This window comes from Marmota flaviventris, chromosome 6 (assembly GCF_047511675.1).
Source record: "Marmota flaviventris isolate mMarFla1 chromosome 6, mMarFla1.hap1, whole genome shotgun sequence".
Taxonomy (NCBI): domain Eukaryota; kingdom Metazoa; phylum Chordata; class Mammalia; order Rodentia; family Sciuridae; genus Marmota; species Marmota flaviventris.
The window spans coordinates 145,986,397-146,274,754 of NC_092503.1; the positions used below are offsets into that span (position 1 = coordinate 145,986,397).

At 42.2% G+C, this 288,358-nt stretch overlaps 2 protein-coding genes across 6 annotated transcripts; both read left to right on the forward strand.

The window, feature by feature from the left end:
- The first annotated feature begins 10,760 nt into the window (after positions 1-10,760).
- Positions 10,761-149,730, forward strand: Hivep1 (HIVEP zinc finger 1). 5 transcript variants are annotated; one of them, XM_027948212.3, is made up of 9 exons: positions 10,761-10,866; positions 17,376-17,518; positions 82,791-82,844; positions 118,404-124,333; positions 127,449-127,582; positions 128,273-128,448; positions 132,825-132,926; positions 146,025-146,533; positions 148,042-149,730. In XM_027948212.3, exons 2-9 carry the CDS (start codon positions 17,479-17,481, stop codon positions 149,191-149,193), a joined length of 8,097 nt encoding a protein of 2,698 aa, XP_027804013.2. In that variant the 5' UTR covers positions 10,761-10,866; positions 17,376-17,478; the 3' UTR covers positions 149,194-149,730. The 5 variants fall into 5 exon arrangements, with proteins under 5 accessions (XP_027804013.2, XP_071469787.1, XP_071469789.1 ...); XM_071613686.1 differs by lacking the exon at positions 10,761-10,866 and adding an exon at positions 13,698-13,834; XM_071613688.1 differs by lacking the exon at positions 10,761-10,866 and adding an exon at positions 14,231-14,357.
- Positions 149,731-265,583: 115,853 nt separating this feature from the next.
- On the forward strand, positions 265,584-272,073 carry Edn1 (endothelin 1). The gene is made up of 5 exons (XM_027948060.2): positions 265,584-266,113; positions 267,715-267,883; positions 269,293-269,451; positions 269,608-269,721; positions 271,220-272,073. The coding sequence occupies exons 1-5, from the start codon at positions 266,050-266,052 to the stop codon at positions 271,320-271,322; spliced, it is 609 nt and encodes a 202-aa protein (XP_027803861.1). The 5' UTR covers positions 265,584-266,049; the 3' UTR covers positions 271,323-272,073.
- Positions 272,074-288,358: the final 16,285 nt, after the last annotated feature.

Genomic DNA, 288,358 nt, shown 5'->3' on the forward strand with positions numbered 1-288,358 from the left:
ATAAACACACTGAAGGCCAAGCAAATACACAAACTAAGTATTTTCTCCAGGAAAATGCAAACAAGAAAAAATAAACAGAGTATATATATATATATATATATATATATATCGCATTGGCTTAGCTGTGAATATGTTCATAATACTGTCCACGGTCATGAGGATGATATACCTGTAAACATTGATAGTTCACCAGAGCAAAATTATAATCTACCTGGGGCACATAGGGTGATGGGAAATGTAACCATCTGTACTGTGGATAGAAGTAAAATGAAAGACAGACCAATAGATGGTGTCTAATGTTGAAAATTCCCAAACTAACAACATATTTATGTCATGTAGAAATACAAATGTAGATACTAAAGAATTGGTTAAAAAGAGTTGCAAATATTTCCATCTAGGTAATGGGAAATGGTAAAAGGGGAGATGCTAAGAAATAACATTTCATAAGATGCCTTTACCACCATCTAACCCTTTAAACTTTAAATTATGTTCTGAGGACAGGAGTTATTGGAAGCTCAGGTCTTGAATGTTATCCCACATAAGTAAGGACTGGAGTAAAGGGAAATACATTTACAGCAGAATACTTCAGTTTGGAAAGATTTACAACAAAACAAGGAACTTTTCTCTTAGAGAACGGAAAGACTTTCTGGATTCAATTGGGAGTTAAAAAATATTATTATAAAAATAAAAAATTATTATAATTGAATTATATAGTATATAAAATTTTATATAATTATAACTTACATAAAATTATATATTATAATTTTAAAAATTTATTATAATTTTACTGAATAAAAGAACAAGAAAGAAAAGTAGTTTGCTCTATCTTTGAATGATTACAAGGTAAAACTGCAGGAGAAGGGAACAAGTTTTATAAATGGGATATGCAACACAAATTAGAACTCATGCCGGGTGTGGTGGAACACGCCTGTAATCCCAGAGGCTCAGGAGGCTGAGGCAGGAGGATCTTGAGCTCAAAGCCAGCATCAGCAAAAGCAAGGCACTAAGCAACTCAGTGAGACCCTGTTTCTGAATAAAATACAAAATAGGGCTAGGGATATGGATCAGTGGTCAAGTGCCCCTGAGTTCAATCCCTGGTATCTCCCCTCTCCCCGAAAAAAGAAACTAGAACTCATAAATTTAAAAAAATAAATGGAATTTATATTTTAGACCAGTTTCAGGTTTAACAGAACTCAGTTTCTCACCGCTCTCATTTCCCCTTATTAGTAATATTTTTACATGGGTATGGCACAGTGGTTGTAATTGATGGACCATGTTGACATATTGTTATTAACTGAAGTGGAAAGTTTGCATTAGAGTTCAATCCTGTGACATACCATCCTCCAGGGCCCGTTGCTTTTTATCTACTAAAAGCTCTAGAATACAGGCTGGAAAGTTGTGAAACTTCAGAACTCTGGAATAAGGAGAATATGCTATGAATTTCTCGAAAGAGGTCATTTCACAAGAAGAACCATGATTCAGAGTAGGAGGAAATTTCTCAATAGGAATGTTGTGTGGCCTTTTCATTGTAACATCTAGAAAATAATTTTGCTTTGTTAATTTGTGAGTTGAGGAACACATTCAAAAGATTAAATGAACATTTTAGTGTTGGATTTGTGGTCCTCTTTCTAGCCGGGATTCATAGCAATCATTACAAAGGCCATTATTTTGGACTTTTGGATAACCTTTTAAAACTTTTCCAATCAATGTCTCTAAGATACCTCAATATTCCCTCAAAAAAGTAATATGAGCAGTTTTTTGAAATTATAATTTTACTGAATAAGGTTTGGGGAAATGATCACAAAATTCTCAGAGTCATAAAAAAATTATATATACAGGAGAAAGGAACAAAGTGCACAGATTGATTTTGTTTTCAAATCAACAGTTTACAGTAAGTTTAAGTACATCAAGCCGCTCTCTTAGATTGAACTGAGCCCAGAATATTTCATCTGAATACTGTGACTGCAGATTGCTGAAGGTCTATCTGGATCAGAAATGATATGTGGTTTTGACCACATCATCTCCAACAGAACATAACAAAAAGAAAAGAGCGAAGGATCCCTCCCTGATAGAATGAAGAAAGCCTAAAAAGATGAGGCCCAGGATCAAATTTTTATCATCACCAAATAGCCTGTTTAGAAAGTGGCCAATCTTTGAAGCAGAAACAAACAAACAAGCATCATGGATTATTTTAACCTAGAATGGATTTTAGTGAGTTAATCCCATTTACTGGTAAGAACTAAAGCCCAGAGAGGTAGCAATGTTAGTGGCAGAAGGTATCACTTACATTTCCCATCAAAAAACAAAACAAAACGAGATACAGAAACCAATGGAGTGTGGGTCCCATTTCCCTGGAAGCGTTCGTGGTTAACATCCAGAGTTAGTTATTAATTCGTTAATAAGGGAGACCCCAGAGGAGAGGGAGAGCCTAGGGCGTAAGAAGTTAGAGCCATCTAATCTTGATAGTTTATAGCAGAAGATGGAAAGTTAGAAAAAAGAAAGCAGGACTTGGGGGGAACAGATATGATTAATTACTATTACAGTTTGAATCTGGAACATCCTCCAAAGGCCCAGGCACTGAAGGCTTGGTATAACCTTCCACAGGGCCCAGTGGAAGGCAGAAGGCCACTGGCAGTGTGACCTTGAAGGGGATAGTGGGACCCTGTCCCTCTTCTCTTTGCTTCCTGGCTGCCATGAGGTGAGTAGCTTCCTCCACCATGTGCTCACGCCCTGATGTACTGTGCTGCCACAGGCCCAAAGGCAGAGGGCCCAATGGGTTGTGGACTAAAACTTCCAAACTGTGATTCAAAAACGAACCTTTTCTCTTTGTAAGCTGATGACCTCAGTTGTTCAGTTTAGTGACAGAAAGCTGACCAACCATCATCTAATAGCCAATTATATATGAGCGTACCAGGTCACTTCCTAGAGTGGGCGTGGAAAAGGACAATTCAGTGAGATCTTGGAGGATGGACAGGCTGTGAATGAGTGAATTTTCTAGTGGGACATAAAATTTAAAGGGAGGCATTTGGTGCAAGGGCAATGATTAGAACAAGAATATGGAAGGAGGGAAGGACCAAACTGACTAAAGGAATGGTAAATGGTACCAGTTAGCAGAACCTGAGTCCTCCTTTGGGGAAGCACCTGCACATAGTGCTGGAGATGATCATTTGGATCCCACTGAGGTTTGAATACCAGCTAGAAAAAATGGGCTTTGTTGTTAGATGGAAGCTACTGGGTTTCTTCAGTGAGACAGTTCCATGATCAAGGCACTATGTGGGGGGATAATTAGGGTGGTGTGCCTGATTAAAAGAAGCTTGACTCCAGTCCTCTGCCAAGTTGATGTCATGGTGGACAACTACGTTCTCTCCCCAGATACCTGTAGATGTTAACGTTGGCAACGCGGGAGCACAACTGGAATGTTCTGCCATCAAGCCATTTCTATGACATGTGATGTGCTTGCTTTTCATCTTTAGCAATCTTTTGAAGAAGAGCGGGGAGAAACTTTTAAAATGGGTCACACTTGGTCTTGTACAGTCCTTCTGGAGGTAAGAACAAAGCTGGGAGGTGAGGTCCAGAAAACACACAGGAGCGTGCAAAGAGTGAAATTGAGGGAAGCGGAAAGTAATGCCAGAAATGAAGTCAGCATTGAGGGTTAGGGGAGGCTTTAAAGAGAATTCTGACTTTAGTTGGTCAGAAGATCTGTATTCAAAAAGCCAGGTGTTGTTGTGGCAATCAGCCAGAAGAAAGAGAGACTATGCAGTCATTTCCACCCAAAGAATTCAAAGCACCTGTCATTATTAATAGAAGAAGTAATTACAAATGAATTTTAGAGGGCTGATGTCCAATTCATCATCTTCATAGAATCTAAAAGACCTTTTTTTTTCTGGTTTTAGGAATAAGTTATGCACTTCAAAATAAGAAGCAAAGAAGAAAAAATAAATAAATAGAGTAGTCAAGTGGAAAGTTGTTACATGTGTGAAAACAAATGCAAAAGACGAATTCAGGAGCTGGGGGTACAGCTCAGAGGTAGTGTGTGTGCTGAGCAGGTGCCAGGCTTAAGTTTCAGTCTCTAGTACAGGAAGAAAGAAAAGAGAGAGAGAGAGAGAAGGAGGAGGAGGAGGAGGAGGAGGAGGAGGAGGAGGAGGAGGAGGAGGAGGAGGAGGAGGAGAAGAAGAAGAAGGAGAAGAAGAAGAAGGAGGAGGAGGGGGAGGAAGAGGAGGCGGAGGGGGAGGAGAAGGGGGAGGGGGGGAGGAGGAGGAGGAGGCTGCTGCTTCTTATTTAGGGGGAGAGAATAAAGAGCCTTATTTAGGGGGGAGACGGAAAGAAAGAAAAAACGAAAGAGAAAGGAAAGGAAAGGAAAGGAATCCAATCACTATGTAAGTGAAAAAAGAAAAGAGAACAGATCGTAAGTTCAAAGCCAGCCTCCGAAACTTAGTGAGGCCCTAGGTACCTTTTCCAGACCCTGTCTCGAAACAAAATATTTTAAAAAGGGTTGTTGGATGTGGCTCAGTGGTTGACCATCCCTGGGTTCAATACCCAGTATCAATAAATAAATAAGAAAAATAAATAAGATACACCTAATGGAAGGATTAAGGAAAGTAGCTGTTTTGTCAGATACTTACAGAGGTAGTTTGTTTAACAAGCATGCAATGCTCTTCCACAAAGCATCACTAGGAAATAGTTATTATTATCATTGATTTAAAAGATGAGGACACTGTAAAATGTCCCTTGGTACTTTAGCATATTAAGTTCAGGTTGCTGATTAGCAATATTTCTGTGTTGGACTTTGACCATGGCAAGAAATAGTAATTTTTTTTTTCCTTTTTCCTAGGGCTTTTAGTTTAACCTAGAAGAATGATTCCTTTTGCTTAACTGATACCCAACTGGTCAATACAGAATGGCAATTTCTTAATATTGCCACATGTTTAGATTGCCAGAAAAGAATCAAAAAAGCTTCAAGGAGATTTTAGTACCAAGAAATCCATGCTATTTAAAATCTGCTCAGCAACCCAGAATTTCTCATTCAAATACTGCCCAACCTTGTTCTGGTTTTCTTTGAACTTGTGAGAGCAGACACAAAATTTTTTGTTGTGATTTATTAGAGAATAAAGCTGGCCTTTTGGGAATATGAATCATAAACCACTGTCATAAAATTAACTTATGTATGGAAATTTTTGAATAGTAATTGGTTTGGGAAAAATCTTTTTTTTTATTTTTTAAATAAGGAAATGAGATTTCTTAAGAAGAAAACCCATTAGAGATTTCAATGAAAAATATTGTGTGAATTTGTTTTAATTGTGTCAAAATGGATACAGGATCATCAGTTGCTCAGAATATCTAAAAGGAACAGTTATTGAAGCAGTAGGAACATATTTTGGAAGAAAATTCAGAAACCAACTGTTTACCTTCCCCAAACCAGATCTTAGGTAAAAGAAAACTTTGCTTTTAGAATGATTAAAAATAGGAGAGAGAAAAAAAAAAAAAAAAGAAAAACTACTGTTAGACAACATCTGATTTACTTTTCTGGAAATTATTTTGTTCCAGGGGGGTGGACTATGGAACTTTCTGAGAGAACATGGTTACGAAAGCCCTGTGTGATCAGAGCTCAGGCGGTGGGGGGCGGGGGGGGGATGTTTTGACTCTCTTGTTACTATGTGAGGGATGGAATTTTGCAACCAGAAGGTTCCACAGCAGTTGGGAACAACAGTTGTATGGAGTAGCAAGCACAAGACAAATGTGTGTGTCCTGTTACTCTTGCTCTGAGCACTACATACAGGGACTGTGCCAAGATTTGCTGCTTGTCTCAATATTTTTTATAATTACCCAGCCCTTGTGTGTATAATACATTAATAGGAGAGAGAGAGAGAGAGAGAGAGAGAGAGAGAGAGAGAGAGAGAGAGAGAACAAAACAAAATAAAACCGAACCCAAATCTTATAAATGATATCTACACTGTCTTTAGATTAGACAGAGAGACCTGGTTAGCTGATGGGCACCATGCACCCCACCCCCATAAAGAGTCTTATTTAGATGCTTTATTTAACATTTGTTCCATTTTTCAATCATCTACCATAAATCAAGCTCCACCTCCTCTTGCAGAAATTAGCTGAACCGTAAAGAGTATCTGAAACATATCAAAGCTTCCCTTGAGCTAAAGTTTACTCTTGTCCTCCATTTCCCTGCTCATGTCTCTTAGTTGTCAGTTAATATTACATTCATTTCCCTTAACTTCTAGAATGTTCACTGTGTTCACTGCTCCTTCTTCAACTTTTCCCAAGTTAGACTTGACTGTAGATTCTTGGGTTCCTTCCTATTGATACCCATAGACATTTTGACAGACCGTGACAAGAACATGCCAATAAATTCAAATCACACATTCATAACCATGGGATTTTTATGTACAGAAAATTATACAAAACAGTACAGAATTGGATGTACCGCAGAGAATTTAGGGAAAGGAAAAAGTGAGGGCTTGAGAGATGTTTGCCAGGAGCAATTCAGTGGCAAAATTTGATCCAACAAGCAGGCATTGGGAGAAAATTTCTTAGAGCCCAACAACATATTTTACAAAGTCAGAAGCTGGTGAGTTTGGGTTCTGGTAAGGTTTGGGGAAGTGGAATGTTTGTGTGGGAGGCAGGGGGCGGGGGAGACTAACCAATGAGCATACTCTTTCCAGGCCAGAAGGAGTATCACTGAGCACTGGTTTTCTCTCTTTATTCCTAAGACTTTGCCTGATTTTTTAACTCTCTTTAACTCAACAATTGTAGCAACCCAGAAAGGAAAGGGAATGGATGTAGATTGGGTTTGGAAGGATCACTTGGTAAATCGCTTTTCTTATACACTTTAAAAAAATCCTCCTCCTCCCCACCCTCCTCCTTCTTCTTCTTTTTGTTACTGGGGATTGATTGAACCCAGGGGTGCTGAACCACTGAGTCACATTTTCAGCCCTTTTAAAAATATATTTTATTTAGAGGCAGGGTCTTACTAAGTTTCTTATGGCCTCACTAAGCTGCTGAGGCTGGCTTTGAATTCAAAATCCTCCTGCCTCAGCCTCTCAAGTCACTGGGATTATAGGTGTGTGCCACCAACAACTGGCTGCCATATTTTTCTTAATATTACACACATTTCTTTCCTTCCTTCCTTCCTCCCTCACAAAATGCTTAAGCCCCAAAATCTGTATCAAAATTTTAGTACAGGAGAACTACTTTAAAAAATAAAACCTAGTAATGAAGATTAATAGCAAGCAAAGGGTTTGTGGTTGCTGGTGAGAATCAGGGTGAGGGTGTAAAGGGAAAAAGGACTTGATTGCAAAAGGAAGAGGGGGAGAGGATGGACCCCAAGTTCTCCAGTCACACTCGGCCAGGAGCCAGGTGGTGATACTTTACAATACATCCAGCCACTCCATATTTCAGCTTCCCTAGTCTACAACGTGAGCAGATCCCTTTTAACTGCGTTGCATAATTTTGAGTCCAGAAATAAAGATTCATAAGGATATTCAAGGAAAAAATATAAAAGCAAGAAAACAAGCTGACATGAAAGGCTTAGGAACCAAACTGGAAGGTGAGCAAGATTTAGACTTCAATATTCACTGAACATGTATCCCAATACTGCTCTAGGTGGTGAAGATGCACTGGATATCTTCACCACAAAACAAGACCCCTCACTCACAGCTGTGGTGTTCTAGTTGGAGGTTGAGAAATGACAAACATGGAAACCACCAAGATAATTCTAGATTGCTAGATGTTTAAAAAGGGATCAATAGAGTGATAAGATAGAGGGTTTGGGGCAAGGCAGGGGGAATCCACACTTTAGATAAATAATGCTTAGTTTACATAAAATCAGGAAAATGAGACCCTCTGATCCTTTGGCAGTCAATAAAATGCCTTTATTTATAGCATACCCAGGTGGTGTTCCATAATTTAAGAACTCTTTCACTAGAAGTATTGAAGAGGAGAGTGCACCATAATATTTTAAGAGTTAATTAGGAAGGATTCTTCCTGAAAACAAGAGAGATTAGAACAAAGTGCTTTTGGTCCTTTCCAAGCATCCCACAAACCCCCTTCCCGGGTTGGCATGAATCTACAACTCCCCGTGAAAAGGCTTCAGGTATGGGCTGAGTTGTGCCCCTGCCCAAATCCCTGTGTGTAAGTGCCAAGGTGACTGTATCTGGAGATAGGATCTTTAGGAGGTTAACACTGGGGCCCTCATCCCACAGGATTAGTTTTCTTCAAGGAAGAAGCACCAGAGAGCTCCTTCTCTCACGTCCCCTTTCCATGCCTATGCACCCCTCCAGGAAAGGCCTTGGGAGGACATCGTGAGAAGGTGGGCCCGTGCAGACCAGGAAGGCTACCTTCAGCAGAAACTGAACCTGCCAGGAACTTCATCTTGGACTTCCAGCCTCCACAACATGAGGAAACTGATGAGCACCCTGGTCTGTGGTATTGTGTTATGCAGTCTGAGATGGCCAACAGAGGGCTCAGATTGTGGGGCTTGTTTCCACATCATTAGGTTATGGACAACGTTGGATTATTTTTGTAGAACGCTGTTTGCCCCAGTTTCTTAGGATGTCACCTGTACACACTGCTTATGGGGAATTCTGTTAAGAACACCTAGTATCACTTGTGTCAATCACGTCTAGTCCTCCAGGCCCACCCCATGAAACAGGTATTGCACAAAAAATACTCATTAAACAATCATCTTTGTTGTTGAAGTAGGTGCTTTTCAATGAAACCAGTCTCCCTTTAACAGTAAGATTAACTCTAAAAACATTGGCATAAATGTGAAATCTCCTTGAAACTAGACATGATTAAACTCAAAAACATTTTCTCTTCTCCCACTTAAACATGAACTATTCCATCTCCATTTTTCATGACACAACCTAACAAGTAAGTTCTTGAAACTTGAACTACGACCTTTAAAAAAAAATCCTTTTTTCCCTCTTTGTTCCACAGATGTAGAATATTATAAAGTGACTGTAATCTGTTTTTCACAAAACACACTTCTCATGCTTTAAGCATCTGATATTCTCTGAATTCCAATCATGTATTTGTCATTTAATAGTTCTGTGACTTGGGCAGATTATTTAGCATTTAAAAAAAAAAGGCCAAATAATTTTAGTCTCTGCTTCTTCATGTGCAGTAATGGGTTTATGGAGTGGGCTAAGTCCACGCGGGAGAGCTGGCTCATGGTAAGCTGTCGGTAACTGATCACGACCACCACTACTGTTAGCACTACTACTCGTACAACCAAGGCTGCAGCTTCCACATCTATTCTAAATCCATCAGTGGCAATAACTTTCCCTTAAAAGACCATTCTCAGTCCAGATGTCTCCAAAGGACTACCAACTGTTTGCAGTATCATGTCTTAATTCCTTCCAAATGATGACTGAATCAGCTCTTCCTGGATTGCCTAGTGCCTGCCCACTCTGTCTTTATAGCTCATTACTAGAGAATCTCCCTTCCCATTTGTGGGGACAGTCCAGGTGTAAGGCTCCTATCTGGGTATAATTATTAATAGCTTCCCTTTCACTCTCAAGTGGCCTGGTTTGGGTGGTTCTCCTTTCACATTTGCTTGGACTTTCTGTTCTAGGTGGAAAAACCATCACACACAGTTCACTTGTTCTCACCTTCAAGCTATTTCCCTCCCCTGGAATGCTGACCTCATCCCTGCCAAATCCTGAAATTGCTTTCAAAGTCCCACTGAGAACTCACCCTCAGGATGAAACTTTCTCTGCTATTCCTGCCCTCCACACAACCAGAAACCTCTCAGCAATCGTGTAAATAACTCTGTATAACTTTAATTGGCTCTGTTTATAAGCTTCTTCTTGTATCTTTTTTTTTTCCCTCCAGGTATTTTTCTGGGTGTTTATCCAGTCTCCATTAATTTGTAAACTCCCAGAGGGCAAGGCTGGTGTTGCCATAAAGGGGATGTGCAGGTAAGGATGAATGGGGGTAGGTGCCTGACTTCTTCATTATTAATCTGTTTAGAGAAAGAGAGAGAAAAGCATCTTTGGTTAGTACTTTGTTAGTGATGATCTGGAGCCTGCTAACCTAATGTAAAAATATATCCAGCTTTTGCTATTGACCAGATAAGCAATGTAAAATCCACAGTTACAAGCTCTCCATAATGTGAGTGGGAAGGTGTGTGGATATTTTGGCCCATAAGGGAATCTATGATGCATGTAAGCCTTGTTATTATAGTTTATACTCTTCAGGGGTATGTCTTTTGTCTCTTTCAGGCTGCAGGACTATCTCAGGAAGCAAATAAAATTTACTTTCAAAACTGAGATCTGAAAACTGAACAAATACCATTGTATTGCAAGTTTGTACTATGGAGGGAAACCAATCCAATTTTGGAGGCCTTCTAATGTGTGTTGTTGTTGTAATAATAATAATAATAATAATAATAATAATAATAATAATAATAATAATAATAATAATGGCCACAGACCCAACTCTCCGAGATAGCTGGATAGTTCTTTCAGCCCAGGTAACAAAGGGAATCCTCTGCAAATGTTCTCTTCTCACTGCAGGGGTTAGAAGTGGGGATCCTTTACCGTGACCACCTGCTACCCTGGCTCCCAACTAGCATATAAAATGCTGAATATCTGTACATTGCTCTCTGCACAAAGCCTAAGGTATAAACCCATGTAGGCGGTGCGCTAGATAACATCAAAGCCCCAGGCAGGGACCAGAAAGGAGGTGGGGGGGGGGGGCAAAAGCAGCCAAGAGCACGAAGCGCCTCCCTCTAGCATTTCCTCTCACGCCCACTTCCAACCTAGGAGGCTTTTGGTTTCTGCTTTTGTTGTTTTAAAAATTAAAAGTTAAACCCAGGAAGCTTTGGATCAGACTTTTTGCGTTGCAGTTCGGGTAAGTTTTCCTCTCGGTTCTTTTGTCTGGCGCCTGGCTTGGGAAGAGCCTGGGCGTGGGACAGAGTTGGCAGAGCGTGCAGGGAAGGTTTTGTCGCCGGGTTGCCCAGAGGAGGAGGGGATTCGGCCGGTGGACGGGAAAGCCCAGCGCGCGCGGAGGGCGGAGGGCGGAGGGGAGGGACGGGCAGCGTGACCCGGCGGCCGGCGGGGAGGAACCTCCGGGATCTCCGCGTGGCGGTGGCGGTGGCTGTGGCGCTGCCTGGTCGCGCGCAGGGCGGAGGGCCGGGGCCGCGGGGCCGCGCCAGGGGGGAGCCCGAGCCGGGCGGGGCTGGGCGGCCGCGTGGGAACCGGGGGCCCGGGCCGCGGCCCTGGGGTGGAGTTGTGCTTTCCCCAACCTACACAGCAAGAAAAATTCGTGTAGAAGTGACATTGCCCTCCCTCAAAGCCCACAGCCCGTAAGCTTTCACACGCCAGTTGGGATGGAACCCCAGAGAAATGCGCCCCCCCCAGAGCCTGCCTCCCCCACTTTGCAGATAATGGTCACCCACTCCCCCATTGTTCCGGGGATTTTCAACATTTATCTCATATATATATTTATCTCCTGGCTCACACCCCTCCCAGTTTATTTGATATATTTTGAGAACCAAAATATTGAATTTGCCACTAAACAAGCCGAAGCAAGCTACTGTATAACCTAGCTTATTTCCCTGCATTTTGGTGTCTAGGAAGTCAGAATTGTAGGCAAAGAAATTGCAGTTAGAAAATTGGAAAACTTAACTGGGAGAGTTCCGTATTGTATATATTTCCAAAAATAAGTTGAATATTGGTCTGCTGCTCGAGAAAACAAATTGAAATGCCAAAATTAATCGACTGTAATTCAAAATTGCCTGCATATTTTATTTGAAAGTTCCTAGCAACGCTAAATCCTAAATAGACATTGTGTTTGTAATGTATTTTTTTCTGTTGTGTTCGACAACTATTGAGTAAATTATTCATGCAGTTAATATTTCTGACTTCTCCAATGACACAAACTCGACTTATTATAAAGGGACCTTTTTTATCCTTATAGATTATTGGCTATACTTTCACATTTAATTGCACGTTTATTTTTTTGACTCCAAAAACCCAGCTGGGGAGTTACATGATGTACTTCTTGTGACTGCAGTCCATTGGCTAAGCATTTCCTTTCGTAAGAGATGATTATATCAACATTGAAAATTAAAAGTTGTAGGGTTGGTATAGGCTAGCTGTCATTCTAAATTTTCACTTGGATGATCTTTGCTCCTATAGTCCGCCAAATTTTCTCTCTGGTAGGCATATTTTCCCCTTCGCCTAACATTATTTTTGGCTCTTAACTCGCCATTACTGAGTATTCCATTTTTAATCATTCCCAACTAGAGGTTGGATTTCCTCTGGGGAATTTTAGGGGTATGGGTCAGGAAAGACCCAGACATCTTTATGGAAGCCCAAGGGAACAACAACAAAAAAATTAAGTTTGCACAGCTGGCCAGCTGTTTTTTGTGGGTGTATGATCGTTTGCCATTTTTTTCCCTTAAAAGGGGAAAACAGTTTGGTTTTATAAAAGAACCTTCTTTTTTTTTTTTTGCATCTAACTTTTTTTTTTCTCCCCAGTTCGAGGTGGCCCGTTAAACCACTTTCCCCTGCTTTTTAAGGGGTACATGTGGAATTTGTGAGCCCCAAACTACTAATGTTTTTAGGTCTAATCTCGAAAACGACTTTTCTTACCCAGGTCCTGCTCCTCTTATTTCTTTTCCATAATTTTCACTTCTTGCTTCCTCTACTGCTTTCTAGCAGCTGGGGTCAAACTCTGGTTTACAGTAATTACTCCCTCTTCCCCTTTCACTGCTCCCCAGCGGCGACCCAAGAGCTGGGTGGGCTGTCCAGCCCTGCACCCCACTTCTGCGCCTGAGGTGCCCTCCCCTGTTAGGACCAAGCGGTCAGGCGGGCAGGTAGGGGTTAATTGCGCTCGCAGCTTTGGCTTTGGGAAGCACCAGCGGGCTTTGGGGTGGCCTCTGGAATAACCTTGGCTTTCCTTGCTCTTTTAATAGAACATCCGCCACCAAAAAGTGGTTTCAGTTCAGGGTTAATAATATGTCCCCTTCTACCCTCCAAACCAACACCCCGCCCCCCTTTGGTTTTTTTAAGTTGTTTTTCAAAGTTAATGAGTTTCAAGTTTCACAATGATTTTCCCCTTCCCTCCACGCGTTGCTGAGGAAACCCCCTTGGGGTACCCCCCTCCCTTGTTCCTCCCCCTCCCCCAGTCGGCCCGGGCGAGGGGCGGGGCTGGGAGACCCCATGACGTCACCGGGCCGGCCCACATCCTGCTTTGGAAAGTAAAGAGACGGTAAAGAGAAACTACTGCCCCGCCCGTCCCCGCCCCTCTTCCCGGACCAACCGCCCCCAACTGCGCGACCCGGCCAGGCCTCCCCGGGCCGCGTGACCGGCTGGGCCCGCCCCTCCGCCCCCGCTCGGCGCGAGTCCCCCTTGCAAGCGCGACCCTGGGCTCCCGCCCCTCGCGTCCCTAACCCCGCCCCTCCCCCTCGAGCCGCGCTTTCCGCGCCCCCCCTCAGTCCCTGCGGCGGCCGGGCGGGGCGATCCGCGGGTGGCTGGCGAGGCTGGCGCGGCCCCGGGTCCGCCCCACCGGGGAGACCCGGGGCACGGGCTCCCAGCGAGCGCCGGCCCGGGCGGAGCAGGCGGCCGCGCCCGCCCGGCGGGTGTTCCCCGCCCCTCCCCCCGCGAAGCCCCCGCCTCGGGACGCCCCCTCCCCCGCCTGCGCCCGCGCGTCGCCACCCGCGGCCTCCCCGCCTCCGCCCCCGGGGATCCCCTGCCGCCCCGCCCACCCGCGGGAAAGCCTCGACCTTCGCCTCCCTCCCCCGCGCCGCCCGGCCCGCGCTCCTCCCGCCGTCCCCAAAGACGCCAAACGTGCCCTACTCTGTCCCGGGGGAGAGGTAAAGCCCGAGCCCGCCCACCGCGCCCCGGCTCCGGCCGTCCGCCTGCCCGCCCCGCCGTGGTGCGCGCCCCCGGCCCCGCCGCCGGGTCCCCCGCAGCCCCCTCTCCAGTCGCCGCGATCATGCCGCGGCTCGGGGCGCCGGCGAGCGCCGCCGCCTCCCCCGCCCGGCGCCTGCGGCCCCCGCCGCGCGCCCCGCGCTCCCCCCCGCCCCCCGGCCCGCTCCCCTGTTTAATATTTCAGCGCCGGGTGGTGTGAGCGCCAGTCGCCGGCCTTTACTGTGGCTGCAGCGGGCGGCGGCGGCGGCGGCGGGGAAGGGGACGGAGCCGGGGACTGGGAGAGCAGCCGCAGCTGGAGGAGGTTCTGTTTGTGTTTGGGGTTGTCAAGTGAAGGAGGGATCCCAGGCGCCGCCGCCGCCGCCGCGCGGGGGTCGCGGAGATTCCGAGCTGCGGCTGCCGCCATCAGCAGCGCAGCGCCAGGGCCGGCTGCAGCGGCCGGGGCTCGGCCGGGCGTCCTGGCTGCAGGTCGGCGCGGGCTCCGCGGCTGGGGCGCTGCAGCTGGGGGGCGGTGGCGGCGAGGGGGCAGGACCACTTCCCCCCCTCTGGCGGGCGGGGGGTGTGCGGGCGCGTAAGTGTGAGTGTGTGTGTATGTGTGTGTTGTGTGCGCGCGTTTGTGCAACCGCCGACCTTGGAGAGGGGATGGCTGCGTGCGGGAGCCACTTGCCACTTCTGGGCGCCCTCACCGCGCGGGAGCAGCCCGAGCTGCGGTCCTGCGATCCCAGCAGGTACGGAGGGACCCTGCCTTTCAGCCGCAGACGCATTTTGCAAGAGGGTGCGGGGTGAGGGAGACCAGGCCTCGGCTTCCCAACCTCCTGGCTTTGTGGCTTTCTTTCCCTTTCGTTCTTTGCTCCAAGTGCCTGTTTACTCCTGGCCACCTGGGTAGTTTCTTTCCGGGTTGGAAGTGCGCGCCTGCAGCTGTTGGGCTGGGGGCTGCAGGTCGGGGCGCAGGTTGGCTCGAGCTCGCCTCGGGGTCGGGCTCGGGAAGGAGTTGCTGGCTGAAGATGGGAGGGGGCGGCGGCGGAGCTGGCGGCGAGGAGGAGTCTCAGGGCTGCCGCGCTCGCCTCTTCTTGTCCTCCTCCTCCTGCTCTCCGCATCCACTCCGGGTTCCTTCCTGGGCTGGCACTTCCATCCCCCCTCCTCCTGGCATGCGAAGCGCTTTGTTCAGTGCAGCGTTGCAGAGGGGTTTTCCCAGGCTCCGCCCTCCGCATTCATTCATGTTTTTTCTCCTTGCAACTGTCTTTACGCTTTTTGATCGTGTCCTGTTTTTGCTCCATGTAGTATTTATTTTCTCCTGGTAAAGGAACGGTTTATCACCTCTCCTAGTCGCTACACTGCTGCTGTCTTTGCAAATATCCACTCCCCCTAACACAAGGATTTAAACATGGGATGGACAGCTAGGGACAGTGGGTAGGCAGGGAACAGGGTAGCGGAAAGCCCTTACAGATTGGGAATTTGCATGTCTCACATTTATGGGATCACATGATTGGATTACATCGGAGTTCACGCTTTAAAAACTTCATAATATCGTGACCATTTAGAGGCTTTAAGTTTTAACAAGGAACTGAGCTCAGCATTCCTACAATTAATTAGGCTTTAATGTATCTAAATTCTCTATTGAATCAGATCCTTCCTGAATCAGAGAGTGGGTGCTTCTTTAGTACACAGAGTTGAGAAACCATATTTTTATAGCTCATTTAGCCCAGTGCTAAGTGAAATACATAGTATTGGCCATCATATTTCATATTTTTCCTCATGCAGTTAAAAATTACGAGTATTTTTGTACTACGCTAACATATAGATGTATCAGGAGTAAAATATATATCTTATTATATATACCCTATTTTTTTATTCTATCTCATAGTTGAAACCATAAGATTCTAAAACCTTATACTTAGATACACTCTTTGCCATCCAGGCTTTCTTAAAGAGAATTACTATTTCAGCATTTTTGTGTGACAGGCAAAGCTCTAGTGCTTCTAACAGGCTTCAGAAGCAGATAATATTTTCTTAGTTTTACCGTGAGAAGTCTGATCTTTGAGAGGTTAAGTACTTTGAACAAGGGCACACAAAAGGGTAAAGCCTGGCCTTGAACCCAGGCTGGTTTGACATCAGAATATGTAGTCATGACTTTCTGTGCCATGCATCCTCTTAGGGGAGTGGGCAACCTCTGGCAGTAGCTGTTATTTCCTATAATCTCCACTGAGGAAGTAGGCACTGAGAATAACTGGGTCATATGATGCCACATTACTTAGTTGCTGATCTTAGGTTACTTAACCTCTCCAAAACTTAGTTTTCTTCTCTATAAAATGGATAAATGATAATAGCTACCTTTTCACTTATTGTTAGAATTAAATTAGATAATGTGTAGAAAATAAGCAATTGGTAGCTACTCCGTAGGTTTTGTTTGCTTCCTGTACAGCAACAGATGGGACCTCAGTTTTGAACAAAGCATTCCTGTTCCATTCTTGCCTGTTCGCTTAGTGAGTAAACATTGCTTCATGTTTAGGGCCAACATAAAAGGTTTTGCTTATCATTTTTATTGCAGGAAGTTAAAACTAAAATTTTTGCGCTGGATCCTTGAGAAAGAGTCTTATGGAGGAGGAGACTGAGGTGGCCGATTTAGGAACATAGGTGGTTAGGTTTTAGATAGTTACCATCTAGGCATTCTGTATTGCAGATCACTCTTTAAATATGTATAAATCAGGTCAGACTAGGTTATGCTGCAGTAACAAGTAACTCCAGAACCCCTCAGTGACTTCCAATAACAAGGGATTTTCTTGTTTGTGCTTTATGATCATTTGAGTTAGTGGGACCTCAACTCTTTTGTTGGATTCATTTTCCGGAGCAGTGCATTTTCAGAGGGGCTAAATGATGTGGAGGATCTTGCTTTGGTAACTAAAGGCTTCAGTCTGGAAGTAAAAAAGATCTCTCTTCCACTTAAGAGGTCATTGGCTAGATTGGTCAGAGGTTCCAGAGTAACACTGAGAGGCAGAAAGTGTCATCCTCTCATGATCCTAGAATGGGGGACTGATACTGGGGAATAGCCATAATAGTAACTTAGGCTCACTCAATTAACTCAAAACCAGAATGGCCATGATGTGGTGCTTGCTGTCCAATAGGGCAGGTGGACTGCACACAGCATAACCTCCGTAGCCTGATGCTATCCTCCAGTTGTACCTGGTGATGCTACTTTAAAACACAAAGTGAATTTCTTCACTCTTATCTGATAAAGGTACAGAGATTTTTTTTTTCTCCCTACACTCTTATTTTTTTCCCTTCATAGTTAATAAGACCCAGATATGGGCAGAATGACCTGACCTAGGCTTAATTAAAAGTTAGTGGGTAATGTTTTGCAGTGGTGCCTGGCTTGGCTACTTTTTCTGGAGTTAGGTTAATGCTGTGCTAAGCCAGAACTTAATAGTTATCTTTTACTTTGAAGGTAATAACATTTGCTGCTTGTTTTGTCTGTTTTTCTTTTTTTAGCACGTGGATTAATTGATGTACATTGAGTTTATGGAGCCACCTTTTTGTGACCTGCTCTTCCTTCAGTTTCTAAGAAGAAGAAGGAGCTCCTGAATCCAAAAAGATGCCTCGAACGAAACAGATTCATCCTAGAAATCTAAGAGGTAAGACTCTGCATTAGTAGAAGAAAGACTTATACTAAGCCTTTGAAAGAGCATGTCTTTGGTAACCGGGAATGTCAGGTTGTTAAATACTGACCCTGGTTTACTGCGTTCCTTTGTCCTCAGGAGATACTTAATATCTGTTGAATGAATTAATATAATTTGAGGAAATTGCAGTTTGTAGCCATCTGCAGGGATTGAAGGCTGAGTTTCTTAAGAGGACTCATGTTGGGATTGAGGAGCTGGAAGTGAGTGGTTGATACTCTTTGCCAGCTGGATCACCATGAATTTTATGTTTTTATTTTCATTCCTTCCCCATGAATCTTTAGGGATTTATTTCTGTTCTGCTCTATAAGTGAGGTTAACCAGATAAGAAGTGAAGAGAGTTATAGTTGACATTTACCCTGGCCATCATTCATGAAGCTCAAAACAAATTGACTTAATTTTCCACAAGGAAGCACTGAGTCAAAAATATGTGTATAGGGCTGGGGTGTAGCTCAATGGCAGAGCCTGTGCTCAGCCTGCTTTTGAGGGCTTGGGCTGAGTCCACAATACCAGACGACCCCCCCCACCCCCCAAATAAATAAATAAATAACTTTCTTACAAAGACAGAAAAATGAGTGTTTTAAATATAAAGAGATACGTTAGTAGGAAAATATGTATCTTTGATCTGATTATTTTAAAAAATTTGTATTTCAATGTGTTTTATCAACTAGAAATAGCTGTTATCTTTTATATTTAACATTAGCAGATAATATTGCACTTATCTACTAAAGCAAAGAACTATTAAAGCAAATAATCTCAAACAGAATAAAATTTCTAGTGAAATATAGTCATGTATCTATCACTTGATAGGGCTACATTCTGAGAAACATGTCATTAGGTGATTTCATTGTTGTGCAGATATCAGAGAGAGTACTTAACTTGAAGTTAGATGGTCTAGCCTACTGTGCGCCCAGGCTGTAAGGTATAGCCTGTTGCTCGAAGAAGACTACAAATGTGTAGTGTGTTACTTTGTGAATACTGTACGCAATTGAAACCCAATGGTAAGTACTTGTGTATCTAAAGGTAGAAAGGGTGGATAAAAATATAGTCAGAGGTAAAAAGTTGTCCACCTTCTTAGAACACTTCGCAGGAGTGGAGTGTGCAGGGCTGGAAGTTGCTCTGGGGGGAGTCCGTGAGTGGAGAGTGAATGTGCAGGCCTGGATGTGACCGGAGGACACGGTGGCCTTTATGCACATCAGGCATGTAGGTAGGCTGCACTAAATTCACAAAAGTTCTTTATTCAATAATATCTTTATTTAGATATTAATTCAATAATACCTCACTGTGAGTTTTATTTGGGAACATAGTTTCTTGGCCTTCTTGAGCCTAGGAACAGTATTTGTTTCCTCCCTAAAAAAGTTCTAGAAGCAAGTTTAAATGAGAATTACAAGTACCAGTGTTTAATGAAGTGGGGCTTTAGATAGAGAATATTAAGTATGTATTTTCAAGTCCAATTTTAGAGTCCTGCAGAGAATGTTGAAAAATGAATGTGCATTTGCCTGTCTTCCTCACTTAGAGTCTGAAATGACTTGAGAGGGACTTCCTCTTACTGGAAGCCTAGCTTACCGTTTCTTTTTTACTCTACAAAGTCTTTAAGAAGTTTTTAACATTTTGACTCTTGGAATAACACTTACTTTTCTTAATATTCTTATTGTGTAAGCCTTTTTCTATTATTAATTTTTTTTTGTTAGAAGCTAAAGACATGCAGCAGCTTAGGCAGCACAGGGCCACAGTCACTGGCCTCCTGTCTTCCCCTTTCTCATTCACTCCGTGGAGGGCCTGCTGGGGCAAGAGCGGGCCCCTCCTGTGGTAACGGTGCTTCCTCGAGGAACCTCTGGAAGGACCTGCCCAACACTATTTCACAGTTAATTTTTTTTTTTTTTTAATATGTAGAGAAAAAAACTCTAAAATAAATGAGTTAAAGGATAATCAATACACGAGCCAGTAACAGGTGTTTATCATTAAGTCTCACGCACTGAACGTGGTTGTGCTCTAACTTACACAGCCGGCCGGCCGGGCAGTAGGCTGGTTCATGCCATGTCACAGACCCCGAGTGAGGTTCGTGCTGTGACACTGCGAGGTTATGGGGACTTTTCAGCTCCATCTTCCTCTTATGGTACCCTGTCCTAAAATGTGTTTTCTAGTTGACCGAAATGTCGTTAGGTAGCATGTGACAAAAAAATTCTTGAAGGCCATATGTGCAAGGTAAGAAATAATTTAAAAATCAAATAAATTAATTGAAAATATTCCTTGGAGCAATAAGTCAATGAGTCACCATGAGGTATTGTTTGGAAATGTAGTCAGTTTATTGGCCTCCTTGAGTCTGGGAACAGTGTCTGTTTTCTGCCTGAAAATATTCTAGAACCAAGTTCAAATTGAGAATTATACCGGTGTTTAATGAGGTGGGACTTTGATGGAGAATATTGAGTATGGTATTTCAAAGCCTGATTTTAGAGTCATATGGAAAATGTTGAAAACAATGTGTATTGGTTTGTCTTCCTCACATGGAAACTGAAATGACTTTGGCAGTGACTTCCTCTTTTCTGGACTCAGAGTGCCTGCTGAGATGGCATTTGGAGCCCTGAGCCCTGCTTTTTTGGTTTCTGTCCAGAGAGGGCGCCCAGTTTCAGTTTGCCCCAGGCAGCCTGTGGGCTGGCTGCTGCTGCCCTGGCTCAGCGGGAGCTGAGCTGTTTGCTGGCCAAATTAACAGTCATTCTGAGACTTACCATGGTTCAGCTCAGGATTTCTCAGCTTCACAGTGGTGTGAAAGTGATGTGCCAGGGCTGTGGCGTGTGTGGGCGTGTACTCCCAGCAGGTACTTGTGAGGCTGAGGCAGGAGGATCACTTGAGGCCAGGAGTTTAAGGCCAGCCTGGAGAACTTAGTGAGACTCCTTTTCAGAACAAAAGAAGAAAAGGAAAATTCAATAAAACCAAACTTTGGGCCTGGATGTTCCCTCAGGCCAGTGATAGGCCTGTGGAAGTGTTGGATCACCAGGGGAAACAGCCGGTGCTCCCCTGTGGGCGGTGTTGCTCGCTGGGGCAAGGTGTAGAAGGTGCACTTTCAGCTTTTGATATTTTTAATTTAGGGTAGGATCAATGGGGAATGACCCTGTTGTGGTCCAGGAGCCTCTGTACCTGGTCAATCTGAAAGCATTACTCTTTGGGTCATAAACATTTAAACTCTATTCTCTATAATATTCAAATATCGGTTATGTTTGAATAGGAAAACTTGCATCTTTTTGAAAATACAGTAGTTTTAGAGTTTTCAAGGAGGTTTTGAAGCACGTTAAATTCTAGCCCATCATCAAGAATCTACAAAGTTGCTGAACTTAGGCAGTTATGAATCCTCAACCACCAAAGAAAGGTGAAGAAGAAGCCCAAAGAGGCGAACTGAAGGCAGGTTAGTGCATCCCGGAGAGGATGCTGCTCTGACGGGGCAGTGGGGCAGACTTCCTGGAAGAGGAGATCTCTGAGCCGCTGGCTCACTCGGCGGGGCTGGATGAGAGTGAAGCTTGGTCACTGCTGGGAAAGACCGCAGGAGATGAAGGAGAAAGTGCTGAGCTGGGACTCCTTAAAATCTCTGCCAAATTCTGTCCCTGGGAAGAGTGGGGGTGGGGGTGGGGGTGGGGTGGGGAATGAAGTGAGTGGGGAACCCTGAGCTGCTGAACTGCACTTTCTGACACCTCTCTTGTGCCTCACTGACAGTCTGGCAAGTCAGGTTGTGCCTTACCTGAGATCTCCTGCTGGCTTACAGCAGTCAGCGCTCCTACAGTTAAGTGTGAAATGGGGGAAGAGTAAATCAGAAATCCAGACCGGGAGCCACTGCCCAGCTTGCTCCCAGTGCTGCCGCCTCAGTGTCGGGTGTTTGTGGAACCCATTGCCTCCTTAGTGGCCTCCTTGGATCATAGTCTGTGGAGTATTTGTCTTTGCATGGTGATTAAGTCAATATTAAAAACCTGATGCCTTAAAAAAAATCTTAGGCAGATGTTATGTTTCCACGGCAGTTTTAACTCTCGGTGCAAGCTGTCACTGATTTATTCTCGGTTCTGCAGCTGGGCTAGGTGTATCCCTGTGGATGTGCAAAGCCACAAGATAACAGTGTTTTTCTGGAATGGGGATTTTACTTGTGGAAACTGTTTACGTGTGTGTGCACACACATATACACATATTGAAGTATCAGACAAGAATAAAAAATTGGACCCTGAGATCATTCATGGATGAGGGTGAAATGGGCGTGTATTTTAAGATCAGGCATGCACAGGACATGTTGCCCTCTGGATGTGGGGTTTCCACATCTGCTCTTCGGGGTTCTTTGGTAGGAGAGTTTGAGAAGAATTGGTATGTTCAGGGCAGGAAGTAAATTTGGGGCATAGCTGAGGCTGTTGGGCCGGATGGGTTGTCTGTCTACTTCGTAGGCCTGGGGGCACTGTGCATTCAGTCTCCTCCCTGTGTCCAGGAGGAACTTCCTCTCTGCCACCATTCCCACCTGTGCAGCGCAGCTTCACCAAGGACAGGTCAGTGGTGAAACCCAGGATGGGTTTTATCCTTAGTGAAGTTGAAGAACTTTGGAAGACTGGGAGAGAGGCACTTCCTGTTCAAAAGAAAGGCTTAGTGCTGGCCTGTGTTCCCCGAGAAGGCCTGGCACACTCCAGGGCCCCAGCTCCTACGGTGGTCTTGGCGAGGTGACCGTAGAACCAGCCCATGGGGCCAGCAGTCCTTCCTTGCCCGTTGCTCCTCCTGGGGTGGCACTTGTCCCCACTGCCTTCCAGGTTTTTGCTTGGACTCTGGGTTCATGTGCCTTGAAGGCACTTGTGACTTGCAGAGGGTTCTCTGTCTGTCCCTGGGCCAAGAGCTCTTTTTGTGCTCTGCTCATCATTATTGTGAATATCTTTCAAAGTTTTAGAAAAAAGGAAAGAGGTATTACCTATTTTGTTTTGGGACATAAGGTTTTAAAGCCTCATCTACTTTAAGATTGGGAGTCCATGTGGAAAATATGAATATTAAACCTTTTGTGGAACAAATTTTGAGAATTTGATGTGGCTGTTTTTTGGTTTTCATTGGTTGAATATATTTGTCTCTGAATACGCTGCCCAACATGGGAACTTTTCCTCTGAGAGCCAGCCCTGAGAGTAGCACTTGGGGTGATCAGGTCATGGCCACCATCACACAGGGGCCCGGAGAGGTGCCCACCTTATGAGATGGGGTGCCGTGTCTGGAGTTGGCCAGGGAGACTGCGAAGCTTGATGACTGGTCATCTGCCATTCCCGGAGCTCAGCATGCGGATCCAGCATTTCTGTGCCTCTGGAAGGAACCTCTTCCCCTCCCCGTTTCCACTGTTTTCTTACTGTGTAGGAGATGTGTTTGCTGAAGACCTCTCCTCATTTTGAATCCTCCCGCTTCTCTTCTCTCTTTGTCCCAATTGCCCCGCCTCCATAGACAGTGTCGTGGGCCACATGTGCCTTGCTGTACTTGTGATATTGTATTTTAATGATTCCTCACAGATCTGATCTTAGCTGGACTATAAATATGCCAGAAGAGACTATTTTGGTCATCTGTGCTCATCAGGGGAATATTTAGATGTGTTAGCTTTTAGCAAGATGATTTGTACTCATGAAATTTGTTTATGTTTTTAAACCTTGAGTAGGAAATGCTTCTGATGTTTAATAAAAAGTCTATGGTTTAAAAAAAAAAAAACTTGTGATAAAACAGAATTTTAATTGCTCGAGCAGATAAACCAAGAAGTTATTACTAACTTCACGATGAACATTAAGTTTTACCATAGGATTCCTAGAGTTTATCCCTTTGGTACATTTGATTAGAATGAAGGTCGAGTTTGGCCTCGTGCTGTGGTTAGCTAGATGCGGCCTTGGAAAAGCCTGGATTGTAGGTTTCCTCGTCTGTAGAGTGATGGGAGATTGTGAAGAGGAGAGAGCATGGCAGCTGCATTCATCCTCAACAGAGCTGACCAGGGCAGGCACTCAGTACAGACAGCTGTTCTTCCTAAAAAACTGGTTTATGTGAAACTCAGGATGCATGTGCTTCATAGAGGAAACAGGCTCCCCGTGTCAAACCTTTTACTGCAGTTTATGCCACACAGAGGAGGCATATCTGTGCTCAGCTTGATTACTGACGTGTCCACTTCTTATCCTGACTCTTCCAGGCTTGGGATCTGGAAGAGGGAGGTCAGTGCAGAAAATAATTTTGGAAGGAAAATTCTTAGTAAGTGTGCCACCTCCTTTATTTCCCACTGAAGCTCGTTCAGACCTTGCCCTGTTTGTGGCAGAGTGAAATGGAGGGCTTGTTTCCATCTGGCTGCAGGACGCGGATTATGAGTGCTTTTGTCATATTGAACGATTGTAAGATATCTAACATCACAGATCCGATGGGATTGAAGTGAAGGGCTCTCTTTAGCTGCTGAGATGGGTCCCATCTCATTCCCTGCTCTGCCCTGTGAGACAGGAGAAACTCAGGCTGGTTTTCAAGATTAATCTAAGGTGAATGTTTTCATTTGCAGTCAATTTGTGGGCCTACTTTAGTGGTTTTATGAAATCTACCACATACACCATCTCTTATGTTCACTTGTTAATGTAGGGATTATCCTATTGAGTTTATGAGTAGAATAGTTTTAATATTAATGATTTCTATGTGGAATTCTAGCTGTTTATAGGTTCTTCACATTTGAATATTAGGTTGGCAGTTCCGGTGCTGACAATCAGAAATCTTGTAGGAAAACAACCTCATAGCTTATTTAAAAATGACAAGAAATTCTGTGTATGACTGTGGAGAGAAAGGAAATAAAAATTTAAAAAATAGTCTTTGCTGATGTAGGTGAAAAAGCCACTGATGGTATTAGGAGCTGTCATGTGAATAGCTGACATGGTGTAGTCGGACTAGGATACAATGTGAGACTAGATTTAACATAGCAAAACCTTTCTGTAGATAATTATTTTCCATCTCATGTTGAGAACTTATTTGATGCTATTAGAATGCTTATTAACATTAGCCAAATGCTTTTTTGAAAGCAAATATAAAATGTAATAATATGATTAACCAGAGTAATGATTTTATTTTAGAACATCTTTGTACAAAATATGTTCTGATGAGGTATAATTTTATCTTATTGGAGAATAGAAAAATACATAATGTGCATAAAAATCTCCTATCATACACAAACATTTTTAAGCTCCACATTTAGAATGCAGTAATTTGAACAAGTCTGGGCTAATGTTGGTTCTCGTGTTATATACAAAGATATTTTATGAATAAATTAAGTCCTTTATTTTTCATTCACATATTTAATTTCTTTAAAACATTTTTGCAGTATTCTGCATATTAATTAAATATAAATTTTGCATATTATTAATATGCAAATTACAAAAGATGCCACAGATTACTGTTAGTCATTAAGCACTAAAACTTTAAAACCAAATAGGGTTCTTTTTTCTCAATGTTCAAGCCGTTTTTCCAGAAAGAAGGTCTTTTTGACTATTAGGCTTTAGGCTGATCTTTCATGATTGTATCAGTTTTGACTTTCTCCATTTTTTTTTTTCTACGACTTTAAGATGAAAAGTTTTGAGAAGATTCTTTGAAATTTTCTCCTATGAATTTTGCTTTAGACAGTATTCTAAGACTGTGCTATTGTGCAGAAGTCTTCAAAAAAAATACAAAGTGATCACAAAATATTGGCAACTCTTTAACTAAAATTATCGTGTAGTTAACTTAGACGTCCCTAAGTATGCGATGGAACTGTGGTAGTCCTAAAGAGTCACTCTGGTTTTTCTGGGGCTTAGGTGTTTCTGTGAGTCCGGATGATTAGAGTATGCATTCAGCCAGGCATACTGATGGTTTTGAAGAGTGCTTGCATGTGCTTATCTTCCAGTTCTTTCAGATTTGCCAGTGACGAATAAAGATAAGTGCTTCACAGTTATAGTATCCAAATAAAAGTAGGTCAGACATACAATCAGGACAGTGTGTGACAGTCTGAAAATGGGTAAGAAGGGAAAGGAGGTGAGCTGACACACCAGGATCTGGAGGGTGGTTGCTTGTGCCTAGTGGACAGGTGGTGCTTCTCTGGGAGGATCATACAGGTGTCATGGTGGGAATGGGGACCTTGGAGACCTCGTAGTTAACCTCCTCACTACAGATGAGGAATGAATTTCTCTAGAGAGGAATTTAAGTGAGTTGTCTTGGAGCAGATCATTTGTTTCTTGTTAAGATGAAGTTTGTGGGGTCTTCCTTCTGGTTTTATTTTTCTTTTCTTTAAGACAGTTTGAAATTTCAGCTGTTAGCTGAGATGCTTAGATGTCTCACTGTTGCCCAGGCTGTCCTTGAACCCTTGGGCTCAAGTGATCCTTCTGGTTGGCTCCCAAGTAGAAGTAGCTCGACTGCAGGAGCATGCCACTGTGCCTGTCTCCAGCTTTTAAAAATCCTGTTGCTTCTCATAGTTATGGTTTGCTGTAGGCTAAGGGGAAGGCTGCTCTGTATAGTTTTTGTATGATGTTGAAAAGAGCTACTTTCCACCAGTCTGTGTACTAGTATCCAGTCAGAGTGCTTTTAGGTGCTTGCTTGCTCACTTCGTCATTACAAGCACAGGAGATAGGTGCTGCTTTAAAGATGTGGGAGTGAAGCACAGAGATTGCTCTCAGCCCGGGGTGCACAGCTGGTGTCCCTGTCTCCAGTGCCTCTGCTCTGACCTTATGCTTTCCCTGCCATGTTGACAGTAGCAGCTGGTTCCTGATCAGTGAGGGCTTCTAAATGCTCTTTAGTTATCAAATAAAGCTTTATTAAGCATACCTCATAGAGCTGAGGTGACTCAGGAGGTCAGAGTTAGAATGATTTTTTTTTTCCCTTTTAAGTCTTTGGTTGTTGAAAGTCCCTTTCAGAGTTGTGTTTGTATACATTACTCCAAGTTGGATTTGCTATCACAAATGGGAATTTCCACGCTCTTTAAAAGACCATTAAATACCCTTGCTTGCATGATCTGCTTGAGTTATATGTGGTGGAAAGTAGAAGTGTCTTACTTAACATGAAGAGCGGCAATACTTAAGTGAGAGTCTTGGCTTAATGGTTGAAATTTCTGACATGAAGTGTTAGTATTTCTGGGGAAACCAATGTGAAAACGTTAACAGTTTTAAAAATATTTATTTTTTAGTTGCAGTTGGACACTACCTTTATTTATTTTTATGTGGTGCTGAGGATCGAACTCAGGCCCTCGCATGTGCTAGGCGAGCATGCCACCGCTGAGCCACAACCCCAGCCCAACATTAACATTTTCAGCAGGGTATAGAATATAACATCCTATAATTTGTTCTTGTAATGTGTACAGTAGAATGCAGAAAAAGCCTATTGTTTTTGATGTTCGTGGACTCTTTCACTTTGCAGGTATAAATGAAGGGCAGAAGAAGAACTACTTTTAGGGGGTCAGATCAGAGTAATTCCATTTTAATTCTAGGAACAGTAACACTGATGGTAGACTATGCTGAGAAACCGAATACCTGCCTTTTTAATGTAGTATGTCTCCAAGCACAGGAAGAAGATCCAAGAGTAGTGTAACCCAACAAAGATGACTTCAGACTGACATGGTGCACGCAGCACACAATTCCCAAAGGCAAACAGAAAGAAAGCAGTGTCAGTGGGATAAACCGACAGGGAAAAATACTTCTTGGAGGGGGCCAGTTTTTTCTCAATGAAAACTTGAATGAGGAAGAGTTTAGATATGGGTTTGAGAAAAGGAGAGATTGGCAGGGAAAATAAGTTGTTTTGAGACTTGGGTAGAAGAGAGAATGGGAGAGTTGGAGTTGTAGAAGGGGTTGCTGATTATGGGTCCAGCTTGCTTGATTAGAGGGGGTTTCTCAGTGACCTTGATCTTAAAAAAGAAAGAAAAGGACCAAAAGAGGAAAGAAAACTTCTTAGATTTGATATGTGGATAACTTCTTAGATTGTTTATAGAAATGATAAGATTACCAAGTGATGTATTTTAATACTACTAGGTAGGTGCTAAGTACTTAAAGAAAACATATCGGAATAGAAAACATATCGGAGTCTGTGCACTGTCTATAGCATGCTTTAAAATTAACAAGCAGCCTTGACATAGGGCACGGTATTTGCTGATATTCAAGGAAGGATGGCAGTTAAAAGAGTGATCTTTTTTTTTTTTTTTTTTTAAATTTTCCTAGTTCGTAAAATCATCATGCATATGAAGAAGCCAGCACAAGCACAATATGTCATAACTTTAATTGAGCTGCTTCTTTGTGAACAAGACTTGGGTGGTGGGGGTGAGTGTTGACCTGGATTTACTTTTCAGTTTTAAAAAGCTGTTATTCTAGGGCAGGGTCAGCAAACTGCAGCCCACTGGGCCAAATCCAGTCTCCACCTGTTTTCCTAAGTCAGGGTTTACTGGAACACACCCGTGTCCACTTGTTGACTTACTGTCATGGCTATTTTCATGCACCAACATCAAGGGTCAAGTAGTTGCCTGTGGCTCACAGAGCCTAAAATATTTACCCTTTGAAATAGAGACTTGATTTAACTTATAACCCCCTTTATATTTGGAAATAAATAAGAACGTTAACATCTTTCTGTAGAGGAGTGAAATATAGGGGGTCCTACAGCTACTGTTTTAGTAGGGGTGAGTCTATCGATTGCTCATCAGGGCAAAGTCATTGTTGCCTGTGTCCAGGGAGGAGTTCCACTGGCGGTGGGTCCACAGTGGAAGGAGGAGGCCTCTTGGAGGAACTAGTCAGTTTGTCCTTGATGTACGCTCTTTCATGGAAAGATAACCTTTTCTCATGACAGCAGTTTGCTGCCTCAGTCATTCTAAGTGGAATGCTTTATTAAGACATAAGTACTTGGAGCAATGCCAGTAGCCTCTCCCCCCCCCCCCCCCGCCCTGTGCAAGTGTGCCCTTTAGTGATGCTTAGTGACTGGACGGAGTTGGGCAGGTGCACCAGCATGGGGCGTGGACCCTATCTCCTCCTCCGAGTTCTCTGGGCCGGTGGGTTTGTGGTCAGTCCACATGGCCCTGCTCCAGGTGACTGCTGCTCTGCTTTCTGCCATTTCTGGACTTTGAGTAAGTCACATCTCATGGTGTGTAGGTTTTACATTTAGCTTCTTCCATTTAGAATAGTATGTTGCAGCCATCTACATTTTAGCATGGGTTAGGACTTTTGTTACTTTTTATTACTAAGTAACATTCTTTTAGGTGAATATACCTCATCTCATCTGTCCACTCAGCAGTGGGTGAACATCTGCAGTCCCTTCAAGGTGCAGTGAGATGGGCAGTTTTCACATCTCAGTTGGGTCACTTGGTGGACGACGTCATTCTACCTATTATTATACAGAGATTCTGGCTGGTGGAGGGTTATTGTTTGACCTGTTTTTTCCTGTCCTCTTACTTTGAACTTTTTGCTTACAAGGACCAAGTCTTGCCTCTGTGGACACCTTGCTGTTGGGATTGTCATACCTGGGGTGGCTCCGTTCTGCCATATTCATGTAATTGCTCTTGGTTTCTTCTATTTGGCTATTTCTTTTTTATTCTCTTCAGATTTTTGTTCCTCTGTTCCACCTGCATTGCCTTTTTTATGTTTGATATTTTTGTGAACTTTTGATTTTTCTTTCTTTTTTCCTACTGTACTTTTGATTAGTCTTCTTAGTGATTGCTCTGGAAATTGAGACATGCATCAGAATGGACCACTGACTGTGAGAATGGTGCTGACGGAGTTTGGGCAAGATGGGGGAACTGGCTCCAGAATTCCTTTTCTTCCCCTTCTGTCATGCCATGTTTGGTTCCTATGTGCTTAAATCTAGCTGTGTAGTATTAAGTTACTGCTTATACGATCTGATTTTTTAAAAAAATTGAGAGACGGTATGAGAAAAAATGTTATTAGAGTTTTACTAACTCCTGGCATATTGATTCGAGTCTGAACTACCTGCATATTGATCATTTGGGGCACTCTTTACTTCTTCCTGTGAATTTGTTGTGATCTTGTGTCACTTGGTTCAACTTAAAGGATTTCTTACAGCATTTCTTGTAAGGCAGATCTTCAAGGCAAAAATTTTAAAAATTCGTGGAAAGTCTTTATTTCTCCTTCAGTTTTGAAGAATTCTGGGTTCATAGGTGGTGGTGGTTTCCCATCTGCACCCTGAACATTCCACTGTCCTCTGGCGCCTGTAGTTTCTGATGAGAGGTTAGCTGTTTATTGTTTCCCCCGCCCGCCGTGTGTGAGATGAATGTATTTTGCATGGTGCTTTTAGGTTTGTTTTTTCTTTGTCTTTCTGCAGTTTGAGTGTAATATATTTAGATGTGGATCTCACTGTGCCTATCCTAGTTGGAATTCGGTTGAACTTTATGGATATCCAGAGTATTGTTTTTATTTTTATCAAACTTGGGTATTTGAGGCCATTATTTCTTTAAATGTTCTTTTCCTCCCCTTGTTCCCACCCATCACATATATAGGTATCAAAGGGTCGTTGTTTTCAGGACCCTCCCCTCAGCTACCAAAATCTACAGATGCTCAAGGCCCCTTATATAAAATTACACACCTTTGCATATTCCCCTGTATACTTTACGTGGTCTCTTATTTAGAATAGTGCAAACACTGAGCAAATAATTGTCACATTGTATTATTTAGGGAATAATGACAAGAACAGAAGTCTATGTGGGTTCAGTATAGATGCTGCTTTTGAAAAGAACATCTTGGCTATGCAGTTGGTTGACTTCATGGCCACAGAGGTCTGACTCTGGGTGTGTTGGGTGTTTTTTTGGTCTCTGAAGCTGCTCATATTTATTTTTTCTTTCTGTTCCTCATATTGGAAACTTTCCATGGAGCTATCCTCATGTGGGCTGATTCTTGCATCAGCTTAAATTTGATGTTAAGCTCCTCTACTAGATTTTTTCTTTCATTTATTGTATTTTTTATATCTAGAATTTCCATTTCCATTGTTTTTCATTTTTATGATTTCTGTCTTTTTTGATATTGTTATTAATGAATTTGAAGCATGTTCTCATTTTTTAAATATGTATACTCATATTATAGCTACTTTGCAGTTTTAACGTATTAAGATGTAACCTAGAGACAATTTTGGTTGTCTGCTTTTGCCCCTGAGTATGAGTCATACTTTCTTGTTTCTCTTCACTGTCTCCACAGTTTTTGTTAAATGTTCTACATTTTAGAGAGTGGATTGTAGCAATTTCTGGAAAATTCTTATTCCCTGGTGAGTTGTTACATTTGTTGTTTTGTAAATTGTCTGGACCAAATTTGGGAAGGCTGTTTCTCTCATCTTGTATGGTGTCTGCTCAAGTTAGTCACCCTCAGTTTTTTTTTTTTGTTGTTGTTGTTGTTTTGTTTTTAATTTTTTTTATTATTAGTTGTTCAAAACATTACAAAGCTCTTGACATATCATATTTCATACATTTGATTCAAGTGGGTTATGAACTCCCATTTTTACCCCGTATACAGATTGCAGAATCACATCGGTTACACATCCACTTTTTTATATACTGCCATACTAGTGTCTGTTGTATTCTGCTGCCTTTCCTATCCTCTACTATCCCCCCTCCCCTCCCTTCCCCTCCCATCTTCTCTCTCTACCCCATCTACTGTAGTTCATCTCTCTCCCTTTTTTTTTTTTTAATTTTAAAGCCTCGTTTCTGATGGGTCATCCTGTAGGGCTTTGTGTTCTGTGGCTGGTTGCTCATGGGGTGAGAGTGAGTACAGCCTTTGCTCTCCACCGCTTGGCTGTGGGCTGGGGACACTTCTAGATTACAAGCAGTTCTGAGGTCCATTCTGGCTTTTGCATCTTCTTTGTATGTGCCCATGGTGCTCTGTTAGCAAGGGACGCACGGGTGGCGAGAGCCAGTTCTAGTGTTGTCACACAGGCACCGAGTTTCTGGTCACTGGGATGCTTGGTGGAGTTACTCAAGTGCACTTTGCTGTCTCTCTTCTTGGAGGTCCCTTCCCGGTTAGCACACTGAGTCTTGATTGTCCTCAGCGGGACCTCCACCTCAGGCCGACAGTGTGGCTGTCCCAGCTCTCTTGCTGGTGGAGTTCTCACTTAGCTGGCCAGGTTCCCTCTCTACTGGGGCTGGCCTGACGGTGGCAGTGGGGTTGGTGGCTTCATAGCCTTTGCCTCTGGGTTGAACTGTGGTACTGACTGAGCTTGGAGGAGGGCCCAGGAGCAGCCTCAGCCATGGGAAGACACTGCAGGCTGCTGCTGTGCTGCAGTGCTGTCCATGAAGAAGTGCTTCCCAGTTTGTGGGTGGCTTTGGTTGGTTTCCATAGTGTGGAGAGTGGTGGGTTTTGCCTGTTCTGTGTGGCTTTGTAGTTGAGTGCTAGGGAGAGGATTTGTGACCTCTCTCCTTTGTTCTTGCTGTATTTCCTGTGAATGAGTACCAAGTGTACCCCTGGGCAGTCACTGCCCTGGGCCCAGAGAACATCAGGTTGCACGGTGTATTTTAATAAACTGCTTACGAAAGTGTGCTTGTGGAGACCCATCAAGTTGTCAGAAAATCTGGATACAAATAATGTGATGATTGTGCTTTAAGATTCCATTAGAGGCATTATTGATATTTAAAATCTGTATGCTGATGTGGATAGTAGTCTACTGCAATAAATAAATAAATATATACACACGTGTATACACACACACGTGTGTGTGTGTGTGTGTGTATTTATTTAAGTTTATATCATTGGAAGTACAGGTGAATTGAAAAAACAAAACATACAGCAGAGTTCAGGCTCTTGGGGTTGAAATTGAATCCTTAGTCTACTATGACTTGCTAGGTCTGTGGCCAAAAGAATATTACTTAATCTCTCTGAAGTCGTTTTCTCACCTTGAAATGGGGGATAATACCAACCTTATGAGTTATTTTGGAGATTAACTATAACATTGATGAAATATTTGGTACTTAGTAGGTACATGATTCCAGTGTATCTGCAAGAGATTGTTTCCAGGATCCTTGCAGATACAAAAATCCGTGAACACTCAACTCCCTTATGAAATGTTGTGTTTGCATATAACTTGCACAAATCCTCCCAGATACTTTATATAACCTCTATGTGATGTTACATCTAATGCAATATAAATGCTGTGTGAAAAATTGCTATACTGTATTGTTTAGGGAATAACAACAGGAAAAAAAAAAGTCCATACATGTTCCGCATGAATGCAGTTTTTTTAATACTATTTTTAATCCAAGGTTGGTTGAATCTGCAGATATGGAACCCATGGACACAGAGGGCCATCTGAATGTTGTAGGTGTTAGAATACTTACTCAACAGTGTTGTGATTGGAGATTAGTATTAGGTAATGTTTTTACCATCAGACTTTTCTTCTCCTTGCTTTACTTAGCTTTGCTTCTTAAGTTTTCTCCATTTTTTAGATAGACTTTTTTTTTTTCCTGGCTATACTGGGTATTGTACCTAGGGCCTTGCATATGGTAGGCAAGTGCTCCACAACTGAGTTACATCCCTAACTGTTTTTATTTTATTTTGAGACAGTCTCGCAAAGTTCCCTAGAATGACTGTGAACTTGTGATTCTCCTGCCTCAGCCTCCTGAGTAGTGAGGATTACAGGCCTGGGCCACATCCTGCAATTTTGGTATTTTATATAATAATTGAATCATACAATGTATTTATTTTTATAAATATATATTTTATAAAGAATATATTTTGGTCCAATACTCTTTCCAGATGTCTAAATGTTCCCAGTACTTTATGGCGAGTTTCTCTCCAAAGTCTGTAAATTTTATGTGCATATATAAGTGACAATGAAACATTTTACTGCCACTTCATTGTGAATGATCTCATATAATATGATCGTCCTGTGGGGAAATCTGTACAACCAGAGAAAGTAGTCTTGATAACTGGACCTTCTCAGGCCATCTTTGGATGGAAGAAAACAGTCTTTTAAGGGATCATCAGAGGGTTTACAGAGAAATGTTCTTGGATCCGCTGGATCACAGACCCCTCTGCTCAGCCTCAGGCTGTCCTGTAATATTTAAGTCAATATGGAGGAAGTGATGGCTTTGGCTTAACATCAGGTCTTCATGCCGTCTTCAGTTTTGAGGAAGATATGATTGGATTATGACACATCCAGATCCTCTTAATAATAGTTATTTATTCATATGATTCTTGGAACTGAGAAGCTAGTAATTCCTCTAATTGTTTTATTAACTCTGACAGGGTACTTTATTCCAGAATATTTAGTAATATTTTTTGATAAGTTTTTTAACTTAACTTTCTGGAAGCTGCCTTTTCCTTGGAAGTCTTTAATTTTCTCCTGAAGACTGTGTTTGTTGTGGATAGTGTGTTGATCAAGAATAATTGTTGAAAATAGAGTGCTTGGGTGGATATAATTTTACAATATAAACATTGTGGGATTTGGACATACGGAAACTTAAGGTTCAGGGCTTATTCATCTTAAAGCAAGACCAGGAAGTCCCTGGTCAAGGGTGGGTATGATTATGCAGGTGTTCTATAGGCAGCAGCCTCGCACTTGGAGTTGCCTTGTGTGCTTCCTGGATGAGGTCTGATTTAATAGCTCACACCTGCCAGTGATGCACATGCTATTGCCGAAGTGCTGTAGTTCAATCATGGATTTCATAAACACTAAATGGTCTTTTTGCACCTGCCTTTACTGCAGAAGTCAAGTGTGGAGTTCTGTATGCATGTGTGTCTGGATCTTGTACATCTATTAAACACTGATATAAATGTGTCTTTTGAGACAGGTCAATAACAGGTTCAGGAAGTAAAAGTCTAGCCTTTTGATTTTTGCACATTGGATACTTTTTCTTGTGTACTCAGCAAATCATTGATAGACAGCCCTGCAAGGCACAGTGCCCGCCAAGTCCTGTGGAGGAAACCAAGGTGACTGCTGTAAATCTCAGCCTCAGTGTCCCTGCAGTTCTGCAGGAGAGGTAAGACAGGCCCCAGCTCATGACAGCATATACAGAGGCCTGAGTACCTTGGAGCTACTGAAGCTGTCCCGAGAGACTGGGAGGGAGCAGTTTTTTTTTTTTTTTCCTTTGTTTTTTGGCACCAGGGATTGAGCCCAGGGATGATTAACCATGGAGCCACATCCCCAGCCCTTTATTATATTTTATTAGAGACAGGATCTCACTGAGTTGCCCAGGGTCTTGCTAAGTTGCTGAGGCTGGGTTTGAACTCACAACCCTCCTGCCTCAGCTTCCCAAGCCCCTGGGATTACAGGTGTGTGTCTCTCCATGCCCAGTAAGGGGACAGTGTGTTCTATTTTCATGAGGAAACTATTTCCCCCAACGCCAAGAATTCTCTTTGCTTTCTTTGTCCATATTAAAACAGTAGTCCTAGTTTCACAAAACCTATGTGTATATTTCTAATTTTCCTTCATTGTGGATATCTGAAAATCAGGAGAGAGGCTTTTTCAGTGGGTTAGAGATTTGGTAAAGGAGGCTAGCTGGGACCAGTGGTGTCCCTTCTCAGCTTGGTGGTTGGACCAGGCTGTGGGATGCTGCACGTGGCACTCTGACCTGACCACTGCTGGAACAGCCTGGAGGTGCAGAGTACCAGTGGAGATAATGGAGCAAGAGCGTGGGTAAGGCTGGGCTGAGAACATGCTAGATTTGGGGAAATACCATTTGTGTGAATCAAGCCCTTCATATCCAATGTGTGAAGAGCTACTGACACCTCATGGATGTGGATATTATTATTTTTGGTTATGGAAAACATTTCTATATATGTACCAGGACTGTATACGGGTGGGTATGAAATATATCTACAATCTTGGCTAAGGTTGATATGTGAATTTGGGGAAATGAAAGCTGTTCAATGTATTCCCAAATTACTTGAAAAATGAAATTGGAGTGTGTCTATCCAGTGAGGTCGCATAGTTGTCCTTGTAAAAGTGCCCTGATGTCTTGCATAATTCTGCCAACAGGACTTCCTGTAAGTGAATACAAGGTAGCAATTGAATACTGCATTATCCTTTTCAAATCCACATGTATTATTGTTTTAGGAAAAAATTGCAATCATACTTTTTTTTTTTTTTTTTTTAATGAGACAGTAAGAACAGTTCATAGAGGTCAGGGGTCATTGACAGAGAAATCTAGATAAATCTAATTGCAGTGAGAACTTGTACAGCATGTATGTTGCTCCCCACATGTCCCTGGCTCTGTGGATCTGTGCACATATAAGCTAAGTTGTTTGCTTTCAGAATCAATTAAAACTAAAGTGAATCTTATTTTCTAACATTTATAATTTTAGAATAATTCTTATTCCCACATAAGCACACACACATAAGCAGAGAAGGATATTTTACAAATGATGTTGGGATAATTTGAGTGGGCGTTTGGAGGGGAAAGTACTGAAACTCATCCCACAACTAGACATATATTTTAGAGTGGACATAGAGAAAATCAAAATAGAATAGAATCTGCAGAAGGACATCTAAGACTTCTGGAGAAATTGCATTGCGGTTTGGAGAATTAGAACTCAAAAAGTGTGACAAGTACAAAAATACAGATATCTATTTCAGAACTGACAAAAGTTAATATTTAAAAAGTAGCTTATTGTAATACATGAGAATGTAGGTAAATGGACAAAGGAAATTTTACAAATGATAAAGTAATATATATCAGAATTATTCTTTGTAATAAAAAGTGAAAACGAGAACAGTGTGGAGACAATTGTTATTTACCAGTGCATTTGATATTTTAAAGAAATAACATGCAGGCCTTCTGGGGGTTCGGGGAACAGATGTACTTCTGGGTTGATGACATAGTGGAGCTTTAAGGGGGCTTGTACACAGGCTGTTTTTGAAATTCATCCCAAGGAAATAATCCAACAGAAGCATAATTACCTTCTTGGAGAACTCTATTTGGGTGTTAGTGTTATCTTTAATAGCAACATAGCTGTAATGCCTTAAATGATGTTTGATGTAGAATTGTAAATTGATCCTGTGTTCTAGCAGACATATAAATGATAAATTGTTGAAATCCTCTGGAAGCAAGGAAAACACACAACATAAATAAACACACATGCAGTATGGACTACACGATTGCGTGGTCTGTGTGGAAATACTTTTGTTAGGGCTGGGTTTGTGGCTCAGCAGTAGAGCGCTCGCCTGGCATGGGTGGGACCTGGGTTCGATCCTCAGCACCACATAGAAATAAAGGCATTGTATTATGTCCATCTGTACCTATAAAATAAATATTTTTTTAAAAATTGCTTCAAATAGCAGTTGAGCATTTGCCATGTGCCTCCTGAGTTGGTTCCTCAGGCAGCTGGGACCCTGCCCCAGACCCAGGTTGCTGGCTCTGGAGGTGACCTCATAAGGTTGAGTGGGTGGACACAGAGCCAGGCAGCAGCACAGTGGGAGGCCTGTGGAGCTGTGGGGGGGGGGCATAGGAGTGGTGGGATCCTCTGGTGGAGGCAGCCGTGCAAATGGCGGGGGCTGATGTCCGTGTCACGGGGTCCCATGTTTATGGGATGCTTATTTTCAGGGTGAACTTGTTGTTGAGGTCGGGCACGTAGTGGGCATGGGGGTGCCACACCCAGGATGACGAGGACAGCCCTGTTTCTCAGTCGGCTGCTTTTCACGGTTAAGATGAGCATGTGCTCTTGTCCACGTCGGCCTGCTGCTCCTGTTGAGTGCTTTTGGTTGCTGGCAGTTTTATAAACACAAGTGCACAGAACCGAAGCGAGTACTCATCTGTGTCACGTTCTTTGCATTTTTGTTATTGTGGTCATTCACGTACTGATCCGTGATAACTTTCCTGAGACCGTACAGTGGATTAGTGGCAAAAATTAAGATTTTTTGATACATGAAACTATGTTCTTTCCTGCAGCGTATTGCTGAGCCAAAGGGGATGCTGATATAAACATATCTGAGAATGATATCGTGGCGTTTGGTTGGGAAGCATGTTTCATTGGGTGGTATGGGAAAATTTTGTGTGTGAGACAGATGACAGCAGTGATTGCTGTGCTGCTTTGTTTTTATTCTTCAACGTGAAGAGTGAAATTTAAGTGCTAAATTAAACTCTTCGTTGTTTTTCTTAAAGCATCCTGTGTGGGGGAGATGAGGGAGCGTGATGTATCTGTTAGACATTAATGCCACACAGATTCTCCGTAGCCTACCGTCTGATCTATCGCTGTCCCTCCTCTTGAAGGCAGTGTTATTAGCTGCTCTATTAGATCTTATTTAATGCTTTCATAAAGAAGCACAGATAGTTCCATTTCTCAAATGTGTTTTTTAATATTTGAGAACTGTATTTGGATGTAATTGTTTCCTTTTTTATCCTGTGTGTTATGCATTGAAAAACATTCTGAAAAGTGGTCCATTGGTTTTGTAGACTAGAAAGTTGGAACAGTGCACAGAAAAAGTCAAGGGCATAACATACCTCTCAGGCCCACTGTGCGTAGAGTAAATATCGTTAACCCCTGGGTCCTAACTCTTATCAGAAACTGGTTCTCCGTTCTTGGGAAAATTACTTACCATTTCTTAGTCTTTGTTATGTGTACTTCTAAATGTACAGGGGATTGTGTTTCTACTTACGAAAAATCACATCAGTGATTATTTTGGAAGCTGGTATTGCCTTTGTAGGATGAGGAGCTTGGTCAGCCAGGCTGCAGAGCATGGGATCTGTCTGTCTCATGTGGCTCCCCCAAAGGGAAAGAGGCACAGACCTTATTTTATTGGTTAAAGACGTGTATATGCAGATCGAGTATCCCTTTTTCAAAATGCTTGGGGTCAGAGTATTTCAGATTTCTGTTTTCTTTCTAGATTTTGGAATGTTTGCAGAGACTTCACTGGTTGTGATTGAGCATCCCTGATCTGAGGCCCAGCCTCCACGCCATCTCATTTCCATACCACCTGGCTTTTCTTTACCAGGTTCTTTCGTTGTTTGCTAGTTACCTTTGGTTGAAACCATGCCATTTATCAAAGCTCCTGACTTCAACCAAAAGAATAGTTTACCTGATTGTCTCAAAAACCCAACCAGGGCCATGTTGGAGGAGCCGCCGTACCAAGCTCTCTTGGGTTGGGTCGTAGGTTCCCTGCTTCAGGCTTGATAAAAGTGATCTTGTATTTTGCGACTGGCTATCCTCTCAGTGTCTTCACTTTCAGTAGCTCTTAAACCTCATTCGTCATTGGTGCCAGATTGGTTAGAAGGCCATAGGATGGGTTGGTTTTGTGGGCGGGAGCAGGGTGACATGGTGAAGGCTTTGATAATCTGGGCAGTCAGGGTTCTAGATCATGAAGACTTGCTGCAGGCCTTTAACTCAAAGGAAGGGTTCGTTGGAAGGGTCTCAGCTTGCTGGCATACACACTGCCACAGGTGGCCCTCTGTGTTTAAACACAGCCAGGAACAGGCGAAGCTGGGTAGCCATTACGCAAGGTCCCTGTCGGAGCAGCCTGTATCCCAGAAGGGAAGGCAGCTAGCCAGGCCACGCCAGACCTCGCTGAGAGGCTGCTGCTGTGTCTGGCCAGAGTTCAGGGAGGGTGGCATCTGGCCTGGCTGCCCAGGACTCACACAGTGCTGGGTTCCCTGTTGTGGGGCGAAGGTCCTAATGCCGGGCATCCAAGGGGAAGTGTCCTAATGCCAGGCAGCCAAGACTCGCATTTCCCCAGCGCTGCGGGGCTCTCTCACTTGTGCGACTGTGCGAGTGTGCATGTGCGAGCCTGCCTTTGGGGTAGGAAGGGATCCTGGCTTTTATCAGAGTCTTAAAAGTGCCTTTGATTCAAAAGGTATTAAGAAACACTCTATAATAAAGAGATTGGACTGTGTTTGACTCTTTGCTTTTCCACCAGGTGGTGCAAATCTTTTATGATGTTCACAGAAGTGAAATCCTCTTGAAAAGATCAGAAAAATGTAAAATTAAATTATTTCCTCTTTTTAAGAGTTTAGTTCTACCACATAACAAGAAGGCATTCTTTATCTGATTCTTGGCTTTTCTGTCTTTAGTAAATAAATATATGGGTTTATATAATTTAAAAAATGTTGACCATAGATCTAAATTATCCATAGGTTTTCAGGATTGTTTTGTTTTGTTCTTTGTAGAAAAAAACTATAGCGACTGGGGAAAAATGGTAATGTATTCACTATTGCTAATGTTGCATACTCTTTATAAAAAGGGTTAGAAACACTTAATTTTTATAACATTTCGATTCAGAAAACTTGTGCAACTTTGAAGAAAAAGTCATGGAATGACATTTTAACTGTATTGGGATGTGACTTTGGGGACAAGCGTTTGTGGTCAGATGAGGGGAAGGAAGGCCGCTGGGTAGAGCAGGCGCCTGGATGGACTTTTCAGTCCCTGTGAGTGAGTAACAGTGTCTGAGTGAAGTCTAATTGTTTCATGGCCAGAATGAAGACAAATAAGAATGCATTTTGCATTCAGATATATTTGAGAATGGTCTTAGGAACTTAGAAGTTTCACTTTGGACATACTTTGCATGTTTTTGGAAGAAATATTTAAATACACTTGCTAAGTTTGGTTAACTATTATATAAACACATAATGTTAGCAGAATTTCTTAAATTAATTTTAAACAATTCATAGGTAGTTTAACATTCAGATTTGACTATTTATATATATATTTATATAGTGAAGCAGTTTATACCAGTGGTTAGCTGTACATATGGCTAAAGTGTTCCAGGGCAAGAAGGATAGCTTCAGGGGCCATGCAGTGTGTCTAGAGTTCAGGTGAAAACAGATTAAATAAACCCTTTATGATATAACTTGTAACACAGTGCTTCAGGTGTGTTCTAGACTAAAGATTCTTAACCTTTTTTCATTGCCACCCCTTTACAAAGAAAAAGTAACCATTAATTAAAATTAATTTATAACTAATAAGAAAATTAAACACTAAGAAATAAGATGATGTTGGGTGGGGTTGATCTTTGGAAGTCTACAAACCGTGGTAATAGCTGAGATATTTTTGTTCCCATAAGGACCATTTTCCTCTTCCTCTGGAGCGAGGTTTCCCTGTAGGAGAAGCCGGAGCTCAGCTCCGCTGGTGCCCAAGCCCCTTCTTCACTTGTGGCTGGTCTGTAAGAACAGGGGCTGGCCTTGCTTCCGGAGCCATCACAAGTGAGTTGCTCCAGGATGTGTTTGTCTTGGGCTAGAAATTAAGTCCACTCTTCAGTTGAACCTCACTGGTGTCCTTGAACCTGGATTCCCTCCATTTCAAACCTGAAAGCTGCAGTAATTTGGGGAGAAATTTTCTTGGGTTATGCAGAGCTGGGCCTTGTTTTCTTCTCCATTTTTGTCACACCTTCTTTGGACTTACGGAGGTCCACAAGGAGAAGCTAGAGCAGAATTGTGTTTTCATACATTTTGTCATAAAGTCTGTGTTTTATTGAAGAACAAAATCGTGTTTTGTTCTTCAGTGGGAAGGTTGCACTTTGCTTGCAGGTTAACGGGAGCAGACTATTGAAAAGGGACTAGCCAGCCTGAGCCTAGGAAGCAGCTCCAGAGGAAGACGTAGACAAGATGGAGCTGCGCAAGAACACGACGCATCCAGGCTCTGTTGTGACTTGGGAAGGCTTGAGGGGTCCTCCTTGAGAAGCAGGAAGGAGTTCTTTCTGAATGTGCTCGGAGAAGGATCTCGGTGGTGGGCTGTAGGTGGTTGGTCCTTCGGTGCCCCCCACCCCCAAGCTGTTGATTTCCTTTTACAGCTTTCAGTTTTTAAAACTCAAAATGCCCTCAGAGAGCATGGATTGCTTGTTGTTTGTTATCGACAGCATGGGCCGCCATAGGCATTACCTTGTTTCCTCTTTTCTTTCCCATGGTAGGAGTGTGGTGTAGGTGCCCTACGTTATGTACAGATCTTGATGCACATCTTAATTATTTACAGCGTCTAGAATATGAACATTCCCAATATGTTCAGTTATTTCCTTGATGAAACAAACTAATTTGCTAAGTCCCCCCTTTTTGTTTCTATTTTTGCCATTACAGCAAACATCCTCTGTTGGAAGTTCTGTTTATTGACGTTTTTATGTCTTTCTTGTTGTAAGATAGATTGCTCAGATCACAGTGATTGAGCCCAGGCACGATCACAGTGCTGTCCTCCTGGGCACGGTTAGCTTTCTCAGTGAAACATGGCCATGGCACTTCTTTCTGCTCAGCTGCACTCATCTGTTGTAGTTGAGGCTGTTTTTCCTGTTGAAACCTGCAGTTTTCAAGGTGTTCTTCAAATAGATTTAAGTTATCAAATAATGTTATTGATTTTAAAATGCATAGTTTTAAAAATACCTTTTTATCTCTGAAGCAGATTCTTATAATAGTGTATGATAGTTAAGTAGTAGTTTTTTCTTTCAGGGCTACATAAAATAATGATTACATTGTAATTGATGTCTTAAATTTAATATAGTTGGCAATTTTTGCATTTGGCTCTTAATCCATTTGTACTTATTTTTATATTTATTTCAGGGTAGGTAGTCTATTTCTTCCTCCTGAAATTAGGCAATTTTCCAGAATTGTTTACTAAACAAAGAATCCTTTTCCTAGAGAATTACCCATATATGTATTTGCTATATGTACTTTGACCCCTTAACTTATTTCAGTACTAATATTATTTTGGCAACAGTAGCTTTTTAATGACTCTTTAATTCCCAAAGGGTTGATTTGGTTTCACTACCCATTTTTAAAATAGATTTCTTAACATTTGCTTTCCATGTCCTTTTGATCCCAAAGCCACTATTTTTGCCTGTTTTCTTCAATTAAAAAATTGGTCCCCTGTGCTGTGGTTTCGCATGATCCCTGCGTGCAGGCAGGTGCTTATGTGACAGGAGCCCGCTTCCTGGGGTGGTCCTGGTTCCTGTAGGCACCTGGCCTAACCTCAGGCTCAGAACCTGTTCCCAGGGAACCAGGCGCTCAGCAGCGCTCCCTTGTGGGTCTGTGACACGGAATCTGTGTTGTGACACTGCCCCTCTTTTCCTGGGATTTCTAGTGCCTCTGATGTTGGTCCCTGACTGCCAGGGGCACTCCAATAATGATGATCAACAAAACTTCCTATGGAGTTTTGTTTCAGAGGAGTCTGAGGGCTGATCTCAGGGGCGTGGAAGAGTGTGGAAGACCTGGAGAGTCGACTCTGAGACTTCTGTTCTGTGTGTGTCTGAAGTGTTCTGAAATCAGCTGCAGCTGTGGGCGTTTTTTCATTGTCCCACACGTGTACATGATGCCACTGTGGGGTGATCTTGGTAGGTCTGGCCCCTGTGGAGACTGTGTGTTAATGCTGTGAATGGTAGCCAGGAAAAAGGGGTTTCTGAATAAGAAGTCTAAGTGAACCCTGCTCCTGCTCCCCATAGAACGTTGTTATAATCAATAATTAGCATCTTACTATTTTGGAGGGCAAATTTGTGGACTTTTATGGGCTGGTCAAGCCATCAACCCGATACACAATTTTTTTTCAGGGAAAATATTTTTTAATTTCTAAAGATTTTCAGTGGAACTTTAAAATAGCAGCTTTTTAGTGAGGGACATCGCTGCCCTGAAAGTGCTCATAGTCGGATCCTGGAGAAAGCCATGTGCTTGTGCTCTGCAGGCAGTGTGCAGTCCCAGCCTCCCACTCCCGCGTCCTCCCCCTGGACGCTGACTGACCCTGTGGCCCCACACAGACATTCTGGAGCCTCCACTGCGGCCTGCCTGGAGTCCATCTGGAGAGCTAAGTTAAATTTGCCTTTTCGAAGGTTCATGTTTATTTCCTGGTTCTAGGGCTTCTGTGGTTATTTAGATAAGCTGTTTAGAGCGCTCGACTAATGAGATCACCAGGGAGATGGACCATTGTGTGGATCTTGGCTTTCTTTTACCACATTCAGCTCTGTCCTGCCTTAGTCACCGACTGGGCATTTTTATTCCTAGGGTGGTCAGAAGCTGAACTGTGGAATGGTCTATCTACCATCCATCTCAGAGGCAGCTGTATGTAGCCTCTGGCTTCTGGGAGGGCCCCCTGGATGGCTGAGAGGGTGGAGAAGAGGGGTGGCCTGCTCCACCCTGAGCACTGGCTTCTGAAACTGGCTTCCCTTTGATTGACATCAAGGGAAGGTGGGCATTGGGATTTATATTGATGCATTAGACAGATGGATTTGTCTGTATTTCCTTTAATGTATCATGAATGGGGCATATTTTTAGCGATGCTCTTGGGGTGGAAGGGTGGCCCAGGGCCACGGTACTGCCAGCTGTAGACACAGTGTGAGTGATGTTCCTTGGGACTGTGCAGTAGGCTCAGCCTTGAACTAGTCCATTAATTTCTTCAGTAAATTTATATCAAGTTAATGTTGGTAATGAAGTGTACCCGTCTATGTTAAGGGAATGTTTGTTAGTGGCGATTATCTTGGAGGATTTGTTAGCATGGTTATAACACATAAACACCTTTTTATAACAAATCTCAAACCTAATTTATTAACAATTAAAATTGCATTATAATTTCAACAGTGCATGCCTTTTAAAATGCTATCACATCTGTAGTGGTGTGAACATGCGTAATAAAAATTTGATAATAATGAATATTTCCGAATACTGGGAAGCCATGTTCTGTAATTGCATTTTAAATATACTCATTTGAAACCCAGCAGTTAATTTATATTTTTAATGGTTAAATTTCGTTTTATAAATGAATCTGACTTTCCAAAGACTGTTAAGTATCTTTTGTGAAACGTCAAGTGAAGGAATGAAGTACGTCCTTAATAGTTATTAGGGTTAATGGCCCACATTTATTGAGTTCTCATTTTGGGACCTGTCCCAATTTGATTTCCTTATTTAATCCTCCAAAAAACATGTTGTGGCATGTCGGCACTTTTTTTGGTCCCCATTTTAGAAAGAAGAAAATGGAGCCCTGTAGTGGTAAGAAGCCACAGGAAGTGAGGGTCAGAGCAGTGTAGAGTCAGGGTCCTGGTGTCCCCCTCACCGCCGCCACCTGCCTTTCGTTTTGCTGCTTCATGCTGTGGAGGCATGAACTGCTGTTCAGATGCTTTAGCACTAACTGAGAAATCAGTAGGAAGGACAGTGCGGAATGCCTACAGGGTGTATGTTTTGTAAAATTTAATTTTGGGGATATGCTGGTGGTGAAGTATAACCTGTCTACGCTGAGGAGCCAGGACGAGGAGCGACTGCAGTTTTAAACAATTGGAGGCACTTTGCCAAGGTCATTGCTAGGGGAATCAGGAAGTTATAGAGTTGCCCTTCAGATAAAATAGTGTTTTTGGAAGGCGACCTTGAGAACCTGGAGGAAACAGATCTGACTGCATGCTCTCTTCACTCCAGGCTCTCTGCTAGATGCGTTCACAGGTGCTGCCACCTGGTGATCTTCATGATGCTGGGGACCTAGGTACAGAATAGCCCCAAGCACTTCCAGGTCACATGTCCACAAGGGCAGAAGCAGGGCTTATTCAGAAGCCAGGTCTGTGCCATGAACCTGTCTTCCTACCTGGATTGGCCTTGGCCTTGCCTGCTCTGCTTTTGGGGTGGGTGGGCTGAGGGAGCCTGTGGCTCCTCTTGTTTTCAGCCTTGAGTGTTTTAGGCAGCTCTGCGCTGGACGCCTGCCGGATTGCCAGTGGGAGCAGCTGTGGCTTCTCTTAGCCAGCCAGCCGGCCAGCAAGGAAGTTGAGCCTGGTGTGGGGTTTACGGCACTCATCCACTGAGAGCAGGACCTCCTCACTTCTCACAGAGCCGCCTGCAAGGTTCTGAGATGAAGCTGAGACCCCGGGAGTTGATGAGTGAGCCATGTGCTCAACTCCTCGGCTCCCTTCTCCTTTTCTTTACCAGCTTCTGTGCCCAGGACAGTTCCAGCTTTCCTGGGCTTCCTATTAAGCAGACTTGCCATTTCAGCCGGTTCTTTGTCCCCCTTACAAAATTGTGGATTCTAGGTACTGTGGGGTCTAGTGTAAGAGCAGGGGCCCTGCGTGCCTGAGACTGACCTTGGGATGGCCTCTCAGTGTCATCCACATAAACAGCATATTTCAGAGGCTGGAGAGGTGACATCTAGATAAGGAAAGGAGAATTTGCCTGGGTTACAAATTAGGATCATGTTTTTTTGAATCTTGCCACTCAGATATTAAACGATCATTTAGGATTGACAAGAGAGGGCTTTTATTTTCAGTACTCCATCTCTCTACAGACACCTCTTGGCCTTCCAACCAAATATGTCTACTGCCCTTCCCTCAAATCTTTTGTATTTTCTTAAATATAATTAAAGTGTTTCTTGTGATTCACAGGATATTTACAAGCCTACAAGATCAATCTATTATTAATGGCACCTGGACATACTCTGTATTTGAAAATTCAATATTAAGGTCCATTTTGGAAGTATTTTTTTTTTAAATGCCCTTCCAGTTCACTTAAACTGTGGAGGTTAAAACCAGATTTTCTCTTTTACATTATTTACATAAAAATATCCCCAGTCTTCCTGTGACCAAGATGTGGGGTTGTCTGGTGCCTCTCTCCTCCCAGCACCTGCTTGCTTGTGAGCGCGGTGGTGAAGCTGTCCTTCCTGCATGGAAATATTTTTTATTATATTCTCAGCACTACTCTGGTAGGTTCAAACCAAAATCAAGCCCTGAAGTGTTTATTGTGGTATCTGCTGAGCGCTCTGGTCGCTTAATGTGTTTCAATACAAATGTTAGTCAAAGAAAATGTTAAGATAGCTCTCACTGTGCATTGTGGGGTTTTAGACTGTAGCCAGCTCCTGGGTGTCCAAAGAAGAGAGCGACAGTACAGTAAAAGGTGTGCCTGCAGAGAGGAGGGTAATTCCCAGCCTGTCTATAATAATGACACTTATTACGGGGTTTAGGGGGTCCAATAACAATGCGCTTGGAATAGGTGCTAGAATGCAGCAATTTTTTTGGAAAATGGAAGCTTGAGGTTAAGGATGTTTGCCAGCAGATGTTTACTATAGCAGGGCTTCCCTGGGTCTCAGGTGGAAGGTATTTCACCCTTGTGTGGGCAGGCGGCCAGCCTCCTCTGAAGGTGTTCTTCTGTGTGCAGGGTCCCCTCCTTCTTGCTCTAAGATCTGGCTGCTGGGTGGGTGGTCAGCGCCCTGTGCAGACCTGCCTGACCACGGAGCCCCTCTGGGAGCTTGCCAGGTGACGTGCCTGGTGCTGTTTGGTGGAGTGTGTGAGGCTGTGCACAGGGAGGACCCCGTCATGCCAGTAGTTCTGCCCGCACCAGTGGCTTCTGTTTAAACGACTTGTACTGAAAATCTGACAAGGGCTTCTAGATCTCTAAACTTCACCTAGTTCTCTCTTTACGAAACAATACAAATAACAAAGAAGTAGCTGTTCTGTCTGCCTGCTCAGGTAATAAATGCTCTGTATGTATGGAGAGAAACATGGATGGATGATTTACAAAAGACAAATCAACTTTGTGGATTTCCAACTAATAATCTTACACTTTCCTGGCATGTTTGGGTAGTTTTATTAAATAAGGTTACTTTTTCTAATATACCCTGTTTCGAATTTAAACCATTTTTATTATGTAATGAGGGATTGATTTTTTTTCTGTAAAAATTTGCTTACTTTTTAGATATCATTTACAAAGAGAAAGAGAGTTGGAATTTGATTAGCAGGTGTATAACATTGAAATGAGGATAGGTAGTCACCGGGTGTTCAATAAGAGGAGGCTGGTACCTGGGGACTGGCTAGGCAGAGTGGGCTTTCTGGTGTGTGATGTAGGTTAGTGGTCACTGTCTTTGATCCTGAGAAAACCAGAACCTGCCATGTGACCAGCTTGGCCCAGGCCCCTAACCTGTCCTCATAGTAAAGCCATTACCTGCCCCAAGCCCAGAAACCCCTAGGCCACCAGCCCAGTGGAAACTACCCTGAACTCAGGAAGTCATGGGGGAGCTTAGACTCACTTTGCCTGCGTTCTCTTGTGCTAGATGTTCTACCTTAACATCCTCATCTGCACAATAGGGGCGAGTTGGTGCCTTCCACATGTAGCTTGTAAAGATTAAATGCCAGGTTCATAAAAGCTCGAGCGCAGCCACTGAATCTAAGTCACCACTTCCCTCCCCTGGGAATCAGGAACCCTCCACTCGTGGGAGGAGCTGCCTTCCTGGGTGCTGTGGTCTGCAGGTCAGGCCCTGCAGCCAGCCTCCCTCCAGCTCTGGCCAGTTGGGCCGTTTGCTGGTCTCACCAGGCTGCGCTCTTCCAGTGCTCAAGACTTGACTCCCACTCTTCCACTGGCAGCAGCTCTTGCTTCTCCTCAGACTGTTGAATGTTCTACAGAGGCCGCCAGGCTGGGAGCTGTGTCAGGGGCCAGGCTGGGAGCTGGCCATGTTCCCTGCTCCGGGGTTGGCCTTTGCCTCTAGGCCTCTTCAGTGGACTCTGTGTTTGTGTTTTTCACACACCCACAAGTGCACATGCATATTTATAGCAAAATCCGGACTACGCCTGCATCAGGGTCTTACACCTGCATCTCTCTTCTCTCCTGCAGGGAATTCGGTTTTTAGTGACTCCTTGGGTGATAGGATTACTTGCTTGCTGTACCCCACAGTGCATGAGCTCCAGGATGACACCCCATCAGCAGCACTGTTTCCGATTTTTTTTTTTTTTTGTCCTTAGCATATGTCCCACTAGGGATATGGTTGAAATAATGTATTTTAATGTTACTTTTACCTCTTTGTATATGATTATTTCACAGCTTCATAATATTGTCATGATTAGTTTTGTTTTTTAGGGACTCTAAAAAAATTTATTTTATCATTACTTAAGATATCTACATGGTTCTGGAGTAGAATCTAGAAACCAAAATATTTTCAAACAAGTCCAGCTCCTGTCTCTGTCCTTTCTCTTCTAGTAAATATCCATTTAAAAATATTAGGTTTGTCTTTTAATTTTTGACTTTTCTGTGTGTGTATGTGTGCGTGTGTATACATGTGCATAAATGTCTGAGCGGTGCGACTTACAGGTAAAGTGTAATTACGTGTGGTATGTTTACATTGACTGATACTCATATTTCTGAAGGAGAAGAAGCATGCGTCACTGATTTTTGTGCCTGTGGGAAAGAGTGCTCTGTGACTGGGTGGACTTCATTAAGACGGACTGAAGTTCTTGTGTTCATGATTCTTTCTTGCTCAGCCAGCTTCAGTATTTTTAACGTTAGCTTCTTTTTCCATAATGAGACTCGCCGATCATTAAGCTTCAGCAGGCTTGGAGAGGACCTCTGTGGCTTTCTGAAAACCTCTTTTATGTAAACTTGCAGGGGTGGGTTATAGGAGGAACCTTCTGTCTTGTTGCAAAACGAGCTCGAACCCCCCATGGTGACTTTCCAGAGGAGAGCAGTGGGCCACAGGGCGGGCAGCGGGTGCTGGTGCGCTGGGGAAGGAGCCTCCAGGTTGGCAGCAGTGGGGCCCACTGTCTTCCACGCAGACGAAGCTCCGCGTGAGTAAAGAAATACAGGGTGACCCAAAGCTGTGGGTATGCACATGGGCAGGTCACATGGACCTGACGGGGACAGAGGGCCACCCAAGTCAGGAACGGAAGGCATGCCGCTTTCTGGGAGCACCTGCAGTAGGCAAATAAGAGCTTACGGGGCCACCTGGGGGTAGCTTTGTGTAACAAGATGCCATATTTGAGGGGTTATAACCTTTTAAAACTTAAAACTCTTATTTTTTAAAAATAGTGTTCTGAAAACACCACTCTTCGGACATGAAACTCTAACATTTGTGTCTGATCCTTATGTAAAGTTATGTGGTCAGTTTACAGATTTGTATTTGGGAAGGCACAAGAGCTAACACGCTGGACACCTTGCTGTAGCTGGTTTAGTGCCTCCGTTGTCTCAGGAACTGAGACCGTCTTGTGAGGCCGATGGCCCTGCTTCAGTTTCCCTGGTGAAGGAAGCAGGGATGTGGCGAGCTGGTCCTCAGGGCCTCGGCTCGCGCACTGGGCGCGTGCAGAACCAGAGGTGGCGCCTGGGCTTGTGGCAGTACCAGCCCCACTGCATCCAGCGCCTGTGCTGCCTCACTTGCTTTCTTTCTGTCCTGAAGTGCACCCGAGGGATTCATTTCAGCAATTAAGAGTAGATGACTATTGGTAGACGAGAAATCTTAGCCTACATAACAACTTCCTGTGCTCGAAATATGTGCGCTACAAGGTCCAGGAGTGTCGCCTTGTGAAGACGTGGGCTCAGAGAGAGATTTCCAGGAGTTGAGGATGGAGATGCTCACCACCACAGTTTTTAGAATAATTTGGTTTTCATTGGAAAAGCTGTGTGGTTTCCATAGCTGGACCCTGTGCCTCCGCCCTTCACAGCTGGAATCCAGATCAGAAGACCTGTGCAGCTGTGTCAGCTTTTGGGAGAAAATTTAAAAATGGCATGTTTTCCATAGTGTATGATGTTTCAGAATAGAGTTTGAAGGAGTTAGGTATAAAATCGTAAATATTTCCTAATATGCTAGCTTTTTTTTTTTTTTTTTTTGGCTTGTTTAGCTGAATTTTGAATTTTGCTTGCTCTTTAAACATTGAGATGTCCTGACTGCCACTGTAAGGTTAGTTTAAGAGTAGAGTTTTCTTCTGGTCAGGTAGAAGATAAAGTTTACCAAAGGTAAAAATAAAAGAGGCAGCATAGAGATGTGTTATAATAGTTATAAACTAATGCAAATATTAGGATATACAAGGAAAACATAAATAGGTACCTGGGAGCCTTAAGAGGCAAGAGACCAATGGAATATTCTAAGTCAGTCCCTGGGGAATCAGTGTGCAGAGTCTGAGTCCACAGTGCGGGGCAAGGGCAGCATTGATTCCACGTCTTGACTGAAACCAAGGTGGTGGGTGGGGATACTCTGGGGGAGTGTCACATGTGCTTCAGCCAGAGTAGGTTTGGAGAGGAGGGAAAAACACCAGCTTTCATTTCCAGCCACATCCATCTTGCTAACAAGAAATGACTGGGGAGGTGAGAGGCACCGTCCACCTTGTGGTGTCTTTCAGGTCTTTTCCAGCAGAAATGAGTTAGGATGAACATCTTGTACGCTGGGCTTTTTCTGTATTTGAGGTTATTGTTTTCGAATCACAAGCAGGATAATAGAAAAGGCATATACATTTTCATTGTTCTCCATGTAGAAATATGAGTTACAGGTGCTTAGTATTGGAAGAATGGGTCATAGTAACTTTTCTCCACTTGAAGTAGAGTCTGCTACACTGGAAAGCTAATAGTTTTCAGTCTCATAGCTGATAGCTTTTGGCGGTGTGTAAAAGGCACCTGCTCTGCATTCATTTTCTCTAATCTCAGTTGTGGTGTCAGTCTGAGGCATTTAGGAGTGTTGTACGTGTTTCACTCATTTGCCTGAGGAATTGAAAAAAATCCTGGACAAACATCAAAGTTTATACTGTGGAAATCATGATAGGAGAACAGTGTGCTGTTCCTTTCTCTTCCCCACTGTTGGTAGAGTTAGAGTGAAACACTGTTTGTTAATATATGTGCATTGCAGAACGTGGAAGGTCCACATACAAAAGTTATAGTCACTTGTATTAACTACTGTTATTTCACTTATGTGTATTCATGTACATATGTGTATATATATATCATATAAACATGTATTTAAGCTATATATGTGCACATTTACACACATCTGTGTATGAGCATGGCCATGCATAGATTTTACAACATGGTCGGCATGCACAGGGTTTCTTTTATGGTGCTCCCTCTTAATATTGTCTGTCCCTAGTATTTCTCAGTGTCATTAATTTCTTACAGACATCAGTTTCAAATGACTAAATGATGTTATGTCACATAACTTTATCATGACTAATGTTTTCTTGATTTTATACAATTAGTTTGTGTTCTGTTTTATGTGATGATTACTGTGGAACCTTTCTCTTTTCACTTTTCTAATTAACATGCATGATTTGATGACATAGCATATTATCTGATTAAAAAGTGTTGTGATTTTTGTTCATTAAGAATCTGAACATTTGGGGTATAGCTCGTGGTAGAATGCACACTTTTGAGGCTCTAAGTTTAATCCCCATTACAGAAAAAATAAAAAATTTTTGAACATTTGATTTGAGAACCTAATTCAGGATTGTAATACTCATTTTTATATTTATCTTATGCTGATTTCAAGAAAAAATTCTCTGCTTTTTAAACACCTATTTTAGAAAGCTATCTCTATTTTTAGAAAGTTATCCAGATCTTTCATTCACTTTTTCTTGAAACATTGTCTTTACTGTCAAATCTGCGGAGCAGAACAGGATGCAGATTCCTACTTCTGAGTGCTTGTTGCCTGGTGGAGGAGTAGAGTGGTCGACAGTCGTGTGAATCTTTATAGAATCACACTTGTGTTGAGTGTTGCAAACCAAAAGCTGTGGTGTGCTGCTTCAGGCTGGCATGGTGACCACACCTGGGATCCCACAACCGGGGAGGAGACCGGAGACTGCAAGTTCTAGTGGGACCTTGTTTTGAGATACAATAAAAACGCAGGGCTGGGATGTGACTTAGGTAAAGTACCTTGGGTTCGATGGATCGCTAGTATCACTAAAAAGGAAAGTATACTTAAGGAATATTCAAACTGAAAAGGAAATTCTTCATTTAAAATAATTCTCATTAATTTTGTCTTAGTTGTTTCTATTTAAAGTAGAAAACCTTTGAGGAGCTGCCACAAACCAGAGGACACAATATAGTCATTACATGTTTTTCTCTCACCAAATATGTTGTAATATAAGGGAGAAGAAACCATTAATCGTTCTACTCAAATATTTGATTTCTGAATTTTTTTAAAGAGACAGAGAGAGAGAGAGAGAGAGAGAGAGAGAGAATTTTTTAGTATTTATTTTTCAGTTTTCAGTGGACACAGTATCTTTATTTTATTTTTATGTGGTGCTGAGGATCGAACCCAGCGCCCCACGCATGCCAGGTGAGCGCGTTACCGCTTGAGCCACATCCCCAGCCCTGATTTCTGAATTTTTTTGAGCTAGCAAATTTCAGGGTATAAATTGAGTTATTTCTGCTAGCATCCTGGATTTGAAGCAGGAGATTTCATTACCATGATTAAAAAAAATCTTTCTCTGCTTATAAAGCAAATTATATAAAACAAGCAAAATGATGGAGATCACTGGGCTTTTTAGTCCTTACTGCCTGCGACAGGCTGCTTCTTAAACAGGTGCCGTTTATAAAGTTAGTATAGTGAGCTGTGGAGGAGATTGGGCATCATCGTGATAAGCTGTTGAATATTCATGGAAAGGAAGAGCTGTTATTTGCTCTTTTATGATACGTTTGCTTATTTAACCACTTTTAGTTAGCAGAAATCATATTTTGATTTGCAGGGACATTTAACCTTGATTTGGTGCAAAGTTTGGAATACAGCTGAAATAAAAAGGGATCTGTTAGTGTAGAACCACAAGTGAAGAATTCAGAACAGAAGACATGTTTAGAACCCTCTGGGTTTTATCTGGAGGTGAAATGGTGTTAGTAAACTGCTGGTGGGCAACGGGCACTGTGAGAAGAACTGAAGAAAAAGTGTCTTAAGCTTGTCCTGTTGGGAATCTTAGATTGAGGGAGTGTGATGTTCTTAGAGAAAAGTGAAACGATCAATACAGTAAATATCCATGTTTCCTTCACTTAAATTCACAGCTGTGGACATGTTGCCACATTTTATCTATATGCATTGTTTTGTTTTATTATTGTTGTTGTTCTGTGGTATATTTGAAAGTGCATTAAAGCTATCAGTTTTTGTAATTTCTTTTAAATATTTATTTTTTAGTTTTAGGTGGACACAATAGCTTTATTTTTTATTTTTATGTGGTGTTGAGGATCAAACCCAGGGCCCTGTGCATGCCAGGTGAGCGCGCTACCGCTTGAGCCACATCCCCAGCCCCAGTTTTTGTAATTTGATTTTGTAGATGGCCAGCTTGTTGAATTCTTATTCATTCTTTTGTATATGGCCACCTTATTGAATTTCAGTTCACTTGATTTCATGGATTTGTTTTATTAGATTATCATATAGTTGCAAATAATTTTTTTGGTTTTATTTTTTATAATTTTTATGTATCTTGTGAAATGTTTTTTTCTTATTGTATTGTATAGTTCAGGACCTCTGGTGAATTATTAAACACAGGTCAAATGCCCCGTATCTGAAATGCTTGGGATCAGAAGTGTTTTGGATTTCAGGTTTCAAAGTATTTGCATATACATAATGAGACATGTTGGGATGGGACCCAAGTCATGAAATTGATTTGTGTTTTATATGCATCTTCTGTACATAGTTTGAAGGTACTTTTTTGCAATATTTTTAATAATTTTGAGAATGAAACAGCTTTAATGTGTGGAATTTTCCATTTGTGGGATCACGTCAATGCTCAAAAAATGTCAGATTTTGATGTGTTTGGGATTTCTGGAATAGGGATGCTCAATTTTTCATGTCACTGGGATTAACTGGGAATGCTTTTTAAAGTTCACAGTTAAGTACGGTGATGGAAGTTAACATCTGGCAGATATTCTTTATATAGTTTTAGAAAATAATGTTCTAATCATACTTTCTTATTATTTCCTAAGAGTGGGTCGGGAATTCTTATCACTGTTTTGCTTTATCTAAGGATTTGCAGAAATACACTTTTCAGATGTCAGGCTATCCTCACGTTCTTGAGATCGATGTGACTTGTTTTAGTCATTTTATATTTCTTGGTACTGCTATGTTTTGAATAGATGACTGAATGTTTGATGCTATTGTGACTAGTGAAGTGCAAGTGCATTTAAAATAATGCTTTTATATGTTTTTCTTATAATGCTTTCTAAATCAGGTAGTAAAATGTAACTGATATTACCAGGAGGACAATAGAATTCTTTGTTAGAAAGAGATGCTTACACTTGAAATGGTTGGCAGTGAGTCATCTAGATAGTGAAAAATCACCTCTCTGGTAGGTTTGCATGAGTCGGTGGCCCAGAAGGTGATCTTGATGTTCACCTGCGTGTCCCACAATCTCAGAGGTCAAAAGCACTTGGAGAGGTTACCCCTGCACTTTCTGTTACTTGCACAGATGGTAATGGTGATAATGTCTCATGAGGTCACCACCCGTGGAGCTTCACCATCAGTTGCGTTTCTCCTGATGTCAGTGCCCAGGGATTTGCAGTATTTTCTGGTCTACTCAGGTTTGGTCACGATGCTTCTCCCTTGGTATTACAACTCAATGATTGGAATGGTGGGTAGAAACATTCCACAATTCTTTGGAAAATGGAAGGGAAGTTGGTATTTCTTCAGAGTCCCCCCTAATAACCAATAATCATGATATAGTAATTATAAAATGTGACAAGTATTAGGGTTAGAGTTCATAAATCCCTGAAGCCAGCGACTTCTTTAGTGCCGGGGGAGGATGGAATCCTATCTATTCTTTCCAATTATGTTGAATCTAGGTGATCGTATCGATCCGATAGCTCCTGCATCTGTTTGAAGACATGCCTCTTTGTCTCTGGAAGATCTAGATGTTTTCCTTTCTTCCTTTTATAGAATTCACAAGATAGTATATGTGGTATACATAGAAAAGAAGTCATTTTAAATCCAAAATGCTGCTGTAAAGTAAGAGGCTTTGATTTGAGAACACACACCAGCATCAGTATTGCCAGTGATTGGGAAAATGTTGTGTAAATTTTTTTGTACTGCATTTATAAGGTACTTAATGGTAATTCTGAAAATGTTCGCTTTTTCAAAGTAGCATTTGCCCAGTCATGCACATAGAAGGGCAGGAATAGTCAGAGGAAGGTTGAAGAAAGCAGGTGATGATGTCAGTTACATTTCAGGTCCACTGCCTAGTTGCCTTTTGAAGTTGGATCATAAATAAAACCCTAGAGTTATTGATCTTAGAGCTGAAGGGAACCTGGAGAGCATTCATTCAAAAATAAGTTTTGTCATTTCTGGTGGAGCAAATATTGTGCTAGATGTCAGGGATGTAAAAATGAATAAAATACAGCTCTTGCCCTTAAAGTCTAGCCTGGAAGATAGAGAACCTGAACAAACACCTTACTTTGGGGCAGTAGGTTCTGGAATAGGGTCTTTGGGCAGTAAGTACATATGCCACATTTTATAGGTGTAGTTACAGGTTGGGCAGGCAGCCCAGGTACATTCAGCTTCATGATAATGATGATACTGCTGGGACTAGATTTGTAGTCTCTGATGCAAGTCACACTGGGCTGACTTGTTAAGCTTTATGAAGTTGTTTTACCCAGTGCGTGTGTGTGTGTGCGCGCGCGTGCGTGTATGCATGCATGGTTTTAGCAGCTCACTGTATGCCTTAAATGCTGTTTAATTTGAGTTAGACATTCCTACTCTTGTATCTTGCATTTTTGGTGGGGGAGGGTGAGGTGGGCACAGATTCCTAATAAACATTTAGAAACAAATGCAGTTAATAGTTTGAGTAATTTTTAAGATGGTCATGTCTCTTGCTATCTACGATATCTAGACCTAGCAAGATAGCTAGACCTCAGGGTAAAGGCTTAGATCCTTTGGTGTGCTGCATCCATTCTTTTGCCCGCTCCTCCTTCCACGTCCCTCTCAGTGCTCCTGTGTTGCATTTGAACTTCAGAAACACCAGATACCTTCCTACCTGTGTTTCCCTCTTACTGTGCTGCTTCCAGCTGTCATGCTTTGCCTTGAATCTTTTGATTCTCCTGCCATGAACTTACATCTCAGGTGAGATCCTCTCCTCACTGTGGGCAGCTCTTGAGTACCAGGCTGGGCTCTTGAGCGACAGCTCCCACTGCTCATGAGAGATCCTTTGTGAATGTGCCTCATGTCTGTTTGTTGTAAACATCAGGAAGCCTAGCATATTGGTAGGTACTTAATAAATGTTGCTGGATAAGTAAATGGAAGTTTAAAACTGACCTTTTCATGGGACAATAAAAAAATGCGTGTGCACGTATACTGGGTATATTTTTAGAAAATTATTGGCAATTCTGTTGTGTTGTTTTTCTTGTAAACATGATGATTTTTGGATTCTGATTTGTTTTCCCCTAGGAGAATACATCTTTTAGAGAATATTAAAGCAACCATGGATGGGAGCTTCCCTGTATTGTTTCATTTGGAAATACTTTACAGAATTTGATACTTTGATGCATTCTATGGATTAAAACATATATTTTCAAATGCTTTACAGTTATTGTTGTCATTTTACAGATGGAGATTATGTCACCTCTCTAATATCTCCACTCTTGTGGAGTGGATATTAGCCATTGTATTTGCTTCTTCAAATAGGTATCTAGGAATTGAAACTGGAAACAATTACAATAGAAGCTAAATCTGGTAAGAGTTAAAGGATAATCTGTTCAGTTTTTGCTTATTATGTGGTTATTAATAGATAATTGACTATTTTGTTCCAAAAACAAAAAACTAAAGATAGTAACTTAGGCTTTTCTAAGTGAGGATCTGCAAAGGAAACACTGTATATTGAGTGTTGTAATCATAATGGATGGTGTGTATGTCTGTCTGTCTCTCTCTCTCTCTCTTTCTCTCTCTCTCCTTTTTCCAAGCCAAATGCAGAATAGTTAATAACTCTTATCTAGGAAGCCCAGATACAGAGGGGGCTTGCTGAGACACGGGGTTGGTAACTGAAACCCAGCGAATCATAATCATCTTTGGATCTCAGTCAGGTTATGTAAGTGGTCATACAGATGGATTTTTAACTCCGATTTTCCTATGCTGCTTTCCCAGCCATTGGCCAATTGGAAAGGTGTTCTCAAATGCAGAATAAGAAGAATGCACTACTGTTACTTTAAGAAGGAAATTAAGTAGGGAGGGAAATGGGGGCTGTTGTGACTGCTGACATTTGTGGCCTCCTTTCATTTGCGTAAGAGGTGGACTGGCTTCTCTGTGGCTGCGGTTGCCATGGAGAGGTAGTGGGGGAGGACTCCCAGGACCACAGCTTGAGAGCCAGTCAGACCCAGAGCTGCTCCCGAATGTGACGGGAAGGGGCAGGGAGTTCAGGTGTGCCGCGGCGGCACAGATCATGGGGATGGCTGACCTGCCATGGCTGGTAACGTGACTGTGCACGTACCCCTGGGTGTGACGGCTGTTTGTGCAAATGCCTGTGGATGCTGTGTGCAGTGAAAGGATTGTAATGGTGTATGTGCTCCCGCCCTTCAGTGTGCTTCCTGCACTCGGTGTGATTTGATGAAAAGAGTTGAGCCAATTACATCAGATGTGCACTCTGATTGTAATGAGAAACTGACTAACTTCAGCTGGCATGTTCGCATCTAGATAATGACATCAATAGAAGTCAAATAAATTGTGGTGAGAATAATACACAGAAAAATCTAATATGGTCGGTTAAACTGCAGCCAGAAATGAATGGGTTACTAACTGAAATGATTAATAGATGGCTGTTACAGAGTTGTACAGTGAGCTAACACAAGACCCATGAAACAATGAAAGTTGAAGAATTATCCCCTATAACATGTAGAAGAAAATCAGTTGGGTGTTCTGTAGCTAAATATGCTTGTATCCTAAGAGTTGAATTCTGAGAATTTTGGTTATTGCTATTAATATCTTTTATTGGAATTACTGATTCTACATCAGAAGACAAATCATTAATGAGTTTGTAGTGCTGTCATTTTTGGCTCTTGTTTTGTTGACACCAGTGGCAAACTGCATGCATTGGCTCTGTTGGGTTTGTTTTCAGTTTTTGTGGCTATCATTGTGGATAAAGCCTTTGTCTAAAAACAAACGGGATTGACCATTTTGACTTAAACTCTGAGCTGCCTTTTAAGAAAATATTTCTCAGTAAAAATATATTTATTTCTCTTGAGGAAATATATCATGTCAGGCTAATCAAATACAAAGAGCCTCACTTGACTTTTAAGTTTTCTGAAGAAATCAAAGTGACGGCTGCATATTAATGCTGCTGTATAGGAAGTCAGAAATGGCACAGGCGCAAGAGCACGTTGTGAGGTGGTTCCAGGCGGTGACTGCATCTTACAACTTGGCTTATTTTGAGAATGATGACTGGTTGCCTGATTTAATTCACAAAAGAAGTGCCAAACCAGAACTTTTAAAATAGTATTATGGAAAATCTAGGCAGTAGGGGTACATGGTACTACTGAAAAGATTTGCAGAGTGTGAAAATCAATTGTACAATTTACTTGTACTAGTTCAAATTAAGCATTTCAGAAACCATTCAACATATTTTGGAGATTATATACACAGAACTATTGCTTAAATGATAACTGTATTTGACTTATTAAATCTATTTTGTATTTGGAATATTATATATTAAGAATAAATTCCTTGCTAATATGCTATTTAAAGTTATAAACATACACAAATTATTAGATGTAGATATTGTTGAAGTTGACACTTTCATTTTTCCTAATTTTAAGTTGATCCTATATACATTTTATTCAACAAGGAAATCAAAATTCATTTTCTCAATTACTTGGTACATGTCAAAAGAACTACGAGGCATAAAACATTTGGGTATTTGTTGGATTATACTGGGTAATCTTTCATGAGGGCCACCTACATGCTAAGTACTGTTCTAGATCCACTGTGTTTTCTGAAGTACATGCGCTCTGTGGGGTAGTCATTTTACAGATGAGGAAACAGGTGTAGAGGGTGAAGTGACACTGTCATCACTAAGGAGTTTCCTTGAACCCAGGGAAGTCCTTAACTGCCCCTCTGCTTTACTGCTGTATATTAACATGAGAATAGTGTGGTCTGGCTCAGTGGGAGAAGCTTTCTGTCCAGGAGGTGGGATGAACCCCAGCTTTCCATGCCTTGGCCCAGTGATGTGATGTGTCACACCTCCTCGTGCTTCAGTTTTCTCACTTATTTCATGGCATATCACATGTGAATACTTTAGTTTTAGGACTAAATGTGACACCCTCCCCCACAGTGGTTGACCTAATGTGTATTATTATTCATAATATTAAGAGGTCAGATAGTAATCTCAATTATGTTTTATTGCTTTGTTTGAAAACAGTTAATAGAATAAAAGGAATAAAGAGGGTATAGGTAAAGGCATGTTGAATCCTTCCTTAGTTGTTCAAATACTGATTGATTCATGCAGGCCTGGGTCTCTGTGCTGTTGGCCATTTGGGCTGCAGGCTGCTTTGTTGTGGTGCCTGTCCTGTGCCTTGTAGGTTGTGCAGATTCCCTGGCCTATGCCCACTAGCCTGGGTTTTATCGAACAGCAGTGTCTCCAGGCGTTGGCCAGGTGTCCTTGGGAGGCACATCCCCCTTGGCTGCAGACCCCCGTGGAGTCGCATAGGCTTTGCAGGTTGAAGACATCCACTGAGGGTTGGCAGGAGGATGCTGCTGCAGAGGTCCAGATGACTTCACGCCTCCTGAGACGCCCTGAGGGGGAGGCTGGCTGTGACTGGTGGGTGTGGCCACATGCCCCAGGGAAGGGGGCCAAGAAGGCACAAGCAGAGTGGAAGGCGGCAGAGAGGCCGAGGCAGGGGTCCAGGTGGGAGCTTGGGATTCACGTGTATGTTTTAGCAACATTAGAAATTACGGAAGGCCTCGGACCTTCATGAGGATTGCAGTGTGGGTCTTAAGCCTGTGACTGCCATATTTAAACATCTGTGATCTGCCTCACTTTGCAGAGGGGTGAGGGTGGTTTGTGGAGGTGAGAGCACTCAGGCTTGGCAGGGGCTTCACTGCGTCCTGGCAGGGATCCCTGTCCCTGCCTGCCCCAGGCAGGCACACCCTTGGCCTAGCCCTTTCCCCCCAGTGCATCCCTTGTCTCCCACTCACAATTTTGAAGTTTAAAGATTTCCTAAAACCGTGCATCCCCCTAGTGGGTCCAGTGCCGCTACCGTAAGTTTTATAAATGGTAGTGCAGAGCATCCCAGGCCTCTGTGGAACAAGGCAGTCAGGGAAACCAGGTGGAATTGCTCCCTTTCCCAGCAAATAAGCTCAGCCCGCTGTTTGGGGTGGGGGTGGGGGTGGGGCTGTTGAGTGAGGTCATCATAAGTACATTCTAATGACATTTTGCTACGGCACTAGGCACAAACAACCAGTTTTAATTGCAGCCTAATGCTAGTATCACAAGTCTCTTAGTGCTCATTGCTTCAGCTGTATGGTAGAGCTCTTTCTTTCTACAAGACGGTGTTGGTAGAATCGTGTGTACCTAAGTGTGTGTGTCTGTGATTTAAACAGCAGGGAAATGGAGCTGACTTTTGAGCCAGCACCAAGGGCTGCTGGAGCGCAGGTCTAGCCCAAGGAGAGGAAAAGGAAAGAGACAGGGAGGCTGCCTGTGCGGCCTGCTCTGTGGAGTTTCATTCTTGTTCATCCCCGTAGCCCTGTCCACAGGCACATTCTTGTCCACAAGCACATTCCCTGTCCACTCTGTTGATCACTTAGATCAATTATAGGCTGCTTTATTTTCCCCTGAAAAAGGAATTTTTCAGTTTGATATTCCACCTTGAGCCTCCTTATCCTTGGTGGAGTGGTCAAAGCATTGTGGGGTCTGTTTGCTTCAGTGGGTATGAATTTTCTGTATTGGAGCCCCGCGGTATTACCAGGGCTGTGCACGGGCTGTGGTGGTTGGTTCTTGAATCGTCAGGTAGCTTAAAATCTCAAGAAATGGATTCACAAGGCCACAGCTGTAATGGGACAAAAGTAGATGTATGGATTAGGTGGGTGCTGTGGACACCTGCAGTGGTCCCAGCTAGGGTAGAACAGGGCTTTAGGAGTGCATGATGTCGAAGGTCACACCTGAAAGGTGAGGAACTGTCAGGCAGGATGCCCTTCCTCGAGGTTCAGGAAGAATTCTAAGAGGCATTGGTACAAGTGTGAACAAGTTCACGGCAGGAGGCAGCATCCCTGGAGCCAGACCCCTCCACTCACCCGCCAGCTCCCTGGGGTTTGCTTCTGTGCACCACAGTTTGCTTCTCTTGGAAATGGAGCCCGAGGTCCATCGCTTCCTCCTAGGTGGGTTCTTGTGAGGATCCGATGAGTTAGCTCCTGTGAAGTCCTAAGAAAAGGTCCAACACTCGGAGGCACTCGGATAGGTCGATGTCATGTGCCGCTCATTCAAGAGGAAGGTTTTCACAAGTGGGGGGGTTCTTTTTGTTTCCTTCCCCCTCCCCTGTCCCATGCTGGGGATCAAACCCAGAGTCTCACATGTGGTAGGCAAGTGCTGCGTCAGTGAGCCACGTCCCGAGGCCCAGGAGGAGGGGTTCTTGGGAAGGGTTGGAACAAGTAGCTCCTGCTGTCTCCATCAGTATAAGAAGGACGCATGCGCGCTAGTTCTGCTCTGCTGAGATGTTGAACATACATCTTAGGGAGTTTAGGAAATGGTGAACCTTATTAGCTATCATGGCTCTCCTCGTGTGCTCTACGATATGACGACTGAAAAGAGCTTTAGGTCTTCTTAAATCTGGTTATATTTTGATGTGTTTCCCCCATGGTCTGCCTCACCTGGTCTCTATGATGCACATGACAGCAGCTGGTAAAGGATCACAAAGCCATTTTTGGCTTGGCAAGTTCAGGTCCATACATATGAAGTTACGAGCCCAATTTCTGTTGGGCCTAATTTCTGTTGGTTTTGGCTGGAGTTCTTGGAAGCTTTGAATTTGGCCAAGTACTCCCCTTTGTGCATGAAATGAAACCTGTTTGTTTGAATCATGATGACTTCTCAAAGAGTATGAATTTTTTGAGTACTTGGCTCAGGAAAATTTAGACTGGTAATTTTGTGCATTTCAGATTTAATCATAAATATTTGTTTAGAGCTACTTAAACGTGCTAAGAACTGAATACTGTCATTATCTTCTGTGAGCTTATATGTCATGCTGACAGTGAAGACAAATAGAGGATGTGTTCCTGTATAACATGATGGGGTGGTAAATATATTTCAGAGCTACACATGTTATATATACATATATGTGCACATGCACGTGCTAATTATATAACATGTTATATAATATGCACACCAAATACAACGGAATATAGTGTAGTAGTGTAGTATGTTTATATGTGTGTGTGTGTATTATACACCTTACCATGCACAGGCACATACACAGGAACTGTTTGATTATTTAGGCTAATGGCTTTAACAGTAGATGAATGAACCTCAAGTAATTTATTTTTCCAAAGTAAAACAGTGTATTTTAATTAGCATATTTCGTGATAATGTTTGATACGTATTAGTTATTTGAAAAATCAATTTAAGGAATGTATCTGTGAGTGTGTGGTTCAGTAGTAAAAAGCCAACTTTTCAGTTAATGATTAAACATTAATATTATGGATCACACAGTTGACCCTGCATAAGTTTCTGCATTTTTCTTTTGTCATTTTTTATGTTTAATGAAATATATCACACAGTAGTGAAATTAATTTGCATTTAAAATGTATATCATGCAAAATCAGTAATTTGAAGTAGTTATGTATTTAGTCTATTTATATTTATTGCTGTGAGACTGAAAGATTCGTGAATGTTTCTCACATAAGGTCTTGAATGAGTTTATTCTAGCTATTTGTTGACTGCACAGAAAAGACTGAGGGTTTTTTAACAGTGTGGTCAAAGCTGAGTTTGTGGAGCATGTCACTTACTGAGGTTGCTTCTCTTGTGCTTGTGAAGGTCAGTTCTCCCTTACTTCTGGGTAGCCTTGGAGGAGGGAGTGCTGAGGACTCACTGCATTCACCTGTGCACCTGCCTCAGCATTCTTGACTCACCTGTGTCTGTGCTGAGCAGCCCCTCCCTGGTCTCTGCCCTTGGGGTTTAGGACAGGCTCCTACAGAGAGCTCTGGCAGGGAGGTGGAGGGCAGGGGGTTTGGGACAGAGCACCTGTCCAGGGGCCTCAAAGCCCTCCAGGAGGCTCCAGGACCTGTGAAATGTTAGGATGCAGTGGTGTATTTTGGTTGGAATTCCTCAGATAAAAATCATGTGCTGCCTGAAAAGGTGGACTTAGCGGTCCCCGCCCCACTTGCTGTGGCTTTCACATCCTGGTCATTTCTGAGTCCTGCAGCCAGGGGCATCCTGTGGAAGGAATGCAAATCAGGCTATTTTGAGATGGAAGAACAGACACTTAGAGTCTTTAGATTAGCATTTTAATTAAATTAAGGAATGTAAGGGTAAAGAATAAGGTTTTGCAATATTTTTAGTTGTATTATTGCCAATTAGTAAATATTTAAGAACCCTTAATTTGGAAGAAGGAAACAGGCATCAAATAATTTGGAAACATGAAATCATGTACAATTTAAGTGAGAATATTGGGAAGAGTCAGAGTATGTGTATGTATTCATGTGCGTGCATACACATGTATGTAAAGCCCTGTCTGTATGCATAAATACATGTATGTAATATATGAATTTTCAAGCCTATAAGTGAGCACTTGTAGGGAATGGAAGCATCAGGTTTTTCTATATTTGGTTATATATATTTATCCATGTAAACCATTACCTGTACTTAAATGAGTAATATATTTTCTACAATATAAAAATTTATGCACTTAATCTTTTAAAAAAATCAATGATGACAGAAGTATATGTAATAAAAAATAGTATTCCCTCTTTCTTGCCTCTGCTCTTTACCCTCATATATAGCCATAATAATTTTTTACTGTTTTTTCAGAAATATTAATATACATATGATGGTGTCATTCTTTAAAGTATGTACACATGTATGCAAAAAGTGAATTATATAGTATGTAGTGATCTGAACCTCTTACTATTTTAAAAATTTAGGCTCCTCATATTCCAAAAGGTTATTACCCAAATCCCTGAAGTTTCGAGCTTCACTTGAAGGTGCAAGCCACACAAGTAGGGGGAGAACGCTGACTTGGGGGCTTTTTCAGTAGGCTGCTTCTTGGTGTGTGCCAGCTCGGGGATGCTCTGTGAGTCCTGAGGCCTGGCCTTCTGTGGTGAGGGTTCAGGGGTACCAGGCCTTCAGCGGGCCAGCCTGACCGGCAGGACCTGCGGTCTTCAGTGCCGACACCTTTGGTTTCGCTGTGGCCTGGCAGCTTCCTGTGGTCTCTCTCCCTTGGGTTCCTTGGGGTCTGACCGTCCGCACGTGCTGTGTGGATGACACCCAGGAGAGCCAGAGATTTGAGGGCTGTTTGCAGACATTCCTTTGGTGGAGCTCCTCTTTCCTGGGATTTCTCCCTTCAGTTCCCAGACTCCAGCTCTGTCTCCTCAGCCCTGGAACCTCTGCTTCCAGCTGAGTGGGCGTCTCCATGGACTGGCATCTGCCCTTAGGGAAGGCCATTTAATGTGGTCTCACCTTCTTTGCCTCTCCTCCTCCAAAGGGTCAAGGCATCACTTTCTGCTGCTTTCAATCGTCATTTCGCATGTTCACATTTTTGTGGAGTTTACTCTTAATGGTAGGAGTGTCTGTGCCACAGTAAGTCATTATGCCACTACCAGAAGCCTGGTGTTAAATGAGCAGATGCTAAATTCTCAGGAAGCCACCGCAGTCCAGGTTTCATAATGACGACAGCCCTCTATGAGACTCTGGCAGGTGGAAAGTACGACAGTCCTTTTTGTACCTGGGTCGTGAGTCTGGCCGTCCTCCCTAGGCTGGCGGTGACTGTAGGTCGCCCAGGGAGATCCACCCCCCCAGCTGCCAGAGCAGCAGCACAGTGGAGGAGCGGGCTGTGCGCTGAGCCTGCTCGGTGGCCCTCTTCTTGGCCTGACACATTACGAGTGCTCATGTGTTGTCATGTTTTATTGGATGAGTGCGTTTCCATCGCCAGGAGCCTGGTTCTGGAGCGGGACGTGCTGCCCCCCTGCACTGTTGAGCTGGAGCCGTGCCCGTCGGGGGTTCTCGGGATGGCATGAGCTGCGCCGTGCCAGGCCGTGCCTGCACCGGGAGGTCAGGAGTATTTTCTTCTGTACCCCCTTCCACTCCTAAAGAATTGTTGATATAATCAGACTGGTAAATTAAGAAAAGGGACAGGTTGTTTATGTCTGTTACCTATTTTTTCCCTTCTTTTTTTTTTTTTTAAATATTTTTATTAGATTTTGATGCATCTGGATTTTATTTACTTATTTATATGCGGTGCTGAGAATCGAACCCAGTTTCTCATGCGTGCTAGGCAAGCGCTCTACAGCTGAGCCACAACCCCAGCCCTTCCTTTCTTTTTTCATGTGGTGAAATAATAATAATTTGTGCTAGCAAGAGATGTATTGTTTGGGGAGAAATTTGACAACTAAAAAAATGAAAATGAGCAAAAAAATTAATGTGCAGTAGCACCTGGAAAATGCACCTTGAAATGTTCATTCAAAACACAAAAGAACGACAGTTCAGATCTGCATCAGAGGTTCTTGACCAGAGTGTAGGGTCTCCATAGATTGCTGCTGTGGTCCCTGATGTCAAATGCAGGTGTGTGTGTTGGAGGGAGGAAGGGAGACTGTACCTTCCTCAGGGTCGAGTGAAGATACTAGCAGCAGTGATTTTTGTATCCTCTTGTGCACACATGCATTTGTGTATTTTGACACAAATGGGAGTATACCATATACATTTTTCTGCTCCTTACGTTTTGCTTTTTTTTTTTTTTTTAACTTTGTATCTTGGAAAGATTTCCAGTCTTCAAGGGTCTCAGTGTTCCTTCCCCTGACCTCATGCCACCAAAAAGAATTAAGAACATTGGTGTATTATATTTCTAGATTTTTTTTTTTTTTTTTACCCTTTTAAGCCTTGGTGCATGCAAACCTGACTCCTTTTTTTTTTTTTTTTAACTCTTTAATTTTTTATTGTTGGCTGTTCAAAACATTACATAGTTCTTGATATATCATATTTCACACTTTGATTCAAGTGGGTTATGAGCTCCCATTTTTACCCCATATACAGATTGCAGAATTACATCAGTTACACATCCATTGATTTACATATTGCCATACTAGTGTCTGTTGTGTTCTGCTGCCTTTCCTATCCTCTACTATCCACCCTCCCCTCCCCTCCCCTCCCCTCCCCTCTTCTCTCTCTGCCCCCTCTACTGACATTCATTTGTCCCCCTTGTATTATTTTTCCCTTTCCCCTCACTTCCTCTTGTATGTACTTTTGTATAACTCTGAGGGACCTTCCATTTCCATGCAATTTCCCTTCTCTCTCCCTTTCCCTCCCACCTCTCATCCCTGTTTAATGTTAATCATCTTCTCCTGCTCTTCGACCCTACTCTGTTCTTAGTTACTCTCCTTATATCAAAGAAGACATTTGGCATTTGTTTTTTAGGGATTGGCTAGCTTCACTTAGCATAATCTGCTCTAGTGCCATCCATTTCCCTGTAAATTCTATGATTTTGTCATTTTTTAATGCAGAGTAATACTCCATTGTGTATAAATGCCACATTTTTTTTATCCATTCATCTATTGAAGGGCATCTAGGTTGGTTCCACAGTCTTGCGATTGTGAATTGTGCTGCTATGAACATCGATGTAGCAGTGTCCCTGTAGCATGCTCTTTTTAGGTCTTTAGGGAATAGACCAAGAAGGGGAATAGCTGGGTCAAATGGTGGCTCCATTCCCAGCTTTCCAAGAAATCTCCATACTGCCTTCCAAATTGGCTGCACCAATTTGCAGTCCCACCAGCAGTGTACAAGTGTACCCTTTTCCCCGCATCCTCGCCAGCACTTGTTGTTGTTTGACTTCATAATGGCTGCCAATCTAACTGGAGTGAGATGGTATCTTAGGGTGGTTTTGATTTGCATTTCTCTGACTGCTAGAGAAGGTGAGCATTTTTTCATGTACTTGTTGATTGATTGTATGTCCTCCTCTGAGAAGTGTCTGTTCAGGTCCTTGGCCCATTTGTTGATTGGGTTGTTTGTTCTCTTATTGTCTAATTTTTTGAGTTCTTTGTATACTCTGGATATTAGGGCTCTATCTGAAGTGTGAGGAGTAAAGATTTGTTCCCAGGATGTAGGCTCTCTATTTACCTCTCTTATTGTTTCTTTTGCTGAGAAAAAACTTTTTAGTTTGAGTAAGTCCCATTTGTTGATTCTAGTTATTAACTTTTGTGCTATGGGTGTCCTATTGAGGAATTTGGAGCCCGACCCCACAGTATGTAGATTGGAGCCAACTTTTTCTTCTGTCAGATGGCGTGTCTCTGATTTGATATCAAGCTCCTTGACCCATTTTGAATTAACTTTTGTGCATGGCGAGAGAAAGGGATTCAGTTTCATTTTGTTGCATATGGATTTCCAGTTTTCCCAGCACCATTTGTTGAAGATGCTATCCTTCCTCCATTGCATGCTTTTAGCCCCTTTATCAAATATAAAGTAGTTGTAGTTTTGTGGATTGGTTTCTGTGTCCTCAATTCTGTACCATTGGTCCACCCGCCTGTTTTGGTACCAGTACCATGCTGTTTTTGTTACTATTGCTCTGTAGTATAGTTTGAAGTCTGGTATCGCTGTACCGCCTGATTCACACTTCCTGCTTAGAGTTGTTTTTGCTATTCTGGGTCGTTTATTTTTCCATATGAATTTCATGATTGCTTTCTCTATTTCTACAAGAAATGCCGTTGGGATTTTGATTGGCATTGCATTAAACCTATAGAGAACTTTTGGTAATATCGCCATTTTGATGATGTTAGTTCTGCCTATCCATGAACAGGGTATATTTTTCCATCTTCTAAGATCTTCTTCTATTTCTCTCTTTAGGGTTCTGTAGTTTTCATTGTATAGGTCTTTCACCTCTTTTGTTAGGTTGATTCCCAAGTATTTTATTTTTTTTGAAGATATTGTGAATGGAGTGGTTGTCCTCATTTCCATTTCAGAGGATTTGTCGCTGATATACAGGAATGCCTTTGATTTATGCGTGTTGATTTTATATCCTGCCACTTTGCTGAATTCATTTATTAGCTCTAATAGTTTCTTTGTAGACCCTTTTGGGTCTGCTAGGTATAGAATCATGTCATCTGCAAATAGTGATAATTTAAGTTCTTCTTTTCCTATTTTTATGCCTTTAATTTCTTTCGTCTGTCTAATTGCTCTGGCCAGTCAAACCTGACTCCTAGTGGTGGTTCAGAAATGATTTCGTTTCCCGTGGGCTCGGTGTTTGTAAGGGCAGTGCCCTTCACTGCATGCCGCTGCCTGTTGCCCACTGGCTGCTTAACCTCGCTCCTCATACTGGCAGGCTCTGTTGACTGCTGTGATCACCAGCTCACCAGCGCTGTCACAGTGCATGCTTAGTACTTAACTGTGGTAGTCTACTTAGAATTTCAAATTGGGTTCCTTTTGTTTCTTTTTTAAAGCTTTTGATTATGGAAGTCCTTACAGAATTACAAAATAGAGTCTAAGTAACGAACCTCTTCCTCCTCTTGTCTGGCTTCTCTGATCGACACCTCAGGGCCACTTGTGTCTCTAGTGCTGGTTTTGAACCTCAGGTGCATCATTTCATTCCTACATTTTCCTTACGCAAGCTCCATGAGATAAGGAATAATCCCAATACCTTCATGAACCTCCCACCCCTCAAAAAGAACTTCTTAATATGGTCAGTGTCCTGTCAGTATTTAAATTTCTATTTGTCTTCAAATAGTTTTTTAACATTTTGTTAGAGGTAGGATAAAGAAATGTGTATTTTATAAATTGATAATATTATTAAAGTTTTTGATATTTATGAACACTTTCCAATTCTTTCCTTGTGTCTTTTATTAGAGAGACTGGATTAGGATATAGACTTTCACTGTTGGTCCATTTTTAAATGTTAACTGCATAAATATATTTTATTAAGAATATTTACTAGCTGCTTCCAAGTTTTTAGATATTCTTAGGTATCACAAATTAGATTTAGACACATGTGATGCCCAGCATATCTCTGTTTATGGCTTTGACTTGTATGGGTCACTAGTCAAACATGTTTGTAAATTCAAAATATATGATGCTCTTTGAAATAAAAATTCACAAGAAGAAATAATTAGAAATATGACAAAATTACTTTAAAGACAACTCTGAGAGATGCTTTGTTTCTACCACTGTAGCAGAATACCTAGGATGATGGGACGATTGTCAAGAATGAAAACTGATTTTCCAGTTCTGGAGGCTGGGAAGTCCTCACCAATGTGCTGACATTGGTTGAGGGCCTTTTTGCTTCATGGCAACATGGCAAAAGTTTGAAGAGCAAGAGTTTTGGGACAGCCTGTCTCCCTCAGGCGGAAGAGCAGAACAGAGCAAACCCCCGTGTGTAGGACCTTTTCATAGCACCATTCTTTAATGCAGTGGGTCCCTCATGACCTAAACTCCGCCCATTAGGTGTCACCTCTCAGTGTTCTTCCACTGGGGTTTACGTTTTCAACACACAGATTTCGGAGGGGACAAAAGTCCAGCCATAGTAGATGCTCATACCAGTGCAGTAGATAATGAACGTATTGTGTCTGCTGAAGTTGTGGTAGCAACTCAAGGAGGAGAATACCTGGTTTTTTAATTAGAATGTAATCAATTTAGTGGTGTCATAGGGAGAAAGCCTTTTGAGCATCTCTCTGATGTGAGCATAGAGGACCAATAGTGAAAGTTTAAACTCTAGGTTTAAACTTTCTGCAGTAGTAAAGCTTGCCGAAGGGGTGGTGTATCAACAGGGAGGCCAGGGCTGGAATGCCTTAAGCTACAATATTCAGAGCCACAGGAGGAGCTCAGAAGTTTCTCTTACTGACATCAAGTTTTCTTCCTGTGTAAGTTTTCTGAAACATTGTTGCATGCAGTTGAATTCCAATTACAAATAGATCATGTATCAAAATTCACTTTCAAACCAGTGACTTGGCATTGGAGCACATAACCCTTGGAAGTAAAGCGTTCTGTTTGATTAGATTCCAGTCTGCACCACAAAAGGTATTTAATTTTCAGGGTACCTGGCTTTAGTGACTGGTAATATGGAGTTCCCCTGCTGAGGTCATGTCTGGTGACAGTGCCATTGTGTGAGACAGGGACAGCTTGTTCACTGTTACAGCTCTTGTGACCCGGAGACTGGGCAGATGCTCGGAAGTGCCTGCTCACATCCCCTTTCCTGGGATGGCACAGGGAAGCAGAGCTCCTGAAGGCGTCTGCTCTGCGCATGTGCCAGAGTGAGAGAGGGAAGAGGGCCTGGCACAGTGGCCATGGGCCCGGTGGTGGCCAGCTGGGAAGGTCCTCTTAGCTTAGTGGGTCTGTAATAGAAAACTGAAACCTCTGGCACTTTATTCCACTGGAGTCCTGGGAGCGATGAAGTGGCTTCCCTGTCCACTTCTTCCTGCCCCTGAGCAGCCCTCTGCGTACTGCCCACCAGGGTGGGGGTGGGCAGCTGTTTCCACCTGCTTTTCTTCTCTCACATTTCTGATCTTCATCACCCTCTGCTCTTCACTTCTTAGAGACTTTGGATTTGTTCATGTAGTGATGGGAGATCAGGGAAAGTGGGGTCTGTTGGGGGTACAGGGCTGTGTCTTGCTTGCTGTTGTGTCCCCCACAGAGAATTGCCGATTCTGAAAAGGATTACAAAAGAAGGAGACATTGTTGAGCTAAAAGGTGGTGAAGAGGTGCACATATGTCAAGTTTATGGGGTGGTTGCTGTAAACATTAAGCTTCCAGCCTGACAGCGGTGCACTTCTTCCCACTCTCCGTAGAGCAGGGTGTGAAGACATTTGTGGAGCGTGGACTTGGCTGGAGAGCACAGCCACTGACGTGAGTTCAGAGCTGGTCCGTGTGAGAGGACTCGCCAGTGTGGTGTCTGGGGTACTTGGTCTGCGTTATCAGACCTGGGACACCGTTCTCTGTTTCTCTTGCTTGGATCCTCTGCCCCATGCTGTGGCCCCGGTGCTAGTGGACAAACCTAAACTTAGAGTAGATCTTGTTCCAGCAGAACCAGAAAACTGAAATATCCAAGTAAGATTTACCCCAGCATGTAGCAGAGCTGACTGATTTAAGACTTTTTTCTTGCATTTTATACATCCCTGTTCCTATGGGGAGTGAGTGACTGGGGCTCTGGGGGGACGGGGCAGGGTATTCCTAACCCAGCAGAGAAGCACTACTGTGACCACTCAGCCAGAGCTCACCATGCATAGTGCCTGTATTCCCCCCTCCCCCCCCCCCCCCCAGGTAACAGAATCTTATATTGCTGTTGTTAAGAGGACCTTTTAACATTTATTAGAGGATTTGCTGGTTGGGGGGCGGGTAGATGGCCAGCCTGAGAAGCTGGCACACACACGGTGAGGGGGTTTTATTCTTTGAGGTCCACACTTCCTGGATCTCTCCAGCCGTATCTGGATGTCTACATCCTTGGCCCAGAATTCAGGTGTGTGCTTGGGTGTCCGTGAGCGGGTCAGTGTACAGGGGCACCGCATGTGGATGTGTGTGCCTTACTGGGCTTGTGGCCTGAGTTCAGTGGACCCAGGCCGTAGCCTCTCAGGGTAGGAACGCTCTGTCTTCCTGCTCCTTCCTCTCCAGTGTAGTTACCATGACTACCTCCTTCCATTCACTGCATCGTGATTGGGAGAGGAAACCAGTCTTGTCCTACTCTAATATTATGTCCAATGCCCAGAGGGCAAAGTGTTTTGTTGTGATTATTAAAAAACTATATTAGAAACATGTATTGGAAAGCATCTGTTTTCAGCTCCTGTACACAGTAGTTCATTATGTTCAAATAGTTTTTGTATTTTCAGACATTGAATTTTCAGCTAGAAAATTACTTTCTGGCTTAAAGCTGATGTTAGTTATAATCATTAGCTCCATTTTTTGGCACAATAATTATTAAGAATATATGCATTGGTTTTGCATTTTAGAAGTGTAATTTATTTGGCCATCCTTACCATGAAGTGTGCATTGAACTTTCCCTCCCTTATCTTCCTTAGCATCCACTGACATCAGCATCAGCTCTGATAAGGCACACCGATGATGTTGCTGTGGCTGCCCCTGGCGCTTGATAAAATGTGGCTTCGAGAGCTGGCTGATAAGACTTTTTTTCTTGCATTTTATATAATTTTGAATCTTGACCTGATAAAATCTGTAATTTAGAGAACATTGCTTCTCAAGGTTGGCTGCATGTTGGAATCACCTGGGAAACTTTTTAAAATGCTGATTTAATTGGTATGGGATGTGGCATCAGTGTCAAGATTTTTAGCCAGCTCTCATACTCAGTGACTAAATGTGCAGCACGTTTTGGTTCTGCCCGCTTAGGGCTGTCTGGAGGGTTGTCAAGCCCAGAGCTGGAGTAGTAGGACCTGAGACGTCTGCCCTGAGCTGAGTTGCTTTGCGGCTGTCTAGGGAGCTTTCTGACCTTGAGTTGAGTTTGCCTCCCCCAGAGCTTCCGGGGGCCCTAAAACAACATGCGGTTCAGGGAAGAAGACTCTGGGGAGTCACTTACGCTTTTTTACAGAGGAAATGAGTGCTCCCCCAACAGCCAGCTGTCTTCACAGGGTCCTCCCGGTGGCACCTCACTGGAGCCTCACCCCCTGTTCACGGTGCAGTGAGAGGAGCCTGCCGGTTCCCAGCTCCACGGACGAGGCCGACTGGGGCTTCCGAGTGAGCCGGGGGCTGCTGTCTGTGTATGGATGATTGTATGTGTTACTGAGGGACAGGAAGTCGGTGGAAGCCTCAGGAGAGGTTCACTGTACCGCGCTCTGTGTATGTCTGGTACATCTTACTGTTTCAGGGTTACTGATGTCCAGGGGTTCTCTGTAAATAAGCAGCTTTGCATTCTGAAAGCATAATGGAGCTCATGTCTGCTTTCTTTTTGAACTATTTCAGGTTTTTCTCAGGATCATGATGGAAACATGATTTGTGAACAGTGTAGCTGATCTCTTCAGGCAGCCGGCCATGAAAGTGCAGCATTGCACGGACAGGCTTTGTTCATGTCCAGTTCAGCTCTGCTCCACCCTGCTTTACCCATCGCCACTCTGGGTCTTTTGAAAACCCTTGAGCCCTTTGCTAGAAATTGATCATCCCCTCCCGCCCCCTAGATCTCTGGGGCCTGCAGAGGCTGCCAGCACCCCTCCTGCTCAGCCACCTGCTCGCTCTGGGACCCACATCTCCTTTGTCCCTCCCTTCCTAGCTGTCCTGTGTATTTGTTCAGTCACATGAACGACTCTCCAACAGCTTCATCTCACTGATGTCCTTCCTCCAGGAAAAACCCAAACTCACAGCCTTTCTCCCTTGCCTCCTCCAGGTCGCTGAGCATTATTGGAATAAGTGACACTATTGTGCAGGTTGGGGCCACCAAAACTTCACAGATTCTACGTTCAGAGATCCCCCAGTGCTGGGCCCAGTGCTCTTACTGGTCTCAGCATGGACCGCTGCCTCTGTGTTCTGTCTGCAGTGCTCCTTTTCCTCCGTGGACACCCAGCTCGTCTCTCGGCACAGCCAGCCCCCCATCCTGCCTTCCCTAGCAGGCTTCCCCCGCCCGTCCCTGGCCCCAGAACAGCCGGGGACACTCCCTCATTTAGCAGCCCTCTGCTGGACTCCTGCTGCTGTCCTCTGCCTTCTCCAGAAACTTGCCCCGCCATTCCTCAGTCTCTCCTGATCTCCACTCTCCTTGGTTTCTCCCTCGGGCCTGTGAACGTCACGGGCGACAGGACACACCAAGCAGTCTTCCCTCCATCCCTGTGTTCCCTCTGCCCCCCACTTTACTCTCTTGCTCAGTGCTTTGAAAGATGGTTTGCTTTACTCTCTTTTCTTCCCTGCTGTTAGTCCCTCGCTTCCTTGGCTGCTGCCCTGCAACCTCCCCAGGCCCCCACTTGCTTTAGAAAGCATCCCCAGTGGCCTCTTCAGTTGGTGAATCTTTTGGTCCTACTTATTTGCATCATCTACCGATTAGACATTGAAATCCTCTTTTGGCCCAAATCCTTTCTGGCTCTCCAATTTTTCCTCGCCATTCCTTTTTTTCCTGTCTCCATCCCCCCCCCACCGCCCCTTAGCATGTTGGGGCTGCCTCCCATTCCACCAGCAATTATTGGCTGAAGAGAGGCTTTCAAAGCTTTTAAAATTAATGCAGGCTGGTACACAGTTCTTATAGTGACCGATTCAGTAGGGATTCTAGAATCCTACACTGTATTGGTTCTGTAATAGTCTACACATGGAGGCACCATATTTAACCTTTCCTAAATATTTGTATGTCCAACAAATATTCACTGAGTACTTTTTATACCCCAGGTGCTGCTGGTCAGTTTTCCTCCCATCGTAAAATGCATTGTGGTGAATACTGCTTGTTCCTCTCCTTTCATTGCTTCAGTATAAGTTTCTAAAAGGTGAATTACTAGTAGAGAGTAGAGGTGGTTTTCAAAGATCTCAATGCCTTTAGTCAGATCATTTCAGAAAAGAGTCAAAAGTTTGCTTCCACCAACTCTCTGGCTTGGATTTTACTGCCAGTGATGTGAGAATGAGGTTCCCAATTCTTTGCCTTGGGACCTGCTTCCTCCAGATTATGTATCCAAACACTTTGAGTTCCCAACAGACTCTGTTTCCTGCCTCTGAATTTCTTTTCTTTTTTTATTTGTTATTTCTAGTTGTACATAACAGTAGAATCTATTTTAACATATTGCACATGTAAAGAGTATAACTTCCCATTCTTCTGGGTGTACATGATGTGGAATTACATTAGTCTTGTAATCATATATGCACATAGGAAAATAATATCCCATTCATTCTACTGTCTTTCCTATTCCCATTTCCTCTTTGTCTAATCCAAAAATACTTCTTTCCACCACCCACTTTTTGTGAGTTAGCATCCACATGTCAGGGAGACCCTTTGGCCTTTGATTTTTGGGGGGATTGGCTTATTTCACTTAGCAGGATATTCTCTAGTTCCATCATTTACCAGCAAATACCATAATTTCATTCTTTGTAGCTGAGTAACATTTCATTGTGTTTATATACACCACATTTTTTTTTAATCTTTTCATCTGTTGAAGGGCACCTAGGCTGGTTCCATAGTTTAGCTATTGAAAGTTGAGCTGCTGTGAACATTGATGTGGCTGTGTCACTATAGTATGCTGATTTTAAGTCCTTTGAGTCTAGACCTCGGAGTGGGATAGCTGGGTCAAATGGTGGTTCCATTCCAAGTTTTCTGAGGAATCTCCATACTGCTTTCCAGAGTGGTTGCACCCATTTGCAATCCGACCAGCAATGTACCTTTTTCCCCTGACATTCTCACCAGCACTTATTGTTACTTGTATTCTTGGTAATTGCCATTCTGACTGGAGTGAGATGAACTCTCAATGTAGTTTTAGTTTGCATTTCTCGAACTGCTACAGATGGTGAAATTTTTTCATATATTTGTTGACCCCTTATATTTCTTCTTCTGTGAAGTGCCTATTCAGTTATTTGCCTATTTATTAATTGGGTTATTTATTTATTTATTTTGGTGTGAAGTTATTTGAGTTCTTTATATATCCTGGAGATTAATGCTCTGAGGTGCAGGTGGCAAAGATTTTCTCCCATTCTGTTGGCTCTCTTTTCACATTCTGGATTGTTTCCCTTGCTGTGAAGAAGCTTGTTGGTTGGATTCCATCCCATTTGTTGATTCTTGATTTTACTTATTGCACTTAGGAGTCTTGTTGAGGAAGTCAGGTCCTAAGCCGACATGGTGGAGATTTAGGCCTCCTTTTTTTCCTATTAGGCGCAGTGTCTCTGTTCTCATGCCTGAGTCTTTGATCTACTTTAGAGTTGAGTTGTGTGCATTTTGCTACAGATGGATTTCTGGTTTTCTTAGCACCATTTGTTGAAGAGGCTGTCATTTCTTCATTGTATGTTTTCTGCCTCTGCATTTCTGATCCTAATGTTCCTCCTCCTGAATGCTTGTCACCTTGCAGATGGAGTCACAGTTGACCACACAGGTGAGGTTTGCTGTTCTGAGGTCCTGTACCCAGGACTGCTCACCTGCAGGTGTCTTTAGGGCTGCCCCTGGGGCCTGTTTTATATATTCGGAACTGAATCAATCATGGGTCACAGGTAAATCCTTTTATCTCCAGTGCTTGGTAACAAGAAATGTTTCAGATACTGGAGTTTTTTTTTTTAATTTAAAAATATTTGTATCAAATTTATAGGTTGATCATCCCTAAACTGAAAATCCAAAACTCAAAATTTAATTTTTGATCACCGAAGTTTGAGATTTTAGGGTGTTTTACATGTTCAAACCAGTGATGCTCAACCTGTGGTATTCTTATGTTTTAGAAATTATCCTGTAGTTTTTCATATGATCTGGAAATTTGGAATTTAGGATATGTAGCCAACATTTTTAAAAGATTTTGAGTTTAAATAATATTTCCTTTTTATATTAATAGGTATTAAATAAATGTTTTTTAGTAATTATAGAAAATACAAATGGTGAGATGAAAGTATCTAGTAATGTCCTGCCCTCAGATATGCCTTTATGTTCTGGCCTTTTCTCTCATATATCTCTGAGCATGTATCGTGTGTGTGTGTGTGTGTGTGTGTGTGTGCGTGTGTGTGTGTGTCTCCCCATCTGTACATCAGTACACATTTGTCTCTGTGGCACAACATGTTTAAAATTATGCCCTTTCAAGTGTACTATGCCTTGAGCATTTTCCCCTCAATGAGTAATTTTAAAAAGCACTTAACGGTGGCTAAATAATACTGTATTGTGTGGGAGTATTTAATTATTTATTTTGCCAGTCCCTGGTTTTAATGTTTCCTTTATATTTTGTTATCAAAGATGCTGCAGTGAATATTGCAGTAGTAATTCGTTTATTAGATCACCTAGTGATCAAGGTATTGGGCCCTCTGAATAAGATACGGTTCAGGGAGGGAAGGTGCCCTGGAGTGGAAGAACACCAGGGTGATCCAGGGCTCGGGAGTGGGTGAGGCCGGGCTTCCCAGAGGAGCAGGGGGCAGGGAATGACAACATGGGATTGGTTCCTTCCTTTGTTTGGGGTGTTGATTAGAACAATATTTGGCTAATATAATGAAGAATATTCGTTTCTATTCAACATTGAGATTTTGTCCTCCAAACACTAACGATAGAAGTGATTTAATCAAGTACATTTGGGACATTTAAGTCACTCCCTTTCCCTATTGCTGTTAACAAATTTAATACAGGTTGAACATCTCTAGTCCAGAAATCCAGAATCTGAAGTTTTTTAAGTGCAGACATGGTTCCACAGATGGAAAATTCCATGTTTGGATCATATGATGAGTCTCTGTCATAATGGTTACATACTAAAAATGACCTTCAGCTTGTGTGTCAGCATATGTGAAACAAATGAATTTGGTGTTTAGAGGTGGGTCACATTCCCAAGGCATCTCATTATGTATATGAAAATATTCCAAAATCTGGAAGCATCTGAAATCCCAAACAGTTGTGGTTCCAAGCATTAGGACAGGGACTGCTCTACCTATAACTTGCTTCTGAATATTGAAACGTCTTTGCACTTTTATTTTAGACCCTACTTGGCCATGATTTCCTCAACTGTGAATGTCTTCCATATAGATGGTTAGGTCCATGTTCATTGAGACATGACTGTATTGCTGGTTTTCTGCCACCTGGGTCTCATTTGGACATCAGAGTCATGCCTGTCATCTGACAGTGATTCAGATCACCTTCCTGCATCCTGTGTTGGGGAACAATTGAGAAGATGTTTTATTCTTTAGATGTGGAAGAATCCAGCAGTAAGACCTGTCTGGGCCTGGAACCTTGAAAAAAGCCACTTCTGTGTTACTTTGGTAATTTTCTCCATGTCATTCATGATGGTTACCCTGGCCAGGTTTTCCTCTTCCTGGACTAATTTGGGTAATTATGTTTTTCTAGAATTTTTACTTGGTTCTTCACATTTTTCAGATTCCTTAGCACAGAGTTGAGTTTCAGTTTTTTACTTATGTCATGCAGCATTTTCAACTTGAAATATTGCTAGTCTGCGTGCCTTTTTCCAGTATGATTGTAGTGTGCCATCTTCCCTGAAGACAGGCGGCCCCCATGTGGAACCTGCAGGTTGACCTGTTGATTCACGTGATCTTCACGTGGAAGAGCAGTGCACATGGTTATAAGTACTGGGTTCAGTTTTAGCATCATGCCCTTGTCGTCTGTTTAGTGCTGTTGAAATAGCTCCGCAGTCACCAGTGAGGGTGGGACCTCGTGCTGACGTACCGTGAGAGGAGGTAGGAGTCAGCTTTATTCATGGTAAAAATAGTGCAGCCACACACGCTGAGCTTTCTTCAAGCAGGTGGCCCCTCTGAGCAAGCAGAGGTGCCTTTTACAGTTCATGAGGTTCTACATCATAGCAGTGAGTTTGTGTTTTAGGGCTGGGCGCAGGGGGGAGGCTGCAGAGCGGGGTTCAGTGTGGTGGGGGGCAAGCTGACAGTATCAAGTGGCAGTGATTTAAATCTTTCCTAGAGCAAACCTTGAGTTTATTTCTGAATGTGGAACTCCTTGTGAGTTTGTTACCCATCACAGTGCCTACGGGGAGGGCGTGTTGGGGACACCTGGAAATCTGAGGCTCATCTCCCACCTCACTCCCTCCAGCCTGCACACAAGGCCTAGAGTGAGCGATGGACTGCTGAGACATGTCACCTCTAGGGAAGGCAAAGCCAAGACATGTGCTGGAACTGCTGCTTGCATTCTGTGCTCCGGGCTGTAGGTCTACAGGCCAGCAGTGCGCGCTGGAGCTAGGGGAGTTGGTCAGGGCATCGTTTTGTATTTTTAATAGGCAAGAGAGAGTAGGCTGTGGGTAAGTTTGTGTCCAAGTGACATACACACATAATCTGTGTATGTGTGGGTAACAAGTTGGGATATAAAAATACATTTCTTGGTCATAGTGAAAAAAACTCAATACATAGTACTTTAAATGTCACTAAGTTACCTTGTGTGGACCAATGAAGAGCATATAATAAATGACCATTTTCTCTGTAATTTTGGAGGTTGTTTTTAAAATACATCAAATTTACCAGGAGAATTATGAAACACAGGTTAAATATAAACGGGACTTTTTATAAAATTGAGGGAAGCTAAAGCTTTTCATAATGGCTGTTAGACGCTCTCTAATTGAAGATTGTGTTTACCTATTGAACTGGAGCTGTAGGTAAAAGCATTGCAGTAGATGCTTATTACACTTAATGCAAGAGATGTTAGAGTCAGTAGTTCAAATGTATATATCATTACTACCGAGGCAAAAAGGTAACTTAATTGAAAATTTGAAAAACAAAATCTAGTATTTTGGGTACAAATGTAAACTGAGGTCATTTTTGTAAGAATTCATGTTAAAGTGCAGACGGATGGTGGCTCTCTCAATATACGGAAGAACAGAGCAGCTGTTTTCCCCCCACCCCCTCCGCCCCGCTTTTTTTTTTTATTGGTGCGTTATAGGTGTACATTAACAACTATTCTTTAAGTATTTCTTAAGTCATGAGGTTTTGTTGCTTTAAACCAAAATTGATTCTATTAATAAAAAGTTGTTTTGTTATATAATATCAAATTATATGTGTATAAAGTCTTGAAAGCACAGTCATTACTGCTGTGATGTATAATATATACACATATATTATTTATGACTCTTCAGTTTAGAAGAACTGCTGGCATAGAAATAATAGTACTTGAGTAGTAAAACTACATTTTTCAATGTTTCTCAAGAACTATATATTTAAATTATATGATTTATTTATTTACAGTTTGGATGTCTACAATGTACTTTGTGTATTTTATTTTTTAAAATAATTGTCCTTGTTCTTTGGTTACTTGTGTTCATATAGTTTCCATTCATACCTTGGCATTTTTTTCTTTGAAATAAAACTGCTGTTGAATACTGGATCCAATTTCTGCCTTGTTTTTGCACCGATTCTTACCTTTATTGACATATTTTAAACTGGTACATAAAACAAAAATTACGTGTCGGTTGTAACATGTTATGTTTCCATACATGTATGCACTGTGTAATATTTAAATCAGGCTAAACATCAGTCTCCTCAAACATTTATTATTTATTTATGCTAAAATCTCAAACTCCTTTGTTCTTTAATGTATCTGTTTCAGTGCAGGGGATGGACTCCAGGGTCTCTTGCAGGCCAAGCACACACTGTACTGCTGGACCATTCCAGCCCTTAGTTTCTACATTTAATGTGTTTGGGCTTTTTCTAGGATTATTTCCAATTTCAGTTCATCATTTCAGGAGGAATAACTGCAGTGTGTGAATCAGAAATGCTGTCCTGCTCCCGAAGGTTGTGTGTGCCCCTCTCCGCTTGTATTGCGAATCAGATAATTAGCAGGAAGCAAATAGGAGGTGCCATGAGGGATGCATTTATAAGAAAGAAAAATTAGGTATTTATTTTAACCTTTGCTGGGATATAATGTCTCCTACTGCAAATGAGCTTTTCCCTTCATTCTGCCGCTCCCACTCTGCCTTGTTTGGACCAGTGTGCAATGGAGGAAAGTTTGATCAGCAGATTGGAGTTTTGTGAATTTCTGGCTTTTCTGGCAAGATGGAGAAAGAAGCAGGCAGGCCCAGGTGAAGTGGGTGCCTTTGTTTAGAGTGGGTGCCACATGGGTGGCCAGTTGTAATGGGCTTAGCACTGGAGACCTGTCTGGGCTGGTGTGTGCAGAGGCAGAGGCTGATTATCTACATGGATGAAGGAATAATTTGAGAGCATTTATCTAAGCCATTATTTCATGGGCTATCTAAAATGTTATGTAATTATTGGTACTGTGTTCACTTCAGTTCTTAGTTCAATTTGGAATGGTTACTGTTATCATCAAATAGGATCAACTGTATAAAATTCAAATTAGTTGTCATCGAAGTAGAACTTGGTCATATTTATCAAATCCAGTTGTGCTCATAGCTTCTTCATCCATTCTTTTGATCATGGTTATTATTTCCCCCTGCAGTGCTGGTGATGGACCCCCGGCGCCTCATGCATGTTGGGCAGGCACCCCGCCGCTGGCCACCTCTGCAGTTTCCTCTCCTCCCACTCTGGCGGCAACACTCCCAGTGCTCTTACTGCTTTAGGTTGCACCTGTCTTTCAAACCTGTTTGCATATACATCGGTGCTGTAATCCATTTTATGTAGCATCTCTTTAATGCGGTGTTTTCCCTCACACTTGGTAGGCACTCTGAGTTATCTTCAAGGGACAGGCATTATTCTGTCATGCTACTCCTCAGCTCATCATTTCCTCTGTTTTTCCATCTGCTCTGTCTTCCATGTTTATATTTACCATTGAGCTATCTGATTAGTCCTTTTTCTGAAACTGGGTACTTTAAAGAAAAGAAGTTTAGTTAGCTCATGGTTTTGAAGTCTGAACGTTCAAATAGCATGGTGCTGGCTCTGGCAAGGACCCTTTTGGGTGCATCACCTCATGGTGGATGGCACTGAGGTTGAATCACGTGGAAGAGGGGGAGCTCCCCTGCAAGGCAGGAAGTGAAAGGGCTGGGAAGGGCCGGTCCTGTTCATTTTTATCAGCTCTCTTGCAAGAACAATCTCAGGGTCCCAGGAGAACTACCTCAATGCCTCCTGAGGGTAACGGACCTGTGGTACTCACTTTCCATTACTGCAACAAAATTCCCGAGAATAACAACTTAAGAAAGGTTTCTTTGGGTTTGTGGTTTCAGAAGTCGCAGTCCTGCTCATCTGCTTCCTGAAGGGCTTGGGCGCGGGTGGGGACGCTTACTCATGGCACCCAGGAAGCAGGGGGAGGAAGACTGAGGAGGGGACTAGGGACAAGTGTGCTCTTCCAGGGCACACCCCAGTGAAGTCCTCCTCCGCGAGGCCTCAGCACCTCTGGTTCCCACCCCTTCTCACTGGTGCCTACCGTGCAGATCCTCCGGGGTTGAGCCATTGATGTGTTCCGAGCCTGTGGGATCCAGTCACTCCCCAAGTCCCCACCTCTGAACACTGCTGCATCGGGACCAAATCTTCAGCATATGAGTTTGAAAGGGTTTATATGTATCCAGACTGCCACAGTCCCACAGTCCCAGGGGCCTAAGGACCCTGACCCCTTTCCCCAGTGACCCTGCTCCTTAAAGAGTTTAGCACCTCTTAACACTGCCACTTTGAGGACCAGGCTTACCACATCTAACCACAGCACCACCTGTGAACTTGGCTTAGTCTCCTTTCTAACCTTGTTAGCCTTTACTATTTCTTTAAAAATATCCCTGTTGGGCACTTCACATGTCAGGGAAATATTTTTTAGATACTTTTGTTAGGCAGCAAAGCATGTTCTACCTATTGTTGATTACTCAAAGGGCACTACTTGTTTGCATTATGAAAACATTAATAGGAAATTGTCCTCCTGACTAAGTAATTATTAAAATTATAAATACAGATTTAAAGTAGAATATGCCCGACAGTTTATGGACATTTATTTCATAAATAGATTCATTCAACAAATATATATTTTGTTTCTGGCATTGCTTATAAGTGGTATGCTTTTTTTTTTTTTTTTACTGTATTCTTTATTTACAGTGGTTAATTGATCTATAAAAGTGTATTTTTTTTTTCCCCTCAGACAAAATTGAAGAAGCACAAAAAGAACTTAATGGGGCAGAAGTTTCAAAAAAAGGTAAGTCAAAACCTGTTTCTGTGGACTTTGTTCTTATGGAGATGCCCGTGTGATACCTTATCATTGCAGTCTTACTAAGTCAGTCAGTATGAATGTATCACAGAATTAGCAGTGCCATTTAGTGGTGGGTACCTAGTATTCTGTGGACTTTGCTGTACGATAGCGACACGTGTATTCTGAACTGTTGGCATAGGCTGATGTGTTGGCTGGTGGGAATGTGGGAGACTCTTGCAGCTCTTTTGAAAGTCCTCTTTCTGAGATTCTCCTCTAGTAGTGGAAGTACAGTACCATAGGCCTGGATGCTTGCTTGCATGTGTGAACATGTGGGTGTGCAGGGGATGTGCAAATACATGCTCAGGCAATAACAAGGGTGTGTGTGCATGCATGTGTGTGCATGTTCTGGTGATGGCACATCTGATGGCAAATTACAAATACAGCAGTTTCCTTCCAAATGTAGTAAGGAATAGTATTAATTCCTTTTAACAACAGGAGGAAAAAATCCTTGAGTAACAGAAGTATTGAGGTTTCTCAGATCTTTTCTCTCTGAGTTACCTATTTTTCTTATAGAATATTTGCTTCTTCTATAAAAGGATATATTATAAAAACATGGAGTCATTTTTGTTTTTAGCTTATGAGTCATTTTGTTTTTAGATTTAGAGTCATCTGTGATATATCCCTTTTTCTTAAAGTTTTTCTTTTTTTAGTTGTAGATGGACACAATACCTTTATTTAATTAATTTGTTTTTATGTGGGTGCTGAGGATCAAACCCATGTGCCTGTGTGTGTTCCTGTGACCACATGTCAATGTAAATGATTTTATTTTTTTAATGACAAGAACCTATGACAGATGAAACAACTTGAATACCAGTCAGGGGAAGAAAAATTCAGTGAATTGTAGCAAATTTCTTTTGGGTGGTACAGTTTAACAAAAATCTTAATTATTTCAATTGATGATGATAACCTATTGTTAAGTAAGAAAAGTAAAATTGTAATGTAGCACATAAAGTATGATCATATTTTTTAAAATTCAAATATATGCCTGCATATTTTTCTATGCATATGTGTATGAGCACAGCTATATGTTAATGGGATCAGACAGAGTTTGAAAGAATTTATACATGGATATATTTACAATGGGGGAGAAAAGGCCAGGGAAGATAATTAAGTTTTCTTATATTGTTTCACTGGTTTTATAAGAGATACACTTTTGAACTAAATATCAGGACTTGAAAGGCAAAATTGCTTTTTACAATTAAAAGCATACCATTTTTCCAAGTAATATTAAAAACATACATGAGATGCAGAACACGTGGGTGTAATGAATAGTGTTTCTACACTGTTAGTGCGTAAAATCAATTATGTTCTTTTAATCTTGTGGGGAGATAAAGTTTTCATTAAAGTAAGTATATTTCATAAATTGTTATTTGGTAAAATATTTTGACAGTAATTTAGCTAATTTCCAGTGGAAAGGCTTTTGTTTTCAAAAATTTCTTTTAAATCTAATCGATAATGGACGAGATATCCACAGGGGAAATGATTCTTGCAATCCCAGCCCTCCCTCCATTAGCAGAGCCTGTGCACCTTCAGGTGGGGCTTGGTCCTGGCACTCAGGCACCAGCTGCAGTGGCCTTGAAGCGTCTTTCTTCTTGTCACCTACCATTTTTGTGGCACTCAGGAAGGTCCAGGTGGAATCTGACCGTGCCATGTGACACTTCAGGACTTACTGCGTCACACAGGTTAACTTACCTGAGCCACACACTGTGATAAAATTTTAAACCAAAGTTTAAAATTAAAGTTCCTTCAAGCATTGCATGTAAAAGCTCTCCTAATTGATCTATTCATTTATTTGCAATTTATTTTATTCACATTCCATTACCACATCTGTGACAGTCATTATTGTATTTACATCCTGCTGAATAATTTTAAAAATAATGTCAAACTGTGCACTTTTAGACATTACCGTAAGGAAGAACATAACGACTTCATGTGGGTTGTGTGTATGCTGCATGCTCGTACCTTTCCTCAAATGGACCAAATCAAAACCCATCAAATTAAATTAGAGCCAGGCTAGCAGAGTGGACTCGCTGCCGTCACCCTCAGGTCCTCCAGGAGGCTGTCCGGGCACCGTTGCCCACGTTGCCACAGCAGTGACACTTCCTTTTGAAACCCCCTTGTCAAGTTCACCTTCCTCCCTCCAGTAAGCAGCTGCTTCAAGTAGGAATGAACGTGAGCTTGTCCTTCCTTTCCTTCCTTCGTCCTGCTGTGGCAAAAAGTTTTCACAAAGTGAACTAAATGCCTGATGGGAAGGAGGAAACAGAAGAAGGTTCTAGAAAAAGAAATTGGCTAATGAGGTTCTGAATAATTGAATGGGCTGCAGTTGGCAGGCTGCGCTGAGCAGGGCCAGGATGAATACCAAGTGTGCATTGTTCTGTGTTCCCTGCTCAGAATTACTACTTGGCTTTGGTTTCACACCAAAATTCTGGGCAAATCACAAATACAGCAGTTTCCTTCCAAATATAAGTAAGGAATAGTATTAATTCCTTTTTAACAATAGGAGGAAAAAAATCCTTGAATAACAGAAGTATTGAGGTTTCTCAGATCTTTTCTTTCTGAGTTACCTTTTTTTTTTTTTTTTTTTTAAATAGAAAATTCGCTTCTTTGGGCTGGGGTTGTAGCTCAGTGGTAGAGTGTTTGCCTTGCATGTGTGAGGCACTGGACTTGATTCTCAGCACCATATAAAAATAAAAAAATAAAGGTTTTATGTACATTTACAACTTAAAAAAATTTTATTTATTTATTTTTTTTATTTTTATTTATAAAATGTATTAGTATTTCCATATAACCTACACACATCCTCCCATATACCTTAAATCATCTCTAGATTACTTACAATGCCTAATACAATGAAAATGCTATGTACATAGTTATCGTACTATATTGTTTAGGGAACAATGAGAAGAAAAAAAAGTGTGCACATTCTCAATACAGACACAATTATCAGAGCCAACTGCCTGGTACACAAATGAGATTCAAGGCAAACAGAGTCCAAAGAGTGTTGGAGAGACTGAGGACCTGTGAAATGCCAAGGGGCCACAGCAGAGTGTGCCTACATATCACTGCATTTGTCTGAATTCAGCCAAGTGCTCAGCACATGACAAATTAAAGTTTTTCTTTCTGGAGATTTCTGGAATTTATTCCAAATAATTTTTATCCCAGATTGGTTGAATCTGAGGTAATGAAACCAAGGATACTGAAGTTACAGATAAGGAAGGGTGACTATAGAAGGGAAACCGTTTTCAAACACTCCCTTCAGTATCCCCCTAAGAGTTTCACTTTTGTCTCCTTGGGCAGTACTTGTCACTTGGCCATACTTAGCTGCAAGAAATGCTGGGAAAGAAGTATTTGGTGTTTTCTGCTTCTAGTGGAGACTGGCAAAGCAGAGGAGGAATAGGAACTGAGCTGCCCTACCAGTAAATGGCTACCAAGTTACCACCAATCCTCCATTAGGGAATAAAGGAATGGCCAGAATCCTTTTGATTACTCCCTTTCATGGCATTTAAATGTAAATTAGATTCTGGGTTTCAAAGTACCTACATCCTCAGATTATTTCTGGGAATGAGGGTCAATTGGAAGGCTACATAGGGAAATAAAGGAGTTGGGAAGTTGTCCCAGGCCACAGAGGACTTGTAGCCCCATTACTCCAATAGCAGTCACAGTTCCTATTGGGCGACTCCTCTGAATTGGACAACTGTGGAGCCCAGCTCTGGGGCTCCACCATGATGGTGCCTCTAATATTTTGCCTCTGAATTGACTACTCCTGCCCTATCAGAAGACTTTTTCCTTGTATTTTACAGCAAATATCCCAAGTGAGTTTCTATAGTTCAGTCTTCACCAGGCAGTAGAGGTGCACCTGTTGCAGAGCTCTGAAGGCCACCTCCAGCTGCTATCAATGGCCTCCTTGGCTCATGTGTGTGGCTGTTGTGGTGGATTAATTGTCTAACCACTCTTGGTCCCTCTCGGAGGGGACATGGGTGACTTAAGCTTCCTGAGGCTTTCCAGATGAGCTAATGGAGCTAATGGAGCAAAGGCTAGCCCTAGGCCATCTGCTGGTTTTTTTTTTGTTTTGTTTTGCTGTTTTTGTATTACAGTGGTTCCACTGTTGATTCATCTTTATTTACTTGTTTAAAGTTAAAGCCATAAAAGCTTTCTGCTTTTACTATCCAGAGTGCCAGAAAGCCAGAACAAAATAAAACAAACTGTGATGTCATTGGATTTTTTTAAATTGAAGTGAAATTTGCATAAGATAAAGTCTAATTATTTTAAAGTGCACAAATTTGGCTAGATGTGGTGCACCTGTATAATCTCAGCAATTAAGGAGGCAAAGGCAGGAGGATTGCAAGTTCAAGGGCAGCCTCAGCTTCTTAATAAGGTCTTTTTTTTTTTTTTTTTGCAATCAGCAAATCTAGATTTTATAAAGGAAATAATCTAATTTTATCAACCCCAAAATATTTCAAAGACAAATAATGGTGGAAGATACTACAAATTAAATGAAACTTAAGAGGGAGCAGGCACAGGTGAAAATAGTTCAGTAAAAGCCTCCAAAATTCTTCTCCATAAAAGCAATGAGAATAGTGGCAAAAATTGTCAGAATCAAAATATGGAGTCATTTTTGTTTTTAGATTATGATGAGTTATATTATGATTACTATGATAGGTCCCGTTTTAAGTATTTTTTTTAGTTGTAGATGGACACAATACCTTTATTTTATTAATCTATTTTTATGTGGTGCTGGATCAGAAGAGGTTCCTGAGCGCTGCCTAGCAGCAGAGCACTGAGCTCTCTGACAGGTTGAACTTGGAAGTAGAAAAACTGCTGGATCAGAGGCAGCTGGGCGTGGCCGGTTGGCTGCCTGATTGGCTGATGCCCAGCTGGGTGTTACAAGAAGAAAAGGAAGGTTAGGTTTCCATGTGGACTTAGCTAAGGTTGTAGTTTGCTAGGGAGGAACTTAAAGTAAGGAGGCAGCTTCTTCATTTGGATCTTGTACATATTTTGTTGGGTTTATTTCTTTAAACTGAACTTATGCCTAGCTCATTGATTTTCCCTTTATTTCTCCTTTTTTCTTCTGGGGGTCGAACTCAGGGCCTCAAGCATGGAAGGCAGGCACTGGACCACTGACCTCACTACCAAAGCCATGGATTTTTTATTTTTATTTTTTGGTGAACATTGTTTGCCAGTTCTTGTTGGTAAATCAAAATGCATTATGTTACTCTCTTGAATCTAATAATTTGACGACAAAAAACAGTAGTTGCTGTCCTTGCCTTACGCCTGATTGAGGAAAATGCTTCCAGTATTTCATTTTTTTGTGGGACAGAGATCAGTACTTTTTTAATTGTTAATGAAGTTATCTTCTATCTTTTATTTGTTGAAATCATTAAAAATTATAAATGAATCATCAAATGTTTTTTCTTTATATATAATAATCGATGGTTTTTATTCTTTGGTTTTATTTCATTTATTTATTTTGGTGCCAGGGATTGAACCCAGGGGTGCTCAACCACTGAGCCACATCCCCAGCCACTTATTTATTTATTTATTTATTTGACACAGAGTCTTGCTAAGTTGCTGAGGCTGGCTTTGAAATTGTGACTCTGCCACCGCGCCCTGCTAATCTTCGGTTTTCCTGTTTAATTTGACCCACATTCACTTGATGAAACCAATTTGGTCATGATGTTTTGTCTTCTTAGATACATGACTGGATTTTATTTTTAATCTTTGGTTGAAGAATCCTGTATTCCACGTTCAAGACATATTGATCTGTAATTTAATTTTTTAAAATATTATTTATTTGCGGATTTTGTCTTAAAGTTACACCTGAGGACTGGGTACGGCCTAGCGGGGCGTTCTGGTGGCCCTGGGGCGGGGGCACCTTCCTAGGCAGCCTTAAGACGCAGGTGGACTTTGGGGAGGAGGGGAGGGTCGGAGTGCTGGCTGGTTTAGCGCATCTCCTGGTGAGGGGTATTCAGACTTTCCTTGTTCTCCGGTTGGAAAGCTGTGCTCCCCCTGGTTTGCCCAGTGCACCTGAGCGCCCCCATTTACTGGGGGAGTCCTGCGCGCTCCCCTCTTTCCCTGCCGCCGGCTCCCTGTGGCTCTGGTTCTCAGGGTGAGGTTTTCCTCTGCCTCTTCGCCCTCCCTGAGTGCTGTTGGCTTTGTGTTTTGCTCTCTTTTTCCTGGGCCAGTTTCTGACTTTCTTCCTGTTGTGATTTATTCTCTTTTCCTCTCCCTTTGTTTGGGTTTGTTTTGTCACTCTGATTTCTTTAATTGGAACTTGCCTCCTTCACCTTGAGGCCTCTGCTCTTTCGGGTAGGGTCGCTAAGGCTACACCTTTTCCTCAAGGTGTTGCATTTGATGCCTCGAGCCCTGCTAGTTTTATATTTCTATGCTTGTTTCATCTTCAACCCCTTCGTTAGAATTTTCTTTTTCCACATGGATAGAGGTTTTGAAAAAATTTTGTGTGTGATTTCCAACGATTGCATTGTGATATTATTTGTTTTTGTAAAACCATTTAGGATATCTAAAATTTTTCCTTTTCTGTTTCTGAGTGCTGTGTCATCAACATTTTTGGTGTTCTACCAAAGCAGACTTCGTGTTAGAAATTTAGCATTTTTCAAATTCACCATTTTGCAAATAAGAAAAAGCTGAGGTTGAAAGATACTGAATAGTCCAGCCTAAGGGGCACAGCAAACGTCCCACCCTGTGCTGTCCTGAGATTTCCCCACAGCATGGCCAGAGAGGAGCGAGTGCCAGTGCCTGTCCGGTGGCCAGTGCAGCCACGCCTGCTCCAAATTGCTCCTGTGAGTGAGGAGATTGCCATAGCAGCCATCTCCAAAATTATGTGACGATTCAGGAAAAATGTTAGGATCAGTCGTGATCCAGCAGCAGTGGTATCACTCTGAAGGTTTTTACTAAAAATAATTTCTGTTACTCATGTCCTACCCAGGTTTGGAGTGACAGGCCCTTGAGTGGCTCCTGTGGGCTAACAGATGTTGCAAGGTAACACTCTGCGCATTGCTGGCTTGCTCCAGGGAGTCGGCTGTCAGTGGGATGTCCCTTAATGCAGGCATCCTTCATTCCCTGAGCACCCTACTGTTATCTGAGGAAGCTTGAGGGGACTTAGTTAGGTTCCTGTGTAAAACCAGACTGCACATTTTGGAAGTGAGAGTGAGAGACTAATGAGGAGCCCGAATCGAGATCATGAACTCTAATTAGAGTGCAAATAAGAAAGTGAGCGTTAGCTCACTACTTTCCTACAGGGTTGTTTTTCTTTAAGCTCCTTATAATACGAATAAATTTCCAAGGAGTGAAAAATATTATTTTTAAAGTACTGTATATTATATTTTTAAATGAAGGTTAATTTGAAAAAAGACTGCTTTAATGTCAATGTCAATAAGACCAAGCTTTAGTGCCAGTGATATTCTCCTTAAAAGTTCTGCTAAGTATAATAATTATGAAAACATCAAAGTATGTTTTTAGAATTAGAGGTAACAAAGGCTCATGGAAGACAAAAAATTTAGATGGTATAATGGAAAAGTTGGACAGATTTCACTAAATTAACATGAGCAGTTTTAATACAATTCAAGGTAAGATGAAGATGTCTTAAACATTCAGGGAAGAATCGGTGCCATAAAACAAACTCAGGAGGCTCAGTGAGGACGGTATAAACCTGCAAGGGCATGGACAGTTCCCAGAGCCAAAGCCCAGGTTGACAAGAGTGCGAGGAAAGAGGCTAGTGCACGATTGGAATGAAATGTCTGAACCATGGAGCATTTCCAAAGGAATTCAGCAGTCTGATTATTTTAGTAGTATGTCGGTGCTAGCCAGTTTAGTATATATTATTGGGAAGTTGTCCTTTCTTAATAATTATTATGAAATAATGAATTTTAATAACACGTCTAGCGGGGTTTACTTTAAATAACAGTGTTTATAACTTCTGTTCTCAATTTAATATGAAATTCCCTGAAAATTCCATCATGTTTTTTCTTATAAAGTTGTTAGTTGATTTACTTTTCAATACATTTTTATTTTGCATTGGCTTTTTTTTTTTTTTTTTTTTTAAGTTCTAGGAAATAGGAAGAAAAAGTCTAAACCCTAAAGGAACCCTCCAGCCTAAACCCAAGTCTTGCCCAAATTACCAGGAAATCAGAACTGTGCAGTGAGATTCCCAAGGTTTCATGCAGACTTGCAGCCCTGCCTGACAAATTGCCCTGGGGAAACAGCAAAGGTGTTTCTATTTTGGAGGGAAAGAAAGTCATCTCCTCCTTCTCAAACTGTATGTCACTTAGAATTCCAAATTTAAATATTCAGGCTCTCGAAATTTTCTCTTAGTGTAGCAGCAAAGACTTCTGTGAGCTTTGATTTATAGAAAAGTCAGTATTGATTTAATAATTTATGTGTGATATAAGTTAAAGGTCTCATATGTAAACCCTGTCAGTATTGGGATTTAAAAATACCAAGGCCTAAGAGATGTTGCCTTTCAGATAGACTCTGCCAGCTTTTTTTTTTTTTTAAATATTTTTTTAAATTGTAGATGGACACAGTACCTTCATTTTATTTATTTATTTTCATGTGGTGCTAAAGATCTAACCCAATGCCTCATACATCCAAGGCAAACGCTCTGCCACTGAGCTACAATCCCAGCCCCATAGACTCTGCCAGCTTTTTAAAAGAAGATTTGCATAATGATGGAGACAAAAATTTGGGGGACATTAATATGAAATAAATGTCTTTACATATTCTGTTCTCACTGTGTTTGAGTACAGACTCCTAGAACTTTGCATCCTTGTGAAGTGTGGGAGGCAAGAATCCTCAGTATTTCCTAACCATGTCAACAATTCCTATCTGTGGAGCTGATAATTAGACTCTTAAGTAGCTAACACGATTTTGATTTTATAGCATAATTCATAAAAACCCATTTTGGTGCATTTTTATAGCATATTTCATTGAATTAAAAATGTTGATTATAAAACACACATTAGCTTTATGTAGCAAGGGAAAAGTCAAGACCAATCAAATTATGATCCAGTGCTCTTATATTTGATTAGCAGATGCATCCTGATTTTAGAGAAATTAAAAGGTTGAAAAAAAAAACCTATTTGTCTTCCATTCTATTAAATATGTATTTATGTTGACTACCTCATTTTTTGATAGAAGTAATTAAGATAATGATGTGTGGATTTGAGCTACATGGGGACAGCATCCCTGAAGACTGTGGAAAACAAAGGATTAGCTCTCTGGGTCCACTGGGGATTCCTAGGAGGGCCATGGGGAGCCTGGGTTTGTTTCCCTTCTATTCTTAGGAAATTGACTTTCCTCTACGTGCCTCAGAATTTTCTATATCAGTGTGACAGGGTGGCTGGAAGGAGTGTGAGTGCTTCTGTTGTTTAGGTTTTTCTCTGGCTTTGGGCCCTGTGTTCTGTGGGGCCACAAAGGAAGATGAAAACAGAGGCCGCCTCCACACACTGGTGCCTTCTCCCAGGCTCCTCAGCAGGCCACAGACATGCACAGACCTGGGGCAGATAAGCTGGGAACAGTGAAAGAACTGGGAGAAAGTCTAGAAAGTAAAAATTTTAAAAAATTAGAAAGCAGGACAGATAAGGAAATACCAAAGTCCGATTTCACCAAAACCCTGATTTTGTTGTACTGCTGCTCTATTTGGAGTGTGTTTTGTGGGTTGTGCTGTGAGTAAGAACTGCATCCAGCTTTGCAGAATGGTAAACTGGAATTTTGCCCTGACCACCAAGCCTGGGATAGGAGATTATTTCATTCTAAAACCAATTTGGAAGCAGCAAATGTGATTCTGTGGATGAACAGGAAGAGGCAGGACGAGGACTGAAGAAATTAAATGGAAAACAGACATAGGTAGTTGCCCAGCCTGGTGCCGCCCCCCTGCCCACCAAGGCCCCTGTGCACGAAGCCCCCGGAGCTCATGCATGTTCTTCTCCTGTGCGCACACACCTCTGAAGGAGGTCAAAATAAATTCGGCACAGTGAGAGATTAACAGTAGTCACCAGAAATAAAAGAGCAATGATAACAGTCAACTTTAACACACATCATTTAAAACACATGAATTGTTCCTTTCTAGAATTTTCTTTGGGCTTTTTCCCCCCAGACCATAGTTGACCACAGGTAACAGAAACCTTGGAAAATGAAACTGTGGCTAAGGGGGCCAGCTGTATGCATTGGGGATCTCAGTTGGAGCAGGCTGAGAAGCAGGCAGTGCTGGGGTCCAGCCTCCTGAGCTCAGCTGGGAGTGGGGCTGATGTTTCTGGCTCAGCAGTGTTCATTTCCCACCCCTCACCCGCTCCTCCTCTCAGGAGTCTTCTCGTGATTCCTCCAGTTGACTTGGCCCCCGGTCCTACCCTAGTGTCTGCTGTCATCTAGTGCCTGCGGGTGTTAGGTGGATATTGGATCCGTGAAGAGGGACAGAGGTGGAAAGGGGCACGCTCCTCCACCCAAGAGGACAGACTTGGAAGCGGTGTCTGCCATGGCTTCACTTCTTCCTCACTGTAGTTAAGCAGATATTTATTTCTCCTGTGGAACCTCCATTGCTCATCTGAAGTAATTGTTTCTTTCAGTACCTCTGATTATCGGGTGCAGTGATGTATACAAATAGTTCATGTCACAGTAATGAAAATAAAAGCTTCATTCTTTAACCTTTAATAGAGTGTATGGACAGCTGGAAGCTACAAATGAGCCTCTCCTTGTGATTTTATTTAATCAAGAGGGCTAGGACTGTTCTCGGTGCAGTGTGGTTGTGGGCAACAGCAACATCTTCTGACCTGGTGGGAGGCTGTGGAAGTGAGGGATGGAGGCCCAGGTTTCGGGAGGATCCACAGTACAACCCACAGCCTTCCCAGGAGAAGGGCCTCTAAGGAGCGTCCAGGTTCCCTGTCCTGGTGACACCGCTACGTTCAGTTCAGATTTTGCCTGTTGACAGGGTCAGTGGTGTGCTGGTCACCTAGCCGGGGCTGTCAGGGAACAGCTTGTAGCGCTGGTCAGCGTGGGGAATGGTCCCTCTGGGCTGGATTTCACCTGCCAGAGGTTGTGGCCTTGGATCTCTGAACAGGCAGGCGCAGGGCTCAGAGGGACTTCACCGCCCTGTGGGGTTCTGTGCGTTCAGCCGGGCAGGAGAGAGACTCGGCCCTGGTGAACCCTGGCTCTGCGGTGAGCTCTTGGGACTTTCTTAGAAAAGTCACTAAGGTCTTTGGAATCTTTCTCATGAAAGTGGAACAAGAAAATATAAATTTGAAAGGCTTTCAGTGCAAGTAAAAACGGGACTGTCGTTTTGTAAACTGTTTTGATTGAAGGTGTTCTCAGCCCTACCAGATGGTTTTCTTAAACCTGCAAAATGACATCAAAGTTTTGGGTTTTGTAACGAGTGTTAGCTGTCTCATTGGCCATGTTGGGATTTTTATCCTTTGGTTTTTTATTTTGTATAAACTATTTTATGCCACATGAGAGCAAGCTTTAAAAGTAGAAAATATAACTAATTTCATGACACCTCCCGTCAGTTGTCTCTTTTTCATTACCTTCTTGCCAGCGTGGCTGTAACGCAGCCAGGGAGAACCTGTCCTGGGAGCAAAGTTGACATTTCCATTTCCTCTCAGGTGGCCGTCACTCAGGCAGAGTGCTTGGTGAAAAGGTAAAGGAGACAACCAGCGCTTACGAGGGTGTGCGTGCACTCTCTTAGTGGTGTCATTAAAGACACCAGCTACACAATGTGATGATTACAGCGGTGTGTTGTTGGGGCGCAGCGTTTATAGCACGGCTGTTACATACAGCACGGCTCTTACGGAAGGAATAAGTCTGTGTGGACACAACATTTTCATGTGTCACTGGAATTCAGTTAGTTAAACCCTGAAGAGCCTCTTACAGGTTAAGATGTGAGGTAAGCCACAGAGCAGCCACAAAGGAGATGATCAAATAACCATTAAAGAAATTAAGATGTTACAGTAGAAAACAGTATTAAAGAAAGCAGTAAAGTAGAAATGTAGGAACAAAACAAACAAAGCGAGTCATAGAAAACAAAGAGTGAAATAGAGACCCGAGTCCAGCCCTGTCAGTGACCACAGTGTGGAGTCAAAAGGCAGAGGTGGTCAGCCCGAGTCTGACGTGTGCGCTAGATTGTGTTGAAAGTGAAGGGATAGAAAAAGACACACACACCCGTGTTTGTGTATAAGTAAGGCAAATATCCAGTATAAGACAGTGGGTGTGGCTATAGTGATATTGTAAAAAACTTTAAAATAAGGTGACATTTTCTTTTTTCTTTTTTAATTGTTGATAGATCTTTAATTATGTAATTATTTGTTTATTTATTTATTTATATATGGTGCTGAGAATCGAACCCAGTACCTCACACGTGCCAAGCAAGTGTGCTACCGCTGAGCCCCAGCCCCTAAAGTAACATTTTCTGATGGTGAAAAGGTCAGCCACCAGGAAGGTGTGGCAGTTGTTAGCATTCGTCCACCTCACGCTGACACATGGGGCAGGAGTCCCTGGGTGGGAGGGAGATTTAAGTGGACAAGTCAGCACTGACAGCTGGGGGCTTGGTGCACTGATGGGATCGCGCAGGCAGGGCGGCAGGGAAGCAGGAGACTTGAGCAGCACTCTGCACCCACCACTCGAGAGCAGACCTCTTCTCCAGCACCGTGGAGCATTCCCCAAGAAAGACGGAATCCAGATCATAGAACAATGAAGTAGTGAATTCACGAGTATGGAACCAATGCAGAGTTTGCTCCACCCACCATGGAGTGCAGCTAGAAGAGTGGGTCTGATGGGAAAGTTCTTCCAGTGCTTCATCGTTCCTGAGAAGAGGAGGCCTGGCAGTCACCAAAGCAAAGCTGTCACTGTGCAAGTGACTCGGAGGTTCTCCAGACTAGTAGTCCAGGGCCGTCCCTGGGAAGTCCATGCAGGCAGTTCTGTGTTAGACTCTCACGCAGAAGGATGCAACCAAGATCAACGCTGCTGGAAATGCTTCTTTAAAACAAAAACACACCTTTATACGTGTGTGTGCACACATCACGACTACAAAAAAAGAAAGAAAAAGGTGTTCATAAGCACCTCCCTAAGTCGTCAAGCAAGAGGGGATTATTTGATACAGGCAGAGGAATATATTTGAACAGCTGTCTCATATCTGTTCTTTTAAAGAAGGCAGAGTCAGAGCATTTTAAGAGGTGAAATGTTTAACTTAAAAATAGCTTCATGATCCAGTGTCATTTCGGTTTTTCACCATAGCTTTACTGAGGTAAAATTGAAGTACAATAAAATGCACATATTTGAAGTATGCAGTTTGATCAGTTTTGACATGTGCATAAGCATTACAGTCAATACAAAAAGCATTTCCATTACTTCTTTAAAATTTGAAATCATGTAGACTGTTTCCTGGCTGATTTGTTACATTAGTAATAATGGGGGGAAAAGGGCACAATCATACATTGCTGGTGGGACTACAAATTTGTGAAACCAATGTATAATGTATAACCAATAGATATATTAGCTGTACATGATAGTCGCCTTAAGATATATAGAGCCTCACCCCCATGTCAAGTATTTCAAAATTAAATGGCACACTTATAAATATCTCAGAGGTCAAGGAAGAAAGCATAAGAAGAGTAAATAAAAAGTACTTTGAACTTAGTGATAATAAAAGCTTAAAAAAGCAAGATCTCTGGGTTGAAATAGTATTAGAAATATGAACATTAATAACTTAAAGTACTTGTATCAGAAGCAAGCTAGAATAACAATGAAATTATTTTCCAATTATGTAGTAGAAAGGAAAAAATAAGAGTAGGAGCAGAAATATATGAAATAAAGAAGAAATAATACAGCTAAAATTTGAGTAAAAATAAACAAGTCTAATCAAGAAAAAAGCAAGAACACAAAAAATTATACCAATGGATAGGGAGTTATCAAAATAAACCTACAAATGCTAAAAATATATTAAGGTACTATTACAGTTGTATGCCAACATATGTGATAGCTTACATAACACGGTCCATATTAGAGAAGGATATCCACGTGCTGTTGAGAAGGAAGTGTATTCAGTCATTGATGGATGAAATATTCTATATATGTCTGTTAAGTCTAAATTATCAGTTGTATTTTTTTTACTTCCATAGCTTCTTTTTTATATTTTATTTTTTTATTCTAATCAGTTATACATGATAGTAGAATGCATTTTGATTTATTGTACACAATTGCAGCACAAGTTTTCATTTCTCTGATTGTACGTGATGTAGAGTCGCACCACATGTACCTAGGGTAATGATGACCATCTCATTCCACCGTCTTTCCTACCCCCAAACCTCTACCCTCCCCTTTGCCCAATCAGAGTTCCTCCATTCTCCCCACATGCCCCCTGCCCCCAATTATGGGTCAGCATCCTTTGGTTTTTTGGGATTGGCTTACTTCACTTAGCATGATATTCTCCAACTCCATCCATTTACCTGCAAATGCCATGATTTTATTCTCTTTTAATGCTGAGTAGTATTCCACTGTGTCTGTGTACCACAGCTTCTTTATTCATTCATCTGTTGTAGGGCATCTAGATTGCTTCCACAGTTTAGCAATTGCAAATTGTGCTGCTATAAACTACATCACTGTAGTATGCTGTTTTTAAGTCTTTAGGGTATATGCAGAGGAGTGGGATAGCTGGGTCAATTGGTGGTTCCATTCCAAGCTTTCTAAGGAATCTCCATACTGCTTTCCAGATTGGTTTCACCAGTTTGCAGTCCCACCAGTAAGGTATGAGTGTGCCTTTTCCCCCACATCCTCACCAACACTTATTGTTGCTTATATTCTTGATGACTGCCATTCTGACTGGGGTAAGATGAAATCTTAGTTTTGATTTGCATTTCTCTAATTACTAGAGATGTTGAACATTTTTTCATATTTGTTGATTGATTATATTTCTTTTTTCTGAGAAGTGTCTGTTTAGCTCCTTAGCCCATTTATTGATTGAATTGTTTGGTTTTTTTGATATTAAGTTTTTTTGAGTTCTTTATATATCCCAGAGATTAGTGCTCTGTCTGATGTGCATGTGGCAAAAATTTGCTCCCAAAATGTAGCAGATTTATTTTGCCGAGAAGAAGCTATTTAGTTTGAATCCATTCCATTTATTGATTCTTGATTTCATTTCTTGCGCTTTAGGAGTCTTGTTAAGGAACTTGGAACCTAATCTGACATGATGAAGATTTGAGCATACTTTTTCTTCTATTAGGTTGCAGGGCCTCTGGTCTAATTTCCAGGTCCTTGGTTCACTTTTGAGTTTTGTGCATTGTAAGAAATGGGTTTAGTTTCATTTTGCTGATTGTGGATTTCCAGTTTTCCCAGCACAATTTGTTGAAGAGGCTATGTTTTCTCCAATGTATGTTTTTGGCCTTTGTCTAGTATGAGGTAACTGTATTTATGTGAGTTTGTCTCTGTCTTCTATTCCATTCCTTTGGGCTACAAGTCTGTTTTGATGCCAGTACTATGCCGTTTTCATTATTATAGCTTTGTAGTATAGTTTAAGGTCTGGTATTGTGATGCCTTCTGCTTCACTCTTCTTGCTAAGGATTGCTTTAGCTATCCCGAGTCTCTTATTTTTCCAAATGTATTTCATGATTGATTTTTCTATTTCTATAAGGACTGATGTTGGGATTTTAATTGGATTCACATTAAATCTATACAGTGCTTTGGGTATTATGGCCTATCCAAAAGCAGGGGAGATCTTTCCATCTTCTAAGGTTTTCTTGGATTTCTTTCTTTAGTGTTCTGTAGTTTTCATTTCACCTCTCTTGTAAGATTGATTCCCATTTTATTTGTTTGTTTGTTTGTTTGTTTTGAGGCTATTGTGAATGAGATAGTTTTCCTAATTTCTCTTTCAGAGAATTCATCACTAATGTATAGAATTGCGTTTGATTTATGGGCATTGATTTTATATCCTGCTACTTTACTGAATTCACTTATTAATTCTAGAAGTTTTCTGGTAGAATTTTTGGATCCTCCAAGGACAGAATCATGTATCATTAAATAATGATAGTTTTGAGTTCTTTCTTTCCTATTCATATCCCCTTAATTTCTTTTGTCTGTCTAATTGCTCTGGCTAGAGTTTCAAGGACTATGATGAATAGAAGAGGTGAAAGAGGACATCCCTGTTTTGTTCCCATTTTTAGAGGGAATGCTTCCAATTTTTCTCTGTTTAGGATGATGTTGGCCTTGGGTTTAGCATACATTGCTTTTACAATGTTGAGGTATGTTCCTCCTCTCCCTCGTATTTGTAGTGTTTTGAACATAAAAGGATGCTATATTTTGTCAAATGCTTTCTCTGCATCAACTGATATAATCATATGATTCTTACCTTTAAGTCTGTTGGTGTGATGGATTACATTTACTGATTTCTGTATGTTGTACCAGCCTTGCATCCCTGGAATGAATCCCACTTGATCGTGGTGCACTATTTTTTAAAATATGTTTTGTATGCAATTTGCCAGAATTTTATTGATAATTTTTGCATCTATGTTCAACAGGGATATTGGTGTGAAATTTTCTTTCTTTGATGTGTCTCTGTTTTGGGTATCAAGGTGATACTAGCCTCGTAGAATGAGTTTGGAAGGGTTCCCTCCTTTTCTATTTCATGGAATAATTTGAGAAATATTGGTAGCACTTGTAGAACTCAGCCGAGAATCCATCTGTCCTGGGTGTTTCTTGGTTGGTAGGTTTTTGGTCGTGTCTTCTATTTCCTTGCTTGAAATTGATTTAAGTTGTGTGTGTCCTCCTGGTTCAGTTTGGGTAGGTCGTATATCTCTAGAAATATGTCGGTTTCTTTGAGGTTTTCTATTTTACTGGAGTATAAATTTTCAAAATAGTTTCTAATTATCTTCTGTATTTCACTGGTGTCTGTCATGATATTTCCTTTTCACAAATTTTAGTGATTTTTCTCTCTCCTTTTTGTTAGGGTAGCTAAGGGTTTGTCCATTTTATTTATTTTTTCAAAGAACCAGCTTTTTGTCTTATCAATTTTTTGAATTGTTTCTTTTGTTTCAGTTTCATTGACTTCAGCCCTAATTTTAATTATTTCTTGTCTTCTGCTTCTTTTGGTGTTGGTTTGTTAATCTTTTTCTAGGTCTTTGAGATGTAATGTCAGGTCATTTATTTGTTGATTTTCTTCTTTTACTGAATGAGTTTAATGAAATAAACCTTCCTCTGAGTACTGCTTTCATCGTGTACCAGAGATTTTGATATGTTGTGTTGGAATTCTCATTTACCTCTAAGAATTTTTTTATCTCCTCCCTGATGTCCTCTGTTGTCCGTGTGTCATTCAGTAGTGTATTATTTAGTCTCCAGATGTTGGAGTAGTTTCTGTTTTTTTATTTTATCGTTGATTTGTAATTTCATTCCATTTTGGTCAGATAGAATGCAGGGTAGTGTCTCTATTTTTTTGCATTTGCTAAGACTTGTTTTATGGTGTAACATATGGTCTGTTTTGGAGAAGGATCCATGTGCTGCAAGAAAAAAGTGTATTCGCTTGTCAATGAATGGAATATTCTATATATGTCTGTTAAGACTAAATTATTGATTGTTTTATTGAGTTCTGTAGTTTTTTTGTTTAGAAGATCTATCCAGTGGTGAGAGAGGTGGGTTAAACTCACTCGGTATTATTGTGTTGTGGTCTATTTGATGATTGAAGTTGAGAAGGGTTAGTTTGATGTACATAGATGCCCCATTGTTTGGGGCATAGGTATTTATGATTGTTATGTCTTATTGATGTATGATTCCCTTGAGCAGTATGAAATAATCTTCTTTATCCCTCTCACTAGCTTTAGTTTGAAGTCCACTTTATCTGATATGAGGACGGAAACCCCTGCTTGTTTACGTGGTCCATGTGAGTGGTACATTTTTTTCCCATCCTTCCCCCTTCAGTCTTAGGATGTCTTTTCCTGTGAGATGAATCTCTTGAAGGCAGCATAATGTTGGGTCTATATATATATATATATATATATATATATATATATATATATATATTTATAATCTGCTAGTGTATGTTTTTAAATTGATGAGTTTAGGCCATTGACATTCAGGATTATTATTGAGACATGGTTTGTATTCCTGGTGGTTTTGGTTTATTTTTGATTTTTACTTTGACTTGGTTTCTCCTTTGATTGGTCTTTCCTTTGGTGTAGCTTCTCCATTTGCAGATTTTCATGGTTGTTTTTCATTTCCTTCTCGTGGAATACTTTGCCAAGAATGTTCTGTAGTGCAGGCTTTCTTGCTGTAAATTCTTTTAACTTTTGTTTATTATGGAAGTTTTTTTTTTTTTATCTCATCATCAAATCTGAAGCTTAAGTTTGCTGCATATAAAATTCATGGTTTGCATTCATTTTCTTTCAGAGCTTAATATATGTTGTTCCCGAGATCACCAGGATTTGAGGGTCTGGGTTGAAAAATCTGCTGAGATCTGAATTGATCTTCCTCTCTGTGTAATCTGATTCCTCTCTGTTGTGGCCTTTAAAATTCCATCCTTATTCTGTTTGCGAGGCATTTTCATTATAATGTGCCTTGGTATAGATCTGTTGTAATTTTGTACATTTGGTGTCCTCAAAGCCTCTTGTATTTGATTTTCCAATTCATTCTTCATGTTTAGAAATTTTTCTTATATTATTTCATTGAAGTTATTGTGCATTCCTTTGGTTTGAATCTCTGTGCTTTCCTCTATCCCAATAAATCTTAGATTTGATTCTTTTCTTTTTTTTAAGGTTATAGGTTGACACAATCTTTTATTTCTTTATTTATTTTATGTGGTGCTGAGGATTGAACCCAGGGTCTCACACATGCTAGGCGAGCGCATTACCTCTGAGCCACAACCCCAGACCTAGATTTGGTCTTTTGATGTTACCCCATAATTCTTGGATGTTCTGTTCATGGTTTCTTACCATCTTCACTGTGTGGTCAACTTTATTTTCAAGATTGTATATTTTATCTTCATTGTCTGAGGTTCTTTGACTTCTATGTGATTTAGTCTGTTGGTGATGCTTTGTATTGAGTTTTTTTTATTTGGTTTATTGTTTCCTTCATTTCAAGGATTTCTGGGGGTTTTTTTGTTTTTGTTTTTTCAGAATCTCTTTTTTAAAGTAATCTTTTGTTACCTGTATTTGTTCTGTTATCTCTTTGTTGGAGTGATCAATTTTTGCCTATATTTTCTCACTTAAGTTCTTTTTTAATTCACAGATCATTTTAATTATGTACATTCTGAACTCCTCCTCTGACATTTCTTCAACTGCACTGCCGATGGATTCTATTGTTGTAGTATTTTGGTTTGTTTGGGGCACTTTCTATGTGTCTTTCTGTCTTGCAGTGCAGATCTGAGGTATTGAAGCTTCTACCCTATAGTCTTGTAGTTTCCCAGAGGTTACCAATACCTCATCTTTAAGGGGGATATCAATGTTTACAGCACCCAGTGCAACCAATATGCAGCCATGTCAATCAGCTTCTATTTTGACATTTACAGTTTTGTCGTTATAAACAGAAATGATGTTTTAGTTATCTTCTACCATGTAGCCTGTAGGATTGCACAGTGTTCCACAGTTCCTAATGGTAGAAGGGGGAAGGGGGACAGACTGTGATGTTTATGAGGTAGGATGTGATAATATAGAGGTATTAGATTATAGGACTAGTGAAAGTATAATCAAAAGAAGTTGGCTGTTAGCAGGAGAAAAAAGAGAGAAGGGCAACCCCATGCAAGGCTCCCTGTACCTCTGCAACAGGATGGCGTCTGTTAGCACACTAGTAGAGATACCTCTGGTGCAACCGGGCCCATAGGGACCTTGGTGATGGCTGGTTGCCAGCCGTAGATGGCAGCGGACATGTCCCTAGTTGGTGGCAGCAGTACCATTGAGCCTGTAGACACTTTGATGTTGGGCTTCTGGGCCCTAGTCAGTGTCCCAAGGTGGAAGCTGGCCCAACTAAAGATGGCGGAGGCGGCAGTGAAGGTAATCCAAAATGGTGGTGGAGGTATCCCAAGATGACACAACTGCTTTCAGAGATGGTGTTGGTGGCCCATTCAGTGATGCTGCAGTGTGGCATGCAGTGCTGTAATGGACAGCTGCCTCTGGCCCTCTCCAATATCCCATGGTGGAGATGACCACGTGAGGAGGGCTATGGCAGTGGCTGCAATGTCCCGAAATTGAGGCAGTTTGGGTGGAGCCACACTTTGGTAAATAGGAAACTGGCATGGTATCTCTCTCCACATGGGCACAGAGTGGGCCGGGCGTCTCTGGGGCAGTGGGCCACATAGTATGTCTCCGTGGCTTCTTTAATTAGTTTTTTTTTTTTTTTTGGAGGACCTATCTGTGGTGCCAGAGGTATGTTAAAGTTACCCAGTATTATTGTGTTGAGGTCTATTTGATTCTTGAAATTGAGAAAGGTTTGTTTGATGTACATAGATGCTCCATTGTTTGGGGCATAATGTATAATTCCCTTATGCAGTGTATAATGGCCCTCTTTGTCTCTTGTGATTAAATTTGGCTTTATCTGATATGAGGATAGAAACCTATGCCTGTTTATGTGGTTTATATGAGTGATATGCTTTTCCCCAACCTCTCACCTTCAGTCTCTGTGTGTCTTTGCCTATGAGGGGAGTCTCTTGAACACAACATATTGTTGGGTCTTGCTTTTTAATCGAGTCTGCCAGTCTGTGTCTTTTGATTGGTAAATTTAAGCCTTTAACACTCACGGTTATTACTGAGATATGATTGTATTCCTGTTCATTTTGGTTTATTTCTGGTTTAGAATTTCATTTTCTCCATTGATTGTCTTTTCCTTTAGTGTACTTCTTTCCTTTGCTGGTTTTCAATTTTTTTTTTTTTCATTTCATCTTCATGGAATATTTTGCTGAGAATATTCTGTGGTGAAGGTTTTCTAGTTGCAAATTCTTTTGATTTTTGTTTATTATGGAAGGTTTTTATTTCATCTTCAAATCTGAAGCTTAATTTTTCTGGAGATAGATTCTTGGTTGGCACCATTGTCTTTCAGAGCTTGGTATGTTATTCTAGGACCTCCCACTTTTGAAGCCTGGGTTGGGAAATCATCTGAGATGCAAATTGGTTCCCTGCTGTATGTAATCTGACATTTTTTTCTCAGAGCCTTTAAAATTCTATCCTTATTCTGTGTGTTAGGCATTTTCATTATAATGTACCCTGGTGTGGGTCTGTTGTAATTTTGTACATTTCGGACCCTATTATCCTCTTGTATTTGTTTTTCCATTTCATTCTTTAGGTTTGGGAAATTTTCTGATATTATTCCACTGAAAATATTGTGCATTCCTTTGGTTTGTATCTCCATGCCTTTATCAATTTCGATCAGTATTAAATTTGGTCTTTTTATGTTATTCCGTAGTTCTTGGAAGTTCTATTCATGGTTTCTTAACATCTTCTCTCCATGGTCAGTTGGGTTTTCAAGGTTATGTATCTTTTCTTCATTTCCTGAGATTCTCTCTTCCAAGTGGTCTAGTCTGTTAGTGATGCTTTCTATTACGTATCTAATTTGGTTTATTTTTTCCTTCATTTTGAGAATTTCTGCTTGGTTATTTTTAAGAATCTCTGTTCTTTATTGAAATGATCTTTCACTTCCTATATTTTCTCTCTAATTTCACTTCTTTAAAAAAATCAATTTTCTTTTTTTAGTTGTAGATGGACACAGTACCTTTTCTTTATTTTATTTTTTTTATGTGGTGCTGGGCTCAAACCCAATGACATGTGTGGCAAGCGCTACCACTGAGCTACAACCCAACCCTGATTTCATTTCTTATACCGTCCTTTACTTTGCAGATCAGTTTTTAACTGGGTACATTATAAACTCCTTCTGTAACATTTCTTCCACTCTGGTTTTGATGGATTCTGTTATTGGAGTATCTTGGTTTGTTTGAGGCAATTTGTTCCCTTGATTTTTCATGTTTGTGTGTCTGACAATCTAACAGTATGGATCTGAGGCAGTAGAGTTTCTACCCTTTGGACTTACAGTGTCCCTGAAGATTTCCAGTACCTTACTTGCTGAGGAGCCGCCTGTCTTATTTCTTGTTTTCACTCCATGGAGCAGCCAGAAAGTGACTTCCTCTATTCCGCCATCTTGAAAAAGCCTGCAATTGTCATTTCTTAAGGACATACTTTATGTTTATTTTCTTCTTCTTCTTCTTCTTCTTCTTCTTCTTCTTCTTCTTCTTCTTCTTCTTCTTCTTCTTCTTCTCCTCCTCCTCCTCCTCCTCCTCCTCCTCCTCCTCCTCCTCCTCCTCCTCCTCGTTTATTTTCTTCTTCTTCTTCTTCTTCTTGACATACTTTATGTTTATTTTCTTCTTATTATTATTATTATTTTTTTTTATTTTTATTTTGTAGTATAAGGGATTGAACCCAGGGGTGTTTTACCAGTAAGTTACATCACCAACCTTTTACTTTTTATTTTGAGCCATGGTGTTGCTAACCTGCCCAGGCTGGCCTTGAACTTGCAGTGCTCCTGCTTTGGCCTCCTGAGTGGCCAGGCTTATAGAAAAGCACCACTGTGCCCAAATAATGTAGTTTTCTTTATTTTAATGTCAGTCTTTTTAAAATAATACTTAGTAATTTCATAGTCTAAGAATCATATAGATTATGTGAACTTTTTAGAAAATCATTTTAAAAATCAAATAAAATATTGATTTTTTTATTAGAAGGATATTAAAAATTTACTGAATCTAAAATATTAGTACCAATCCTGAGCATTCAGTATTACAGGAAATACATGATAAAATAGTGAGGTGGCCATTTTGTTAGAGTATTACAATTGTAACCAGTGATGATGTTTGTTGATATGATAATGACAATCATCGTCATCATCATTAATAGTGGATTAAAATTCAAGTTCTGTCTCCAGACCCAGGGCTCCATGCGTCTTCTCAGTGCATCGTCTCACATGATCCTCGCAGCCCATCAATCCCTTCATCATTGACAGTTTACAGATAATGGCAACTCAATAATAGACCTCACCCAAAGCCATACAGCAGGAAAGTGCAGAGCCGAGCTTCCCTGTCCCCAGGGAAAGGATGCATCTGAGCAGTGGTGATTTGGGGAATGAGTGGAGGTGGTGACCAGCCACGAGAGGGGAAGCGTCGGGGAGTTTCTGGCTTTGACAGCTGCCAGAGTGGCCGGGCCTGCACTGAGAGGTGCCTGTCCTGCCTGTTCCCTGTTGACCTATGAAGACAGTTGAATTAGGCGACTTTCCTCATATTCTGGAATGTTTGATCTGTAAGTTACTTGGAAGTTTAAGCATCTGTGAGGGAAGGAGAAGAGAACATCCAGTCGTTAATAATGTATCCTCATTCTTCCTCAGTCTGAGGCCTGTTCAAGTTTTCGCCTTCTTGGTCAGTTTTATTTATATTTAGCTAAATTCTTTATATTATTCAAGCTGTTAATGTTTTTATTAGGTTTTTATTGCTGTGATCAAAATACCTGACGATAGCATCTCAGAGAAAGAAGAGTCTCTTTTGGCTCCTAGTTGACTTCAGTGGTGTCTCCAGTCCGTGGTTGTCCGACTCTTCCCTCTGGGCCCAGGTGGGCAGAACACCATGGCAGGGGGCCCTGCGCACCTCAGGCAGCTGGGAAGCAGAGCAGGAGGGGCCCCAGGGACCCCCTTTCTCTAGCCACACCCCGCCTGCCTACAGTTGCCACCACTGCCTGGTCCTTTCCCGTTAAGAGGCAGCTTTGCACCCTGCTAGGTTATAAAACTGACTAATAGTGCCTCTTGCCTCCTATAGACCTTTAAGTGGTCCTTTGTCTTCACGGAATGGGATTTGATAACAGATCTCACTCACTTTCCGCTCTGGCTTTTCTTTTCCCTGCCTGGTTCCGGGGTTGGGCGTGCTGCTGTCTTCTGATTGGCTTTCAGCAAAGCTCCCTTGGGAGTGTTAGCAAGGCCTTCAGATGGATTTGGTGGGAAACTTAGAGTTCACTAAACGCCACAAGAAGCATTCTAACCTTTTGGTTGAGGAGGGGTGGAGGTGCTACTCAGATGACCGCTGTCTCCTGCTGACTCCAAGCCTCCGAGGCGGTTCATGGCATTTCTTCCTTCCTCTTCAGGGGCTTGTCCATTTTCCTGCTTTGGACTTACCTGCTGTTATTACGATGCATTTTGATTCTTTATGCTTTATTATTTGTAGTACAGTTTACATTTACATTCTCTCCCTGTGACACAGTACCTGAGATTAACCAGTTTACATGAGGGAAAGGTTTATTTTCAAAGTTTCAGAAATTTCAGTCTATGATCAATTGGCGCCAGTGGTTTGGGGCATGTGACAAGGCAGTGTGCCCTGGCGGGAGCTTGTGCTAGAGGAGGCTGCTCACCTCTTAGCACCTAGGAAGCAAAACAAGAGTGGAAGAGACCTATGGTCTCCTTCCAGAGCTCAGCCTGATGGCTAAGACCTCATGCAAGGTGCCCCTAAAGGTCTGCAACTGCCCCGCAGCGCCCAGCTGGAGACCACGCCTGCAACACACAGGCTTTAGGGATTTTCTGATTCCAGCTGTAGCAGGGTCGCTGCTGGTCGCTGCTCATTGGGGTTTGTCCACGTGCTGTGTTTGTGCCATTCTCTTTTTCTTCGTCTCCGATTTCTGATCTGGAATGCTTTTCTTTGCTGGAAGAACAGTCCTTGATTTTCCCTGAGTGCAGGTCTGTTATGAGAGAGTCTCTCAAGTGTCACTTACTAGAAAGTGTCTGTTTCAGTTGATTCTTGACAATGGCTCCTGTTGCTGCGGAAGCCCCTGCTCTGGTTTGGCAGTGTATTTCCTTGGGGATTCTCTGTGTCACTCGTCAGCTGAACTGTTCTTCTTGGAAGGCCTCTTGTGCTGATTATCATTAACACATAGTTCTGACCACTTATAAGACCCCCTCTGTTTTAGGACAGTACTGGGTTTGGGTCCTCGTGTGTGCCAGCCTTCTGTGGGTCCTTTCTAACTTAGGTTCAGTTCACCGTCTTTTTTCCATTGTTCTATTTGAACTTCAGTCCATCCAGTGAGTTCTAGATTTTGCTGTATTTTTTGATTCTGTAGTTTGTATTTGGCTTTTCAAAACTGCTATGTCTCTGTTTATAATTTCTAATTCTCCATTGGAATTTTCAGTTCTCTTGTCCTTAAAAAATCTTTGTATGATAATTCAATATTTGAAGTCTTTGCATGTTAATTTAATATATTGGACTTTTATACATCTGTTTGTGATATTCGTTCTTTTATGTTGAATTTTTTTCTCAGGTGTGGGGTTATCTTTCAATATGTGTTGCAATTTTATTTGAAAAATTGTGGAAGTATTTTAAAGCCTAAATTGATATCTTTTTTTCAGAGAAGATTTTAATTTTCTTCTGCCAGCTATTTAGGAAAACTAACAGGCTAATTATCATCTTAATCAAGATCTGGCATTTGTGATGGGGTGTGGGGGCTAAAAATGAGATGCAGTTTACGTACAGCTTGGTGTCCATTCAGTTCTCCGTTTTACCAGAATGGAGCCCGCTGGAAGCATGTCGAGTTTCGGGTTGGCCCCACACCGGCCGTCTGTTCTCCTAGATTCCCTAGGTCATTAGTAGAGCCGCTCAGCTTTTTAGCTGCTCTTCTGGACAAAGTTCTCCTGGGCCAGCGGAGCCGGAAAGCTGGTCTCCTCTTTGTGGACTTTGTCTCCCCCATCTTAGTCCAATTACTTTGTACAACCTTTTCTTTTTTTCTTTTAATTTTTCTTTGTTCTTTTTTAGTTGGGCATGACAGTAGGATCTATTTTAATGTATTGTACAAACATGGAATATATCTTATTGGAGTCCAGTCTTGTGGATGTACATGATGTTGAGGTTCCCTGTGTTGTATTGTATATGCACATAGGAAAGGTATGTCAGATGCATCCCACTGTCTTTCCTATTCCTAGTCCCCTCCCTTTCCTTCCTTAATTCCCCTTTGTCTAATTCACAGAACTTCTGCCCCCTCCCCTTTGTTGTGGGTTAGCATCCATGTATCAGAGAGAACATTCAGCCTTTGGTGTTTTTTTTTTTTTTTTGGAATTAGCTTATTTCACTTAGCACTGTAGTCTCCAGATCCATCCTTTTACTGATGAATGTCATAAAATCATTCTTATTTATGGCTGAGTAATATTCCACTATGCACACAAACCACATTTTCTTTATCCATTCATTTGTGACGGGCATCCAAGTTGGTTTTGACCCAGTTAGTTTACTCCTCGGCATATATCCAAAGGACTTAAAATCAACACACTACAGTGACACAGCCACATCAATATTCATGGCAGCACAGTTCACAATATCTATCCTTTTCAATGCTTCAATACCTTCAAGCTGATAATATTTATATTTTCATTAGCTAATCTTGTACAGCATGTCTGAATTAATTGTTTGACTCTTCGTTGTCAGAAGTTCCTTATAAAATTTCTTTATGCTTTATTATTTCAACTCTTGTATCTTGCAGATACTCTTCTCAGCTTGTATTTACATTAAAGCTCACATACATTCACACAGACACGCACATGCACACACACACCCAGAAAGTCTAGTTTTTATGCAAATAGTTTAATTGTCCTTTTTAAAAATAATTTGTTTTATTTGTTTATTAAGTATGTTCCCAGCCCAAGATGAATTAATTTTTTTAATGTTTTTCTAATTTTTTTTCCCTGTGGTTTTTATTTCTGACATTGAATCTTTGTACTTATTTTGGTTTGAGGGCTTGATTACCACCACCTTTTATTTTTTTTTTAAGTTTTCCATTTCTTTTATTGGTTCGTCAGAGTTGTACCTAATGGTAGGATTCGTTGTTACATGCTCATGTGCGCATGTCGTGAGCAGGTGATTTGGCAGTACATCCCCAGCCCTGCCCCTTCCTCCCGCCTCCCTCCCCTGTGCCTGTTCTTCTTCTCTTCTGACCACCCTTCGGTCTCCCACCTTCTTCTATCAGCTCCTTGCATGAGACCTAAATCACATATTTTTAAAAGCCTCTCCCAGAATTTTGAAATATGGCACTTTTTTCCATACATTGTCTTTCTATGATATTTCATTTTTAAACCATGGATCTGAACTTGAGAAAAATACTGTTTTATTCATTTAATATTTTTTCATGACTTTGTACAAAGTTCAGAGTTTTATTGTCTCATTTATTCTCTCAAATGAAGATAATAGTCATGGCACATTTTTTTAAAAAAGCAAAATTTGTATTGGTTGAGTTTTATAAAATACAAACTTTTTCAAAAGAATTGAATCTTAAAATACTGATTCCCCCCTCCCCGCCCCCCAGGAGCTTGGTGTGTTTCTGCATTTTGTAAGCTTTTATAAGCCTTTAAAAAAAATCATACCAGGAAATACTCAGATTTTCTGTGTGCTTTTAAAACTTGTGTTAGATTTTTTTTCTAGGAATTTTTCATTTTTGCTATCATTATAGATAGAGTATTTCCATCATATTTTCTGACAAATTATTTTTGGTATAAGGGAAAAGATGAATGTGTTTTTGGCAGACAGAGACCTGACTAAGCGCTTGTTAGATTGAATAGATTTTCAGTTCTTTTCATTTTGTAGGAGACCATGATCAGAAAATAAAGCTGTTTTCTTGCTTACCCTCATTCCTGCCCCATTTCTGTTCATCCTGTCGCTCCTTGGCTAGAGGTCTGCGGAGTGTCTACACGTGGCTCTGGTTCTCCATCCGCCTCTTTCCCGGAGTCCAGGGGTTCCAGTGTTGCCTGTCATTGGCATCAGGCATCAGGCAAATGTTCCTTATCACGTTCCCTAGTTTCCTAATTTTGTTTTGATTTTCCATTGACATGTGGCTTTTGAATGTGCAGTTTTGTTCTCTCTTTTCTGTGTTTTTTTTCTCCTTGTGTTTCTCATTTGGTAATTTTTATTGATCCGTCTGGAGTTTCATTGAGTCTTGTATTGAATCTATCCAAGGTCTTCTTTATCTCTGTTACACTTTTATTTCTGTCACTCTCATTTGACCCTCTTCTCCAGTGAAATTCCCATTTGTGTTCGCATGTTTTGCACCTTTCTTTCTGGATCCTTTAGCCTATTGTTATCATAATTCCTTGTCTGAGAATTTAAGCATCTGGATCGGGTCACAGTCTGGGGGTCTGCGTGTGTGGGTCACTTTGCCTCTTGGCAGGGGGCTGGTTTTCCTATCTGTGTGTGCGCATGTGTGCCTTGAATGGTGCATTGAATCCTAGTTCCTAACAGTAGACATTGACTAGAGTACTTTCTAACAGCTGGAAAGGGGCGCTGTTCTGCCACCTCAGCGGGAAGGGAGATGAACTGGGTTTGGATTTTCAGCCCATTGCCCTGTCTTCTGATTCTTGTCACGACAGCTGGCACTTCCTTGTGCTCCTGGCGGGGGCTGGAGGCCTTCTTGGTGTTGGTGTCCTGGCTGGCTCTCAGCAGCTGTGCATCTTCTGTCGGCCCACCGCTGTTGGGTCTTCTCAGTGCCCGACTTCTGGTTCAGGAGGGAGCCTGGCTTTTCTCCTGGTCCACCCCAGCCTGGGCAGCTCCTGTGTTTGCAGCCCCCTTCCCCACCCGCACCCGCCGTTTCCTGTCCTACTCCCTCAGCTTCAAGGGGCTCCACTTCTGCCCTGTGCTGGTTTCCTGACAGGTCAGTGCTTCAGGCTTTTTGCTCCATGTGGGAGAAGCGTCCTGAAGGCAGGGCTGGCTTCCTGCCTTTTCCTGCATACCCGGACACCAGAGGTCACTTCTCCTGTCGCCTGTCCTGCCCGCACAGGAGCAGCTGACATAGGCTCACAGAAGAGTGTGGGAGTGAAAGGGGACTCGCGAGTCTGAGGCCCACTCTTCCAGCCCCTGCTGACCTCCGACAGCTGGGACAGCTCAGAGGGCACTTCTCATTCGTCGGCACGGCTGCCACGTCTTCCCCCTGTGCTCTGTGGCAGCTAAGCCGGTCCATGCATCCTGTATTGGAGTTCAGACTATGTGTCTACTCTGTGGGACCCACACTTTCTGATGGGCTCAAGAGAGACGCTGTTTCTTTAGGGTAGGAACAACATTCTTCAAGTTGATACATTTTGAAGTCGATTCAACTATTTTTATTTTTTAAAATAATGATGTTGGGTCTTTTTGTTTTGCTGTTTTTTGGTTTTGGGGTACCAGGGATTGAATTCAGGGGCATTTGACCACCGAGCCACATCCTCACCCTATTTTGTATTTTATTTAAAAACAGAGTCTCACTGAGTTGCTTAGCACCTCTCTTTTGCTGAGGTTGGCTTTGAACTCGCAATCCTCCTGCCTCAGCCTCCTGAGCCACTGGGATTATAGGTGTGCGCCACTGGGCCCATCAGGATGTTGATTTTTATCATGTATCATTTACCCTTACTCAAAATGGTCATATGAATTTCTAATTTGAATTCTTATGTGATGGATTGTAAATCAATAGACTGCCCAATATAATTTGCCCTTTAATTTCTCTCTATCAATAATTCTTAGATTAACAAATATATCTTGAGCATTTTTTAAGAGCTGGGTATGTAAAGGTGAAGTTCTTATAGCTCCTGTATTCTAATTAAGAGATAGACAAAGATGTATAAATAGATAATAGATGTTTCAGCTGGTGATCATAAGCAAGGCCACACAGGGACCGCTTGGGACCACTTGAGGTTGTGTGGAAGAGCAGCCCCCGGGGAGCGGTGGTGCAGTGACTTGAAGGTCGAAATGAGCCAGGCACCGAGTTGAGAGTAGGGAATGCTTCTTGATGAGAGGGCAGGTGCAGCCCCCAGTGGCAAGAAGGAGGTGGGCATCTACCCCTCTGGCTGGGATAGCCAATGGGGGAATGGACTGAGGGCGGTGACCTTGCAGGCTTGGCTGGGGAGATGTTCTGATTGTGTTCCTGGAGGATTGGCAGTGAGTTAGAGTGACTTCTTGTTCTTGCTCAGTGAGTCCCAGTCTCTGGCCAGGTTCAAGGCCGAGCCCCCTCCTCCTACCATCCTTTTCCAATTGCTCTCCCACTGCTAGTGTGCAAATGGCAAGGTCCACCCATTGTCCCTGTGGGCATCTTGGGTACCTTGTCTGTGCTGTTCCTTATCTTGCAAGTCCTTGCCTCTGCCCTTGAGGCAGGCTCGAGTCAGGTGTGCTGCTTCCAAGAAAGTGGTCCCAGCTGCTCTTGGCCTCCATCACAGTGGGCTGCCACACCCTTGTGGTGGCTTCCCGATGGCACCTGTTTAGTGCACGTTAGTTTATTCATTGTTGGTTTGCATCTTCAGTCCCCGTCTTTGTGCTTTTTGTGTCCTCTGTAGACTCACCCAACCTCCCCTGGTGCCACAGAAGTCTCCCCTTAACCTTCTCCCCGACACCGGCGTCTGGTCTCTTTCACTCCTTCACGGCCAGATTCCCAGGAAGTGGTCGGTGTTGGCTGGCCTCACCTCCTCCGTCCTTCCCTGTGTCTGTGATGACGTTGACCCCTGGGCCTCCGACACTGCTCTCAGAGATACCCGTGTCCTCCCAGTGCCCAGACCCACCAGGGCCGTGTGTGAGCTCTTGTCCGTTTCCATCCTGTGGATCCAAATGCAGTGCTGGACACGGTGGGCACATCTTCTGTCTTAAAATCAGCTGCTCCCTGACTTCCGGGCGCTTCGCTAGCACATGTTTTCTAGGCGGTTTCTGACTCCCCAGCCCTCCTTCCTTCTCCTCTGCAGCACACCTTCAGGGCACGAGTACCTGGGCTTCTGTCAATCACTTTGACAAAACCAGCCTGACTGTGCGTTCGCAGGTCTGTGCCTTGGCCCAGACCTCTCTCAAGGAAAGAAAGAGCGTGCATGTATACTTCATGCTTCATAATTCTCAGATTGCTGTGTAAACTTGGTAGTTATTTCCAACGGTTGTGTAATGTTATGGTAAGTGACTGTGCCATAATGAGCCCGACCATTTTCCTATTGAAAATTACTTGTCCTGAATTTCCACTTACGGTTTGCGATTCCACAACATATATTGATTTGGAGGTTTGGTGGAATGGAAAGCAGAGAACTGTTTTCCTCTCAAACTAGCTTGGCATTCCCACATCAAGACAGGAGGCTCCGCAGCATCTTTGGCTTCCTCAAGTCAGCTAAGAGGCTCCTGTCACTCTCCGAGTTCTGGGCAAACTACTGATAAAGCTTGTCATGCTCCGTGCTCCACCTCAGCTCTCGATTCCCTGACTCCAACTGCTCTGCACTGCTGGAGGAGAAGTACTTCTTATGTCCCCAGGGCCTGAGGGTTCTAAAGGTTTTCACACTGTGTATCTGAGTAAATTTGAAGAAAGCCTTGCCGTGAGTCCAAGCAGGGTTCACCCACACCTTGAGCTGCAGCTTCCCTACCTGCTACCCACCTTAAGAGTGTTCTTTGTCACTCCTGGCAACCCAGAGGCTTCCTGAGCCAGGGACCGTGCTGCGTCTTGATCTGTGGTCATCTGGAGTGGCCCTGGGACCAGGGAGCAGTGCTGTTGTCCACTCTGTGTTGCTTTTCTCTTCAGAAGTGAGGGTGCACACGATCAGGCTGTGGAGGGAGCCTGGGAACTTGGGCTTATGTTTCCCCAGCTTTTCTGCTCTGGAAGCCCCAGCTTTGGGGGCTCTGCAAACCCCCAAAGTTCGTAATTCTGAAGGTGGCAACACTGCCAATTTGGATCCCTTTCTTGGGTGATTTGCGTCTGCTGAAGGAGCCTGTGTTTGGATTTTTGACCTGTTTGTGCCTCAGTCTCTGCCTGTTGTTCAGCCACACTGGTGAGGACATCTGCAGCAGTTGGCCGACTTGCTTTTGAATCCTTCCCTTTCCAGCTGGACTGCACATTACCCCTGTGTAAGCAAAGGGGTTGCTTCATCCCCGATGTGCACCAAGCACATCCGGCATGGGTGGGGTAAAAAGCCAGTGTTTTGGAATCATGGCATGGTTGGGAGCAGCTTCCTTGCTGAGAGTAGCCTGTGCACGGGCTGGTGGGTGGTGAGCACAGTAAACAGCCGCCATCTTGGCATCCTGGGGCTGTCTCCACACTCATCTCGGGGTCTTCCTTTGTTTCTCTTTGCTCACACTAATGTATTTCCCTCACAGTCCACAAAGAAACAGGTTGCCTTTAGAACCGGAAAAGTGCAGACACAAAGGCAGCAGCTGTTCCTCTTCAGCCCCACACAGTTGCATTTGTGCCTCGGGTGCCCTGCCGTACACATGCTCTGAACTCCAGGGCGGGGTGACTGTGGTCCAGGTGTTGTGAATGGAGCTGCCGAGTGTGATGGCCAGACCAAGGCTTATTGTCGATGAGTGATAGTCACTCCAGCTACTCTTAAATTGATTTGAAATTAATCAAGATTCAGGTGAGTTTTTAAAACACCATTCTTTGAAAACCCAAGGGTCTGCCACCTTCTACTGTAGGACATTGGTACCCAAGAGAGAGGTTTGTCTAATTTCTAGCCAGACAAGACACCCTCTTTGAGCATTGCAATGACAATCAAGGAATGGAGAGGAGACATCAGCAGAGGCGGCAGCCTGCCCCACTCCACCTCTGAATGGCAGGGTGATGCTCACCTACGTGGGCCTGGCCCCTTCCTCTGATTGAAGCTCTCAAACCTGTACCATCCTCTCGGGTCCCAACACCCCTAACAGGCATCTCAGAATTGAGATGGTGATCCAAGGTGTAGAGTCTCCCTACCACCTCCTTCCTCCCAAGCACCCATAGTGGAGGGGCTTTATCCCTAAACAAGGAGAAAGACTTCGTTAAGCAGAAGAGACCCAAGAAAACCCTGGAAGAAGGAACACAAGCCAGAAAAGACATGTTCTCAGTTGAATGCCGTACCCTTGACCTTCCTGTTATCTCAGGCAATGGAAAATCCTGGAGAAAATGAAAGACTAAAAACTCGGCCTTGAAGAAAGTAATGCCCAGAAGCAGAAGTGTCTTTTAAGCACAAAACTTAATGAGCTCATAAATTTATTAACGTAAGAGCTCAAACTTCCTCCGAGACAATAAAATGAGATGGGAAATATGGAACTAAGGGAATAAAATGAGACTAGAACATCCAAAACCAATAAATTTGAAGCAGTAAAGAGTTTAATGGCCTGAAAATACAGCTTTAGAATTTAGAGAAGAAAAACAGAGAGAGGGAGGAAGGAAACTTAAACAATCCTAAGGGTGATCCAGGATAACATAATTGAATTGCCTAAAGAAAAAACCTTATTCCAAAAAAAAAAATATATATATATACATGTGAAGATGTAATAGATGAAAAGTTTCTCATCACTGAGTTGTCAGAAGGCAAAGGGTATATGCAGCATCTGAAGGGAGAATTGTCATAATCACACCAGTCAAGGGTTAAGATCCACACAGAGAACTAAGAATACACAACTGTGCGAATAGGACTGAAATGTTACGAACTTTGAAAAATGAGAGATGAGTCTGTATCTAAAACTGAAATATGTAGCTAAAAAATTCTACTTAAGGGCTGGGGGGATATAGCTCAGTTGGTAGAATGCTTGCCTCACAGGCATAAGGCCCTGGGTTCAATCCCCAGCACCACACACATACACGCGCGCACGCGCACGCGCACACACACACACACACACACACACAAATTCTACTCAAAATATCTGTTTAGATCTAATTCTTAACTCAAGGGGTATTTTTTGGAAATAGTATCTCTTAAATTTCTTATATGGAAATATGGATAATTCCTTTATTTTCACTTCAGCTTCATTTTAAGTACAAAATTAAATTTTATTCTTTTTGTTTAAAACATATCAATTGAATTTTTGCATTTTTCTTTGTAAGGCACTGTTTAATTTTTTTTAATAGCTACTTCTAAAAGTGAAAGCTTATTCCAGAAAATTATGTGAAACATAGTAGAATACTCATGTGCCCCAGCTAGGACTCTGGTTGAACAGGTCCTGCGTGGGCCTCTGCATGGCAGGTGTAAATCTGTGGTGTGTCTGTGCCAGCTGCCCCACCGCATTGCTCTAGCTGTGTTCTTAGCCTGGTGGCGTCCACTTTCGTGACCACCTGCCTCCTGACTTTCTGAAGATGAATGGGGAAGCAGCTACCCTTCGTGGTGATTATCATTTTTCATGTCCCCCATGCCTGGTGGCATTGATGAGTGACATAAAGCCATCACTGCATCGTGAGGAAGGAAAACGAGCAGGAAGATGTCATTTCATGAAAGAGTGGACTGAGCAAGGAAAATGTTATCTCAACATCATTTTTAAAGATTAAAGAGTTCAGAAAATAATCATTTTCCTGTTACGCCTTAGCTGAGACATTATAGTCATGAGGACCTTCTGAGTGTGGTGAGTAAATAACGTCTATAGTGGAATCGGACTTATTTTTTTTTCATTAACTCATAATTGAGGGCACATAAACTGATGTTGCAACATGACTAAATTATTTTATGCAGATTTTTACTCTCAATAAATGCAAAGTAGTTAATACAGTATAGACATTTTGGTCTAATATGAATTTCAGAGATGTGCATTACAAGAGCTACTTGAAAATAACGAAGGATTAAAGTATTTGGCTTTTTTACCAGTAAGTAATATATAATTGAATAAATTTTGCTTATGTTCTTAAGGATCTAACAAATGGAAACAAAACTAAATTAGGACAAGTGATTAATTATTGCTCAAAGATATAATAGTTGACAGAGGTGGTGGGTGGTTGATGCCACTTAAAAGATGATTTATTTCTAGCATAGCTAGACATGAGGGCGGTTTCATCTCCTCTCTCCTGCAGTAAGTCTCACCTGTCTGCTTGCCTGCCTTCCTACCTATCAGTGATGACAAAAACATACTCAGTGAATATTTTATTCAGTTAAAATGGCAATGGTGACTGTTTTTTCTTTTTTTACCAAAGGCCATTGCAACTTATTGTTCTTTAATTTTGTTAATGAGAAACCCTAAAAAGTGGATTATTTTACTTTCTAAATTTTCTCTGTGTCGATGTAACTGCTGTGTTAGCAGTAAGTGCTCATGACTGACCAGGTGATGTATCTTGACCATCCCAGGTGTGGTCATTCTAGAAGTTACCAGAGGGCAGCCCTTGTTCTCGTAAGAGCATCAGTGTTGCACGAGTGGAACCTGCTGAAAAGTGGGCTTCAAAGGCTCCTTCATGTGACATGCCCAGCACAAAGGCCAACTTCCTCCTCATTTGGCAGCACTTATCAGACGGTGGAGTTGGCAGAACTCAGCTACGGAATGAAGTAGGAGGATGTTGGTTCAGGGCCTGGGCATCTCTGGACAGGAACGTGGTGTCTAGAAGTGCACACCAGGCATGAGCATTCCCATGGAGTTTGATTAGCAATATTCTTAACATTGCCAGGACTTTAGAATGAAGTTTATAAAAGTTGTCTTTACTTAAACTACTGCCTTACTATAGCACCCTCATCATGGTGATCTTAAATTTGTCTAAACACACACGCACACGCACACACATGCACACACACACACATACACACACACAAGCACACACACACAAGCAGTTGGTGTATGTACACTTTTACCATTTGGTTTCCTTTCTTCTTTTTCAACAGAAATTCTAGAAGCAGGTGTTAAAGGATCTTCGGAATCTCTGAAAGGTGTGAAACGGAAAAAGATTGTTGCTGAGAATCACCTGAAAAAGATACCAAAATCCCCCCTGAGGAATCCTCTGCAGGCAAAACATAAACAGAATACCGAAGATTCGTCTTTTGCAGTTCAGAGTGTGTCAGAATCTCACAAGAAGTCGAATTCTGTTCCTGTAAGAAATGGGAAGCTGTTCACCAGACAGAATGGAGAGGCGCCTGCCCTGACTGCTGAGGCCTCCAAACCCGGGGGCTCCGTCTCCCCCGAGAAGCCCTCGTTTCTGCAGCGCCCGGCGGAGCTGCGGAGATGGAGATCGGAAGGTGCGGACCCTGCCAAGCACAGTGTGCTGCCTGAGAACTGGGACTCGGGTTCTCTGTCCAGTAAAACCAGGACTGACAGCAGTGAATGTATCTCTCCTCACCGCACCACGCCCCCCGCGTACACCAACACCGCATTTGATGTCTTACTGAAAGCAATGGAGCCAGAACTGAGCACCTTGTCACAAAAGGGCTCGTCTTGTGCAATTAAGACAGAAAAACTGAGACCAAATAAAACTGTACGATCCCCATCTAGATTAAAAAACAGTTCAGCGAGTGCCCCAAATCAGACTCCACCAGAACCCGTTGCCGAGCCGCAGCTTCCTCCCAGTACCTCATACACAGTGCATGTCTCTGCTCCTCAGAAGAACGAGCAAGCAGCAGTTCAGTCGGTTTCTCATCTGGATAATCAGCGGGAACACTTTGTTTCCAAACCTAATCAACACAGTCAGCAGCTCCCCGGGCACTCGGGTTTCGCAGGAGCACTGACGAATCTGCAAAGTCAGGAGAACGGCAAACACGAACAGGTGTATAACTCAGCAGTGACATCAGCCACAGGTCTCACTTCTCCTTCCAGTAGAACTCAGGTCACTCCTCCAAACCAGCAAGTGGATTCTGCTTCACCTTTGTCAATAAGTGCAGCCAATTCCACACAGTTGCCCCCTGCGCCACTTTATAATTCAACTCACGTTGCCTCTGTTGTTAATCAAAGTGTAGAACAAATGTACAATCATCTTCTGAAAGATCAGAAGCCAAAAAAGCAAGGAAAATATATTTGTGAGTATTGCAATAGAGCTTGTGCAAAGCCTAGTGTGCTTTTAAAGCATATCCGCTCCCACACAGGAGAGCGGCCCTATCCCTGCGTGACTTGCGGATTTTCATTTAAGACTAAAAGCAATCTGTATAAGCACAAAAAATCCCACGCACATACTATCAAACTGGGCCTCGTCTTGCAACCAGATGCTGGTGGTTTGTTCTTGTCCCAGGAGTCCCCCAAAGCACTTAGTATCCATTCAGATGCAGAAGACAGTGCAGAGAGTGAGGAAGAGGCTGCTGCTGAAGGAAGACAGAATGAGCGGGGGGCCATGGACTTGCAGCCTGTGCAGATAATGAAGAGGTCGTCAAATCCTGAAGCCTTTCCAAAATCAAGTTCCATTCTAAGCAATCCAGATCAGGTGGCAGGTGACTTTTCACTACAGGACCCATCTTCAGAATCACAAGCTGTGACAGACTTACCAAAAGTTGTGGTCCACCCTATCAGCGTGTCCCCATCCAGAACCGACAGCTCGCAGGTTGTCAGTGCCAAGCCCGAGCTTCCTAGTGCACACAGACAGAAGGACCTTCAGGTAACAAAGGCACTGTCACAGTCTGCCACTGTGACCTCCCTAGAGACTGAGGAGAAGTCCCGTCAGAAAGGGGACACAGGTCAGCCGGAAGGGAAACAGGACTCCCATGGTGGAGGAGCGGCCCACGCCCAGCTGCAGAGGCAGCAGGCCACCGATCACTCCCAAGAGCAGCAAGGAAAGCTGCTGCTAAGCCCTCGCAGTTTAGGAAGCACAGATTCCGGCTACTTCTCACGATCTGAAAGTGCGGATCAAACAGTGAGCCCACCCACTCCCTTTGCCAGAACCTTCCCCACCACCGAGCAAGACTCTGCTAAGAGCAATGAGCCCTCTGCACCAAGACTCAATACACCAGCACCCTCCGCGCTGTCGACAGGGGAAAAGCCACCCCTCGTACCTGGTCAGATGCGCCCGCCCTTGGCCACCAAGACCCTGGAGGAACGGATATCAAAGCTCATCTCAGACAATGAAGCCTTGGTGGACGATAAGCAGCTGGACAGCGTGAAGCCACGGAGAACCTCTCTCTCCAGACGAGGGAGCATCGATTCCCCCAAATCATACATATTTAAAGATTCTTTCCAGTTTGACCTGAAGCCAATGGGACGGCGAACCAGCTCCAGCTCTGATATACCCAAGTCCCCGTTCACCCCGACCGAGAAGTCCAAACAAGTGTTCCTCCTGTCCGTTCCTTCCCTCGACTGCTTGCCTATCACAAGAAGCAACTCCATGCCGACCACAGGCTACTCGGCCGTCCCTCCGAATGTGATCCCTCCCCCGCACCCACTGAGAGGAAGCCAGTCATTTGATGACAAAATTGGCACTTTCTACGACGACGTCTTCGTCCCGGGACCTAACTCTTCTGTGCCACCAAGTGGACATCCTCGCACTCTCGTCAGGCAGGTAGCAGTGGAAGACTCTTCAGCCACTGAAAACCACGTTCTCGGCCCCAGCCAGTCCTTGGATGAGGGCCACCAGGGAGGCCACGCCACCACGGAACCTGTGTCGGCCCGCGGCAAGACCTCGGCACCGGGCTCCCATCTGGAGAAAAAGAAGTCTCATCAGGGCCGAGGGACCATGTTTGAGTGTGAAACCTGTAGAAACAGGTACAGGAAGCTGGAAAATTTCGAAAACCATAAGAAATTCTACTGTTCAGAGTTACATGGGCCCAAAACAAAGGTCCCTGTGCGGGAGCCCGAGCACGGCCCCCTGGGGAGCAGCGCGCAGCCGCAGGTTCTCCACTACAGGGTCGCAGGCTCCTCGGGCGTCTGGGAACAGACGCCGCAGATAAGGAAAAGGAGGAAAATGAAAAGTGTTGGAGACGACGAGGAGCTTCCACAGAACGAAAGCGGATCTTCCCCCCAAAGCTCCGAAGCCCTACAGTTTCAGAACGCCCTGGGCCCCGTCCCCAGCCTGTCTAAACCCTCTGTCGCCGGATCAGGGGACCAGCAGCACCGACACGTGCAGCTGCAGAACTCCCAGGTGCAGCTCGTCACCAGGGGCCCTGAGCAGACTGTGGACCCAAAGCAACAGATAAGTTTGGCTGCCCAGGACCGCGTGGAGGTGAAGAGACAAGGGGCCGGCATCTCCGTCATCCAGCACACCAACTCCCTGAGCAGACCCAGTTCCTTTGACAAAGTTGAGCCCTTCGAAGGAGCTTCCACAGTTTCTTTCCAGGAGCTGAGCAGAACTGGGAAGCCTGGGTCTCTGAAAGTAGTAGGGATCTCCCCAGAGGACACGTCACATCCTCACCAGCCTACGCTGTCAGAAGCTGTCAGAGGAGAGCCATGGGAAAGTTCCAGAAAGATGACAGGCGAGCGGCATGTGCTGGGACAGCCCTCGAGACTTGTCCGACAGCACAATATCCAGGTGCCAGAAATTCTGGTCACGGAAGAGCCAGATCGAGACCTGGAAGCCCAAGGTCACGATCAAGAAAAATCTGAGAAGTTCAGCTGGCCTCAGCGTAGTGAGACCTTGTCAAAGCTGCCAACAGAGAAACTGCCACCCAAAAAGAAGAGGCTCCGTCTGGCCGAGATCGAGCATTCCTCTACTGAATCGAGTTTCGACTCCACTCTCTCCCGGAGCCTAAGCAGGGAGAGCAGTTTATCCCATGCTTCAAGTTTCTCAGCCTCCTTAGATATAGAGGACATCTCTAAGACAGAGGCTTCACCAAAAATTGATTTTCCAAATAAAGCAGAGTTTCTTTTGATTCCACCTGGCTCGAATACGCTGAATGTTCCCGGAAGCCACCGGGAAATGAGGCGGGCTGCATCTGAACAGATCAGCTGCATGCAGACATCCCTGGAGGTCCCCAGCTTCAGAAGTAAGTCATTCGACTGTGGCAGCATCACACCAACCCAGATGACACCGCTTGCTGAGTCACAGCCTTCGACCCCCACCTCTGGCACTGGGGTCACCGGACACGTGCCTCTCTTAGAAAGAAGGAGAGGCCCGCTGATCCGGCAGATATCTTTAAACATAGCTCCAGAGAGTCTTGTGCCTCCAGTGAACCCACCATCTTTCCAAAATACTGCTCTGCCCAGCGTGAGTGCAGGGCCATTTCAGGGTCCTCCGCTCCCTAATACACCTTTGGGTGAGTTTTCAACAAACACTTTGCACTCCCAGACGCAAGCTAAGGATCTGCGGACAGAAGCGCCAAGCTCCAGCTCTGCTAACATCTTTCCTGTCCAACAGCTTTTTGGTGTCAACTTATTGAACCAAACCCATACACCCCTTGGCCAGCAGAACGCACAGCTGCCTCTGCCGGGGTCTGAGCAGGGTGACACACCAGGTGCACAATCCACTCGATGTGTGTCTTCTCAAAGCAAGGATTGCTTTGCTCCCAAGTACCAGTTGCAGTGCCAGGTTTTCACCTCAAGCCAGTCTTGCTCCTCTAATCCCGCACATCCTTCACCGAATCAAGTTCTTTCAGATCCAGACAGAGCAGATAGTTGTGCAACTTCAGTGGCATTGCCAATCAAATTAGTGGATCCCCTGTGTGATTCATGTCCTCTGCCACTGCCGGAGCTCGGGCCACCGGGCAGGCAGGTGCACAACGTGCCATCCTCATTCATGCTGCCCGTGCATCTGCAGAGTAATGTTCCCACGTACTGTTTTGCCACTGTGATATCTCTGCCACAGATCCTAGTGACCCAAGATCTGTGCAGCACGCCAGTTTGCCAGGCTAATCAAACGATAGTGCCAATCAGTGAAGAACAGAATTCTGTGCCACAGTCACAGAAAGCTCACCAGAATGCTTTGCCAAATCCAGAGAAAGAGCTTGTTTGCAAAAATATTTTTTCAGAGTTCAGCCAAAATTCTCACTCTGAATCCTTGCCGGTCACTCAGAAAATGTCTGTTGGTAGACTTTCCCCCCAACAAGAATCTTCAGCTTCTAGTAAAAGGATGCTCTCCCCAGCAAATAGTTTAGACATCGCCATGGAAAAGCACCAAAAACGGGCTAAAGATGAAAATGGAGTTGCTTGTGCCACAGATGTTAGGTCCATAGAGCCATTAAGTTCAAGAGCAAATGAGGTTAATAAGCAGAAAAAACCAGTTTTGGTGAGGCAGGTTTGCACTACAGAGCCCCTTGAAGGTGGGATATTGGAACAGGAAGCTTTTTCTAAGCCTGAAACTGGTAGTGAGGCTGTTAATTTGCCAGATGTTTTACCAGCTGATCATTTGTCATCAGGACAGTCTAAGTTGGTAGTCACAGAACCTATCAGTGAATTACAAGAATTTGAAAACATCAAGCCATCTGCATCATTAACTCTCACAGTCCAGAAGTCACCTGTCACTTCAGAAAACAACCTCATTTCCCCTCTGAAATCTGCAAACAGTAACCAGGAAGGGGAGTCTCCAGGGGCAAAGAGCCAAGGGAACAAAGCCAGTGCACAAGGGCAGGGTCAGCCGCCAGCCACCACCCTTCCACTGTTGGGCCCTGCGGATGCACAGCAGCCCTCTTTCCCCAGCCTCAAGACTGCCACCAGCTTCACATGGTGTTACCTGTTAAGACAGAAGTCACTGCCTTTGCCACAGAGTGACCAGAAAACGTCAGCCTACACCGAGTGGACAGTAAGCAACGGTGACCCAAATCCACTTGGTTTGCCTACGAAAGTTGCGCTTTCTCTCCTTAACTCAAAGCAGAAGACTGGAAAATCACTGTATTGCCAAGCAATAACCACCCATTCCAAATCAGATTTGTTGGTCTATTCAAGCAAGTGGAAAAGCAACCTAAGCAAGGTACTCGAAGTATAATTTGCCTTCAAATATGGCTTGTGCAAATTAGTTTTATTGACTATCTTACTTAGAAGCATTTTCATTTTAAATGACAAGTTGTACTATATTTATGTAGATATTAAAAGGCAGGGTGTCACACTGCTGAGAGTTATCTGAAGTCCTTTTGGTGATTCTGTCATTTAGGAAAGGACAACTTTTTGTTCCTCGGTTAATTATGGTATGTGTCTACTTGATTGCCCTTCACTGAGAGTCTCAGTTGGACTTGATCTTTCTCATCTGTTAAGGTGGTGGTGTCTTTGTTAAGTGAGAGGAGATTAGGCATATGCTCTGATGGGTGTGGATAATCAAGGATAGTTGTATTTTATTGTGAAATGTGAGCAGAGAACTCTTCACACTTGTTCATACTAACTCTCTCCCTCTCCAGGCCCATCCCAGCGCTCCTCCAGAGTAGTTCTCAGAATCAAGAGTCACCAAATAAGTTATATACTTAATAAGTTGACTTTGTCAAGATTTATAATGAAATTTAAGATCATAAAACTACAATTTTAAGTAATTGATGGAACTGGTCTCATTAGAATTATCAGCCTTATGAAATTAGAAAAATCATTTAAGTGATTACGAATAAATCCATAAAGATATCCCATTGCACTCTGGACATTCAGAATTATAGGTGAAGTCATTGACCTCTGCAGATCCCAAAGCATATAATTAATGTAGGTTCTTAAGCATTTACACACCTATCAACAAGAAAGTCCTGCAGTGTCAGCCTCGTGACAGAGCGTGCAGTTCCGGAGGAAGGGAGTCTTGAGTGGTGCCTGCAGGTTGAGGAGGTGTGGATACTCTGAGGATGATGCTATCCCTTGGGGTCTCAAAAGCAATAGTAAGGAGAATCATTTGGGATGCTTCCAGCAAACAAGAATTACAGAATTTTAATACATCACTAAAGGACACAGGAGTGAAAAGAACCCTGGTTCATTTAAACCCTGGCTGCAGAGTCTGGCATGGCCAGAAATTTTGTGAGTTGGAAATGTAGATAAAACCCACAGCATATGCATGATGGTGGAGAAGGAAGTAAAGGAGGGTGCCTCCACCCCTTTGTGGATTTGCTTTCTTGAATCCTCAGGCTCTGAGGCTGCTGAGTCAGAATCTTACAGGAGACCCAATCATGAGAACTTAAGCAACACTTCATTTGCATTCTGATGTGCCTATAGAAAAGGGTGCTCCTAGGCTGTGGGTGTAGCTCAGTGGTAGAGCGTGTGTTTAGCAATCCCCAGCATCCCCCCCCAACCCCCCAAACCAACGTCTTCAAGTTCCAGATGTCTTGGAAGAAAGGTCTGGAAGTCTGTAGCTAGACGGGTCTCAGGAAAGAGCTCCAGGTGAGGGTGTTGTGTGGAGAGCCTTTAGTGACCCGTGTGATTGATGAGATTGTTCAGGAAGGTGTGAAGAAGAGCAGAGGGCCTCGCCTGGGTCCTGCAGATCTTACCATTCAAAGGGTTGAGTGTGAAGAGAGTCCAGCCCAAAATTGAGAAATTGTTCATAGAGGAAGAAGGAGCACCAGGAGGAGGAGGACCGCGGCAGCAGGTGTTTCGGGAGTTGCTGGAGGAGAAAGGTGAAGGCAGGCAGGAGTGTGTGTCCTGAGCTGTGAGGTGTTGACGGAGACTTGAGTCCCAGAGCCGGGGCCTTGGAGGACTGGGCACTGCACCGACTGCTCCTCCAGACTCAAATGTCAGTGTGTTCATGATTCGGGGTGGAGAAGGACGGGAGCTATAGAGCAAAAGGGTTTCCAAGGAAAATCGGAGTCAGGGCATAAGATGGCTGTCGAGCTCACTAAGATAAGCTGACGATCGTGCAGCCTAACTCATTGGTAATTGGCAAATAGAAGCCAGATTTAATAAAAGATGGGCAAAAGATAAAGGGGAGTTTGGTGTTGAAAGAAAGTAAGAAAGGATTATGGCTAAAAGGATAAAGTCAGAGGAAAGAGTGTGCGTCTCATCCACGTTGTGGGAAGCTAGGGCTCATCGGGAGCAGAGGAAAGGAGACCATCATCTTCACCTTGTACCTCCTGGTGAGGGACATTGCCTGGCAGCTTCTCTTTCCTCCCGTCTTTGTAAGAACAGGGCCTCCAGGGTACTTTCCAGAGGCCTGAGGCCCTCCTTCCATCACGACTGTCCCCAGCATTTGCCTTCTTCAGGCTTTCTCAGGACCGTGACTGGCTACCTGGCAATGTCACTTTTTACAGGAGGTTGTATAAAAGAAGCCCCTAATTAGAGAGTTTGAGTCTTTGCAGGTGACACTTGACTTGGAACACGTAACTGAACCCCGAGAGGGTCCTTTCTCGCTGGGATTTGTCCACCCCAGCTGCCTGCCTCACAAGTACGTGGGAGTGCGAGGGCACCTGGTACAGTTGTATGGAGTCTCCTACAAAACCACAAGGTGGCATTTCCTGGAGGAAGACCACACATGGCTTATCACATCAGCATATCATTTTAGCCTTTGTAACCTTTTTCAGAGATCTTTATCAGGCCCAGTCTTGACTTTTGAGCTGACCTGAAATTCAACAGTGACTAGAATTCGGGGAATTTTTGTGAAGACCTGGAGAGGAACCATGTCTGTGGTTTAAAATAATGGGGGGTGGGGGGCGGAGAGTAAGTAACACACTGAGAAACCGAGCTGCCTCCAGTGCACGTAAGGTAAAGGAGAGGAGAGCTAGTGATGTTTCTTGGGGCTGAGACCTTAGGGTACCACACAGCTCTTTTCCATCTCCAAAGAATAAACTCTTTAAGAACCATATTTAAACTGTGTTCTAAGTGGTTAGTTAAATACAGAAAAGAAAAAAATTTACTATCAAGTTTATGAAGTGTTAGGTTGGGAGGTTTATTTGGGGGTGTCAAGGACTGTGATGGGATTTTTAAAAATATCCTAAGATGGGTCAGTTTGCTATAGTGCAGACAGACTGGAATTATTAAAGCAGAATGATCTTGAATGTGTTATTTTAGAATGCGTTTCATTAAGATAATTACATGCTCTATACGCTGCCGTGCTTTAATTTCCACTGAACATGACATATGTTTGTGTTTTCAGTTTTATTAAATTAGTTTCTCTTTTTTTTCCCTTTCAGAGAGCATTAGGTAATCAAAAGTCCACAGTAGTTGAATTCAGCAATAAAGATGCCTCTGAAATTAACAGTGAGCAAGATAAAGAAAATTCCTTAATCAAAAGTGAACCAAGAAGAATTAAAATATTTGATGGAGGGCAAGTACAAGTTTTACTTCTGAAATGTACATTTAAACTTACTTTTTAAATGTACATTTTGCTTTCATGTGAATGAAGACTTACGAGTGCCAACTTATATATTTAAATGTTGCAAGGTTTCTTAGCTTACTAATAGAATCTTTGGGGAAAGATAGGTATTGGTATTGTGTTAAATAATTCCAATTTGATGGAGAAAATGATGAATAGAAGGCAGCTGAGAATTAAATTTTCAGAGTGAGCCCCAGGTATCATGCTGATTTACAATAAGGAATGACTTGTAAAATTTGCTCTAAAAGAGATGAATTTATTGCCTATTTGAAAGCTTTTGTGTATTTTATTATGAGAAAAACAAACTGTAAAATCAAATTATAGTGAAACTTAGAAATTTCAGTACTTTTGTAGCTGTGATTGAATATAGCAGTGGAGAAAACTTTTAAACCAGTGTCTTACAACCAGGAAAATATTTTTAAATTAAACATAATATTGAACAAGTTTGTTTGATCAGAACTAGCTGTTAGAACATTAAAGTGTTGATGTGAAAAACAAATATTCTATGACATGTCCATGAAATTTCATATGTTGAGTGTAAAAGTTGTGCTTTATTTTTTTAGGTTGGATTTTAATCGTCAATATTTTCTCAAAGACATAGTGTCCAATCTTCCTATTCATTTTTTCTTTTCTTTAAATTAGGTACAAATCAAATGAAGAGTATGTGTATGTCCGGGGCAGGGGAAGAGGAAAGTACATTTGTGAAGAATGTGGAATTCGTTGTAAGAAACCTAGTATGTTAAAGAAACACATACGAACCCACACCGACGTCCGCCCCTACCACTGCTCTTACTGTAACTTCTCCTTTAAGACAAAAGGTATGAGCCCACATTGCTTCTGGGTCCTCAGTAGCTTAAAGGGACTGCATTTTATCTTCTCAACATTGTAGTTTTATTTTTTGTTTCTAAACCCTTTGGGAAAACAATTTTAATTCCACATTTTTAGAGAATATGGAATAAATGTGTCATTTTAAAAGAAGCAGCTGCCCTTTTGCTGTAATTTTGCTCCCCAAATTATAGTTGTATGACATAATGGTGAATACCGCTTCAGAGATATTCTCTCTCAGGCTGAAGAAGAAGAAGAAATGTTCAGGATAACAAGTAAATTCATCTGGGTCCTAAAAAACTAAAGAAAAATTTTAAACACTAGCACGGCAAACATTTACCGTAGTCACTACTCTTGTGCTTTATCGTGTAGACACATAATGCCATTTCCTTTCTTTTTCTTCATGATACATTTTCTTTTTGCCCAATACTGTTGGATTTTAGCTTCAAAAAATTTTTAACATTTTTAGTATTGAATGTTTATAAAGAGATCTCTCATCTAGTTATTAAAATCATTTAGATCCCTTTTGTTTTCTTTATGTTTTTATTTAACTCATAAGCCTTTATTTAAAAGTAATTTTACCCTGTAACGTTTCCTGCTCCACATAATGGATACAGTACTATAAAATGTTTGCTTTCTCCTTGTTCAAGAATCATTACATGGCAGTTCGTTACTTGATATTTTAATGCTATGTACGATTCTTAAAAAAAAAAAACACAAAAAAACGAAACAACTCTTCACCAAATGTAATCATGAAAATGTCTGTATGGAGGAACAATTTCTGTAAAGTGTTTTTTTCGTAATCAGTTTTTTATAAAAAACTGATTTGTTTTGTCCCCTTTCTCATCTTTTTTGTTGTTTTCCTGTTGTATCCTTGTCTTCACACTTTTGGTTATAAAACTTGACCAACCCATTAGCAAAATTTGCTATGCCTTGTGGGTAGTGTTTATTGGCATTTAAAGAGAGTTATAACATGTAGCAACTAAACAGCTAAACAGTTAGCTGTCTTCAAATGCCAATAGCTGCCTGAAACGAGAATAATGGAAAAAGCAAAATGTTCTTCAGATAGCTTTGAACGCTCCTGTAAGGTTTCAAGAAGTCGGAGGAGTTGGGAGGAACATGGCTCAGTGGGAGCTTCATGGTGATGCAGAACCCCCTGGAGGTGGGGGCAGCTTCAGGGTGGTTTCCCAGGTCTTGGGTGAGGACTCTGATAGGAGAGAGTACTTTGATCTTTTAACCTCATTTATTACTTTTTCTTGTGATTAGAAAAAAGAAACATCAGTTAATTTCTAGTATGGGGCTAGGAGCATATTTAAAAGGCCAACACTACCAGTAAAAGATGACCAGGTACAGAATGGTGTTACCAAGAACAGGAACATGAAGGTGTAATATGAAATGAATAGTTCTCAATAGAAAGAAGAAAGGAATCAGGATATTCTAGAAATCAGTTCTCAGAATAAGAGCAAGCAAGGAAGGGTCAGGCTCAAAATGGAAAACCAGATTTCTTGGTGAGGAAAAATGTTATGAGTCCCCAAGTATTAATGTTAGTGGACTAACTCAAAACACATTGTGCAATATTTTAAATAAATGCTTATTAAGTGGACAAAACATGATGCCCCCTGAGGAACGAGCCTTTTCTGTCAGCAGTTTCCATGTCCTGTATTTCTCTAATATGCTGCAATCTGAACTCGCATTAAAGTTTTTGCTTTGTCAGGCAAGTCATGTGGAGTTACAGTGTGTAGTTATTTCAATGAGACTACCCTAGCTAAGGGGACTAGTGAAGGAAATATTAGAAATGTTTTATTTCCCTATTCTTAATGTGACAGTCCTCAGTTTTTAGGGTCACATTCTTTTCTGAAGTATGTACCTTTTGTGAATCAATGTAAGCCAACCCCATAGCACCTTTTAATGGTAGCTCTAAGGTGGAGCTTTTTTATTTAATTAGGCTGTGGGTTTTGTTCAACTTTCTTTCTTTCTTTCTTTTTTTTTGGTGATCCTAGCAAATTCAACTGTACTTCTTATTGAGTGTGTGGTTCTTAGCAAAGAGAAATAGCAAGAGTCACAGCGTGCTGATAAACACGCATGCTGGGCTCCAATGCTTCTGACTTACGGCTTAGAAATCTGTAGTGCTTCATTTGTCTCTTAGTTTATTTCATGAATACATTTCAAAAATAATTTTAATTAATTTCCTGATTGTGCTTTTAAAGGGCAGTCAGCAGAAAATATATGTGAATTTACATCTCTGCAAGAGTAAGTCCCGTTTATGTCACAGAAAACTAAACTGTAGCTATGAGAGTCCAGAAGCAACACTTCCCATGCTTTCTAAAGGATTTGGATAAATTTTCTGGTAGATTTCATGAACATTTATCTCTTAAGTTAATACATTAGTACAGAAGAGTTACAGCATTTCTGTGGGATATTTGCATTTAAATATGCACATTTTGTATGTTTAAAAGGTAAATTTTTATTTGAAATTACCTAGGAGATTGATTAATAATAACCACTAGTGCAAGTTGTGAGAAACTATGCTTATTAAAATGCAGATTGCAAAATTTGCCTGGTTACAATAATATTTTAACTTCTTAGCAGAAAACCTACTATGGCTGTCCACCTAGGGAACAAAAGCATTGTGAAAGGGAACCGTTATGGACCATATGGTTTGGTTTGTCATATTGTTATTACAGTAAAAGCATTTTAACTTACAAGTGGAAATTTTAGCCACTTAAGGTGGCCAAATTATTTTATAACTTTTTAATATGAAAACTTCAAAGCTCTTATAGAGAATTAGAGATCCGTATAATGTGCCCATCATCTTTTGATAATCTTTAGCATTTTGCCATTTTCCTTCATATTTTATTTTTTAAGTATATTTAACATAAATGTCAGACATCACCAAACCGTTTAAGCCAGGTGTTCTGTTCAGAATGACATCAGTCAGTCTGACAGGCACTGTCTGGTCCAGGCAGCCTCTCACACTGGCAATCCTCAAACACTCAGTTCTAGGCTGCTATGATAGTATGATGGAACATCCTATCCAGCGCCAGAATGGGCTTGTATAAGTGTAACCAGTTGCACACACTTAGAGTATTTGTCAAGAAATGGAAGTTTGTAAATATAGTAAATTTGCACAGGCTTCTCGTATTGCAAACTCCAAATTTGAACCAATGATTCAGAAATTTTTAGCTCTTCTAAAGGCTCTTCTCAAATACCAGTTTGCCCTCATCCACCAAGCTCAGTAGATTTTTTTGTCTTCTGAAGAAAGATATAGTTTGCCCTTATTGGCTGTGTTTTGGTATCTAGACTTTTCCACTCAAGATGCTTGGTATCCTCCAGGGAATCTGAGCTGTCCCCCTTCATTTATTCATGGTCACATGGGTCAAATGGGCCCTATTATTCCCAGTGACCCTCGTGATACCTGCAGAGACAGATTCAGCAGGTGCCACGGGAAGCACCCATAGGGACACTGATAGGAGACATCTAGTCAGTGCATGAAGTGAATTCAGTGCAGCTGTTTCTTTCTCCTGTTTCACACACAGAGAAGTACTGTTATTTAAAATGACCCAAATCAATTATCTGAGAATCAAGCTTAACTTTTTAAAATGTAGATTCCCAGGTGACAAAAACAAACAGACTCAAAGCTAGCGTAGTAAGCAGATAGGGGACTCAGTCAGACTTAGGCCTGCAGGCCTGGGTTTCAGTGCTTGTCTTGCAGTGGAGTCTGAGGCCGCTGGCTCTCCTGCCCTCGACTGTAGGCCTTGTGGAAAATAGACGATTTGTTTAAAAAATGCAAAACCCAACCCTTCCATGTACAAAACAAGACAAAATAAAAACAGAAAGTGGGTGATGTGAAACCACTGAAGCTCTGAGGCCCTGGACCGTTGTGGCACAGCCACCAGGTAGAGACCTTCCACAGCCCGGTCCTCAGGACTTCACGGGGACCATGGCGCTGAAGCTAGATGACAGGTAGAACCCAGCAGCCTGCAAGGAAGCAAACTGCTACCAGAGAGAGCCGGCAGGAGAGAACCAGCTCGCGCTCCAGGCACTGCAGGCCAGAGCGCAGTCTGAGTGGGACTTCAAACACGTGAAATGCTCCCAGAGATAAATTTGGAACAGTGAATAGAAACCATAGCAAGAGTAAACACTATCAGAAAAGGAAACAGATTTGAAAAAGACACTATTAATAAATGATGAGATCATTACAACTTATAGATACCAGTATTTTCTTTCATTCAAATTTTATTTATTGAATTTGTTTAGCCACAGTCGTGTACTTTTGCTTAAAATAGGAATGGAATTTGCTAGTGTTGACAAATGTAATAGCAAAATAATAATTTATATGTAAGCTTAGTAAATATTCTTTTCTCTTAAGGAAATCTGACAAAGCACATGAAGTCCAAGGCTCACAGCAAGAAATGTGTGGATTTAGGCGTCTCAGTAGGTTTAATAGATGAACAAGATACAGAAGAATCAGGTAAGGCTTTAAACCATGTTATTCACAAATGCTGTGTACAGTGCACTGTTGTTTTGCACCCATACTCTTTTCCTCATCCAAATTACTACTTAATTCCTGTTTTCATTACCTCTTATTTATCCTGTGTCATGGACTAACCAGTTTTCCCACCTTGAGTTTTTTTCCTTCTCCCATCTCTCTGCAACCATGTGAAGTCACTCTCCCTGAAGTGGGCGTCTGAGCACTACTCCTCTGATCAGAGTGTCCCACCGGCTCCCATTTGCCTACCAAATAAAGTGCCAACCACTTGACCTTAATTAAAATCTTTTGTAACCTTCCGCCGCCTGCTTCTACATCCTCATTTCTTACTCTCTGCCACCCCCATCACTCTTGAGCTTCCTTCTTTCATGACTTGAATCCTGTGAACCGCCTGTAGGACCCTCACTCCCACACAGTCCCACCTCCTGCTCTGCATGAAGAGTCTCACTGCCTTCAAAATGTACTGGAAATCCACCACCCCCACGAAGCCTCCTCTGATTTTCCTTCCTGCACCATATGGAACAGTATTTCCCTTCTTTGAACTCCTGTGGTATTTAAGTTTCTTCTCTGAAAGCATGAATCCTCTCTGCCTTGTTTTGGGTAATTGTGGCCACCCCCCACACCCCCACCCCCGCTTCTGCACCTGTGCAGCATGAGCAGAGTTCCTGCCTGGGATGAATGAACACTGGTCCCAGCAGACCAGAGCACTAGTACAGGGCTTTGTATACAGTGGCTGCACCATAAGTATTTGTTGGTAAAGCATTTGGTTGTTTGTCTGAAATGTTCATTATTTTGAAAAACTTGATGGCTTTTTTTTTTTATAACAGTGTTAACAAATTTAAGTATTTATCTCTAACCAGTTTGGAGGGAGAATAAACCTGTTCATCTGTTCTGACTAATCAAAAAATGGTGAATGTCTTTTACAAAATTTCTTTTTAACCCAAGGAATTATCAACACGAGAGAAATTTAAAAAGAAAAAAAAAAGATGCCCTGCTATTTTTTAAGACTGCCCTAACTTAAACATTCATCTGCTTGCTGCATTTTTCTTAATTGGCTGATATAAAGAAAATTTCCAAAGAGAAAATAATGAGGACATCATTGAAAATATAGGTTAAAGGATCAAGCCATTTGATCCCATCTGACAAGTAGCAAAGTAGTAAATGAATCAGCTCGATTTTATTTCTAAAGATGCAAGAGTAATGCCTCCTGTCTTAAGGGTAAGAACAGTTCAGATATAAAAAGCTCGGAAATGTGTGTAAGAGATTTGGCAGATGTGTTTATCAACAACTGCTTAGGCAAGGAGCATAGGGAAGGCCACCGGGGATACTGATCCCTGGAGACACAGGCTGTAAAACGAGGACTGTTACAGTGTCTACTGCTGTGCATTCCAAAAATCACATGTGTGTAGAATCCCCTGAACTTTTAAGGTAAGGTACTACTTACATCGTAAATTTGCATAGACGTCAAGTGTAGTTTCTGTTAATAATCATGCATTCTTTACATCTGCTGGCTGGCTGGTTGACTTGCATATCTGTTTTTGCATTTTTCATCTCATTGCAAAAGCATTGACAGCTGATCTTAGACTGCAAATGGAAGTTGGTGGCTGAGCTCCCTGTTAGGATTAGTTAGCCAATGAAAAAGGTGGCGGTTTTACCTGTTTTTTTTTTTTTTTTTTTAAGTTTCATTTTTTTAAAAAATCATTTATGGGAAGGGTCTCAAAATTCCTTCCCAATTTTTATCAAATAATAAAGTATAAATACAAATTCAAAATTCTGATCTTTATGTCAGATGACAGACCTAAAATTCTTCATTCGTTTGCAAACAAAATATATTTTTCTTCTTTTGCTTTATGATAGGCTTGCAGTGTAGGTACAGTAAGCAGTTGTTTTAAACAAATGGCCTTGTGTTCCTTTTATTATTCTCTTGGGGCTTTTAAAAAATATTTCGAGATTTTTTTTTAAATATAAAAAGACTGTGAAGAATTTTACTCCATACTCATGTGTTTATACCAGAGTTGATGATTGTAAATATTTTCTCATACTTACCTCTGTTCCTTCCCATGAATTCAGTGTGTTTTGTTTTGGTTTTTTTTGGACCAGGGATTGAACCCAGTGGTGCTTAACCACTGAGCCACAATCCCCGCCCTTTTCTTGTTTTATTTTGAGACAGGGTTTTTGCTAAGTGAAGTCCTCCTGCCTCAGCCTCCCAAGTTTCTGAGATCCCTGTGTTTTTTTCACAAGCTCAGTAAGCATGACAGCCTTCCTGTCCCTGCGCTGCAGACACACAGGCACCAGAGGGTTTCCCTGCCTTCCATTGAACATCCCTGAGTATATTCATGAGTAGTAGGTGGCTTAGTTCTATGTCTGGATTTTAAATTTGCAAAACAAAACCACTTTCTATGTAGATGTGTGGAAAATTAACCACGCTATAATTTTACATTGTTTTCCAGAAGAGATCTGCAGTTTCCCCACTGCCTTAGCATAATTTTGTCAGATTTTGAATTTTCGGCCAGTTTGATAGATGAGAGTGTGTTGTCTTTTTGTGTGGTCTCATTGTTCTTGGAAAGAACTTCTACTCCATAGAACTGGTGGCAGAGATTGTCTGTGTGTAGCGGTCCCTCAGGCAGGCCACGTTGGGGGCCGGGGCTGTGGTGGCTGCAGCACGGCGCCCTCCTAGCACCAGCCTAGAGTGTCCTGGCTGTTCCGTCTCCTTTGCTGGTGTCTCCGGCCAGCCAGCCTCTGCCCGTGGGCCCCAGGGGTGTGGTCTTCCATCTCTCTGCTTCCTTGGCTGACCCCTGGGCCGTCTCCCCACCATCTTCTCCTGTCTTGTGACTTGAATGCCATCTGGGTACAGATGACGCCTGTTGACTGCAGACTTGCCCACTCGCCACCTCTGCCCAGATGTCCAACAGGCATCCAAGTCGGAACATGCCCGGTCTCTGCGTCACCCCTTCAGTCTAAGGAGCACACCTCCCCTGCAGCGTCCCAAGCTTCCGTGGCATGGCCAACAATCTGACATTGCCTTGGTGTCCCCCATTTTCTCAGTTTGCCTCTCATACCTCCTTCAGGCTGTCTTCAGCAACCGGCCTTCTCTAACCCCGGCCGCCACATCCTCCAATGAGAGCCGCCGTCACATCTGCTGACTTGTGGCTCCTGACTTTCTGTGGCTTAGCCCTGCTCCTCCCAGTCTGTTCTCCACACAGCAGCCAAGGTGGCCTTCTAAACACCATGCCGGTCCTTGGTCCGCCACATCCTGGCAGCTTCCACCCACTCACCCTCCCCTCCACTCTCTCTCAGGCTGGGCTCCACTCCTTCCGCCCTCGCCCACTGGGCTGCAGCTGTGGGCCTCCTCTCATCATGAACACATCTGTGGGCTCCTGTCTCAGGGCCTTTGCACCTCTTGCCACAGTTTGAAATGCCCTCCACCAGACTCCATGACCCTCCGCACCTGAAGAACAGGGATTTTGTTTTTTCGCTGTTCCCAGGGTTGCACCTAGCAGGTAGTGGTAAGTAGCAAACAGTGTAGACTGAATGAACGAGTAGACAGAAATGCCATAGATCTTACAGGAATTAATTCAGTGATGTTATTTTTACAATTTGGTACATTCTTTTTCCATTTAATTCCTTCTCTGGAATTGAATGGTTGCTGACTCGCCACTTAATGCCTTTCCCCTGTAAGCATGGTTCCCTGTACTGTGGCCAGGGTCCGTAGGCATTAGTGAGGTGCAGACAGAATTCATTTAGTAAGATATTAGTCATTAGACTCGACCACTTGACACTTGACGTTTCGTCAGTGCTCTATTTTCTCCTCGATAACAATCTCCCAAAGACCTTTTTCAGGAACTCCAGAGAAGGATAGTTGATTCTCTACTTGACCCATTCGCTCGTTTCTTTACCACTTGACGAAGTCTTCAGTGCGCTCTCCATCCTGCCGGAGCCCTTGGTCCTGCTGATTTTGGGGTGAACCAGACTTGGCAGGGAAGGGCTGTGGATGGCCATGTTGTTGCAGAGGATGCCCAGGGGGCCCCAGAAGGAAGGGAAGGGAAAAATAAATTTAAAAAAGGAAGGAAGGGCTTGTCCGTCCTGCATTGCTTCAAGGGGAAAGCATGGGCAGAGGAGGAGGGCAGGGGGGCAGGCCTTCTAGCCCCGGGGATTTGTGTGGGCAACAGCGCACAGAGAGGGAGAAAGGAAAGCGCCTTAGGACGGAGGATAGGAGGGTCAGGGCGTCGGCCTGGGGAGGGCTGGCAGACAGGCGCACTGGGCCAGTCCAGGGGGAAGCGGTCTTTCCAGGTGTGGATTTCACTACTCGTTGCTTCTTCAGTTACAATCAGAGTTTCTGCCATCGCAGTTTATGTCAGGTTCTTCATGTTTTCACACTTGGGGACCATCACTTTTTAGATACAGTTTTTAGTGTTTTTGTTGTAAATAGTCAACAATCCGTATAGTATTTCTTTGATTAAGACCATCTAATGTTTGCAGGGGGTTTAATCAACTAAAGCCATTTAAAGTCATTGCCTTTTTAGGACCAAGTACAACTGACTTTTATCCCATATTATTTTCGAATGTTCTGAAAAATGGAGACAAAAGATAATGGAGCTTTTAATCTGTGACCCTGGAATTTTCATTATTGAGCACGGGGCTTTTTTGTTTTGGGATTCTTGCTACTGCAAACGTGGATTTGGACAGTACTGGCTAAAAGAAGCAAGGGCTCATTAGGAGGATGGTCCTCTTCGGTAATAACAACGTTAAACAGCACTGCGGGGGGAGCTTCGCGTGGAGGGCGAATGTTTTTAGGAGGAAGTCCTCGGGGCTTCCACGTCCCTCGTTCTCCACCAGATGGAGCCTGGCAGCCTGGGTGGGAAGTCTGATGGGATTCTGCCTCTGACGCCCAGTTCTGTACATGTGTGTGTCCGTGTAGGAGGCTGAACTTGGAAATCTTGATTTTGTGGATTAGGGAGTGTTGGTTCTCCGGGATTGATGTCTGCCCCACCGGTTATCCTCCTGGGATAGGTCATGTGCAAGACGAGGACTTAGCTGGTTCTGACGTCAGGGCCTCTGCATTTGTTTTAAAACTCCGTGCTTATCAGCCCTGGGGGGATGTTATAAGGGTAATAATATATTCTGTAAAGTGTTTCCTTTTCTATCCACTGTATGTCCTGTGGAAAATACAAATTTTTAGACATGGTAGGAGTAGAGGAAGTGGCTGAATTTAAAAATCACGGAGAATAAATGCTCTCAGGTCCTGCACTTTTTAAGTTTTGAGGTGTAGTCTGCCCGTGGCTTCGTGCTTGGGCCCAGGTGGGCTCAGCATCCAGTGCCCCCGAGTGCAGGGCTGGCGTCTGATGCTGGGGTTCCTCACTCAGGGCAGCTTCCCCTTGTAGGGATCAGGCTTGTGGCAGCAGCTCCCAGGACCAGCCAGCACTCAGGGTCCTCCCACCGTCCTTAAGAGTGCTGCTGGACGGTGTGCCCTCCGTTTTGTGGACCTAATGATGGCAAATAGATGAAGGACGACATGAGGTTGTTCAGCGTAAGCTCACATAGCACCTCACCGGCCAGCGTTTCCCTTGGATGACGAAGAGCCTCGTCACGTGCTGTCGTGATACCAGAGTCGTGGTGCCATGTCTCGGATTCTTGGTCTGACAGAACCTAATTCTCGGCTCGCTGCCCTAGAACACGCTGGAATCCTCAGAGATCCCACCTGCTGCGTCTGCACCAGACATCCAGCAGGTGCCGCGGTGCTGCCCGCAGCCGTGCCAGCAGTGGTCCTGTGGCTCCTCAAGCCTGTCTTGTGCCTTCACACTGCTGTCACTGAGGGACATCTGGACTAGCTCAGTGGAAAGTGGAAACCTGAGATGACCAGCAAGCACCTTCATCCCCTAGGTTTTCTGATTTCAGATGACATTTACTGTTGAATCATGGTAACAAAGTACAGATGCCTACTGTATGATACAGTGATAAAGGAAAGTAGGTGACCCGATCAGGAGCCACCTGTCTTTTTAGGAATCAGCTCTCTGAAGCATCAAGTCTTGAGCAACATGAAAATTTGTGACATTTTCTTCCCCAGATAGCTAGGTAGGCTGGCACCTGCCTCTAGTCCCAGACACGCAGGAGGCGGAGGAGTTTAAGGCCAGTCTGGACAATGTAGTAAGACCCGGTCTCAAAAAAAAAAAAAAAAGCCTCTAGGTTTGGTAGCCACACTTCAGGTTTCATACAGTGGGACAGCTGTTATGTCAGGAGCAGAGGCCACAGTTCCTTAAGAAGGACTATCAGATGGGGGCACCCTTTTGTGAAAGTCACATACACCTAAACAGCTGGTGGTACTAGGATATGCAGAAACGTCCCACTTATTTAAGTCTTGCTTACCTCAGACAGTGGGAAATGGGGTAAACTTTAAAAAACAAAAATGCACAATTTAGGAGACTTGATTCTAGATAGAAATGGCTCAGAATTAGCCAGACTCTGCGAAACAGAAGCCTAAGGAGAGTGTTTTTAGGTTGTTGGGACTCCTTCCGATCATCACTTGATCTTTGCTGTAGAATGATTATGGTCATCACCAGGAAAGGTCTCTGAGCTCTCACTCATGGAACAAAACGTGCCCAGCACCCAGGAGCCAAGCTGTTGTGCGGAGCGTGCTGGTGCACCATTCCGTGTTGGCAACTCCACATTTGGTAAGGCCCTGGTCAGCTCGTGGCTTTCTGGGAAGTGCAGGTCATTTTAGGTGTGCTGTATTTAGTCCTCCACGCTGCCCTGTTTTGTTTTTTACTGAAAACTGTCTCCAGACTGATCTTGTCCTTACTTCAGCGTCTCCTCCTGGCATTATCTTCAGTCTTTTCTTTTTCTGAAGATCCTGAGTCTCTTCTTCCTCTGCCCGACTCACTGTGCCCCCTGTTACTCTCCAGCTGGCCTGCATGTTCCCAGTGCACAAAGGTCAATGTGGAAATGGTGTGAATAAAGGCCACAGACCCTACTGCCCTCTGCAAAAGTGGGTTATGTGACTACCCATCTCATCCTTCAGCAGATGAACTCTTGTTCCCGTTCTCAGTGGAGTAAACTCAGGGGTGTTGGGAGACATCTATTTTTAATCAAGCAGAGGGAATTAGAAATTTTGGGGAGCCAACCATTAAAATTTGGAATCTGGCATTTGAAAGAAGTTTCCACTTCGTTTAAAATTAGCAGCTCAAGCTGTAATTATAGTATATGCTCATGAAAAGCCTAATCCTTCCAACCCCACTGACGTTTCCTTGTATTCTTGCCATACAAAATTATATAGCCTTAGGGATTTTGTCTTTTGTGTTCTGGGGTTTTGGGGAATACATTTTAGTTTCCACCTTTTGTGTCAAAAAATCATGCCCTTGGCTGTTTGCTTTCCATCCTTTGATCCAAAGAATGTTTGGTCCACAGAATGCTGGACTTCAGTGCCAGGAATGTTAAGTGCACCCTCAGCCGCCCCACAGGGACTGTTAGTGCCGTTGGGGCGGGAGGAAGAGCGCCTTTCTGGTTGGAGCGAAGCACTGAGCGATGGTGCACCTGCAAAGGCCATGCTGCGTCCCAGGTTTCCAAACCCGTGTCTCATTCACCCTTCAAAATGATTTGAGTTAATCTTATAAAAATACTAGCAAAAGTCCTCTTTCTAAATGGAGCCTGTAGTTATCACTGGGCTTCTTAGAGAAAATATTTGTTTCTCCTTTTAAGAATAATTTCCATATCCAATAGGAAACCGTAGTAGGCCTTCAGGTTTATGCTTGAAATAAAGCAGTATTACTGTCATTTATGAGCAACACAGATCTGACAGTTTTTGATTTGCTTCCTAAAGTTGACAGACTTTAGATTCTGGCCTACCACGTACTTACAGGATATTTTCATCCGACAAACAAAAATGTTATTTTGCATACTTTAAGAAAAGTAGCCCAGGTTGCTGCTATGGCTTATCAGGTTATATTTTTAAACATGAAAAAAGCAAAAACAGACAACTCTACCACAAGAGTGTCGAGACCCCAGCGGAGCCCCACTTCTTGGGGGTCCTGCAGCTCTGTCTGTGGCTCTGGCTCCTCCAGCAGGGGTCACTGTCTGGCAGTGAAGGGAGGGCAGGTGGCAGATCCTCCATGGAGTCCTCAGAGGTGGCTTTGAAGTACATCTTCTGGTATTTGCTTCGTGTAAATGTATGGAAACATGTGAAAAAAAGATGTCACTGCATTATGTGCCTTTCTTCCCCCATGAGATAATGAAGGAATTGTTTTTGTGTTGACATATTTTATTGGGTTTCAGAAACATTTATTTATCATGAGTGGGGAACGTGCCTAGGAGGACATGACTTAAATGGGACTTTCAAGGGCCATTCATTTACAAATTGGGTAAGCAGATCTGGATTTCTTGTGTCTCTGCTAGAGTTTCTGATGTCCGCAGAGCTCTGCACTGTTTCTGATGTCTGTCGGGACTCAGTACTGTGAACTCAATATGTTTCTCTCTGTAAATACTAAATACTGTGGCGAAATACTGAGACCATGCAAATACCCTGTTTATTTGTTGATGGGTCTTGTTGGTGGTGTTACTATGGTGTTCTAATTTATTGATCAAAATTTTTCTGTAAGGAACAGTTGCCCTTCATTCATTCATTTTTATCAGTGTGGGCTTGCGGATGCATGTTTTATTCTTTGCGTCATAATTCAGTATCATTGTTATTTATTGCCTGGCTCAGGTTCCAGCGTTGGCCTTTGCCATTGAGAGCACTTTGAGGTCTATTCCTGGTCCTTCCAATGTGTCTTTTTATTGCTTAAGAAATCCCTTACTTTCTGACATCCCAAGATATTCCAGCCCTGTTGTCGACCATTTATCTTAAGGACTCCTGGCTCCTTTGACTAGAGGGAGGTATTTAGAAAGCAAGATCCAGGCACTTGCTGGTGTGTACTCATTGCTACTGACCTGTGGCCGCTTCTAGCCCATGCACTGGGTAGAGCTAGGAAATACATGTATGCACACCAGCATTCACGTGCATGTAATGTGCACACACGTGTGCACACACACACACATCATGTGTGACTGAAGTCTGAGTCCATACCAGTTCTTCCAGGTCTAGTCCACACAGCAAAGCTTAGCCTTCTCCATTTCCTTCTTTTTAACTTCTTTTACCCAAAATGGAAAACCTGCTTCTCATCTATAATTGACCACATATGACCCAGTTCTAGGAATCCTGAATAAGCCCCCTGTCAGAAGCAGGCTTGCAGCTGCAGAGCTGCATGAGCGGGGCAGCCTGCCCTTGGCCTTCCTAGTGCACAGCCAGACTTACTTGCTTAGGCTCCACAGAACCTTCCTTCCCCACCCCCCTGAGTGTGTTCATGGGATTCTTCTGTGCCGGCCAGAGTCATCTGTCTCTGGAGTTTGACAGCTGGGATCTTTGGGTTATAGAGTGGTACATGTTTTAGCTTGAGAAGAAATTGCCACACTTTTCCAAAGTTGCAGTTCTGGCACTTACATTCCTGTCATCAGTGGGGAGAATTCTCTATTTCTGTTTTATCTTTTGTGTGTGTGTGTATGTGTGTGTGCGCGTCCACGCATGTGCTTATTAGTTACACATGGCTGTAGAATTACACTGGTCGTGTATTCCTATATGTACAAGGAGAGTTATATTCGATTCATTCTACTGTCTTTCCTGTTCCCATTTTTCCTCCCTTCCCTTCCTTCCCCTTTGTCTAATCCAGTGAACTTCTCTTCTTCCTACCCGCACCCCATACTGTGAGTTAGCATCCACATGTTAGAGAGAAGTCAGCCTTTGTTTTTTTGGAATGGGCATATTTCACTTAGCATGATGTTTTCCATTTCTGTCATTTACCATCAAATGCAGTAATTTCATTCCTCTTTAAGGCGAATAGTACAATTTATTTGCGGAGGGCACAGGATCCTGAGCTGGGCAGTTTCCTCGTTGTCATTACTGTGTTTTTCCTTTGGAGCATTTTCTTCATTCTTCTTAATAGTTTCCATCTCTCTGTTGAGAGTCCCCCTGATATGGCCTGCTGTCCACCTTTCCTGTGAGAGCCTTGGACATACTCATCGTCATTGTTTCAGCGTCCCTGGCAGCTCTGATGTCTCGGTCATGCATGACTCTGGTTCTTAGTCTGCTTTTCCTCCCCTCTTTGCGTGCCTGTGATTCTGTGTTGGAAGCTGGACATTGCGTCCGACGGTGGAGAGCCCTGGGAATGCCTTTTCTCCTCAGACGCGGGAGTCTCTGAGAGCCTTGCTGCTGTGCCTGTCCTCGCTGCAGAGGCTTCAAGTCCCCGCGGGGCCCTGTGTTTTGGGTGGGTTGGTTACAGGAGCGCCGTCTCAGGCATTCTGGTTTCGGGTCTTCCCTTTGCACTGCACCTTAGGGACAGGGCAGTCTCTCTGTACCCTCTTGCTCTTCGCCTGTCTGCTCCCAGCTGTCTGTTCCTCAGAGCCCTCAACTTGGCACCTGGGGAGGGTGCGGAGGGAAGGCCATGCCACCTCTGTTCTGCCTGAGCCTCTGTCTAGACATTCACTACCTTCTCGTGTTTCCGGGCCTCGGCTTTCCCAGTGCTGCCCTCCCTGGGAGCTGAACCGTGTCTTTTCCTGCTCCTGTCCCCATTGCCTTGAGTTTTCACCATGTCCTGAGGACCTCGGTGTCTGGTACCCTTCCCCTTGCCGGGTGAGGCTCCTATTCCCTATCGGAGAGGGTGAAGTTCTTGGCCTCTCCTGCAAGGCTGCTGCTCTCCTCCTCCAGATCTGACATCAGTGGACACTGCTTAGTGCTCTCCCCTGTGACGGGGGCTGGAGGGGTTCATGACGTAATGCCTGCAAGAGCCCCCGGGGCGCCCGCAGGTCCCGACAGCTCCCAGGTGCCCTAGCCAGCTGTTTGTTCTGTTGACCCTGCTAGCTGAACTCTGCTGCCAGTGTCCTGTTGCCTGTGCCCCAGGTGACAATCTTGCTTCTTTTCCTGCTGAAACTCCCCTTTCAGCGGATTCTCTAGGACCTCAGCTTTTCTGTGGAATTGGGAAATGTCATAGATTCGAAGTGAGCCTACCCTTTTGTGTTTCTAAAGCAGTAGTTTTCAAGGTAAGCGAGACCCGTCCCGGGTGGACTTTGCAGCAAGCCTGGCCTCTGATGAAGTTAGCCGTCCCCAGTGACCAGCTCCAGTCATCCGGCTCCCTGCTCTTTTCTGCTTCCCCCTAAAAATAGTATTTCCTCTGGCACCAACAGGCTAATCCAAGTCAAATTGAGGTGACGTGCCAATTTTAGAATTTTAAACGTCAGACAAGATGCCAGAGAAGAGGCATCTGAGGCCCTGGGAGTCCACGCACACACCCAAACCCACCCGGTGGCATCCCCAGCACAGCCCCTGGTGGGATGCAGAACACTGATATTATTTTGTAGATTTATTTATTTAATAACATAATAGTAGGTGCCTGAAAGCAAAAGGCTCATAAAGTCTCATATTAAGGGAACTTAAAATGTTTTATCTTTGAATATTTTAATTAGAAACTAACACATATGCATGGTAAATAACATGAAAATTTTAGTTCTTTCCATTGCCTAGAAATGATTGTCTTCAAATGTTTGGGGCTAGGCGTTCTTTGAGACTTTTCTCTAAGAATGTATCTTTGCCGGGTATAAAGGATACTGAAGTTAGTATTTGGGAAAGCCAGGAAAAATGCCTGTTCTTTTTTTCTCCTCTTTGCATTTTTTTCCCTTTTTAAAAAATGGCAGTGGTTCCCCTCTCATCCCCAGGGGATACTTCCCCAAGACCCTTGGTGGGTCCCTGGAACCTCGGGTGGTACAAAAGGCTCCGTGCCCTGTGTTTTCCCCATGTGCACGGTGACCAGTCAGTGGCACCCGGAGGAGCTCAGTCGCACAGCTGCAGCGTGTACGGTCGTGGGTGGTCTGCGTGGCCCCTGCTGCCCGCTCCCTTCCTGTAGGGTGAGGTGCCACGCGCCCTGGGAGGAGGTAGGACGAGGCTGGAGGTGTGGGCCACGTCCTACAGGCTGGGCCACTGCTGGCCTCCTACTGGCACACCAGCACTGTGGTGCCCGGGCCTCGAGCTGAACCACGGACAGGGCGGGAACCGTGGGCAGCATGGACACACCGACCAGAGGCAGTGCACCCCAGGTGGCAGGTGCAGCTGAGCAGGGGTGCGTCACGCCGCTCAGAGTGATGTAGGTTCAAACTGCACCTGTTTCTGGGATTTTTAATACTTTTGGACTGTCGTTGCCTGAAACCGACTGAGGTGATGCCACAGATGCCACTGGTGCCGTGAGTGCAGATGCAGACGGGGCTGCGGGAGTGCCCTCCTCGCACCCTGGCCCGGGGGCGGGGTTGAGGCGGGGTCAGGGAAGGGGGCGGGGCCGGCTCCAAGAGCAGCCCCTGTTGAAGAGGTGGGCTGTTAACCCAGTCCCCAGGACAGGCTCTGAAACTCCCTGACCTTCTCGAATATTCTGTGTTAAGCTCCCTCTCGCCTGAGGCTGTGACTCTGGGTCCCCCTTCCTGTGAAAACTCGTATCAGAGGGAAAAATGACCGGGAAATTTATCACTTTTCTTGGAAACTTTTTAAAAATAAAGAGAAGGTGGCTTGATTATCAGAAGAATATTTCTACCCAGGGAACAGAGGGAACATCTACAGAACTGCCAAAGATTAAAGAAATTATTTGGCTCAGAAATCAAAAGCCATCAATTTTTTGTGTGTTTTTAATTTGTTTAGTAAAAGGAAGGTTCAAGGAAGTAGGAAGAGGGGCGGGAAGTGGGGACTCAGCGGTCCCCTGCGTGCCCTCAGGAGCGTCTGCTGGAGGGTGTTTAGGTGTACCCTTTGAGGCTTCACTTCCCACTCTGTTCGGCTCGGCCTGGTGAATCCCGCTTTCGAGGTCCTGCCGTGCTCTTCCTCGCGTGCCTGCCCTGCTCTGCCCTACCCTGCCACTGCCCGTAGCTCTTTCTCCTCTCAATCCCTCTTGTGTCCACTGCTTCTCCGTGTCGCCCGGGCCTGGGACGTGCGTGCTGTGGGCAACCCCCAGTGCTGCGCGGCTCTGGACCACAAGGCGGCCTGCCTGCAGAGCCCTGTAACCGCACTCTTGGTTGTCTCATCAGATGAGAAGCAGAGATTCAGCTACGAGAGGTCTGGCTGTGACCTTGAGGACTCTGACGGCCCTGAGGAAGATGACAACGAAAATGAAGAGGACGATGAAGACAGCCAGGCCGAGTCGGGCCTGTCCGCGGCTCCCTCTGTCACCGCCAGCCCGCAGCATCTTCCCGCTAGAAGTGGCCTGCAGGACTCCGCAAGCGCTGACGAGGACGTCAGGATGCCCGAGTGCTGCCTGGGGGCACATGCAGACCCAATGGATGTGCTGCCTAGAGCGCTGCTCACCAAGATGACCGTGCTGAGCGCCATGCAGTCCGACCGCAGCCAGAGGACACACTCTCCAGCCAAGCCCGCACAGCAGGCCTCCAAGCATGAAGGCCAGACAGGTCCTCCCGTGGAGCCTTCCAGGTCAGCTGAGGCTGCAGCCAGGTCCCCCTGCCGTCAGATGTCTGTGGACTACCCTGAATCAGAAGCCCTGCAAAACTCTCTGACAGGAAGGACTGTCGCAGTGACACAGGTACGTTTTAGTACCCCCCCCCTTTTTCCCGTTACACATGGAGAGCCTAAGGAAATAAGGCACCTGTGAGTGATTTATGGCCAAACCAGCTTACTCTTGTGTTAATTTAATGGCAGAAGTCACTTGTGTCCTTTGGAGTCTCGTTAAGTGTTTAAGTCAGCATTCACCTACTGTGTTGTAAATCTGTGAAGGCTCTTGAAAAATATACCCATTTATTATTAATTTGCTTTTTGAAATAAACTATGAATGGGCCAACTGAGAACCAGAACCCTTGGACTTACTTGTCCCACGTTTCCTTGAAATCATCTTTTCACCAGATTGATGTGATGGACTTGGACCACGTTATCCAAATGCCGTGGACTGTGCGCCCCGTTAGCAAAACAGCCACCATTTTTCAGGTCAGAGTGACGGAACATGTGTCAGGGAGTTCACTTGGCTTGAATGACCAAGCCGCGCGGCAGGTCGGGAGAGCTGCTCCCAGGAGCAGCTGCAGGCCAGCCACAGGCCCGCAGAGGACTACAGACTGTGCAGCCTGTGTTCCCACCTGGCTGGTGTGACCGGCCAGTAGTCAGCTCTGGGAAAGGCTCGTTCTTGTCACAGGGGTAGTTCTTTCACCACTCCTGGGTATCAGTTGTTGCAGCAGGATTTGTTTCTAAGTGGGATAGATGTCAGTTTGGTAGGTTAACACTGAAGACAGACAAAAGGACTGTAAAAGCTCGGACCTCTACAGACTAGCCAGAATTACACAGCTGTGTTAGTGTCTGAGTTAAATTACATTGGTGTAGAAATTAAGCCAATATATAAATCAATATAGCTCCAGAATATAGATAATGTCAAGAAAAGGCTAATATTCAGATAGACGTCTTGGGCAGAACAGGGATGGGCATGATCCCTTCCAGTGAACATTTCCTTACTTAAGTGTCAGTCACCCCTGCTCTAAGCTTCTCCATCCCCGAGTGTCTCATGCACCTACCAGGCCTAGAAATCAGTGTCAGCAGATATTCCCAAAACTTTGGAACAAGGAGGAAATATGAGTGACTAACAGCCTTTCCGGGGCAGCTTCATCATGAACAATGTTAGGGTTAATTTTTCCCGAGTGAGTTAGCGCTCACGGGCACTAATCTCACAGTCACTGACAGCTCCTAGTCTGAGACGGAGTTGGCGGTGCTGGGAATAACAGCAGCCGCAGCACTGGGAATTTAACTGTGGCCACCTGTCAGTTATTCTCAATAGAAATTGTGATGAAATACAGGAAATTGGTTTGAAAAATGCAAAGCTGTAAACAAAACGTTCCTGTTATTTGTACTAGGAAAGACATTAAGGATGCAGATTTCTTAGATGGACATTTATTTCTAAAACTCAAAATGTAATTTTGAGCAAGCTTATTGTTATAAAATGCAAATGTTCATACTCTCACCACATTGAGAAGAACAGGTGGAGCACTAGCGTTTTAGCTTAGTGGCTGAGAAAGCTCTGCCATCAAAGGATCATTCTCTCTTGTCTTTCAGGACACGTCATCTGCCAGACTCCCTTCTGCTGCAGTGGAGCTCAGTGCTCAGCCTGCACCAGGGGCTCCTCCCGTGGCTGCTCAGGAACAAAAGTCACCACCGCAAGTCGCCCTCCCCGTGCCGCCAGGCCTGCCTTCCGCCCACACGCACTTGTTTAGCCACCTCCCCCTGCATTCCCAGCAGCCGTCCAGGACACCCTACAACGTGGTGCCGGTGGGGGGCATCCACGTGGTGCCCGCCGGCCTCACTTACTCCACGTTTGTGCCCATTCAGGCTGGGCCAGTGCAGCTCACAATTCCTGCTGTCAGTGTCATTCACAGAACCGTGGGCACCCCTGGGGACACGGGCACAGAAGTTCCCAGCACTACAAATCCCGCGGGGGTGGCGGAGCTGAGCGGCGTCGTGCCGTGCATTCCCATCGGCCAGATCCGCGTGCCCGGCCTGCAGAACCTGAGCGCCCCGGGCCTGCCGTCCCTCACGTCGCTGAGCATGGAGACCCTGAACATCGTGGGCCTGGCCAACGCCAGCATCGCCCCGCAGGCGCACCCGCCGGGGCTGGCGCTCAACGCTGTGGGCCTGCAGGTCCTGGCCGGGACGCCCTCGTCGCAGAGCAGCCCCGCCCCGCAGGCGCACCTCCCCGGCCTCCAGATCCTCAACATCGCCCTGCCCACGCTCATTCCCTCCGTCGGCCAGGTGGCCCCCGACGGCCCGGCCTCCCAGAGCAAAGCGTGTGAGCCGCTAGCCAAGCAGACTTCGGCGGCCAGCGCTCAGCAGGTCAGCAGGACCGAGTCTCCTCAGGGGTCACCTCAAGTCCAGCCGGAAAATGCAAAAAACAGGCCGGGTCCACCCGCCCCCGCAGGTGACCGCGCAAGGCTCGATGGCTCAGGTGCCCTGGACCCCGAGAAGGCCGCCTCAGCGAGTCAGGGCAGACCCAGGCCTGAGTCGAGCCGCGGGCAGGGCCAGGCGGCCACCGCAGAGCCCCTGCGGAGGGTGCGGGCGGAAGCCGTGGGCAAGCCGGCCGGCCCGCAGATGGACAGACCCACGGACAGACCGGCGTCCAGGCCCGCAGCTCCGCCCCAAAGGCAGCCCCCCGTGCAGTTCAGCGACGGGAGCAGCGACGAGGACGAGGACAGGCTTGTGATAGCAACCTAGTGGTTTAGTTTTTATTATTTTTTTAAATAACACTTAAAGGTTTCTTTGAAAACCCTCTTTTCCTTAAAGCACATTTTTCTGACATAAACTCATGACTAATCTTTGTGCAATCATGAACTTTTGACCAATAATTGTTGTTTTGTGTCAGCTCCAGCCATTTTTGTACATGTTGTATAGACAATTGTGCCTTTTAGAAGTTTTATGTTTAGAAACTGTACAGATTGTTGAATCTCTCTCTCTATAAAAATATGTTATATATGTATATGAAAAAACCAGGTAGTTATTTGTGTTTAGTAAGAAGAACCCATCAAATAAATCAGATGATTAAATTATATGTTTGCACTGTTGAATATAAATTTTTATGGCCGTGGGGCAGTTTCTGTGTATAAATTAGTATGTGAACTCCATATTTATTGTATTCATAATAGTCTTTGAAAATGGATCTGTCCTCCTCCTTGTGTACGACAATAACTTTACACTTCAGACAGGTTTTCTGTGTTATGAACTGTTTCAGTAAAACATTGTTTACTGACTTTACCCTGGCTCTGTCCTTCTCCTTGTGTACGACAGTGACTTTACACTTCAGGCAGGTTTTCTGTGTTATGGACTGTTTCAGTAGAACATTGTTTACGGACTGACTTTACCCTGGATCTGTCCTCCTCCTTGTGTACGACAGTGACTTTACACTTCAGGCAGGTTTTCTGTGTTATGGACTGTTTCAGTAGAACATCGTTCACTGACTTTACCCTGGCTTGAGTTGTGCCTTCGTCCCAGCAGCCAGGGCTCAGTGCCCCGTGCTGCTTCTACCCCAGGTTCCCTCCTTCCCACGTCCCTCCACCTTGGCCTGAGAAGCAAGTGGGGGCCCTAGTAGCCCCTCCACCATGTGAAACTACCGCAGGTCGACAGCCCAGACTTGTTTACGTTGCCACTTGTTTACGTTCGCAGTAAGTTTGCAGTTGCTTCCTTTCTCCTGAGCAGACATTTAAGAACACTTTCTGTAAGTACATACAGCACACGGCTCAAGTGGGCAAAGCTCCTAAAGGTGGACATGCACAGGGCTGGTAAATGTGAAATACGTTAGAAGACAGCGGTCCTGAGGGCTGGTCTCGGATGACACCTACAAAACAGGTCCTCCAGACGCCAACCCCAGGTCTGCTCATGAGCCGCGAGCACTTGTTTCACTCATTCCCACTGGTTACACACAGAGGTATGTCCAGGAATGAAACTCAGAGGGTCCAGGATTTATAGAAGAAGGAATTCGGAATTCTAAGTTAAGTGTTTCTCTTTAGAAACGATCACTTCCCATCTCCAGAGGTTTAACCGCCACTCCTTCACAAATAGGCGGACAAAGTTTCCATCTCTGTGATGTGCATTATTACCAAGGATCACGGGTGCCAGGTGTATTTTTCAAAACAGTTTGCTGTTGGAATTTGAATATTTCTGGTAATGTGTGCATGTTTTCAAAGGCCTGTGTCATGGAGACCAGGGACGTGAAGATGATGAGACTTCAGCATGTGGGGAATGGACTAGGGAGTGTGAAGTCACACTGCTAGCCACCTGGTGTTCGTGCTAATCCACATTAGTCTCTCTAGGACACACTGCAGGCCCAGCAGGCTGACAGGAATGCTTTAAATGCACGCTTCAACTCGCGTGGACACAATTCCATAGATTAATTGACAAAATCCTCAAAAAAATAATATATTTTATCTTCTGAGAGATTTGAAACAAATCCTGGAACTTCAACCAGAGGAGGTTCATTACCCTGACAATATGATTGTTGGCATTGAGGCCCATTATCTGTCCAGTTTCTCAAAATTAGTAAGTTTTAGCTTCCTGCCCTGACCTTGTATTATACTTTTATTGCCTGAGTTTTTGAAGCAGTATAATAAATATGCCTAACTCCATAATTATATTGTATAAGTATTCATGAGTTCTCTCCCTTTAAAAGTAATGCTCAGAATTAAGCTTTGAAACTTTTTAGTTTGTCTAGAACTTTCTTACTTTGTGGAATTCCTATATTCAACCATGGATTAGACATTTTGATACACTGCCTATTCCCTTGAAAACTTGATAATGCTCTCACGAACCTTAGTCTTATTTTGTACACTGGATGTTTCGAGATTTATCACATTATGTACATACCATCGATATAAGTGGCTTTCATGCTTAAATGTGGCATGATGATCTGATTTAAGATTCAGCTTTATACTGGTGGAAAAGCAGAGTGTGTTCTGTAGAGATTACCGGGAATGAGGATGTTCTCCCAGGCTGGTGTGATATGTGGTGTGACCCTCTCTTCCAATGCTGGACAATGGCAGTGACTACAGCTCCCAATGAGCTCCAGGATCATAAGACTGACACAAACAGATTCTCCGTGTGTGTGGGTTGCTAGGCTGGGGTGTTTGTGATTAGGCGCAAGAAGTGCATTTGCAAACTTCCAATATTTTTAACTTATGATGAGTTTATTGGGAAGTAATCCCATTATCAGTCTAGGATCTAGGACTATCTATACTCAAAATACTCAGCTAGATAATAAATTTTGCCAAAGTCTGAACCATTTTATTTTGAAATAATCACTTACACAAAATAGATAAGAGAATATTTAACTTCTGAACAGTTTCTCCAGTCATTTTTCCCAAGGAGCACTGTTCATTTGATACTCCCAAATGCAAATCATTTGAAAGTCATGTAATTAGAGAGCTAGGGAGGCTTCCTTTGACTTCTGTTCTTTTGTGTTTTGTGCAAGACCCAGAGTACTGGACAAGTGGAATACAATGACAGCCAAGTTCACTGATAGTTTTTGGTAAAGCAGGTGACAAGCATTATGGGGACAGTTTCAATACCTTCTATGAATGTACCGCAGTGCCACCATCAAAAGTGTTGGAAAAAATAACTCATTTTCATTCACCAGACTTGGACCACAATGATAATTCCTTCTTTCAGAATGGTAATTAATGTATGATACTTAATATACTTTTTTTTTAATAGAACAGCCATGACTTTACTTTCACAGGACAATGTAAAAACCACTTTTCTCATTAGGTTAAAATTCAGGTTAACCCCAACCTGATTTTTAAATGGTGCCACTTGACCGGGATCACGTGAGTTTGCTCGTCATTTTTGTTGGAAGACTGTCAAGATAGTATCTTTCTTGAAGCATGCTCAGGTCAAATTATAGCAGCATTGCTCTTCCTGACTTTCCTGTTTTTACCCTTACATTTTGAAATAAAGTTTAAGCAATACCAGATGATTTTAATTAGAGTCATTTTGTTACAAAGTCATCTTACAGTCCAAGGATGCTAAATCTCCTTATGACAAGAATCTTCCTTCAGAGTGACTTCCCATGACCATAGAGAATCATCCATTTATTATTCAAAGAAGGAGAGTAGATGTATGGTCATAACAATAACTCCCTGCTGCTATAGAAAAAAAATGGAGTGAATTTAAGTCAATAAGTAAAATATTTTCTCCAAAAATTTCATAATCTGAAAATCATGAAGATTTCCTTAAAGGTATTGGATTCCCAGCCATTGCACACACAGGTTGATTTGGAGCCCTGCACATACAAGGATCTGTGGTAAGCATACCTGCGCTTAGGTGTTCCCTACCTTCTGCATCAGACTGGGGCCAGAAGACTCCCAGGCTTCCCACACCGAGTCGTGATGTAAGTGGCAACAAACTGCAATACTAGGAAAGATGCAAGAGAAATTAGCAGGTGTACTTTCTACCTTAAGACAGGCCATATAAACTACAGACTGGTATTAAACCACATATATCTTAGAAACCAGACTATAAACATGAGAGTCAAGAAAGCCGTATAGTCAGACTACACACACGAGAGACTTAAGTAACTAGAGGATGATTTGTGCATCTATGTCAGTTGCTGTATTTTGAAGGAGGTATAGGATTTGAGACGTGCTGCCAAACAGAAAAATAGCAGAGTCACGAAGGCAAGGGAGGATTCCTCAAACGCTTGTAAATATTTAGCATCAGGGTTGTGGAAAGGCTGGGGGAATGCAAATGTAATGCAGATTAAATGGTATCCCTGCCCTCCCTCCAGGAGTAAGCAACACACAGAGCAGATTGAGTGTCACAGAAGTGGCCCAGCCCAGTAAGAGAGCAAAGAAGAGAGTTCTGGCTGAGTTGATAAGGGAGCGCTTCAAGCTGAATAGGACATTTCAGGTTGGCCCTGAAGGGTCATTATTAAGCAGAGACAATAGATGGGAACAGCATTATGGACAGATGGAATATGTAGGCGAGTATTTATCCCTATTCCAATCAGGAAGGATTATCTCCACAGGTAATGAAGCCTCACCTTGCAGGTGCCGGAGCCAGGATTTGAAGCCAGGATTGTGTGATGTAGCAGGTTACACACAAACCAAGGTTCAGGAAATACAAAAGAGACCAAAAGAATTAAAAATGTATCTGGGATTCATTCAGCAAGGTATCTGACAGAGCCGTGGTGAGGTCCTGGAGAACGAGGGCTCCTCACATGGAAAGGGCTCTGGATGGCACAGAGGATCATGGGGAAGACAGCAGGGGCTTGCGGTTCAAAAGACCTTCATCTTTGCACTAATGTGCTTGTGATTTATGACAATAACAGGACAGCGAGAGCAAGGAGGGGAGGATAGGACTGCAGAGGAGGGTGGAAAGCAGACCTGAGTTCCCCTAGGAGAGGGCTGGAGGGAGGACATCTAAGAAAGCCTCTGGGGAGTATCTTAGTAGCAGAAAGAAGAAAAGAGTCTTTGCAGGTGGTGGGGGAGTGTTCAGGGATTACGTAAGAGGAGAGGGAGGGGCTACCGTGAGGGAAATTCCGTGTCTCCATCAATTTCTATGTCAAACCAGGATTTACCTCCCAGCAAGAAACCAGTGGGAATTCATGACTCACAAGCTGAATCGCCTATTTGCATAATAACCAGACATGGATGTGCAGGAATGTATTTATCTTCAAGGAAGACTGCAGGATTAAAAATTGTAGCCATTATTCACAAGAGTTCTCAGGATCAGCTCTTAGCTCTTAGAAGAAGTGAGCAACTTCTTCCTCCCATTTAATTCTCTCTCTCTCTCTTTTTTAATATTTATTTTTTAGTTGAGGTGGAAACACACAGTATCTTTATTTCATTTTTCTTATGTGTTGCTGAGGATCAAACCCAGTGCCTCATGCGTGCTAGGCGAGCATTCTACCACTGAGCCACGACCCCAGCCCCCTCCCATCTAATTCTGAAAGGGATTCTCAATACTGCTTCCCTGAGCTTGGATTCCCAAAACTGGGATCCATGATCTGCTCCCTAATATCACTGAGAAGGATCAGGCGACAATCCTTTCAGGTCATGAATCACGAGTTTTGCTCCTTTTGTGGTTTCAGCCTCTCGCTCATATTTTAAAAGTTACTGATACATTTCACAAAAGTTTTCGAATTACTTTGCTTTTTGTTCTCTGAGAAGTTGGGATTCTCTCATTCCACCATGCCTGAGGGTGACAGCAGATACGATGTTTATTTCAGCACACTGAAGAATTCCTCTTGGGGGTGCTAGATTGTTCCTGCCAGAGGTTCAAATGCATTAGGGAGAAATGATGGAAAGTTTGGAAGTTAAGGATCTAAATAAATTGTTTTTAAATTTCATTCCCCCACCATCTTGGTCACATTGAATTCTGAAAAGGTGTAATTGACTTAGGTAAATATTGAGATACCTTGAATTAAATGGGAAAACTTCTTTAAGAAGATTTTGAAACCTCGTTTTCAAATTTGGATAATTTCTTCAACTGACAAGGTAGTCTGACTCGATTTAAGTTTTGAGATTATATGCAAAGCATGCTCCCTTCATATAATACTAGAGGACTTCAAGAATAAATCACATCATAAAGAATGCAGTACTTTAAATTTTAACAATTACAACAAACACTCTATGCTGTTGTACCCATAGTATGACTGAGAAAATGGCTCTGGGTTATAAAGCTACTTAAGTAGCGAGGCGGGGATTTTAAATTATGTCTGTTTCTTTCCCCGATACCATGCTGCTTTTTTTGGTAATGATTTTGATGATTGAGTGTATGATCTTTATTTCTAGGTGAAAGTCTAGTTAGAACTCAGAAAACATTCCACTCGAACTTCCTTCTTGAATGCGCACATCCAGGGCCACCCATCTTGGTATAGATAATAGATTTGACAACCTTTTTCTACACACTTCCTCACAGTGGACATAGTAGGGGTCATAAAAATACTTAGTGAAGAAACATTTGATTTCAATAGCAGAGGATAAAAGTGCAATCCGAGGTGACAATTCCAATGAAGCACAAAACATGTAAATCTCCAAGTGTATTTGGTTTCAATTATTAATTACTATTCAGGAAAAAAAAGTCTTTGTTATATGTCTTTGGGTGGTAAAAGTAAGATGGAAAGCAAAGTTGAACATGGATTCTCATTGTTTGGGGTACAGACATGGTTTGAACACAGCATGTCATAAAGCCTCTGAGATCGATCCTCTCCGAAATATTTGCAGAAAGAAAGAAAACAACTCTCTATTACTTTGGACAGAGAGGATAATTATTCAAACATATTTCTCCTATGAGAATGGGAAACAAATTGTACTGCTTTTTATGTGCCAATTTATAGCGAAAAATAACCATAAGAATTTAGAAGGAAATGAACGTATTTATAAATCCTTTCACAAAAGCAGTAAGACTGATAAAGAAATATTTGATCTATTTAGCAAACGATTCCATATCTCAGTATAAGCTCACAGTGATCACTATATAAAGCTTCACTTCTCTGTTCTTCTAATTCTTACTTTTGATTTTGGAAATGTAGAACTGAAGTACTTTTAATGTTTGTCGATTCTAAAAAGAGATATTTCACAAAGCCCAAAAGGCGTTTGTTAGCATAGTTGTTTTTGCTTATTAACACATGACAGCTTCCATTGCTTTGTGGTCAGTTACTTGAAAGACAGTATGTTTAGTTATTTACCTATGAATGTTGCCAAATGAGATCTAAGGAAACCATGTTAGGTGAAAAACAACAGGGCTTTACATTCCTGGAGGTCAGTCATGGGAGGAAAAGCCAGCTTTGAGATCAGTCAATTAGACAGGCAGGCTTAGTTTTCTTTGCTAATAGTAAGGCTTATTTTTGCTCACTGGGGTCAAATGTTAAGACTGGGTTTGATTCAGTGTTTGTACCCTTTGATACATTTGGATTTAGTCATTTCAGAACATTTTTACACATTACACTGCAAGATATTTTCACTTACTTCAACATTCATATTCACTGGAAGGATTTTTACATGCCAAGAATCTGCGTATTAATAACCACCCATGTGCAATCATAATAATTATTGATGGAAAAATCCAATCTTCATTAGAAGTTTATTAACTATTCTGATGAAATAAATTGCATCCTTCCTTAGTCTATGAAGATTGGAACCTTTTAAATTCATCACGCTGATTATAAGAAACTGATTTTTTAAAAAAATAATAACACATTTTAAAATTTTAAAAAAAGGTCAGACCCAGATCATTACTAACTTCTCTTTGTTGATGACCCTGAAGTTAAATGCTTAATAAAAGATACTGTTCTCCATCTCAGCCTCTGTTGGAAAGGGTGTAAAATATTTAGTACATGGCAGGTCAACTCTCTTTGATGCTTAAGCCACTCTGAGCGCCTCAGGTCAGAGCTCTGAAGGCCCCTTAAATGGAGATAGAGATCAGAAGAGACACATGGGGCCCCAGGGAACTGTGCTGGAAAAATGTTTTGTTTGTTTTGTTTTGTAACTAAACAAATTCCTCCAACGCTTTGTTGTCATTTTCTAAATCCTTCAAAAAAAAAAAAAAGAGAGAGAGAGAGAAAAAAAGACAACGGATTCAGGAGTCAAAACATTTGAAGTTTCTGCCTACATCCAGTCAGATTTCTTTTGGAATTTCGGTTGAAAAAGATAAAATGTTTTCATGGTAGACGAACCTCTTTGTCTCTTGCACTTATGGCTTCAGTGGCTGGTTTTTTTTCCCTTGCTATTTAAATCATTACCTCTTCAGTGTGTGCTGAATGTATTTGTTAGTGATTGGCAATGTAATGTAAATGATTTGTAAATGCATGATGTATCAAAAGCAGTACGTGTCATTAGTTCAATCTAGAGTTATGAGCCACCTGATCTGTTGGCTGGAGGAGAATCAACTTTTTTTTTTTTCCCAGTATTAGGGATTGAACCCAGGGTCCCTCTACCACTGAGCTACATCCCCAGCCCTTTCTATTTTTCATTTTGAGACAGAGTCTGAGTTGCCCAGGCTGGTCTCTAACTCGTGATCCTCCCGCCTCCCCCTCCCGGAGTTGCTGGGATTACAGTCACAAAGTTCCATCTCTGCTCAAGGTTATTTCAGTGACCTTCGGATAGTATCCTTACCGGTTGTAACTCATCTCACATATGTGCGACCACATGGAGTAACCACAAGAAAGAATGCATCTGCAAACAAAGCAAAATTGAAGGTTTATAATCCAGACATTGCAACAATATTAATAGTCACAGGTAGTGCTCATGTTCTGTAGTTTGACAAATCAAAACATAAGTTTAACGTTTGACTCTTTTCAGTATTACATATGGAAACAATTAACATAGTACTTAAGAGCAGACTGCCAAAATTCAAATCCCAGATAAAACTGACCAGCTAATTAAATGTCAAAATGACATTTAAATATCACTATTTAAATGTTATTTTCTGTCCCTCAGTTTTCTCATCTCTAAATTAGGGCAAAAATAAGCACCCACTTGGGAGGGCTTCTGAAAAGACTAAAACAGTATTTTAATATAGTAAATAATTATAAGGGCACAGTAATATTTGAATAGAGGTCAGCACTAATTACGAGGTTTGGGTAACTTTGAATGTCTTGCAGTAGATCAGATACTAACATTCCACAAATATTTGAGGCACCTTCTGCATGTGAGTCTTCAGTCATATTTTTATCTGTGACTGTGTGGAAACCCATTATACCCTTTTATTAAATGCTGGGCTGTGTTTATAATATTTTCTAAAGGCTCTGTGGGAAAACCAGACAAAGCAGGAGTAAAGCCAATAAACCAAACAGGGGGTCCCTGACCCTGTACCTGACCTCCTCTTTCTAGAATTTCCTAAGAGGATGCCGTGCAATCCAGAAGACAGTTCAGCCTTTTCTGCTGAGCTATGTTCTTGGTGGAACCAGCTGGGCCCTCTACTAGAACCCTGCCTGCCCCAAGCCTCTCAGTAGGTGATGATCAAACCTCCTCATTCCTAAGAAGCCCAAGTCAGCCTCTGTGTCTCTCAGGCTGGGATCGGGGCTGTTCATCATGGCCAGGCAACTCCAAGGCTAATCCCAATTGGCACAGCAGGATCTCCGTATGTTCTTAAGAATCAGAATTCTAGGTGTAAAAGGCAAACTCAGGCTGACTGCTTCAGTTCTCATGCTTAATTAATGAAGAAAGTGACTGCAAAGAGAATACACACTCTCTATCCTTTAAAGAAGATACCCAGGGTCACCTTTGGGTGGCTGCCAGCACAGGCTCTGGAGACAGGGAGCCTCGGATCACACCTTTCTCTTCCACCCATGAGCTCTCTAAACTGGAGAAAGCCTATGCCACTTTCTGTTGCTCAATGCCCTCACGGGTAAGATGGGCACAGTAATTATACTGACTCCAGGGATATTTGGAGAGAATTAAATGAGATCTCCTATAGGATATTTTGTAAAAGACCTACATAGCTTTCAATAAATGGTCAATCACACTTACCTCTTATTTCAGTTACCATTACACTGATTGTTATTTTGGGGAAACCAAAGTTAGAAATTTGAAACCAGTTAACAGGGGATGACAGTCAAATAGCCTTTAACCCTCTAAAATTTTGACTCAGACCACAATGTATCTTTCTAATGAGTGAGCTAATAATGATAATGAGACTTTTTTATGCTTAGGAGTGTCGATTTTTGTTTCTAATTTATGTATCTCTCTCCCATGTCAGTATAGGAATCTTGAGAGAACTTGATAAATAAAACTTATAATGCTGAATAATTTAAGGAACTTGACTAAGCTTATAAACAATGAGAAAAATTGGTCTAATTGGGTTTATGTTTCTTCTGACTTTAATTTGCAATGCTTAGGAGAACATTTCAAAGCGTAACTATAAAAAGGGAAGCTACACATTTCCTAGGAAAGAGTCCCAATAGTGGTGATACTTTGGACCTTGAATCTCCCCCAAGGGCCCATATGATGACAGCTTGGTCCCCAGCCTGGGGTGCTATTGGGAGGTGAAGGAAACTTTCAGAGGTGGGGCCTAGAGAAAGGAAGTTAGGATACTGGGGGCATGGCTTGGGGGGATATTGTGACCCCAACCCCCTCCCTTTCTTTTTCTTTGCTTCCTGACCACTGTAAGGTGAGCAGCTTTGTTCCACCACACTCCCTGACCATGACAGTCCCACACACCGTAGGCATACAAGGACAGGGACAAGCAACCATGTACCAAAACCTCCGCAACCGTAGGCCAAGATAAAGCCTTACTCCTTAAAAGTTGGTTATCTCAGGTACTGGTAACAGCAATGGAGGGCTAACTAAACACAATACCACACAAAAGGGCTTTTGGGTAAGAGAAAAGCCAAAAACCATGAAGGCGCATATATTTACATTTATCAAGAGGCAAAGCTTTGGTGCTACACAAAACCCTTAAAATATTTAAGACAACTTATACTGGGAGAAGACATTGGCTTTACCTATCTGACAGAGGATGTTCATCTAAAAAAGTATTTAAAAATTTTTCCAAGCCAGATGAACCAGTAGAAAAATATTCAAAAGGTAAGAATATGCCATTTATAGCAGAAAAAAGTACAAATGGCCAACAGATTACTGAAAAAAAATATATACTTTCAAGGGAAATACAATTTAAAATGCGGGTTTTAAGCCTAAATACATCTGGTATGAATGGGGCTGAATCACTATCTTCAGACACACCTGGCAGAGGGAGGGCTCAGTTGATGGAGCCATTTGAAGGACAATTTAAGCAGAATTCGTTAAATTAAAAATACAGAACTGGTGTTCCAGCAATCCCTTCCTCTCCCTATCAGCCCTAGAGGAGCACTTGCCAAGGAGACATAAACAAAAAACCTATTGCATAATTTTTTTTTTTGTATTGAAAAAGCTGTAAACAACCTAAATGTACTTCTCTGGAATACTAAACCTGATTAAAAAGGAAAACATTACACACATGGATATCTCTAAGCCATATTTTGGGACAACCTGTTGCAGAAGAATTCATACAACAGAATTCAATTTATATCAAAATCACGGGGAGAAACGTCAGTCAATGGAGGACTGATGCTTGAGGTCATACATAAAACACAGGGAAAGGTGAGGAACGGTACATGCAGTTGTATCACAGCTTTGCACGTCCCAGGAGAGGCCTGCCATGGGTATTTTATGGGGCAAGCAAATTATACGCCTGTTTTCCACCCAAGATGAAAAACACTTAATATATGGATGGGGACCAAATGTCAGCACTGTGACTGATCAAGGCTGTGGTGGAGCACGTGGCCCAGGTTCACTACCAGCTGTGCTGCTGGGGTTCAGCTCCCACATGTCCATCATTCTGGTCTCCCCTGCAGGCCCCTCCTGCTGGCCCGGCTAAGCCTTGGAGCAGTGCAGGAGAAGGGGAGCTTAGTCTTATATAATCTCCCATGGTCAAAGTCAGAAAGTAGAGACTGACTCCCTAATCTCAGGCCTCCCCACCTCACAATATGGCCCCGTAGCTTCACCAACAATTAATGGCCCCTGTCTCCTCTTCATCCTGGGAGCAGGTAGGATGGAAGGCCCCGAGAACCTGAGCCCAAGGCCAAGGCCAAGCTTGCTCTTGTCATGACTGCTTTACGTCACTATTGCTCTTACTCCTTGTAGATGACTAATGTTTTCCCTTGAATAGTCTCACAAGTAATGTTTTCGTGTTTTCTTTTTTAAAAGGAAATGTAACACAAGTAAGCAAAACCAGAATTTAAATAGAAAGCCACAATGATGTTAGGCACTTCTCCCAACTGTGGCTACTTATAAATTATGCATTATTGCTTCCAAAAAGCAACATATCTTCATGCTAAGTTTGCATAATAAAACAAAAGTCAAGATCAAGATCACACGGGATGCTACGTAGCTATGGCATGAATTTTCTTTAAAAAGGCTAAAAGGATTTCTATGAAATTTAATGTGGAGAATTTCAAGCTTTATCAATATGCACTCAAAAGATAGACCAGCATTTGTGAAATGATAAAAAATAATAATTCTTAAAATGCGTGAGTACTTTTTGTGTGCCACGTATTCTGCTAAACACTTTACAGGTTTCTTTGGTTGAATCCTATGAATTGTCTTTGTCCATTTTGTGCCATTACAGCACAATATCTGATAACTTATAAACAGCAGAGATTTATCTCTTACAGTTCAGGAGGCTGGGAAGTCCCAGACTGAGTGGTTCCTACCTGGCAAAGGCCTTCTTGCTATACCATTCTATACTAGAAGATGGAAGGTCAAGAGAGGAGAAGAGCAACAGCTCAAACTCACAGCCTTTTTTTTATTATTAGTTGTTCAAAACATTACAAAGCTCTTGACATGTCATATTTCATACATTTGATTCAAGTGGGTTATGAACTCCCATTTTTACCCCGTATACAGATTGCAGATTCACATCGGTTACACATCCACTGTTTTACATACTGCCATACTAGTGTCTGTTGTATTCTGCTGCCTTTCCTATCCTCTACTATCCCCCCTCCCCTCCCCTCCCCTCCCCTCCCCTCCCCTCCCATCTTCTCTCTCTACCCCATCTACTGTCATTCATTTCTCTCTCTTGTTTTTTTCCCCTTTCCCCTCACTTCCTTTTATATGTAATTTTGTATAACGCTGAGGGTCTCCTTCCTTTACCATGCAATTTCCCTTCTCTCTCCCTTTCCCTCCCCCCTCTTGTCCCTGTTTAATAGTGATCTTCTTCTCATGCTCTTCCTCCCTGCTCTGTTCTTAGTTGCTCTCCTTATATCAAAGATGACATTTGGCATTTGTTTTTTAGGGATTGGCTAGCTTCACTTAGCATAATCTGCTCTAGTGCCATCCATTTCCCTGCAAATGCCATGATTTTGTCATTTTTTTAGTGCTGAGTAGTACTCCATTGTGTATAAATGCCACATATTTTTTATCCATTCATCTATTGAAGGGCATATAGGTTGGTTCCACAGTCTAGCTATTGTGAATTGTGCTGCCATGAACATCGATGTAGCAGTATCCCTATAGCACGCTCTTTTAAGGTCTTTAGGGAATAATCCAAGAAGGAGAATAGCTGGGTCAAATGGTGATTCCATTACCAGCTTTCCAAGGAATCTCCATACTGCCTTCCAAATTGGCTGCACCAATTTGCAGTCCCACCAGCAATGTACAAGTGTACCCTTTTCCCCACATCCTCGCCAGCACTTGTTGTTGTTTGACTTCATAATGGCTGCCAATCTAACTGGAGTGAGATGGTATCTTAGGGTGGTTTTGATTTGCATTTCTCTGACTGCTAGAGATGGTGAGCATTTTTTCATGTACTTGTTGATTGATTGTATGTCCTCCTCTGAGAAGTGTCTGTTCAGGTCCTTGGCCCATTTGTTGATTGGGTTATTTGTTATCTTATTGTTTAATTTTTTGAGTTCTTTGTATACTCTGGATATTAGGGCTCTATCTGAAGTGTGAGGAGTAAAGATTTGTTCCAAGGATGTAGGCTCCCTATTTACCTCTCTTATTGTTTCTCTTGCTGAGAGAAAACTTTTTAGTTTAAGTAAGTCCCATTTGTTGATTCTTATTATTAACGCTTGTGCTATGGGTGTCCTATTAAGGAATTTGGAGCCCGACCCCACAATATGTAGATTGGAGCCAACTTTTTCTTCTGTCAGAGGCAGAGTCTCTGATTTGATATCAAGCTCCTTGATCCATTTTGAGTTAACTTTTGTGCATGGCGAGAGAAAGGGATTCAGTTTCATTTTGTTGTATATGGATTTCCAGTTTTCCCAGCACCATTTGTTGAAGATGCTATCCTTCCTCCATTGCATGCTTTTAGCCCCTTTATCAAATATAAGATAGTTGTAATTTTGTGGATTTGTCTCTGTGTCCTCTATTCTGTACCATTGGTCCACCCGCTTGTTTTGGTACCAGTACCATGCTGTTTTTGTTACTATTGCTCTGTAGTATAGTTTGAAATCTGGTATCGCTATACTGCCTGATTCACACTTCCTGCTTAGAGTTGCTTTTGCTATTCTGGGTCTTTTATTTTTCCATATGAATTTCATGATTGCTTTATCTATTTCTATAAGAAATGCCATTGGGATTTTGATTGGCATTGCATTAAACCTATAGAGAAATTTTGGTAATATTGCCATTTTGATGATGTTAGTTCTGCCTATCCATGAACAGGATATATTTTTCCATCTTCTAAGATCTTCTTCTATTTCTCTCTTTAGGGTTCTGTAGTTTTCATTGTATAAATCTTTCACCTCTTTTGTTAGGTTGATTCCTACAGAAATACAGAAGACAATTAGAAATTATTTTGAAACCCTAAATTCCAATACTATAGAAGATAGTGAAGACATCGATAAATTTCTTAAGTCATTGATTTGCCCAGACTGAGTCAGGAGGATACACACAATTTGAACAGACCAATATCAATGGATGAAATAGAAGAAGCCATCAAAAGACTACCAACCAAGAAAAGCCCAGGACCGGACGGGTATACAGCGGAGTTTTACAAAACCTTTAAAGAAGAATTAATACCAATACTTTTCAAGCTATTTCAGGAAATAGAAAAAGAGGCAGCTCTTCCAAATTCATTCTATGAGGCCAACATCACCCTGATTCCGAAACCAAAGACACCTCAAAGAAAGAAAACTACAGACCAATATCTCTAATGAACCTAGATGCAAAAATCCTCAATAAAATTCTGGCAAATCGGATACAAAAACATATCAAAAAAATTGTGCACCATGATCAAGTAGGATTCATCCCTGGGATGCAAGGCTGGTTCAATATATGGAAATCAATAAATGTTATTCACCACATCAATAGATTTAAAGATAAGAACCATATGATCATCTCGATAGACGCAGAAAAAGCATTCGACAAAGTACAGCATCCCTTTATGTTCAAAACAGTAGAAAAACTAGGGATAACAAGAACTTACCTCAACATTGTAAAAGCTATCTATGCTAAGCCTCAGGCTAGCATCATTCTGAATGGAGAAAAATTGAAGGCATTCCCTCTAAAATCTGGAACAAGACAAGGATGCCCTCTATCACCACTTCTATTCAATATAGTCCTCGAAATACTGGCCAGAGCAATTAGACAGACGAAAGAAATTAAAGGCATCAAAATAGGAAAAGAAGAACTTAAATTATCACTATTTTCAGATGACATGATTCTATACCTAGCAGACCCAAAAGGGTCTACAAAGAAACTACTAGAGCTAATAAATGAATTCAGCAAAGTGGCAGGATATAAAATCAACACGCATAAATCAAAGGCATTCCTGTATATCAGTGACAAAACTTCTGAAATGGAAATGAGGAAAAACACCCCATTCACAATATCATCAAACTCACAGCCTTGAGCCTTTAAATCCAATTAAACTTGCCTCTGAAAGAGAGTGCTCATAGCCTAAATGTCTCCCATTAAGCCCCGCCTCCTGCACTGGGCAGACACACTCAAAGGATTGCTCAAAGCTATGTGGTCAGCCCTCCTTTTCAGTTGAAGAAACTGAAGCTTAGAATGGATAAATATTTGCCCAAAGTACCGAAAAATTTCAGGCCATTTCTATTGTGTATTTATCTAATAGAATTTTTTTTTTCTCATTCATATTCTCTTCTAGCCACCAGGCTCATCATTGGATAAGGTGAACATGGCATTTTAAATTAAAATAAATTCAGTTGTTTTCTTGGAATATATATTTGCAGTGATTCACAAACTTGAATCTTCATCTACTGAGGAGAAAAAGTCCTTTATTCTTAAAAAGTATAATTATGATCATTCAATATTTATAGAGGAAAAACATATCTGTTTATACTATTTAATAATCACCTACAGATTTTTTTTTCTAATTGCCAGGTTCTCCAATTACTATTGTTTCTAAATTTCTTAACAAGTAATTATAAATAGATGTTTTGATTATAAAATGAAAAAAGATATCCAGTATTTCCTGTATTTTGTAAACACCATATAATTTTCTTTCATCAAATTTTCATTGCAATACTAAAATAATGTTAGGGCACACTCTGGACTTAAGTAGGGGAGAATGCACAAATTCTTTTCTCTTCTGGATTACTTTAGCTCTTATCCTACAATGTTAGAAATTTGCATAACAGATGCATATTCAAATGTACAAATTTATCTTTGTTTTCATTTGCAACTAAGCCTCTTTTATTGCAAATGCTGTTTAAAGCTGAATAGGCAGGAAAGGATAAACCAGTACAGGTGTAAACAGCATGAGATTTCACTGGGATAGACAGAGCTACATACCAACAGAAGAGGCTTGGTCGGATTCATAGGCCAACCAAATAGATCAAGGTAAAAGCAGATGCTCTGAACCTGCAGATGACTTTCTAATCCCCACGGTATTCGTGTTTAGCTCGTGAACTTCACCCAGTCTGATGTTGTAGAGAAGAACTGAGAGAATCCAAAAGAGAAATACTTGGGGGCTTTCAGTAGGTTCTGTAGGCAACAGAACTACACTCAAATGCCAAACTATCGACTTTCACTAAAGTCATAATGTTGAAATGTATTATCCTGAACGTTGTTGTGCTAATGCAAGTGTGAAAAAAGAGAGTTGATATTTGACTAAGTATAGATTTGGTTCTTCTCATGTCATGAAATATGAAGCTAACACCTGATGTTCCACTTTAAAATATGTTTTCTGTCAAGAGTGATAATGCATATTGTGGTACACATGAGAAAAGATGCTTTTTTTAAAATCTGTTAAAATAGACTGAGGTTAAGAAATAGAAACAATGGAATACCTTATGTTTCTTCTCCCCCAAACCTCATCTCCCAGATATCTAAATCTAATTATTTTGTAGTTGCTTCTCAGCTCCTAAAATTTGGAAGTCAAATAAGTGCATATTTTGGACTCAAGATTCAAGTACTACCTTATTACCAGTAAGGAACAAAAATAGTGTAAATGGAGGGCATGAATTTGAGACGCTGATTAAAGCAGGTATACAGAAATGAATTTTAAGAACCTGTCATGTAGAGAAGTAAAAGAGAAAATAACTCACACATATCTACCTTTTTTCCCCCCTTTTTGTTCTTAAATCAAATATCCTTTTAAGGAAGAGGAAAAATTTAAGAGCAAATAAGAAAAGGGTACACGATGAACCTCACTGAGAAGCTTCTTCAGGGATGAGAAGCATAAAGATAAGATGGATCAATGTGAGGATCTTAAAACCAGAACTATGGCGACTCTAAGAGATCTATGCCCTGCTGCTTCCACGGGTAGCAGAGGTTCTGATCATGGGTGTTCGTCTGAAATCAGATTTCACTGTGACTTCAAGTGAAGTTCTCATTCTCGTTCAGGGTTGAAGAAAATGCCTGTTTCCTCAGAGAGCAAAGACGACATGACATTCCTAATGGAGGTGACGCTGAGAATGTGCACTTACAGAGGGAGGTGGGGTCAGTCCAGATGGTGGCCTTCCCGGGGGACTCCAAAAAGACACTCATTGTAGCCCTGAAGGAGTCCTGATTTTTTTTTTTTTAAACTGAAGATGCAAAAATGATACCAAAGACCCACCCGCAGTGTCATATTATTTACAAGACCGTTGGTGGCACAGGATGTTTCAAAGGAAAAACTCATGTATTAAAAAAAATAAAAAATAAAAATAAAAAACCATTCAACTAGAAAGGCAAAGAGCCAAATGAAAGAAGAAAAATGAGTGGAGCATAGCAGCCCTGGTTTGAATCCTCTTGAAAACCAGAAAAAAACTCAAGAACAAATGAATTCATAAATATAGTAAAACAAAGCTGTTGTTTTTATTGGTCTGAATGTCCTCTGCAGAATTAATCAGATACATTAAACACCCAGAAGGGGAATGAGAAGAAGAGAAAGAAGGAAGGCATACTGGAAGCATTTGGCTTTTCTTCCCTCCCCCCCATGATTCCAATTCTGGCTTCAGCACCCTCTTCTGTTTATTAAGTATTTTGTGCAAATGTCTGGATTGGAAACCACATTATGGAGTTCTTGGAGACATATTCTGCAGGGATCTTTCAGATAAAAGCCCTTATTTTTCAGATGAGAAATTTAACTGAGACAACTAAGTCTTAATCACTTAATTTAATCTTGTCCTGTTCAGACCAGAGTTCAGATATCCTGATTCCTAATCTTGTTGCTACCTTTCAGAGGTTTTCACACTTATAAGATATGATCATTTAATTATTGGACAGTGATTTCAACTCATTTTTGGATTCTGTCTGGCCAACATCATCCCCAGTTTTATTGCTGCACATACCTCCAAAAGACAGATAGCAATCAAAATCAACTCTATTTTTTTTTTTTTGTATAATTTTGTTATGGCCTTTGAAATTGGAGATACAAAAACAAGGGGTGGAATCTATGCTTATATTTGTAGATGGAAAGAGAAAACAATGTTTGAAATATAAATAGTAAAACTAAAATAGAATTTCAGGTTATTAAACTTAATATTATTTTAAGGAACTACATACACTAGCAGGCATTCTAGACAAAACCACATTACAAATATAAATGCATTCATAGATATTGCAAAGGTCCTAATTTTGAATCTCTCAAGGCCTTTCTACTAAAAAAGCAGCTGACATATATGTGGTCTGGTATGGTGTTTTCTAGAATGTTGGATACTAAAGGTTTAGATATGAATGTCTTTAAGACATTTAGCACAAATGTAAACATTTTTTTGGTATTACCTACTTAAAATTATAATATCATCCAACTAAATGCAGATGCAAACAAACTTCATTTTGATATCCCAGAACCACACACAAAAACAGTATATTTTGATCTGTATTCATCACCATCCATTAATGGTGGCTTTCACAAACAATCCCATTTTGGCAGACTATTTGCATTTTAATTTCATTATGATCAGAATAATGAGGCTATTGATGGTTTCTTTCATTTTCCCTTTTATTTGCCTTTTAAATTTGAACTGCAACCCTTTTGTGCATCAATCTGTTGTCACAGATGGAATTTTTTTTTGGGGGGGGGAATGCATTTGCTGGTTTCTATGAAGCAGTTAGAATAGGGGGAACAAATGCCTCACTTTATACCCATGTTATTAAATTCCACCAATAAAATAAAAAACTTTCATATGTGATTATTTAATTATCTCACAGAGTAATGGGCTCAACAACATTATTATTATTTTATTGCAACTATTAAGGTCTTCCTAGGAAAAGTCATTATTTATTTAAGGATGAAAAGCAATAGAGGTCTTTGAAATATTTTTACAAAATTTCAGACTAAACTGCAATACACATAGAAGCGTATGTATACACACACTAAAAATACATCTCTCTCTCTCTCTCTCTCTCTATCTATCTATATATATATATATATATATATATATATATATATATATATATATAAAGTTTCTGAAATAAACATTTTGCTATTAAAAAATATGAAAGTTCTGGTTTTGAATATAACCAAATAGTTGATACTGGATTTAAATACTCAAAGTAATCAAGTACCACATTAGACAGACTATTTACAGTCACCATTTATACAATACACCACACAGATCTTCTGTCCTTAAAGCAGGAAACACATGCACACAGATACATCTAATATTCAAGCCAACTTCTGTCTAGGGCACTTTCCAAACTCTGGTGCAAGAAAGTTAACTCAGTGGTCTTGCTGGTTGGAGGAAACAGATTATAGGAAGGAGTTCAGCACTCTTTGAGGCCACTATGATTTATGCAGAAGGGTATCCAGAGAGGAAAGAGCTGCACAGAAAAGTAGCTCTAGCGATCTGCACCGAGGTTCCTTTGAGTCATTACCATGATTCTTGGCAGAGAAGATTGACAGAAGGCTGTCAGTAGAAACCAGACCCTGGAGCTGATCCAGGACTGGAGCTCCGACCAGAGCCCAGCCCTTCACTTAATACCAGGGCATTCTGCTGAATCACAGAAAAGGTGTGCCTTAAAAAGGCTAACAATCGAATTAAAAAGCAAGCAAAAAGCTGGGTGCAGTGGCACATGCCTGTCATCCCAGTGACAGGATGAGACAGGAGGACTGAGAGTTCAAAGCCAGCCCCAGTGAAAAACAAGGCACTAAACAACTTAGTGAGACCCTGTCTCTAAATAAAATACAAAATAAGTCTGGGAATGTGGCTCAATGGTCACGTGACCCTGAGTGATTCCCGTTGTTTTTTTTTTTTTTTTTAAAGCAAGCAAAAGATTTGAATATTTTACTTAAAAAATATGCATATACGAGTAGCTCAAAAGCTCATGAGAATTCACTCAGTGTCATTAGGGAAATGCAAGTTAAGATAATAATGGCATACCAATACAAATTCTCTGCAATGGGTGTAAAAAACATCAGATAATACCAAGTGTCGACAAGGATGTGCAGACATGGAAATCTTTATGCTTACTGGTAGGAATGAAAATGGTATAGCCACTTTGGAAAACAGTTTGCAGGTTTCTTGAAATGATAAACATAAATTTACCATCCAACCTAGCAAATACACTTCTAGAATTAAAAACATATACCTACACAAAAACACGTACTTGAATCTTCACAACAGCATTATTTTTAATAGCCAAAATCAAGAAGCAATTTAAATCTCCATCAACTGGTGATTGGATAAACAAAATGGGCATATCCACACAACAGAACTGAATATGAAGCAACTAAAAGGAATGGCTACTAATAGATGCTACAACATGTGATAAGTTTAAAAATATGGCAAATCAAAGAACTTGGATGCAAAAGATTTAAATGCAATGTCTACAAAAGACAATTGTGTAGTCAGAAAGCAGGCCAGTGTCACCTAGGGAAATCGTGGAGCTGGAGTTAGTTGTACATAGAATAAAGACCCCTTTCAGGATGGTAAAAATTTTCTTACAATTGTGGTGATGACAGAATGCTATAAATTTACGAAAATTGTCGCATTGTGAACAAAAATTAAAAAGACAGTATACTAGTCCTTGAGTAAGTGCTCCCTAATAAAGCCCAAATTGATCTACTAGTAATTTAACTGCCTGCCAAAATAAAACTCAGCACCATTTAAAGGAAGGTCACAAAATCTAGAGTCTCAGCAACATAGTCCCTGCAATTCCCAACGTGAAAATAACAAAACAAAAAAAAAAAAAAAAAAAAAGTGAACAATCATTAAGAGAAGAGAAGATGGAATTATGAAATAAAACCTAGGAAAGAATTTTTATTTCTTCACTGATTTGAGGATTAAGAGGAAAGCAAAGGATATTTTGATTGAAGATGTGGTGAATTTTAGCAAAGAAATCAAAATGCTAAAAATTAAATATATGGAAAATCTGGAGCTAAAAAAGTCAGAAGTGAAAAACTCCCTGGATGGGCTAAACAGAAGATTGGAAAGTGTACAAGAAAGTTTCAAAAAAAACTTTAGCACAGAACAGAAAATCTAAATTTAAACAGAGTAGAAATGTTTTTGGAAACGAATAATTTCAATGATCTGTTTAAATATTGTAAAGTGCCCATAACATATGTTAAGTAGGGCCACGGAAAGAACATGAAGAGAATCGGGGGCAGAGGAATCAGTTGCAAAAACTAACGGCTGAAAATCGCTCGCAGGTAAGAATGACTATTGACTTCTCATTAAAAACCACATAAGATGGTCCACCGGGAGGTGATCTCTTTAGGGTTGATTGACAAGGTGGAATTCCATGCTCAGGAAACTATCCCTTAAAAATAAAATCTAAGCTCCCTCTGTTAAACATAAGTTAAGAGCAACTATTCCTAATGAATAGCAATCTAGTGGTGTAGGCCTGTAATCCCAGGAAACCCTGCATGTATTGAAAAAAACAAGTGAACTTAATGTCATAAAAGTAAAAGGAAAACTTTGCACCGATTAAAAATACAACATGTAAAATGAATTGTAGACAATACATGGATAAAATACTTACAAATAACTTAGAAAAAAATTGGCAAAAACCATGAAGGTAGTTCTTGGGAAGAGATATAAAAGTGAATTTTTCACCTATAAAAAATGTTCTACCTCATTCACAAGCGAAATGCCAACTAAAGCTCCTGCATAGTATCCACCCCCACAAACACCATAGCAGCAATAAAAATGTTAATAATAAACTATTTGTATATAGCACATGTAAAGGGAATATATGTAAAGCAGTTTATTTCATATTTTGATGATTTGAGTGAAATATTTGTTCCAACCAATAGGGAGGGCAATTTGAGATTATATATCAACTTTAAAAAATTGTATTTAGGGGCTGGGGTTATGGCTCAGTGGTAGAGCGCTTGCCTAGCATGGGTGAGGCACTGGGTTGGATTCTCAGCACTTTGACTGAAGATGTCGTGAATATAAAAAAATAAAGGTCCATCAACAACTAATAAAATATTTTTTAAAAAATGTATTTAGAAATGTGAAAAGAAAATTTATATATTTCTTGGAATTGATTCTTATTGATGTATTTACATGTGAAAAAAAATATTGAACAGTGATAGTTGTTGTGTGTCTGTAGGTGACACCAAAAGTTGAAATCAATCTCCATGTCCAACTAAGCAACAGATTATATGGATTACGAGATGATCCTTTCGTTCCCTCTTAGCTAGGCACCCGAACAAAAAAAGTCATGAGGGAACTCCACATGTATCGATACGGAACAGTTATGAGAATACAATAAGTCAAAAGAAGGACAGGGTCTAGAGCAGGGTGTACATTGTGCTACCATTTGAGAAAAACTGTAAATGTGTATGCACATATCCACAGCCCTGTCCTCACACAGGCATGGGTTGGCAACATCTGTATCTCTTGGAGAAAAGACCCAGGATTAGGAACAGGGAAAAACAGGAAAGATCATTCTTTAACCTTTTGTTCCTATTCAATTATTTACTATTTCAATTATTTATTATTTTGTTCCTATTCAATGTACATATTTATTATTTAAAACATGGTTTTAAAAAATCTCAAAGTTGGGAATAGAAATAGGAGTAGAATTCTCTAGTGGCTTCCCATTGTCCCGAGAATAAAGTCAAACATTTGCAGAGGCAAAAGCCCTCCTCGAATCAGCCTTTTCCCACATCTTCAATCACATCTTGCTCCTTTGGTCTCCCCCTTACTCTGTAGTTTCCAACTAGGATGAGCTTCCTTTAGCTCCTCAATGTCAGCCTGTCCTGCCTTAGTCTATCCTGTGCTGTTAGAACAGAACACTGCAAGCCAGGTAATTTACGTAAATATAGAAATGTATATTTCACAGTTCTGGAGTTTGGAATGTCCACTGTCAAGGTGCCAGCACCTGGAGAAAACCTTCCTGCTTCATCATCCCATGGTGGAAGGTGGAAGGGTGAGAGAGCCTGGAGAAAAGGAGGAAAGGGCCAAGCACCCTTTTATGAGAAACTCATTCCCAGGATAACTAACAGGCCCACAATAGCAGCATTAATCCATTCATGGGGGCAGAGCCTTCAACTAGACACCTCTGGAAGGTCCCACTTCTCTCCATACATTGCATTGTGGATTAAGTTCCCAGCACTGGACCAAGAGGGACACACTGAAACCACAGTACGTCCCTTGTCCCTTTAGCATGTGCATGTCCTTGCCTACACGTCTCTTTTCCCAGTGCCCTGTTTAGGCTCCCTCGCTTCCTTATTCTCCTGCCTCTGGTTAGTCACCTATTGAGAGAGACCTTAAGCATTCACTTGAAAGGGCAGTCTTTTCTCAGTAGTCTTTTTCTGTGCTACCTAATTCTTTCTATTCAAACTTATCACATCATATATATATAAATTTCTTTATCTGTTGCTCAGGTAATGTAGTTCCACACCACTCTCTGAGATATTAAAATTGAGTTACCATTTCTACTTTATTCTCTGGTCAGCATCTATTATAGTGCTAACACATACCAGCAAAGTTGGAATGCAAACATCCTCATAATTAAATTAATTACAGCCATTACCTAAAAGTTTTATAACAAGTTAGCAGAATAAATGTCTTAACTGATTGCTATATAGGTGTAAAAATATGACCTCTGTTTTTAGGATTTAAAACTCTCCGGGTGTCCAGTATTTTCTCCTGCTTTTTATGCTGAACTTTCATGCACAACTGGTATAATCAAGAAAAATGATTATACCAGTTGTGTATGAAAGTGCTTTGATAACTAAATCAGAAAAAAATAACTCAGAAAAATGTAATTTTAGCACCTACTAAATAAGGCTAATGACTCCAGTTTTTATTTTTATTTATTTATTTTTGGTATCAGGTATTGAATCCAGGGGTACTTAGCCACTAAACCACATCCACAGTCCATTTTTTATGTTTTATTTTGAGACAGGGTCTCATTAAGTTGCTTAGGGCCTCACTCAGTTGCTGAGACTGGATTTGAACTTGCAATTCTTCTGTCTCAGCCTTCTGAGCCACTAGGATTACAAGTGTGCACCACCAAGCCCAGATCCAGTAGTAGTTTTTAAAATTTCTCAAATGTAATCCTCAAAATGCATTTCCTATAGCAAATCAACTGAATAAGAGGTGACTTGATGCTTGCAAAACGTGGAGCATCCTCACTTGTTTAGAAGCAATGGTACTTCATCCACGTGAACTATTGAAACATCTTCAGTTGTAAATCCATTTAAACAGGAAACAATAAAATATGTGCACAAGTGGACAGTCAACATCACTGGGTTATTTTTACCAAAGTCTAGTACACAATATAGCTACCGAGGTGCATTTGAATAACAGTAGCAATGTAAAACAGTTGTGTGAGGTATTAGTCCATTTTTTTGTGGATATAAACAATAGCTGAGTCTGAGTGCTTTTTAATAAAAAGAAGTTTATTAGACAGACAGTTCCAGTGTCTGAAAGGTCCAAATAGCACGGTGCCATCTCCCTGGCCGGTGCCCTCCTGGCTGTACCATAACATGGCAGAGAAGGAAAGGAAACTTGTCATGTACAGAGGGGCCAACTGAATGGGTGGCTTCTCTTTATATCAACCTGCTTTGTGAAAATTAACTCACTCCTTGAGACCAACATTTGTTCCTTCTGAGGGCAGTGCCCCCAGTGAGCTAATGACCATCCACTAGGCCCTACCTCTGAAAGGTGTCACCACCTCTTTTTTTTTTTTTTAAGAGAGAGAGAGAGAGAGAATTTTAATATTTATTTTTTAGTTTTTGGCGGACACAACATCTTTGTTTGTATGTGGTGCTGGGGATCAAACCCGGGCCGCACGCATGCCAGGCAAGCACGCTACCGCTTGAGCCACATCCCCAGCCCCAAGTCACCACCTCTTAACAAGGTCACAATGGGGACCAAGCACACGCACCTTTGGGAACACGTCAAACCAGAGCAGTGGTAGAATGCTTTTTATATTTTAAGTTGATTCCCTAAATATGATCTATTTGATCCTTACTACAAAATCACAATAGAGATCATTTTGGTTCATGTTTTTGTAAAATAAGAAAGTTTTATACCAGGGAAATTTGCTTCTATTCCTCATTTTAAAGATGAAGAAACTGAAATCAAGAAGCATGATAAAGATGTGCTCGGGTGTTATGGTTTGGATAGGAGGTGTCCCCCAAAGTCCATGTGAGCCCATGCAAGAGTTTTCAAAGGTGAAAAGATCAGATTATCAGAGCTGTAACATAATAATCCACTTGAATGGATTAACTGGATGGTAACTTCAGGCAGCCAAGATGTAGCTAGAGAAAGTTGGTCACTGCGAATGTCTTTGGGGTTTACATCTTGTCCCTGGTTGAGAGGAGGGAGCTCTGTCTGCCTCTTGACCATTGGGAACTGAGCAGAGTTCCTCTGTCTGACCTTCTGCCTTGATGTTCTGCTCACCTCGGGCCCAGAGCTGTGGAATTGGCTTATCACAAACTGAACCTCTGAAACCATGAGCCAAGGTAAACTTGTCCTCTTTTTAATTGTCATGTCCTTTGGTCACAGTGACTAATGCGTCAAGTCTCACAAATACTTAAGTGCTAGACCTGGACCCTGCTCTTTTCAATTATTATTATTTTTTTTAATTTAAGCTTTAATACTTAATTACATATCCACACAGATAGAACTATACCAAAGGACTTTAATTTTTTTATTTTTAACTTTATTTATTTGTTTTTTTGTGGTGGGATGTTGGGGATTAAATTCAGAGCCTGCTGCCTGCGAGGCAAAAACCTTGCCTCTGTGTTCCGTCACCAGTACCAGGATCCAGGGCCTTCCTCGAGTCACTGGACGTGACTGAATGAGCTTCTGCAACACCTAACAATCGTACGAAGGACTTTTCAAGTAGAGAAATTCGCTAGTTTTGAAAGTTTTTACTTATTTAAATAAATTGCAATATTGTTTTTTAAAACCTGAGATATGGTTCAATCCAAATATAATCTACATCCTCCTATTCAAATACAACCATGATTTTTATTTTGGGGAATTCTCTCCCAGTATCTTTAGTTTATTTACATGTTTCATAGGAAAATATATATATATATATATATATATATATATATATATATATATATATATACACACACACACACACACACACACACACACATTGACATATATATGTTCATTTATATACACACACATAGACATGCACACACACATATATCAATCTGCTTGAGCTGACATAACAAAATACCACAGACTGTTTGACTTAAATAGAACATATTTATTTTCACACAGTTCTCGATGCTAGAGCAAGGTGCTGGCTGAGTGGGTCTTAGTGAGATCTTTCTTCCTGTTTTGAAGGCAGCTGCTTCTATATCTTTACATGGCCTTTTCTCTGTGTATGAGTAGAAAGAAAAAGAGTTCTTCTAAAAAGGACACCAGTCTTATCAGACTAGGGCCGTATCCTTATGACCTCTTATAACTTTAATTACCTCCCTAAAGTCCCTGTCTCCAAATGTAGCTACAGTAGGGGTTAGAGCATCAACTTATGAATTTTATGGGGACATAATTCAATGAATAATTCTCTCTCTCCCGTGTGTGTGTGTGTGTGTGTGTGTGTAAACTTTTCAGCACTGTAACAAAATACCTGAGATAATCAACTTATGAAAAGGCAAAGTTTTCTGGCTTGAGGTTTCAGTCCATGGTCGTTGGCCTGTGGGCAGCACATTGATGGTGGGGAGTTGGGAGTTGCTGGTAGAGCAAGCTGCTCACCTCGTGACAGCCAGAGAATGAAAAGAAGACAGGAAGGGGCCAGATTTCAATATGCCCTTCAAAGGTAGATTGTTGAAAGATTTTTATCATCATAATTTTACATGTATTCAATATGCTGGCTAATGAATACAGTATAATTTACTTATCATATTTCCCATTGTGGACTTTGAGGTTATTTTTATTTTTATAGATAATTCTGAAATAAGCAAGTATAAATATCATGGTTAGTTTCTAAGGGATAGATTCTCAGAAGCATGATTATAGGATTAAAATGAATAAATATTTTTAATACTACAGACTCACACTGTCTAAAGTATTCTTCAAAGTCTGTGACCATGTCACCAATGGTGTGTGAAAAACAGTTTTCCTTGTTTTTATCTTCATGGGGAGGGGGTTTGTCATTTAGAGGAAAAACAGCTAATTCAATGGGATAAAGTAGCTACCAATTGTGTTTTCTTCTTCTTGCATTTATTTGCCTATTAATGAGATCAAACATATTCTAATTTGTTTGTTTGCTGGATATCTTTTAAGGCTAGATTAATCTACTTGTTTTTAATGACCAGCTGAGACATAGAAATTGAAAAGCAATGGAGAGTGTTTATGTGTTTATGTTTAGCGACCCCCTAGTCAGGTATTCTTGGGCACCATGATATGTGGTTTTATAATACAGGGAGGAAGAAAAGCCCATGGGCCTGAGCCCAGAATAGAGCAAAGGCTACTGGAAACTGGCTCAGGTTTAGAATTGAAGGAACTATTCTCTGTTGTCATAATTTTTACAATCCTAATGATAAAAGGAGATAAAGGAGATCAGGAAGAGCTCTGATATGCTGGGTCTTAGCTGAGCTGGGTGGTCTGGCAGGAGGTTGTGGAGCACGCAGTGATCTGAACCAAGATGTGCTGCAAAGACAAAGTACACACTTGATTTTGAGGGACCAACTACCTATCTTCCTCCCACTAGGCCCCACCTCTTAAAGGGCCCCCCCCATCCCAAGAGTACCAAGCATAAGAATGCACACCGAGTCATTATTAAGACTAATTGGTTACATGTTCAAATGTGAATGTTTTTATTGATTGGGTTAAATGAAACCTGAAAAATTAATTTGCCTATTTCATTTTACTTTTGTTTTAAATATATATGACTTCTAGAAAAATAATAGTTGCACATATGGTTACCAATAGCCAGCACTGATCTAGATTTATTTTGATTTTAGATTTTAGGAAGGCAGTTAGAAAATTTCAGCACTTTAGGCAGGTTTCTAAAAGGGTGTATGATGAGAGAGAGAATATGAGCGCCATGTCATTAAGATAATTAAAGAGACTGGTGCTGCAGCAACCAATAGGGCCGGCCAGGAGATATCTGATGAGCTCAGATATTTATTCATAAACTCACATTTCAAAGGTCTATTATAAAAGACAGAGAGGAACATAACTAGCTGCGTTGCTGGGATTCTTATATGAGAACAAGGTAGAAGAAGCAAAAAGTTCTCTGAAAACCACATCTGTTCTGAGCAAAGAAGGGCAGACATTGCCTAGGGAAGCTGAGAAAATATTAATATGAGAGAGAGAATATGAATTATGTGGTTCTTATTTTTGCTCCTGTCGTCTCTGTAAAGAAGTATGATCTTCAAACTGGAAAAGAGAGAAGAGATCTCAAGAGAAAAATACATTCTTAACAATGGGGAATTTAAAAGAATATCCAGTTTTCATCTCGAAAGTACTTTATTTATGGGGAACGAAATCATGGATAGTCTTTAGCATTTGATTTATTCTAAAATTGAGCTCTCATACCTACTAGGAGATCAGCGCCCTCCACACACGGGCCTAATCTCTCTCATGCATCTCTGGGGATGTAGCTCAGTGGTAGAATGTTTGTGTGCCATGCGCAAGGCCCTGGATTCAATCCCCACGGTGTCTAGAACACCTCCTGGTCTGCGGTGAGGGCTCGATAAGGTCACATCACATAAATGAACAGAGAACAGCGAGTGACCAGATGATGGAAACTGGGAAATATCCTGATCTTCACACAGGAGAAATGAGGATTCAGACTCAGGAAGAAACCTAACAGCATGCAAACGAGGTGTCAATAGTTGAGCTGGATGCGGTGGCACACACCTCTAATTCTAGCCACTTGGGGATCTGAGGTAGGAGGATCACAAGTTCAAGTCCAGCCTGGGCAACTTAATAAGATTCCATTTCAAAATAAAAAAAATAAAAATGGCTGGGGATGTGTCTCAGTGGTAGAGTGTTTGTATGTCACGCGCAGGGCCCTGGGTTCAATCCCTAGTAACACAGACACACATACACACACACACACACACACGCATGCATGTCAATGATAAAAGAAAACTCACAATGATTTTCCAAGATTCCTCCAGAATTTTCAATTGAATATAGTCCACACAATAACACAATTGATGTTATACACATTTTGCAAATAAGGAAACTTAGCCCCAAGGAAGTTCAGTAACCTGCCTGGGGTCATAGATCTGGTAGGCAGAAAAACAGGCACACAGCTCATCTGACTCTGGAGTCATATTATTTTACTATTAATTGTTCTCATAAATGGAAGTCACACTTACTTTGGATCAACCTGTGTACAATGTGAACGAGTACGCTAAACCCTCCTTCCTTCCTACTTTAGTCAAGTTGCTATATTGATTGATGCCGTCCATCACTGGTTTGTACACTTTTTGTTTGAAGAGGTGAAATCCTTATTCCAAACCTGAGTCGATAAAGAAGTTCTTAGCAGAGCCACTCTGGGTGAAACAGAGGCTCAGAGTCCTAACGAAGTGGACCTCCACCCTCCCCCGCAGAATGCTGTAACCCACTGCGCACACTCAGTGTGAGGGGATTCCAGGGAGGCGTTGGGTAATGTCTCTTGTGACAGTCTTGCAACCAAAGTGGAATGATGGCGATCGGGCCAGTTAGTAGTCACATGGAACCGTGGGTCCCAAGGAATGAGAATTGATGAATCAATGCGATACCCGAAGCCTCTGTCTTGCAGTCCAGAGCTCTGTGCTTGGCCTTTTTTGTTTTGAAAAACCTGGTCAGTGACTTGGAGAAAGTTGTAACAGTCCCAGTTTTAGCGGATCACGTGATAAATTATAGCAAGTCCCACTCTTGGGCAACAGGCCCACAAGTTTCCACTTTCACACATCCTCTTTCTAATTCGTGATTGAAAGAGGCTTCCTCTGGTACAACGAGAAATGAGCTCAGTGGAATTCCCAGGGGGCTGTGCTAATTTAGGTATGTAACCTATACATGTATCATAAAGATTCTTGGGCTCTTTAACCCTCAAAAAAGAAATCATCAGAACCTCAGACTTCCCATTCCCATAACTACTCCTGAAGAGTCCTGGGGGTATCCCTGGGGTCCAAGTTCTTGGCTACCTGTCCTTCTGTCTCTGTTCCGTGACTGTGGAACCTCCCTGCTCCTCTGTTCTGCTTCCTGCTAAGGGAACTTACACCAGTGAGACTTGGGGCTGGTTGCTGACACAACTTCCTGCTCCAGGTTGGTCCTTCTCTTTTCACCACTTGCCAACCCAGTCATGGCTCAGAACAGCTCTTTGCATTTCTGACACACAGCCCTGGTAGAGATAGGGGAAGAGCCTTTTTTTTTTTTTTTTTTACCCCATCAGCATTAGAATCCTTTTCCCAGGCTCCCCAGGAAAGTAGCCTTGCTCTTTTAATTAATCTCAAGCTGCCCTGAGTGTGACATTCTATCTAGTTCATTTAATTAAGATTTATTTAGCTTTATGCTATGCTAAGAGCTGACAAGAAAAAAAAAATCATTATTACATTTAGGATTTTATCGAGCATTTAATTCTATGCCAGGAACTGAGCTAAGAACGAGGGATTTTAAAATGCACAAAGACATATTATTTGCACTTAAAAATGTAAAGTACAGAAACATGGAGGTAAGTAGATCAACTTCAAGTCAGGGTGATTCATGCTGGTAAAAGTATACAGAAGATGTCGTACAAACTCCAAGAGAGAGCATCTAAATCCTTCTGCAGGAGTGAGATTTTAAGCCCAAGTACAAGTTAGCAACGTAAATAGAAAGGGAGATGGGAGGTCCAGGCAGAAGGGTCCATATGAGCAAAGGCAAGAAGGACGGCAGGAATCTGGAAACTGACCTGGGGAAGTGCAGAGGAGGAGGAAGGTGACAAGAAACAAGGTGGGTTGGGTCATAAAAGAGCTTGGGCTTCCTTCTCACTGCTGTGGCAAGCCGAGGAAGGGTTCTGAGCTGTTGTGATAGAATCTGATTTGCATTTCAGAGGACTACTTCCTGCAGCCCTGGAGGATTCAGATGGTAAGGGAAGGACAAAAGAAGGAAGGGGCACAAAAGGGGCAGGTAGTGACCTAAACAGAAAGTGGGGGCTGGGGTGTGGCTCAGGGGTAGAGCGCTCGCCTGGCATGCTCGCCTGGCATGCGTGAGGCACTGGGTTCCATCCTCAGCACCACAAGGAAGTAAATTAAAGATGTTGTGTCCACTTATAACCGAAAAACAAATATTTAAAAAAAATGGAATAGAGAGTGGCAAGGGTCTGAATGGGGCCCCGACATGAGATGGATTTGAGAACTATTTCAAAGGAAAAATCGGAAGAAGTTCACAAAAACGTAGATACAGAATGAGAAACAGGGAGGAGACTCGGGGAACCTGGATTTCTGGCTTGGGCAAGTTGGGTAGACCAGGGTGCCATCTATAACAAATACCCAAGAAATGTTACTCCCTGAATGTTGAGATGCTTGTGAAGCACACAGGGGGTGAGTTGTAGGCAGTTGTCTGAAAGGACTTACAGATCCTGGAGACCGGCTTGGGCCAGAGGTCACAGTGTTGATGAAGTCACCCAGGGTGGCGGCACAGAGCAGAAAGGGCAGTGAAGTAGGAAGGCAGCCAGAGGAAAGGATTTGAAGTTGGTCTTCATTCTCTTGTTAAGATGGGGAATCTTGAAGATATCTATATCTCTCTATATTTTTAATATTAAATATATATGTATATACACTGAATGCTTAGAGGAAAGAGTCGAAGGTTTCATCCATGTGAAAATGCCCAAGACAATAGAGTAGTTTTCCTGGAAGCAGAATCAATCATTCATCCATTCATTCATTATTTGCTGAGTGCCTCTATGAGGCTGGGAATTAGATTCCTGTCCTCATGCAGCTTACATTCTAGTGGGGATGAGAGAGCTCTCAAGAGAAGTCAATAAATGAAAGAATGTGTTAGAAAGTGAGTGTCACAGAGGGAAGCGAGGCTGCCTGAGATGGGGAGTGCTGGTGGAGAGCACGTGTGTGTGGCTCAATCAGCGACTAAGGAAGAATTTGAGTCGGTAGCAGAAACTCAAAAGTAATGAGGGAGAGAGCCATGGACGTCCAGGGAAAGAATGTTTCTGGAAAAATCAATGTCCCTGGAGGTCTCCTGCTTCAACGGTTAACGCCTTCCAAAAACTACCTTCACAAAATAATGGAGGAGAATGTTTAACCAAATATCTGGGTTCAGTGGCCTGGCCCAGTTGACATATAAAATTAACCATCCCAGAGATCCATTTCAGGGGTGAGGAAGTTAATTATGAAGTTGTATTAACTCAAAGTTGGAGCCTAGAATTCTACTATGATTTGGACAGGGTTTGAGTGTGCACCCCAAGGTTTCATGTGTTGAGATTTAAACCCCATTGCAAGGTATGTAAAGGGTGGGAACTTAACTCAACAGTGCTTTTAGAGGTGAGGCCTTCAGGAGGTGATCAGGATAGGTTAAGTCCAACATGGCACCATCATGTTGGAACCCTGGTGACTTTAGAAAAGGGAGGGAGACCATATACACACCTGACTTCTTGCTCTGTGATGCCCTGCAACATGCTGGACCCTGCCAGAGAGAAGACCACCATAAGATGAAACTTCTCAACCTTGGACCTCCAGAATCATGAGCCAAGATAAACTGTGTTGCTTTATAAAGTAGCCTGCCTCTGGAATTTTGAACAGTAACAAAAACCAAAAGAATTCAAATCCCAAATCCAAATTCAAATTGTAGGCTTTAGTTAAAAGACTAAGATGAGATATGTTATAAAGATGGAGGTCAGGACTCCAGGAGAATCAAGACCACACAAGTGGGGTCAAGATTTGAGAAACACTAGAGACTAGAGTCTAGAAAACGGCTCCCTATACATCTAGATACACTTCCATTGGGCATTCTAGATCTGTTATGGTTTGGATATGAGGTGTCCCCCAAATGCTCATGACAGACAACGCAGGAATGTCCAGAGATGAAATGATTAGATTAGGAGAACTGTGACCTCATCAGTGGATGATACATTGAAGAGATCATGAATTTGAAAGGACCTCTGTGCTGGGTTATAGCTGTAGGCAGGTAGGGTGTGGCTGGGAAAAGTAGGTTACTAGGGTGCATGCCTTTGGAATTTCTACTTTGTCCCTGCACGTTGCTCTCTCTGTGCCATGAGCTGAACACTTTTCCTCATCCAGGTCTTCCGCCATGATGTTTGCCTCACTTCAGCCCAGAGCCATGGAGTTGGCTGACCAGGGACTGAAATCATGAGCCCAGATAAACGTTTCTCCTCCACGTTGTTCTTTGCATGTATTTTGGTGACAGCAGTGAGAATAGGGCTTACACAAGAGCCACGTAAAGGGACCCAGAGACGGGCTGCTTCAACTTTCCACCCAAGTACCCCTCACGTCAAAGGGAACAGACACGTAGCTTCACGTAGTGTCTGTCTCCTGCCTGGAATCTATCTGGAGTCTTTTCTTTTGACTTACAAATTCAATGGCATTGCATCCTATTCTATAATATCACCATTGTTTTTTTTTTTTCATTTTTAAAATTTTGTTGTTGATGGACCTTTATTTTAAAGGTGGTGCTGAGGATTGAACTCAGGGCCTCATACATGCTAGGCAAGCGTTCTGCCTCTGAGCCACAGCTCCAGTCCATCACCGTGGTTTTAATGACTCTTCCCTAAATAGTCTTTGCCTATGATGAGCACTACAGAAAAATGCCTCGTATTCAACAAGTTTTATATAATCCTTGGCACTTAGCTTTACCTAAGGCACAGCCAACCCAGACTGAGAGGCAGGAACCTGGAGATTAATACCAGCCATTGATCAAACAATTGATTGGGACAGAGACGGACACCCAGTAATAGGTCACATGTGTGTCATGGCTGATCGGCATAGGGCTTTCTCGTGTTCTTACACTGATCTAGGCATTTCAGACAAAAGCTTTTCTCTCCATAGAAATTTCTATTGATTTAAAATCAATTTTTAAAACATTATAAGGCGTTGTCTGTTACATGGGAGACGAATTAATTTGGATTTCATGCACATAATTTCATATTTCTCCAGTGACCTGGGGAGAAATCCTTAATAAATTCTCTGATAATCTAATTTTTCATTCATCTCTTTTGATCCTAAAACTGTTCTTGGAATTATTTTAATCCTATCCTTTGTTTTCACTAACCCATTTCATCCATCATCCCAGATGTGGAATGCCTGTAAAAACTCAAATATTAAATATGTAACATAAATACACAAGAAAAAGAATTTAATTTTAAGAATCACAATAATATCAATAAAATAATTTATTAATATAATACTTACTAATATAATAATATTAATAATATAGTAATATTTTAATCAAATCAAATCAATAAAATAATAATGTGTGTATTTTATATATATTTTACATATATAAAAATTATATATATGTGCCCTAGATTGTGATTTCCAACCAAGTTACATACCTGTATCAGGGCCATTGAAATATTCAATGAATTAAAACTTGGAACTTAATGGCTAGAACAAAACTTTGCTGGAGAATTAAGAAACAGTTCTTGCATGTAGGGTATGGGGTTGCACGCCTATAATCTCAATGACTTGGGAGGCTGAAGCAGGAGGATCACAAGTTTGAGGGCAGCCTTAGCAACTTAGTGAGACCCTGTCTCAAAATAAAAAATAAAAATGGCTGGGGATGTGGCTCAGTGGTTAACTGCCCCTGGGGTTCAATCCATGGATCCCTGGTTCAAAAAAAAAGGAGGAAGTAGGGGAGAAAGAGAGGGAAAAAAAGCATGTGTACAGTGTTCAATATGAAAATTACTTTAAAAAGTTTTTCCTGGTCGCTCCTTTCACATGCATCTTTGGTGATGGCTCCAGGTTGGTTTTATGGCTATGGAGGGGATCTCATGGGAATGAGCTTTTGCTGACTTTGTGCAATAAAAGGAAATGGGAAGTTACCCATGTGTGTCCTGCCTTTCCAAGGGTAGTTTCTTTCGCATTTAAGAAATTATTTTTCTATAATTCAGTGATTTGGAAAAACACTTTAATCTAAATCCAAATTTTTTTTTAGTTACCTAGGTGTAAAAAGTTTCTTCAAACAGCGACAGATGGTACAGGGGACAGATTTTAATTTCCAACTCCATTCTAACATATTTTCTTCAGTATTTTATTATTTTGAGAGATTTATTCCATTTCATAATTTGGATGGATCGCCTCATTTTCTTGTTTCCACTAAGCAAAATTACGGTTTTAGGTAATGTTCCTTCTTAAGTCTCCCCTGATATTTCATTTAGGCCATTTTGGGATCACTTTTCTTCTGCTGTTCTTTCTCTCTGTCACGTTAGCAGAGTATATATATATGCAGATAAATCTTGGTTGCATGTACAAAGGCGTGGGTGTGAATCCCACCGCCCCCCCCAAAAAATGCAAATTCATTTTGATATTAGATGTAAAAACACATCCCGGAGAGGATAAGTGCACTATGCCCTCTGCTCACCACCCACATCCAAAACACTGGTTCCTTTTCTGTCCTCCTTTGACCAGGACAGATCAGGGGATACTGCAGCATGAGCTTCAGTGAGAGGTCAGTCCAGATTCAGCCGCTAGAGAGGGACCTGGAAATCGGAATTCCCTCCTTCAGTTTCCTAAAAATTACATAATCATAGGATTCACCCTTTCGGATCTCTACGGTGACTGTAAATATAGAGTGTGCCTTTGTGAACCACGCTCCGCAGATGTCTCTTTCTGTTCCACAAGAGGGCACACATTTTCAGATGTTGAATGCAGATCGATGTCACAGGCATTCACAGAAGCGCATTCTGCATTTTGTGATCTGACACTCAAGCGATGTCATCCAAGGAGGCCCTCTTGCCCTAGACTTGGTAGGACACGGGTCGGGCATGGAAATCTTTGTCACTGAAAGCAGCTGGAAATGACCTTCTATAGTAGCCATTCCTCATGTGCATGTGCCCGTGCCAGAAAGGTCTGCAGGAATGTGGTGACTTTTGATGCTGATAAGGACATTCCTCCGGTGGAGGAAGGACCAGGTAGCACAGTCCCACTAACGCCAGCTTTGGAGAGGAACAGCTGAGGAGCGGCTGGCCGGGTTTCCATTAGTCATGGACGTCCCTACCTGCTCTTGGCCTATTTTTCTTTCAAAACATTTGGAATTGTCCAGCCCAGGTGCACTCTCCACGGGGTGAGTCTGGGTCTGCTGACTTTTCTGTGTGGTTATTTGTCATCACAGAGGCACACGGGCACGCAGAGCTATGGCAATCTCTCGTCCTCCTTTGCTGAGTCAGCAGGAAGAGACAACAAGCCCTTCGGAAAAGAATTGATGGAGACTTTTGCAAGACTTTTGCAAGGTAACGAGAAACGACACCAGGCTGGGATCCGACTCCGGGTCATTGAGGATAGACAGTGTCTCGGAAGGTCGCTCGGGTCTAAGAGGTTTTGTGCTGGTCTTGGTATAATGGTGACTTCCAGGGGTTCAGGAAAAAAACAAACATCTTTAACAGATGAAGAATGGAGGTGTTCAGAGGAGTCTTGCATGCAGATGGCTCGCTGAGAAACTCAGCAGAGTGGCCTCGTATCATATTGTACCATGGGCCACAGTCGCAGGGTATAGTCACAGACAGAGAGCTCCTCCCAGGCTCACTCTGGAGTTTGATCTGGGTGTCACCAGCACCTGAGTGGCCGGCCAGCACATGGCAGGTGGTCCAACTGCCCCTTCCCCTTCCTCCGTACTGGCCTGCACCTTCTATCTGAGTTCGTTTTGTTCTGATAGCACAGGACACCCAGGGCTGGGTTCTTTGTAAAGAACTCTACTGAGCTCAGTTTTGCAGGCTCCAACTCCAGATTCAGCCTTGGATGAGGGCCCCTGGCGACTTTGGACAGGATGGGCAAGTGGGAAGGGAAGAAGCATGTGTGGTGGCCTTGCTGGATGATGACCCCACTAGTAACTCTCCAGCCGCAGGAGAACTTATCCATTACCATGAGATGGGCATGAATCCCTCTGAGGGTGGGCCCCATGATCTAATCAGTGTCCCTAGGTCCTATCTCTAAATCCTGCCCCCCTACCCCAGAGCAGATGCTCTAAGCACTGAGCTTTCAATTTATGAACTTTGGGGACAAACCACATTCTCATCACCTCTCTCTCTCTCTCTCTCTCTCTCTCTCTAGATTCTCCTCATGTTCTCTCAACCCTCATCTGCTGAGTGCATTTAATATACCAAGGCAGTACTCAAGTACAATTTGAAAGCCCCATGCATGATGAATTTCAGCCACCTGCAGCCTTATAAATATTAAGAAAAAACAAATCCCCCGAGATGATTTTGTTCTCAACCCATTTCTGTGCTACTTTCAATCAATTCCAGATTCCGCATTTACAAATTTGCAGTCATTATTCATGGAACATGACCCATTTCAGACAAGGCCCAGTAGCAGTCACCTAGCTCCTGAGTTCTTCTGTCTATTTGCCAATATTTATTGAGTATCTATTATGTGCTGAGCACTGGGATGACAGCAGTGAATAAACATGCCAAAACTCAGGAGGTTCGTGAGTCTTGTTTTCTGACTTGGATTGTCGTTGTATTCTGACTTGGCTTTTGTTGGGCAGTGGGGAGAGAGAAGTAATGGGCAAATGATTCATAAACACATTTGACATTGGGTGATAATGAATGACAAGAAGCAAAGTAAAATAGTTCCAGGTGCATAGAGAGTGGCCAGGGGGAGGGGTGGGTGCTTTCTGAGCAAAGAACTGGAGCAGGTCCTATTAAAAAAAAAAAAAAAAGCATTGCAGGCAGAGGGAACAGCAGGTGTAAAGGACCTGAGGCAGAGAGTGCTTTCACATTGAAGACGTGCCGTTTGGCTGGAGCAGAAGTGACGAGGAGGGACTAAGAGATGAAGTCACAGAACTGGCAGGGGTAACGTCTTCTACGGGCTCAAAAGCTATGCTAAGGATTTTGGCTTTCCCTCTGAGTCAGATGGGAAGACAGTAAAAACGCCATGAGTGAAGTTTATAGGACATGATCTACTGCATGAAACAGAGGTCAAGTCCTCAGTCTTGGGCCGTGCTTCTAGTTTGAAATCATGCCTCTGCTTCTTACTGGTTACATAACTAATAAACCACCTGTGTTCCTCCGTGTGACAACTGTGCTTACCCACGGGGGTTACTATAAGTATATTAATATTCACAAAGTACACATTTTTGTTGTTTTATGCAGTATTGGGGATTGAACCTAGGGGCACTGTACCACTGAGCTACATCCCCAGCTCTTATTTATTTATTTAAATTTGAGACAGGGTCTCACTAAGTAGCTCCCGAGGATCTCGAGATTAAGGTTCTCCTACCTTAGCTTCCTGAGTAGCTGGGGTTACAGGTGTGCATCATCATGCCTGGCTCTAGGTAGAGACAATGAAGGTACTTTAAAACTTACCAGGTAATTTTGACCTACTTTTCAGCAATTAATAAAATGACTCCTCAGAAGCCACAGGCCACAGAGGACCAGGTCAGAATTTACACCCCGATCTGCAGAACCAGGATGCTCCCTTTTATGATGCGTCTTTCCTTCTGCGAATTTGCCTGCCAGTATTGAGTATCTGTTATGTTGTCATTAAAGAGATAGAAATACCGTGTTATGGGTGAGTTGTGTCCCCTGAAATGCATGTGTTAACATCCTAATCCCCTGCACCTTACAATGTCAATTTTCTTGGAGATGGGTTTTTTTTACAGAAGATTGCTACCTACAGCAATCAGGCAGCTCTTGATTGGAGTCCTGACACAAAGTGGAAATTTGGATACAGATATACACTTGGAAAACGTCACGTGGAGGTTGGATTTGTGCTGCCATAAGACAAGCAATCACAGGAAACTAGAGCAGAGGCCTGGATGGAACCCTTCCCCGGCATCCTTAGTGGGAGCATGGTCCCTTCAACCCCTTGGCTTTGGACTTCCACTCTCCAGAACTGGGAGAGAATAGATCCCTAAGTCATAGAGTTGGTGGTAGTTAGTTATGGCAGCCCTCGGGGACTAGGGTGGCACTCACGTCAGTTCTTGCCAAGTTCTAGCGATGACGCAGCGTTAGACTCTGCCTCCTGCCGGGGGCTGTGCTCTGCGCCCTGGGTCGCCCCATCCCCTTGCCCCAGGGGTAGACGGGAAGTTGCAAGAAGTCATTCACAATTACAGGGGATGGCAAGTGGGAGTGATCACCTACATCTCTGATGTGTGCTAATTTCCTCCTGTAATTAACCTGTCAACACCACCTGTTCCTAAATCTGGGGGTTGCCAACATTGATCTAGTAAAACATGAGGAAATTGAATCTTATGGAAAAAAAATGTCACATCAAAGTATCAGAAGCGTTAAAAAAAAAAAAAACCCTCTGTTCTGATTCTGCTGACTTTTTAAGTAAGACAAATCATCCCTGATGAGCAGAGATTGCTGGCACCTGGAGAGCCTGGTGCAGCACCTCGTTCTGATTGCCTGGCGTGGGGCTCCACTGCAGCCTGAGATCTGAATTCCAGCAACTGATTCACGTAGCATCCATGTTGAAAGGTAATGCACCTGCCGAGGCCAGACTGACCAACACTCAGCTCCACCCTACGAAGACCTTGTCAGGAGCTCTGGCATTATTTATTTATCAAACATTTGCGCAGCCTACTGGTGCATGAATGCTCAATAAATATGATTTTTTTTTCTTTTTAAAAGATTTATATATGACAGTGGAATGCATTACAATTCTTATTACACATATAGAGTGCAATTTTTCATATCTCTGGTTGTATACAAAGTATATTCACACCAATTCGCATCTTCATACATGTACTTTGGATAATGATGACCATCACATTCCACCATCATTTCTAAGCCCATATCTCCTCCTTTCCCCTCCCACCCCTCTGCTTTATCTAGAGTTCATCTATTCCTCCCATGCTCCTGCTCCCTATCCCACTATGAATCAGCCTCCTTATATCAGAGGAAACACTCAGCATTTGGTTTTTGGGGATTGGCTAACCTCACTTAGCATTATCTTCTCTAACTCCATCCATTTACCTGCAAATACCATGATTTTATTCTCTTTTATTGCTGAGTAATATTCCATTGTGTATATAGGCCACATTTTCTTATCCATTCATCTATTGAAGGGCATCTAGGTTGGTTCCACAATTTAGCTATTGTGAATTATGCTGCTATAAACATTGATGTGGCTGTGTCCCTGTAGTATGCTGTTTTTAAATCCTTTGGGTATAGACCGAGGAGAGGGATAGCTGGATCAAATGGTGGTTCCATTCCCAGTTTTCCAAGAAATCTCCATACTGCTTTCCAAATTGGCTGCACCAATTTGCAGTCCCACGAGCAGTGTATGAGTGTACCTTTTCCCCCACATCCTCGCCAACACTTATTGTTGTTTGTATTCTTAATAGCTGCCATTCTGACTGAGTGAGATGAAATCTTAGAGTGGTTTTGATTCCCATTTCTCTAATTGCTAGCTATTTGTTGATTGATTGTATATCATCTTCTGAGAAGTGTCTGTTCAGTTCGTTGGCCCATTTATTGATTGGGTTTTTTTTGGTGTGTTTAGCTTTTTGAGTTCTTTATATATGCTGGAGATTAGTGCTCTATCTGAAGTGTGAGAGGTAAAGATTTGCTCCCAAGATGTAGGCTCTCTATTCACCTCACAGATTGTTTCTTTTGCTGAGAAGAAACTTTTTAGTTTGAATTCATTCTATTTATTGATTCCTTATTTTAATTCTTGTGCCACGGGAGTCTTATTAAGGAAGTTGGGGCCTAATCCCATGTGATGGAGATTAGGGCCTACTTTTTTCTTCTATTAGACGCAGGGTCTCTGGTTGTATTCCTAAGTCCCTGATCCATTTTGAGTTGAGTTTTGTGCATGGTGAGAGACAGGGGTTTAATTTTATTTTGTTGCCTATGGATTTCCAGTTTTCCCAGCACCATTTGTTGAATTTTCAAGATCACACTTAACATTTTCCTACAACCTTGATCTTTGCCCCTAGATTTTTTAAATGCCCTACATTAGTAATAGACCATGGGTCCTCAAGGTCCACTGCATTCCTACAGTCCTTGTCATTGCTGTGACAGAGCCTGAGAGGTTGTTGGGGCCACCAGATGAAGGTCTGATAGTTCAATAACCTCCTAACTACCTTGCAATCGAGAATCTAGATTTGAGTGCTGGAGAGGATGTGGAGAGAAAGGAACATTTTTACACTGTTGGTGGGACTGTAAATTACGCAACATTATGGAAGTGAGTACGAAGGTTCTCAAAAGACTAGGCATGAAACCACCATATGACCCAGCCATGCCGCTCCTAGGTATTTATCCTGAAGAATGAACATCATCTTACTATGGACAGACATGCATACCCGTGTTTATAGCAGCACAATTCACAAGCCAAACTATGGGACTAGCCTAGGTGTCCATCTACAGATGAGTGGATAAAGAAAATGTGATACACACACACACACACACACACAATGGAGTTTTAGAGAGAAATATAAAATTATGGCATTTGCAATAAAATAGATGGAACTACAGATCATCTTGTTAAGAGAGATAAGTCAAACTCAGAAGGTCAAGGATCGTATGTTTTCTTTTATATACAGAAGCTAGAGTGGGAAAAGGAGAAGAAAGGTGGGGGTGAGCTCCTCAAAATCAAAGGGAGTTCAGTAGGGAAAGGGATCCAAGAGTGGAAGGCCGGGAGGGGGCGGGGGAAGTGCTGGGGAGTGAGAGTGGCCAAATGATATTGTGTGTACGTACAAATACGTAACAAGAGGTCCCATCGATATGTACCACTATAGTGCACCAATAAAAAAGGTGGAAAAAAAAGAATCATGATTTTATTATCATGGGTATGAAGACTCCAGATTTGGATTTGAGCTCAGCTGTCATTCTGAATAACATTTTTTTTTTTTAGAAGAAACTGCTGAGACTCTGACCCCTCAAATAATCTTTAAAAGAATGTGGATAATTTATCTCCTAAGAAGCAAGTGTTGGTTACCTGAGAGAAGAAAGTTCATCATGATTATTTGAGTCAGTGCTTCATTAACACTGATCTTTCAATAGGAGAAGCAGGGTACTAGTGGCTACGTTTTGCTAGTTCTTTATTTAGATATTCTGTTACCCGAGATGGATGTTTTGCAGCACCGAATGCCTTATGCCATTCAAGCCACTTCCTGGAAAAAGAAAATGATGATTATGACAGTAAACCTTTATAAAGTGCTTTCAGGAACCATTCATTACTCTAAACACACACACACACACACACACACACACACACACGTATAGAGAGAGAGAAAGAGAGAGAAGGAGATCCATATTTACTTTTATAGCTTCCTAAACCACCCTAAGTGTCTACATCTATTGTCCTTTCACAGATGAAGTCAATGAGGCACAGAGATCTTAAGGAACTGCTTCAAGGTCACAGTAGGCTAACAAGTGGCAGAACACCAGAATCCGGAGGCGCTCCCGTGGGTCCTGAGAACATATGCACATTTTATCACGTGGCTAAAGCAAAATGAAGTGTCGGGGAGAAGCATCCCGCAGACGTGGACTGCAAATAGTATTGTTTCCTTTCGGTTGCGATGACATTTCCTGAAGCACTGAGTGTGGGGGGTGGGGTAGACGCAGCAGTCAGGGGACATTTATTATGGCCTGGGTCTGGACGGCCCCCCAAAGTCTCATGAGCTCAGAGGCTTTGAGGAGGGGATTAGGCCACTGGGCTCTGGCCTCATCGGTGGAGAAGTCCATTGAGAGTGAGTGGACCATTACTAGAAGAAGGGGCCTCAGTGGAGGAAGCTGGTCACTGGGGCCTGGGCTTCTCCCTGAGCCCTTCCTCCCTCTCTGCTTTCTGGCTGCCCTGAGCCAAACAGCTTTCCTCTGCCCGACTTCCCACCCTGATGCTCTGCCTCACCTCAGGCCTAGAGCAATGAAGCACCTGTGCACGGTCTGAGTCCTCTGAGATCGTGAGCCAAAATAGACTCTCTTCCTCTAAGTGGTTCTGTCTGGTCACAGTGATGAAAAGCTGGCACAAACTCCTTGTTGTTTTTTTTTTAAGAGACCTAGTTTTATGGTTAAATCCAAGTGGGACCAATAAGAGCTGAACTTCTAGGTGGACCTTAAGTTTAACATCAGGCCCCAGAGTGGACAAAAAGACCTCCTAAAATGAAGAGAAGGCCTCTAAAGAATGGTTAGGCTTCTTCTCCAGCAGTGACCCTGGGGTTCCATCAACAGGACGAAATCAATCCTTCGGCTAAAGAGGATGCTCTTGACCAAGCCACGAGAGCGACCGGGGGACGAGTGGAATTGGAGACAACTGATGGAATTTATCATCCAGAAGCAATTAAAGAACAGCGTCTTAAAAGTAGAGGCGTTCAGAAGCCCCTGGGAACTGCTTTTCCTCACGGTGACACTCCTCCTTGTCATGCCTAAGCTGCCCCCTGTGCTTTCCAACCTTTCTAAAAAAAAAAAAAAAAAGGTTATAAGTTGACTTTATTTCATGTTCCTAACCCCAAACTTCTCCTCTTGTGAGCCCTGGGAATATTTCTAAAGTTGATTAGAGAAGTCAGAAAATGCACGCTGACTCATAGGCAATTCCTGTGAACGGGAAGAGAGGTGACAGGGGCATCTGCCACAGTAGGAGGGAGCTTTGGTGTAAGGGTAGCTCACCACCATGTGTGTGGTCACAGAGGACATTAATAGTGTCCCTCCAAAATTCAGATGTTGAAGGTCCCAGTACCTCAAATGGCAACTGTGTTTGGAGATAGAGTCTTTAAAAAGTCACGAAGTCACCAGGGTGGGTCCCAAGCCAATGTGACTGGACCTCTTATGAGGACATTAGGACCCAGGATCCCACAGGGAAGACCATGTGAGAACAAAAGAAGAAAGAGCCATCTGTAAGCCAGGGAGAAGCCTCAGGAGAACCAGTGGCTACTGCCACCTTGACTTTGTTCTTCCAGCCTCCAGAAGTGGGAGGAAATAGGTTCCATTGCGTAAACCCTCCAGTCTACGGTGCCTGTTATGGTGGCCCAAGCAAACAAATGCAGCCAGGGTTTGTAGGATCCTTGCATTTACAAAATGCACTGTGTAAACCTCCTAGTGCTCAATCTCCTAGTCCCTGTCTTCAGGTTCCCGGCCTTAGCTGCCCTGGCCTCCTGACTCTCTCTCACGCATGCTGTCCCCTCTGCCTGGAGCCTACTTGTCCCGGTTATCTTCCCAACTCCTCTTCAAGTCTCCATTCCCATCTCACCTTGCCAGAGAGGCCTTCTCTGCAAACCAACCACCTCCCACCACTCTATGCTTTTGTGTTCTGTCGTTAGGTAATTTTTCTCTGTATTGCTTATGGCCTCCAAGCATAATATGTAATGTACTTATTTAACCAACCCACCTCCGGATTAGAACTCAAGGTCCATGAAGGAAGAGATTTTTGTTCCCATCACAGATATACGTGCCCAGTATTGGGACAGTGTTTGGCATATCATAGGTTTTGAAGAAATAGTTGTGGAAAGAATGTTATAATAATGAAAATAATCGTTCATGTGTATTGAGCAATGTGTGACAGGTATCAATGCATTAAATGTGCATATCGCAGACTTGATATCATAGCTGATAGAACCTATAATTGCCTCATACATACAATCAAAAGATTCCTGTGTCATTAAAGAGTATTGATTTTTCCCCCTTAATTATATATTGTAGAATTGTGAGCCATACAGAGATTAAGGAATTCTCAGGCTGAGCCTCAGATGGTGACAGAACTTATAAGGAAACCTTGAGAAAGAACTGTTTCTCTTTTCAAAAAGGAGATTTTGATAAATGAGAACTGGTATTTACCAACAATTAATCTCCTGCACCGTGTGAAGCACAGCCCTGGTCTTAGGAACCAGGGCAGGAAGGGATAAGATCATCTGCAGAACAGAAAATGCAGAAGTGAAATCCAGAGACTGGATTGAGAACTGCACTAGGCCTTCCTCCAAATGCTCCTCACCTTTCTGGCCACAGCCATCAAGATAAGAAATGGCCTTTGATTAGCCCGTATAATTTTAAGGCAGATAGTATCTTTGAAACACTGAATCTCAATCTCTGTTGCTTTTGTGCTTTGTGGTTTCTATTTATGGCCTCTTTCAGCAGGGTTAGAGTCGTGGAGAGCGGCTCAGGTCAATTATAACACAGAAAACATCACTGTACCACCGGTAGAAACCTGATGAAACTGTAATCTGAAAGCACAACAGGTGGGACATTGCTGCCTCTGTCCCTCCCCTGCGTCCCTCACTTCTGGTTTATAGGATGCTGGAGACAGCGTCTGGGGACTGGATTGAATAATTGGAAGGGGGAAATGATACGTCTTGGTAAATTACAGACAAGTGCCAGGAAGATCGATTAAATACCACCTAACTGAAACCTCATCACGTATTCAGACGAAGCTCCTTGTCAGTCTTCCTTCAGGGAAAAAAAAGGAAGAAAGAGCTCCCCAATTTGGACGTGGATTTCCCTGGAACAGACTCTGCTTTCTAAACACTTTTCCTGGGTGGAGGTGAGACAGCGTTTTTTTGTTTTGTTTTGTTTTTTTATTCTTTATTCTTTATTTTTCTGCTATTTAGAAATATACAAAGGCTTGAATGCCTGATAGATGAATGACTCATTTATGAGTTATATTTACTTCTGCAAATACATGTGTGCTCAGGAGAAGCCGTCCAGGTACGTCTGAAGGCTTTTGTTAAAAATCCCATCTTAGTGACACAGATTATGAGGACAGCAACCTTATCAGTGGGTTAATACAAGTAATAATCAATGTACACATAGATATTTTCTATGCATACATGTAAATATATGTATAAATATATATATATATATATAAATGTGTATATATGTATAAATATATGTATATGTAAAATTTTATGTAAATGTATATATAAACATAAATATATGTACATCTGTAAATATATATATTTATGCATATGCATGAGTTATAACCATTTTATAATAAAAACAATAAATTTTCATCCTAAAGAAAATATCACATAAGGCAGAAAAGTATAAAGAAGGAAGTAATGACTCACACAAAATCACAAACCTCAAGGGAAAACATGTAATATCGGTCCTCAGCGAACATCATTTTAGATCTCTGTGTAGGTTTGCATTGTGTTCTGGTTTAGATATGAGGTGATCCCCAAAGCTCCTGGGTTAATGCAGGAATGTTTAGAGGTGCAATGTTTAGATTATGAGAGCAGCAACCTTATCAGTGGATTAATCCATTTGATGGATCCATAATTTGAATGGACTAACTGGATGGTAACTATAAGCAGATCAGCTGGGACTGAAAGAAGTAGGTCACTGAGGGTACGACTTGGTGGTCTATATTTTGTCCCTAGTGTCTCACTTTCTCTTTTTGCTTCCTATCTACCATGGTGTCCTGCCTCTCTTCAGGCCGAGAGCGATGAAGTTGGCTGACATGGACTGAACCTCTGAAACTGTGAGCTCAAAAGAGACTCTCCTTTCTCTTATTCTTGTCATGTATTTCAGTCACAGGGACAGAAAGCTAACACGGAAATTGGTACCAAGAAGTGGGGGTCATTGTTGTGGATAAACTGCCCATGTGGTTTAGAAGTCTTTGGAGGAGTGAGTTCAGAGAAGTTTGGAGATGCAGACTGAAGAAGTCTTAGACTCTTGCAAGCAGAGCTTAATGCGTGATTCTGACAAGATCTCAGAAGACCAGAATGGTCATAGAAATGTGGACAGTAAAGAGTATGCTCATGAGGTTTCAGAGGGAAATGAGGATGACATTGTAATTGGACCGGAGGCCCTTTGTGCTACATTCTGGCAAAAATCTTGTCTACATTTTGCTCATGTCCTGAAACTTTGTGTCAAACTGAATTTAAAGGTGATGGACTAACTAATCTGGCAGAGGAAATTTCAAGGGAGCAAAGCATTCAGATAATGGTAGGGGTGTTTGGGGAAGTTTTTAACCAGGTATACTGTGAGAATTGGGAGGATAAAACACAGACAAAGGATTTGAAATATTTGCAATCTGCCCAAAGAAGTGCTTGTAAACTTGGGGCCAAGGAAGAAGATATGGTTGTCGAAGAAAGTACCATTATTAAAGAGAAGTTAACTACTTTGCACAGAGACAATAGGAAAGATGCCTTGAGGTCATCTCAGGAATCAGCAAGACCACACCCGTGACAGCCTGAAGGGTGTACAAGTAAAACTAATTTTAAAAAAAATTATTATTTTTTAAATTTTTGGTAGTAGGGATTGAACCCAGGGGGCACTTAAACATTAAGACACATCCCCAGCTGTTTTTCATTTTTGAGACATGGTCTCATGAAGTTGCTTAGGGCCTCACTAAGTTCCTGAGGCTGGCTGTGAACTTGCAATCCTCCTGCCTCAGCCTCCCCAGCTGCTGGGATTATAAGCGTCCATTACCACACCCAGCTGTGAAAACTCATTTTTAAGAGACCAAGGGGTTGTCCTGTTGGCACAGAGGTGCTGAAAAAGTTGTTTCCCCAGATTCTTTTCACCGTGCTCAGATGCACACAGATACCACAGCGGGAGTGTTTCAGGAGGCCTGGCTACTGTTGGAGCTGACAAGAGACCTTGACATCATTCACACGTTACTGTTCTGCAGGAATGCAGGATGCTGGAGTTAGGGGGTCCTGGAAACTTCCCCCAAGATTTCAAAGGAAGTTCTGGAGGGCCAGGCAAAATGTGGCAGGGTCAGAATCCTTGCAGGCAGTGCTTGGGAGGGAGATGTGTCAAGTTGTGAGAAGGAAGTTAACGCTGCAGTGGAGACCCCAGAGATCAAGAGATCCAGGAATATGTGATGTTTGTCAAGAGAAGTGCTGGCTGCAGAGAACCAGCCTAGGAGCTGAGGCTGTGGCTCAATGGTGGACGCTTGCCTAGCACGCGTGAGGCACTGGGTTCAATCCTCAGCGCCACATACAGAATACATAAATAAAGCCCCATCCAGAGGGCACAGGGTTTGCTCAGATACATAAGATGACTTTTGCGCAGGGATGTGGTCCCAGGATTTTCAGACCTTCAGATCTGTTAGAAGTGAGACATTTACACTTCTGCTCATATTAAAATATTTTCTCATAATTGTTAAAAAAAACACTGCAGACTAAACTATTGAAATGTAGCCCACTGAATGCTATGTGTTAAGGAGAATTAGATGGGTGGATAGATACATTGAGTTAAGTAATCAGCATTCAAATAAGTGTTCAAAAATAAGATAATTCTATAGAAGCAACTTACCTTTTTAAAAATCACATTGAATTTTATTTAAACTTGACAGAAGAAAACAAACTGACATTGAACTGAAGAATTTCCTGAACTTCATTAAACATATTTTCAACACCCCCCAAAAATTCCTCTAAACTGAAGAAAACAATTATGAACAACTTTCAGAGACTGAGGATTGATAATTATAGAGATCCTTAAATTTTAAATTGAATGTGGTCCCCTATATCTATGGGGGAATTTGTTCCATGATCCCCAGATACCAAAATTCAAAGATGCTCAACTATCTCATGCAAAATGACATAGTATTTTCATAAGACTTATGCTCGCTTGTAATCACGTGTCACATAATGATGTTCCAATTAATGGTACACCGGCTGTATGATGGTGGTCCCATAATACTACATGGAGCTAAAAAGTTCCTATTGCTTAGTGACACCCTAGCTGTGTGATATAACAGCACAAGGCAGTGCTCATGGGTTTGGATGATGGTGGTGTGAACAAACCTACCATACTGCCTATTGTATCAAAGTACCACACACACAATTACGTACAGAGCATAATATTTGAAAATAGCAATAAATGTTCATGTTACAGGTTGATGCACTTACTGTGCTATACTTTCAAATGTTGTTCTAGAATGTACTCCTTCTGCTCATGAAAACAATATGCGTTGTTACACAGGCAGCAGCCTCTGCACGCCTGTTCACCTCTTGTTACATCAGGAGGCCACCATGAGTGAAGGCCCTATGCCATCTAGGTTTGAGTACATGCACTCTGTGACGTTTGCACAACAGAGAAATCACCTAACAATGTGTTTCTCAAAATGTGTCCTGTCTCCATCATTAAATGATGTAGGACAGCACTTCCAATCATTGCTAGATGCCTTGTAATACCTGGTAATACAATGTGAATGCTGTGTGAATAATTCTTATCCTGTATTGTTAAGGACAATGAAAAAATGTCTATACATGTGCATTACAGACACATTTTTTCCCCCCAAATATTTACCATCCACAGTTGGTTGAATCTGCAGATGAAGAACTCAGGTTAACTGTTAACTCTCCATGTTTTAGTTTTAAACTCTATGGATGGGGGCTGGGGTTGTGGCTTAGTGGTGGAGTGCTCACCTAGCATGCATGAAGCACTGGGTTCCATCCTCAGCACCACATAAAAATAAAATAAAGATATTGTGTCCACCAAAACCTAAAAAAAATATTAAAACAAAACAACAAAAACAAAAAAAAACCTCTACAGATGGATGCCCTGCTTTTGGAAGATTTACACTCCATATCAATCAGTTTTCTGTTGATGTAACAAATGCCTGAGATATATAAACTTATAAAGAGTAAAGGTTTAAGCCGGGAATGGTGGCGCATACCTATGATCTCACTGACTTGGGAGATTGAGGCAGGAGGATCACAAGTTTGAGACAAGTCTCAGCAACTTGTGAGAACCTCAGGAACGTTTCAAGACCCTGAATCCAAGTAAAAAATAAAATTAAAAAAATAAAGGATTGGGAAGTTAACTCCGCGGTCAAAATGCCCTTGGATTGAATTTCCAGTGCAAGGTGGGGCAATTCCAGAGGTTCTTCTATGGTTAGTTGACCCCCTCCTTCTGGGCCTATGACAGCGCAGCACATCACGGTAGAAGCAATAGATGATGTCACCTCATGGCAGCAGGGAGGGAGGGAAAGAGAGGAAGAGAAGGGGCTAGGGTCCCAATATCCCCTTCCCAGGGTGCAACCCAGTCACCTAACTTCCTCCCATCAGGCTCCGCCTCCTGAAGTTTCCACAACCTCCCAATCATGCCACAGACTGGGGACCATGCCAGGGGATGGCCTTTGGGGTATGCTTATCCAAACCAGGGCTCATTCTTTACATGGTTTTTCTTGTTTTGTCCCAAGACCATCTTTTTACTATCTTAACATCACATTGTGAGAGTCTCGTGAGGGTGCCTGGCCCTCCCTCCTTGGCCCTCTTCCAGGGATGGAGGGGCACAGAGCCAAGGCACTTCAGGAACTCCTGATTCTATTTCTGGATCCCACCTTCTGATGTGGGTGGCATAATGACCTTTCCTTATTTGGTGCTGCTGAAGAATTTTTTTACCTTTTAGAAACATGTTTTAGTTAGAGGTATCAAAGAAAGTGGTTTCTATAATGCTACACCCTCTTATCACATTGATCCAGAGATTGTTCTGAACTATCTTTAAAGCTAGTATATTATTTACTAAGAAACTGTCACACACAATAAAAATTTATGATAGCGGATAGTGTGACTCATAACATCTACCCCCTGGCACTTCAAGGTGTATGTGTAGCAATCACACTTTTCCATGACGCTCTCATTATGTGCCTGTGTAGAGTATATATACTGCATAGGAACTTTCCGGGTTATTTGGCAATGATGTCCCCAGTTAAATTTTTAGAAATTTAATGTATTTATGGCTAAAAGAGGTCTTATGGAGCAGTTGATTTTTCATCTTATAGATGGCGCACCTCAGAGATCAATGTGAAAGTTTCTAAGGTCTCCATGGACTGGGAATCGGGCCATGCTACTAGGCCTGTTATTCACATTCTTCAACATCCACATAAAACTTCCAGCCCCTAGCTCCTCTGTTCTTATACCCTTCATGACACCTAATCTCATTCTCTGCTTCTCCAGGTTGGGTCCTCCAAAGGCTCATGTGTGAGGCTCATGCAACATTCAAAGGTTTGGTCTCCAGCCTGTGGCACTGTTGAGAGGTGGCAGGACCCTTCAGGGATGAGGCTAGGTATTGGTCTTAGGGCACTGGGGGTCATGCTCTTGAAGGGGATATTTGGACCTTGGCCCCTCCTCTTCCCTCTTCTTCACTTCCTGGCTACCATAACATGAGCGCTTGTTCCAACATGCCCTCCCTGCTCTGATGCCATAGGCCCAAAAGCAATGGAGCCAACCAACCAGAGGCGAAAACCTCCAAAACTGTGAGCCCAAATAAACCTTTCCTGTTTTTAAGCTGATTCATTCAAGCATTTTGTTAAAGTAATTCAAAGCTGACTAATGCGTGTACTAGGCCTTTTCTTATCTATTCTCAAGGTTGTACCCCATGCCTTTCATTATCCGTAACTGCCCTCAAAGATTCCAGGGTCAAGTGTCCCCATCTCTGATTACCAACCCCACACTTTCTAACCCACTCTCTCTAATGTGCCCACTCCAACAATGTTTGGAATCTCCAGATACTGCCAATGTATTGTCCTTACTTTTTAAATCATGCCATTATTATTTTATGAAGCATGTGATGGAACACTTAATACATAAAAAAATATAAAGAGTAATACAACACTCAGATCTGCCACCCATGTAAAGATATAAAGTAGTTACGATGACATTCAATCTTGCTGGGCAGCCTTGCCAACTGAGTCCCTGTGTAGATACTATCTGAAATTTGTACCTGTTATTCCCATGCATCGCTTTTATTTTATTCCTCTACACAGTTTGTTTAGTTTTTTTTTTTTTTTTTTTTGCTTTTAAACTTATAATCACTGATATTGTACAGACAGTCTGGGATAACTTCCTTTTATCTTCCCTTGACATTGTATAAGGCCCTTGTCGGTCCGTAGTTCTACCTCATCCTTTTTTACTGCCATATGTTATTGTATGTTGTGAACATGTCACAGTTAAATTAAACATATGTTTCTGTTGATGGGCATTTGGGTTTTCCAGTTGTTTGTTTTCTGTTTTGAGCAATTCTGCTCTGCACAGTTTTACACACGTCTCCTTACACACGTCTCCTTACACACGGGCACACGAATTTTCTCTTGGAGAAATGATCATGTCCAAGGGCCTAGATGGCATCTCCCTTGTTCCTGGTGATGTCACGTTCCTTCTGATGTGATACCCCTGTGTGCTCACCTCCTTTCCTCAGAAGGCAGCTCTGTTCTTTCTTTTCTTGCCTGGTGTGGATGCCTTGGGTCATGTGACCATGTGCCTTCCCTCCCTCCTGTCACTCTCCCCCCTTGCCTGGCTCTATTTTTCTTGGTCATTCTTGGTCCTGGCTTCTGCCACCTGTGTGCTTGCTTGGTCTTCTTGGTCTAACAGCATGTGCATCCCAGGAGCGGGAAGCTGGCCCTTCTTGACCGTGGCTGAGTGCTCGGGGTCGAGTGTGTGAACTTCCGCAGGCTCTTGGACGTGTGTGGAGGGAGAGTCCCCTCTGCGGGAGCCCGTACAACCCCTCAGGGTTCCCTCCCATCACTTCTTCTTTCCGTCACCTCCCTCCGTGTTTTCCTCATCTCATTTCCATCTTTCTTCTTCTCCACTCCCCTCTTTGCTGGTCTTCTTCCTCTTACCCCTTTCATCATTCCCACGGGCCTCAGAACCACAGAGAGAACAGGGCACTGCTCAAAATGGCTCTGCAAGAGGCAGCCCAGAGACAGGGGAGCTGATCCTCATTTGGTACCATTCAAACCTGACCTTCTGCGATGCCCTTGAGAGGTCTTCCAGACATTCTCCTTCTGTTCATCTGTTCTTCCTCCTTCTCCCTTTTTTCCACATCCTCAACGACGCAGCTCACCAGCCGGTCTCTGCCGTGGAGTCCTCTCCTTGCAACAGGAAGCCTCCTCCAGGTTGGGGTCCCTCACAGTGCCACCCCGCGAGAGCTGCAGACCCTGGCTGCCCCAGCACAGAGCTTCCAGAACCCAGGGATTGGAGGAGGGAGCTGGGGGGATACACTAGGGAAAGTCTAATGAGGGCAGAAGAGGAAGATGGGTACCTACGGCTCCATCACGAGGGGCAAGAGGGCAGCAGTTCAGCTTTGTCAACACTTTGGCCTTGAGCAGGGTCATGAGCATACTTCCCACGAGCCCCAGGGGGAAATAACCCAGCAAATAACATCTATGTGGGGTGTGCTGGCTGCCTGTCCTTGTTGTAAACAACAATATTTGGAAAATATGACTTAGTCCCCCTGAGGGAAGAGGGAAATTTGGAAGTACTCAAGGATGATGAAAGAATAGAGCTGGATGAAGAGGTTAAATGCAGTTCCGAGTCTGAAACGAGAAATATTCTTCTTTAATAACATTAAGGGCAAAGAGTAGCTAGCACTGCCCAGGTAGAATCCTCTCCCACGGTTCACCTGGCCACGCGGAGAGGGGACAGGGCATCTGCATATTCACACCTACGGGGGCAAATGGCCAAGTAGCCGTCCAGGAAGATTGAGGAGAGTCTGTGCACCGGCCCCAGGTGGACGCCGTGAGGTCAACCCTATCTGGCCTGTGTCTAAGGGCGAGGTGCCATCCATCACTACTGGTCTTGTCACTGATTGTCATTGCCCCAGTAGGCTTGTAGGTAAGTCTGTAAACAAAGCGACTAAGTAGCACAATTGCACAGGAAGACAACGACTGCTTTACCCAGGAGTGGGTTGATTTTCACCACCCTGATCTGTGCCCCAGGGAGTTGAGAGTGAGCCCCGAAGGGGCGGGTGGAGGCTCCAACCAGCGTCGCCCCTGCCCACCCGTAACGCCGTGCCCTCTCTGTGTGGAGATCTGAGGCTGGGCACAGTTTATGTCGTAGTAAAATCCAGCCTTGGCGTTTTCTAGGACTCCCTCTCAAAAGCCACTGCCTCCTCCTCTCTGGGGGGAAGTCACTTCTACATCAGAAGCTGAAGATAGATGTCCGAGAGGAGTTTTCCAGTTGTGTTTTGCGGTTAAACAGGGTGCTAACATTCAGTCTAGACAAAGGAATTTGAGGGTTTCTAGAAAATAATTTTCTTTTCACAATTTCCAAGGGTTTCTTCTTGTTCCTCTCTTCGGTGGCAGAAGTAGGTGGCGCTTGGCCCTGCAACCACAGCTTTATGATCACGAGGGAACAGCCCTGAGGACCGTGCTGTCCCACAGCCCAGACTGCTGAATGGCTCACACGACCTGGAATGGCCTCCCTTTTTGGCTTTTTGTTTGGTACAAAAAAAAAAAAATCTCATCTCCACTCCCTGTAGTCAGATGTCTTGTTTCTTGACGGAAGAGAACATTGACGATAAACTACATCCTTAGTCTGATATTAACGAAAGCGTAAGCACACATTTCCTTCTATGGGCTCCTCGGCTTTCCACTGCAGGTAGAATGAAGAACAATGTCCTTTCTTGGGCCCCCAGGCCCTGCAGAGGTCACCCCTTCACCTCTCCAAGCCTTCTTAGTCCTTGCTGTGGGTTCCACATACATATTCTCCTTCTTTACTTGCTTGTTCTTTGTTATTATCAAGGTCTACCTCAGGGCCTTTGCATACACTGATTAGCTAAAGTCTATTCGTTCCTCTGCACTGACTTTAAAAGCTGCTTCTTAAGAACTTCCTTAGTTACATCCTTGTTCTATTGCCCAACCTAAAGCAAATGCCTCTTGTTGTTCTGATAGTTCCCTGCTCTTTCCATGGTGGCTGTAACCAACTGGGTGGGCTACCTCCACGTGCAACCCAACCTTCTTCAGAAGGCAGGCCTACGACTAAAACTGCCTTCCCCGGGCTGCCTTGCAACTGGGTTCTGAAAGCAGTTGAAACTCTGTTCAGAGCTGTACCTGTGGGAGTGGTTTGACAGGCATTCCACAGACAGAGAGGGGCCGGTGGAGGAGTTCACTGAGCGGCGGGGAACCTGGCAGAGGAGGTGGCACGTGCACCTTGGCAAAGCTCACTTGTGGCCTTGCTCTGCAGTGTGCCTTGGAGCCCGGACACCAGAACGTAGGCCTAGGGTCAGGCCTCTGTAGAGTATGGAGCTGGCTGTAGTCAATGTGGTGTTCTGGTTTGGCTCTTAGGTGTACCCAAAGGTCCAGGTGTTAAGGTCCTGGTCCCTAGAGCAGGGTATTATCAGGAGGTGGTGGAATCTTTCAGAGGAGATAAGTGAAGTCACTGGGGCTGTGCCCTTGAAGGGCTAAAACCAGTATTTCCTTCTTTGAAGTTGATGATCTCAGGTGTTTTGACATAGTAACGGAAAGCTGATGAACACAACCTGTTTCTGCTGAAATTGTCTGGAGTGGATCCTGTCACTGCAATTTGTGATTATATATTTGTTTATATATTTGCTTACTCTTTGGTATTTCCAACTGGCTTCTGTGCTCTGAACACTGGGCGCAGGGTACAGAATGTGTCTGGAGCTCGATGCTTATTGAGTGGGTAAGCAACAGACATTGCACATAAATTTATAAGTTCCATCTTAGATACTTAAGACTATAGTGATGTCTAAAAGGCTAGAAGACAATGTTTACAATGAATTTCCAACTTGCTTGACTCACCTGGCAAAGATAAAAAAATTAGAAAACTTTAAAAAACTAAAATCTAAGGAACATGAATTCAAGTGATTATTAAATGGGATAGTAGTCCTAACAATAATGTTTGTATTTCTCAAGAAACACAAGTTTTTCCTTAGGGAAGATTTCACAGAGCCATTCCTGTACCTTCCAAGAGGACACATTGCATTGTGACTTGCTTTCATAGTACCAGGGACCTCTTCATCAAAGAGGCAGACTTGTGCTCTCCCCTGGGAAATCCCTTGATTAGACACTGTCATGCCCACCTCACTGTTGGATCCACAAAGACATGAGCCCACATTCAGCTTGGCTAATCACCACACAGCAATGCCTATCACAATGTCCAGCACACGATCAGCACTTAGCAGACACTGGTTGAAGATGAAGGGATTGTGCTGCAGCTTATCTAAAGCATGCATTTTGAGAAGCTCACAAAAAACTAAAGTTAGTGTTATTTTTGTACTAATGAATCACATATTTCTTTTCACTTTTCATCTATATATGCACATTTTTAGAAGTGCATGAAAATACATTTCTGACAGATTGTAGTCCTCTCATAGTAATAGGCTCCCCCTTCTGTTCTGTGTTCCCCCAAGTGTTACAAACACCAAATAAGTGTATTCCTTGCTCTCTCTTGCTCCTATCCCCTGCAACTAGGCTTCTTCCCTGGACGCTCCTCCAATTAGACCCTCCTTCTCCCTGTCCTGCTAAGAGCTCAGGATCTCTGAAGTTACTCAAATGATTTGGAGTAGTTCCTGTCTGATTCTCACCATTATAATAACTGAAGAGGAAGGGGTGGGAATTTAAAGGACAGAAGGGAAAAGGATAGAAACCATCTACTTTGGAAAACCTCTCCCAAAAGATCGTTACCCCAGGAAACAAGACAAAATGGTGGCTGGCAATTGTCCTCTGCGGCCATAAGCTCCTACTCAGAGTCTGGTGTTGGCCAGAAGAAACCTGCTGCTGCTGAGTTCGCTTATTGAATTCTGCTCTGTGTGGGGATCTCCAAGTCAAAATACAGAATTTATCCAAAATAATTACAGTACCTTTCATCTGACATGACAGCCATAGAAGACAAACCTCCACCTCCTCTTTCATGACACCTTCCATGCCCATAATTGGTATCAGATCCAAAATCTTTGTGCACTTGGAAGGTCCCAGCAGCACCCAGGTCACCACACTCTTACTTCGTCTCCACCCTCCACCTGTGGTTGGGGTTCTTCATCCTGAGATGGTCTTCCTGAGATGCAGAGCTGAGGACCCTGGATCTGCTTATATGTGCCCACGGCATCTTCTTCTTTTATACGACTCCCCAGTGCACACACAGACACACACACACACACACACACACACACACGGGTCTGGCTCCTCGGGGATCTGGGAATGTACCTTTTATGTCTGGAGCAACCCTGTCAAACTAAAAGTGTAGATTTTAAACGTTCTCACCACAAAAAAAAAAAAAATGGGTGAAGTGATAGGCATGTTCATTTGCTTAATTTAATCTTTCCATGATATGTACGTTTATCAAAACATCACATGTACCCATAAACATATAAAATCATGATTCATTGACGAAAAATAAAAAAAAGTCAAGTCAAATTAAAACTAAAAAAGAATTGATTACTTGTATTACTGAGCCATGCAAAAAGTTTATGTCACCCACGTAAGTTTTGTCAGATACTGACAACATCTGTTCCTGTAGGGCACTGAATTCACATAGCAATACTGGACCCTCTATCTCAGTTTCCCCCTAACATTGTACATTACCTGAAATTCCTTGTGTAGGACACATAAGTGTTGGTGCTAGATGTTGAAAAGAAGGCTGAAAGGCAGCTTCTGGGGTGGCTGACACGTTGGTACGTATGGGTGAGCTTCCGACGAGACACAAACATGACAGACCTTATAGGGGGCCAGAGCGCAGCAGGCCGAGGGTCTGGGGGAGGGGGTTCAGTCCCCTGGACTCAGAGAAGAAGGGGCAGATATTCTGAAAGCAAATGGCCCAAGCTGTATAAGGCTTTTCCAAATCTGCTCCTGGGCTTTCTATCTACTTAGGGACAAATGAAAATTATGGACAGAGGAATTCAAAACCCTGTTTTGTCATAGATCAGCAAATGCACAACCTTGTAGAAACTGTTTCCAAGATGGTAAGGTTGACAGTTTATTACTAAGTCTATTGTGCTGATCTGGGGCTACAACTCAGAAGAAATGAGATTCAGAGCTCCAGAAGTTTACTGCCCAGTAGGTAGACAGACAAGGAATCAGGCAATTATGAAGCAATCTGATAAGGGCGGTTCTCTTATCCCACTTTGACATAGTCTTCCACAGCATTCTGTAGCTTTCTCAGGTCCCGTGCAGCTAACAGATCACCAGAGGGAGCAAGGGACACTCTGCAGTGTGCTGTGTTGCCCAGCCAGGATGGGGGTGGGGTGGGGTAGGTGAATGAAGTGCTGTTTGACTTACAGCACCCACTCTCAGCTCATAGTGGGTGATCCAGGACGTGAGCCCTTGGTGAACCGAGAAGCACCCACATCCTCTCGTCATGTGGGTGCTCGGTGAGTGATGAACACACGCTAGAAGAGCGGCAAGATCAGGGTGCCGAGGAGCTGGGAACGACTGTGGGAGTCACAGAGGCTTGGGGGGAAGACGTGATATTTTAGCTGGAACTTACAGGAGGAAAGTTGTTAACCAGTAAGGAAGGCCTGGAGTCGAGGCCGCTTGGTGCATCCTGAGGAGCTGAACTGAGTACCTGGTAGAGCTTAGAGGTGCTGCTGCCCCTGAGTGTGTGTGCAAATCAGCAATCAGCATTATCTCAAGGTGAATAAATTATAAACGGTCCCCTGTCTAGGCCAACCAAGCAGAACAGAGACTTCCTCCAGGATGACCGAGTCTCCACTGGGCACAGGGCTGGGTTCAGCTTTCACCTGAGCCTGTTAACCACCTGCCCAGCCACAGCCTCAGCCCTGGGAGGAGTGCAGGGTGGTCTCAAGAGCCCAGCTAGACTGCAAAGCCGGAGCAGGATCACAAAGAGCTTTGATAGCACCTGAAGGAGTCTGAACTTGGCTCTGTGGGCATTGATGAACTTTTGAAGAATTTTACTCTGGGAGTGACTCTCAGAGAAGTTTATTTAGCAGACATGAGCTCTGTTTCTGAGAAGGCGCGCGGCCAAATCACCTTCTGCAGGTACAGGAGCAAGCAGCAGAGACACAGCCCTGTCCTGGTGGGATCTACAGTTCAGTGCCGAGAGTAGGGACTGAGTGGGAGGGCCGGTAAGAGGCCACAAAGGAACCCGGGACTAGAGGACATGTCAAACCATCTGGCAGGGAAGACACGGCGATCCGTTTTCCAGAGGAGGAAATGGAAGACAGGGAGGTAATGAACTTGCCCAGGACGACCCAACTTCAAACTCACTTCCGTGTGATTCCAAATCCCACGCACTTGCGCTACTAAGGAAAGAACAAAATGTTGAATGATTCATTCTTACATAAAATTGAAACACAAATCTAGGAAAGACAAATCACTAACTACTCCTAATCACCCTTTAATCTGCCTCCTTCCGCCCCAGGCTTACACACACTCGTGAAACAAAACCTGATAAATGTCACTTTCCAGGAAATGTGGTCTAGAAAACAGAACGTGGTCAGGCTTAGCTTTAATCCCCACCCGGGTTTATCCAGACTAGTCAACTCCATCCCAGAAAAACATTCCACAGTCACATCTCACCTCTCAACTTAGCAGGGCTCCTTGAGGGCTGGAGCCAGGCTTGGGGTCCCGGAGCTATAAAAAGCCAGTCTGAGCGCCTGTTTTGAAACTTTCATGTTCAGGTTGGCAATTTTGCAAATTAATGTCAGTCACCTCTCCTTTTCTTGAAGGTCTCTAGGGATGGGGACGCCACGCCTCCAAATTTCATAATCCCGATCAGCAAGATGTCCCCCCTGGTTCAAACACTGTCACGTTGCTTTAACAGAAGATGGTCTCTGCGGGTCTCAGGCTCTAGATGGATGTCAGAAACACGTGTTTCTTCCCCAAACGTGACAAACTGGTCTTACTCTTCATTTTTTTCTGTTTGTGCAAATATTCAATTCTCTTCTCTGACTTACTCCTTTCTTATTTCTCTTTTAAAAATAAAGAAGTAGGGATATGTTCTTTAGGAAAGAGTGACCCATGGTTGCCACAATTCTCATGATTCATGAGGTCCTCCTTCTTGTTCCCTAGGGTTGCCTTGAACACCGAGTTAGTAAATGCTAAAGTGATTTGTTCCCTGGGGCAATACAGAGCTGGGTTCTTGAGAACTTCTGGGCATAATGTTTTCATTAGCCAGTCAATACATAACTCTGTTTTATGTGTGTTTCTGTTTAGAGACACATTATGTAACATATAATATATAAATACTGTTGATTCATTAACGCTCAACTCACAGCCAACAGCCCTATAATTCATGCCTCAACAAAGCCGATTTAGAATATGTATTTTTCTCGGTAAGACACATCAGCAGCTTCTCACACTGAGAGGCACTGCATAGAACTTCACCACTACACTCGGGGACCATTTTAAACAGAAAAGTCACACACACATACACACACACACACAGAGCACAAAATGAGCACAAAGTAGATGACAAACTAACACATTTACAGTATGAGACCTGAAATAAGAAGGCAGAAAATCCCCTTGTTCAATCTCAGCTGGGAACATGCGTGTTGTCAGCCAGAGTTTTACACCGCTGTGTGCATGTCCCTGAATCCCTCTGGAAGTGCCGCGACGATGGGTTTAGGCATTATGATGAATTTCAGCAGGTAGGCGAGCGGACAGATAGCAGGACTCATGAACAACGATCCTGGACTCTGTTCTTCTCTGTTAAGTAACGGAGTCTGTTGCAGATGGTAGAAAGAAAGGGTGAGAGATTTTTTTTTGTTGTTGGAGACCTAAAAGATTTTAAAAAATGATTTGCCCAAGGCACGGCACCAAAACAGTAGTCAGCTGGAAATAAAATTGCTTACATCTCCAGTCATCTATCTGTAGCACTTTTCCTGGGAAAAAAATGACTTGTTAATCTGTGAGCTTTGTTACCATGTAAGTGTAATTGTGTTTTAATAAAAAGTAGATTTATAGCCAGACAAGGAGCCGTGAGAATCAGCAGCCCAGGACTGGCTGTGAGCTCTCGGCCTCGGAGGCTGGCCCTCCTCCTCCACCGCAGCGCTGACTTCCTGCCCTGGTGGGGTGACCCACCCCGCTGACCGGCAAGGCCTTCTAAAATTCCTTACTTGGAATTTTAACTGTAAAGACCAAAGACCCATCAAAACTCCAATTTGATTAATGGAAAGTCAAATCCGTGCTCGACAGAAAAAGCATGGATTTAAAGAAAGGAAAAAAAAATAAAAACTGGTGGAAAAAGAAAGTCATATGCAGTCAAAATCTGTTCAAGACATTTTTAATTGTTGCTCCATATGCGTTTGCGGCTCAAGTTTGACAATTAAAAAATTACTTTTTTCTTCTACTAGAAATATAATTTGAATTCTGTGTTCCTCCAGGTCATGCTCTGAACAGAAGCAAAGTGAAAATATTTCAGTGGCTCCTTAGACCGCTGCTGCCAAAGAAAATACAAGTTGTATGAGCAGCTGGAGGTCAAGTCTATAAATGTATTTTATTAAACAGAAGGTGAACGGGTGAGATTTAAAGACACGGTAACCCTGAACTTGCTTTCTTGGAATAATATTCTTGTCTGAATTCTTCTTTTAGTTCTTACTCCAAAATGCCACTCAACAGACACACAAATGGTGACTACTTCTTTTTGGTAAGTTTCATGTCATGTATCAACTCGATCTATTCAGTGATGAATGTGGAATCCATCATCTACTAGTGATTTTGTAAGGCAGGTCAACATTATTGTCAGCATTTCCTGGCCCGGACCTAATCAAACAAGTTAAAAATAAAAAAACAACAAAAAGAACAACCAACGATGAGCTTAAAAACCATACAGAACTTTTAAGAAGGGTGGTCAAATGTTGACCTTTTCCCAAGAGAGAGCAGTTCTCCCCCTCTCTGTATAATTTTTTTAGCAAGTAACTTATGATGTATATATGTAACTGGTAGCACGACATAGTCTCTGCCCGTACATATATCTGACTCGGTCACCAGATGGGAAGTTCATTTATTTTTTTTTAGTTATGGAAGTTTGTTTTTTTTTTTTTTTCATTAGACCATAAAATGTGCAGTACCAAATAAAGGTCATACGATTCCCAGGGGACATGACCGGAGTGCTCATAAAATTCCAAGAAGCCGAGTCAGATCTTTTCCAAAGGGTGCAAACAGTACTCCTCTAAAATCAGTCACTTGCAGAAGATCTTTCTTGGGCAAGAAGCTGGTGCCCATCTTTCATCCCTTTTCCCTTCCCCCAAGTGGAACTGTTTACATTATTAGAAGAAAAAAATGTATGAACTTCTTAATTAAAATGAAATTGTGTCTATTACGATGGAGTTGATCCTAATGGATTCTCTCACTCAACAGGTGAAAGGAAAAATAAGACTGGGGCTCGAGGTGTGCTTTATGATCTGTAGCTCTTTGTAAGTCACGCATAGGATTTTAAAATTATTATTATTACTATTTTTGGATGAAAAGCCCTTGGGTTTAGCCTTCACAGCCATCCCAGGGTCAACAGAATGTTCTTGGAAAGACTTCTGGCAAACTTTCTTCTCCTTTTCTCTGTTCTCATTAGTAGAAAGAGGGGGTAGGTCTCTTTCAGGAGGATTAAAAGGTCAGAGAGCTTGGCCAGGGAAGTCTACATAAGACTTTAGAAAGCTGTTATCAGAGGATCAGCCAGAAAACAATCTGGGAGCTAATCCTCTGGTTGAATCTGCAGAAAACCTGACAGATTTGGGAGGGCCTTTTTTCCCTCTCTCTCTCTTTACAGGGCATTTCTCAAAAACAAAACAAACGAAAACCTCCTTTTTCCTTCATGTTTACCCCAGGTTATAAGACCTGACCCTGTCCCCTGCACCTCTCCCCTTTTCCTCTGGGTTTTTCTGTCTCTCAGTCCAGCCCTTCCAACTCTCTTCTTGTCCTGGTCTTTCTCTGACCTCAATCATGGTGGCTTGATTTTATCTAGGCTTTTCACTGACAGCCGTCCACCCTCTACCACAGCCCCTACTTTCACTAATACAGAAACTCTTCAGAGGGAAAACGAGACCCAACTTACAGAATACTAGTATTCAAGAGGAACTTTGAAATTATCTGGTCCACCTGCCTGCTTTCTCCACCGTTTATAAGTGAACAGAATTCCCAGAATGGCCCAAAGACACATGTCCAGTTAGTGCCTGAGCCAGGATAGGACTGGGGACAGCTCATTCTACATTGCCTCCTGATAGTGGCTGCAGATTGGCCACTCTCAGGCAGGAGTGTTGTTATTACCGTCGTCCTTTGCAATCTGAGGGGGATTAGTTCCGGAATCCCTGCAGATATCCAAATCCACAGATCCTCAAATCTCATATATAAAAAAATGTCACAGTGTTTGCACAAAACCTATACACGTAGTCCCTTCCGTGTGCTTAAATTTTGTCTCTAGATTACTTGTAACATCGAATGCGATGAAAATATTGTGTAAAAAGTTGTGCTCCACTGCCTAGGGAGCAAGCACAAGAAGAAAGTGTGTAGATATGATCCAGAGGCAATTCTTTTAAAATATTTTCAATATGCAGATGTGGAACCCATGGTATGGAGGGCTGACTGTGTACAGCACTCACCCGATGGGCAAGCCTTCTGCTGTCATTATGGTGCCAGCTCAGTGAGACATGGTGGCATACATGCCGTCATGCTGTACAGGAGGAGGAATGGACACTCACTGACATGAGAGTCCTGTGATCCATCCTCTGGCCACAGGCGTCGGTGGTCAGGGTGTTGCAAAGAGGAAGTGAGTTCTGCACCACCATCCCCCACCCCACCGCCAGGGCCAATGTCACAAGGACACCAGCTTCTGTTCCTCATCACTGCACTCTCTGAACTAGGGAACTCTAGTTTCTAGGGAACTGAGTGACATAGAAACAGTGGGGGCATAGAGTTCAAGTATAGGTGGGACAAGGGTTTACAAAGTGCTTATAGAGAAAGGGACCAAAGGAAGCCTTCATCTTTGCTGGGGCCCTTCCCACCTCCTCCTGAACTGGAAGCGCCTTTTGTAGCTTGTGCTTCTTGGTCACTGGTCTCAGAGGGCTGGAACCCACTCGGATATTTGCATCAGGTTGGTGCTTGGTGATGATGCTGAATGCACTTTGAGCTTTTTGCAGTTGGAAAAGCCTCCTGATATCAAACTTTAGAATAAAGCACCACCTTGTGGTCTGATGCATTTATTAACATAGCAAAATGAGAGCTGGAACCGGAAATGCTCCCTCAGCTGGCAGGAGAGCAGTCACGAATGGAACTGACCACCAGGTAGCTGACCAGGAGCAAGAGTCCCCACGGTCGGTGTCTTTCTGCTCCTTTTTGGATCACTTGGATCAGATATTAACGACACGCTTTTCTTTCTTTCTTTCTTACAAACCCAGGAGAAAATTTATTGAAATTAGGTTCACAAAAAATTTTGACTTTGTGAATTGTAAAGCAAAAAATATGAAATATAATACAAAAATATAATGGATTCAGCCCTGCTTTAAAACATACTTTAAATTTTTTTTTTTTTCGAATTAGTTATACATGACAGTAGAATGCACTTGGACACATCCTTCATAAATGAAATATAACTTCTCATTCTTCTGGTTGTACATGATATAGAATCACACGGCTTGCGTATTCATATATGCACTAGGGATGCCTTTTCATAGGGTGAGCCCCACATTTCCGACATTAATCTACTATACTGGTCATATGGCATAACCAATTTAAATCCTTTCACACCACAGGGAAATCGGTGTTCCTACTTCAACTTTATAAGTTGAGGAAACAGGCAGAGGTCCGGTCACGTGTAAGTAGCAAAGTGTGGACTGAAGGTCACCTCTCTGAAACAAAGTCTCTGCTCTTAACCACACTCTGCTGACCTTCAAGGAAAGACCAAGTCCAGGGTCCACTTCAGTCTCTCCTGGAAGATTTTGGCTCTGGGCTCCGCACTAGACCAGAGCTGCTGGAATCCTACTGGAAGGTATCTGTTTTTCAAGGTTGCACTGGTCAGGAAGGGCTACCCTCAGAGGTGGGCACTTTCTGGGTGCCTATCCACCTTCCAAGACAGCCAGAGGGTTAGTGAGTCATTTTGGCTTTTGAGAATGGGCCAGACAGCCAGCAACCTGACCCTAAATCATTTCATGGAGAAGCAAAACCAGGAAGAGATCTCTCTGACAAATGTTCCCTGGGACAGTTATAGTGCCTTCTCGAACCATAACATATACATTAAGAAGCAATTATTTTATCACATAGATTGTTTCAAAGAGAGGGTTGGAATAGCTGTTTGACTTGTATATAAGGCAAGTGGTCATAATGTGAGTGAAATAACATCAGAAGGGAGAGCTTGACCGAGTCTTCATGCAGAGTCATTGAAAGTATATGTGAGCGAGCCATTTCCTTATTTCTGGGTCTCCAGTTTCTCATTTATCAAGTAGGGGTGGGGGGTTCATTAAAAGATAGGTGGTTTTAAAACAGTACAGTGCAGCTGGGTGGAAAATGTGAGTCGAGCACCTCAGCTTCTGGTTTCCTTAGAAAGTCTGCTCTGCCTGGGCTTCCTTCCTATTCTCAACTGAATCCTCTGCTAATTTTGGTATCAGAATGACTTGCACACAGTGCCGTTTGATAACGTTCTCTAATAACATTGATGTGGGGGAATACACACCTCTGTTGGTCCAAAGGAGGTACGTCCACATAGATGCATGATCCCTTAGCCCCTTTCCATTCACCCAAAAGAAATATGAAGAATAATTTATAGAACTGTAAAACCAGGAAGCCCTGCTCTCGACTTTAGCCTTCCTCAGAGGGCGAGGATGTGACCCCAAGACTGCCTGTTCAGTTCAAGGCCTCTCCTATCTGTTTCCCTCCTGTGCGTTCTCTCTCTCTCTCTCTCTCTCTCTCTCTCTCTCTCTCTCTCAATTTATTAATTTGGATATTTATTTATTTATTTTTATTTTGGTGGAGCCATTCCTTTAACACATAATCTACACTAGAGAAGAGTCGAGAACAGAGCTGTCCCCTAAAACTCTCTGAACCACCACTGCAACTGCAATTTTGTGCTCTATACTGGCCACAGGTGGTGACTATTTGAGTATTTGAAATGTGCCTGGTGGGCTCAATGTTTACTCTGACTTAATTTTTTTGTTCATTTACTTTTAAATTTGAATAGACCCCTGTGGCTAGTGGCTAGTGGCTACCATCTTGGACAGTATCGTACATAAGTTTTTGTGTCAGACATAGTGGTTTCCCTAGGAAGCAGAGCATGTATCATAACAAAGCCATCCTCAACACTGATTTTGCAAGCAGACTTTTAAAAAGATTGTTTTGCTATGTTGTTGCTTTTGAAGACAGGATTTCATAAAAATACTGGTGAAATGTATTCTATCTTGGAGATGACTGAAAATCTTCTTAGTTAATTTGAATGGTAGAAAAAGAATCCCTGTTTCATTCCATGGGAATAAAACTTATTCCGTGGTCACAAGTAGGAAGAAAAATATTTTCTTACTCTGTAGATTTTTCTAGTCAATAATAGAACAAATATAAATGTACATTTTCTAATGACTTCTAGTTAATGAGTAATTGGGATGTTAAACACAGAGTAATAAAAATAGAGTCCTTAAAAAGTATAACTGCATTTTTTGCATAAATGCATTTTTCCTAAAATATTTGATCGTGGAGGATGAAATTGGGGGGGGGAATAACTGGCAAAATTCTGAATACTTTATTATATAACTCCTATCTTGAGTAAGCTCAAGTAGCATTCCAAATATGTTTCCTATTAATTAGGTCAGTATTTCTTGACTGGAACAAAGATTGAGTAACATTATCCACACTTATCTCAAAATAGTTTTTTATCCTTGAAGAATATAAAGAGGTCTTTAAGTAGGCTATGGTCCTGAGCAATTGACAGGCTACAAGAGAAGACCAAAACATCTTACAAAATTATGAACAATTTCGAGAAACTCAAGAAGACCCATAGCTGTGCTTAAGAAATTTGTGAGTGACATCCAGTAAGCAAGAGAGTTTAATAAATTTAAAGCAGGATGAAGGAGTGGAAACTCCAGTGTTTTCCTCCTATCTTTTGCTACATGACTGAGCCTTTTGGACGGGGTCATTTGATGCCCTGCTGACACTGTGGTGCCCTTGTTTTATGTTGATGATATGCAGACCCTGTGTCGCATGGGAACAGAGTTGTCTTTGAAGAATGTTTCATCTCTACTCTTACCCTTGGTGCATAAAACCATCTCTACTCCAGAAGAGGCTCAACACTCCCCAAGGTTGAGTATTTCTCACATGCTCAAATACAAATCAACCTCTGGCCCTTAAAAAACCCCAAAGTGTCATAGGAACCCCAGTGAAGTCCCTGCTTCTCTGTCTTTGTGATTTGTTTTTCATGGGGGTTTGGAGTGGAGGGGATTGAGGTGTTCCATGGGAGTGTGACAGTACATTTGTGCTGTGACAGAAACCAGTCCATGTCAAAGCAAAGCCATTGCTCAAGTCCTGTGTCACAAGGCAGAAGTGGAGTCCTCCCTTGCCCACTGGGTTCCCACTCAAGTGGCTGCCGCAGGGGAGACATGCAACTCCATAGGACAGGAAGTTCCATAGACTGGTGACCTTTGGAGCTGTGTGGAATTTGGTCAAGAACATTTGTGAGAGAGACACCAGACAACATGCACAGAGAGGAACCTTTTCCAGGGTTAGCCAATATAAATCCTCAGACTATCAGAAGTCCTCAGGAAGGAAAGCAAACCAGACTTCCCTGGAACCACCATTGTTGCAGCTGTGGTTAAAGGGCACTTGACTCTTGTGGGAAGAGAAACTGAGAAATCTTACACTGAGATCAATTTGGCAACCTTGATATGAGGACATCAAAAAGTGTATGAGTCCATTTTCCATTGCTATGACAAAACAACTAAACCTAGATAATGTATTTTAAAAAAAGGGGGTTTATTTAGCTCACAGTTTTGAAGGCTGAAAGTCCAAAATTGAGCAACCCCATTTGTTTGGCTTCTGGTGAAGGCCTCATGGCAAATGTCATCCTGGAGTTAGCCCTTGTCATACATGTAAGGAGCCAGAGAGGGGCCAGTGACAAATCTTGTTGTTTTATCATAACTCACTATCATGGGAACTAACCAGGGTCCCACGGGAACTACCTGAATCCCTTCTGACCAATGACCTAACCACTACCCACTAAGCCCCACCTCTTAAAGGTACCTCCGTCTCTCAGTGTCACCGTACTGAGCACCAAGTTCTAACATGCGAACCCCTGGGGGATACTCTCAAATCACATCCAAAGCATTGGAAAGCATTAAATGAAGGACCAGGTGGGACCCTGGTGGGATCAGGAATGAAGCATTTCCTTTGGCTCTACTTGACCACAGCATCACAATTGCCCAGTGAAGAGAGTTAGAAATTAGATGAGATGCGGGTTGTATGTTACTCGTGGATTGATGTATGAACATGTTCAGGGCCAATTGCTTGTATTTTATACAATCTGGATGGATTTAACTCTTCTGAACTGATCTTTTGGAAGTTGGTGTGCAATTCCAACTTTTAAAAACTTCTTCAGTGTGTCTAAATTAGACAGAGGCTTGGCAAGGCCTGTGGATACCAGTCCCTAGCACATGGCAGGCCTCCATTTGTGTTGGCCAAAGGACCCTGACCCTGCTTCTGTTATAATTCTGGGCCCAGAGCAGGCATATGTAGGACAGTGGCATCTCTTTCAGGCTGTTTGCTCCTCTCTGCCTGTGGTGAACGTTACACTTTGCACACTAAATGTTCATTTCCCTAAAAATCCATTTAAACACACACATGGGCGTATAACAAGATGCTATTTATCTATAAATGTTCATGTTCCTCAATAATGAAGCCTCTGAATACTTGGTCATGTCCACCTAGAAGAAAAACTGGATGTCCTCAGCCCCTTGGCATCTAGGTATGGCAGAGTGACTAAGCTCTGGTCGGCAGGTATAGTTGGAGAGAGGAGAGTGTCCAGCTCCCTGGGCCGTGTCTTCAGTGGGTAGGGGTGGGTCCTTCTCCTGCTACCTGCCTCCTTCCTGCTGGTGGGAACTGGAATGTGATGGCTTGAGCTAGAAGGACCCATCTTGGGCCACAAGAAAGAAACTCTGCTGAAAACCAGTTGGAGCAATATCATAAAAAGAGCCCTGTGGGGAGTGGGGGCCGGGGATAGAGGACAGAGAGTGGGGACATGCTGGGCATTGAGGTTACTAAGTAAAATGAAACAGCTATCGGGCATAAATACTGTTTGGAGAAGATCTTTCTGCTTGCTTTTAAGCAGAAATGATCAAATTCAGATAGGAGCCTGGAAGAGCTTTTGACCTGTGAATGTCTCCAGAAGGACAGATGCTCCCGAGTATCTCAGCCAAGGAAATATGTCATGGAGGAGAGCCACAGACAACAGGGGATACAGAAGTCCCCCCCAGTAGGCAGAATGAGGGTCACTAGAAACGTAGATATTTTGTTCTTTTCTTTCTGTCCATTGGGACCTGATCATTTTGAGGGACAAGTGACTACCATGTGTCTCTTTCATTTCTTCTGAGTGGCAGAAATGTTGATTTGTGGTTTATCCTGTTCTAGCATCCTCTTGGACTGTATCTGATAACTTCTATGTCTTATGGGCTGCCCAAGAACCTGAGTAGCCAGCCACACTCAAGCCTGATGGAAGACCACTGCGTACTACCCAGCAATCTTGAACTTGGAAATCAGATGCATGACTTGGGTGGGACTTTGGGATTCTTTCTCCAGGGGAAGGAGGTTGAGTTATTTTAAATATGGAAATAAGGTACACATAGATACATGAGTAGCCAAAGGGGAAATGGAGTTGTTTTCCAATATCTGCTCTTCCTTTCTACCTCCCGGAAGAGTCAAGGACCATAAGTAGCATTGTTGTGCACAACTTTAGGAGGTGTCCCCAAGAAGATAGAATGTAGCTGTATTTAGCCTGACTGTTTATTTTTTTATTTCTGTATCCTGCTGCCTGGAATGCAGATGTGATGGGTGGTGTTGGATCCTGTTGTGTTCTGAGGATGTTGGAAAATCAAGGTAGAAAGTCTTGGGTGTCCTGGCTCTGATGGAGCCATCAGCTCAGTCCTGGACCTTCCACATTCACCTGAAAGTGCACACAGATTTCCACTAAGTTAAAAGCCACCTTCATTCTGAATTTTCAATCATGGTTGGGCCCGATCTCAACTGTTCTAGGAAGAAAATTTGTGCAAAATTTAGGGTGTACATTTATAATCAGGCCCCTTCAGAGGTCATGGTGGGACAGACAACTCAAGGGAAAATTCATTTTTATAATTGTTTCTTTGTTGAGAGAGGCATTGGTACAAGGTAGTTTCTTCAGGCCCCAAACTAGCTTTTGAAAGCCATTTGCAAAAAAGCAAAACCCTGTTTTTGTTTGATGAGGTGGCTCATTGCTCTGTGTAAAGTGGACCTCAGACGCAATTGTGCACCTGTTTCCTTCAGAAATGAAATGTGCTTTAGAATTGAAACCAGTGTTTTTCTTCTCTTACTCATTTTTGCAGGAGACAACCACATGAATAACACTTTTTTTGAAGACTCCATCGCTGTTTCTTGAGAATCTTTCTTGCATTCTCTAGCAAGGGCTTTATCTTAAGCAACTCTTGCAAGTTGCATCAACATGCATGTCAAATATAAATTTAAATTCAATACACCAAAAAGAGCCAAGGTGTGGTGGAGGAAATTTCTCCTGAAACAGCCACCTGTGTACTATGGAAAAAATGGGCTGCTCCTATCTTTACTGCTTTCCCATAAAAGGCTTGAGAGAGGGAAGTTCAACCGCCATCCCCGTGAGGTAATAGAGAATGCATTAATGCAATTTAACTGGAATGAGGAAGGGAAAGATTGAACTTTAAAAGAATTTCCTCAACAGCATATTTGTCCTGACAGCAAAGTTGTCCCTGAAACACAGGCAAGCGGCCCCAGCAACCCCCATCCATCTACTCCAGGGGTAGGTTGGTTCCAATCCTGCCTCTATCACGTCTTTGCTTTGTGACCTTGGGCACCTTATTTTACCTCTCGGTTTCTCGGTCACTCATCTACATAGCAGGGATGTAGATGCACCTATCTCATGGGGTTGATATGTCACATGCAAATGTGTGGTCAGAAGTCTCCCACAGTAGACAGCAAATGTCAGTGCAAGGCTAAAACCTGCTTTTTAAGGGGAGTTTTTTTTTTTTTCCTTAAATTGTAGTTGGACATAATACCTTTATTTTATTTATTTATTTTTATGTGGTGCTGAGGATCAAACCCTTTGCACACGAGAGGTGAGCGCTCTACCGCTGAGGTACAACCCTAGTCCCTTAGGGGAGTTAATGAAGTGCTGCTTAAACGGAGTGGACTGAGGCTCATCTGTGAATCTCCACCTTGCCTCTCACTGACCACTTGACCTTGCATCTCTGTTCACCTTGAGAGCTTGCTCTGGCTCTGTCTGCCTCTGACTGTCCATGCTTTGACTACACTGCCTTCCCACGTCTCCAGCCTTCGGTGTGGCCTGTACGGAATAGTTCTTCTGTCTAGAATTGTCTGTGTTGACCTTGTGAAGGTTATTTCTTATTCTCTCAGACCAAGTGCAGGTCCCTGCTTTATCTGTACCTCGCCTGTAGAGCACTCGCAATTATGGAGATGTGTTCATTTTTATAATTGTTTCTTTGTTGAGAGATTATGAGCTCTAGGAAGGGCTAAGAGGTCTGTGTCTTTCAAGCCCATGTCTATACCAGGGCCTGGTTCAGGGCAGACGCTCCATACTATCTGCTGAATGAATACCTCCACAAATACAGTGAATGTGAGAAGAATTTCCCCTTCTACTGATTTTGTAAACTGGGTTGTTTTTGAAGGCTGACTGTGTTTTGTTTATTTTTGCGCCTCAAATACTCTAACACAGCACCTGGCAATTAGCAACTCAGTGAATTTGTCAGGTGAATGAGTAAATTATATGATAGCAATTCTAATCTAGTTCTTCACGAAAATGTAGTATTCCAATCTGAATATAGATACCATGATCTCTTCAGAAAGCTTTTTGCTGAATATAACCAAATCTGTATGAATATTGTCTTTTTTCTCTTGCAGCTAAGAAGAAAGTTTTAACTTACTTGTGGTGGAGATGCTATCTTTTATGTTAGAAATTTACCTCCTACAAAACATAAGCTAAGAAGTGATTGTGAAATATTTTGATCTCAGAATTCCTTTACACTCATCAAAATTATTGAGGATCCCAACAAACTTTGGTTTATGTGAGTTATATTTATTACATTAGAACATAAAAATTTTAAAAATTAAAACATTTGTTTAAAATAACAATAATAAACTCAACACACATTAAAAAAACCTATTTTTTAATGAAATTAATGACATTTTCCTAAAGGATCTTTTGACCAAGCATGATTTTGGCAGGTAAGGCAATGCATTAATTATTTGGAAAATATTGGTTCATTGAGTGAATATGGACCTTCCAAATATTGCTATACTATAGTTTTTTTTTTTTTTTTTTTGTCAAAAAGCAGTTGTTAATACCATTGATTGCAATAGCAAAGTCTTTAAAGCATCAGGAAATTTCCAGGTTTATATTAGCACATGCAATTTCTCCACAATTCTAAGTTTTGCTTGAAAGTTCAAGTTCAGTCTTTTTTTTTTTTTAAGATGTCGATGGACCTTTATTTTATTCATTTATTTATATGTGGTGCTGAGAATCAAACCCAGTGCCTCACACATGCTAGACAAGCACTCTACCACTGAGCCACAACCCCGGCCCTCAAGTTTAATCTTTAGCAACACATTATATGTCATTTTCCTTGAAGTGACAAACTCTGTTCAATCTCAAGGAAAAGCCTGTCAAATAGCAGAAGCTAAATAATGATAGTTTGCTGTTCATTGTTTTTCAGGGGAAAAAAAAGGTACTTCTTAAAAAAAATGGCTACTTCATTTTGCAATTCAAAACAACTGTACACATGTTCAAGTATTCAGTTGGTGCTTTATGTATTCTTCCACTTCATCATCTAGAATATTGATAAGATATGGAATCAAAGGATGAGATTTTTCTGAAGTTAGTTACTATTCCTGTTTCATTCAGTGACTTTACAAAGCCATTGTCACCCCGTTTGTCTGCCAGCATGTGGTATGAAGAATACAAGGACCATTGGTTCCACATTGAGCTTTTGCCTTCATTAATACTAAGGCCACAGCTAATTTATCCGCATCTACTGTTGAATTATTGCACAGGTTAACACAGAGGAAAGGGGCAAATGACATCTTAGTGAGCTTTTTTAAACAAAATTTTCAACTCCATGGACTTGCAAATGGATCTCAGAGCTAACCTGGGGTCCACAGACCACACTTTGAGATTTGCTGTTGTACGGTATTCTACTATTAAATGAAGACTGATTGGCATCTCATGGATAACACACAGGACAACCCGTTCCTTTAAGCATCTTTCCTTATATCTCCTACTCCACCAGGAATGAATAAATCAAGAGCCCAATGTAACAAAAGTTTGTGATAACTGAGCTTTCGATGCACCAATATTTTCCAAATAATTATGAGTGTAAAAGAGAAATCTCAAAATGTTTTTTAAAAAATTCTACCCTGGAAACATTTCAGAATTTAAGAAGTGGCAATAACTGCAATAAATAAATACAGAAAGCACTTTCCGCAGCTCTTTTCCCTAAAGGTTTATCATGTATCATATCATTTTAACATTAAAACATCTCTGGGATACAGTGGACCAGGACTTGATATCATTCCCATTTGACAGGTGAGGAAACCGAGAAGCAGGTGACAGGGTGTACCACGGTTACCTAGGAAACGGGAGGAGAACTAGGGTAACCTCCCTCAGGGTCTTCTTCCACGTCACCTTGTGTCACTTGGCCTCCTCACGCGCATTTCCTCTTAACAGAAAGACGAGATTCCAATGAGCTCTGTCATTTTGGAAATCCCTAGGGTGATATTTTCTGAATAACTGAAACCCAAACGGAAAGAGTTGAGTTCTGAGCTTTTCTGCCTTCCATTTCTGCTAATAGGTGGAAATTCACAAAAAGGAAGAAATTCTCTCAGCCCGGGGGCCACATCACTTGCTAAATTTAGAATTCCAGATTACAGAAACACCCTCGAATGACAGAGCCTCCCACCCCTAGTGCTCCGGAGGCTCTCATTGTGAAAGCACACACACACACTTTTCCTTCCCCTTTAGAACCAGAGGGGAAATTTGGCGCAGGGCTCTGTGGCCACTGGCCTGTCTGTCAAGAGAGGGGCTGTTATTTAGAGATTTAGGCGGAATGTGTTGAAGGGAAAGAGGATGTAGGTGGGGATAGATCAGGAGCTAAACACAAGGGAAATATGATCCCTATGTGCTGTCGAAGTAGAAGCAGTTTTTAAAACACCATGTCTGCACTTACCAGCCTTTTACAGGTAACAGAATCTTCTCCACGCGTCACCAGTGAGTAATTGCCATAACAATGCTGTATTTATGTGACCCATATTTTACCTCCCAAATGTGGGGGAAGATCCTTAAGGAAACACATTTTCCTTCCAGGGTGTGCAGAGAAGAGCAAGATGTCTCCCTCACCCTCTTCCTAGTCCGAGGGTTCCCTTCTTTTTAAAATTGTTTTTGCACTTTTCCTCTTGTTGTTTCCATCACACCCTCTGCTTTTGACATCCCGACACAGGATTTCAATGGAGGGCTCAGGTGAAGTGTTTCTGAATGCAGTGGGCTGACCCAAGCCACCTGGCGTGGGCAGAGGGCAGAATCTAAGACCTCCTCTGCACCCACATCTCAGGGTCCAAGAGAGATAACAAGAACACTCACGGCCCAGATGAAATCACTTCTTCACATTGAAAACAATTTGCCTGGGTGGGAAACCATATTCTCAGACAGTCATTTGCCTAAGACTTGCATGACATGGTTCCTCTGTGCCAAGAATATCAATTGGCTCAAAAGTCCCTCTCCCAAGGGCCCTCGGTGATATGCCGGGCATGCTCATACAAGCAGGTCACATTTGTTTGGGGAGAGTGTAAATGTCAAGGCTGAATATTGGCATTAATTGTCCATGGTTGTGATTTTTCCCACCCTTTTGATCCTGATGTTTCTAGCTTTACACTTCTCGGTTTAGAAGTGTAGGATTTAGGGTGGAAAATGTTTTAAACTCTGGGGCAGGAGAGAACACTGAACAGAGGGCCACAAGTTCTGGGCTCCACTCTACATTGTCATTTATTGGCTTAGACTAAGCCACTAACCTTTCTCCACCTCTGTTATTTTTGTTATACTAGAGTTATTGATTTCCCGAAAATCATATGATTAAGGCCTGTAAGTTTTGATGGCATCAGGTTTGATTAAGACATGTTTCCACAGATTTGGCAAATGGACTTTGCTTATTGGCTTTGTTTACTTGGCTATTCGGGTGAAACTGTAGCAGACATGCATACTTGAGGTGTTGATAGATCAAATATGAAGACTGAATTTGGGGGTTTCAAGTTTAATCCCCTACTGCTAATTTTTTTTTGAAAGACTGATGCAATAGTCTTCTAATTATTTAGCATGATGTTTAAAATGATTAGACACAAATGAGGCGAAATTCATCTATCAGTCTTTCTTAATAATGTTGCTAGAAATAATCCTAAGAGATTGTTAGGATACAATTCTGGCCAGGTGCATAGGCATGCGCCTTAATCCCAGCAGCTCAGGAGGCTGAGGCAGGAGGATTGCAAGTTCAAAGCCAGTCTCAGAAACTTAGTGAGGCCCTAAGCAAATCAGTGAAACCCTGTCTTTATATAAAATTTTAAAAAGGCCTTGGTATGTGGCTTTGTGGTTAGGTGTTCCTAGGTTCAATCTCCCCGCCCTCCACAAAAGGATACAAATTTTGACCCAGGAGGTTTTGAGGAGAGCCCCAGATTCTGAATTCTGAATCGCTCAGTTAATATTGATGCTTTTGCTCCACGAACCAGGTTTGGAGCAGTTAATATACAGTATGATAGACTGAAAGATAAAGCATCTCATTTTCTCCATGTGTAACATAATACATAAGATTTAGTGGTTGCTTTATTTTGTAATCTATAAGCATTCCTTTCCAAAAAAATGACTCAAAACCCTACACTTTGAAGAACTGCATTATAAGGACTGTTTGGTGATCTGAGCAGCAAGTGGTTGACATAAATGTGTGCTTAATACATATTGATTGAAAGTGGATCTTCAGCGACAGATAGCAAATGTCTTCCCGTGATGGAGAATGATATATTCCTCTGTAGGGATCCAGAATTCTGTGCATTAGAGACGACAAAGTCAATGTATCAGGGCCAGCGAGAAGGCATAGCTCATCTGATTCTAGAACACAGCTCCTTCCTACATAGCCCCTCGGGTTGTATAAGCGATTGGTGTAGGATATTGTAAGGGAGATTTCTTCCATCGTTTTATGACTGGGTACCTCTGGGAGTGACAGGAAGGCACTGAAAAATTTGGCAAGAGTTGGGAAAACTGGAATACTTATTTGCAAGACTTGCTAAGTATGTGGGTGTGCTATTGTTTATTTCACTGAGATTTATGACAGGCAAATTCCTCCTGTTGATTATGCCTCCCTGTCCCACTTGGGGTTGATTTTAGGGTTGTTTTGATCATACCTTTCTCTCCCAGACCTGAGAGACTGCCAGGCCCAGGCTTACCTGTGGGTGAAACAAGGAAATTCCCAGGGGTCAAGGGGAGGCTGAAACTCTCGCATGAAGCAAGATTTTGTACTTTCAGATTATGTGCAAATACATCAACACACGTATGTATATGTGTATGTGTATTGAGTAAGAGATTGCAACTGGGAAATAAAATCTAAATTCATGAGAATTCTTGACTTTTTAAAAAAGAGATCCACCCACCCTGCTCTTACTGAGCCATATCCCTCAGAGGGATAGAGGAGAAATCAAACACTGTAACACAAAAAGTTATAGTGTTCATGGAGTGTGAGCAATAATGTGGTGTCACATTTGTTGTTGATGGCTACGTTGGAGAAAGGTAGTGCCCCCTCTTTTCTGTATGTTGCTTGGATGTTTCTCTCTCTCTCTCTCTCTCTCTGAATTGATACTTTATCAACAAGGTATATATATATATATATATATATATATATATATATATATATATATATATATATATCTGTCACTGTTACCAGTGTTAAAAGTAGCTAAAAGTTTGCTCTCTGTTCCACGGAAGAAACTTGGGGTAAGACTCAGTATGAAAAATTTCATGCTGCATAACCTGTGGAAAAAAACTATTCATACAACCTGTGTATAAAGGAACCTGTTTATAAAGCTGTTTTAAAAAGGGGGGGGGGGAAGGATTCCAAGTTGCAAATTCAGCAATTAGAAACATATCTAGTGCCCTCTGTGTCCAACTTGCGTTTTACTATAAAAGTACTCTTTTAAGAGAAAAGAAAATTATTCATTTAAAAGGTTCCTGTTGAAAGCTATTTTTTTTTTAGGGAGATAAGAGTTAAAGAATGAAGCTGATTTCCCTCTTTGGAAAGGAAGTCGAGGGTTTCCTAAGCATAAATTTTAGTGCCTCTTGGCTAAAATGTTTGTATGTACCAACCAGAGGTTATCCACACATTCATTACCTATAATACTGTCCAAATAAATAATGAAACCCAGCAAGTCATTTCTGCTTAGCTGCTGGAACATAGATTAAGCCATCCTTACTGAAACTGGAAGGTTTGCATAAATCTGGTGTTGCTATGACAGGATACCCGAGACAGGGTCATTTATATAATAAAATGAGAAACTTATTTTTTCATAGTTCTGAAGGCTTGGAGGTCAAGATCAAGGGGATAAAATCTGGAGAGGACCTGCCACATCATCACATGGAAGAAGGGCAAAGAGGGTGAGAGAAAGGCAGGGGAAGAGGTTGAACTCATCCTTTTATAGGGAATCCACTCCAGCCCTAAGGACATTAATGTATTTATGAGGTTAGAGCCCTCACCTCTAATGAGCTCTTTGAGTTCTCCTATCTTAATACTGCTACCTTGAGGGTTAAATTCCCAACACATACCTTTGGAGGACACATATAAGTCACAGCACTCTGGCTAGGAAAAATGCCTCTAAAGTTACTACTAGTACAACAGAGAGGAATATTGAGTTGGCAGAGGACACAGACCAATGAGACTGGGGAGACACCAACCCAGCTGCCCTGCCTCTAAGTTAGACCTCAGGTGGAACTGTTATGGGGCACCTCCCAATACTGACATGTAATTCAAAATTTACGAAAATAAAAAGTTATAAGAATAAAAAGTGAAACAAAAGGCCACTAAAGGATCAGCTGAATCGCATCCAACAAAACCCCAGTGAGCCGCTTCATTATTTTATCATTTCATAAAATGTGTTGGGTCAGTGGTAGATTTATCCCTAACAGGAATATTGCAAAGACTTAAACAACAAAAACAACACATGACCTAGATCCTGTTGGAAAGTTGATAAAGCCAATTATCACGCTAATTGGTCTGGATGGATATCTCTCCAAATTAAGGTGTCACTCAAGAAGAGACTTGGTCACGGTGGCTTTTCCAAGCACAGGAATGAAAGCTGGCTGTCCTGATTTCTCTTAAATTGCATCACTGTCAGTTAAATTTGAGATTGACGGTCAGAGGGAGAAAGTGTGGTCCAGTTTTAAGTCGGCCTAAACCTCCTTTATGCCTCCTCCATGGATGGCTTCACACCTGCAATCAACCACATGCTCTGCAAAATGCGGGTCTGTAGAAATGAGCAAAGGTGTCCCCAAGGAGCTACCAAGGTAAACGACAAAGAAAACGTAACCTGCCTATGTCCAAAACAAAGAGAAGCAGAAGAAAAAAGGTCACCTGTGAAGGAACTTAAAGCCAACCAATTGCAGAATATTACATCAAGACTCAAAATCCAGGACAATGGAGCAAATTATGGAATTACACAGGGAAAGTTTGTGGTCAAAACACATTCTACGTGTAGCCTCTCTGGTGAATATCAGAAAATGCACTCCCACATGTGCTTTCTTTCTTTCTTTAATAATTTTATTTGTAGATGGACACAATACCTTTATTTTGTGTATTTTAGTTTTATGTGGTGCTGGGGATCGAACCCAGGGCCTCACACATGCTGGACAAGCGCTCTACCACCGAGCTACAACACCAGCCCCGCCCCCCACACACACATGTGCTTTCGGGGGGAACAAAGCTAGCATGCAGATTATAGCATACTAGGATTGGAGTAAAGTTAGCTTAAATGGTGTTAGAAACAGCCTATCAATGAGCAATGAAATTAGTAATTGAAAACTGCACACTGTCTGAAAAGGTGGAGAGGACACACAGAATGAAAAAAAAATAGTAATTTTTTTTAGCAATAATTATCAGATTCTTCTTATAGACTAGATTCTACTCTAGTCAGTGAGATTATATCAATACATTAAAGAGTTAATAATTAAGTCAAATACAAGCTTTGCTTTTATAGTCATTCCATTCTACAGCAGCATCAGAAAATAAACAAGGTAAGACAAATAAAATGTGCAGAATAAAAGCCCACAATAGCAATGATTTGGGTATACCACAGATTTTATAACAAAAAATCAGATTATGGATATAAAAGGATTGGAGAAATGAGTAAGGGAGGGATAAATTCCTTATTCTAATGTCAAAGACAGAATAAGGAAGGTCTGATAAGCTCAGGGTGTTTACACATATGTATACACACAAAGCTAAAGGGCAGAAAATTATCTCCCAAATAAAAATAGAAGTCAAAGTAAGCAGCATTAAATAAGACAGAGAGAGTAATTCATAACAATAATAATTTTAAACCAGAATATCCATGGTCCAGCTCTTCTTTGGATTCGGTTTCTACCCTTGCTTTCCAAAATTCAGAGCCTGCCTCATGGCCCCAAAGCCAAGCCTGAAACCTGGGCCTCTTTCTCTCTCCCCTCCCCTCCCCCATACACAGAATCCACCAGGCACCGTGTTTGGCTTTTCCATCTCCCAAGTCCATCTTAATCCATCTCCTCCCTTTCATGCTTGCTGACACTTGGTCATTCAGGATATCACCTCCTCTAGCCTGGGTTTTTATGTTGACACAAGGTCTTGCTAAGTTACTGAGATGGGCCTTGAACTTGTGATCCTCTTGCCTCAGCCTCCCAAGTCGCTGGGGTTACAGGTGTGCGCCACAGCACACGGCTCCCCTACGGTCATCTTTACAGTTGGTTACTGATGATTTCTCCAGACTGGTAAGTCTCTTGTTGCCTAGCACAGACTGTCTTCCTCTGCCTGTGTCCTCTCCTCTCCTTCCATCTCCCTTGCCTGGCCAATTCCTGCTCTGAGCTGAGACACCTCTTCCTCTTAACAAATCCCTCCTGACTCCCGATGCTGCCAAAGCCAGTTGAGTTCTTATTCTAAGTGTTCCAATGGAGCCTTGAGCTTTAGAGCACCTTCCCCCTTCATCATGACAGCTTCTTGATAGGCCTGCAACGCAAACTAGATTGCAGACCTCATAAAGCAGTGGACCATACCCCAGGTCAAAGATCTGCCTGGAAACTATTCTATTATTAAATAATAATTTTGTGGGTTTTTTTTTTTTTTTTTTGTACCAGGTATTGAATCCAAGGGCGCTTTAACACTGAACCACATCCCAGCCCTTTTTAGTATTTTATTTAGAGATAAGTGCTCACTGAGTTGCTTAGAGCCTTGCTGAGTTGCTGAGGCTGGCTTTGAACTTGTGATCCTCCTGCCTCAGCCTCTGGAACCGCTGGGATTACAGGTGAGTGCCACCACTCAGGGCAAGAAATATTTTTAAAGACAAATTTAACCTAGGAATCTAAAAGAGAAAATAATTAAGTGAGCCAAATGAAATCAACAAAATAGCTCAACCAAAATAAAGCAAAATAATAAAGCAGAAAGCAGAAAAATGATATTTCTTTCAAAGGACACAAATGTAATACACAGAACAGATTGGTGGCAAACAACTGAGAGAAAAATAAGAACAGATATCCAAGATATTTAAAATTATGCTTATGGTATACTTAACATTTCCTGGGTGAGTATGAATAACCAAAGGTGTCTTAATAATTAAGAAGTCTAAAATAACTGTAGAAGAATTTGAAAAAGTTCTCAGATCATTACTTGAAAGAAAAAAAAAGACAGTCCGTTGGACAGCGTTACAACCTTCACATTTTTCAGGAGCAGATAACTTATTTTAGATGAATTTTTTTTACATGGAACAGAACAAGACCAAAAAAAAAAAAAAAAAAAAAAAAAAAAACAAATAAAAAAACCCATCAAATTCATTTTGTAAAATGAATTGACTCTGCTTCAAATGGTGGAATGTATTACACAACACTGCTGAGTTGTTGAATCTTATCTTTGAATGTAACTGCAAAAATCTTTAAAATGATTACCATCCAAATACAAAAGCACCTTCATAAGTCTTCTACCACATCAGAGTAGGGTTATTCCTGGAATTCCAGAGTGGCTTAATGTGGGAAATAAATTAGCATCTCAAATCAATGGATCTAATGGTAAAAAAATTTATAAAGCTCGTAAAACCAATACAATACCATTCTGGATAATGAGTCTTTGAAAACTCGAATGCAAAGAATATTTACTCAAATTGCTAATGAATATCTGCTGGCTAAAGAGCAGAGTGCTATCTCTCATTAAAACCAGAAACAAGACCAGGAAGTTTAATATTACCATCATAATTTATAAAAATACTCTGAACATCAATTTTGGCTTATCATTGACCCAAATCTATCAGTATGTTTTTGCATTAATTTGGGCTGTGGAAGACTGAAGAGAAAAATGCCTACTTCAGTGCATTTCTGGCATCTCTAAGATTATCTGTCCAGAGATCATTTGATTATAGAAAGTACCATCGTATCTATTTGGTGGTGATTGACAGTTACGATTGATACAAGCCCTATGAAAGTTTTATTTTTATAGTTTCAAATGTGAAATATTAGCAATTTCTTATAACTTACTCTAATACAAGTATTGAGAGAGTGTGTGTTTGCTAAATATCTTAGGACAATATATCTGAGGGGAAAGCAGGAATGTTTCTTAGGTGAGTCAGATTATTGCAGGTATATGGAAAGGACGTACCTACATCTAAGTTTGACTTCTCTTCTCCAGATGCTTAGGAAACAGGGTCTCTCCTAAAAAAGTGAGCACTGGAAATAAGACTGCTTGGCACTTGAACCCCAAATCTTCCCATCCCTAGGAGGAGCCAACAAGCTAATCACAAAGAGACAACAACTAGGTCCATGGCGCTCTGTGTGGGCTCAGCCCCAGGTTACATCCAGCTGTGACCAGGGAAAGCATGTGTCTATCCCAGAGGCCAAGAGAATGCACACAAAATTGCCAGCATTCTCCCCACCAGCTCCACTGGGCCCTAAAAGACGCTGGCTGAAGTTCAGTTGAGTCTGTGACCTGGCAAAGTTTATAAAATTGAAGTTTTATTAAAAAAAATCAAAAATAATAGAATAATGCAACTACTATGAGTATTTCCGGTCTTGTGTAGGAATGCTTTCTATCTCGTGAAGTTGTGTTAAAAAAAGAATGTCAACACCCCGCCTGGGAATTTCATGAGGAGTAAAACTCTAACATTGTGTCAGCAACAATCTCAGTAATTTATATTTGATTTAGTGAAGAGAATGAACAAAGAGTGTAGAAGGAAAATGAGACCCCAAAGCACTTGGGCAGTTGCTAGGACATCATGCTAACTTCAAAAGGAGACTTCATGAGAATGTTCTAAGAAGATAATCCTTTATACCTCAGAGTCTCCGAAGACTAAATACTTTACTGAAAACCTTATTGAAATGACTTTTGCGGACTGGCAAAGATGTTCAGCCGTTGAAGAGGAAGATTTATTCAGATTTGTGCAATCTCTGATCCTAGGTGCTGATTTTCTTTTTTGTGTACATAGTATTTAAAGATGTTTTTCTTCATTTTTCCTATGCACAAAATGTTAGTGAGAGCTGGTAGAGTACAGAGTAAAGTACGTGCTTAGCATGCCTGAGGCCTTGGCTCAACCTCCAGGAAGAAGAAGAAGAGTTTTGACATTGGTAAATGTATCTTGTCGGTATAGTCTGGATTGGAAATGTCTCCCAAGAGCCCGTGTGTTAAGGACTTTGTCCCCAGCTCATGGCACTCAGGGGTTGGTGGAACTTTTAAGAGGCGGGACATAGAGGGAGATTAGGTCATTGAGGGTGTGCCCTTCAAGGAGATAGGGGACATGATCTCTTTCTCTCTCATTTTCACTTCCTGACCACCATGAGTCAGTCTCTCTCTCTCTCTCTTTCTCTCTCTCTCTTTCTCTTTCTCTCTCTCTCTCTCTTTCACACTTGCTCCCCATCATGAGCTACTGCCTTGCCACAGGCCCAAAAGCAACAGGGTCAACCAACCATGGACTGAAACTATGAGCCAAAATAAACCTTTCTCCTTGTTAAGTTGATTACCTTAGGTATTTTGTTACAGTAATGGGAAACGACTGCATGTGTATGGTCATTGGAACAAATAGAACCCACTAGAAATCTTTTTGACAGAACAATAGCTTTGTGCTGAAGGAGATGCGTTTCTATTTTATCTACTGCCGCAGTATGGCTGCAGCAAAATAACCGGGGGGTGACGAACAACTTGTGCAGATTGATACAGCAGGAGTGGAAGCCGTTTATTGTAGGACAGGAGCGGTATATATACATTCCACACAGCTTATCTAATTAGCATAAACTAGATACATCAGTCAACCAATAAGGAATCTCCACACTTAATGGCTCGCTGGTGTTACTTCACAAAACACTCCCTCTGGCATTTTGCCAGGCGCCATCCAGACTTGTTTACAGACTCTAACAATCTACTCATTGAGGGACTTGGGGGCTCAATCTACCAAAATTACCTCCCTGGAGAAGAAGGATCCCAGGACTCTTCCATGATTCTTTGAGTGAAGATTAACCACAGGAGATTTGGAATGGCTCACCATGTTTTAGCAAGGTGGGAAACCGCTGTTCCACGTGAGGCGGGTGAAGGAACAACAGGAACCCTCAATGCTGTGTGTCCTGTGGTAGAAGGAGGTTTCACTCACCAACGTTTTTTTCAGAGAAATTAGTTTGGAACTATTTGGAACCTACTCGAGAAATATTCAAAATGATGAGACTTAGGAGCGCAAAGACTTCTTACATGACTTTTGCTATGTAAAAATGCTCCTAGTGTTCTGCTCCAGGAAAAAAAAAAAAAAAAAAAAACCAACCACACTGCAATTCACATACAGGCAGTCAGAGTTGAGATGCGGATGGGAAAACCAGGAATCGGTGTCCTGAAAGCTGATTACGATCCATTGCATCATTCTAGTTGCAGAGAGCATGGACATCATGTGAGCAAGTGATTTATGTGAGTGTGAAATATATCAGAAGTTCAAGTCTGAGTGCAAGTTCAACTCTTAGGGGTGACTCTGAACGTATCCAGAGAGCATCTCATTCCAACAGGGCACACCTTCACTTGGTGAGGTTAGGTCAGTGACGCTGTCTCCACTGACATCTTCAAGGCTGGAGTGTTTTTTTTCAATAATCTTACACATTTGGCAATGAGTTTATTGAATATTTGGCCGAAGAAATGATTCAGAATGAAAATAGAAGTGGGGTAAAAAATATTTGAATGTATCTGATCACCAAATTCACAATGTATTATTAAAAGAAACTAAGGATATTTCAGGGCAGGCATGTTGCTGACTCTTTATAGTTGGCATCCTAGAAGGCAAGCGTCCCTAACAAAATGTCCCTGTATGTCACATGAAATATTTTTAAGATGTTTGTTTAAACATAAAAAGATTTCTTCATCTTACAAAGAATTTCCATAGAAAACAACATTGTTAAATGTTTTGAGTTTCATTTTAAAAGTAAATAAATGAATTTTTGTAATGACAAAAATACACATACTAAAGAATATACAATAGCAAGAATTTATTTTGAAATTTAAAAGCTGGCAACCAAAGCCAAAATATGTAGGGCTAAAAGTGTAGCTCAGTGGTTGTGAGCTTGCCTAGCATGCACGAAGGTTCAATCCCCAGAACCATTAAAAAAAAAAAAAGAAAGAAAAGAAAAGAAAAAGGGGCCAAGGTCCATGGCACCCAACTGTAATCCCAGTGACTCAAGAGGCTGAGGCAGGAGGATTACAAGTTTAAGGCCAGCCTCAGCAATTTATCAAGGCCTTCAGCAACTTAAGGCTGGAGTTTTTTAAAAACGTGCCTTTCAAAGTGACTTGCAGGTAGGGAGGAAGGAAAGATTGTGAGCAACGCCTCAATCTGAAGCACCTGACTTGGTACAGCTAGCCAGAAAATCTCTCTCCACTCCACCAATCTTGAGGAAACCAAGCATTCATTTAGTGTCACCCATGTGTGGCAAGTCAGTGGCCAGTGGGGCTGAAGAATGACCAGTCCTCAAGCATAATGTCAAATTTTAAAAACTAGGATATGAAAATATTTTGTTTTATTTTATTTTTTATTTATTCTAATTAGTTATACATGATAGTAGAACACATTCCGACACACCATACATAAATGGAGTGTACCTGCTCATTCTTCTGGTTGTACATGATATGGAATCACACTGGTCGTGTAGTCATATATGTATATGGGGTAATAATGTCCGATTCATTCCACTGTCCTTCCTACTCTCATATCCCTCCCCTCCCTTCATTCCCCTCTGTCTAATCCAAAGTAACTCTGTTCTTACCTAGAGCTGCGCCCCCCACCCCGCCCCCCGCCGTTATTGTGAATTAGCTTCTGCATATCAGAGAAAACATCCAGCCTTTGGTTTTCTGGGTTTGGTTTATTTCATTTAACATGATATTCTCCAGCTCTATCTATTTACTGGCAAATGACATAATTTCATTCTTCTTTAAGGCTGAGTAATATTCCATTTTGTCATTTTGAATATATATACCACATTTTCTTTATCCAGTCATCTGTTGAAGGGCACCTAGATTGGTTCCATAGTTTAGCTATTGTCAGCTGATCTTCTATAAACATCTATGTGGCTGCATCACTGTAGTATGCTGATTTTAAGGCCTTTGGGTATATATACAAGGAGTGGGATACCTGGGTCAACTGGTGGTTCCAGTCCAAGTTCTCTGAGGAATCTCCATACTGCTTTCCATAGTGGTTGCACCAATTTGTAGTCCCACCAGCAATGTGCACCTTTCCCCTCACATCCTCACCAACATTTATTGTTGCTTATATTTTTGGTAATTAGGCTACTAAAATTTTTAATGATAAAATTATATGGGTGCTCTTCAGCTGTCAGTGGCGTTATATTCATCTGAAAATGTCATGAATCATAAATGCAGTGAACGCCCCAATCTGTGTGACCTCTGAACTCAGCAGCACAGCACAACGCAGAATGTGGTGGCTTCCCGTCTTCATTGCAGGTCAAGTAGGAGCCGTAGCTCTGCAGGGGCCCATCATTGCCTGGGGGGGCTGGGTCTCCCATCTCCAGCCTGGAGACAGATCTGAACTCAAAATTCCACATACAACTCCCACTCAATACATACTGCTTTTCTGCCATTGTAACATCACAATATAGTAAGTCGAACCATTGTGAATCAAGGACTGTCTGTAATGCTAATTATAACCAATAATTTAGATGAATTTTGTATTCCTACAGTTTATTCTATGTTGGTGATATGTAGCTTTGCACATAAGTTTGTCTAAGTATTAATTTTTAATATTTGGCCTTTCGATATTTCTCCACAATGGGAGTCAGAGCCCCAATACTTAATAGGACCTTGGAACTACTACTTTATGCATTGAATCATGGAAATGAAGTATAATTCCTGAAGGAGAGAAGATAAAATGATTAGTGTTTGTACATGATATGGTTATAATGTTAGCAAAACTATGAGCATCAACTGAATTGTCCTTGGAGTAAATGGGAGATCATTAGCAATCTAATACTTGAGCAGTTTAGAGTTTTAAAAAGATTCAAGCACTTAGAAACATAACATAATTTATGAGTGAGATAGATTCGCATTGTAAAGATGTAAATACTTCTCAATTAGTTTGTAGATTTAACAAGCTGCATGTCACAATTCCAATGGAATTTATTCTGCAGCTTAATGGAAAAGGTCCAAAGATTATCGGGAGGAGTAAGTGGCTAAGAATTTTTTAAAACAATGAAAGCAATGGGAAGATAATTGCTTTTTCAGATGTAAACTACATTATGAAGTAGCATGATGAAATCGTGGAATTTTACTGAAAGAAATAAAAAGGTAAATTTCAAACAGAAGAGAGTGTCAGAAAGAGATCCCAGACCTATGGAGAAAGGATAAGTTTTCTTATAAATATTATAAAGAAAATTCACTCTTTGGGGGAAGCAATTAAGAGCCTTCTTGTTCTCATATACCATTAATTGAATTAATATTTAAGAAGAGCTTTCTGTAATAGTCCCTGAAACAGAGTGTCTATTGTATAGATAAAGCACATAGACACCCAGATAAATTTTAAAACTAAATGTAAAGAAATTAAACTTTAGAAATTTAAAAAATGCTTTAACTGATTTGGGGAAGAAGAAAAAGGTAAAGATTGATATATTTGGCTATATTTCATCCCACACCAGAAATAAAACACAAAGCAAACAACAAACTGGGTGAAATATAGCAAACATGGTTGGCAAATATATAAAAAGTTCTTACAAATCAATAAGAAAGTCAGTAACTTGTCCTGATAAACTACATGAATAGAAAAAAGATAAAAGAAATGAAATACCATAACTTTCTAATTTATGAAAGTATTACTTATTCAGAGTAACACAAAGTTGAAACATTGATGAAGACCTCAAATAATCTTTATATTTTAGAATGCCATTACATTTCTTCATCAAAGTTAAAGCGCTCCAGGTAAAGAGATCCTCATAATGAAAATCAATCAGCTTTCTTACCTTCTCCATACCATCAGTTCAACACTGACAGCAAGTTTCTAAACTCTCATATTTACCTGAATATCTCTGAGTAATAAGCTTAAGTGGCTTCCTATTCAATCAGTCTTTTACCTGAGGAACTGCTTTCTGAAATGACAAATGACATGTCAGCTCTCCAACACACCTTCCTCTTGGTCCTGTCCTACCCAGAACTATATCACTTTTAAATTATTACATGGTTATGACCATGCACATATTTTTTCCTGCAAGACCCAGTAATGTTTTACCATTATATGTCTTTTATGGCTTTTTGTCCCCCAAGGCTCTGGGGTTTCTGATTGCTTTTATTTTTTTATAGCACTAATTGTCTTTATCATTTTGGTTTTAAAATAGTTCTCCTATCAGGTGTGCTAGCAATTTCTCTCCTGGACTTAGACCACTGTCCCATAATCTTAGATCTTTCTGCTCCAATCTGGGATGGTTGTTCTGCAGAGATCTGTTGAGCTGATTGCATGTGGAGAAGGGTGTGGTGGGACATTCAAACACCATGGCTGGAATGTGACTTGTTGAACCTCTCAACGCGGCAAGTTGTCTGCTTTTTAGATTTACGTGCAAGGATAATCACTGTGATGATGTTTATGTGCAAGAATAGAAGAAACTTGAGTGCTTGGTTGTGAGTTGTTACTAGGCCACGGAGTGCAGAAAGCCTCTGACTTAATGATAGCTCCATAAGCACTGGACATTCAGTAGACACCACTCTTTAAATTAGTAGAAATCACACTTAGAATTTTTGAATTTTTTTTTTGTCCTGGGGATTGAACTCAGGGACACGTGACACCTGAGCCACATCCCCAGCCCTATTTTGTATTTCATTTAGAGACAGGGTCTCACTGAGTTGCTTAGCACCTCGCTTTTGCTGAGGCTGGGTTTGAGCTGACCATCCACCACATCTGGCTCCATACTGTGAATTTTGAATTTGGATGTTTTTTGGGCTAATGATATGGATCTTCTCTGACCTGACCTGTCCCCGTGGTGTGATCCTCCCCTGAGACAAGAGACTGGGCAGCAGCATGCTCCTGGGGAAGCAGTCAGTACTCTATAGTGTCCTGTATTCAGTGAATTGCATGAGATATTATGACTATATTATAAGACTGACTTTGTTCTGATGATTTTGTTCAACTATAAGCTAATGTAAGTGTTCTAAGCATTTTGAAGGCAGGTGAGGCCAGGCTATCGTGTATGATAGGTTAGGAAGATTATATGCCTTCCTGACTGATGATATCTTCAACATATAATAGATTTCTTGGGACATGAGCCCCTTGTAAATCCAGGAGCACTTGTACTCTGTATTCATTCAACCATGGGTAGAGCACTTTTTTTAAAATTTTATTTATTTATTTATTTATTTTTAATCCCCCCTCCCCTCCCCTCCCCTCCCCTCCCCTCTTCTCTCTCTGCCCCCTCTACTGACATTCATTTGTCCCCCTTGTATTATTTTTCCCCTTCCCCTCACTTCCTCTTGTATGTACTTTTGTATAACTCTGAGGGTCTCCTTCCATTTCCATGCAATTTCCCTTCTCTCTCCCTTTCCCTCCCACCTCTCATCCCTGTTTAATGTTAATCTTCTTCTCATGCTCTTCGACCCTACTCTGTTCTTAGTTACTCTCCTTATATCAAAGAAGACATTTGGCATTTGTTTTTTAGGGATTGGCTAGCTTCACTTAGCATAATCTGCTCTAATGCCATCCATTTCCCTGTAAATTCTATGATTTTGTCATTTTTTAATGCAGAGTAATACTCCATTGTGTATAAATGCCACTTTTTTTTATCCATTCATCTATTGAAGGGCATCTAGGTTGGTTCCAAAGTCTTGCGATTGTGAATTGTGCTGCTATGAACATCGATGTAGCAGTGTCCCTGTAGCATGCTCTTTTTAGGTCTTTAGGGAATAGACCGAGAAGGGGAATAGCTGGGTCAAATGGTGGCTCCATTCCCAGCTTTCCAAGAAATCTCCATACTGCTTTCCAAATTGGCTGCACCAACTTGCAGTCCCACCAGCAATGTACAAGTGTACCCTTTTCCCCACATCCTCGCCAGCACTTGTTGTTTGACTTCATAATGACTGCCAATCTAACTGGAGTGAGATGGTATCTTAGGGTGGTTTTGATTTGCATTTCTCTGACTGCTAGGGATGGTGAGCATTTTTTCATGTACTTGTTGATTGATTGTATGTCCTCCTCTGAGAAGTGTGTGTTCAGGTCCTTGGCCCATTTGTTGATTGGGTTGTTTGTTCTCTTATTGTCTAATTTTTTGAGTTCTTTGTATACTCTAGATATTAGGGCTCTATCTGAAGTGTGAGGAGTAAAGATTTGTTCCCAGGATGTAGGCTCTCTATTTACCTCTCTTATTGTTTCTTTTGCTGAGAAAAAACTTTTTAGTTTGAGTAAGTCCCATTTGTTGATTCTAGTTATTAACTTTTGTGCTATGGGTGTGCTATTGAGGAATTTGGAGCCCGACCCCACAGTATGTAGATCGTAGCCAACTTTTTCTTCTATCAGACAGCGTGTCTCTGATTTGATATCAAGCTCCTTGATCCATTTTGAATTCACTTTTGTGCATGGCGAGAGAAAGGGATTCAGTTTCATTTTGTTGCATATGGATTTCCAGTTTTCCCAGCACCATTTGTTGAAGATGCTATCCTTCCTCCATTGCATGCTTTTAGCCCCTTTATCAAATATAAGATAGTTGTAGTTTTGTGGATTGGTTTCTGTGTCCTCTGTTCTGTACCATTGGTCCACCCGCCTGTTTTGGTACCAGTACCATGCTGTTTTTGTTACTATTGCTCTGTAGTATAGTTTGAAGTCTGGTATCGCTATACCGCCTGATTCACACTTCCTGCTTAGCATTGTTTTTGCTATTCTGGGTCTTTTATTTTTCCATATGAATTTCATGATTGCTTTCTCTATTTCTACAAGAAATGCCGTTGGGATTTTGATTGGCATTGCATTAAACCTATAGAGAACTTTTGGTAATATCGCCATTTTGATGATGTTAGTTCTGCCTATCCATGAACAGGGTATATTTTTCCATCTTCTAAGATCTTCTTCTATTTCTCTCTTTAGGGTTCTGTAGTTTTCATTGTATAAGTCTTTCACCTCTTTTGTTAGGTTGATTCCCAAGTATTTTATTTTTTTTGAAGATATTTTGAATTGAGTGGTTGTCCTCATTTCCATTTCAGAGGATTTGTCGCTGATATACAGGAATGCCTTTGATTTATGCGTGTTGATTTTATATCCTGCCACTTTGCTGAATTCATTTATTAGTTCTAATAGTTTCTTTGTAGACCCTTCTGGGTCTGCTAGGTATAGAATCATATCATCTGCAAATAGTGATAATTTAAGTTCTTCTTTTCCTATTTTGATGCCTTTAATTTCTTTCGTCTGTCTAATTGCTCTGGCCAGTGTTTCGAGAACTATGTTGAACAGAAGTGGCGAGAGAGGGCATCCCTGTCTTGTTCCAGATTTTAGAGGGAATGCCTTCAATTTTTCTCCATTCAGAATGATGCTAGCCTGAGGCTTAGCATAGATTGCTTTTACAATATTGAGGTATGTTCCTGTTATCCCTAGTTTTTCTAGAGTTTTGAACATAAAGGGATGCTGTACTTTGTCGAATGCTTTTTCCGCATCTATCGAGATGATCATATGGTTCTTATTTTTAAGTCTATTGATGTGGTGAATAACATTTATTGATTTCCGTATATTGAACCAGCCTTGCATCCCAGGGATGAATCCTACTTGATCATGGTGCACAATTTTTTTGATATGTTTTTGTATCCGATTCGCCAGAATTTTATTGAGGATTTTTGCATCTACGTTCATTAGAGATATTGGTCTGTAGTTTTCTTTCTTTGAAGTGTCTTTGTCTGGTTTAGGTATCAGGGTGATGTTGGCCTCGTAGAATGAATTTGGAAGTTCTCCCTCTTTTTCTATTTCCTGAAGTACCTTGAAAAGTATTGGTATTAGTTCCTCTTTAAAGGTTTTGTAAAACTCTGCTGTATACCCATCCGGTCCTGGGCTTTTCTTAGTTGGCAGTCTTTTGATGGTTTCTTCTATTTCCTCAATTGATATTGGTCTGTTTAGGTTGTCTATATTCTCCTGACTCAATCTGGGCAGATGATATGACTTAAGAAATTTATTGATGCCTTCACTATCTTCTAATTTATTGGCGTATAAGGATTCAAAATAATTTTTGATTATCTTCTGTATATTTGAAGTGTCTGTTGTGATATTGCCTTTTTCATCCCGTATGCTAGTAATTTTAGTTCTCTCTCTTCTTCTCTTTGCTAGCATGGCTAAGGGTCTGTCGATTTTGTTTATTTTTTCAAAGAAAAAATTTTTAATTTCCTCCTTGATGTCTTCTATAACCCATTGATCATTCAGTAACCTATTGTTCATTCTCCAAGTGATGTATGCTTTTTCCTTCCTTCTTTTATCGTTGATTTTCAGTTCCATTCCATTATGATCAGATAGGATGCATGGTATTATCTCTACTCCTTTATATTGTCTAAGAGTTGCCCTGTGACATAATATATGATCTATTTTTGAGAAGGATCCATGTGCTGCTGAGAAAAAAGTGTAACTGCTTGATGTTGGGTGGTATATTCTATATATGTCAATTAAGTCTAGGTTATTAATTGTGTTATTGAGTTCTATAGTTTCCTTATTCAACTTTTGTTTGGAAGATCTGTCCAGTGGCGAGAGAGGTGTGTTGAAGTCTCCCATGATTATTGTATGGTGGTCTATTAGACTCTTGAACTTGAGAAGAGTTTGTTTGATGAACATAGCTGCACCATTATTTGGGGCATATATATTTATGATTGTTATGTCTTGTTGGTGTATGGTTCCCTTAAGCAGTATGTAGTGTCCCTCTTTATCCCTTTTGATTAACTTTGGTTTGAAATCTATTTTATTTGATATGAGTATGGACACTCCTGCTTGTTTCCGAAGTCCATATGAGTGATATGATTTTTCCCAACCTTTCACCTTCAGCCTATGTATGTCTTTTCCTATCAAATGCGTCTCCTATAGGCAGCATATTGTTGGGTCTTGTTTTGTGATCCATTCTACTAGCCTGTGTCTCTTGATTGGTGAGTTTAAGCCATTAACATTTAGGGTTATTATTCAGATATGGGTTGTTCTTCCAGCCATATTTGTTTATTTATGTTACTAAACATGGTTTGTTTTCCTCTTTGATTATTTTTTCCCCCTTTACTGTCCTACCTCCCACTGTTGGTTTTCATTGTTATTTTCCATTTCCTCTTCCTGTAATGTTTTGCCAAGGATGTTTTGAAGAGATGGTTTTCTAGCTGCAAATTCTTTTAACTTTTGTTTATCGTGGAAGGTTTTAATTTCATCTTCCATCCTGAAGCTTAATTTCGCTGGAAACACAATTCTTGGTTGGAACCCATTTTCTTTCAGTGTTTGAAATATGTTATTCCAGGATCTTCTAGCTTTCAGAGTCTGTGTTGAAAGATCAGCTGTTATCCTGATTGGCTTACCCCTAAATGTGATCTGCTTCCTTTCTCTTGTAGCTTTTAAAATTCTCTCCTTATTCTGTATGTTGGGCATCTTCATTATAATGTGTCTAGGTGTGGGTCTCTTATGATTTTGCACATTCGGCGTCCTGTAGGCTTCTAGGATTTGGGATTCTGTCTCATTCTTCAAGTCTGGGAAGTTTTCTCGTATTATTTCATTGAATAGATTGCTCATTCCTTTGGTTTGAAACTCTGTCCCTTCCTGTATCCCAATGACTCTTAAATTTGGTCTCTTGATGTTATCCCATATTTCTTGGATGTTCTGTTCATGGTTTCTTAACAGTCTTGCTGAGCTGTCTATGTTCTTTTCAAGTTGAAATACTTTATCTTCATTGTCTGATGTTCTATCTTCTAAGTGTTCTACTCTGCTGGTAGTATTCTCCATTGAGTTTTTAAGTTGGTTTATTGCTTCCTGCATTTCTAGGATTTCTGTTTGTTTGTTTTTTATAACCTCTATCTCCCTGTATAGTTGATCTTTTGCTTCTTGGATTTGTTTATGTAATTCATTGTTGAAGTGATCTTTCATTGTCTGATTTTGCTGTCTGATGTCTTCCTTGAGACTCCAGATCATCTGAAGCATGTATATCCTGAATTCTTTATCTGACATTCCATCTGCTGCAGCTATTACCTCTTCTAACGTTGAGTTGACCTGCATTGCTTGTGGTCCTTTCTTTCCTTGTCTCTTCATACTGTTCGCGTTCCTTTCTACTTGGTGAAACTGTTGTGCTATTGAATTTTCCCCCTATATTTTTATATTGGTCTTGTATAGTTGCAAAGTCTCCCTCGCAGGCGCGGGCGGCGGCTCTGCCCCTCCTCCAATTGGGGCAATGTGTCTACCATGCCGGCAGGCCGCTGGGCCTGCTCTGCCAGTCGGTAGCAGGTCCGCCTACCTTGCAGGCGCGGGCGGCGGCTCTGTCCCTCTGCGGGCCGCTAGGCTTGTTCTGTCAGTGGTCGCAGTTCTGCCTACTTTGCAGGCGCAGGCAGCGGCACTGCCCCTCTGCAGGCCTCTGGGGCTGTTCTGCCAGTGGGTCACAGGTCCGCCTACCTTGCAGGCGTGGGGGAGGGGGGCGGCTCTACCCTTCCTCAGGCCACTGGGCCTGTTCTGTCTGTCGGTTGCAGGTCTGGCCTGTTCTGTGGGTGGTCACAGTTCCGTCTACCTTGCAGGCGCGGGGGGAGGGGGCGGCTCTGCCTCTCAGCAGGCCGCTGCACCTGTTCTGCCGGTGGGTCGCAGGCCCGCCTACCTTGCAGGAGTGGTTGGAAGCTCTGCCCCTCCGCGGGCCACTGGGCCTTTTCTGTCGGTGGTCACAGTTCCGCCTACCTGGCAGGCGCGGGGGGTGGGGGCGGCTCTGCCCCTCAGCAGGCCGCTGGGCCTGTTCTGTGGGTGGTCACAGTTCCCTCTACCTTGCCGGTGCAGGGGGAGGGGGCGGCTCTGCCTGTCAGCAGGCCGCTGCTCCTGTTCTGCCGGTGGGTCGCAGGCCCGCCTACCTTGCAGGAGTGATTGGAAGCTCTCGGGTAGAGCACTTTTTGAAGTTTACTTTGGGGATACTACTCACAGAGAAGAATAGCTATTTTCATGCAGCTAAAACTGAAGTGTAGTAAGAGAGCCACATGTCGGTCAAGCAGCTGAATGGAATTGCACATATGGAGGAGACGTTGACTGAGCAAATGGGTCAGAGCTTTCAAAGTGATTTGCAAATCCAAGAATCCAAGCTTGTTGAATTATTGACCAGAGCATGGCTGCTTACACTGGCCACCCTAAGCAGTATGCATGCCCCAGATGGGAGGCAGGGCCTTTATTCTTCAATGTAGTGATGGTACTGGTGCTCACGAGCAATGAGAAAGAGGAGAGCAGCGAGTGAATGGGTATCAGGCGTTAGGCAGGGACGTGAACCTGATCACCGTGACCAGCACGGCCGTGAATTCAGAAAACCTGGAGGGACAATGGCGGATGGAGAAAAGATAATCAGACATGCTTAGAAAAAAAGCTGGGGCCACCTGGGACATCATTCCCGGATGGAGGATAAATGACCCACAGTTAGCTCAGCATGTTTATTATGGAAGTTTTATCATCAAAAGGTTCTTTATAGAAAAGTCTCAGCAAAGCCCATAGGACCTCAAAGTAGCAGTGAAACTTGGGAGACACCAAGGTTATCTTGGTGTGCCCAGAATTTTCTATTTCTGGGAGTTGATACCTGAGCTCAAGGTCCTGACTGATAACAGTTTTGCGTCATTTTTAAGGAGCTAGGCATCACCATAGCAATCGAGTGACCTTGACCTGCACCTTTGCACAGGAAATTCGCAGCACTACGCAGGCAACCACGGGGCAATCAGAGACCATGATTCAGATCACCGCTCTCCACACCTGATAATGCAGGGAAGAGGTAGGTACTGTTGGGAAAATGCTGGAAGTTCAACCAGGGGCCATGGGGTACCTGCCCTGCCAAAGTAATGAGCCAAGAATGTGGGGGGAAGTAGTCTCACCTTGCATATAACCAGGGATGCTATGTCATCAGGGGAAATCCAGGTTTCACCTGGGATGGGGCAGGGAATGGTGCATGAAGACAAGTTTCCAGACTTCTGAAATCCTCTTGGCAGTAGACCAGGGCTTCCAGATGTGTGGTGGCTGGGGTTAAGAAAGGTCAAAAGGGGAAGGATGAGCCACAGAGGGCCCAAATTGCTCCAAATCAAACAAGAATGGGCCACGAGAATCTCGCTGGGCCTTTAGGTCTCCACGGGATAAAATATTCTGGAGGTTGAGGGATAGAAAGGAAGGATGTTGATGAGACGGGTGGGATGAAGCCGGCAGCCCCAGTGTTTCAATTGAAACTTGGGAATGAACTTGGGAAAATTCCTCCACAAACCATTGCTGCATCTGCTTCTGGGTCCACCTAATTGCCTTAGGCCTGTGGGGATTCTTGTGCTTGATTTCAGGCATGGATAATGTCAATGTTGGGGAAAACCCTCTGGCTAAGTAATGTGAGAATGAGGCGTAGGCTGGATGGGTTTAGATTGTTTGTTGATTAAAGTAACAGCTGGATGTGAGAAGCTCTAAGGGTTAGGTGAATAAAGACTGAACATCTGGCAGTGGCTAAGAGATCTGGGATAGGCCGCATGCCCTGCAAGAACATATGGTTCCTACAGGGACATTTGGGGACTGTGAGATCCTGGCTGAGTTTCCACTCAGGCTGGACCAAGACATAGATCTAGCTCCCTGGCAGAATGGAAGTCAGTCCTTTGCTGAGCCAAAAACCTGCCAGAAATGACTGTGGACTCACAAATGGGGCAAGAGGAAATAAGGACCAGGAAGACCAAAAGAAGAAATAGGAAAGACAGTCGCTTTCGAAGCAGACACACAATAGGTTTCAATTGACCGGCTGGGTATTTTTGTTTTTCTTGGTTCTCCAAATGTTTATTGCTAACCCCGGGCATGACTCAATGTGGGTTGAGTTAGGGGAGATGAGTATGTCTCCATGTGATGTCCTATTTATGGGTAATCATGACGAATCCTGGTGCACAATCCTCCTTGGAGTAGGAGATATAACTGAGAAAAGCTAGCACTGCATCTTCTATTCCTTTGCGTTTTCCATATTTCCTTGTCCCGATTTTTGAGAAATGGCTCATTGTAGAGAATAGAATATTCCCACAAATTCTGACAAAGACCACTTACTTCGAGGACTTGCTCGGAAGCCAGCTCCTGACCTTATTCCAGCTTTCTACGCTTGAGTTTCTGAATTTCACCTGCTAAATATGCCATTGTGAGAATGTAGCTTGACCAGTCTTCAAGGAAAAAAAAAATATCATTTTATAACACATGCCAACAGTCACACACCTAGCAAGACCCCGGGGGAAGCAATTCAAAAGAATCTCATCCAAAGGGTGCCCAGACGCAAATTGTTGTTGGAGAACAACATCACAGCCTGGATCTGGCCATTGCTCCTGCCTTCATCCAGGGTGTGGGGCAGGCACAGGGCAGCCTGGTTATTCACGCCCCTCCTGGGGTCTGCAGAGCAGCTTCTGTCTTCCTCACGGTCTTTCCTCCCCTTCCATCATCAGTTCTCACGGAGAAACCTGTCATCGCCATAAATCAGCTTGGACACTATTGATACTTGGCCTGAAGTTACACAAACACTGTCGGGTCTTGGAAGAGAGGGTTAAATGGATGATTCTGGATCTCTTTCATGAGAATTACAGCCTCCTTGCATTTCTGGCTGTGTGTTTTTCTTTTTCTGAGAAGCTTCTTAATTTTAGCATCAGAATTTTCTTTCTCCTTTCCAGTTATTATTTAAAAAGAAAGAAGGAATGTGTCTCCTAGAAATAGTCTTTGTAGGACTAGGGATGAAGTCCAGTGGTACACTGCTTATCCACCCCATGGAAGGCCATGGGTTTAATCCTAAAAATACAGAGAGAGAGAGAGAGAGAGAGAGAGAGAGAGAGAGAGAGAGAGAGATTGATTTTATATATATTGTCTTTGTGAACTGACCTTTGCATTTTAAATGGTCAGTTCTGTTGTCTTGATTTCTAAAGTTAATAGAAAAAGGACAGGGATGATATAGGTCTCACTTTTCTTAACCTGGGTTTGAGGTCATGAGCTATTTTTCTTTTACACTTCATCAAAACATTGAATGTTATTTCCACTTAGAAATAAAACGTCCTTCTTCCCATGGAACCTATACCTATTTTACTGATTTCACTCAAGGGATTCTAATGAGTGAAGAATACAGAGTATTTCCTAACAAAATTAATTTGCATGCAAGCTCTGCAAATAGTGCAAATGTTCTCATCTTTCCTATGACTAGCTCTTTGCTCATCAAGATTCCAATGGCTTTAGTGACAGAAGAAACTCAGGCACTTGTAATGCAGTTAGGAGCAAGAGGTCATGATGAGGAATTTGGAGTTTGACTCCATAGCTCCAGCAACCGTATAAACCTGAAAAAGTTTATTCATCTTGCTGAGCTTCTGAGTGTGTAGGTGAGTGTTGGAGATGTGAACAGGTAGGTTTCAAGTAAGAGTCTTGAAGGGAAAGGAGATCCATTTTTTCCCCCAAAATGATGGCAGAATATTGTATTAGTCAACTTTCTGTTACTGTGACAAAATACCTGAGATATAAGGAGGAAAGTTTTATTTTGGTTCACATTTTAGTCCATGGTTGGTTAGCTCCATTGCTTTTGGGCCTGGAGCAAGGAAATGCGTCATGGTGGGAGTGTGTAGTGGAGGAAAGTGCTGACCTGATAGCAGCTAGGAGGGAAAGAGAGGAAAGGGGCTGGGGATGCAATGTCCGCTTCGAGGGCATGCCCACAATGACCTAACTTCCTCTCATGAGGCCCCGCTTCCTCCAGGTTCCCCTATCTCCCAATTGTGCCACAGGCTGGAGACCAAGCATTCAGCTCGTGAGCCTTAGGGGGACATTCAAGATTCAACCTACAATCCATGTATAAGAGAAATATTATGTGAGCGTCTTGATAACTTCAGCCATCAGGTAAGTAAAGAGAATTGGAAAGAGAGTTTTCTAGATAGAAAGCATTGGCATAAGAGGGTCCTCTGAGCTGGAAGATGAGGAGAACTAGAGATGGGCTGCAGAGTCCTGAAGAAAGGAAGAGATGACTAAGGCAGTCTTCTCTATTTGTTCACACATATTAACAGTAGCATCTTTTTATAAGAATTGATAAATCATAGAGGGCTTGATTTCTTAACTGGGGATTTCCATTATGAACGACACCTTCGATTTTATTACTTTCTATTTATTTCAAAAGACAAATCCAATACACAGGACATAAGAAGACAAAAATGGGCTATACGACGTAGGCTGATTATAAGTGCAAGAGACCTGCACAAATTGGAATGGAGTATGGGGCAGGCTCCAAGGAGGAAGTCAGGCATGGGGGAAGTTTCTAGATGCCAATAGCAATGAGAGGTCTTGATGTTAGGCCTGACCAAGTTGAAGGCAATTTTGTACTATGCTTGTTTGATGCCAAGCAAGCTGCCTGACATGTTATGAGTCCTGAATTTGTAGAGTGAATGGAAATGGGCTAAACTGTGTATCCTCAAATTCATATGTGGAACCCACAACCCTCACTACCATATTTGTGACTCTATTCGAGATAGGATCTTCAAAGAAGTGATGAAGGTAAACCAGGGTTCCTAGGATGGGACCTAATCCAGTGGCTAGTCCTTATAAGAAGAAGACATTAATACACAGAGAGACACCAGACATGGGCACGCATTGGAAGACAGAGAGAGAGAGAGATGGCGGCCAACTACATGCCAAAGAAGAGGCTTCTGAGAAAAATAACCCTGCTGGCATCTTGATCTTGGACTTCTAATTTCTATAACTGTGAGAAATTAAATTAAGCCACCTAATCTGCATTACTCTGTTGTGGCAGCCCTACCCAAGAAACAGACTCCTCTTCTTGTTCCACTGTCCCTTCTGATGACAAGAATGTCTTTGTTCTACCTGTTGTTTATTGCCGTGGTAGCAACTCAGTTCTTAAAGTCCTGCATGACTAAGTTATGGGGAGAGGAGAAAATCAAGTTGGATAAATAGACGGCATACCTGGATGGGGAAGCGAAATAAAAGTCCAAACAAAAAATACAGGTGAGATGGCGAAAGGTTGCTATGAAGCAAGGTGGAGGGAGCCCTCCCTGCTTCTCCAGTGACTCAGAGACCGGTCACTGAATTTTCCCCTGAGAACCCACGAGGACCTGAAGAGGGTGCAGAAAGCTCCAGGGGCCAGGATGGTTCATCCTTTCAGATTCAGGGCAGCAGGTGAGGCGGAGGCATGAGGCACAGAGGCTGGAATTTGGGTGTTGGTTAGGGAAATAAGGAGACCATAGGAAAGGCTTTGGAAAGGGAGAATTAATCATGTGCCTGCCTCTCTCATCGTCATCCATGCAGAAATAAGTTCTGAACCAACATGAAGGGGAAAAAAAGAGCTAATAATAATGATCATACTGTTTTGGGAATGTGTGTCGAAGACAGTCTTGAAAGGGAAAAAAATAAATGCAGCAGATATCCCAAAGGTTCTAAATTGAAAGCCAGATGGGGCCAAAGGGAGTTTTGGGGAACAGAGAAAGGGTGTAGAGGAGAGCAGAAAAGAAGAAGGCAGTGGGAGTGGTGGATTCCAGCTGTTAGTAAATGCCCCTGGATTGTTCTCCTGAGCTAAAGGCCTCAGGCATGAAAGACGCAGCCCAAGATCCCCAGGCTCTCCCGTCCAGTGATGAGCACTGTCAAGTGGATTGTGAAGACAGTGCGGTGTTGCAAGAGCTAAGACAGGACCCATGGAGCACAAGGAAGGATACCTTGCTGGGTGCTGGGAGGAAGGGGTGTGGTTTAGAGGTGACCCCTGAAGAGGTGATGTTCAAGCCAAGTAGAGAGTTGGGGGTTAGGCAAGTAAAGAAAGGAGTGCAAGTTCATTTCAGGCACAAATGTATACGATGGGACAGCATCATTCGTTTATTTAACCACAGGTGAGGAGGGCCTTACAGCTGGGTATAAAACAGCATTTCTGAAACTTACTTTTTTCTCAGTAATAGAGAGGGGTCCACAGTGTCCCTCTCAGAACTTAATAGGTATCCCTTGTTTTAATAATGTAAATTGATATATGATATTATGAATCAAACAGACCACTTATGTATATTCACAAATGACTACAATAAATATAATTTAAGACAACACCAACTTCAGCAATGTATTTTTTTAAGAGATGTTTAAACATTGGCGAGCCATGCAGCTAGATTTTTTTTAATATATATTTTTTAAATTTTTTGTTGGAAAATTTCTTGATTCTAATAACAAGAGCTCAGGGGACTACAAATTTCAGGGGACTGAACTGATATCTCAATTCATCAGACAATAGGAAACACATTAGTGAACTCCTATGGTCCAAGTGATTTTTTTTGTACTATCCTGAACTTCAGTAAGTGCCTTCCTGCGAGGTCTTCTAGAAAATTGAAACCATGAAAAAAGTCTCTCTGTATGAAAAATGAAATAAAAAGAATCATCAACTCAAAAGGGAAGTGTGAAGCGATCACATAACCAAAGAGCCATCTCTGTTAAAAACAGCTCTGAGCAGGGGTGGCGTGGGGGTGGGGGTGGGGATGGGTTACTAAATAGAAAGTAGATTCTTTTTCTTAAGCATGTGTTGTACTTGGCTTTCATTTCATCTGAATGAAATTTTATCAGTGACCTTTGCTTGGTCTTCACTGTTATCAAATAGTCACACACATACACATACACAACCAAATTTGCCCTTAGGAGCAGTTATTTGGTGCATATAAATTTTTTTTGTTGTTGTAAATGGACATAATACCTTTATTTTATTTATTTATATTTACGTGGTGCTGAGGATTGAACCCAGTGCCTCACACATGCGAGGCAAGTGCTCTACCACTGAGCCACAGCCACAGCCCTTATTTGGTGCATTTGTTTAATTGCAAGTAAATGATCTGCATTCTGCTCGGTCAATTATTAACATGTACGCTGTACCCATGGCCAGCTAAAATGGATGTTTGAGATAAAAATACTTCTAAGAGATTTTGTTTACATATATGTAAGTACTAAAATTTGAAGAAGTGAGAGGCAATTAGTGACTTAAGACCCTTTTAATAATGCTCTTCGACTTCTTTGCAGGTGCCATCCATGGGACTGACTGAATGAAAGAGCAAGTTGGTTGAACACAGGCAAAGTGATGTCATCAATCACATCAACCAGGCATATATATCATATCATGGGATATATATATATATATATATATATATATATATATATATATATCATATATATCATATCATGGGATATATATATCATATATATCATATCGTATCAACCAGGCATATATATCATATCATGGGAAGTCCTCAGCAAAAGGAGATGGCTCTCTGATGGAACAAGTTGCCATTTATTTTAAAATTCTTATTTGTGCTTCTCCCCCAACTAGAATATAAGAATACGGGAATAGGGACCCTACTGTTTCCCGTTGGCTAGATTTAGAATATTCTCTGATCCCTCACAGGCACTCCATACTCTGGGCCAGGTGCTTTCAAACCTTGTCTCACTTGACTTTCATCAGAGCTGCTCAGGTCTCCCATTGGCCTCCTGGGGACAGAGAGACTAACTCTCCAAGGACAAATATCCTGTGTCAGCCATGGCATTGGATCCAGGCCTTCAAACTTCAATTTCAAGAGTGCTTTCTTACTTACCTTGGATTTAGGGCACAGTTCTGGATCAATTCCTTCATGAGAGGACTGGACCCTGGCTGTTGGAAAACTTACTGACTTCTTCTTTCTGTTAGTATTACCCTCCAAAGACCCAAGCTACGAACTCCGTAAGTTACTAGTGGCTTGCCTTTCAGACATCCCTCAGTATTTAGGGATATCACAGGTCATCATGCAAATTTAATAAAAACTTCTCTCCCAACTGTAATTCCAGTGGTACCCACAGGGTCCCTCAAAGGACTCCTGCTCCAAATGGGCATCTCACCCGGCTGTTTGCTGCAGGTAGATTCTCTTCCTCCTGTCACACGGGCAGGCAGAAAGCAATGTCCTGATGAGTCCTTTTTGGCTCCAAAGCCTTTTCTCTCTCAGGAGACAGGAGAGGGACCGGATAGTCTTGGCAGGGATTCTTGAAGGGAGAGACTTGGCCTGGCTACACATATTTCTATTGTTATAAAGTCCTGATTAAAACAGACATCTTTCACGTGACACAGCAGATCTGTAGTCTTTTTTTTTTTTTCCTCTACTGTAACCAAAACTTACTTTTCCCCCAACCATCAGACTTGAGCGTGAAGGTAATAACCTATTTTTATATATTTATATGATATTTTAGCATATTTAATGTAATGGTTTTCACTATATTTATATATAAGCATTAAATCGATTACTTTCTACCTAATAAGCTCTCAGGCAAACACTTTTGGGAAGGTTAAGTGAATGCTATTTTTAGAAAGCTGATTGGGGCTATTAAAGGGCAGGAGGCTTCAATCTAAATTTTCCTCCTCAGTTAAGTTAGCTGGTTAGATTGCAAAGTGAGGGTTTTTAGAGAGAAGGGCAGGGTGTGTGTGTGCATGGGTGCCTGTCTGTAGGTGAAAAACAAGAATCCTCATGCACAGGAGTTGCGCTATTTATGCAAAGATGCTGGTAGTTTCAGAGCAATTTCTAGGAAGGAGAATTTCCATCCAGTAGGCATTTTCTAACAGGGGAAAGAGAAAGGGACTAGAGTAGACCTTGTGCTGGGAACTTGAATACACTCAATTTGCATCTGAACATGTTTTACTGAGTACCTTCTAAAAAAGCAAGTTACTGTGCAGAATCTGGGAAAACAAAGATGAATAAAGTGCATTCCCTTTACACCCAGGAATTTACAGTCTGGAAGGTGAGGCAGGTGAACAACTGGTGATCATAACCGGGTGTGATAAGTGTTATGCAAGAAGGCAGTGCAGAGTTACTAGGCAGGAGCGCTTAGGAGGGGCATCTCCACTTTTGTCTTAGCCAAAGGGTGACATGGCTTAATACAGGAAGCCAGACCAGGCTTGGTACACATGTAGGTGGAGGAGTTTTAGGGAAGGTTTCTCTAAAGGAGTGTCCTGCACGCTAGGTTTTCAAACATCAATGTGGAAATACAGGGGCAGCCTCGTCGTAGGCAGAGGAAAAAGCCTATAGAAAAAGCTCCTAGAGGCAAGGTCAAGAACTTGGATTACACACGGAAGCCAGGCTATTTCAGAGTTCAGATTCATTTTAATGGCTGTGGGAAATTGGTGAAGAATTTAAAGTATGAGGACAAACAGAATTAGCTTTGCATTTTATAAAGATACATCTGTCAGTATTTTGAATATAGACATATAATTATTATTTTTTTGGACATTTGTTGATTCAGAATGATAAGGAATGAGGGACAGGGTCTTTGTAATAAGTAGACATGCACATGATCTCCTGATTATTATATTGGTTGCCAATCGAATTCTCTTCCTCAGAACCTGCTCTTGGAATATCTATCTAGTAAGTTCCACAGTTAGCTGATTTAAGTTCATTTTCTTGCCACGCGGAGCACAGATTATGGAGAAAGTGAGTCTGGGGACAGGAACCCAGCATGCGTTTGTCTGAGCAACCCGAGGAGTGGAAATGTTCCTAGGGACACAGTCGATAAGGTTGGGAAAGAGGGTGGAAGAGGCACGGGGGTCAAGGATGGCTTGCTGACTTATGGCTTGGGCAACTAGGGCTGGTGGTAAAATAGCCACTAACAGTCATTGAGCACCAACTATGTGCCTGTGCTGTCCTACAGGGTTGACAAACGTGGACTCATTTTTAGTTCTGACAGCCAAAGAACTTCACTTTTGCACATTTATAGATGAGGAAATGGAAACATAAAGATTAGGAATTTGCCTAAGGTTCACACAATTAGTAAGGAATGGATTTGGGAGTTGTCAGTTCGTAAAGGTCTTGGCGAGAAAGAAAAGAAAAGAAAAATTAACCAGAGGGCCTTTGCTGAGTGAAGAAAGAAAAGGGCTGGGGACAGAGCCCAGGGAAATTCCAAGGGACTGAGTTGGATCAGCCTCACAGGTTGGAGACCTCAGAAGACAATGGCATGGGAGATGCCAAGGGCCTCCAGGTCGGGACTCCACCTGTGCTTTCCAGATGAGGAAATGGAACCCGGGGCACGGAGGAGCGGAGACGCACTGTAGCCCTAGACGCTGTTCCCTTCCCATGACTCCGTGGCCCCTTTGTGACTAAGGCATCAGCTGGAGCATAAGCCTATCGTTTTTATTTTTCTGTTTTGCCTCCTGATGACCTTCGATGATGAGGAATGAAGGACTGAGATTTGGTTGTGAATTAAAACTCAGGTTATGTCCTTATTTTATGCTGGGTGTAAGTCTAATTTCCTATGAAATCTTTTACTGGAACATTTAATGAGTTAGGAAATTTCTTGACTTAAACCATAGCTCCTCTTTCTTCATCGATAAGAACTAACTAGAAAGTAGCAAGGAGGGGAAGTGGGAGACCTCAATTATCCCCCCAAAGTCACCTGCTAGTAAACCTGGGTGGCTGATACCCTGTGAATTATTCACAGTCCTTGTCAGGGGAACCTTACTGAATATTTTCCCTGGATCAAAATTCAGCAGATCACACCAGTTTTCAGGGATCTTTCCTCTTCCCAGGTTGCTAGGTAGCTAGACACTCCCTTTCAGTCGGTTGAACTATGTCAATCCTGGAAGATTCTGGAAATCTGTTTTCTGCATCCTTGTCCTGACAACATAGTGGGGAGGGGGCAGCTCCTGAGCCCCCGACGGTCTTTACCCCTTGATATCTGGCCACTCTCCCAGCTGAAGCCAGTCTCAGCCACATAAGCTACTTTATACCACTCATACCCTACATTTCCTTTTTCTTCAAAAAGGAAGGAAATGAATATTTCCTACATTTTAAATCCTCTTACAAAAGCCAACCTGAGTCCTTTATAAAATTGAGCATTCAGCTTATTTTTGGAAAGAGGAGTACTTTTCCTCCTGGATTTTTACAGTTTTGTCTTTTCCCTTATCTCTGGCAATGCTTCAGCTGAGCCCCCAGTTCAGTCACCAGAAGTCCATGGTGGTTCTAAAACCTGCTTGCATAGACCTTCACATATATGTCCATTTTTATTCATCTGTTTACACATTTGCCTGTCTCTTCCAGTACCTTGAAGATCTGAGGAGATCAGAATTAGATCTTTTTTATACACCATTGCAAATCCTGTTTCTATTTTAAGTTCAGCGCTCCTTCTATGATAGCCAGGTGGAGAGAGTAGTTCCGACCCACAGCCGTGGCCCTAGAAGAGGAGAGAGGAAGGTGTGGAGATTTGTCCACCCCTGAAGCCGACCAGAGATGGAAATGTTAGGTAGCGAGTTTGAGGGGCGGGGCCAGGGCCTTCAGGAGGATGTGTTGGAAACTAGAAGATAAACTGCTGAGATGGAGGAGAAGGTTGGCTATGAGTCAAGACAGGAGCTGAAGGAAATTGTGACATAAATGGAAAGATGGAAGCAGGGGCCAAACCGTCAGAAGCCAATCAGGTTGAGGGCTGGTTCTGGACAGATTTTGCTGAATCAGGGTTTCTGGGAACAGATTTCCTTTTATCAACCATTTTTTTTTTTTCATGCTTTTACTCTGCAAGAGCATGGGCTTCCTTGTATGTTCATTTTTTTTTTTTCAGGCAAATGCCAGTGAGAATATTTACACGGAATAGGAAAATTTTCTAGTGTAATAAAAATGATCAGAACCTTAAGTGAAACTCTGACTTATTATTCCTTCCAATAGTCAAAGAGAGAAAATCTAGAATGAAGGCAGACAGGCACCACAGATTCTCAGAAGGTAAATTACTAAATTTACAGCAAAACATAGGTGTCAACCTCCAAAGACTGTCACTGTCAAGAAGAAATGTGCTCGAGAAACATGGAAAGCTAAAAAATATGATAAAACAAAAAGTATGATTTTAAGCAACCTGATCCAAACCAATTTTAGTGAAGAAAGAGAATTCTGTAACCAAATAATAGAAAAGAAAAGCGAGTCTCTACAGTGAGTTGAAGCTTGCAAAAATATCTAAGCAGAACAATAAAATGGTTTTTAAAATCTACAGTCTCAATGAAGATAAGCAGCATTAACCCTACTTTTTTCCAGACTGATGTAACTTTTAATAATATAAAATTATGGGCTGGGCTTGGGCTCAGTGGTAGATTGCTTGCCCGGCACGTGTGAGGCACTGGGTTCGATTCTCAGCACCACATAAAAATCAATAAATAAAACAAAAGTATTGTGTCCATCTACAACTAAAAAGAAAAATTTTTTAAAGTTAATAATGTAAAATTACAAGACCAGGAGAGAAAACTTTCTCTTTTTAATTCTATAATCCCTTGGTCTTACTAATAGCAAGTTCTTTTGTTAGTAATAACTTCATACTGCACAAACTGCTTTTACAGATGCTATTTTATTTAAAAATGTTGACTATTTTGCTCAAGATGCTGTCATAAAATGGAAAAATCTAAATTCTTTATTCTGTACCTTCTTTCCTAAGGCATTTCAGTGCTTGAATTTACATATGGTAAGTCTGGCATCTCTTCAATCCTAATAGAAGGTTTCTATAGTAGATTGAACAAAGAAACACTTGCAGTCAGTTTAAGTGGAAAGGGACTTTTTCCCCCTTAGTCATTGTTTTTAAAATTACATTTATAAACTACAGTCATGTCATCGGACGTGTCCGTCAATGACAAACACCTGAATGATGGGCAATGCCCTATTCCCAGGTGCGTTTGCACATGCAGGTTTGTGTAGGTACTCTCTGATGTCTGCCCAGTCATGAGATCACAAGAGGACACATTTCTCAGAAGGCTTCTTGTTCAGTTGCATGTGACTCTATATTTTTTCCACTGCCCATTTCAATTTCCACATCTTCAGCTGCAGTTAGGAAGATCTGATGTGCTCAGTCTCAGAATCACATCTTTCTGATGATCTAATCCTTCTTCTTTCAGACATCTGGGTAGAAGGTCCATGATGTTTCTGGTTGGTTTGTTTGTTTGACTCTTCAAATTGAGGATCTGGGCCATTAATTATGATTTCGATATTAGGTCTCTTCTTTCTGTTGACATCCAAAAATATCCCTTGCATAACCCTGTTCTTCCTCTGCCTCTCTTTGCACTTGTCTTAGAGTCAGCCTTTGATGGTGTGTTGCTTTTTCCTTATTATCTGGATCTCTGACTTGAAAAGACATGTGTAAATCTCTGTACATGTATCTAACTAAACTTTTCCGGTCGACAGGGTTGTCTCCATGCTCGGACACACAACCTCAATTAAACACTATTATTTAGGCATCTGAGATAAATAGCACATGATATTTTCTCATTTTGTAGTAGAAAAAAAGGCAGAAAGAACCAGAGAAGGAGAGCATTAGAGAAGGCTAAGTGTCCTGTGTGTCTGAGAGAAAGGTTGATGGCCAAAGGGCTGCCTAAGGAGAGCTAGTTCATTTTGAGTTGGAACATCTGTATTTGGACAGTGTCATTATTAAGAGTTTCACTTTCCTAAGAGATGAGCATTTTCATAATTGGACATTCTGGCTAAACCCCCTAGTTTGTTCACTTTCCCTAGTGAAGTTCTAGTTTTCAAATATGTGATTTTCCTCCTGTTTCTAAGTAATTGGGTAATGCCTACTCTCAAGACAGCAATCCTCTCTAGAAGGGAAGAGAGCCCTTGGGGGGGGGGAAACACTGAGAATTTATTATTTCATGATCATTCATTTTTTAAAATTATTTTGTATCTAGAGTTTTAAGCCAATAGCAAACCATCTTTAAAGAAATACAATAAGTATAGATAGAAAGTATAGAAAATAGTTTCTTTCTATCAAGAAAGAAATTAAAAAGGATAATTGCAATTAGAATGTCCTAGGTATTTTCTGGTCAACTTTTGAAAGCAAGAAAGAAAATCCATGTCTAGTTTTACATAAATAGGAGAAAATATCAAGCTATCAAAGGGCGGAGGTAGGGGTTGTTTGGAAATCTCGGCATGAACTGGGGACCTGTGCTCTTTGTCCCATTTTGTGGGGCACAAGTCATCATAAAGTGGCAAAATGCTTTCTGAAAGGGGGGAGGAGTATGGGAGAGAGTTGGGAAAAAATGAATCTGCTTGGGCAGAGACCTGGTCATTAGTCCAAAAAGATAGTTTCTTCTAGATAATGTACAAAAACAGATTGGACGTTGGGGGAGAAAGAACAGTCAGAAAGAAACAAAGCTGTAAAAATGTTTTATCTAGAAAATGTTGGCCCTCCCTAATCTTGAAACAAGTTTGGAAAAAAAAAAAAAAGAAGTCTAACTAAGCTGCTTCACAGTTCATGAGATCTTTCCCACTTTGTAGAAAGGTTCTGTGCTCTCCATAGACATCATGAGCCCCAGTCCTCTCCATTTCCTTCTTCCCTCATCTCTCACAGGCCAAGAAGGAAGATGGCGGAGGAGGGCCCAGGATTCCCTGCCTGTCTCTTGCCCTTCCTCCTTCCTCTCTTCTACCTCTTCCTCCTTATTTTAAACCAACTCTCCAATGTGGCCTAACATTCCATCATAGACAGATTCCCCTTATAGTCATTTATTTTATGCCTTTTCCCTTATTCTCACATTTCTCTAAAATAAATCCACATAATAAGGTTATAACAAACACAGCGTCATCACTCTCCATTCTTTGCTCTTGTGAATCATATGTAGTAGAAAAGAAAGTATTCTCTGTCTTTTTTGACCACCCCTGGTGAAAACTATTCTCAATGAAATACCAGTAATCAATAAATGTTAAATAGCATTAGTGCAAAGCATGAAAGAGGTTTTAAGCTTCACAGAAAAAAATAAATTTAAGACATCAATTTCCCAGAAAATTATTCTCATAGCCACACCCAAAGGTTTTTTTTTCCCCCTCCATCAAAAGAACAAATGGAAAAAAGTGGAAATGCCAAATCAAACAAAACCCTCAGTGTTAAATGTATTTTGGAGCTTGTGGAATTAAATTTGCATTTTAAAATGAATCCAAATGCCCTTTTGAAAAATAATTTGCTTTTCTCCAATTTTTTTTCCCTATAATGACAACCAGTAAAATTATTCCTTTCTTTTTGGCAGCATATTTATATTTGGAAAAGATGGGTTATTTGAAGAGAAATTTGTGTTTACCAAATTATAGTTTAAAGAAAATTGTTGTTTGCGTTACGTGCAGATAAGGCATCAGGTAGAAATAATAAAACTACTCTTGTATTAAATTTGTTCTCATGCAAGGAAGAGACGGGAAGAAATGTTGAAAGCCAGAGAAGTTTTCTAAAACTCTAGAGTGTTTTCTCTGCCCCTGCAAATAACTGAGTCAAAAAAGGAGAGTTTCAAAATGTGGGAATAATTTTAACTCATTAATATTTTCTAATACAAATAAAATCCAGACGTTTTTCATGGCGACATAGTCCACACAATGGGCTGTCACAATAATTTGAGTTTATGTGCTGGGAAGGAGCTCCTCGTGGAACAGTGGCTTAGTTTTACCATCTTTTTTTTTTTTTTTCTTTCTGTGCCCTGGGGTCATCCTTAGGCACTGAGAACCACAGGGAAAGCTGTGCTGTGTAGACACGGCCCATGTTACTGGCACTTGTGGAGATCTTAGCCACGCCTGTGATCTTTCTCTATCAGCCATCTGTTCTTACTCAAAACTCTAAGGCCCGTAACCGAATCATCCTGTTAAAATTCTCTGTCCTTTCTTTTTTCTTTTTAGTTGTTAATAGACTTGTATTTGATTCATTTATTCACAGGTGGTGCTGAGAATCCAACCCAGTGCCTCACACATGCAAGGCAAGTGCTCGACCCCTGAGCCACAGCCCCAGGCCTCTCTGCCCCTTCTTACCCATTTCCTGTACTTTTCCATGACAACTAAATACTTTTAGCATTGAAGACCACCCCCCTCTCGACCATGTTGCCTTTCTCTTGGTGTTTTATTTTTTTTTTTATTTGGAGTTATTTTAAGTTGCTGAGGGTCCCACTAAATTGCTCAGGCTGGTCTTGAACTTGCAATCCTCTTGCCTCAGCCTCCAGAGAGGCTGGGATTACAGGCTTGTGCCACCAGATCTGGCTCTCCTAGTGGTTTTTATTAATGCTCTAGCAGTCAATCGATTTATGAAATCTATCTTACCTTCATCTTGGAAGATTCAATGTACCTAGAACTACTTTTGGCACCCAAGGGCGCCTCGGTAAACACATATGTATGAGAAACTGAACAAAGGCATTTTCCCATTTTAAATTCCTAATATGAAAAATAAATTTCTTGCTACCATTTTAGGGAAGCTCTTTAATTTTAATAGGACACCAAAAGCTTTTGATTTCATAAAGTTTGAGAGAGATGGAGACTTCTTGCTTATTTTTTGTTGCCTAATATGTCAAATAAACTTTTAAGGAAGCAAACAATGATGAAATAGCATTGTAAGAAGGGTTCCGACTCCAGTGGATTAACTTATTCAGTGGAGGTATCCTACTGAAGGCCATCCCATGCATTTGTCTTGGGAAGAGATACAGATAGCCCTTATGTTGTATGAAATCCACCCTTTGGAATGAGTTCCTCTTACCCTTCTTTCTTAGTTCTTTTTCTCTGGCTAGAACATGATACCTGAGACTGGGCTGATTTATAAAGAATAAGTCTTAGTTGAGCTCACAGTTCTGGAGGCTGGGAAGACCAAGAGTGTCGGGGCAGTGTCTGCTGGACTTCTGGGGCTCCAACTCCAACTCATGGCAAAAAGTGTGAGAGCAACTGGGCATGTGCTGAAGAGACAGTGACAGCTGTCTTTACAACCACTCTGTCCCACTCCTTTACGAAAGACATGAATCCCGCTTAACGACCTTATCACCTCCCAAAGGCCCCATCTCCCAACACCACCGTAATGGCAAGCGAATTTCCATTATGAGTTTCAGAAGGGACAAACCATCAAGCCATAGCACTTGGATTCCAAACCTCAGATTTTACCAAGTGATTTCACTCCATGGGTCTTCCTTTTGTCCCTTTAGATCCAAATGTCATAAATGATGTAAAAGGAAAATTAGAAAAAGATGGAGAGTCAGCTACTGGCTGTCACATTTTTTGTGTGTGTGTATCGTGAAATGCTATTATTACTTTTCCATTTCAACCTATGGGTTCGTGTGTGTGTGTGTGTGTGTGTGTGTGTGTATATGTGTGTGTGTGTATGTATCAGTGCAAAAACTGGGACAGGATGCTTAGATTTAGAATAGAGGGTGGAAAGTAAGATAGAGGACAGTAGCTGAAACATTAATGGTGACTAGAGGTCTGGACATACTCTTTGAACTGAACACTTGACATCTGTCGTTGTCCTATGGATGAGTGTCAAGGAAGTGGAGTTACCTACGTTATATGTTTTTTAAAATGCATCCTCACAGTTCCTGTGCTAAATCAACTGTTAGTTTTTGTCCTGCAGGGAGAAACTATGTTTGTTTCTGCTTCTGGAGGTGTGAATGTGTCATAGACATAATGAGTGTGATGCACAACTTTTCACAAGAGTGGTACACAAAGAAGAAATGTAACACAGTCACCAAGGCATGACCCATCCAGGACAAGTGGCGTGCATAGCCTTCCCTGGCCTCCTGCTAAGCGAGTTCCCATTCCCTGTCCCACTGTCAAGCAACCTCCCAGCTATTCTCTTTGCTGAGCAAAATGCAACATCTCACACCAAATTTATTGGCTTGGCAGAGTTGCAAATTTAATTACGCAAAAGTGGAGGCTGAAGAGTGCTAAAAACAGTACACTTTGATACTGTGTAGTATCTGTATTTGGGGCTCAGGGTGTTTTATTTATAGATATCTATTAATACATAGCCAGAGATACAGAAAGAAATACATAAAAATAACTTTATCAAATAGTTTCTAGCATTCAAGTGTAACATCAAAAGCAAGAAAGGCAACAGCAAACTGTTCTCCTGGGGGAAAAAAAAACACCATCTTTGTAGCTTCTTCTCTCCCTTCCTGTCCTTTTCCTCTCAGCGGGTGGCTGGCTGCAAAGAGCTTTTTCCTTGGTGTTTAATTGGGGGAGCGCAGTAAAGGCATCTCCATATTTATAAAAACCTCCATATTTATTCCTTTGTCCAGCTCTTTCGCTCCCCCCTCTTCTTCCTGCCTCTCTAATAATGCCTTAAGTGCAGTATCTAGCTTGTAAAACTGGTTTGCTGGGGTTCTCCTCCCTCCCCTTGATTCTTGGGAAAATTTTTCGCTGGGAAGTTGCGAGGTCCTGCTACAGCCGCCTTCTCTGGGCCTGAGTGAGGTTTCCCTTCTTCCTAGAGGACAGGAGAAGTGGGTGCTGCTGCCACAGGTAGAGACGCGGACAGAGGCTGCAGATGCCACCCCCTTGGCCTCAAGGCGCGGGCGTGCTCACACAGACAGACACCTCCACGACTCGGGATTCAAAACATGGGAGCAAGATTATACTTGGAAAGATTACACTTCCAGGTCTGAGATCCTGCACTTTTATTTACAGGTGTCCTTTTACAGACCAAGACCAAGTTGGGGACAGATCGCTGCCCAGTCTTTGATTTTCTAGTTCCAACACCTTCACAGGGTGACAGGACAAGAGGGAGGGCGGGCGGTGGGAAGGTGCTTGGGGAGGTTTTGCTTCACTTGTGCACCTGATGATCACGCATGCCCGGCACCTGCGGGGGCAGCCCCCGCGAGGTGGGGACAAGGCGGGGCAGGGAGCCGGGCTCCCAGCAGTGGTAGCCCAGGCTGGACCCAGGATGCCTGTGAGGGCGGGGGCGGTGGTTTCCGGGGAGGGACTGAAGACAGGTTGGTCCTGACTGTTGCCAGTGTTTGGTCAAATATGCCAGCAGATTAAAAAAAAAAAAAAGGTGTGTGTATGTTGGGGGTGGGGTGGAGGTGGGGGCGGGAATCCCTGCCAAGGCACAGTTCCCAGCCACTTTTCTCCCGCAGGGGGAAAGCTTGGATCTTGTGAATGTGACATCAGCTCTTTTCTCCCAGAGGTCCCCTGCCTGAACTGGGGAGGGCAGAGCTGGCTTCCTGCTCTCGCCCAGTTCTAGAGGGAGCCTGGTCTCCCCGGGCGGGCCCCCAGGGCTGGGCTGAGGTAAGCGCGCGGAGGCAGAAGGCCCCGGGATGGGTGGAGGCATCTCCGAGAGTGTGGGTGTGGGTGTGGGTGTGGGAGGGAGGGTTCCTGCCTCTCCCCTGTCCCCAACTTTTACTGTAGTGCCTCTTTTAGGGAACAGATCTCATCCTGGACCTGACCCTGCTACTGGGTCTCCCCCACTGTGACTTCCAGGGAGGTGGAGGGGGACGAATAGATCCAAGTCCACAGCAAATAGATCCAAGTTCCACCTTGGGCTAAAAAAAAAAAAAAAAAAATCTGTCCTTTAGATTCTAGAGGCGACGAAATGGTTCCCCAGGATCCTCCTGGGTTGTTGAGCACTAGAACTATATCCATGCAAAAATAATGCTGTGTATGTATATGAATGTACCACAGTGAATTCCACCTTTCTGTATATCTATAAAAGCATCAATTAAAAAATAATAAATAAATAGAAGACCTGTAAAATCGAGACAGGGGGAGAGAGGAAGCAGTGAGGAGCAAAATGGAGCAGATTCTATTCCTTGCACCTTACGATTGTGTCTAAATGAACCTCACTATTATGTATAACTATAATGTGCTAATAAAAAAAAAATTGAAAAGAAATGCTGGGGGAAGAAAAAGAAAAAGAAATGCTGGAAATCCCCCTCTCCTTCCCAGGAAAAAATTGTAGTAAAGGCTCCATCTGAGATGGAGGAAGTGCAGCCTAGACCCTAAAACCTGGACATAGACCTCTTTTCTGTGTGCAGGGAAGAAAGTCTGATTTGATTCTGTCTCCCTGCCTTCCCTAGGAGAACTTAGGTGCAGATATCCACTCTGCCTCCGGGTGCCTCTGTTTTCTCACCTGAAAAAATGGTGCTGATTGGAAAAGCCAATGTGTTACATGTTTGTTTTGCTTTATTCATTAAGGCTCATGGTCACTTGCACCTTAACTACCCTGTGGGCACCTTGAGGCATGTGCATGTGGTGGTGGTGTGGCGGGGGGGGGGGATATTTTGAGGTTAAACAGACAGGAAAATACATTATTAAATAAGGTATTAACTGATCCCTTTATCCAGTGTGGGCATTTCCTCCATCCCAACACCATCCCTAATGCATTCACATACCTCTACAAGAACACTCTTTTACAAATGAGGAAACCAGAGGAATACGTTTTTTTAAAGAACAGACTCAGGAAAGCAGTCTTTGTGAAGAGAGTAAGTGGGACATGTGGAAGTGCACCCTCTTTCCTATTTCAGGCACCCTTGCTGCCCTTCCTTGGCCCTGGCCACAGATCTGGTTTCCTTCTGTCATTTAGAAGCCAGGGCTTTTACTTTTCTTCCTAGTAGAACATCAACCCCTGTAGCTCTTCATCTCCCCCTGGTGTTCGTCTCCTGCCATTTCGGATTGTTGGTATTGACAGTAGGGGGAGTTGGAAGGGGAAGCAATGGGGGAGCACAGAGAAGAAATTATGGGGGCTTCTAATCAGTGATATTGGGGGAAAATGGGATAGGTGCCTGACAGGGCTCTATTTTTTTTTCTTCTAAATCTCCCTTTCCTTGCCAATCCCTCACGGACCTTTCTTTCTCACTGTAGATGCAAAGAATATGAGTCAAAAAATAAAGAAAGACTTGGGGGGGGAGGGGGCTTGAGTAAGAGAGAAGCAGGTTGATGCCAAAATAATTTGACCCAGAGTCTGGGGGAGCCACGGGGGAGGGTGTCCCCTTGTTTGATCAGGAGTAAGAAATTAGAGAGACATAAAAGGAAAACGAAGTGAACAATGAAAAAAAAAAATCCCCCCCCCCCTGCACACAATACAATCTATTTAAACTGCAGCTCATACTTATCATACCAATGGTATGACTTTTTTTCTGGAGTCCCTCTTCTGATTCTTGAACTCTGGGGCTTGCAGCTTGCTAAAGGGGAAGCAGACTCCGGCCCTGCACGGGCAGGTTTACCAAAGGTCTCTAATGGGTATTTTCTTTTTCTTAGCCCTGCCCCTGAATTGTCAGACGGCGGGCGTCTGCCTCTGAAGTCCGCAGTGATTTCCTTTAGAGCGCGGCCTTATCTCTGGCTGCACGTTGCCTGTTGGTGACTAATAACACAATAACATTGTCTAGGGCTGGAATAAAGTTGGAGTTGTTTACCCCCACTCTATAGGGGTGCAATATAAAAAGCCGGCCCGAGAGCTGTCCAAGTCAGACGCGCTTCTGCCTTGGAGACGGAGCGAGCGAGCGAGCGGGTCCGGGTCTCCGCTGCTGCTGTCCCTGCGCTCGGCCGCCGCGTGCGCTCGCAGAACGCCTCTCCTGCCTTCTCGGCTGGCAGAAAGGGCTTTTATTTTTATTTTATTTTATTTTTTTTTGCCTGTGAAAGGGCACTTAAGCTGGAAGGATCGCTTTGAGATCTGAATAGCTAGAAGCGCTTCTAGGGAACCGAAGCTCTTTTCTTCTGAGTTCAGTTCGCGAAGGCGGTTTTTTTTTTTTGGTTTATCCTCTTTTTTTTTTCCAGAATGGATTATTTCCCCATGATTTTCTCTCTGCTGCTGGTGGTTTTCCAAGGAGCTTCAGAAACAGGTAGGCACGGCCGACTCGGGAATCTGGGAACGCGAATGTCTTCTGATCCACCTTCCTGACGTTCTTGCGTCTGTTTTCTCCCCTTCACTTTATTATTGCGGCTCAGAGAGCAAAAGTATCTGGGAAGGCTCGCTCCACGGTATTGAAGTTTCTAGTGAAAAAAAAAATTCAATTCAAGATCAATAGCTTTCAAATGACTTTTTAAAATTGTTATTGCAAAATGTATTTTCTTGACTTTAAAAAAAAAATAACTCAAGAAAAAGTGAAGGAGCAGCTGCCGTTTAGCCAAACGTACAGTTTGCAATACGTGTGTTCATACAGGTACATGGTTTGCTCAGGATCTTATTATATCTTATTTGAACACTGCCTCAATAGTGTGTTAATGTGTAAAGTATTTAAACATTCCAGCTTCAAGCCAAGGAATTTTATTCAAGTCACTCAAGCACTATGTGAGCTGTAAAATCACCTGCAGAAGGACAGTGTGTGGAATAACCCCCTAGGCGGTTTCAGGATGGAGCAGATGTTTTCTTTAAAATTTGTCATTATTGACTTTAGGTTTCTTTTGGCAGATTTTTGGCACCCCAAACAGTGTGAGCTCTATTTTCAGTTGTATTCACCTGTCCTGGGAGGGAAGCTGGGATAATTCTTAGCTGCTTAAGGATTTAGACAGTATGTGTGCATCTTTTTTTTTTTTTTTTTAGGGTCAATGCACTTTTTTTGTCTTTTCATGACCCTGACCAAAGAGAAAGGGACGTCAAGGGAATGAAAATCCTGGAATGTGTCTGATCATTTGAAATGTACAAAATCAGGCAGATAAGCTGCATGGCCAGATTGTCTGTAAGAAGAGGCAATGCTGAGTTAGGGAAGAGGGAGATGTACATCCCACTGTCACACTGCAGAGGGATTGTGGATTCAAAGTCCTCAGAACCTTTCCTAGGTCTCTTAAGTGGCTTCTTGGTCAAGGTTTCTGTGTTTTCCCACCTGAAATGAATATTGCAGAGTTAATTTCTCTGCTGTCTCTAATCATGCCTCTGATAGATTTCAAGTGGTCTGTATCATACTATCATATATCATCTGGACCACTCTACTCTGTGCCCTGTATAAGGTATAAAGTGGTTGGTACCTCCTAAAGGGAAGCACACCCTGTGTGGGGAAGTGGTCCCAAAGACAGGAATAGTCAATGTTTTAATTGTCATCAGCCAATTTTAAGCCACCCTGGGTTGTGCTGTCTTATGAAGTTCCAAGCAGAAGCCAACTCAAATTTCAGGTAGAGAGTATTTTGAAGCATTTCCTTGAAGGGTTCTTCCAGGGGGCTGGTAAGTCCCTGTTCAGGTGTTTATCTCTTGTGCATTTGTATAATCTTCCTGCAGGTGGATAAGCCAGCCAGGGTAAAGGTGAAGTCATGTTAAGGAGGAAAAAAAAAAAAAAGAAAGAAAGAAACCCTTTCCTTCTGTTGTGTTTTTGGCTAAGAACAGTAGTAACCTTCATCTGCTCTGATCTGCTGTGCTAAATCTGGTGTCAATACTGTGATCCAGCCTGTCTCTGGGCATCGGAGGAGACGTCCCTCACTGACCTGCTTTTTCTCTCCTCTCTCTCTGCAGCTGTCTTGGGAGCTGAGCTCATGGCCGGGGCTGAAAGTGGAGGGGACAAGTCCCCTCCCAACACAACCTTGAGGCCCCACCGGTTCAAGCGCTGCTCCTGTTCTTCCCTGATGGATAAGGAGTGTGTCTACTTCTGCCACCTGGACATCATCTGGGTCAACACTCCCGAGTGAGTCTCTAGAGGGCATCGTAACTCCAGTCTTTCCTTAACATTGACTACCCCAGAGCCCCGTTACCAGCATTCCTGTGCTGGGGAGTACCTGGCTTGGGATCCGAAGGCACCCCTTCTGACAATGGGGAAGTGCATTAGCGGACACGATACTCAGACAGGACAGCTTGATTCTTAACAACTGAGAAGAGGGTCTCCTGATGCCCTGTGGCTCAGGCCACTCATTATGGGATAGAAAGAAGGGCTGATGACAAGCCACAAGCTTCTGAGCACTGCAGATGAGAAACTAAGTGAGGGAGGTCAGCGGTGGGTGCAGACTGGGTCTGGGGAGTACGTTGCCCAGGTCCTGTGTGGGTTAGGCCCACCTCTGCTTCTCATAGGAGGGTTCAGGGTCAGAGGAAGAAGGGATCGCAGAGAGTTAGGATCCGATGCTTTCATTTTACTTACAGAAAAACTAATATCCCAAATACTGATGTCCCTTGTACAGGAGTAAGTTTGTGGCAGAATTAGAACCGGATCCTGGATCTCCTTTTTCTGTACTTTCTCTTTAGAAAAGCCTATTTTAAGACAAAAATAGAAATACCACCCTTGGGTGTCTCTTCCCCTTCTAAGAGTAAAGAAAAGCTGTGTTCTCCCTTCTGTCCTGAAAACCAGTTTATCCATCAGAAGTAAAAAGTGAGCACATTGTGGCCTATGTTATGTCAAGAGATGACCAAAATCCAAACCAGACTGAACCAAACCACCATGGGCCTTGTACTTCCTTAGTGAGGTGGTTCTTCCAAAAAGAGAACCTTATTTTTTAGGTGAGAGTCAAAATGGACCCCTTGCAAATTCTTGGCAAACCTTCTGACATAAGTTCTACTGCCATGGGGCTTCACCAAACTCCAAGAGAAATGTGCAAACTTGTGCCTCCTTCCCACAGCAGGGGCACTTTTACCATTATCCTATAATATCGAAATTGAAAATAGAGTTTAAAAATCTTATAAATCCTGGTTTTGCCTTAAGATCTCTGCTCTCTGCTCCTCCCCTTGAGCAGCTATTACCTTAAGAGCATTTTAGGAAAGGAAGAAAATATGAAACAGAAACAAGAACAGAGATTTCATGATTTGGGACAAAAAAAAAACAACAAAAAACAATGTTGCCTAGATGGAAAAGAAATTGAACTTTGTTAAGAGTTGAGATGACCCTTCATTGAATCAGGAAAACTGGTTTTCCCTTGGGTGGGCGTACACCCTCAGGTCAATGACGGGCATGTGTCCCCGGTGGTTGCCACACTGTACATTCTTCAGTAACTCTCCCCAGGGCTGGGTGACTAGCTCCCTGTGTGTCCCGTGGAATGGGTTTGCCCCAAAGAGTGTGCCATTAGGAAGACTATTAATTATGCTGATGTTTCTCTCTTTCCACAACAGGCGCATTGTTCCCTATGGGCTCGGAAGCCCTTCCAGGTCCAGACGATCCTTGAAGGACTTGTTTCCCATAAAGGCAGCAGAGCACGGGGGCAGATGCAAGTGTGCCAGCCAAAAAGACAAGAAGTGCCAGACCTTCTGCCAAGCAGGGAAGGATCTCAGGTGAGTAGAAGCACCTCTGCTCCCTCAGTGCATTGTGCAGCCTCCTGGCTTCCTCCCCGAGGAGGCTCCTTTCAGAGAGAGTTGCAGGGGTGTGGAGGGTCAAGTTGAGTCTGAAGGTTCCACTGCTGAAATGTGTTTTCCTGGGTGTTTTCACAGGGCCCAAGACACGATGGAGAAGGCCTGGAATAACCGTAAGAGAGGAAAAGACTGTTCCAGATTTGACAAGAAGTGCATCTATCAGCAGCTGGTGGCGGGAATAAAAATCAGAAGGTAAGATGCTCCTAAGAACAGTTGCCCTGCTCACCGGTGCCCACGGCCCGCGTGGCAGTCCCTCCTGCCCATGTTTGGGAAAGGGCTTTGGATACAGTGGCAAAGGGGCTCTTCATAGGTGTCCCTTAAAGAGAGCGAAGAAATCCCTTTCAAATATTTTGATGAAGCCCTCAGTACTTCAGCAAGTAGCTTTTCCAAAGCAAAATAAACCCCGAGACACCTCTGTTGTTTGACCATGTCCAGTCTTTGCCTGAGTACATGTATTTGCTTCTTTCCTTGAGAAATTAAAAAAAAAAAAAAAACAAACAACACTTCAAGGAGAGGACTTTTTTTTTTTTTTTTTTTAAGTCCAAGAGCCAGATACAGTCAAGTTCTTTCAAAAGTGGCAGTTATTCAAATGGCCAGAGGGACAATAACATCATGAGGAAGGGCTGGTGAGATTTGAAACATGTTCGTTTTTCAGGTTCTTCTTATTATTATTTTTAAATAGAGGAAGGCAATTGTGGAAAGTCAGCGTCGTTCCCAGAGTTCTCTCATTTCTTAGTCTGTTGTGGGCTGGGATGGAGGAGCCATCTGGATGAAGCAATCTCGTGGGGTTGCTATGGGCAACTCTGCAGTGATGACCCTTCCGAGTCCTGAAGGTTTTGGAACACTCAAGCTTGAGGGAAGCAGCTTAGGTTCAGACCTGTCACATGTCCTTCATATCCCTATTATGGTCTCTGGAAACTTTTCCTAGAAACCCAAGGGCAAGGAGTTCTGTGATCAAAGTGTTCAGAAGCCAGGCTTGGCAGTGCTGAACCACTTCTGGCTTGTTTATGACTGACGTGGAGGACAGCTCAGCCAGTGTTCCTTCTCACCTGCCATGGGGCACATTCTGTATTTATCTCAGGCCAGGAGTGCCCTCTACTAGACCACAGGGGCTGAACTGACCTGAAAAATGATTTTTTCTAGTAGTTTGTACCATGTCCATGGTTACATCAACATAACAGCTCTTTCCTCTTTTTTTTTTTCTTGCAAACAAACAAGCCCAATATTTAAAAATTGCCATATTTTCTTTGAGCCTACCCAGATACCTTTTCTTTTTTCCTTTCTTTTTGACTTTTGTCTTCAATTTATCATGTGATTTAGAAGATTCCTCTAACTATTGTGCTAAGTTTCTCCATAGTAGCAGAGGTGGAAACGAGGCTACAGAAAATATTCAAACATCCCTGGCTTATTTTAAAATCGTATTTAGTGGCCAATTCACCTTAGACATGACTGTATGAACTCTCTCCCCGTTCTTAGGCAAAAGGGCAGGCTTTATTTTCACAATGGTAATAGATGCCAGTTGAGGTTTTATCGAAAACCTGTTTATCACTGTTGTGGTCCATGGTGAAAGTTCAGGAACCAGGTCTAGATTTGTTTGTGCCAAATTCTAATTTTAGAAATTTCTTGGGCCAAGGAGCGATTTCTTCTTTATTTTTGTAACATTTTTTTCCCTTCCGTCTTGTTTTAATAGGTTGGATGCCATCAGAAACAGTATCAAAACATCTTTTCGTGTTGCAAAGCAAAAAGCCCAATCTTCCAGAGAGAAGAATGTGACCCACAACAGAACACATTGATTACAAATCTCCTGGGCCCGTGTGAAGCCATCGCCTCCAGAGAGAGAGAGTCCCGTGGCTGACACTCTTCTCCTACCGCAGTGGCTGGGATCAGAGCAAGAGAACCTTCCCTGCCTAGACTACTTCTACTCCAGACTGGCAAAGGACCAGCGTCCTCATTCTGAACATTCCAAGAAAGGTCTTCATTGGCTCCATTGGTGGTAACTGCTTTTGTGTCTCAGGTCTTTGGGAAAGACAAGGGACTGCTCAGAAAGCAGAGACACCGTGACATCCGAATGGGGTGGCATCCTCCAGATGGAGGAAGGAGATTCCACACCAGGGTGGAGTTTCTGAAGAAAGTCCTAAGGGAGAATTTGTGTCTGACTCAGGCATCGGGCACATTTCAGGGAGAAACTCCAAAGTCCATGCAAAGATTTTTCTAAGGACTGAACAAATTGAAAACAAACTCGAAGGACAAGTAAAGAAGGGGGGGGGGAAGACTTTGTTTTTAAGTCATAAAGTGCAAAAGTGAAAGAAACTGTTACTACTGTAAATCGGGATGAGTTTCATGAGTATGAGTCTACCTCACCTATCTTGCACTCCGGCAGATGTACTTTCCACTTTTAATTCTCGCCTCCCCAAATTCTTTCCCTTCCTCCCAGCACCCTCAACTTCCCATGCTAAATCCTGGTCCCATTGATGTCTGGTCCCATGTGTCAGGGGTAGATAAACATTCCGATGCTTATCTTCTAGCTCTGATCCGTAAGAAGAAGATGACCCTTCAATGAGGAGACTCCCTTACCTTGAGTTTGGGGAACACAATGGTATAGGGTTGTTTATGAAAGATACAGGGAAGGAGATGTTGGTTCTGCTTTAAAGCAGTAAAATTATTTTCTTTTATATAACCGACGAATGGAAGAGGTTAGATTGAATTCTGATGTACTTATTTTTTTATAGATATTTATATTCAAACAATTTATTCCTTATATTTACCATGTTGAATATATGTCTGGGCAGGCCATATTGGTCTATGTATTTTTTTTAAAATGTGTATTTCTGAATGAAATCGAGAACATGCTTTGTTTTGCCGGTCAAGGTAATGATTTTAGAAAATAAATATTTTTTTCCCTACTGTACTGAATTTTGAATCATTTCTGAAACTCTTGAAGAGCGGGCCAAGGGGGAGAAGAATTACCAAGGGAAATGGTTCAAGATGGTTTCCTAGAAAGGGGGCAGGAGGAGGAAAGGAGACCAGGCTGATCCAGAGAGATCGTGGTTTATATCTTAAAAGTTGCTTTTAGATGGCGTCACAGCAAAATCAACACAAAATGAAAAAAATAAAAATAAATAAAATAAAGCAGCTTTAACTTCTCTGTCCTCCCTTGGATGTTGTGTCCTACTTCCCCGTCACCTGAAAAACTCTCCAGGGACTTTATCCATTAACGTCACTCCTCCAGCTATGGGACAGGATCCAGGTGGTGATAGGTGCTTTCTCCATATTAATGGGCTGGCGGAAGTAATGGAAAGACGACCCCTCGCAAGACACCCAGTGGCACGCCGTTCAACATTGCAGTCACTCCTGGAAATGGCCCATCTGTCAGAGCCAGGAGAGAGCAAGGTTCCTGCTGGCTTCATATTTGCTCAGATTAAGAATTTTGTTTATTGAGGAACATTGAGTACCGTGGCTTCTTTATGGTAGTGCAGGACTGGCCAGGTGCCCGTGGCAGCAGAGACACCAGGTGCTGGTCCTGAGTCACCTGCCCTGCAGCACCACTCTCCTCTCCACTGCAGGCCTCCTCTGGCCTTCCAGACCGTTGGAGCCAACAGGGTTGTGAATGGCCATTACCCACAAAAGCTCCTCCGAGCTGGGAGGGCCTTCAGAAGCCTCACCGCCTTCTCGAAGAGTGGCTGACAGGAGGCCAGCACTCAACAGGCATTAGCTCCTGGAGATCACTGATCAGTGCCCCAGCAGGGGGACCACCCTCAGGTTGGCAATTCTCATCCCCCTTGGCCCACTCTTATCTGTTTAATGAGGCCGTGGGGGGATTTTTCTAACAGCTCCCCAAAATGGTCTGAGGTTACATGAAGACGTTGAAGGGGCACAAAGAAAACAGACCCCAACTCGGGGATAAAACATGGACCCTGGGATGGGAGGGGCGCTGAGTAGAATAGTTCCAAAGACCACACAGCAAGGAAGAGCGGTGGAGTTGTTCTGCTGGTTTGTTTTCATCAGCCCGACTTTTCCATCTCTCTCCCTGGGCTCCCTGCAAGGAAAATGAAAGGTGTCTGGCAGCCCCCAAGGACTCGGGGACCAGCCGTAAAGTGCATTGGGAGGATCTTCAGAAACTCCTATTTTCCAAACAGAGCAGAGAGTCCACAATACTCAAGGGCCATACAAAGTGCGGGGTGAGCTGACGGGCTGGTCTCTCACTCTCCCTGCTGTTTTCCCAGTAAAAGCCCAGTTTCTGGAAGCCCCCTTCGAACAGATTTCTCCCTTCACACTAATGGCCCAGCAGAGCTTTGATCTCCGGACTCCAAGCACCAGCAGACCCTGAGCCCCTGGTGGACCCCGGGCAGGGAGAGGTGACCTTTGGCAGGGGGAGTGGGGAGAGGACCCCACTAATGGGAACTCACTTTCTCCCCAGGGATTGTCTTCTTTTATGATAGGAACTACAGGCTTAACCACCTGTGCTTTCCCAAAACAATTCAGGGAATTATACTAAACTAGAGTTGCCCCAGGAAGACTCTTGCTCATGTAGAAAAACAGAAAAACTTTAATTTTTTTCCCTGTGAAAAAGCCAAGGTCCAGAGAGGGAAGTGATTGACCTAAGATCATACAGTAAGCTGTAAGCTGTGGCATCTCTGGCGACAGAACTCTTCAGTTCTGGAGAGCTTGCTGTTTCACCCAAAGGCACCTAGAGGTCAGTGGAAACAGATGTCCAAGCAAACCTTCATGAAGGGTTCTGTGTGGTAAAATGCAAAAGCACTCTATGAAAGCTTGGCCTCCCAGCCTTACTGATAGTGGTTGGGAGACTCATCTCCTCAAGATGAAAGAGAAGAATCAGGGCTGGGGGTGCAGCTCAGGAGTACAGCCCACGACTTCCTGTTCAAACCCCAGCCCAGCCAAAACAAAAATACAGGGAAAGAGAAAAGGGGCTTTGAGAGGCAAACACACCTTACTGCATCATTAAGTAAATTTCTACAGGCAGAAGAGAGTACGATTAGGAACTTCTAATTATTATTGTTTTAGATTTAATTACCAAATGATGACTCCATAATATAAGTGAAAGAGAATTCTTTGGGTCATTTCTCTTTCATTCTATAGTGAACGGCCAATGTGTTTTACAAAATTTCCATGTCTAAAATCTTCAAAAATGCTTTTCAAGCCAAGTTCTCAATGTGCAAATCTGTGCTGTTTCCATATCGTGTTCTCAGTGGGGTTCCTCCCACCCTGTCTTCCTCCCTCATTTCCACTCAGTCTGGGGTCCTGAGTCTGAAGCTCAGGACAGCAAGTGTCTTTGCTCCCGTGACCTCCCGGGTTTAACCACAACCCCGCATCTTTGCAGAGAACTTGGTTTTCCATGACCTTTCCACATTCCTTCTCCCATTTGACCCTTCACCACACAGTCCTTTACAGGAAGTTGGGACCACGTTATTTACCCATGGGACAGCCAAGGACAGGGACATCTGGAAAGGGTGAGTGACTTGTCCACAGTCCTCCATCATCAGACGAACAGCAAAACTGAAACTCAAAATTCCTGACACCTTTTTCTTAAATTTACTGCACCAGAGGCATAGCATGGGTACTAGGGACTGGAGAAATGTAGATTCTTTCCAGATTGTCCATGAGCTTAGTGGAAATTAGTTTTTTTATTTTATTTTATTTTTTCTGGGGCAGATCAATGCTCTACATGTCTTCTGAGCCCTAGCAGTACAAAAATTTCACTTGCATAACACTGGGCGAATTAAGTCCTCCTTATTATGATGACGCACAGTTGGTAGAGAGCTTGCTGTAATGTACCGTGTCTGTCTCTGAATCTGGCACCAGGAAGGACATCGGAAGAAATTACATCGATGCCTGTGACGGCAGGGGCTGTCCAGTTCCCTTCAACCCCGGGCAATAATCAGAAAAAGAGTTGGAACTGGTGCCACTGGATAATGAAAAGAGAAGGGCCTAGGCCTGGGGACACCAGATGATGGAAATGATGGATCCCAAGAATGACAGGTTGCCCACAGCTGGAAGCGGCGACACATCAGGAATCTGACATGCAGCTTTACTGGCTCAGGAGCTTCCTTGTCTCTGTATTCTGTTCTATTTATTTATTTTTTTTAAATATTCTGAGTAATCCCAGGCCCCTTCTGCCCAAATTGCTGTGGAAATGTCCAGGGGTGGTGTTTGCAGTATTAAGCTATTGGCATGGCATGGCATGGCATGGGCCCTGATCAGTTGGAACAGACTGGGACAGAGCTGTGGTGAGACTCCTGGTGATTCCAGCCTGACCAGGTGTTAACCCTCCAGATGTTGGCTTGTGAGGAGGGCTTATGGCTTGAAAAGGGGGCAGCCAGGGTGACATTTCCAGGTTCCTTTCTGCTATGGATATTTACCAACCGGGAAGAAATCATTCTAGTATCTTTCAAGCTGGAATAGGCTCCCTGGGGTGTCCCCTTGTATGTCAGACTCAGAGAAATCAAACTGTTCTCTGCTTGATGAGTCACCTTCTTCACAGCATCACCAAGTGCAATGACATTATCTGGATGCCAACAGAAGTTTGGAGTCATCTTTTTCTGCCCACGCACCTTGTCACCTTGTTGTGCATTGTCCTCTGCGGTACACGTGCGCCTCACCCATGCTGTGCGCTCCTTTGCTCTAAAATCTTCTTTGTCTTCTTGAAGATTTTTTAGCAGGGCAATTTTATGGTTATCAAACCCAAGGTTTGCCTAAGAGCACGGTTTGCTAAGGCCCTACCCTAGGTCTGCTTTAGGAAGAGACACGAAGAAGCTGGCTGTATGGTTGAGTCTTGCTCTCTCATATCCACTTTGTCACAAAAGGGTGACCAGATAATTTATTATTTAAGCTGATGATGCACTTAACAATTTGATGATGCACTTAACAATTCCCATGGAACCAAAAGCTGTTGTGGGAAAACTGGGACACAGAGGATGGAAAGCCTTGAAGCAGGTCAGAATCTCAGAACCACCATGGTCTCCTGGAGATGCCCTGGACCTGGGCCCTATTTCAGCAGAGTCAATATCTAGGTACCTTTATCTGCATACCAATCTAGGGCAGATAAACTTCACCTTCCCTAGTGCCTCCCGGCGTAAGCACAGAGCTTAGGGCACGACATGTCCATCAATAAAGGCCTGTTCAATTAGTTAATAAATATATAGATAGGTTCAGTAAAAGGGAGTAAAGATGATATTCCTCTGGCTAATTGGGACTAGGCTTCCAAATATTTGCAAGACCTCCATGCAGGACTCTTGTTGGAAAATTTGTGTAGCCAAAATTTCTTTATTCAGAATCATGGTGTGGCTTTTTTTTTTTCTATTTCTCTCTACTCCAAGTCATTCTGCATAATAATGTTCTTACTTAGATGCTTCAAGTATCATTCCAATGAATATAGAGGAGATGGAAAGAACTTAACATAAGTAATGTCATCTCCCCTTCTCAGAAGTTGTTCAATGTCATTCTCTGCTTCTAGGAAAAAAAAAAAAATGTCTTATACCAAGACAGGACCCAGGCTGGGAAGAAAGATCAGAAAGTATTAGAATTTCTACACGGACATACGGAGTGTTTAATTTTTCTTGTGGGTATCTTCACACATATTCAACAGTGAACAGAGCAATATTGTAAATGCAATATACCATCACCCGGTTTTGACAGATGTCAACACATGATTGATGACATTTCATCTCTACCAACTTCCTGACCTCCCTGGGTAACTTTGAAGCCAATCCCAAGTATCATTATCATCTCATCTGTAAATATCTCAGTGTAGGTGTAATGAATTTGATATGCTTTATTCAACCAATTATAATGTGGAATAGTTAGATTATGTGGGTCTAGGGCTAATAGGGAATGAACAAGAAATGTTCCCAAGCCTCATGGAACTTGTAATAATAAACAAAGCAAAATACATAAGGTAGCTGACATTTATGTAGTGCTTATGATATACCAGATATACTTTTCAGAGCTTTGTACGTATCAGCTTATTTCTTCCTTACTGTTAACTCTATAAGTACTTTTATTTACCCTCTTTTATAGATGAAGAAACTCTTGAAGCTTAAACTCTTTGAAATGGTAAATTATGCAAGGATAGATAGCTCATTAAGAGGCATAAACTAGGTAATCTTATTCACTATGCTTTTCAATTAAGAAGAGTACATAGTGATAAAAGCTATACTGTCATCGAGTCCTATGACTTGTAAAAGTGACAGGGGTCTGTTCTCCTTGGAGGCAGGGAGGGGGAAGGTGGTAGTTTCGGTGAAGGTTTCATGGGAAAAAGAGTGAGGAATGAGTCTTCAGCCCCTAAATAAGCAAGATCCCACTCAAGAGATTTAAAGCTCAATCAAAGTTATAGAGGAGTCTCAATAAAATGTTTTGTCTACAGATGACTTGATAAGAAGAACGTAGCCCAACACGCTTACATGATTGACTCATACAAAAGGTAAATAGGTATCTGGATCATTAAGACGTGATTTATCCTGCTAGAATTTAGAAAGCATAATTAATTGAATGAAAATCTTAAAGCAACACAAGCAAAATAAGTGGATAAGCTTTTCTTGTTTGCAAGTGGTGTTGGTTTTCCTTTAAGTTATCCAGCTCAAACCCAGAAAGCACAATTAACTTAATGGCAGTGAAAATTCTTAAACAACATGATGACAATTAGGGTATCTCTTACTTTCAAGTGGCATTGATTGAATTGGGATTTGGGACATGTTCTTAAAAATTAAAAGAGAGCACTTTCAATAAATTTTGAAAATTTACCTAAACTTGTGTATAATTCGATGAAATAATTTTGCTGAAAGTCTCTGTAATTAACCACAGGTAAAATTATTATATAGTTCTGATTTTCCACCAATCCTCCACTCTTTACCACATGGTCATATGTCCTAATCATGTCAAAAATTTCTGCCTGGTGTGTGAATAGGGATTGCTTAACCCACCTATGAACTTAGATGTCTTTTTAGGCTTGAATATTTTGAAGATTATCAATTAATTAATTTATATTTTTATTGATTTTATTATTATTTTAAATTTTTTTCTTAGTTGTTGTTGGATACAATACCTTTATTTTATTTTATTTATTTGTTTTATGTGGTACTGAGGATCAAACCCAGCGCCTTGCATGTGTGAGGTGAGCACTCTACTGCTGAGCCACAACCCCAGCCCCATATTGATTTTATTATTTTTTTAAAAATGCATGACAACAGTGGAATGCATTACAATCCTTATTACACATATAGAGCACAATTTTTTTTGTATCTCTGTATATAAAGTATGTTCACATCAATTTAGGCCATTATATATGTACTTTTTTGCATTACAATTCTCAATACACATATATACCACAATTTTTCATATCTCTATATATCAGGTATGTTGACACCCAATTCAAGTCTTCATACATGTGCTTTGTATAATGATGACCATCACATTCCACCATCCTTGCTAATCCCCTGCCCCCTCCCTTTCCCTCCCACCCCTCTTCCCTATTTAGAATTCATCTATTCCTCCCATGCTCTCCCTCCCTACCCTTCTATGAGTCACCCCCCTCATATCACAGAAAACATTCAGCATTTGTTTTTTTGGGATTGGCTGACTTCACTTAGCATTATCTTCTCCAACGCCATCCATTTACCTGCAAATGCCATGAGTTTATTCTTTTTTTTTTTTTTTTAAGCAGGACAATTTTATGGTTATTAAATCCAAGGTTTGATAACAACTCGATAAGGTGCCATTACCAATAGACACAGACATAGACACAGCTCTCTTATATTTTCATGGAATGCCACCCCCCACCCTTATTTTGGTGTAGCTTCCACATATGAGAGAGACCATGGGACCCTTGACTTTGAGCCTGGCTTATTTTACCTAGCATGATATTCTCCACTTCCGTTCATTTACCAGCACCTGACATAATTTTGTTCTTCTTCATGACTGAGTAAAACTCCACTGTGTATATACAGCACACTTTCTTTATCCATTTGTGTGTTGACAGGCACTTAGGCGGGTTTCATAGTTAGACTATTGTGAACTGAGTTTTTATAAACAAGGATACGGCTGCATCCTTGCGGTTATGCTGATTTGAGATCTTTTGAATAAATGCCAAGGAGTGGTATAGCTCGATCACAGAGTGGTTCCATTCCTAACTTTTTTGAGGAATCTCCATACTGCTTTCCAGAGTGGTTGTACTACTTTGCAGTCCCAGGGTGGGGATTTCTTGAGGAACACAGGGCTCAGATAAGTCTCTCTTCTTGAACATAGGGCTCAGATCAGTCTCCCTTTTTGTTCAAGACAAATAGCATTCATCCCTGAAACTTCAGTAGTGACCATAAATCCCTGCAATGGGGTGAAAGGAGGCTCAATAATAGTTTCTCAAGGAGGTTGGTGCTGTTCCTGCTAAACCAGTCCTCAGGGCCTGCCTCACCCTAATAGTCTGGAAGGCTTTTTAGTGGCCCCAACTGCAACTTTCCAGGGAGAATCGGGCCTATGAGTGGACCTGGGAGAAGGTCCAGGAAGGATGAGGACAAGAAAACTTAGAGTGCCCATGGGGATCTGGGAACAGGCCAGGTAGCAGAGAGGGAAAAATCTGAAATGTTAGTTTGAAAGAGTGTAGTTAGATATTAAGGAACCTGGAAAGATTGAAAAATCTGAAAAGGACCAACAATTTTGGAAGGTAACAGGATCCAGTCCAATTGATGGGCACTGAAATTGTTTCCTCCACAGCTAGAGAGCAAGTCAATCAAAACACCACCAGACCAGGCAGAGTCGGCACACCCATCAGGTATCCACAGTTTAAAAAGAGATCCAGACAAGCTCAAGAAGCAACAGACAGGGACTAGAATTGGGTAAGCAGTACACTTTTTGATGGACGATGCTACATTAAGACACACAATTTCTCTCTGTGCTCACCCACTTTTGGTTAAGAATAATCTGTCTTTGATATTATTATTATTATTATTATTATTATATTACAAAATAAGACTAGTGTCATTAACTTGGGCATAGTTATTTAGATAGGAACAATGGGAATGGTGATTAACCATGTAAATCTTTTAAATTTGCTTTCTGAAAAATTTCATAAGAAATTTCAAATTGAATTTTTAAAAAAATTTTTAATTTTTTTTAAAAGTCTCTTTTAAAAGTTCTCTCTCTCTCTCTCTCTCTCTCTCTCTTTTCAACTGGCTATCAGATATTTAAAAATTTGGGCAAATTCTGCTCTCTTCCATGTCCCCTAAATATCCTAAGATTCCTAGGCTTGCCAAGACATAACTTTTCTCTCCTATAAGGCTGAGAAGCTGAAGCCGGGTATCAGGCCCGTTTCCCCATGAGGGCTTTGTGAGACCACCTCCCTAAGCCAACCCTCCTTCCTTAAAAGCTTCTGGTTATTATCTGATCAAATGAACATCATTCTCAAATAGGACATTCCAGGCCAGTGCTGAGTTGCATAACCAAAATGTTCAATTATGTCATAGTCACAAGAAGGACAAACTCTTACTGAACTTATGCACAGAATTGTATTGCCACACAAATAAAAATATTCCAGAAGAGTTTCCTCAGGCAGGGAAAATGAGATGTTACTGCAAATGTTTCATTTTGATTTACAAAATCAGAGTCTACATTGCCAAGAGCTCTAAATAACAGGAAAAAGAAAGAACTATCTTATTTATCCAGAAACTAGTACATTAGAACAACCATACTCCAAACAAAAAAGCCATAATCACTCCTCAGAAGCCCATCCATTAATATGTGATTAATTTTTGTTCCACTAAGTCTTGAGTTAGCAGTCTCATGGATTCATCTGTTTCTCAACTAGTGTTCTGAAAAATCCTGACTCAGTCCACTGGTATGCTCTTAACCTTTAAATGACACCATCAGAAGCCTGTACCCAAGAGAATCTGGCAAAGTCCCTGTCTACAGGGCTCTGAGACAATCCTTCTATACACTGCACAAAGTAGTCTGACTGACCTGCACTTGTTTTGCAAGAGCGCCCAAACATGCGAGAGTGAAAACAAAACAAAAACAAACAAAAAACCCCCAAAGAATCACCCGTGGAAGACAAAAGATGTAAGACAGCCGTGGCTAACTTATTACTGATAATTTTCAAAGGTGAAAGATCTATTGACAATTCTCGGCAATAATAAGGCAACTGAAAAGAAAATCTGGTGGTTTATATGACTTGCAAAATGAGATAAAAAAGTCAATCCAAAATGTTTTACACAAAGTCATCTGGGACAAAATGCTTACTCAGACTTTCAAAGAAGAGTTGATATGACATCAAATTTATAAAAATGGGTGACAGTTATTGTTAATGAGAGAAAACCTTCAGATATAACTGTAGTCACCCTGAATATACAATATACCATGAATGGGTCCAGCACATATATATCAATAACAAACCAAGAAGTAAAGAGATTCTCTAAGTCTGGAGTATGTCTGAAACATTTATATGTCAATAAAATGCCACAGGTAAGTGAAATGAATCCCAGTTGGAAAATACTGGCCTAGAAGAGGCCAGATGCACCATAAAGAAGTAAAAAGTGTGAAGTTAATATTTAAAAAATAACTCCCAGGACTGTTAGTACCACAGTTATCTCCTCTTATCTGTGCTTTCACTTTCTGAGATTCAGTTAATTTTGGTCAATGATGGCTTGAAAGTAGTAAATGGAAAATTCTAGATATAAACAATTCACAAGTTTGGAGTTGTGCACTGTTCTTTCTACAAGTGTAATAAAACCTCCCGCAGTCTTGCTCCGTCCTGCCTGGGACGTGAATCACCTCTTCGTCCAGCATGTCCACACTGTTTACAGGACCCACCCACTAGTCTTCTAGAGGCCATCCTGACTATCAGATCAACTGTCAGCAGTATCACAGAGCTTGTGTTCAAGTGGCTCTTATTTTCTTAATAGTGGCCCCGACACACAAGAATAGAGATTCTGGCAATTTGGATATGCCAAAAAGGAACTGTACAATGCTTCTTTTAAGTGAAAAGGTGAAACTCAATAAGGAAAGAATAAAAGATCACCTGCTGAGAGGTTGCTAAGATCCATGGTAAATACAAATCTTGTGTCCATCAAATTGTGATGAAGGATTAAAAAAAAAATCCATGCTCGTTCTGCTGTTGTACCTCAAACTGCAAAAGTTATGGCTTAGTTAAGATGAAAAAGGCATTAAATTATAGGTTTGGTACTATCTAAGTTGGAGGCATCTACTGTTGGTCTAGGAATATATCCCCCGTGGATTAGGGGGAACTGCTGTACACTGAAATCCAATATTACACAAAGCCCAACCAGGGCTGTGATAAACAGGAATATGGCACGGACAAAATGTCATTGACAGTTCTCAAGGACCTTCTCATAGAGCACACAATTTCTGAAATATTTATGACATTTTATCCATACTTACCTTATCTACGGAAAGCTGAGTAAATCTCCTGATTTTCTAAGGCTTCTAGAAATCTCAGAGTTTCGGGTAGAAAAGATATCATTCAGGTTTGACCTGGCAAAGGCAAAAACCAAAAGTTGTCAGGAGATTTGAACCCCTGGTGAAGCAAAGACTGTGGTTTACTGACAAAGTATGTGTGGCTACCTACTTAACCAAAATGACAATGAAAGATTTAAAAGGTTAAAATAGGAGGTAATATGATTATAAAGAATGGTAGCATGTTCTAAGTGAGAATCTCCTTTCTCTAATGATCAGCAATGTTGCTGTGGTCTGAATGTTTGTGTCCCCTAAAAATTCATAAGTTGAAATCTGATCATGCATATGACAGTGGTGCCCTCGTGAAGGGGATTAGCTCTCTTATGAAAGAGGACTTAGAGAGCTGCCTTGCCCTGCTGCCATGAAAAGACACAGCAGGAAGACATCTATGAATCAGAAATCTGGTCTCTCACCAGACATTGAATCTACTTGTGCCTCAACCTTGGACTTGAACCCTGAAGACCTATGAGACACTCATTTCTGTCATCTGTAAACCACACAGTTTATATAGTATTTTTGTTGTAGCAGCCAAAATAGACTAATACATAATAAAGTCAACATAAAATACAGAATATTATTCTGACAAGACCCAGAAAGATTGTTCTCTAGGAAGTTTACACAATAGATAAGGAATAACTTTTTACAAATATTTGTTAAGAGAAAATCAATAATGCAAGAAAAAAATGTCATTGAACAGAAAGAAAGACAACTTCTAGTTTTCTAAAACTCTTCTTGAAAACCTTATAAATAAATCAACTGAATCTTAACTAGCTTCAATCATAACAAATAAAATTCCCTTTCTGAAAAGTTTCTACAATTTTCTATGTCCTTTGCAAACCCCCCCTCACAGTATGATTTCTCAATGTGCCAGACACTCATTCACAGATATATTCAGATTTCTACCACATAAAAATTATGGTGGACAATTAATGCTTCAATATTCTGTCTTTTCAGAAATGATTTATATATCTAATGAATACCCACTCATTAACTCAATTTATTATTAGTCCAAGGTTTTAGGTTTCCTATGGATCTTGCAAATTATCTTCACATTGACACAGTATAAAACATAATTATTACTGATATGAAATTAGACTACAGATTCAAACTGGTGAACTACAAATTTGTACTTTTTATCACTTTGAACATTTGGTAGAAGTGATCTGAGTTTATTCAATCAGTAAATCTACATATATTTAGGAGGAGCATTCATGGTAAAATAAAAATCTATGCTTATACTATATTTAACACTGATAGGTTAGAGAAACGTGTTTTTATTAAACCAAAATGATTGAACTAGTCTTATTTGCCTAAATTATATGAATTTGAATTATCTAATCCTTTCTGAATTAGTTTCTATAAGAATATCTCTTTTTTCCCCTACATAGAAATATGTCAATGTTTCTTAATTTCTACAATTTGTGGGGATGTTCAATCTATACAAGTGCTTATTTATTTCTGAGCCAATCAGACTAGAGATCTTTTAATATATGATCTTTCATGGCTTGGTTTCCTAATACCATCAGGAAGTAGGAAAGTATTATACATCCATATAATGAGAGTCAAAGGCCTGTCTAAATTAGAGATATGTAAATGAATGGACACATTTCCAGAGAAAGCTCACAGTTTTAATACCAGAATTTCAGCCATATGTCTGTCATCAACCTAGAAAAACAAAACTCACCATTCTAGATATTAACTTCCAGTTTGGCATGAAATTCTTAATTGATTTCAACTCCAAACTGCCCAGTGGAGACAAGAAACTTGGACCAAATTCTCTGCCACCTTTCACCCAGTAGAGGTTATCAACTGTTTACAGAGATCATCCAATGGCCAGTCTATGAAATCAAAAGAAGACCTCACCAGGAATCAAAGGAGCTATCCAGAAGAATCAAAATCAAATGTTTTCTGGACCACTGATGGACACTGATGGACCCTTGGGGTCCCAAAGCTCTAGTCAAGAAGATGACATTCTCTATACTCCTGCAGAATAATGGGGATATGCAGGTGAGGTCCACCCTCCCAGTCCTTGTACCCACATAAGCAAGTTCTTGTTTATAAGGAAAATTAGGGAAGAAAAGGATCAAGTTCAGCACAACAGTATTAAACAAAATTATTGCTCAAGTACAGTTAACTGACCAAGAGCAAGGTCATTGTGTTCGGATATGTGGATTCAAGTCATGGGGCCACTATTTGTGTGACCCATGTATGCATAATACAGAGATAATGATACCTACCACACAGCGTGATTGTGAAGATGGACATTCCCTGAAGACCAGCCCTCCATACAGTACACAAACCCTTTACCTGTACCTCCCACGTACTTCTCCAGTTATACCTCTGTCTTCCACTTCTACCTTTCCTCTCTGCTACTGTAGGGCAACACTTCCCAAATTTGGTGCACAACAAACTTACTGAGAAAGTCTACCAAAATGAAGATTCTCAGGTCAAAAATCCCATAAGGTATGACCCAGCAATGCGGGGACCCAGAACTCTGCTTTAGCAAGCTACAGGTGGCTCAGACAAAGGTGTTTTTAGATAATCATTGAAAAAGATGCTCTTGTTCCTCACCCTGGCCATGAACTTTCTTTCACCAGAGTTTTTCTTATGCTACTTTCTCAGAGAAGAATGCCTTCTCTTCATGGTTGTGCTGGGGAAATTCTATTCCTTCTTGGAGTCTCTTTCAAATGTTTTCTCTTGTGTGAGGCCTTGCTGGTCTCCTCAAGGCAAAAGGCATTGTTGTCTCCTCTCAGGTATTTGTTTACGTGTCTGAGTCCCCACTTGACAGTGTGTTCTTGTATGGGAGGGACTGGGTCTTATCTATCTCCGTGTCCTCAGAATCCAGAGAAGGCACGCTTTGAATGTCTGTCAATCTCAGTGACAATCCCAACACTATATTCCAAGGAGAATGATTGCAATCTCTCCTGAACTTGGCTTTCAAATCATCTACAGGCCTGAACTGAGAGTCTTACTTACAAAGTTTCAGGCCAGAAGATAGTCAAGTTCTCCAAGCCACAGGCTGAAAAAGACATTTGTAACACATATATCTGATAAAAGACTGGGCATCTCTCTTACCATTCTGTAAGAAATGGTACTAACACATTCACTGTAATAAATCAGAAAGAGTGCCTGTTCCACACGCAACTTCTTTTATTACCAGCAAAACAGAAATTTGTTCCACTTCTGCCAAAGCAGGCGGTGCTCTTGAATAGAAATGAAAGAACTCCTTTCTAGAGTCAACTTATCTTTGCTATTTTTGTTCATGAATACAGTAGTCCCTCACTTATCTGTGGTTTTGCTTTCTGCAGATTTAGTTAACTATGGTCAACCATGGTCCGAAAATATTAAATAGAAAATTCCAGAAATAAACAACTCGAAAGTTTTTAAATGCATTCTGAATAACCTAGTAAAATCTCCCTCAATCCTACTTTATCCTCCCTGGAATGTGAATGAATCATCACTTCATCCAGTGTATCTGCACTGTATATACTACCTGCCCATCGGTTACTCAGTAGCTGCCTTGGTTAACCCAATATCCTGATGTCTGTGTTCAAGTGACCATTATTTTACTAAAAAATGGTTTCAAAGTGTAAGAGTAATAATACTGGTAATTTGAATATGCAAAAGAGAAGCTGTGAAGTGCTTCTCTTAAGTTAAAAGATGAAAAGTCTTGTTTCAATAGAGAGGGCAAAGATCCTATGTTAAGAAGGAACAATAAATTCTTGCTAGTTTTGCTCTTGCACTTCAAAATGCAAAAATTAAAGCTATAGTGCTTAGTGAAGATGGAAAAGTTATTAAATTATAGGGTTCAGTACTATCGGTGGTTTTTGGCATCCTTGGGAGTCTTAGAGCCTATCAGCTCCAAGGAGAGGAGAGGACTAATCTGTGTCATTAAGGGTGATAATGGCTACTATCCTCTGAATCCAGCCACCAGACAAAGACCCAAAGTCAGCAGTAACAAGCAACAGGTGTTCTGAAATCAAAAGAGGAATGACAAGGCACTATCTAGGGAGCAGTGCTTTCAATATGGACATGTCACTATGCTCAGCTTAAGAGTGTGGTGAAAACTGGTCTCTGGTTGTGGTAACACAATAATCCATGAAATGAAAGTTCCCAATAACTTTAAGTAAAAATGATAAATTTAGTAATGTGTAAACTTTAAAGAGCTTTATAGCTCTTGAATTAAGGACCAGCTTTGATGTTAGAAGTCAAGAGAGTGGCTCTCTTTAGGGAGTCATTTTGAGTAGAAGGAAGTGGAGGGTCTTCTGGTCTCCCATGGGGGGGGGGGTGGTCCTGGCTGCAGAGAACCTTGTTGTGTTCACTTTGTGGGGAGTCCTTGAGCGGCGTATTGGGCTATCTGCTCTTTCCTTATGTGTAAAGAAAGGTCACCTCTATTTCTTCCAGAAAGCAGGGTCTTGTCCTTCTTCGCTACATAAAGACTGAACAAATATGGAAAGAATAATAATTTGAAAGGGTGCCAGACTGTTCGCATACCTCAGGGAGCTTATATGTGTGAGTTGGTCTGACCTGGGCACAGCCTGCACGTCCTCCGTGTATCGGTCCCCTTCATTGTCCCACGACCTGGCTTTTGCCTTCCTGTAAAGGCCTCCCTTGAGTTTTGTTTTTGAACGAGGCCATGCAGACTTCTCCAGCGCCACAGCCTTGTCTCAGATCAGTTTCCTTGTACGTGTTGCCCGGCTTTGTCAGGTCTTGACGCCATCCTGAAGCTGGTAAAATGAGCCAAGTGACTTCATCTCTCATGGCACACCTTGAGGATATTACCTGGGCACGAGCCAATTTACTGCTCCAAACCTGAGAGACATTTTTTCCCACGAGCTAACTCACCTCCCCCTCCCTCACAAGGGACTTCCTCTATGGGAAAGGACACATCAAAGAATACAGAGCGCGGTAAGGAGTGGGCAACGTGCTTGACATGGGAGGCAGATGCTGTCCCCACTCCCTCCGGCCCCACCCACGCCACACTGGTGTGTCAACTCTCATTGCTCTCTAATGCTTGGGTTTCACTCTAAGTTCTCTCTGCTGGCTCATTCCCCTGAACAAAGACATCCAGGAAATGAAGGACCAGGGCACCAGCCTGTGTGTAAGCTGCTGACTGCCTCCAGCAGCTTGCAGAATCTTGGAACTCATGGACTTAGAAGCAGGTTCCTGGGGAGCACGTTTCTCTCCACCCAAAGCCTGACGTGAATGATGACAGTGAGCATCCGTTGGCAGCTCATTTTCGTTGATTGACACTTGACTCCAAAATCAAACTGTCATTTGCTTTCATTTGGTCGATTCCACTGGTCCTTCCACTTGGTCAATTCTGTGACTCTCTGACCCAGGGCCAGGTGAAAGT

Bases quoted from the DNA above. Each gene is read 5' to 3' on its own strand.
- Hivep1 (XM_027948212.3), top strand. From the start codon at position 17,479: ATGCCTCGAACGAAACAGATTCATCCTAGAAATCTAAGAG. The intron at 127,583-128,272 runs GCAAGTACAAGT...TCTTTAAATTAG, and splicing joins ATTAAAATATTTGATGGAGG to GTACAAATCAAATGAAGAGT. The intron at 146,534-148,041 runs GTACGTTTTAGT...CTTGTCTTTCAG, and splicing joins GGACTGTCGCAGTGACACAG to GACACGTCATCTGCCAGACT.
- Edn1 (XM_027948060.2), top strand. From the start codon at position 266,050: ATGGATTATTTCCCCATGATTTTCTCTCTGCTGCTGGTGGTTTTCCAA. The intron at 267,884-269,292 runs GTGAGTCTCTAG...TTTCCACAACAG, and splicing joins ATCTGGGTCAACACTCCCGA to GCGCATTGTTCCCTATGGGC. The intron at 269,722-271,219 runs GTAAGATGCTCC...TTGTTTTAATAG, and splicing joins GCGGGAATAAAAATCAGAAG to GTTGGATGCCATCAGAAACA.